This window comes from Trichosurus vulpecula, chromosome 5 (assembly GCF_011100635.1).
Source record: "Trichosurus vulpecula isolate mTriVul1 chromosome 5, mTriVul1.pri, whole genome shotgun sequence".
In the NCBI taxonomy this organism is placed as follows: Eukaryota; Metazoa; Chordata; class Mammalia; order Diprotodontia; family Phalangeridae; genus Trichosurus; species Trichosurus vulpecula.
This window is the reverse complement of record NC_050577.1, coordinates 174,044,886-174,290,337: the sequence shown is the minus strand read 5'-3', so window position 1 is coordinate 174,290,337 and position 245,452 is coordinate 174,044,886. Positions and strand designations below refer to the sequence as shown.

General features: G+C 37.0%; 1 protein-coding gene and 1 non-coding gene across 2 annotated transcripts; both read left to right on the top strand.

Moving 5' to 3' along the window:
* The first annotated feature begins 13,626 nt into the window (after positions 1–13,626).
* On the top strand, positions 13,627–226,277 carry TAF3 (TATA-box binding protein associated factor 3). Its single transcript, XM_036760948.1, has 7 exons — positions 13,627–14,046; positions 29,785–30,027; positions 163,784–165,615; positions 187,567–187,649; positions 211,494–211,749; positions 222,203–222,309; positions 224,244–226,277. The coding sequence occupies exons 1-7, from the start codon at positions 13,881–13,883 to the stop codon at positions 224,356–224,358; spliced, it is 2,802 nt and encodes a 933-aa protein (XP_036616843.1). The 5' UTR covers positions 13,627–13,880; the 3' UTR covers positions 224,359–226,277.
* LOC118852517 lies at positions 178,309–178,415 on the top strand. Its single transcript, XR_005010589.1, has one exon. It is a non-coding gene; the product is annotated as a U6 spliceosomal RNA (small nuclear RNA).
* Positions 226,278–245,452: the final 19,175 nt, after the last annotated feature.

The window sequence follows — 245,452 nt, the reverse complement described above, 5'->3', positions numbered from 1 at the left end:
GAATGGACTGGTTATTCTCCATGTTATCAGGGCAGATTGCTAAGTCCTGATATTGGGTCAATGTCAGTTTAGCAAAAATCCCCCGTAATTCTTTCCTCGAGCTCTCATCCGTATCCACTTGAGCCCTACCCCTCCACAGTTTATATCTTTGCCTTCCCATTCCATCATACCCCATGGAAGTCTTGCCCTATTGGTAACAAACCACTCTTTATCCTGGATCTCTTCACTTTACTCTCTGTCCTTCTTGTGGCAAATGGAAACCTGGCTCTACCCAGAAGACACCACCTAATAACAACTGTTGTTTATATAATGCTTTAAGTTTTGCAAAGGTAGGTAGATATGTATGTACACACACATATACATATACATGCATATATACATGCATATATACATATACATACACACGTGTGTGTGTATATATATCACCACCTCATTTTGATCTCTCTGCTAATGGATACTCCTCTCATGTTTCATGCCTCCTGAAGCATTGAACTAAAAAGTATATTTTTGCTGCTGCTAATTCTCACCCCCAGATCATCCTCTTTGCCATCATCATTAATCAACATCCCCTTTGAGATTTACTCTGTCCCTCTTTCAGCAAGCAGTCCAAATCCTTGTCTCAGCCATCTGCTAATGTTCAAGTCATTCTCTCATCTCTCTAGGAGTTCAAAACTTAACTATATGTATTCTTCTCCATCCTCAACCTCTGCCATCTTCTTGGTAACTTCAGTTTATACAGTGAAAACATTATGCCTTCCAACTTAAACTCCCATGACCTCCATCTTCATTTCATCCATACACAAGGATGCTCATATTCTGATCTGACCATCAAATAAAACCTATACCTTCACAATTCAGAACTCTAAAACACCTCTGTGACTAGACCTTTCATCTCTCCTCTGCCTCAGTCCTAAGTCCATCTTTTATCCTCACTGTGGCCTTCAGTCCACCACTCCTACATGTCTTTCTAGTGACCCATCACTCCTGCTTTGGCCTCACTTCTCTCCCTCCAGTTTTGACCTGATATTGACCAATTCAAGCATAAAATATAAAGTAGCATTGAATTATTTGACCCTTTGTCTTATAACCAGCCGTGCCCTGCCAAATATTTCATTATAGAGTACTCTAAATTTCTGCCTTATCAGTATGATAAAGTAGACATAATGCTCCTGGTTTCTCTTACTATGGCTTACATAAGCAAGAAAACAAAATTAAAACAAGGTTAGTTTTGGCAAGGAAGAGCCCATGGCTTCTCAGTGGGCTGACTGATACATTTTTCCCATTTCCTTGTTCTTAGCATTTATCAAGCACTTACCATGTACTAGGATTGGGGATACAAACAAAAATGAAGTTCCCTGTCCTCAAGAAGCTTACACTCTAATGGGGAAAGACAACACATAAAAGGGAGTTAAAAATAGGGAGGGAGGAGGAAGAAGGTACCGTTCTTGGGACATGGTAGTAGGGACTCCTATGGAGATGAATCAGCAATACAGCCTAGAAAGGGATTTAAATTGAAGGCTCTGGAGGAGCCGGTCAAGTTGAAGGTGAGTCCACAGGGGTGGAAAGTAATTCCCATGTAAGAAGTAGTCCAGATGTGGACCGAGCTTCCAGAGTGAAAAGGTTTCCACAGTATAATAGGAAAAGACCAGTGGAGACGAGTCAGCAGTGCAGCCTGAAGAGGGATAAAGATGATAATGTCTGAGGCCTGCCTGAAGATAACAAAGTGTAAAGTGGATGTAACAGTACCACTAGGTCCTAGAGTGTAGGGCTTACCGGGCAGCTATCTGACCCCTTTCCCTAATGGCCCTAACCCAACTTCTGTTTCCCCAATGCCACCCAGTCACATCCCATCAGACTCACCCCAACAGTTGTGGGCCTAGGCCCCTGGATGTGGAACAGATATGGCTTCATAAATTACATTAGAATGCAGCTAAATGGCCCAATAGATAAAGTGCTAGGCCCAGAGTCAGGAAGAAAAGTTAAAATCTGGCCTCAGATACTAGCTCTGCGTGTGTGTATGTATGTGACCTTGAGCAAGTCACTTAGTTTTTATTTGCCTCAGTTTCCTCATCTGTAAAATGAGATAATAATAGCATCTACCTCCCAGCCAGGGTTGTTGTGAGGATCAAATAAGGTAATCATTGTGAAGTGCTTTGCATAGTGCCTGACAATTAGTAAATGCCATATCAATGTAAGCTGTTGTTACTGTGATTGTTGTCATTGTTATAATGCTTCTGGTTAAGATAGATTGTACCCTAAGAACTCAGACTTTCAGTCTAACCAGCTGTTTCAGCCCAAGGACTACCAGGCCTTCCCACCCATCTTGTAGCAGAACTCTCCTATTTATATTTTTGTCTTCTACAGTAAGATTGTGAACTCTTTGATGCAAGGAATGTCTTGTTTTTCTACTCTTATTCCCAGAGCTTAGCATAGTACTCGGCATGTAGTAAATATTTAATAATCATTTTTCCTTTCCATTCACTCATTTCCATAGAAGCTAAGACCCCAGTGGAGAAGCATGAATGAGGTAGAGTTCTGTGAGTCTGGGAAACCATTGAAGGCTTCCTGCAGAAGTATTTTAAAAGTTTGTTACTTGTCCCTCAACACTCCATTGCTGATCTCTTCAGTTCCTGTAGGTTCAATTTAAGTTCTTTGTGAAGACTCCTATATCTGCATATCCAGCCTTAATCTCTTCCCTGAACTACTGTCACACATTACCAACTGCCTATTTGACTTCTGAATGTCTCATAGACATCTCAAAGTCGGCATCTAAAATGGAACTCACAGCTTCTTCCAAAGCCATCCCTCCTCCAAACTTCCCTATATCTATCTGTTTTGGGGACATCAGTCTGGTGGTTCAGACTTAGAACTGTAATAAATTAAATACATATATACCTTCCAACATTTAAAAATAATACGGAAAGGACACTCAACAAAGATACAACTCTGGTTCAGGTAAACACAGGCCCCTGTTTCTTTATAGAAGCTTATAATAGTTAGCAGGGTATATTGGGTCAGCTAAGTGCAGTACTTCCATGGCAGTGGGTCATCTACCAAATCTGAGGGAGCACTACCTTTTTTATGCCTAGGAAATCATATAAATGGCTCAAGCCTAAGCCCCTTTAACCAATCAGGTCTCAAGAAAAGCTTTCTTTCCTTTTAGAGAAAAAAAAATTAGGCTAGCCTACATGGCAAGCATCCTAGTAGATGTTGCTTCTATCACACCACTCCCCCTTGGTAATAAAATCCTATGGCCTTCTGGAGGACCTTATACCATTTAAATATTCTTAGAATGTTAACTTGTGTCAAAGGAAAAAAATTAATACTAATACCATACTCTGTGACTTAGGCTTGAGTCTGCCAGAAACACTTTTATTTAATTTACATTAATCTATTTCCACACCATTTCTAGCTAGGAGAGAAAGAGGTCCAAACTAGCATAGACCCCATGTCTTCCAACATGACTGTCTGCTCCAAGACAATTTCAGGTAATATTTATAGGAATCTTGAACAAAGAGAAGACTTCTTAGCCTTTTAACATTCCAAAATTGAACAACTATGTCCCATTTCTCCTAGACCGCTCTCTTCAATCCTGGAGTTAAACAAAGGCACCCCCTCCCTTCCATCTGGGCTTTTTATATGGAAATGTTTGTGTTTGTTGTTTTTCTAGTTGAGAATAATCTTTTTTTTTTTAAGAAAGCACATGGACATTTCTTTAACCAACAACAGAGAACACATGCACTTGCCCAAGAACTGAACCATGAATTGACTAATCTAGCACTTGCCAATATTTTCTTTGAAATATTTTATAGTTCAGGAAAAAAGCAAAATGAACATGTTAACTCCATTCGTCTAGGTTTTTCAAGCTGTATACCTCTATTGTTAGATCTCTTGAAAGTTATCTACCTGCCCTACATTATCTTAGTTCCCTGAAGAAATTGCTTTGCTGAGTTGAGATTTAATGTTATGCCCTGAGCTTTTATAGAGATCAATACAAGAAACATCTGCTTGATGTCTTTTGAAAACAGTTATTGGAAATACCTACAGTGTTACTCAATATCCCTTACATAAGAATCTATGTGATGAATTGCACCTAGAATTTAGTAACAGGAAAGTTTGCCCCCAGATGAACTTTTATGTTTTCTTTGATCAGGTGATACCTACATAGCTCAGCACTTTTACTTTTTTTTTTTTTTGCCCTACCTGCCAAAAACCTCAGAAGTAAACTATGATCATTCGAGTTTCTGAAACCTATATTTCCGCAACTCTTTTTTACCTGGTATATACTCCCCAAGGCTCTGTTCTATATGCTTTTCTCTTCGCTCTCTTTTTCTTGGTGACCTCATCAACCCGTTAGCTACACAGATTTGTGTATCTTGACCTAGTCTTTTTCCTGAGTCTGCTGCCAATTGGATGTTTCAAACTGAATGTCCCCATAGACATTTGAAACTCAACATTTCCAAAAGAGAATTCCACCATCTTTCTTTCCAAACCTTCTATTGAACTATTTCTGTCAAGGGCCATCACCATCTTTCAGGTTATCCCTCAGCTTCTCACTTTCTTTCAACCAATGTATTCAACCAGTTGCTAAATGCTACCATTTCTTCCTCTACTATGTCTATCACATCTGTATCCTTCTCACTATTCATATAATCACCACCTTAATTCAGACCTTTATCAGCTATCACCTGGAATATTGCAATGGCCTCTTTTTGGTTTACCTCCTTAAACAGTCTACTCACTCCACATCTTCCAAGTACTTGACAAAATGACTTTCTTTAAGCAGATATCTGACCATATTACTAGCTTACTTAATACATTCCTTTGGCTCCCTATCATCTCTAGGATAAAATAAAAACTCATGCTTTTAAAACCCTTCACATCCTGGCCTCAAGTTGCCTTTCCAGCTTTATTATGTTTTCCTTCTCCTTTGAAATCTAAGGTCCAGCCAATCTGGCTTTGTTCCTCTTCCCCACATATGACACTCCATTTTCTGTGTCTTTGTACTGGTTGTCTGCAATGCCTGGAATGCACTTCCTTCTAAACCCCACCTCCTGGAATCTCATTTCCTTCAAGATTCAGCTCAAGCATGTCATCTATTCCAGCCCATATGGAGTCTCGATGCACAGTTTAAGAAGCACTGGAGGCATTGTGAGTGGAAAAAGTTTAAGCCCTGAATTCTATTCAGTTCCTTTCTTGATTCTCCAAATGCTAGTACAACTGGCTGGGGGGTGGGGGCTGGGGGATGGGTGGTTGGTCAATAAGCCCAGTCCTTATGAGCTTGGGCATAGCATATAAGCATGCTTGCCTGCTGTAGTTCATTAAATCAAAAGATGCTGGTGAGCTTGATTCCAGAAAGAGTCATGATGACATGTAATGGAACCGCCTTGGAGAGACACTGGAGCATGTACAGACATTCTGAAATTGGTTCCATTCTGCTAATCATGTGGTGGACATCAGTGTCTTGGATGTCTGCAATTGTGGAACAGGTACTGAAGGCACTTTCAAAAGGTCTGAGTCTCTCTTGGTTGGCCTCTCTTTATTTGACTTGGCCTCTTCACCTGACTATAAGGAGAGAAGGCTCTAGACTCCTTCTGGACTCCTCTCCATTTAGGACCGACATGCTGGTAGCTAACAGTGAGGGAATTCAAACTGATTGCATTAGAGAAGAGACATTTGAATCCCTCAGGGATACTTCCAGAATCCTGAGGAGGTGAGGTAGCAGCCTGAGAGAGTGATATGCATTCTGACTCTGAGATAATGAGTTCATAGAAATATTTGTGTGCATATGCTCTTACAAATACATGTCTCTGCTAAGAGAATGTAAGCTACTTGAGTTAAGAATGATTTTGTCTTTTGTCTTTGCATCTCCAGAACATAGCCTATTGTATCAGTCAGTCATTTAGCATTTATTAGCACCAGCCACTGTGTTACATACTGAAGACACAAATAAAGGCAGAAAAGATGGTCCATGTTCTCAAGGAGCTATAGTCTATGGGGGACCTGTGGCCTTAGGGCCACATGTGGATTTGTTCTGTGAAGTTTTGAATCAAAGGGCTGCACTTGAGGAGCTAGAGGGCCACATGTGGCCTCAAAGCTGCAGGTTCCCAACCCCTGGGGAAGACTACATGCAAACAACTATGTAGAAACAAGTTATATATAGGATAAATTGGAGATAATCTCAGAGGGAAGACACTAATATGAAGGAGGACTTGGAAAGGCTTCTCACAGAAGGTGGGACCTTAGCTGAGACTTGAAGGAAACCAGGAGGCAGAGATGAAGAGGTAGTATTCTAAGACTTTGTGAACAACCAGTAAAAACACTTGGATTTTGGATATGGGGTGTCATGTTCCAGGAATAGCAAGGAGGCCAGTGTTACATGATCAAAGAATAGCTGGAGCGGAGTAAGGTGTGTGAAGACTGGAATGGTAGAAAGAGACCAGTTTATGAAGGCCAAACAAAGGAAATTGTTTTTGATACTGGAATGATACGGAGCTAACCGAGTCTACTGTCAGATTTGTGGGGTTTTTTTGGAAGGGAGAAAGCAAGGCAATTGGGGTTAAGTGACTTGCCCAGGGTCACACAGCTAGTAAGTGTGTCAAATGCCTGACGCCTAATTTGAACTCAGGTCCTCCTGACTCCAGGGCCTGTGCTCTACTCACTGCACCACCTAGCTACCCCCAGATTTGCATTTTCAGGAAGATAAATTTGATAGTTCAATGGAGGATGGATTGTGGTGCGGAGAAATTTGAAGCAGAGGGTGGCGGTGGTGTTAGAAGAGAAAAAGAGAAAAAGGCGCATCCAAGAGATATTACACAGGTGGAAATGACAGACCTTGACAACTGACTAGACAGTCTAGAATGACACCAAGGTCCCAAGCCTGGATAGCTGGAAGAATGATGGTGGTACCTTTGACAGTAAAAGGAAGTCAGGATGAGGAGAAGGTTCAGAAGGAAAGATAACGAATTCAGTTTTGGACACATTGAGTTTAAGATGTCTAAAGGATAGTTGGAAATGTGAAGCTAGAGGCTGGGTGAAGAGATACAGCTGGTGCTTAATAAATGCTTGTTGATTGATTTGTTTTGCTGAACTGCTTGTTTTCCTCTTTCATTTCAAATTCTTTACTGCAGAGGATGACTAGCTGGGGAGGGGAGAGTGAAGGCTGTATTTGGATATGAAAGTGATATAAAAACAAAAGATTTTTATATAAAAATTTTAAAAAGAAAATTCCAAACCAAAGAGATTATACTAATAGAGGTTACATTAATTTTGTTTCTTCTTCTTTCTCTTTCCCCAGCTCTCCACTTCTTCCTCCATTCTTTTCTGCAGCACAAAATGAGGGTGAAAATGTGATCCCTAGTGGACTATTTTGCCTTAGTTAGAATCAGAATGCCAAGGCATTCTAATTCTATATTCTAATACCATAATCTAATCTAGTCTTCCCACCTTACGGATGAGGAAATTGAGTACTAAAAGGGTGAAGTGACTTTCTCACATAAGAAAGTAGCAGGTCCTCTGAGTCCAAGTCCAAGTCTGCTTTAACTATGCCATGCTGGGAAGTAAATCCAGATTTCTTCACTCCAAACCTTTCGACTAAACTACCTTAAATGGCCTACAGACGGAAGAATTTGAACATTGTTATTATAGAAGATAAATTTATAATTAGGTGCTTGTGAAAGCATCATTCATCAGATCTCTCATAAGTTATTGTGTTTTATAATTAATGTCTTAGCAAAGGAAGCTTAATAGCTGAAGCACTGTGACTTTGCTCTTATCAAACTCTTCCTCAAATCTCTTAGTTTCCCATTCTGTGAAACTGAGCATAAGTACCTTCCTAAAGAAGAGATGATTTAAAATTTCAAGTTTAGAACTTAAAGGAAGGAAACAAGCATCTATTAAAAGATATTATGTGCCAGGCACTGTGCTAATCACTTTACAAATATTGTCTCATTTGGCTCTCACAACAATCCTGGGAGGTAGGTGCTGTTGTTATCCCCATGTTACAATTGAGGAAACTGAAGGAGACAGAGGTTGAGTGACGTGTCTGGGGTAACACAGCTAGTGTCTGAGACTGGATTTAAACTCAATTTCTTCCTGATTCCAGGCCCAGCGCTCTGTTTACGGCACTACCTAGTGACCTCTGAATAGCTAGGGATCTTAAAGGTTGTCTAGTCCAGGCTCTCTTTAGGGAGAGGACCCTGAAGGGAAAGAAAGACTTTGGGAAGAAGTCAACATGTAGAAGAGATGGTGCCTCAACATGCTCTAGATTCCCAGTTTGTTGCACTAGCGCCTTTGGAGAATTTCCTCTTGGATAGATTGGGGGCCTCTCAGTCCAGATATCATTCTTGGTGGGAAAGGATATATGTGTATATATATACGCACACACATATACATACATATGTGTGTGTGTGTATAATCTACATATTGTCCAGTATATTCTAACCTATATGACTTCTCTGATTTCTGTTTGCTATTGGCTGATAAGTGGCCTTTATTTGCCACCTACTATTGTGATGGCCATTGTCTAACTATCATTTGGAGGGAAGGGAGTCAAACCTTTAGATATAGTTTGGGGCATTCCTTCCCCATTATGTGGTATCTATTAGAAGAGTGATTTGAACTTAAAAATCATTTCCCCTAGACTAGCAATATTTGAGGTAGCTAGGTGGCACAGTGGACAAAGTGCTGGACCTGGAGTCAGGAAGACTCATCTTCCAGAGTTCAAATCTGGCCTAGGAAACTTACTGGCTGTGTGACCCTGGGCAAGTCATTTAACCCTGTTTGCATCAGTTTCACTATCTATAACATGAGCTGGAGAAGGAAATGGCAAACTACTCCAGTATCTTTGCCAAGAAAATCCCAAATGGGGTCATGAAGAGTTGGACACAACTGAACAACAACAAAAGTAGTTATTTGGGAAGGCAGTTAGATATAATTCTAGTTCAATTCCTCTCTGAGAAGAGCAAAGTAAGCCAAGAATGTGCCACCAATTTCCTGCTCCTCTCCAGACAAGAATTAAAGTTTCCTTTGAAGAGAGGTGGTTGGGAGTCTAGAGATATCTCTTCACACCTCCCTGCAAGCAATATTTAGAAAAATCCATGTGGAATACATATAACCTACATGGGCAGCACATACATCTTATACAAGATAATTTATAAAGGAGGGTACTCACAGATGGGGGATTCGGGAAAGGCTTTATTCATAAGATGGTACTTGAGCTACACAGGAAAGGAAGAGAGGGACTCTAGGAGGTGAAGGGAAGGAGGAAGTGAATTCTAGACATGCTGTATGGCCAGTACAAATATCCCAGATGGGAGATAGAGTGTCATTTGTAAGAGAGAAGCCCAGTTTGGCTGAATCACACAGTGTAGTAAGGGTAGCAAGGTCCAATGAGATTGTAAAGATAGGCTGGGAGTAGGAGGTATAGGCCTTTAAAAGCTAAAGAGAGGAGTTTACATTTTATCCTACAGGCAACAGGAAGTCATTGATCACTTGACTGAAAAAGGGAATGACATGGTCTGCACTCAGAAAAATTACTTTGGCAGAAGTGTGCAGGATGTACTGGAGTGGTAAGACACTTGAGGCAGGGAGACACATTAGGAAGCTTTTTCAATAATCTTGGTGAGAGGTGATGAAGGCCAGAATTAAGGTTCTTGCTGTGTGAGTGAAGAGAAGGGGTTGGGCATTTGAGAGATTTGAATTCATAAACAGTAGATTTGGCAATGAATTGGATATGTAGGATGGGGAAAAGATAAGGAGTCCAGGGTAATTCCAAGATTTTAAATGTGTGAGACTGGAAGGATGGTCATGACTTAAACAGAAATTAGTAAACTTGAAAAAAGGGTGGAGTTTTTTTTAGGAAAGATAATGAGCTCAGGTTTGGGCATGTTGAGTTTAAGATGTCTTTAGGATATCTGGTTTGAAATGTCTAATGGGCCATTAATGATGCGGGACTCAAGTTCAGGGGAAAGACTAGGACTGGATATACAGTATAGATCTGAGTCATCTGCAGAGATGATAATAGCTGATTAAATTATCGAGAGAGAATATAGAGAAGATACCATAGGGCAGATAATGAACCAGCAAAGGCTACTGAGAAGGGATCATACAGGTAAGAGGAAAACAAAAAGAGAACAGTGCAGTGAAAATCCAGAGAGGAGAGAGCGCCCAAGAGAGGGCGGTCAACAGTGTCAAAGGTAGCAGATAGATTAAGATTCAGTATCTTTTCCAAATCTTCATCTCTAAAGGCAATGTCCATTTGCCCAATAATCACGAAAGAACTCTGGGGTTCAGGGTTCCTCAGTTAAACTCTAAATCTCTCCTATTGGTCCATGCAAATGAATAGATAGGAAAAGAAACAGGCAATCCTATGGTCTTGCTCATCTACTTTACTTTTTCTTTTTTTCTTTTTTAACTGATCTTTTCATATACAAATTATCTACTCAAAGCCTCACTGGCTTTACTAGATATGCCTAAACCTACTCTAAGCTTTATATACTTACAAGGTACAAAATGATTCATTCCCAGCTGGAAGTAGCTCATCTTTTGCTAGGTGTAAATGCAATGTGGATGGACCCTTAAATCTCTCTGTCTTTGTTACTATCCTGAAAATTTGCCAAAGTCTTAATGAAAGAGGGATGTTTTTACACCTCTATTTCTTGGGGAGGAGGGGTGGGGGAAGAAGATAGGGCAACTGCGTTTGGTGACTTGCCCAAGGTCACACAGCTAGCGTGTCAAATGTTTGAGGCTGGATTTGAACTCAGGTCCTCCTGACTCCAGGCCCGGTGCTTTACTCACTGTACCACCTAGCTGCCCCTGCCCCTCCATTTCTAAGGTGGTTGCCATCACTCCTTCATTTCAGGCCTGCAATTCATACTTCCTAATTCACACCTATCCTCAGGCTGCTGCTCAATTTAGCTCCCCTGCTAGGTACCTTCCACATCTTATCGAGTTTTCAGCTTAGTTTTATGTGTAGCCTACCCTACTTCCGTTAGAATGGTAACTCTTTGAGGAGAGGGTCTTTATTTTTGCTTGTAGTATTTAAATTCCCAGCCCTGAGCTAGGTGACCAGGCACATAGTAAGTGCTAAAATAAATGCTTGTAGATCTGAGTGTTATAAGTTGAGTATGGAATTGTTAAGATCCATGATTTCATCAGTGTAGAGGACCTCCTCAGTGGAAACACCTTAAATTAATGTAGATCTACAACTCATTTGTAATTTATGGCCTTGGAAATTTATCTTGGGGCACCAGAGACTGCCCTCAAGGAGCTTACAATCTAATGGGGGAAGACAACGTTCAAACAAACGTATGCAAGGTGAGCTATTAGTATAAATAGGAAATACAGGCATATCTTGGAGATATTAAGGGTTTGGTTCCAGACCACCACAATAAAGTCCTGTTTACACTATATGGTGGTCTATTAAGTGTGCGATAGTATTACGTCTGTATTAAAAATACTTTATTGCTACAAAATATTAACCATCATCTGTAATGGCAAGCAGAATGGGACTTTTTGTTTTGCTCTTTTTTCTTTTGGAGTTCTAGTTATCAGCACGAAGGCAATCAAGTGCCTTTGATGGAGTCTTGCCTTTGTTTGAATCAAGTCTTTGATGACCTGCTTAAGTCACAAGAAAACCTAAGTTACATGAGTTTGAGTCACGTGCTTGTGACACTCTCTGTGGGCTGACCCTGAAGAAGTATATATGTACTCTGAGGTTAGCATTTTGTTTCGGGGCTCACTCTTTGGAAGAATGTTCCTGTTGAGACTCTGGGTAGCCTGGCTTTGAAAACCCAAATGTTGGTGCTTCTTTCTCTGTTAACTATGTATGTACGTATTGCTATGGACAGAAAGAAGCCCTGTGTGCTGGTTTGTGTTATTTGCTCTGTTTATATAATTTCTGCTTGTGTTTTCTCTGAAGTTCAGGTGCTGACTTGTTCCCCTGAACTAAATGAATGATATATGTATGTTTAATTAATGTGAGATTGTAAACCCCTTAAAGTTGCTTTCCTTAGAAAAGCAGATCAAAGAACCTGTGCTAGCAGTCTTCCTTTGTCCTGGTGTTACTGCCCTTACACTTCCACAGCAGCTGCAAGCAGCATTTTTGTTACATCATCTCAGCCTTCAGCCAGTCTTCATCTTTTTGCTCCTGGAGGGTCTTGCCTCCATGTAGATGGTTGCTGAGTGATCAGAATGGTGGTTGCTGAAGGCTGGGATGGCTGTGGCAATTTCTTAAAATGAGACAACAATGAAGTTTGCCACAATTGACTGATTCTTTCACTAACCATTTCTCTGCAGCATGGCTGCTTTTTGATAGCATTTTACCCACAGTAGAACTTCTTTCAAAATTGGAGTCACTTCTCTCAAACCCTGCAGCTGCTTTATCAGCTAAGTTTGTGTAATATTCTTCAATACTGTTGTGGCTCAGGGAATCGGGAGGTCCAAGGAAAGGGAGAAAGGGCCAGCGGGTGGAGTAGTCAAAACACAGGGCAACACTGATCCATCAAGTATTTGTGGTGCATCAAAATAATTACAATAGTAACATCAAAGATCACTGATCACGGACCACCATAACAGGTATGATAATAAGGATGATGATAACGACAACAATAATGAAGTTTAAAATATCATGAGAATTAACAAAATGTGACACAGAGACTACTGGTGCTGATTGACTTGATCGAGGCAGGGTTGCCATGGACCTTCAATTTGCAAAAAACGCAATATCTGCAAAACTCAATAAGGCAAAGCTCAATAAAACTCGGTATGCCTGTAATTAAAAGAGGGTAGGCACCAAGATTAAGAGGAGTTGGGGAAGAATTCCTTTAGAAGGTGGGACTTAAAAGCCAGGGAAGCCAGTTGGCAGAGGCGAGGAAAGAAAAAGAGCTTTCCAGGCATGGGTGACAGCCAGAAAAAAATTGCTCAGACCCCAGAGATGGAGTGTTTTGTTTTATGAGACAGGAGGCCAGCATTAGTGGATTGAAGACAGCGTGTGAGAATGGAAAGTGTGGAGGGCACTATAGTCAATGTGCAAATTTCTTTTTCTTGTCTATGAATATTTGTTTTTCAAAGTGTCTGTGTGTCGGGGGGCGGGTGGGGGTAGATGTTTGCTAATTGGAAAAAAATTAAACGTCAAAAATAGTAGCTTAATGAACATACGCTTATCTGACACTCCGAGTGCTTTGCACGAAAAGGTGTACACCAATATCTCTGTCTCGTAACTTCAGCGAGGGAAGCTCGGACACAGCCTTGGATTCATCCACGGACTTCCTGAGCTGCCGCGTCCTCACGTGGGTTCTCTGGGCGAGTGGAAAGTCCCTTTTACACTTTCCTCCCCTCCCCCCCTACCCCGCACTTGCCCCCACAGAAAACGTGGGCTGGAACCCGGGCTCCCCGGCTGGCGGTTTTAGTTTCATTAGCAAAACGAAAATGAGATGACCTTATCACTCCCTCCGTCCCCCAGGCAAGGCTGCAGCGCGGAGGGAAGAGCCGGACAAATCGCGAAGCCCCAAATCCATGTGAGTATCCGCCCCGGCAGTCCGTGGGAGCAGGACGACCGCCGGAATCATCAATGGGCAGAGGGGCGGGGTGCGAACGGCTGCTTATCGATGCTTTCGGCAACAGTTTAGTGCTGCCTCGTCGGAGAGACCGCCCCCAAACGGAGGCGGGGCGAATCCAAAATGGCTGCTCTCAGGCTGGCGCGCCCGGCGGAGCTGAGGCTCTGAGGTAGACGCCGGGAGTCCGGGAAACGGTTTCCCCTTGCGTGGTGGCGGTGGAGGGGAGCCCCGGACGATGGCCCAGGAGGCCCACTGAAGTCGGAAGCACGAGGGGGAGTAGGGCAGCGGCGAAGACGGAGGCGGCGCGGGAGTCCGTGGAGCGGGATGTGCGAGAGCTACTCGCGGTCGCTGCTGCGGGTGTCGGTGGCGCAGATCTGCCAGGCGCTGGGCTGGGACTCGGTGCAGCTCAGCGCCTGCCACCTCCTCACGGACGTCCTGCAGCGGTACCTGCAGCAGCTGGGCCGGGGCTGCCATCGCTACTCAGAGCTGTGTGAGTCGAGGGCCGAGGCGGGAGGGTTACCGCTGACCCCTGCTCTCTGTCCCCGACCCCGCTCTTCTCTCGGGCTGACCTCCGACCCCTGAATCTCGTACCCCGTGCTCCTCCCCGCCTGTTACCCCCGGAACACTTCTCCTCTCGGGGCATCCCTCTCGGCTGCCAACTTCCCGCCAGCATCCTTCTTGACGTCCCGATCCCCAGCTGCCCGCTGCAAACCCGCCTCTTGTTTCTTCCCTGCCCCGTTTCTCTCGTGCCTCTGGATAGATCTCCTTCCTGACCTTCCTCCTGCTCCCTGACCCTTCCCAACCCTGTACCTTGACCCAGCCCTCTCCTCCCGGATCGGCAAACTACAGCGCTCAGTTGTCACAGGCGCCCCATCTGCTGACAGTTTCCTAGACTTGCCGGCCTTCCCTCTCTCTAGCAGAACAGCACACTCACGGACGAGTCTGTGCCCCCGAAGTGTGCCCTGGCTGTACCTCAGGGTCTTGACCAATACTGCCACTTCCTTCCTTTTCCTCCACCTTTCATAAACACGCCGCTACGCCCGCCCCTGGGTTTGTGGAGCTTGTCCACTTCACTCCATGTCTTAACCTCTTTCTCACATGTTCATCTTCATCCAGTTGGGAGATTTTTTTCCCCTTCCTTTCTAGTGATGGTTATTAGGGTGTAGTTCTGGCTAAGTTTATTAGGGTCCTTCAAGTATTGTGCAACCCATTCTTCAAGTGTTATCGTTAGATTCACATCTATTTATAGTCTTTTGTTTCTGGCATTAGTTAAATAATTTGTTATTTAATAAATGCTACAAGGTCTTCTGCTGTCAAAATTAGCCTGAAAAATATTGAGAAATAACTTTTAGTGGCATCTTAATCTCTATAGTCAACTCCTTACAACTCACTATTAGAACTTTTGATGTTACTTTAGTCAACTAGGAGTTACTGAATGATTACCATGCCAAGTACTCAGGTATTTTAGTTAGTCAGCTCGGATTTATAAAATGACTACTATGCCAAGTACTAAGCACTTGGGATTCAAAGAAAGGCAGAACATCCAGAAGACCATCCCTGCTCTCAGAAACTCACAGTCTAATGGGAGAGACAGCATGAAAACAACTCTAGACAAACAAGATATATACAGGATAAATTGGGAGTAACTTCTGAGGGAAGACCCTAAGACTGAGGAGGACCGGGACAGGCTTCTTGCAGAATGTGGGAATTTAGCTGAGACTTGAAGGAAGCTGGGGAGATAAAGAGGGAGAGGTTCCAGGCCTGGGGGGACTGCCAGTAAAAATGTTTGGAGTTGGGAGATGAGTATCCAGGGCACAGCTAGGAGGCCAGCATCACAGGATCGAAAATTACACAGAAGTGAATATGGTGTTAGAAAGGTAGAAGGAGTCAGGTTATGGACTGTAAAAGACAAACAGAGCATTTTACATTTTAACCTGAAGGCAGGAGGGACCCACTAGAGTTTATTGAATGGGAGAGGGGATAATATGGTCAGACCTGTGTTTTTAGGAAGATCAGTTTGACAGGCTGAGTTGAGTAGAGATTGGAGTAGAGAAGAATTTGAGGCAAAGAGATTGACCAGTAGGCCATTGCAGCAGTCCAGTTTGTGATGGATGGGGGCACTGTCAGGAGACAAGGGGGCACTCTTAGGTAAAAATGATAGAACTTAACCATTGATTGTATATAGGGGTGTATGTGTATGTGGGAGGGGGGGGCGGGTCTAGCGTGACACCTAGGTCCTGAGCCTGGTTGACTGGAAGATTGGTGGTGGTGCCCTTGGCAACAGTAGGGAAATTGAGAAGAAGGTAGCCCTTGGGGGAGAGGGAGAGAGGGAAGATAATGAGTTCAGTTTCGGACATAATTATGTTTAATGTGTATACAAGCTATCCAGTTTGATATATCCATTAAGGCAGTTGGAGACTTAGAGATTAGAGAGTTGAAGTCTGGAAGGAACTTAAGTCTGGATAAGTTGATCTGAGAGTCAGAGGGATCAAGACAGTATTGGGGGGTAGGGGACACACAGAGTTGGCAGGTGTGACCTCATCATAGATCTACCGAAGGAGACTAAGAAGGCGTGGCCAGAGAGGTTGGAGGAGAATCAGGAAAGAAGATTGGTCATGAAAACCTAGAGATAGGAAAATGTCAAGAAGACTGTGGTAGACAATGTCACTGGCTGTTGAGATGTCAAGAAGAATGAGATTGAGAAAAGACCATTAGATTTACTAATCAAGAAATGATTGCTAACTTTGGAGAGAACAGATTCAGTTGAATTATGATGTTGGAAGCCAGACTTCAGAGAGTTAAGAAGAGAGTGGGGAGAAAGGAAATGGAGGCAGCTATTGTAGATGGCCTTTTCAAGGACTTTAACCTCAAAAGGGATGGATGGCTCCAGTGAGGTTTTTTGAGGTTAGGGGAGGTATGGGCTTATTTATTGTCAGTAGGGATGTAGCCAGTAGACAAGGAGAACCTGAAGGTTAGTGGGAATGTAGGGATAATAGAGGGGATACTCTGCAGGAGAAGACAGGATGAAGTGGGACCACTTGTGGATGTAGAGAAGTTTGCCTCAGCAAGGAGAAGAAAAGGACTACCTCTTCATGTGAGTCAGTGGAAGGAGTATCTGTCCAAAAGCATTTGAGTGAGGTTCATCATTGGTTTTCTGAAGTCAAATGAAAGAAAATGAGATAATATTTGTAAAGCATTTAGCCCAGTGCCTGGTACATGGTAGGTGTACCCTTCCCCTTCCCCCATGAAGTCGACTGCGCATTTCATTACCTGAGTTCTGTAGTCTTTTAAATCTGTTTTCTTTTACATTATTGTAATTGCATACACTGCTCTCATTCAATACAGATCTCCCCAGATTTCTTTGAATTTTCCTCTTTGTCATTTCTTACAGTGTCATAATATTCCATTACATTCACAAGCTTCAATTTCTTCTGCTACTCTTCATTCGATGGGCTACCACTTTTACTTCTGTATTACAACATAAGGCACTGCCATCAATATTTTTGTGTGTTTAGGTCCGATATGTTTTTGGAGTATATGTATCTTTGGATCAAAAGGTATGTACAATTTATTTGCTTTGAGGTATAGTCCAGAATGGCTGGACCGGTTCATAGCTCCATAGCCTATCTTACCACAGCCCCTTTAGCAATTGTTATTTTCTGGATTTGCTGTCTTTGCAATCTAATAGGTATGCCATGGAACTTAAGAGTTGTTGACATTTCTCATATTAGTAGTAATTGGGAGCATTCTTTTATATGGTTGGTGATGCTTGAATTTTTTTCCTTTGAGAAACCTGTTCTTATACTTTTGACCACTTAAATGTTAGGGAGTGGCTTTGGTTCTTAAATATTTTATTAATTTCCTGCGTACTTTGCATATCAGACTTTTAGCAGACATTTTTATGTCAAAGATCAAAGATCTCCCCCCACCCCTCCCAGTTAACAGTTTCTGTCAAATTTCTAATGCTGGGAGTAAGGTTAGTTTGTCATGAACTGTTTTTGATGAAGCGATTCTGGCTTCATTCTTTCATCTTTTCTAGATATTCACTGAGGGTGAAAGAGATAATATTTGTAAAGGACAGAGACACAAATATGTAGAAATAGCTTCTGTCTACATCATTATCAAGAAAATCAGGATAAGAACAGAAATAGTAAGAACCAAAACCATCCCCTAACAGTTAAGTGGTCAAAGTATTCATCAGACTACATTGTATTCTTTTCTGGGCACCATAATTTATAAAGAATATTGATAGCTGAAGGGCAGTCATAATGGTGAAGAGCCTTGAGTAAATGTCATATGAGGAGCAGTTGAAGAAACTGGAGGTGTTCAGCTTGTAGAAAAGAAGACTCAGAGGGACGTGGTAGTTTTTTTCCAAGTATTTGAAGGATTGTCATCTGGAAGAGGGATTAGATTTGTTCTGTTTGGCTCTAGAGAACAGAACCAGGTACAGTAGATGGACATTGTAAAGGGACAGATTTAGGCTTGATGTTAGGCATAGCTTCCTGACAGAGTTAACTGTAAGTGGAGTGGACTTCTTTTATTTGCTACATCCAACAACTCTGCCTTCGCCTCTCTGCTGACCTCCAGTCTAGCATCTCAGACTACCTTTCAGATGTCCCAAACTGGATGCCTGATAGACATCTTAAACTCAGTATGTCCAAAATTGAACTCATTTTTCCCCCTAGACCTTCCCCCCAAACTCCTAACTTCCCTGTTACTGTTGAGGCAACACTGTCTCCTCAGTTTTTTAGGCTTACAACCTAGGAGTCATCTTGCTTTTCACCCTATCTCTCAACCCCAATATCCAATCCATTACCTAATGTCTTTCAATTTCACCTTTGCAAGATTTCTGCAATATACCCCCTTCTCTTCTCTGATACTGCCACCACCTTGGAGTAGGCCCTCTTCCCTTCATGCTTGGACTGTTGCACAGTAGGTCTTCCTATTACCTCCAGGATCAAATACAAAATCCTCTGGCATTCAAAACCCTTCATGACCTATCCCCATTTAGTGTTGCAGTTTTTTTTAATACCTTATTCTTTGACGTATACTTTTTTGATCCAGTGACACTGGCTTCCTTGTTATTTTAAGAACAAGATATTCCATCTCTTGGTTCTGGGAATTTTCTGTCATTGTCCCCCATGCCTAGAATGTTCAACAACTTCATCTCTTCCTCCTAGTTACCTTCAGGTCCTGACTAAAATTCAATTTTGTACAGGAACCCTTTCTATTCTAGTCTCCCTTCGTAATTATATCCTATTTATCCTATATATAGCTTGTTTGTACACATTTGTTTTCTTGTGTCTGATTGTGTGCTGCTTGAGGGCAGGGACTGTCTTTTGCCCCTTTTCGTATGCCTAGTGCTTAGCACATAATAAGCACTTAATATATGTTTATTGACTGATCCCCTCAACATTCTTTTTCCTCTCTATTCATTCCACGACTGCCTTAGTCCAGGTACTCATTACCTCTGTGCTGAATTATTCCAATAGTTACCTAATTGGTCTTCCTAATTGATTCTTGCATCTAATCTCTCCTTTTTTAATCCATCCTGCACAAAGTTGGCAAATTAATACTTCCGCACAGCTCTGATCATGTCACTCCCTTGTTCTTCATTTATATTCTGCCCCCTATCATGGATATACTCTTAGCTTCTAACCTAGATGCTCTTCTATCTTTATACTTTCTCAGTGATTTTATCAGCTCCTGTATTTTTATCATTTCTGTTCAGATAAGTCCCAGGTCTGTAAATCCAGCCCTGGTCTCTTTCCTCTGTTGCTCTTCTGCATCACTAGGTGACATTTCAAACTAGATATCCCATAAACATCTCAAACTCAGCATGTTCAAAACAGAAATTATTATCCTTCATCCCAAATCCACCCTTCTTCCTAACTTCTTTATTTCTGTCAAGGGCACCACTGTCTTTCCCATCTCCCAAGCTCACAACCTCACTATTATCCTGTATTCCTTACTCTCCCTTACCCTCCATATCTGCCTAGTTGCCAAATATTGTCATTTCTACTTCCATGACATATCTCAAAACTGGTCCTTACTCTCTACTTATATGGTTCAGACCCTTATTGCCCCTTACCTGATTTAGTGATTTTCTTAATAAACTCCAGTGATTCTCTGTCACTTCTGGGATGAGATCTAAATGCCTTTGCTTTGCATTTAAGGCCCTTCACAGCCTGGCCTCAATTTTTCTTTTCCTATTTTTCATACAAAATTATCTTCCCCATGTTCTACAGTCTAGCCAAATTGGATTCTCTCCATTATTCTCAGAGGATACTCCATGTCTAACTCTTGTGCCTTTGTACTTGTACTATGTGCCTGGATACTCCATGTCTAACTCTTGTGCCTTTGTACTTGTACTGTGTGCCTGGAATTCACTTCCTCCTCCTCTACCAGAATCCCTTGTTTTATTTTGTACTCAGCTCAAGAAGTCTTACCTTCTACATGAAACTCTTACTGATCTCTCAGCTTCTAATACCTTCCCTTCCAAAATTACTTTGTATTTATTTCTGTTTATACTTATGTACATATTTAAAATGTAAGCTCTTGGAGGACAAGCACTTTTTTTCTCTGTATCCTTTTTATTTCTTTGTATCCTAGCACAATTCTTGGCCCTTTATTGTCAGTTAGTAAACCTTTAGTATGTGCCTTTTATGTTTCAGGTACTGTGCTAAATGCTGGGCATATAAAGCAAGGCAAAACATTCCTTTCTCTCAAGGTGCTCCTAGTCTAGTGACTAATTCAAAGTGCTTACTAAAGGTTTATTAATTGATTGCTCTAGAAGCTTCACTGACTCTATATTATGATTTAGATAATAAAAAACACCTCTGGTCAGCATTTAAAGCTCTCTACAATCTGGCTTTAGTCATCTTTCCACCCCTGATTGTATTAGAAAGGGCTCTAGCATATCCCAATTACAAATAATGCTTGCTCTTCGTTTTAGAGGTTGGTCAATGAAACATATTAAAGTATACAATATACAGAGGAAAGGAACATGACAAATGCTGGAGGGAATGCATCAAAATAGGTACACTAATGCACTTTGATAGAGCTTTGAACTAATCTAACCATTCTGGACATTTGGAACTGTGTCCCCAAAGCTACTAAATTGTGCATACCTTTTGACCTAGTAGTGCTAGTTATTTGTTTTTTACCCCAAAGAGATCAGGGAACTAGGAAAGGACCTATATATACAAAAGTATTTGTAGTAGCTCTGTTTGTGGGGGCAAAGAATTAGAAATTGAGAGGATGCCTGTCAATTGTTAATGGCTGAACAAGTTGTGGTATATGAATTGATGGAATACTATTATGCTAGAAATGATGAAGGGGATGGTTTTAGAAAAACCTGGCAAGATTTATATGAACTGATTCAATGTGAAGTGAGCAGAACCAGGAGAACAGTTGGTACAGTAATAGCAATATTGTAAAGATTGTCAGCTTTGAAATACAGTAACTGATCAGCAGAATGACCAACCACAGTTCTCTGATGAAGAAAAGGACGCATGATGAAGCATGCTGTCTTGTCTCCAGATAGAATGCTGATGGACTCAGAGTGCAATTTAAAGTACATTTTCTCTGATTTCTTTTTCTTGATTTTTTTTTAATATAGCTAATGCGGAAATTTGTTTTGCATGACTATATGTATTTGTAATGAATTTGTTTTCCTCGCTTTCTCAATGAGTGAGGCAGTGGGAGGGGGAGATAGAAAATTTGGAGCTGATCTGTCTTAACAGTTATTAGATGTAACAGGATAGTAACAAAACTTCCCTGTTGTGACACTTTTTATCTTCTGTGAATTAAAAAAGTTTTATTGGTGACCTTTTGTTGTATGTCTATTTCTACTTATTAACCTACCGCCTTAATCGGGAATAAAACTTCCTGAATAAAACTCCTTCCTTTTAACATGGATAGTCAGCAAAAGAAATCAACATGGATGTATGTATGGTTTTTATTTTGTTTTGTTTACTTCACTTTGCATCAGTTCGTGTAAGTTCCCATGATTGTATGCTTCATAGTCATTGTTTTTTGTAGTGCAGTAATAATACATTTATATTTCACATTTTCTTTTGTCATTACCCAGTCAGTGGACTTTTGACTTTGCTTCTTATTCTTTGCTGTTACAAAAAATTCTGCTTGAGATATTTTAATGTACATGGGATCTTTCTATGTGCCTACCAGTGGGACCTCAGAATCAGAGGACATTTTGGTCTCTTTCTAAGCATAATTCCAAGTTGTTTTCTGGAATAGTTGGACCAATTCGTAGGGGAAGGTATAATCTAATAAGACATGCATACAAAACTAGAATATAGGACAAATTATGAAAAGGGCAAAGGAGAGATCTTGAAAGAGTTTTATATGAATTTTGAAGAGGGTTAAAAGTTCCGTTGATGTAGGGGGATTGGAGAAGATTTCATAGAAGAAGTGATTTGTCGGACTTTTTAAGTTGGACTTTTAAGGAATGACTATTTCAGCAGGTACAGATAAAGAGGCTGGGCAAGGAAGGTCCATTTTGGGAATAGGGGATTATGAATCAAGGACATGAAGGTGAAAATGGGTAGGCAAGAAAGAGATACCATAAATACTTAAGTTTGACTAAAATGCATTTAAATGGAATAACATGTTCTAAGTCTGGAAAAGTAGATTGGAATCAGGTGATGGAGACTTGGAATCAGTCTATTTTGAGTCTTGTGGAGGATTTATGGTAGGGAATAAGATTTGGCAAATATAGTAGAGCCAGATTTTGGAGGGCTTTTAAAGGCAGACTTTACACTGCAAGTAGTCATCAGTGTGAAGTGTTGTAGGCTATCGATCTAGAGCAAAGGAATAATGTGTTGTGTATTTTGGGAAAATTAATCAGTAGCAGTGTGAACATATTCAAGAAGGGAAATCCTGGGATGTGCTGACAGATTGTATATGAGGACAAAAGAGAAATGATTTAAAGATGAGCCCACCTTTTCTGGATTGGAATAATTGTACTAGTAACAAAGACAAATTGAAAAGGGTAGGCAGTTTGATGTGGGGATGGGGTGGGGCAGGAAGGAGATCTGTTAAAACAAGTTGATTTTAAGGTGATGATCAAATGTCCAAGTAAAAATATTTTTTAGGCAGTTGGCAATATAGGACTGGAGGTAAGATGAGAAGTTATGGTTGGTGATATAGAACCTTGAGGTTTTCAAAACCCAGCATCTGTTAAAGGTAGAAAAAGTTTCCCTTTAAAAAATTTCATAACATTTTTATCAAGGCTGTCCCCATTATGTTATTTGTCTATCCATTTAATTCAGTGTCTTCTGATAAAACATGAATTTATATGGGAAGATGATTTTTCCTGTATCTTCATAGAAATCTTCATTTTGTTCATTATGACATTTAAAAAATTAATTTGGTGTTATGTTTGTAGTTACCATTTGTTGATACTTATAGCATTAAAGCTACTATTGAAGGTGTTCAGAAATTCAGAGTCGTGGCTCTTCTGCCCCTTTAATGCCAGGCTCTAAGTAATTATATTTGGTTTCTTGCAGTGGCCATTGAGTGTTTCCAACAGTAGGTTTAAATTAATTTAATTTTTGTTACAGCCAGCATTCTAAGTGAGACGTCTAAAAGGAAAATGAATTACATCTCATCTGATCCAGGAAGATAGGAATAAACAATCAGGAGATCTGTTTCACTTATATTGTGCTTTGACTTCTATTATTATGGTTTTGGATTCTTAAATAATATGGGAAATGCTGTGCCAAATCAACATAAAGTAGTATTTAGATCATGATTAATTCTATATTGTTGGCCTAATTTGGCATAAGTTGTATTATTAGACCAGGTGTCAAAAATTAGTTTTGTGGCATATTGGCTGTCAGGACATTAATTCTGACTTTTTCCGACACTTTAATTAAAGTAATATTATATTTTTTCCCAGATTACATGTTAAAACAATTTTGTACATTTGGGGTTTTTTGCTGTACCCTTAAAAAAATTTAATTTTCATTTTATTTTCAGATCAGCATTCTCTCCCTAATGCCTGTACAGTTGAAAAGATGAGAAAAACAAAACTGTTATAAACATGTATAGTCAAGCAAAACAAATTACTCCATTGACTATGTCCAAAAAAGATGTCTCTCTCTGTACTATGAGTCTGTCCCCTCTCTTTCAGGAAGTGACTAGTATGTTTCATCTTGTGCCCTCTGCACTTATGGTTGGTCATTGTGTTGATTAGAGTTCCTAAATCTTTCAAAGTTGTTTGTCTTCACAGTGTTGATATTACTGCTTAAATTGGCTCTACTAACTTTGCTCAGCATCATTTTGTACAAGTCTTCCCATGTTTCTCTGAAACTATCCTTTTTGTCACTTCTTACAACATAATAGCATTCCATTATATACGCACACATTCACACACATACATGTATGTGTGTATATATACACATATGTATATTGCGTGTCTGTATATATGTATATTGTGTATTACATGTATATATGTGTGTGTATTATAACTTATTCAGCCATTCTCCAATTAATGGGTATTCCCTCAGTTTCCAACTCTTTGCCCCCATGAAAAGACCTGCTATTCCTATTTTTGTACATATAGATAGATATTTTTCTTCTTTCTTTGATTTTTTTGGAGTATAGACCTAGAAGTGGTATTGCTAGGTCAAAAGGTATTTACAGTTTGATAACTTTGGGAGCATAGTTCCAAATTGCTTTCCAGTTTATAACGCCACCAGCAGTGTATTACTGTATCTATTTTCCCACAGCCTCTCCAGCACTTGTCATTTCCCTTTTTGTCAGCTTTACCAATCTAATGGGTATGAGATGAAACCTCAGAGTTATTTTAATTTGCTTTGCTCTAATTAGTGATTTAGTAAACTTCTTTTTAAAATGGTTATTGATAGCTTGGATTTCTTCTTCTGAAAATTACCTAATCATGTCCTTTCACCATTTGTCATTTTAGGAATGGCTTTTATTCTTATACATTTTAATTAGTTCCCTATATGTCTTAGAAATGAGACCTTTATCAGAGAAACTAGTTGCAAAGATTCCTACCTCCCCCGCCATTTCCCTTGTTCCCTTCTAATTTTAACTGTATTTGTTTTGTTTATATAATAACTTTTTGCTTTTAAATAATCAAAATTGCTCATTTTACCATCTGTAACCCTATCTTTTGTTATGTAGTATTGGAATTAATTGTTCTTTAAATATTTGATAGTAATCACTTGTAAATCCATCTGTTCCTGGAATTTTTTTCTTAGGGAGTTCATTTATGGCTTGTTCAATTTCTTTTTCTAAGAGAGAGTTATTTAGTGTTCTATTTCCTGTTCTGTTAATCTGGGCAATTTATATTTTCATAAATATTCATCCACTTAATTTAGATGGTCAGTTTTATTGACATGTACTGTATTTCCCCATGTATAGGACGCACCCTTTTCCAAAAAATTTGGGGTCTAAAAACTGGGTGCATCTTATACCGTGGTTGTAGATTTTTTTACTTGCATTTCCTGCTTTTTTGCGCCTGTTTCTGTGCTCATTGTTGTAGATTTTTTTACTTGCATTTCCTGCTTTTTTGCACTTGTTGTCTTTGCGCTCATTGTTTCTCATTTGTTACTGGTATATTAGGTTACGTTTTGCCATGTTCTGCCCAGAAATGGCTCAGAAAAGATTTTTGCACAGTGCTGAATTCAAGTTAAAAGTGATCCAGTTTGCAAAAGTGAATGGAAATCGTGCTGCTGAACCTAAGTTTGGTCCTCCTCCAACTGAGAAAACAATTGAGACTGGCTTCAGGAAGAAGAAACCCTACTTGAAAACACCTCGGCGGAAGAAGGCCATGAGAGGCAAGTCAGCAAAATGGCCTGATTTAGGGAGGGGATTGAAGATATGGATTGAAGAGCAAAGGGCAATTGGAATTCCTGGGTCCACAAAGATGGTTCAGCATGAGACAAGAATTGCTGATGAAAAAGAAGTTACTGATTTCCAAGGAGGATACAATTGGTGCTTCAGGTACATGAAACGGAATGGACTGAGCATGCATACACGCACCAGACTTGCCCAAAAGATGCCTAAAAGCTGTGAGCAGATGAATAAAACTTGAGTTCAATAACTTTATGTAATACATTTTTTTTCAAATTTCGGGCCCCCAAATTAAGATGCATCTTATACATGGGGAAATACGGTGGTTGGAAAAAATAATTCCAAATAGTTGTTTTTATTTCTTTTTCATTTGTTGTAAATTTACTTTTTTCATTTTTGATACTGGTAGTTTGTCATCTTTTTAAAAATCAAATTAGCCAATGGCTTAATTATTTTCTTTTTAATACTCCTAGTTTTATTTACTAATTCAATGGCTCTTGTGCTTTCAGTTTTTGTTAATCTTTCCTTTGATTTCATAATTTCAAGTTTGACATTTGAGGATTTAAAATTTGTTGGTTTTTGAGGTTTTTTTTCTAGTTGCATGCCCAATTCATTGATCTGTTCTTTCTCTCTTTTCTTGATGCAAGTGTTAAGAGATATAAATTTCCCCCTAAGAACTGCTTTAGGTGCATAGCACAAATTTTGGTGTGTTGTCTCATTGCTGTCTTTATCTTTAAGGAAATTATTGATTGTTTTTATGATTTGTTCTTTTAATCAGTTATTCTTTCAGATTAATTAATTTCCAATTAATTTGTAATCTGTGCTTCAAAGGCCCTTTATTGAATGTAATTTTTCATGCATTATCATCAGAAAAAAGATGCATTTAATATTTCTTTTCTGCATTTGTTTGTAAGGATATTGTTTTTTTGGCCGTGATCAGTTTTTGTAAAGGTGTCATACATAGCTGAGAAAGTAGGTATGTTCTTTTCTATTCCTGTTCAGTATTCTCTAGAGGGCTATCATATTTACATTTTCAAAAATTCTATTTATTTCCTTAACTTCTTTCTTATTTATTTTGTGGTTATATTTATCTAAGTCTGAGGGGTAAAATGAAGTCCCCCACTATTATAATTTTACTTTCAATTTTCTCCTGTAACTCATTTAACATTTCGTTTATGAATGTAAATGCTATACTATTTGGTGTATTATATATATGTATATATATATTCCATATTGATTTTAATTCATTGTTTATGGTTACCTTTCAGCAAAGTGTAGTTTCCCAGTTTATTTCTTTTAACTAGATTTATTTTTGCTGTTGCTTTGTTGGAGATCACAATTGCTACTTACATTTTTTACTTCAGCCAGATCCAGGCCCTTATTTTAACTCCATCTGTATCATTCTGTTTCAAGTATGTTTTTGTAAAACAACATATTGTTGGGTTCTGGTTTCTAATCCATTCTTATATCCACTTCTGTTTTATGGGTGAGTTTATCTCATTCATATTCACAGTTATGATGGCTGACTGTGTGTTTTCCTCTATCTGATTCTGTTATACATATCCTCTTTTTTACTTTGTCCCTGTTTTGAGCCTATTTTGTTTCTGAGTACTGCCTCCCTTAATCTGCCCTCCCTTTTATTCTCCTCTCCCTCTTTCTCTTAACCTCTTTTCCTCTGACTTTTTATTGGATAAAATGAATTTCTGTATCCAGCTGTGTGTATATGTATTCTTTCCTCCTTGTACCAGTTCAGATGAGAATGAGGTTCAAATGTTGCTCTCCCCCACGTCCCCTCCATTATATAAACTTTTTTTTGTGCTCTCCATTTATATGAATTTTCTCCATTCTTCCTCTCCTTCCTCCTCCCAATACATTCCTTTTGCCTACTCTTCCTTTCTTCTTTTGAGATCATGCAAATACAATAGAATCACACCCATACCTTCTTTTCTGTTGACTCCCTCTCAGACCTCCAGTGATGTTAAAGTTCTGAGAGGTTACGTATATCATCTCCTCATATAGGAATGAAAACACTTTAACCTTTATGATTTGTCCTTTATGATTTGTCATTTTTTTTAACCTTTTTTTTTTTAAACTTCTCTTGAGTCCTGTGAATGTCAGATTTTCTTTTCAGCTCTGATCAGGAATGCTTGAAAATCTTTTATTTCATTTTCCGCCTGCAGTATTATACTCACTTTTGCAGGGTAGGTTATTCTTAGTTGTGATCCTAGATCCTTTGCCTTCTGGAATATCATTTCAAGCCCTCAGTTCCTTTTTAATGTCTTCTGTGTTTGTCTCGAGCTTCCCTCTCACCATAGTAGCTCTTTATGCTCATTTTTCCAGTCAACTACTTGACTTTGAACTTTAGGTTAGTGTCGGGCTCTGTTTACTCCTGGGGGTGAAGATGTCTGGTCTGAGATTCTGTCTTTTATGTCCTGCTGCTTTCACAGCTCAGTCTGGGGACCTTGCAAGTTTATGTGGTGTGAGTTAGGGAGAAATCTGTTCACTGCCCTCCTGGTCTGAGCTCTGCAAGTTCCTGATCCAATTTTCGGTCTTTTGGCTTGTATGTGATTGAGTTTCCATAGACTGCTGCTGAACTCAAGCACTGTTAGCCCACTAGGAGGTTCTGTAGGTTCAGAGCAATTGAACTGCTGACTCTCCTTTGGTCTTCTGCCTTGCTTATTCCTCTTATGTGCTGGGCTACAGGTTAGAACTGAGTCGCTGCTCTGCTGTTGGACATAGGGCCACACAGATTAAGTTTCTGGAACTTATTCTTTACTTAGTACACAGCTAGGTTTCCACATGCTCACTTGAGACCACTCCTCTCTGCCCCATAACTGTGACCTGGAACTGGGCAACGAGTGACAGAGCTTCTAAATAGTACCTGTTTTTGCTCTTCATAATAATTCAGGATTCCCTTAGTATTTCTTTCTGCCCTGGTGATTCCTGCCCTGGTGCTCTATCTCTTCTTTCTTTCTATCCCTGGGTACTGGAATACTCCATGTTTACACCGCCCCTACACTCCTGACCAGCCCCCACCCTAGTATCTGTAGACCTCTCTGTTTTCCTAAGCTGCCGTGGAAAAATGACTCACTGTGTCTTTTTATTGGCTTTCCTAATCAGAATTTGGGTGTGGCATGTTTTCTGGATTGTTATGGAGGAGGTGTGCTGGGTGAGCTAGGTAAAAATGTTTCCTTTTCGCCATCTTGACTCCCCCTCTTCCAAACCAAAATCCTGGTAAGGGATTACTTTCAAAGATATTTAGGGAATTAATTTGTTGTTATTTAGTCATTTCAGTTGTGTCTGACTCTTTGTGACCCCATTTGAACACAGGGAATTAATACAAATATATAAGACCATGAACCATTCCCCAGTAGATAGTCAAAGGCTGTGAACCAACAGTTCTCAAAAGAAGATTGCAAATTATTAATAACCATATGGTGGATTGCTCCACAATAATAATAAGAGAAATGCAAATTAAGACATCCCACACATTCAGTAAATAGGCAGTAATGACAAAGGATGGAACTAGTCAGTGTGGGTGCAGCTGAGTAAAGATAGGCATACTAATACACTGTCAGAGGACCTGTGAATTGTTCTAACCTTTCTGGAAAGCAATTTGGAGTTTGTTGTTGAGTTGTTTCAGTCATGTTTGACTCTTTGTGACACCTTTTGGGGGTTTTCTTGGCAAAACTACTAGAGTGGTTTGCCATTTCCTTCTCCAGCTAATTTTATAGATAAGGAACTGAGGCAAACATCATTCAGTGACTTGCCCAGGGTCACACAGCTGGTAAGTGTCTGAGGCTGGATTTGAGCTCACAAAGATGGGTCTTACAGATTCCAAGCCCAGTGTTCTATCCACTGTGCCACCTAGTTGCCTGGAATTATATGTACAAAGTGCCCAAAATGTCCATATCCTTTTACCCAAAGATATTACTGCTAGGCATATACCCCAAAGATGTCAAAAATAAAGGTCTTGATACACCAAATAATCATAGCACTTTTATAGTCACTACAACACATTTTGTGCATTCATAGCTCATAGCTGTATGCAAAGCTTTGTGCTAGTCTCTGGAGATACCAGAACAAAAAGTGAAACCACCCCTGCACTCAAAGAGCTTCCAGTCTACAGAAGGGTTAGAACATATACCCAAATAATTGTAATACATGGTACTTTGAAGAGGAAAAGATTACAGAAATAAAGGCCACTTCACAAATTTGCATGTCGCCCTTATGTAGATCACATAGTTAATGAGTAATGGAGCTGATCTTGAACATACAGTTGCTGATTCCATGTCCAGGGTTCTTGGTTGGTGTGACTCTGATCTGCATGCTCAATATTTCAGAAGTATGTGGCAGTGCATTTGATCTGACTTTTTTTTTCCAGATGGCCGGACAGACCCAATTTTGGATGATGTTAGCGAAGCCTTCCAACTTATGGGGGTCAATCTTCATGAATTAGAAGATTATATTCACAATATTGAACCTGTCACTTTTCCACATCAAATTCCTTCATTTCCTGTCAGCAAGAACAATGTACTTCAGTTTCCTCAACCTGGGAGTAAAGATGCAGAAGAAAGAAAAGAATATATTCCTGATTATATGCCACCTATTGTCTCTTCTCAGGAAGGTATGTAATCTTTTGGTCTTTGCTCTATATTCTTATTTTTACAAGCTTAAACTATTCAGTGTATATCATAACTTCTTTTTTTTGAGGGGAGGCAGTTGGGGTTGAGTGACTTGCCCAGGGTCACACAGCTAGTTAATGTCTGAGGTCACATTTGAACTCAGGTTCTGCTGATTCCAGGGCTAGTCCTCTATGCACTGTGCCACTTAACTGCCCTGTAGCATAATTTCTTAAGCCTTATATAAGTCTTCAAGTACTTTGCTGAAGAGCAACGTTTAGAAATGTAGAAAGCCTATTTTAATGTTATTAATCACACCACTAACGACATACCCAAAACTGAATGCAAACTGCTTATTGCCATTTCTGTGACCAAAGTTTTTCCTAATGAGGCATTTATTTACTTTGATACCAGTAGTTGAGGGAGAACAAAATATAGCCAAAGAAAAATATCTTTTTAATTAATTTTTCATGTAAGAATAGACTATAGAATAATCTGGCTAGAAAACTTGAAACATAAAGATGAACAAAAGCTACCTTTCTCCTTGTCATTTGTATTAGTATAAATTAAACCCTATTACTTTCAGCTAGTTTATTCTTTCAAATTATTCAGGACTTTTTCTGTATTGGTTGGTAGATACAGTGTTTGTTGTTCAAGCACGTAGTTTTTTTTTTTAGTTCAACTTTATTTTTAGTTCTGAATTCTTTCCTTCCCTCCTCCCCTTCCCCTGCCCATTGAGAAGGCAAGAAAATATTACATATTTGTATGGTTAAATAAAAGAAATTCTTGCATTAGCCATGTCAAAAATAAAAGAAAAAGAAAGAAAGAAATTATTCTTCCGTCTACACTCTGTCTTGAGGTAGATAATGTGTCATCATGAGGCCTTTGGAATTGTGATTGATCTTGTTGATGAGAGCTCTTGATTCTTTCAAAACACACACAGTTTACAAGAAAGGTTTATGAGAGCAATCATTGATTAGAACGATCCACCTGAAGAAGAAAAAAAATCATTTGTTTACATTAAATGCATGCATTTACATATTTCTTAGATGAATGTGCCAGTAGCATACATGGGTAATTGGGAATTGATGGTGATGAATTCTGTTTCAATTTTTTAAAAAACATTTTTCTTTTGAAGCCATCAATTAATATCTAACTGATAAACAGTTAACAGTAACCTTTCCCAACTTAAATTTTGTTAATAATATTTCATTTGCTTCACTTACATAGTATATCGGGTTGTCATAAGACGTAGTGTTAGTTGGAGATAAAGATGAAGTACTTGTGTAAAGAGACATCTATCTCTCTCCACTAGTCCATACAGAAACTTAAAAGCACTCATATTAACCTGAATTACTGGTTATAGTTTGAAAATTCAGATCTTTAAATGTTTAACCAATATTATAGCTTTAAAAAATTTTATTTTAAAGATGTTATTGAGTTTGCATTTAGTACTTAATAAATTGAATACAGCGTTCTAAGTGTCTTAAATTGTCTTTATCCTAGAATCCCTCTTTCTGTTTTATAGAATTTCATGAAAGACCAGTTGATTGCATGGATTAGGTCTATTCTTAAATTTTTTTCAACTTTCCTTTTTCACAGTTGGTTTACTTGCAGGACTGGGGGATAAGAATAACCAGAGTTCATTGAGATATCATGGAGACTGATGAATCATTAATTATTATGAGTGTTGATATAGGGCATAATGGATTTTTCTAAGTGCTATGGCATTAAACTATATTTAAAAGGATGTGTATTACAAATGAGATATGTAGAACTAAATCAGATATAAAATTCCCAACTTAGTCTTTTTTTTTTTTTAATGGCAGAAGTTAAGGAAGTGAATAGAATTTTAGAATAGTTAGATATGGTAGACCTCTGGAGAAAATTGAATGGGGATAGAAAGGAATATACCTTTTTCTCAGCAGTACATGGCATGTACACAAAAATTGACCATGTGCTAGGGTATTAAAAACCTCACAAACCGATGCAGAAAGTCAGAAATATTAAATGCATCCTTTTCAAATCATGATGCAATAAAAATTACATGTAATAAAGGGCCATGGAAAAATAGACTAAAGATTAATTTGAAACTAAATAATCTAATTCTAAAGAATGAGTGGGTCAAACAACAAATCCCAGAAATAATCAATTACTTCATCCGAGAGAATGACAATAATGAGACAACATACCAAATCTTAGCAGATGCAGCCAAAGCAGTTATTAGAGGAAATTTTATATCTCTAAATGCTTACATGAATAAAATAGAGAAAGAGTAGACCAATCTTAGTGAAATGGATGAATACTTACAAAAATTCAAGTTACCCAGATTAACAGAAGAGGAAATAAAATACTTAAATAAACCTATTTCTGAAAAAAAGAAATTGAACAAATCTCCAGGGCCAGATGGATTCACAAGTGAGTTCTATCAAACATTTAAAGAAAAATTAATTCCAGTACTATATAAATTATTTGGAAAAATAGGTGGAGTGCTACCAAATTCTCTCTGATTCTTATTTGAGCTCAACACCACTGATTTCTACAGTATTTCTTGTGTGATGAAGAAATTTCCTCCTAGTCATAGTTTTGAAAGGTATCTTCATTCATTTCTCTTCCTCACTCCCACCCCTCCCTTTTAAAAAAATGGTGTGACCTTTTATAGTTTGGTTATGTATACATTTGGTACTTATTGTGGTAACTGGGATAAGTTGCTGGTCTGAACCTATTTTCTTTCAAAGTACTTCCTAGTTTTTCCACATTAAAAAAAACATCAAATGAGTTCTTCCCCAAGTGTGTTATATTCTCGGGTTTATCAAACACTATTGAGTTTGATCGTTCTTGTATTTTGATCATTAGCTGTGTTCCCTGGATCTCGTTTTCTACCTTTAACCAATATCATAAAGTACTTTGAAGAATAAATTCTTTTTATTTTGAACTTAAAAACCAAAAAATAGAGAACTCCTGTGTATGTAGCAGAACACTAAAAAATTCTACACAAAACTATGAATCTCCATTTTATATACCTTCCTTTTAAAAAATAAAATATAAAGTACATTTTATTTATGCATTACTTTAAAAACTGTTCTGCTTGTCTGCTTCCCTCTGAAATCCCTTCTATTCTGTGCATATTTAAAAAATGTTACAATGGCCCTGTCTTTTTTTTTTTTTGGCTTCATGATTGCTAACCTACCCTTTCTCAATTCCTTCCTACCTTCCTTTTTTGCCTGTTGTCACACCACTTTTTTTTTTTGTACTTTAATTTCCAAACCATACTACCAAATTTAACTTTGTTTTACTTTCTCTAGCCTTCCTAATTTGCATGGATCTTTTACCCCCATGCCTGGAGCAGACTCCATCTATAACCTTACCTGTTGAAATCCCTCTCTTCCTTCAAGACCTAGCTTAGATGCTGTCTTCCATGAAGCTTTCTTTGATTCTCTTTTTCCCCTTTCCCCCTGAAATAATCCTTCCTTCATTTATCCTGATCTGTTTAATATTTCCTAGGTATTTATCACGTTCCAACATTTATTATAGTTTTTCGTGCACATCTTGTTCCCTTGTCAGATTTTTAGTTTCTTAAGGTTGGAGACTGTGATTTTTCATTTTTTAAAATCTCTGCTTCCAAGAATAATTATTTAGCCTAGAAAAATTATGTGATGAACATACATTGTAGCCATTTGTCATTTTATTATAAATGAAACTCTTGTATCTAGACCATGTTAGCATAATTTGTTATTAAGTATATTTATGACCTTTTATGGTTTATATAAATTATCTTTTTAAATATAATTTTAGATTTTCTTTGTTGATATTGATATGCACGACTTTGTGATTTAACCTAGTTTTAAACACTATCACTTAAGCTCTCCTCATCCTCAGTTTCCTCATCTGTAAAATGGGTATAATAATAGGAATTAACTCACAAAGTTATTGTGATGATCAAATGAAATAGTATTTGTAAATCACTTGGCACATAGTAGGTGTTTAATAAATGGCTTATTCCCTTCTCCCATGTAAAAACTGTTTATTGAATAATATAGTAACTGTATCAGTCATATTTAGATAGTGACTTAGGGTTATAAATTACTTTCCTAAAAACTTTGTTCTTAGTTTTGTTTTCTGTAAAAATTGGGGGGTTGGTTTTACCCCACACTTAATCACAGATTTACCATATTTAATCAATTTAATTCGGTTCTATAAAAATCTGGTTAGATGTATTACATCTAGGAATCATGTTATAGATAGGTGATAGGCTGACTTACGTTCCATTAGGATTTTGCAATTTTGGGGGAGGATTTGTGTTAACGTCATGAAATGACATTTTCAGGAGCAATCTTACTCTGGGTTAGAGTATATCTGTAATTTTTTAAAGGAATTCTTCCTCTAGAAAAGTCTGAAAATTTGAGTAAGTATAATTTGTTAATTATATCTCCCCAGTTTGGCAGATGACTAATGGAGGATTAATACTTATGGCTTACCTGAGTGCGAATCCTTCATGATTTCTCTGTGATATTTTACAATACCTGTATTATTCATTCACTGCTTAATTCTTTTCTTCACCTGTTAATGTTCCTAATTATTCTTGTCTGAACAGATGGCTAGGAAAAGCATGTAGAATTCCTTGATTGTTCATTCTTTTGTGGTATATGGATTCAACTTCCCAACTTCCTCTTCCTAATCTCTTAGTTGTAGATCCCTCATCCCCTTTCCCTCATAAGCTCTATCTTTTGTCTTTAGCCTTCTACACTTTATTCCCATTCTGTGAGTGAACTTATCCACTGCCATGACTTCAACTATCATCTATATTCAGATGATTCCTAAATCTCTATCTTCAGAATAGAATATGAGAATACAAAACAAAAAAGTGTCTTATATAATTATTATATAATTATTAATTCACCAGAGAAAAGATAGAGGACACTTTGTAGCCAGTAATACTATGGTAAGGATATTGCAGTCTCTTAATTTATAAAAAGAGCATGCTGAAGTTTTTGAATTTCCATAACTAAAGTTCTGGAATTTCTTCTCAGTATACTTTGACCAGAGTGGAATCAGATGTGTTCACTCTTTCTACTTTGAATGGCCTTTTGAGCTCACTTTTGTTTCTGATGTCACCTATCTTGCTAGTCACAGTGGTACCTGATATAAATCATTAGGAAGCAGTAGGTGGAGAGGGATGAGCAAATAATAACTCGATTAAACTGCAGAATCTGTGGGATAGGCTTCATACTTGATTTTTTTTGAAACCGGGTCCTTCCTGTAATTTGTTGTATGGCGTCCCATTTTGCAAATTAGAGCTTTTTATCGCCATTAGTGTCTCACAAGCTAGCCTAGAAGTGAATTCTGTGGAATTAGAGAATTTGGCATTGTGCCTGCTTTATAGCAATGGCTACTCTTAAGGTGTAGGAATGTTGGTGCCTGAGAGTCCTTGGAGTATTAAAGTAGACACTGGATAGTGCATTGTTTGGTAGAATGTCACAGACTCTACTCAGCCCTGTTCTAAGTTTAAAAAGGCATTTCAATTTTATGTTGCTTGAATTCTTCATCCTATTTGTAGGTTATTTCATGAAAGAGTAATTGTATTTTTATTTGAGGGAAATAATGAGTTTTTCCTTTCACACAGGTATAAATGTCATTCTAGCAAAGCCTCTTAGTTTCTCCTCGCTTTTAATCATGGTTGTTTACTTTAGTATCTTATTTGATGTTTTGTTAAGGAGTTTTAAAAAGGAGAGGTAAGAGAAAATTAGAGAAGTTATGAAGGTGTTATTGCATTGGATAAAGTTATGGTTGTCTATGATATTGTATTCCCGTCTTCATTATGTGTATGGTTCACTTTTTAAGAGAGCTTCCTTTTGGGACTTCCCCAAAACTTTTGCACAAATAATTATTTGTCAATTTGATTGTGGGGGGTGCAGTGAGTGGGAGTCAGGAAGGGAAGGAAAACAAGGGGTGGGTGGAGAGATTGCATTGTTTACAAATAGATTTGAATGATCTGACCATAAAATTAACTTTGGGATATTCCTAATGTTTTATTTTATTTCTGACAGCAACTCCAAGTCATATCACACACTAAACTTTCCCTTAAATTCCAGAGTAACCGAATATAAAACTACTCTGTCTTTTCTATGTGTTCATTGGCCCTAAGATGTTAAAGGTGAATTAGTGAAACTTACATATCTATTACAAAATGTTACATTTGACTTCACAGGTCCTCAAATAAAGGAGTGATTAGATAAATACTTTTCAGGAAAGCAAATTGCTTTTTATAATTAGTATTAGAATTCTAATTCTTATTCTGCATGACATAACTTTAATGCAGTTTTTTAGAACCTCTAGCATGACAGAATCAATCATTGGCAAGTTCATTTTGTTCTTGTGCTAGCTTTATTGATATAGACTTAATTTTAGTTAATTTTTCTCCATTCGTGGTCATATTAGGCTAGCTAAGATTCAGTTCCATTCAACAGACATTTGTTAAGCACCTTTATGTTACACTACTAGTGTTGACAAAGTCACTGGGCTGGTAGTCAAACAATCCAAAATTAACTACCGGATTGTCTTCTGGTTGTATGATTTAGGATGATATTTTAATGTTTGATTTATTTCATTTCACCCTTAAAGACCCATCCTTTATTCATTCACATTCAAATCCACTTGTCCATTCTAAGGATATTTAGCAATCTCTGAAGTGATCTTTTATACGTACAGGCAGCTTGCTAGTGGCGCTTAAATGTTTGTAACATCTCTGAAACTAGCTTACTTTCAAAGAAAAGATGTTTGGAATAAGGGATATCTTCACATATCCTAAACTCATTTAAGCCACTACTAGTTATATAAGAGAGAAGAAACATTACTTATGAAAAATAAGTCTGCCCTGACCAAAAATTACCAAGATCTAGCCCAGGGGTGGGGAACCTGTAGCCTCTATGCCATGTGTAGCCTTCTAGGTCCTCATGTGTGTCCCTTTGACTGAATCTAAACTTCACAGAAACCTCTAGGTCCTCAAGTGGAGCCCTTACATTGAATCAAAGGGCTGCACGTGAGGACCTAGAGGGCCCACTTATTTTAAACAGTTGGATGCCATAAAATGCCAGTATAAACCAATAATTTAGGTAATCCTTTGGGATTTTTTGCCACAGACTTTGACCTGTAGTCCTCTCCATACATTAGCTAATTGAGAAGACCTGATTTCAGACAGAAGAAACAGTTCACACTCCCCTCTCAGCAGCCAATATCTAACACATACTTGAGAAGCCTTCTGTCCATGTTTTGAGTTTAGAGTAAAGCTGTAGGACGGGTACCAGTCACTTATCTCCTTCATTTTATCCCTGCTTGTTCCTGCTACAACTCAGACCACGCAAATGGTTTGCTTCCAGTCTGCCTATAATGAGTGGGAGAATTAGGAAACACTGTTTTCTAGGCAAAAGAAGAGCCCATGCCTAAAGGAGCACAGGAAACTGGTAACTAAGAAGAGAGGGAAGTGTCTGTTTTGTTTTTTTTTTTACTATTTTATTTTTTAAATTTTAATTAGATTTATTATTTTTAGTTTACAACACTTAGTTCTACGTGTTCTTGGGTTTCAAATTTTCTTCCTTTCCCTTCCCTCTCCCCCCGAAAATGGCATGCTTTCCCATATAGATTCTACATAAACCTTTGCATTCAGCTTATTTACACAGTAGTCAAGTTGCAAAGAAGATTTATGACCAATGGAATGAATCATGAGAGAGAAGAAACAAAACCAAAAAAAAAAACAGAGAGCAAATAGTTTGCCTCAACCTGCATTCAGACTTCACAGTTCTTTCTCTGGATGTAGCTAGCTTTTTCCATCATGAGTCCTTTGGAGCTGTCTTTGAGCTTGTATTGCTGAGGAGAGCCAAGTCTATCAAAGTTAGTCATCACAGCATCAGTATGTCTGTGGTTGTGTACAATGTTCTCCTGGTTCTGCTCCTCTCACTCAGCATCAGATCATGTAGGTCTTTCCAGGTTATTATGAAGTCCATATCTTCCCCATTTCCTTTTTTTTTTTTTTTTTTTTTTTTGCTTTTTGGCAGGGCAATCGGGGTTAAGTGACTTGCCCAAGGTCACACAGCTAGTACATGTGTCAAGTGTCTGAGGCTGGATTTGAACTCAGGTCCTCCTGACTCCAGGGCTGGTGCTCTACTCACTGCGCCACCTAGCTGCCCCATCTTCCCCATTTCTTATAGCACAACAGTATTCCATTACATTCATGTACCACAACTTGTTCAGCTATTCCCCAATTGATGGGCATGCCCTTGATTTCCAATTCTTTGCCACCACAAAAAGAGCAGCTATAAATATTTTTGTACATACAGGTCCCTTTCCCACTTGTGTGATCTCTTTGGGATATAGCCCTAGGAGTGGTATTGCTGGGTCAAAGGGTATGCACATTTTTATAGTCCTTTGGGCATAGTTCCAAATTGTTCTCCAAAATGGCTGGATCTGTTCACAACTGGAATTGGCTGGTTTTCATCCACTCCCACATTCTGTAGCTTCCTTTACAGCCTTGGAGCATGGTTCAGAGTTTCCTGCATAGTATAGTTTTCAACTTTAAAATTCCCCAAATAATTTAGATTGCTTTTGTTTATTTTTATTTCTTCTGAAAAAATATTTTTTCCCGTTACATGTAAAAACAATTTTTAACATTTAAAAAAAAATTTTGATTTCCAAATTCCTTTTCTCCCTTTCCTGTCACCTCCCTGAGAGGTCAAGCAATTTGATATAGGTTATACTTGTGCAGTCATGCAAAATATATTTCCATATTGCCGTGTTGTGAAAGAAAGCACAGAACAAAAAAAAAAAAAACCTCTTAAAAATAAAGTTAAAAATAGTATGCTTTGATCTGCATTTAGATTCCATCTGTTCTTTCTCTGGAGGTAGGTAGCATTTTTCTTCATAAATTCTTCAGTATTGTGTTGGATCATTGTATTGTTGAGATAGACTTTTAAAATTAAAAAAACTTGCTTTAAAAATAGAATTCTTATGGAAGTAACTATGTCTTTAATTTCATTTTCTTTTCTTATTGTTATTGCTAGCATCTCCAGAACTATATCAGATAATTGTGGGGAGGAGAATGGGCATTCTTACTTCACTCCTGTATTTATTGGGAAAGGTTCTAGTGTATCCCCATTGCTTACTTTTAATTTTAGATGCTTTATATGACTTTACAGGGTTTTCTCATATAAAAGAATGTACTTTGTCAAAGTCTTTTTCTGCATCTATTGGATATTTTGGATATTTTGATTTTTAATATGATTGTGTTGATTGTTTTTATAACATTGGACCAACCTTGTATCTTTGGTATAAATCTCACTTGATCATAATGAATTGTTTCTTGGAAAAATTGCTGTAGTCTGTTTGACAGGACTTTGTTTAAAATTTTTGAACCAATGTTCATTAATGATAGAGCCTGTAATTTTCTTCAGTGTTTTATCTTTACCTGCTTTAGGTATTAGGTCTATATTTGTGTCATAAGAGATTCTTGTAGGGTGCTTTCTTTCTCAGTTTTTGAGAATAATCTGTGACATATGGATACTAACCATTCTCTGAATTCTGATTATCTTGTGAATCCATATATCAGAAACAGGAGTTCCATAAAGTCATGTTGTGAAAGACTAACTATATTTTCCTCCATCCTATCCTGCCCCCCTTTATTTAATTTTCTGCTTTGACCCTGTCCTTTTTCAAAAGTGTTTGCTCTTGACTACCTCTTCCCCCCATCTGCCCTCCCTTCTATCATCCCCCACTCTTATCCTCTTCCCTCCAAATTTCCTGTAGGGCAAGATACCCAGTTGATTGTGTATGTTATTCCCTACTTAAGCCAAATCTGATGAGAGCAAGATTCACTCATTCCCTTTCACCTACCCCCTCTTCCCTCCCATTATAACATCTTTTTCTTGCCACTTTTATGTGAGATAATTTTCTCCATTCTATCTCTCCCTTTCTCCTTCTCCCAATATATTCCTCTCTCATCCCTTAATTTTGTTTTTTTTTATATCATTCTTTCATATTCAATTCACCCTGTGCTCTCTGTCTATGTATATGCATATTCCCTTCAACTACCCTAATACTGAGAAAGGTTTCATGAGTTACAAATATCATCTTTCCATTTAAGGAATGTAAACAAAACAGTTCAATGTTAGTAAGTCCCTTATGGTTTCTCTTTCCTGTTTACCTTTTCATGCTTCTCTTGATTCCTGTATTTGAAAGTCAGATTTTCTATTCAGCTCTGATTTTTTTCATCAAGAATGCTTGAAAGTCCTCTATTTCATTGAAAATCCATATTTTCCCCTGAAGTATTATACTCAAGTTTGCTGGGTAGGTGATTCTAGGTTTAAATCCTAACTCCTTTGACCTCCAGAATATCATATTCCAAGCCCTTTGATCCCTTAACGTAGAAGCTGCTAGATCTTGTGTTATTCTGATTGTGTTTCCACAATACTCGAATTGCTTCTTTCTGGCTGCTTGCTGTATTTTCTCCTTGACCTGGGAACTCTGGAATTTGGCGACAATATTCCTAGGAGTTTTCTTTTTGTGATCTTTTTCAGGAGGTGATTGGTGGATTCTTTCAATTTCTATTTTGCCCTCTGGCTCTAGAATAGCAGGGCAGTTCTCCTTGATAATTTCTTGAAAGATGATGTCCAGGCTCTTTTTTTTGATCATGGCTTTCAGGGAGCCTAATAATTTTTAAATTATCTCTCCTGGATCTATTTTCCAGGTCAGTGTTTTTTCCAATGAGATAGTTCATGTTCTTTTGGTTCTGTTTTATAATTTCTTGATTTCTCATAAGAAAGCCAGTTATTTTAGGTGTCCGGGAAGACACTGCCCCATTGTAGGGGCCCTCTCTCAACACATACCTCATTATGAAGCTAACCGCTGAGTCTATAATACACTCCTATAGATACCTTTTTCTTCCCCATTTGCCTTAAAAATCTCTTTCCTGAGAATGCTGTCTACACCCAGAGAAAGAACTGTGAAGTTTGAATGCAGATTGAGGCACACTACATGCTCGCCTTTTTTCTTCTCTTTGTTTTTGTTTTTGGGTTTTTTTTTTTTGGTTCTGTTTCTTCTTTCTCATGATTCATTACATTGGTCATAATTCTTTTCCACAACTTGACTAGTGTATAAATTAATTCAATGCAAAGTTATACATGGTAGTTATGTGAGATTCCATGCTGTCTTGGGGAGGGAGGGGGGAGGAAGGGGAGAAAATCTGGAACTCAAAATTATGTAGAACTGTGTGTTGTAAACTAAAAATAAAAAAATAAAATAAATAAAAAAAAAGAAATCTCTTTCCTGACTCTGCGCTCTCCCACTTCCCCAGTTGTCAGTTGCACCCAGGAGTTCCAGCTCCCTTCACATCTCCTCTCCACCCCCACCCCTCCCCAGGCAGGATAAGTAGACTTTTCAAGCACCAAATTGCCCTGGCTACACCCAGAGCAAGGTCCCTGTCTCCCTTCCTAAAACATCTCCCTTATTCTATGGGAGTATTCATCAGTTGAACCCCCTCTCACCATCAAAACAAAGTCTCTTTCCTTTCCTTCTTTTTTTAGTCCCTCCCTCCTCCTCATTCTCTTGTGTGCTCTTTCATTTATGAGAAAATAGGAGTCATCTTCCTGTCATTGCTGTCCCTAGATTTGACCCCTTTATATCATACATTCCTGTCTGTCACCCTGTTCCCCTCCCCACTTTCATGTACCATCGAATGTTTTAAAGTAGTCCTATAAAAACAAACAACATTCATTCACCTGTAGGCAGCATGTTATCAGGTTCTTTCCATAATGCCCCAGGTCTGCCTCTCACTATTATCTCCACTAGATTTCTGCCTTCACCTCTATCTGCTTGTGTACTTTTAGGAAGAAATTTCTTCCCTGGTCTCTCTGCTGTCTCTATGTTGTTATTGCTGTCCTTGGCTGCTGCATTTATTTACTTCTGCATTTCTGTTGTTTGGCGTATATAAGAAGTATATAATCTCTGCAGTTGTGATTTTTTTTTTCTAAAAATGTTTCAAATGTCCCATTGCTCTTCAGAATACATTATTCCATTCTCTCTCTCTTTTTTCTAATAGGTTTAGAATAGTTTTGTGTTATTTGAATTTCTTTTCCTTTGTATTTGGAAGTCTTTCTCTTGATCACTTACTGTTTTTCAGTAGTCAATAATCAGTAAACATTTTTTAAGCCCCTACAATGTGCCAGGCACTGTGATAAGCGCTAGGGATACAAATATGGAAAAAAAAACCAGTCCCTTCCCTTAAGGAGCTTATAGTCTAATGGGGAAAGATAAAAACATAAAGAAAGTGGGGAGAGGAAATGATGACATGTGGAGCATGTAGAGAGTCAGTCACAGAAGTCTCAAAGGCAAGTGCAGCCAAATGAAAAATTAGGAGATGTCTGAGCTGAGGTCTCTCCTTAAAAGAAAGTTTGGAATTCATGACTTCATTCTCCAATTAGAGAAGCAGAGGGTAGTGATGAGATGGAGTGCTAAGTTTCTGAATTGAATTGATAAATTTAACCTCTATGTATCCTGGACTTTGCAGCCTTGTTTTTTTTTTTTTCCTTTTTCTGGAGGTGGTCTCTGAATTTTTTCAATTGATGTTTCATTTTCTATGTTCAGAAGTTCCGGGCAGTTCTCTTCCATTATTTCCTGCATTATGGTGTTAAGATTTTTTTTTGTCCTTTTGTGAATTTTTTGGAGGTCTGTGATTGCTAGGGTGTCTCTATGCATCCTGTCTTTGAAATCAGTATATTTTGCTTGCATAGAGACCATATTTAATGTTATTTTTTTTCCTTTTCTTCTTCTAGATTGTCTTTTACTTCTGTGTATTTGCTTTCCCAATCTATCTTTTTTGTTGCTTTGGTGAAACTTGCCATCTCAGAATTCAGTTTTTGTATTTCACCAATTATTTTTGCCTTTCAGCCTGTAAATTCTGCACTCATAATTCTAATTTCTCTTTTAGGCCACTCAGGAACAGTGTGTTGTGGCTCCATGTTTTCATATTCCATAGGATCCTCTGCCTCATCAAGTGTTAGATCATTTTTCTTTGTTTTGAAATATTTATTCACAGGTGCCTGGATTTATTTACTAGACCTGAAGGCTATTTTTCTTTCTGTTAATGTTTTCCCTGTTGATGCATATATTACAAATCTTTTAGTTTCTTCTTCCTGAAATCTTTGGTAATTTCTGTCTTTAAAAAAAAAAACCCTTCTGATTTTCCTATATAAGTTTTCTGACTTCTTCCCTTCTAATACTGGTTTCTTTAGAAGCTGGATCTGAAAGTGTGTGGACCTCTTCCTATGCTGGGCAGTTTATGACTCATCAGCTCTCTGTCCCAGGTGACTTTTGGGTGGTTAGAACTGGCCCCAGCTGGATGCTGTGCTCTTCCCTCAGGCTTAGTACAGTGCTACTCGGTTCCCTTTGTCCCCTTCCCTCCCATGACGTCCTGTCCTATTTCCTCTGGACAGTTCATAGAGATGCCTTGCTGCAGCTCTGGGGTCTGTTAAGTTGAGAGTTTGCAGTGCTAGTGCTACAAGTTTGTCTGCCCCCATACCAGCAGGATTATTCCCCTGGTGCTTTGGAGGTTGTCCACTCTGGTGCAGACAGTTCGTGCTACAGGGTTGTGGACCCCCAACAGGCTTTTGTCCCTGAAAGGTTACTTCCTGCCATACTGGCTATCATTGCCGAAGCAAATTTCAGCAGCTGGAGCCAGGCTCCAGTGCTTTTTCTTGGCGCTGTTGAGGGGGGAAGGGAATGACCAGGATATGGTTGAAAGTCCTGAACCATGTGTCAGTTTCTTGGTTCTGCTAGGGCAGCTGGTAGAGTGGGAGGTAATTAGAGGAGCACTGAGTGAGTCTCAGGATCAGTGAGCATCATTTTTTGGTCTTTTTTTTTTTAACCTTTTGGATTCTGGGTATACTAGACCATGGAGACAGCTGAAGTTGCTTTATCTTTGGCACATAATTTCTGTTTTGGAGAAGTTTGAGAAGTTGTGGAATCAGAGAAAAGTGTCTAGCTCTCTATTTTGTTGCTTAGGTGACCCAGAATTCCTTACAACTTATCATTATCTCCATTTTACAGATTAGGACTTCTAATGACTTCTAATGACTTATAGGATATTTCCTCAAAGGGGAATGCTAATCTCAGTAACTAATTGCATTTCTCTTGGCTTTAGTTGAAGCTGGAAAATGGGACTGGATGGGAGATGGATCTGTGATATCTTTGCATGAGAATTCCTGGGTTGCATCTTTTCCTCCTGGGTCTTTATTGTCCATATCTCTCCATAAATTCCCCATAGAGAATCTGCTTGAAACACTGGATGACTTCATCTGTGTCTTTACTTGGTACCATTGTAGCACTTGACTGACTAGCTATTATTCCTTTTTCATATTCTATTACTGATCTTATGTCTTTTCTGATTATAGATTTCCTGGGTAATATTTTTTTATTCTGCTGGCTCACAGGTTGTCTTTGGTAACATGATGCAGCCTGCATGTGCCTGACATGGATATCTCTTTTTTTGGATTATCTATAATTTTTATTCTTTGGAGATTATGGTAACTTGTGACTTATAGCCATATACATTGCTTTTATTATTATTTTTTCTTATTCTGAACTTAATAAATAAGGTGAACATTACCATTCATAAAGTAGAACAGAAAAAGCAAATTTTACTTGGAGCTTTAAATATGTATTATATATAGCTTATCTTTTAAAATATATAATAGACATTTTTTCAAAGATGTCCTGCTTGTCTGTTTTTCCTGCTGAACTTCCTTTTCTTCAATGCAAATTATTTATTATAGTTCAACTTTTTTACATTCTGAAGTATGCTAGATATTGTACATAATATAGAGAAGGTAGCTACTCCATCCTCATAGAATATAAATACAATGGGGAAGAGACAGCTAAAGAGTCTTAAAGAGTAAGAGCTGTGTTTCTTTCACAGCTTTAGGTTGGACACAGGATTTGTTTATTTGTCCTCCCTCTTGTCCTAGTTAGCCGAAGGCAAGAGGTTGAATCTTATCACATTGGATAACTTAAATAAAAATATTTTAGCTTCTGAGTTTATTCACATTAGTTAGAGTAACAAAATCACTGTTACTTTTCTTGTGCTCTTTCCTTATTCTACTCGCCAGTCTGTTCATTATCCCGAAGATTTAAGCATGTATTATGTCCTGAAGCCTGGTATATAAGTTTTGTTAGACCCAGGTACTAAACAGTTTAGAAAGATAAGTTCTTGGGGCAGCTAGATGGCCCAGTGAGTAGAGCACTGGCCCTGGAGTCAAGAGGACCTGAGTTCAAAGCCAGCCTCAGACACGTGACACATGTACTAGCTGTGTGACCTTGGGCAAGTCACTTAACCCCAATTGCCCTGCCAAAAAACAAACAACTTCCCCCCCCCCAAAAAAAAACAACAACAGAAAAAGAAAGATAAGTTCTTTGTGGGAAACCATATGGTTGCATTCACCCTGATTTTACATTTAAAGATCTCCAAGAGAGCATTCTAGTTAATCTCAATAGCCAAGTCAGTGGGGACAAACGTAATGCCAATTAACTAACTAACCTGTTTTCTTCTTTACCACTATATGTTGAATGGAAAAAGAGATGTGTATCCATTTTTATAAGTGGAAAAGGAAAAAAGAACCCTCAAGATCTTTCTTATCCTTTCATCCTGGGAATTTCTTTTGGTCTTAAAGAATATACAAACCTGTCCTGGTGGGTTTTCCCCCATGCTTACTTCGGGCAAAGTTTTCTCCTACTTTTCAAATTACTTTGATTTCAGTCTATTCTTCTCTCAATGACCAGTCAGTTACCAGTTCGAATATCTCTGCTTTATATAAATTTCCTTTGCTTTATAAAATATATTACAGAAAATTTGCTATAAAGTGAATATCAATTAAGCAACTTTCTAATTGGCTACAACTGTCATTATAAACTTGCAAATTTATTTTTAGTGGTGGGGAGGGTGGTAAAAGACAAGTTGGGAAAATTAGGAAAAGCAGAAGCTCAGATTGCGACTATTACAATGAAAAGCTTGGGTGTTATGGAACATGAGAATCACTTCACTAGTTTAGGGATTTTAAACACACAGCCCCTCCTCCCTGCCACCGCTCCATAATTTTTCCTTTATAGCAGAGCTTGGCTGTGTTTAGCAGGGTTTTGTTTGCCTGCTGTTTCTTTCCTAAGTTCTACTTCTTTTCTTTTTCTCAAGAAACTAAAGAAAAGTAGAAATTTACCTTGCCTTCAAACTTTCTGACTTTACTCCACATTTGTGTTTACTTGCTCTGGATTATAGTATCATGTTATCAGTGGTTGATACAGTACTTTAATACTTTAGAAGAATTGTAATTTCATCAGTGTGAGTACTCTGTACATTTACAAAGCCCTCACCATCCTACTTTATCTCAGGAGGTGGTTTTATGTATTGTTATGGCCAAAACTTTTGTTATTTCATGGCCAGATTTTTGGCAATGAGTTTCTTATGACTTAGGCTGACAATAGTCTAATACACCCAAGCCCATAATCAAAGCCTTTCTAGCTAGGCTGTCAGAGCTTTCAGGGCCCTGCCAGAATCCGTGGTCACCTCCAGCCTATTATGAGTGACAGTAGTTGATAATAGCAACATAGTATATACTTAGGCTTAAAATACTTGGAGACTTCAGCATGAATAAAACAAATAGCTTCCCTAATGGCATGTTGTCATAAAGTCCTTGTACAGTTTAAATTTTTAAATATTCATAACTTGTGTTGTATGAATACTGGAAACAGTCTATAACGTGATAAAAGCAGATGGAATTTCTGTTCCACAGTTAAGTTTATCAATCACAGGACAAAGTTCTCGTGTGTGTGTATGTGTGTGTGCGCGCACGCACACACGTGCATACATGTGGTGTGTGTGTGTATGTGTGTGAACTCATAATAGGGTCATGTTTTAGATCTGGAAATGACTTCTAGAGTCATACAGTTCAACCCTCTTACTTTATATATGAGGAAACGGGGGCCCAGAGAGATTGTAACTTGCCCAAGATAGTAGACACAGAGCGAGGATTATAACCTAGGTCCTCTCTGATCAAAGCCAGTACTATTTCTGCTAGTACTACAGTTGTGAGGTACAGATGTCTTAAATTTGAATAAATTTATTTTAATGTTCTATTTATAAATTATGTCTATCATGCAGTTAGAGTTATGAAAAAGTATACAGAGACCCTTCACTGGCAATTCTTGAATTGTAAGATTTATAGTTCACTTAGCGTATTGTGTTTACTTAAAAGAAAGGCTAGTGACATATTACCAATATGTGTGATATTTTGTTCTGAAAAGCTGTGTACTAAGTGCCTTGTGATTGTAACTGTATGGCAAAGATGAAATCAATCATAGAATCACCAGAAAAAAAATTTCCTTTAAAATATGGTCATTCAGTGTTTGCTTGAAGATCTCTAATGGAAGGGAACCCATTAATTATTTTCTGGGACAACTCATTCCACAGCTTCTTGTAGGTAGTGATGTTAGTAGTGCATGTATGTGTATGAAAAAAGTGGGTTCCATAATTTTCTCTCAATTTATATTAATCATATCTGATTATTATTTGGAAATTGATATATCAGTATAGTGTTAAGAATTAACAGAAATATCTGTAGAATATTACAGATATTTTCATTTTGCTTTATATATTTTATATTAAGGAATAAAAATTATTGCTTTGTAATATATAATCTTAAATGCATTACTCTGTTGCAAAGGTCACATATTAAAATAACCATTAGGCTTAGCTACATTTGGGTCAGTAGGTTTTCATAAGTTATGTAGTTTGTCAACCAGAAAGTTATTTGAAAACTATTTCTTGAGTTTTACATTTGTTTTAAAACCACATACATTAGGAAGTTTTAAAAATTTTAAATATTGTTCCAGTTTTAAAGGACACAATAACAATACAACACACTATTCATCTTAAAGAAACCAGTGAAATTTCAGTGATTAAAGAACTTTCCTATTTCCCTATCTTTTCTCTTTCCTCAACTTTAGCTACGCATTAATGTACTTTATCGGTAGAGGGCACTGTTGTAACATGAAAGAAGAGTTCTTTTTCAAAAATTTTTTTTTTCTTACAGTTTGGAAAGTGTTTTTAAAAGTAATGTTCTCCATGTAATTAAATTCAGTTCCCTGTATAATTAGCAATGGAGCCCTATTCTTTGTGGCACAGTTTGTGGATAGCATTATTTTTCAGTCTGTACTTGTCTATAGTTAATGCCAAAGACTATTGCCTATTAAAATATAGAAAGTTATATTGCTGTTTATCAAAGATTAGTAATATTTATAGATAGAAATATGTAAAATTGCAGTCTGTTTCACTTAGTTGCTCTGAGCAAATTGTTTGATAGAGAATGTTTAAAATTCTGAGTTCTGGCTGAGAAATAGCAGAGTTAATGTGCCATAGTAATAATATCTTGTGTTCAGGTGCCCTGAATAATAATAGAGAACAACTAATTCTTGCAGATTGTTTGGGGAAAAAAAACCTGCATTAATGCAGTGGTTGAGAAACGTATTAATTCTTAGTAAATTTCCTTCTATATAATTTCTTCTGTGTACTTTTAAAAATCATATGGTAGTCATTCTAATATTTAGTCACTGAAAAATGGAATATAAGATTAAAATAATACTCCTTTAAACAGGGTATAATTATGACTTTAAATTGAAGCTAATGTTACTCTCCTTCCCTTTTACCTGTTGTCATTGAGGAATTTGGGTTGGAAAGAATTAAGCCATTGAATCTTAAGAAAGTATTTTATAGTATATATTTGATTTATATAATTATATGTATATGATTTATCAATATATCCAGATATTATATGTATACGTGTACAAATAACTCATTTTAGTAGAACTTTGTTGGCACTCACCTATTTTATTCAAAATATTTCTTTATCCTTCCAAATAATCATTTTTAAATAAGTTTCATTCTACTTAAAAATTATTTTCTACATAACATTTTTGGGAGTTAGGCATATTAGTAGTTTTGTCAAATTATTCTTTAATTACTTTCCTTACATTTGGAATTAAGTATAAAGATTACACTGTCATTTTCCTTCAGAACTTAGTTTCTTCTATCTAAAAGTTAAAGTTCTTGGCAATTCTCGTGATAATGTGTTTGTTTTTACCTCAAACCGACTTTATTTTTATAAATAGAGAGGTACTCAGCTGGGCTCATATTTCTTAGACCTGTGAAAGTGGAAAATGATTATTATATTTATATAACTTCTTCCTTATAAAACAAGAATGCAAATGGCAAGATTTAGAATATGATAGTATTTTGTGGCACTAGAGAAAAGCCATGGAGTGAAAGTTGTACCATTCAATTCTCTGAGACATATGTAGAAATAAATTTTCTTTTTTATGGCAGCCTCTGTGTTAGAGTCTTTGGTAGTATAATTACAAAATAATTATTATAAAATGAAATTTAGTACAACTTGAAATGAGAAATTCTGTTGTTAAGTTTTTAATGTAACTCAGAAAAGGCTGGGTTCCTGTATTTTGTTGTTGTTGATGGTCTGGCTATGCTAATGCTAATAATTGTCTGTTATCTCAAAATTAAGCTGTATAGTACTTTCCCCCCTGATTAGTACTGTGCCTTTTTGCCTATCCCTTGTGAAAAGTATGCATGTTTCGATGAGTGGTGACACATTTTTATGAAGAATAAGGAATATGCAGCAAAATAGCATGAGAGAGATTTTGACTAATTTATTCCATGAATTTTTTAAAGTCATTGCAAACATTTTAAAATGTTTTGGGCATAGATGTTATTATTGTTATTTCTAATTCTTAAAGCATTATTGAAACAAATTTCCATTTTGTTTGATGCATTAATAACTAACTACTACTGTTCTTATATCATCTCTCTGTTATCACCATGGGGATATTATCCTCCAGAGGCTATCACAGGTTTTTAGTTCAGGCTATTTGTATTCAACAAGGTCAAGATACATTTTATCACTACAGATAAGTCAAATGCATTAAGATCAATAGGTTCCAGTAAAATATATTGACAATATTTATTACCCAACTCTAAATGAATTTTAAAGGTTATGCAATTGTTAAATAAAATGTATAGAATTCTGTGTTTATATGTTAGAGACAACCAACCCTGAGTGCTTTTAGTTTTATAGGAATTTTGAAAAAACCTGAAATTGTATTAAAACAACGTTTTGTAAACCCTTAATTGTAAAGTAGATAAATGTCTGTAGATTTAAACATAAACTGACATAGTATTAGATCTCACATTTTCAAAAGAAAAATGAGGTGCCTAAGAGGAACACACAAAATGCAAGTGAGCACTACTAATAGACTGTTAAATAGTAAAGGGATATTTGATTTTTTGCAAATGTAGTGATGGTTTTATACTGCTTGCAAGCTAAGATCACTGTTTTATAAATGCAATTTGCATTTATCAGATATGGTTACTGTAGCCTGCATGTCTTTTTCTGTATGTCAATTTTTCTATTTTGCCAAAATTGACTAAATATGCTGAGATGTCATTTAAAGGTAATATTCTTAACTTTATTGGTATATTTTATAGTGTTTTTTAAAAAGCATTTTCCGACTACTTGTCACAGTTTGAATGTAAACCTATTCTTTATTTACATATGTAGAATTGATAGATGTTTTTAAAAACTTTTCATCAGTGTTTTTATTGGTAGAATAATAGGATACAACCTTCATGGTTATATTGTAAGTGTATATATGTATGCATTGTACAAAGAAAACATTTTCAGTTCTCTATTTTTCTGTTTTCTTTTTGTTTTTCCCCCTCAATTTAAAGTGGGGAGCATAACATACAAAAATGTTAGCAGGTTTGTTTATTTAAATTTTTTTGATCTCTAGCTTTAGATTACAAAGAAATAGTTCTTGAGACTAGTTCCCACAAAATAATGATTTTATGTAATAAATATCTACAATTTATGCAGTATGCCCCAGATTTTATTCTTTATCTAATATTGCAATTTTTAAACGGTAAGACTACATAAATTTAACTAATATAGAAAGAGCCTCAAATTTTCCTACATTTGCAGACTTTTATGTTACTTGATTCTCAGAAACAGAGTGAACCCTTATAAGTTTTCTTTCAATTACAATTGAAGTTTGATTCCTGAAGCTTTTAATTGAACCAAGAAGGTGGTACTCCTTTTTGTTTCATTTAAGGTGGTAGGTGAATACTATGTCTCACAATTGTGCATTTCATAATTCTTCCTTTCCACAATTTTTCTCTCCATAGTTTTGTTCTCAATTTCTTATTTAACAGGTAAAATTTAAAGTAATTCAAACAACTAACGCTTTTTCCAGAAACCATCAAATTTTTTTCAGTAAGTTTTATGTTGGATCTTAAATTGCTTTTATATTTCATGCTTTGAATCACGCTGAAATGCATATAGGACAAAGGTGTCTGCATTTTAGCTTACCTATTTCTCACTCTGCAAAAGAATGAAAGTTCCATTTAGTACTGGATTACTTTTTATTTATTTTTATTTGGGAGTTAGTTGGGTGGGGAGAATAAAACAAATAAAGGGTGGGGTATCACACTGGGGGGCAGCTACCATAGAAGTTTTTCCTGGAGTAGACATGGAAGGCTTGCCGGAATCTAGTTGAAAAGTAACGTGAAATAAAAATTGGCTGGCTGTTTTCAAAGGTTATCTTTGTAAGGCAGTCCTAATCCAATATTCAGAAAATTAGAGCTTTAAAAATAGAACAATGGTCCTTTTAAAAATGTTACTAGTTTAGTTAATTTGCTCTCCCCCTCCCAGCACCACCACCCTCCCCCAAAGTATCTGGTGTCTGTGACTTAAAAATGAAAAGGGAAGGGGGAAGGAAGGAAAGAAGGGGGGAAAACCCTTATCTACTAAAGGAAAAAGTATGGGGCAAAAATAAGTAACAAGTTTTTACCTTTTTACATGAAGAAGTTTTTAATTCATTATACTTTAATCATCAAGGCAATAAAAGTATTTGGCTTTCAAAAGGGAACAAATAAAAATATACTACTCTTAAGACTGAATTCAATCATTCAAAACTGCCTCCGGAGGTGAAATGAATCTTATACTGGTTAAAGTCATAGCTTTTTAATTTATAATATAATGAAACCCATACTATTTTTTTAAACATCCTACTAATTGTTTGTCACCCTTCATAATAGCCTTTCAAAGTAGATAAGTGACAATTACTTCCAATAGTAAAATGAAAATATTTCTATTTAAATAAATTATCAAATAATCTTGTATTATGGTCTTTTTGTATAGATTTTTGTTATATCCCTGCCTAAATAACCATAGGAAAAAAATGCCAAACACATAAAACCTCAAAAAGATGTTACAACTAAGTGACACTGCATTTACATATTCTTGATTTCCTAAATGAGGGCATGTGAAGTGTTCATCTTGTTTTAATAAATGTTTTCTTCTTACCTAGAAAAGAGGTTTCATTTTAAGGTTACAAAGTGGAAGGTAGTTTTCTCATTTCAGACTTCAGTTCAAGTGCTGACTTTGTGTCCTATGTACTGTGCTAGTGATGAGCATACAAACAAAAGCAAAGCAAGTCCTGCCTTCAAGGGTATTTTATTCTATGACATTAACATTTCATTGTCTGAATTGAGCCTTAGCTTGTCATGTGCTGATATTTTGTCTTACATGAAGAGAAATATATTATTTTGCAGACATTTTAAAATCAATACTCTTTTGCTGAAGTTTTTATACTGATTTTTGGTTTGTGTGATAATTAAGTTTAGTGGATAGAGGGCAAGCATTGGAGTCAGGCTTTGTGAACCAGAGCAGGTCATTTAACCATTCAATGCCTCAGGCAAATGTATCATGGTATAAGTTAAGCGGGAGCTGTTGATCTATACAGATCAACATGGAATGGATTCCCTGCATCCTTATTTCCTTACACCCATTAAATCACTGGTCAGAAGTTTGCTTTTGGAGTTAGTCAGAAAACAACTGATTTACTTAAAGCAGTAATTACTTAACAGTTTTATAAGTGGGTAATTAATCCAAATAAGAGAAATAGTTAAATATTTTTCACTGTATTTAATTTATATGTTCATTCTCATCAAATGAGGTGAAAATATATTTCGCATTTTTGTAAAAGTGACCTTATCTTTAACCTAATCATTATCTTTAACTTTGAAACATGGTCAGATCTGTTATTCATCTTCATCCACAGAATAAATCTGTTCTGCCACAGTTTATGAAACTCTTTTTTGCCCTCTCAAAATAGGTATTGTACTTTAGGAGATTCAGAATTTACCTTTAGTCTTCTTTTTGACCATTTTAATATGATTTGTTCCCTTTATCTTTTTCTTTATCTCATTAACTTAAATAAAACAGATCATTTTCTAATCTTTTTTGAAATTTTTTTATCCAAATTATACCTTACTATATACTTAAAAAGTCTATAAATGAAAATCTAGAATTTTCCCCCTTCTTTGGATTTCCTATCTTTTTTTCCTATATAAAATCTTTTCTCATGGCTTTCCAGTTTTCTTCATTTTCCTTAACCTCACCCCTTTCCCCACCTACAGGCATAATTATGGTGAGTTTTATAGAATAATGTAGGCATCTCTTAGTTGAGAGTAGTCTTGAGGGGAAGCAGATGAGTGAAGTAAGTAAAATTTTTCAGTTTTGGCTCTGTAAATCACACCTATGATGTTGCTTTTCTTTTTAAGAATTTAATAGGGTACTGGAACAGCCAACTTTTGAAAGCTATTGGAAGTTTGTGGGGGACATAACAAAGAATTTTTCTATCTGTAAACCTGTTGAACATTGTTTCTGTCACTGTTTTTACAGAATGACTGTGCTTAAAACTTTAAGTAGAGGAAGTAAACATATATTTTATAATAATTTTTTAGTGGAACTTAAAATATAAAAAAAATATATTTAAGTTGTCCTGTTTCCTAGTGCAAATGGAAAATTATTGCTGGGACACTTTGCCATTTAATTCTAAAATATTTGAAATATGAAAGAAACTATATTATAGTTCTAGTGCTTGTGTGAATATTTGGTCTACTTTATTTTCTGTTGTAATTTTGGAACTTGTTAAAGATGTCTGCTGTTTTTATTGTTATCTCAAGTTTTGTCCCATTCCTCCAAATACCTGGAAAAAGCATCTCTGCATTTAGTGATCATTTATTAATTCCTTACCACATTCAAGACACTTTCTTGGGTACCTCAGAGATAAGCCAAAAACAAAATAGTCTTCATCTCCCCTCCCTCAGCCTCCTCCCACCCAGTTTAAGAAATAGAGATGAGGAAGACATCCATGGTGGGTGGTAGGGTTTGGTAGGAAGAAATTAGGAATTTTTTCACTGAGGAAATGATTTCTAACTGACCTTTGAAGGAAGTAGGGATTTTAAGAGAGGGAGGTGAGGAAAAATACATTCTAGACACAGCAGTATCTTCTGGGAATGTAAAGAAGCAGAAGATGGAGTATTGCCTTTGAGCAAGTAACTAGTAATCCAGCAATCCAGTAGCTGTAATGTAATGGGGCAAAAACAAGTAACAAGTTTTTGCCTTTTTACATGAAAATGTTTTTAATTCATTATACTTTAATCATCAAGGCAATAAAAGTATTTGGCTTTCAAAAGGGAACAAATAAAAATATACTGCTCTTAAGACTGAATTCAATCATTCAAAACTGCCTCCAGAAGTGAAATGAATCTTATACTGGTGGAAGTCATAGAACCCTGAAAGTAAGCGTTGTGACATGAAGATTGAAAAGTATATTGGTGCCAGAATATGAAAGCCCTTAAATCTCAAGGCTAAAGAATCTGCATTTCTGTCTATAGTCAATAGGGAGACGCTTGAGTTTTTGGAGTAGGAGAGTGACATGGTCAGTGCTATGCCTTAGGAAGATTATTTTGGCAACTTTGCAGAAAATGGAATGAAGAGAAGGGGGTGAGTGGAGTGAGCATTTATATAGCATCTGTTATGTGCCCAGCACCAATATTATCTCATTTTACCCTTACAACAATCCTTCAATGTAAGTGTTGTTATTATTCCTGTTTCATAGTTGAGGAAACTGAGTTTCCTGAAATGTTTTTTAAATTTTTTTTTTTTTGCAGGGGGGAAGGTGGGGCAGTTGGGGTTAAGTGACTCGTTCAAGGTCACATAGCTAGTAAGTGCGTCAAGTGTCTGAGGGCAGATTTGAACTCAGGTCCTCATGACTTCAGGGCTGGTACTCTACTCATTGTGCCACCTAGCTGCCCCACTTTCCTCAAATTTAATTTGACCTCAAATAGAGGTTGAATGATATTTATTGGCCCAACTGCCCCCTACACTGAGATAGAGACACAAGCTAAAATAAAACAAAGCAACTCCCTTCCTTAACCTCCCCCCCCCCCCCCAGAAACAAAACAAAATGCAGAGATTCATTTAGGCCAAAGCAGGTGCTCTGTCTGTCATGTGTCAGCAATAACCCCTTCTGCTGTTTGGGGTGGGGAGGGGACTGGGGAGCGGGGTGTGGAGAGTGAGAAGCTGTCTCTGATGCATCTCTTCCTGTCTTTGGCAAATCATTTTGGGTACATTTGGCACATTTGTCTGTATCCCCAATTCCAGAAAGGGCTCTGTACCCCTTTGTGGGGAGAATCAAGCAATTTCTTTTCAAGTGCCTTTCAACAAAATCCACATGGCACAGTTCCCAGTGGCCTCCCAAATGTCATGCAAAAAGTCCCAAGCAGTTCTTTAAATATGGTTTTTCAGACTATTACAAAATTAATTTGGGGTTTAGGAAGTAGGCCCTGACCTAGGCCTAGACTTACAAGTTGGTGGGCCTAGAGACCACCATCACTCCTAATTACAAGAAATTATACCAATTCAATCCCAGTTTGTTCTAGTTTTCTTCAGGGTACATTTTTTATGGACTTAGAGAATATTCACATTGTTATCTCCTTGCTGATTGGCCATTTATGGTTAATCTTTCTGAGGAAGGAGGCACTTCATGGTTACCACTCACCATCACTAGAGGCATCATCAAAGCGTGGAGGCCAGTCCAGGCTCACTTTCCTCTGCTTTGCTCATTCTCCACCTTAAGTGTGTCATTTTCTTCCGATCCCGTGTAACTAAGTACATTGTTCTAGGTTAGGCCTGACTCTCTGTGCCCTTTCTCATTTATAGAATAGTGCTTCCTCTAACCTACCTCACAGGGATGTTATGAAGAGGAAATTGCAATGTTTGTGAATGAGTAAATGGTAAGAAAATTCAGCACTTGGAAAAGCCCAGATCCTCCACAGCCATTCTAAGAAAGCTCCAAAAATGCACCAAAAGAAACAATGATAAAGAAAACTCCAAAAGAAACAGCTCCAAGTGCCTCAATCCAGCCCAGACTGCTTAAAGGCTGCCGTAATCCTTTGGAAGCTTAGAAGACAAAATACTCAGACCGTCCTGCCCCCAGCAGAATATTGGGCCAGAGCAATACAAAAGCCTGGGCAGCCCATGACCAGTCCATCTCAAGAGGGCAAGGTCAGACCAAATCTCCCAGGAAGCCTTCAGCCAGTGCCCAGCCCAGAGCCTAGACGGCCCTCACTTGAGCCATAACAGGAGAAAGGGCAGGTCAGCACCTGAGGTTTTTTGGGGGCTTGCTACTCATAAGCACAGTTAACATTCAGTTTAGTTGGTGCTAATCAGGATCACAGTAAGGAATAGAGCCATCTCTGAGGTTGGGACTGTGAAATGAGAAAGAGACAGATAAAGAGCTGAGAGATTGGACTAAAACCCAAAATTCCTTTAGAAGATAGGGCCTTAGCCTTAGCCACCATATTTAGGACCAAGCAGGGCCTCTACATACTATGTCCAAGAGTGTAGGAGAAATAATAGATTGATCTGAGCACAGAACACCAATTCAGAAACTAAGGCTGGTGATATGAATAAACAGGGGAAACTGCCAAGCACAACAAAGAAATACCATGGACTAAAACAGCAGATCATACTTTACCTCCAAATCATACATAAGTATCCCTGGGTATTATTAACTTAGAAACCACACATTAACATTTTTTATGTTCTATTATATTTTTATTTATTTTGTTAAATATTTTCTAATTACATTTTAATCTGGTTTGGGCCACATCTGGGAGTTTTGAAAGGCAGCAGTGCTCTCTGGACTAAGTTCTTAATGGTACTTCTAGACAAGAAAAGCCTAAGAAGTAAAACTAGAAGATATAGATAGTCCAATACAAGGCCAAGTGGAGCTTCAGAGGGGAAAAAAATGCCCTAGCTTCAAAGAGTACCTGGGAAAAAATGAAGCAAGAGATGCACAATGTAATGCCAAAGGAAATGATAGCTGGAGAGGATAGAGTGGCAAGGAAAATGAATAGTTTAAAGCAGACAATAGTACACCTTATCCAAGAATTGAACTTTCTGAAAGTCAGCAACCACTATTTATTAAGTGCTGCTTCTGTACTAGGCACTGTGCTAAGCCCTGGGGACACAAGGAGAGGCAAAATTAAAAAACAAACTCTGTTCTTTGGGTAGGTCACAGTCTAATGGGGTGAGACAGCATGTAAACAGCTATGTATAAACAAGATATATCTGTAAATTGATAATCTTAGAGGGAAGGTGCTGAGATTAAGGAATACTGAGAAAAGCTGCTTGTTGAAGGTGGGATTTTAGCTGAGACTTGAAGGGAGCCAGGGAAGCTTAAGAGAACCAGCCAACAAAAATACCTAGCAGAGCTGAGGTGTCATGTTCAAGGAACAAACAGTAAGGAGGCCAATGTCACTGGTACATACAGGGGAGTGAGATATAAGAAGCCTGAAAAGGTAGGAAGGGGGAAAGTTATGAAGTGCTTGATAAGTCAAACAGAAGATTTTATATTTGATCCTGGAAAAGCCTAGGGAGCCACTGAAGTTTATTCAGTGACATGGTCAAACGTGCACTTTAGAAATATCACTGACAGCTGAGTGAGGAATACGTTGGAGTGGGGAGAAGTTTGAGGCAGGGAAGCCAACCTCGTTCACGTATGAGGTGATGAGCCTCTGTCATCTACTCCTTCCACTATACTTTCTGGAATGCTTGCTCTAGAGGTGACACATGCCTTCATTTGAAATCTTTTCCTTCCCTACTCCTTCCATCTTCTGGTTCTCACTGAGAGCTGGCTCACTCTTGATGCTTCAGTCTCCTGGGCCTTCCTTTCCAGCACTGACTGCTCTTTCAGTCTTCTCCTCCTTGCCTCCCTTCCTCCTCCCCCTTCACCCCCAATAACTGGTTGAGGAAAGGGAGTTTAAACAGACCTTGCTCCCCATTGTCATTTTCAGGTTCTCCTTCTACCACTATCACTCAGTAACCTCTCCTCCTTTGAGGTTCAGTAAATCTATAGCTACTTCCCAAGCACAGTCGTGATAGCTGTTGACTTCCGACCTCCAGGATACTCCCCTTTATTCCTCAATGAGTTCGGTGCCTGATTCATAGTCTTTTTCTCCACCTCAACTCCTGCTTTCATACTAGGGGACTTTAACATATATATTGATATTCCCTCAATATCATAGTTCCTCAGCTTACATATTTCATATAATCTCCTCTACCCTACCTCAGCTATACACAAAGATGGTCAAACCCTTGATCTTGTTATCAGCCACAAATGCACCACTACCTATCAAGGCTCAGCCTTGTATTACCCTCACCACCTATTGTCTTTGCTCCTATTCACATGTTGTCAAATCAAGTTTTAGAAAAACCACAAAACCGTATTGACTAGATCCAGTTCACATTTATGTTATATAACCTCAACTGGACTCTCACTGTTATAAGGCAATATTTTTATACCTCCCTAATCACCTGCCTATTCACTTCATTACAGTGGTTCTTCCATTCCTAACTAACTAGAAGGCACAGTGGATAGAGTGCTGATCCTGGAGTCAGGAAGATCTAGTTCAAGTACTACCTCAGACACTTACTAGCTATGTGACCCTGGGCAAGTAACTTAACTGTTACCTGCCTCAGTTTCCTCAATTGAAAAATGGGGATAATAGCAATATCATCTACCTCCTAGGGTTGTGAGGTTCAAATAAGATACATTTGTAAAGTACTTAGCACAGTACTTGGCACATAGTAAGTACTTAATAAATGTTTCCTTCTCTCTTTTTTTTTTACAGGGGGGAAGGCAGGGCAATTGGGGTTAAGTGACTTGCCCAAGGTCACACAGCTAGTAAGTGTGTCAAGTGTCTGAGGCCGGATTTGAACTCAGGTCCTCCTGACTTCAGGGCCAGTGCTCTACTCACTGTGCCACCTAGCTGTCCCTCTTCTCTCCTTTTAATCCACCTCTCAAACCACCCATATTCCTCTTCATCCTTCCCCTCTCAGCTGAGAAACTTGCCTCATATTTACTAAAACAATCGAGGCCATTCACCAAGAGTTCCCTCTTCTCCCTTCCTCATCTCATAAAACTCAGATCAAATCTGCCACTATCTTCTCCTTTACCCTTATCTTATATGAAGAGGTGGCCCTTCTCTTGCCAAGGCTAACCATTCTGCATGTACAAGTGTTCCTATTTCATCCTGTCTTTTCAAGTAGATTATCTTCTCTGTCATCCATCTTTAATCTCTTGCTATCTATTGTCTTCCTCCCTAGTGCCTACAAACATGTTCCTCCATCTTCATAAAATCCTAATTTAATTCATCCACCCCTGCTAACTCTCTGATATCTCTCTTCCTTTCCATGAGTGAACTTCTTGAAGGCCAATTCCAATCAATTCATCCACTTCCTTTCTCACACTCTCTTCTTAATTCTCTACAGGCTGTCTTCCATTCTCATACTTCAAGTGAAACTGTTCTCTCCAGAGTAACTAATGATCTCTTAATTGCCAAGTCTAAGAACCTTTTCTTTTTATCTCCTCCTTTTTGTTCCATCTGCAGCCTTTGACAATGTTGATCATCCTCCTCTTGATACTCCTTTCTCTCTAGGTTTTTGTCACACTATCGTCTTCTGGTTCTCCTCCTATCTATCTAACTTCTTTTTCTCAGTCTTCTTTGTTGGATCTTCATCCAGATCTCTTCAGCTAACCATGGGTTTTCCCAGGGTTCTGTCCTGAGTCCTCTTCTCTTTATGCTCTATAACTGCTTCATTTGGTGATCTCCTCTGCTCTTATGGATTCAGTTAGCATCTCTGAGCTGATGATTCGCAAATCTCCTTCTTCAGCCCTAACCTCTCTGCTGACTTCCTTTCTTGCATCTACTGCCTGCTGGACATCTCCAACTGGATGTTCCATCGATATATTAAACTCAGTACATCCAAAACTGAGCTCATTGTTTTGCTCACTAAGCTTCCCCTCTCCTAATCTTTCCTACTACTGTTGGACACCACCTTCCAGACCACCTAAGCTTGCAACCTAGGTGTCATCTTTAATTCCTTACTCTCTCACTCCCCCCTACCCCATATCCACTCTGTTGCCAAGGCCTGTTGATTTTACTTTATAATATTTCTCACATATGTCCCTTTATCTCTTTTGAAACTGCCTCCTCTCTGGTTCTGTTCCTAATCACCTCATGGTTAGATTATTGCAGGTATTTTGCTGGTGGTTCACTCTAAATCAAGTCTCTCCCTATTCCAGTCCACCTTCCACTTAGTGATTAAAGTGATCATATATACATATATGTCGAGTGTATGCTATCAAAAAACAAGCAATATGGAAAACAAATGAAGGAAAAATTATCTAAGAAACACTATAATGTTAGAAACTCATAGCTAAAAAGAAGACTAGATAATCATAATTCAGGAACTCATAACAATATAATTTAAAATATATATGTTTAATCTAAAATGTTAAAATTATATATGTATATATGTATTCTGTATTTTTTTAAGAATGAACAATTTTGAAAGATTTAAGAACTCTGGCCAACTAAATGATAAATCAGATTCTGGAGGGCTGATTTCATAAAAAAGAATTCTGTGCACTTCATAACAGAGAAATAATAGCCTCATATGCAGAATAAGAAATGCATTTTTCAGTGTGACCAATGTGATATTGAGATTTTCTCTCCCTCTTTATCTTCCCCCTTCACTCCCTGATATTCATAATTTGAATTCTTGTCCATCCTTAAAAACCCAACTCAAGTATTAGTTCCTCCAGGAAGTCTTCCTACTTCATAGCACTATTCAGATAGCATTCACATTGTGTTGCTTCAGTCATAGAGGCATTTGTGCTTATTTTTCATTCTCCTACTGGACCATAAACTCTATTTCTCATCTCTCTCAGAGCTTGATACATTGTTCTACACGTAACAGGGATTTAGGAAATATTTGTATTTGATAAGTTTGCTGATGTGTTTTTGGTTAGACGGTTATTAGAATTTAGTAAGAATATAAATATGAAAGATCTAGATAACTCCAGACGGTAAGAGCAGGGGAGGAAGTGCTTCCAACAGATGGTACAAAGGCACAGAGATGGGAGATGGAAGGACTGTGTGGCTGCATTGTAGAATGTGTGCTGGAAGGAGAAGAAGGAGCTGGGTGTAGAAGAGCTGATGATAGGAAGCCCCAGATTTTTTAAGTTGCTGTTTTTATGATAAATTGATGAATTCTGTAATTAATGAATTGTTTTAGAAGCAGGTGACCTTTCCTGCCTCGCCTCCTCCAACAGAGCCATCTCTTCGGTATATATCTTATGTATACATAGTTATTTGTTTATCATCTCTTCAACTATAGAATGTGAGGTTCTTAAAGTTAAGAATGATTGTTTTTGCCTTCCTTTATATCCTTAGCACTTAGTACAGTGACTGTCACATAATAATCACTTAATAAATGCTTGTTGAGTGATGAATTGAAAGGATTCTTAACAGGATTCTAGTTTGTTATTAGGTGATATAATGAAAGATGATCTATAAAAGGAAAAATTAAGGGGGATACTTTGGGGAAAACAACTCATAAAAATAAATTGGAGTTTTACATTCTATATTAGAGACTTGTTGCTTACAGGAAAAATAATTTTCATAGTGCATTAATAGATCTTTCTGGTAAATAACTTTTATCTCTACACATAATTCATTATGGGATTGATTTAAGAAAAATTTTATTTAGCCTTTTCTTTAAAAATTTTTTGGCCACAGCATAAAACAATCTTCCCTAAATCAGTTTTTGGCAACCTTATATATAGCTTCCTACTGAAAGAAATTCAGGCATTTATTTATCCCTAATAATAGTTTTTCAGCCTACTGTACATTAGACAACAAAGAATGCCCAATTAAAGAAGCACATGATATCCATAGTGAGAGAAACTTTTCAATTATTTTATCTTACATACAACTAATATGAAGTAGTCTTTTTCTCCTCAGGTCAACCATCTAAAATGAAATTTTCATGTTATATGTTCAGTCATTTAAAAAAGAAGATGGAAGAACGCATGTATGTTATTTTAAAAAGAAATAGATTATCATATAATTTTACTAGCAAATGATGGGATTTGTGTAGGTTCATTACCATGTATACTAAAATAATGGCACCTTAGAAATGAAATAGTCAGCCATCGAATAAAGTATACTTTAAGAAGTAATTGTTAGTCATGCTGTATATCTGAAACAAGATGTGAATACTATTTCTTCAAAAATATCAAGAAGCAAGCCTTTTCTCTTTTTTCCATTGGTGTTTGTTTGTTTATTGGAAACTTATTTTTTAAAGATATTTGATTATGGTATAATACAGCTAATTTAAGCATCTGTTTATCACTGCCTGGCTAGACTGAATGTAAAATTTCAATTGAATTACTTCCCAAGAGAATGTTGAGCTCTGAGGGTAAAACACTTCATTTTCTCTTCTCTCCCTTGGGATTGTCAGTAGAAAGAATTCATCTAAATAGTTTACATGCATTTCTAAAATGTTGCATCTACTGGACTTGGCTTTGTTGTGTATGGAGTATTGCCAATATAAATAGAATATCTGCTTTGTTAATTTAGTACAGTAGCATTACATGGCATTATATGTGTATTTATTGAGGGTTATTCGTAACAAAGTATGAAGTTTATATTTTGTGATCTCTACATTTAAAAAACCAAATTTCTCTCCATCAAATAATCCTAAGTGTTTAATTATTTCATAAAAAATTTGTGGAATAGCTGTTGTATACACAGTATGCATACATAGTGGCGCAGCTTTTCTTCTTGGTTGTAGCAGTATTTCCAGCCTGTTTATTTTTAAAAACTGTCCGGTATACTATAACTCTAGATATGCATTGTGAATGTTATTTTTTCTCTTTTTCCTAGAGGATTATCTAGGTGTAGTCCATGGTTTTCAGTTTACCTTAGTAAAGTTTAAGTACATAATTTGTTGATTTTAGATACATTTAATTAGAAAAAAAATTGCCTGTTATATATCTAGTAAAAAAACCCGTCACTACATAAGTATCAAGAAACATATAGGCATACAGTAAATAAGAAAAAGAAAAGGAGTTCGACAAGGCAACTTATTTAAATTCTGCAGATATAGGTGCTTGCTATATTCAAGGTATTTAACCTCCAAAGATGCTTTACTGCTTAAAAAAAATTTTTTCAGGTTGTTCTGTTTGCATGTTATTTTCGGAAGAGATGAGCATGAAGTCAAGAAGAAGTATAAAAATTTCAATTTTCTTCTGCTAATATTTTCTGTTGAGACATGCAGAAATTCCTGCTGTGCTGGTATTAATGCTAACTTATGTTGTACTTTAAGGATTTATTAAAGTATTTTATTTTTAAAAATAAATTTCAGTTAATGACAGTCTCTTTTCTCTCCCTCTCATCACCACAGATTGAAAAAGAAAGAAAAACAAAACTCTTGTAACAAATGGTATAGTCAAGCAAAACAAATTCCTTCATTGGCAATGTTTTAAAAAAAAATACATTTCAGTCTGCACTCTGGGTCCATCAGCACTCTGCCAGGATATGAGTAGTATGTTTCTCTGGAATCATGGTTGGTCGTTGCACTAATCAGAATCTTTTAAAGTTGTTTGTCTTTACAGTAAATTTATTTATTTATTTATTTATTATTTTCTTGGTTCTGCTAATTTGACCCATCAGCTTCCTAGACTTTTCTCAGATTGTCTTCTCCATCAGTTCTTAAAGACAATAATATTCCATCATATTTATATGCCGTATTTCTTTTTTTCTAATTAGCGATTTAGAGCATTTTTTTATTCCATATGGCTGTTGATAGCTTTGATTTCTTCCTCTGGAAACTACTTGTTCATATGCTTTGACCATTTTTCATTTAGGGAATGGCTCTTATTCTTATAAATTTGAATCAGTTCTCCACATACCTTAGAAAAGACACTTTTATCAGAGAAACTTTGTGTGCATGCATGTGTGCATGTGTGAGTATGTGTGTTTGTGTTTGTTAGCAGATAAACTCTCAAATATTTTATGATTTCTGTACTTATTTTAAAAGAAATTTCTTTTTCCATCTCTTCCTTCTGGGTTCTTGTGGAAATATACAGAAATGCTTATGATTTATATGGGTTTAATTCATATACTGCAACTTCGCTGAAGCTTTTAATATTTCAGTTAATTTTTGTTTGACTCCGTTGGGTTTTCTTCTTTTTTTGAGGGGGAAGGCAGGGCAGTTGCAGTTAATTAATTTGCCCAAGGTCACACAGCTAGTGTGTGAAGTGTCTGAGGCCAAATTTGAACTCAGGTCCTCCTGACTCCAGGGCTGGTGTTCTACTCAATGCACCACCTAGCTGCCCCACTTGGGTTTTCTAAGTAAAGCACCATATCATCTGTCAAAAATGAAAATTTTGTTTCTTCTTTGCCTGTGCTTATTCCCTCTATTAGTTTCTCTTCTAGAACTATATCAAATAGTAATAGTGATAATGGGATTCCTTTCTTTATTCTTCATCTTGTTAGAAAGCTGTCTAGTTTGTCTGCATTATATATAATGCTGGCTCTTGGTTTTAGATAGATACTACTTATATTAAGGAAAGATCTGTTTATTTCTATACATTCTAGTGCTTTTAGTAGGAATGAGTGTTATATCTTGTAAAAAACTCTTTCAATATCCATTGACATAATAATATGATTTAACGTTTACCAGACACTTTTCTCACTGAAGCCCTGCGATGCTAAGTAATTCAAGTGTAACCCCTATTTTACTGAGGCACAGAACAATTGAATGACTTATGCAGTGTCAAAAAGTATAATAGGAACCAGAACTCAAACTCAGCTACTCTGACTTGCCAAAAAAGTGCTTCCCCCCCAGTCCTTCATGTTACCTTACCTGAGTAGTAACTTTCTTGTATCATACCAGACTCGGAAGTTCTTCTCTGTCCATTGTGACCCTTATGCAGTCTTTTGCTTTATGCAGTTATTTTTCATCTTGTCAAAGATGGTATTTATCCATTTTTTTGTCCATCTCTTTTGCCTGGTCATCTTCTCTTTGTTGTAACTTTCTTCTCTTTGACTTCCCTGATCTATTACCATGTTTCAATCTATGTATTATACTTTTTTACCAAAGTTTTCTTTTGTGTCTACCACTGTAGTTTTAGTTTACTTCCTTCTACAGGATCCATATAGTAAATATATGTATAGTAAATATCCTCAATCTTAGTTCTAAATTCTTTTCTTCCTGTTGAGTTTTGGGCCCAAATAGTTGTCCATCTCTAAGGCTTGCCCAATATATGTGTATTGATGGACTAATTTATTGGAGTGATCATCCAGCTTTATGTTCATGATCTGGGCATTACTTATTTTCTATTTATTTTTCAAGTGTGAATTTCTAGTCCTATTTATTTTGGAGCTCATTGAAAAGGTTATGTAGCTCCTGTGTCAGGCCTGTACAACATATGGCCTGTGGGTCACTTGTGCCCCGCCAAAAGATTTCAGGTGTCCTGAGAAAAATGTAGAGGATGTGAAAGAAAGTAAAGATGTAATGAGTGCTTTATCTATGCACTGCTTAACCTGCCTTCTACTGGTCACTATTGTGCCCGTCATATAACTTGGCAGGTGGGTTGCCACTGTGCATTCTCTCCTGTTTATCGTATGACCCATGGAAACCAACCATCAGCAATCTGTCTCTAGTCTGAAAGGAGCAGGAGTCATACCTTTTTGCTATGTTTTTGGTTGTTGCTGACATTGAACAGAGACAGAGTGAATATAGCCATGCACCAGTACAAGCTGATGCCTGCTGTGTGATGTGCAGCAACAACGCCAGGTCTCTTCCCCACCCTCATTGTGCAGCCGCCCTCCAAGTTATAGGAGTGTCTGGTGCTCTCTCCAAGGTCAGACACTCAGTTCAGTATTTCTTTGTATGTCGGCAGTTGCTGTGGAGATTTTTTGGTTCTAACATTAAAGTTTTTGGGGTGACTTTGTAAAATGGGTGAAAGAAATGGAAGATTGATTCAGAACATAGAATGTTTAATCCGGAGAATGTTTAATCCGGAGTGGACAAATAGATACTTGTTTTCTTACGTGAGAGGCACAATATTGTGCCTTGTTTGCCAAGAAGTAATAGCCATTCCAAAGCAATACAGTCTTCATCGCCATTTCAAATCAAAACATCCTAACTTAGGCTAATTGGACACCAAAGAAAAGCAAATTAAAGCATCCAAAGTGAAAAATCTCTGGGGAACAACGATTTTTCAAGAAAGTAAACTCAGAAAAATGAGGCGGCTAAGGGTTAGCTTTCAGATTTCTAAAGAAATTGCTGTTGCTGGAAGTCTTTTACTGAAGGTGACTTCATAAAGAAGTGTTTGCTGATTGCAGTTTCTGGATTATGTCCCAATTAAAAAAAGTGTTTTGAGAAATGGTTTAATCATTAATTATACCTTTACTTGGAAAGTAAGCCACTGAAAACCTCTCTGCAGCCTGAAGAAGTTTGACCCCTACCTACTGCCTAGTTCTGCAGGTTTTTCCTATGTCATGTGCAAACAGAAACATTTAGAGGACCTTGCCATCTATAGGAAATCTCTCTTCCCTTTGGATGCTTTGAAGGATATCCTTCATGAATATGATGAACACATTCAGCAGGCATATGTCTTTTTTATACTTTTCTTCATATTGACAGTCATATAATCATTGAACAAAAGTTTCCCCTATTGAATTTATAAATACATTTTGTGTGGTCTTTTAAAAATTATGGGAAACACCTAGGAGAGCTTTAAACTTGCTTTTGGGTTTACCGACTCAAATGCTTTTTAAAAAATCAACAAATAAACCACACAAAAGTATCTTTTTACCCTTTCAGCAAGTTTTGTTGGTAAGTTCTTTTAGTAAGACCTGTTCTGTTTTGTCTTTGTATCCTCAGTGCCTAATCATGTACGTTGTAAAAAGTAGGTACTTATTAGACATTTTAATTGATTTAAATCTGGTGATATTTGCTAAAGAGGAATAGTCTTTGAAAATCTACTTGGTCTATTTCTCTTATATTCATCAAAGTGTTGCTCAATATACATATTGGCCATTTTTATACAGACTTCATAGAATTTATTTATTCATTCATCTATCTATCTATCTGTCTATCTATCTACCTATCTATTTATTTTACAATACTCACTTCTGCAGCTTTTTGAGTTCCAAATTTTCTCCCCCTCCCTCTCCTAACCCCTACCCCGCCCCAAAGACAGCATGTAATCTGACATAGGTTCTATATATACCTTCACGTTAAACTTATTTTCCCAATAATCAAGTTGTAAAGAAGAATTATAACCAAGGAAATGAACCATGAGAAAGATGTAACAAAACCAAATAAAATAACAAAGAAAAGATAGTAGAGAGCAAATAGTTTGCTTCAGTCTGCATTCAGATTCTGTAATTCTTTCTCTGGATGTGGATAGCCTTTTCCATCATGAGTCTTTTGGAGCTGTCTTAGAACCTATTCTGATTCCTTCAGTTTCTTTTTCTTCTTCTCATTGCTAAAGCTAGCATTTCTAATAACAAATTGAGTAATAAGGGTGATAATGGACATCCTTGTTTCACCCTTGATCTTATTGGAAATGCATCTAGCTTATCCCCGTTACATATAATGCTTGCTGATGGTTTTAGGTAGATGCTACTTATTATTTCCAGGAAGACTCCATTTATTCCTATGCTTTCTACTGTTTTTAATGGGAATGGGTGTTGTATTTTATCAAAAGCTTTTTCTGCATCTATTGAGATAATCATATGGTTTCTGCTAGTTTTGTTGTTGATGTGATCAATTATGCTGATAGTTTTCCTAATATTGAACCAGCCTTGCATTCTTGGAATAAATCCTACCTGGTCATAGTGTATTATTCTTATGATAAGTTGCTGAAATCTTTTTGCCAATATTTTATTTAAATTTTTTTGCATCTATGTTCATTAGGGAAATTGGTCTATAATTTTCTTTCTCTGTTTTGGTTCTTCCTGGTTTAGATATTAGTACCATATTTGTGTCATAAAAAGAATTTGGTAGGATTCCTTCTTCCCCTACTTTTCCAAATAGTCTATAAAGGATTGGAATTAATTGTTCTTTAAATGTTTGATAGAATTTGCTTGTAAATCCGTCTGGCCGTGGAGAGTTTTTTCCTAGGGAATTCATTGATGGCTTGTTCAATTTCTTTTTTTGAGATGGAGTTATTTAAGTATTTTACTTCCTCTTCTGTTAATCTGGGCAATTTATATTTTTGTAAATATTCATCCATTTCCCTAAGATTATCGAATTTATAGGCATACAATTGGGCAAAATAATTCCTAATTATTGTTTTAATTTCTTCTTCATTGGAGGTGAATTCACCCTTTTCATTTTTGATACTGGTAATTTGTTTTTTTTTTTAATCACATTGACTAAAGGTTTATCAATTTTATTGGTTTTTTCATAAAAATAGCTCATAGTTTTATTTATTAGTTCAATATTCATAGAATTTAGAATGAAGGTCATAGTGGTAAAATGTTTGTTGATGTCTCAGTAACCTTTCCATGAGTTGTAATACTGCCAATGATTTTTTTCCCATTTTTATTTTCCTCTCATTGGTGGCTAAATGTAGAATGCTAGATCTGGAGTCAGAAAGACCTGAGTTAAGGTCCTGCCATTTACTAACTTATACACTTACTGGCTGTGTGATCCTGGGCAACTCACTTAACCTCTATTTATTTGTCTCAGTTTCTTCCTCTGCAATATGGGAGTAATAATGGCACCTATATTTCAAGGTTGTTGTAAGGATAAAATGAGGTAGTATTTGGAAAATACTTTGCAAACCTTAAAGTGTTATATAAATACTTGCTATTTATTACTGTTGTTGAAAGTTCTTAACTGTTTTCAAAAGTATCATTACCTCAAATTCAAGTTTTTTCCTTGGTTAGGCACAGCTGCATCAGAGTTTCTAAATGAATCTTCTTAAGTACAATTTCCATTAACTCCTTTCTAAGGTGTAGTATTTGAAGGTCTAAGCCAGCTCTTTCAGGATACTTCCCCAGTAATCCTGTATATCTTGCTGTTCAGAATGACCTTTTTTGGCCTCCCTCCCAAAGATGATAGAGGATGGTCCCCATCAAAGAGAGGTCCTATCATATGGTGTTTGTGCTCTGTAATTTTAGTAATATGCTTTAGTTTCACTGGAATACCCATTCTGATACACTGGCTGTTCAAGTATTACCCATCAAAACAACTCAGCTAGAATCAGTTTCTTCATTTGTAAATGATTGCACTCTTTAATGCAGCCAAATTGGCCTCTCTGTTCCTCACATACAGTTCTCCTTGTCCTTTCTCTGTTTTTGTGCTGGCCATCTCCCCATGCCTGGCGCATACATTTCCTTTCTATTTCCTGTCTCTGTGCTTTGGGAATTCTTAGCACAGTGTTTGGCACCTAGTAGATGCTTAATAAATGTTTATTGAATTGAATTGTTCTAGCTATCTCCCATGCTTGGAGTGTACTCTCTTCTTACCTCTGCCAAAGAAAGTCACCCTTTTCTATTAAGATGTAGCTCAAGCTCCATGTTCTACATGAAGACTTTCTTGACCCCATCTACCACTACTAGTGCCCTTCCTCCCAAATGACCTTGTATTTAACTATTTTGCATTTTAATTCTCTTTATATTTAAACTATATAGACTTAAAAATGTACTTGATACCTCTTCCATTATAATGTAAGGGCCTTGTGGTAGGGATTGTTTCATTCTTAGTATTTGTAACTTCAGCGCCTATTACAGTTCTTGGCATAGTAGGTGCTTAATAAGTGCTTTTTGATTGATTGAGGTTAAGTTTAATAATCTTTAAGATCTCCTCCAACACTGTGATTCTGAGGTATAGACTAAATCCTATTTCTTCTATGTATTAGCCCAACCAGTAATTATTGTCTCTATAATTTGTCTGGTAATTAATCATATTCTCAGTCAAAAAGTATTTATTAAATGTCTTCTGTGCACCTGGTATTATGCTAGGGGCTATGGATACAAGAACAAAGAATGAAACAATCCCAGTGAGCTTACATTCTAATGAGAGAGACAAGTATACGTGCGCGCGCACACACACACACACACACACACATAGCATAAATATGAAGTGAATAAATACAAATATATTCAAAGTATATACAAGATATTATAGGAGGAAGATTACTAGCAGGTAAGGGACTAAGGAAAGACTTCATTCAGAAGAAGGAAGGTGCCTGAACTGTAGGGAAGAGAGGGCACTGTGAGGTAGAAGTTACTAAGGAAGGAATGAATTGTAGGTGTGTGGGACAGCCAGTACAAATGCACAGACAGAGAAGATAGAGTGTTATATGTGAAGAATAGAGACAGCCAGTTTGGCCTTCTGTCATCAACTAGTCTCCTAGACTGATCTCTTCCCACTTGCAGGGTACTCTTCCTGTTGGGGACAGAGATACCATTCCATCCTGCTTTGTCTATCTTCTAATCTAGTTTGGCCATGCCTGCCTTCAGGGAAAGGAGAGAAATATCATTCCATCAGTTCCTCTAGCTGGTCCCCTCATCTGAGCTGCCTAACACCCTGAGAATATTCTACCCTGTCTTAAGCCCCTAATTATGTTAATAGCCCACTTGAACTCATTTGTCAGTGAAACTCATTTGTCAGTGATTAACCTACCCTCCCCATCTCAATGATTCTGAACCCCAGGCTATTATTATTTAAACCTGATTCTTTATCACCTACTATTCCTCTCTTGTCCCTCCATTTCCCCAAATGTCCCACTTTAAACTGTGCTCTCTGGAATGCTTGCTCCATAGATAACAAACTTTTTTTCATCTTAAATATTTTCCTTTCCCACTCCTTTCATCTTCTGGTTTTCACTGGGACCTGGCTTCCTTCTGAAGACACAACTTCTTGGATCACCTTTTCTAGTACTGGATATACTTTCACTCATGTCCCATGGGGTGCTGGGGTGGGGCTCTCCTCCAACTCATTAAGGTAGGGGAGCTGGAATGCCCCTTGATTTCCTTTGCCACTTCCAGTCTCACCTTCTACCACCTTCACTCAATAATCTCTCCTCTGTTAAGTTTCACTCAATCAATATTACCACCCAGTCAAAATTCTGTGGAACCTCAGGAGATTCTACCTCTTTTCTCAATGTGTTCAGTGCTTGACTCAGTCCGTCTCTTCTCCCCAACTCCTGCCCTCATACTAAGGGACTTTCCTGATTCTTCTAAATATTAGTACCTTGCCTTTGTTGATTATCTCCAGCACATCCTGTGTTTATCTGAACGTAGTTGTTTGCATATTATCTCCCCCATTGGAATGTGAGGTTCTTGAGACTAGCAGCTACCTTTTGCCATTCCTTGTTTCTTCGGCATTTATAACAGTGCCTACATAATTTATAACAGATCCCTAATGAATGTTTGTTGACTGACTGACTAGATTGTAGAATGCGACAAAGGGAAGGATCAGATCTGAGAAATATTGTGAAGGTAGAAATAAGAAATTTGGCCACTAATTGGGCATGTGGGTTGAGGGAGAATGAGAATTCCAGAATAATTCTGAGGTTATAATTCTAAGATACTGGAGGGATGGTGATGTCTTTCGTAGAACTGAAAAATTTGGAGAGAGGGGAAGGTTTTGGAGGAAAGATAAAGCATCTCTTTTAAACATGTTAAGTTTAAGATGTCTCTGGGATATCTAGTTTAAAATGTCCAGTGATATAATTCTAAAGGTTAGGCCCACATTGAGGCTGTATATATAGATTTAGGAATTGTTTGCAGAGAGATGGTTGTTAAATCCATGAGAGTTGATGAGGCTACCAAGAAAGAGAATATAGAAGGAAGAGAGCGGTACCTGCCCTCTGGGTGTGATATGGATTGTGAGCCTGAAAAGAAAGCTGAGGAATGGTCAGACATTAAGGAAGGGGAACCAGGAGAAGGTAGGTTCACAAAAACCCAGAGAGGAAAGAGTAACCAGGGGAGAAGGGTGGTCACTAGTGTCAAATGCAGCAGATAGGCTAAGGACAGTTAGAACTGAGAAAAGAGCTTTAGATTTGGCCGTTATTGGAGAATTTGGAGAAAGCAGTTTCATTTGAGTGATGAGATAGGAACCCATATTACAAAATGTTGAAAAGTAAGAAGAGATGAAATGGAGGTAATCAGATAACTTTTTCAAGAAGTTTGGATGATAACGGCACGATCAATATGGGGCAATAGCTCTAGCAGATGGTAGGGTGTGGTGGAGAGATTTCTTTTAAAAAAAATTCATTGATATCTTTTTTTATTTATATCACCAGGCTTTCTCCAGGTATCTGTCCTCCTAGAAAGACATCCAGTATATTTTTATTTTTTAATTTTAATTTTATTTTTAACATAAATTTATTTTTGATGTTCTTTTTATATTTTGAATTCCAAATTCTCTCCTTCTCTCCTACCAGTCCCTCACCCACTGAGAAGGCAAGCAAAATGATATCAGTTATACATGTCAAATCATACAAAACATGTTTCCATATAAGCCATATAGCAAAAAAAGGTGAGAAAATTATACTCCATTTTACACTCCGAGTTCATCAGATCTCTCTCTCTCTCCTCTCTCCTCTCTCTCTCTCTCTCTCTCTCTCTCTTTCTCTCTCTCTCTATAGATGGATAGCATTTTTTCATTATGAGTTATTCAAAATTGTCTTGGGTCATTGTATTGATCAGAATAGCCAAGTCTTTCACAGTTGATCATCATTACAACATTGCTGTTATTGTGTCCAATGATCTTCTGGTTCTTCTCACTTCACTTTGCATCTGTTCATATAGTTCTTGACATGTTTTGTTTTGTTTTTTTTTTCTGAAACCACTCCCCCTTGTCATTTCTTATAGCAATATAATACTCTATCATAATCGTATGCCATAACTTATTCAGCCATTCTCTAATTGATGAGCGTCCCCTCAATTTCCAATTCTTTGCCAACATAAAAAGAACTGCTATAACTATTTTTTTCTTTTTCTTTGCTCTCTTTGGGCCACAGACCTAGTAGTATTGCTGGATCAAAGGGTACACACCGTTTTATAGCCCTTTGGACCTAATTCCAAGCTGTTCTCCAGAATTATTGGACCAATTCACAGCTCCACCAGTAGTTCATTAGTGTACCTATTTTCCCTAATCTCCAACATTGGTCATTTCTGATAAGTATGAGATGGTACCTCAGAGATGCTTTAATGTGCATTTCTCTAATCAATAATGAGTTAGAGAATTTCTTTCATATGACTGTGGATAGCTTTAATTTCTTCTGAAAACTGCTTGTTCATATCTTTTGACCATTATCAGTGGGGGAATGATTCTTTTAAAAAAAATTGACTTAGTTCCCTGTATATTTGAGAAATGAGGCTTTTATCTGAGAAACTTGCTGTCAAAATTTTTTGATATTATTTCATCGTCTATGGGTATCTTTTAGCAAAATGTAGTTTCCCTGATTATCTCTTTTAATTAGTTCTACTTTTGCTTTTGTTTTGTCTGAGATGATGATTGCTAACCCTGTCTTTTTTTTTTACTTCAGCTGAAGCATAATAGATTCTTCCACAGCTCTTTATTTTAACTCTACATGTGTCTTTCTCTTTCAAGTGCATCTTTTGTAAACAACATATTGTTGGATTCTGGTTTCTAATCCATTCTGCTGTCTGTTTCCGTTTTGGTTGAGCTCGTCCCATTCACATTCAGTTATCATTACTGTGTATTTCCCTCCATCCTGTTTTCTTCCATTTATCCTTATCTCGCTCTTTTTTTTATACTGTCCCTCAAAAGTCTGTTTTGCTTCTGATCACTGACTCTCTTAATCTGTTCTCCCTTTTATCATCCTTACCCCCTTCCCCATATCTCTTATTTCCCTTCTATTTCTCTACAACCGAGTGTGTGTATATATTCTTCCCTATTTGCACAAATTCCATTGAGAGTGAGATTCACTTATTGCCTGCCCCGCTTATTTCTTCTTCTACTGTAAAAGCTCTTCCTTGTGCACATTTTATATGTGAGATAATTTTATCTTTCCTTTCCTCCTTCCAGTGCATTGCTCTTTCTCACCCTCCATTTGTTTTTTAAATTATCCCTACATAATGGAGTCATACTCATACTCTCTGTCTACGTAGACTCCTTCTAACTGCTATAATAGTGATCAAGTTCATAGGAGTGACCTGTATCATCTTTTCATATTGGAATGTAAACACTTTAACCTTACTGAGTCTTTATGATTTCTCATTTTTATGAAAAATTCTTATTCTTAATTTTTATGCTTCTCTTGAGTCTTGTGTTTGAATGTTAAATTTTCTGTTCAGCTCTGCTCTTTTCATCATGAATGCTTTAAAACCCTCTATTTTATTAAATATCTATTTTTGCCTCTGAAAGACTGTACTTAGTTTTGCTGGGTAGATGATTGATTCTTCGTTCAATCCTACCTCCTTTGCCTTCTGGAATATCATATTCCAAGCCCTTTGTTCCTTTAATGTGGAAGCTGCTAAATTTTGTGTGATCCTGACTGTGGCTCCATGATATTTGAATTGTTTCTTTCTAGCTGCTTGCCATATTTTCTCCATGACCTGGAATCTTTGTAATTTGCCTATAATATTTCTGGGAGTTTTCATTTTGGGATTTCTTTCAGGAGGTTATCAGTGGATTCTTTCCATTTCTTTGCATCCAATGTGTTGGGGCAGTTTTTCTCTATAATTTCTTGAAATATAATGTCTAGCCTTTGTTTTGAGTCATGGCTTTCAGGAAGTCTGATAATTCTTAAATTATGTCTTCTGATTGCAGATTAGTTTTTTTCTGATATTTCCCATTTTCTTCTGTTTTTTTCATTCTTTTTTACTTTTTTTTTTTATTATTATTTCATGAAGTCCGCAGGAATCATTAGCTTCTACTTTCCCAGTTCTAATTTTTAAGGAATTATTTTCTTCAGTGAACTTTTGTTCTGCTTCTTTCCTAATCTTGGTTGCATTGGCTTTGTTTGTACAAAAACTTTTCAATTTAATGTAATCCTAATTATTCACTTTGCATTTCATAATGTTTTCTATGTTTTGTTGGGTCACAAATTCTTCCATTCTCCATGAATCTGACAGGTAAAATATTCCTTTTTTTCCCAGTTTGCTTATAGTATCAGCTTTTATATCTAAATTGTGTACCCATTTTGAGTTTATTTTGATATACGGTATAAGATATTGGTCTATGCCCAGTTTCAGCCATTCTGTTTTCGAGTTTTCCCATCAGTTTTTCTTAGACAGTGAGTTTTTACCCCAGAAGCTGGAGTCTGGGTTAATCAAACAATAGAATACTATAGTCATTGACTACTGTGTCTTGTGTACCTAACCTATTCCACTGATCCACCATTCTTATTTCTTAGCTAGTACCAAGTAGTTTTGATGATTACTGCTTTATAATACAATTTAAGATTTGGTATGGCAAGGCCACCTTCCCTAGCATTTCTTTTCGTTAATTCCCTTCATATTCTGGACCTTTTCTTCCTCCAGATGACTTTTATTATTTTTTCTAGCTCTATAAAATAATTTTTTGCTAGTTTGATTCATATGGCACTGAATAAGTAAATTAATTTAGGTAGAATTGTCATTTTTATTATATTAGCTCGGCCTAACAACAAGCAGCTGATGTTTTCCAGTTATTTAGATCTGACTTTATTTGTGTGAAAAGTGTTTTGTAATTGTGTTGATATAGTTTCTGGGTTTGTTTTGGCAGGTAGACTCCCAAATATTTTATAATGTCTACAGTAACTTTAGATGGAATTTCTTTTTCTCTCTCTTCCTATTGAGCTTTGTCAGTAATACATGGAAATGCTGAGGATTTATGTGGGTTTATTTTACATCCTGCACAAGTAATATTTTTAAAGAAAACATTGAAAAGAGGAAGAAGGAAAAAGTCTGCAAACACAGTCACTCCATTGAAAAAGTATGAAAATGCGTGCGGGGTACCATGTTTGTGGACTTTTCATCTGCATAGGAGTAGGTGATGGAGTCTTTTCATATCCCATCTTCATTCTCATGCTTGGTTTTTGCAGTTATGTAGTTTTCAGTTTTTATTAGTTTATGATTTTTCTTTCCATTTGCATTGCTATAGTCATTGTATGTATTAGTTTCTTGACTCCCTGTGTACTTTTCTGGGCATCAGATTGTATAACTCTTTACATTTTCTCTGTGTTCATTACATTCATTGTTTCTCACAGCATAATGATATTCTGTTACATTCATAGCTGTGAAAGATGATTTTCTTCTCTTATAATTTATTTATAATATGGTCTTTTAAAAAATTTATTTTAGACTCAAGGGCCAGAACACAAATGCAGAATAGAGAAAAGAAACAAAACATATCACAAATTTAAATATTGAAACTTAAATACAAAGTAAGAAAGAAAAAAAAAGCATGTTGTTTGTGTAGCAGAATGTAAGAGAAGATTCAAAATATATAACAATAAATTTTCATTTCAAGAAAACCTGTATGATAAATAATACACATTGTGTTGAGAATTATCCATCTTTTCTTTGTTTCCTTGTGAGTTTTCTTTTGTTCTCTGTTGTGTACTTTTTGACTTTATTCTTTTTTTCCCCTCCCTCCACTCCTCAGAAGGCTATAGCTATATATACATACACATATATACATATATACATACATGTATAGACATATACTTTCCCAAACATACTCTACTGCTGATCTTTGTTTTTATGTTTGTGCATATCTCTTGTTTCCTGTCCCTCCTGACTCCTCTACTTTACTTCTACCCACTACCTTGCCCTTCTATTACTTGCCTGCCCCTCTCTTCTCATTCCCATAAATACAAACACCCTTCTATACTCCCCCTTTCCCTTTTCCCTCATTCTCCCTTCTAAAAATCCCTCCCTTGTCCTCCCCTCTGTCTATACTCCTACCATTTTCTTTCTTCTAAATTTAGAAGACTTTTATACTCTCCTAAATATAAATGTATTGTTCCCTCTTAAACCCATTCCCTATGGTTACCAGAACTACCAGCCCTCCCCCATCTAATTCTTCTGTATCCATTCTTCCTCTTGTATCTCATTTGTATAAAATAATTACTCTTTTGGGGGGTGGAGCCAAGATGGCAGCTACAAAGCAGGGGCTTGCCTAAGCTCCCCACCAAATCTCTCCAAACACCTGTAGGGAATGTCTCTGAACAAATTCTAGAGCTGCAGAACCCATGAAATAGCAGAGGGAGACAGGTCTTCAGCCCAGGAGAGCCTGGATGGTCGCCGGGAAAGGTCTATTGCACGGTGCTGAGAGTGGAGGGCAGCCCAGCGTGGGCCGCGCTGGGACAGACCAGACCCTGAGTCAGCCAGCTGGAACAGGCCTTGGGGCCATGAAACAGTGAGCTGTGGCAGTTACCAGACTTCTCAACCCACAAACGCCAAAGAGCAGGTTAGGGGGAAACTGCAGGATTGAGTTGAGAGTGGTTGGGCCGCCAGCTCTGGGGGTGTAGGAAGTAGTGCAGTGGTGGTGGTGGTAGCAGCATCAGGAAGTGCCTGAGGCTGCTTCCAGAGCACCAGCACTTCCCAAGTCCCTGGCTCACAAGGTGGGAGGAATCTAGCAGCAGATGGGAGCGGGAGTACAAGGAGCACCTTGTGGGCACAAAGGCAGATTCTCTTGCTGTGCCCTTCTTGGATCTGTACAGCAGTCCTGGTTGGTGGTTCTTGGGGGAGGAGGAGTGCTGCTGTGACAGAGCCTGCAGTGACAGTGGAGTAGAAGTAGCTCTGAAAACAGCTGTGTTTGGACCCTAAAGCTTGGGACAAAGTACTTTCTACTCTACAAGCAGTCATATCCTGACAGAAAGCTCAAGGGTCAAGTAGTTGGCTGGGAACATGAATAGGCAGCAAAAACAAACTCAGACTCAAGCTCAAACTCTAGATTCCTTTTTTGTTGACAAAGCAGACCAAAACATACAGCCAGAAGAAGTCAACAAAGTCAAAGAACCTACATCAAAAGCCTCCAAGAAAAACATTAACTGGTCTCAGGCCATGGAAGAGCTCAAAAAGCATTTGGAAAAGCAATTTAGAGAAGGAGAGGAAAAATTGGGAAGAGAAATGAGAATGATGCGAGAAAACCATGAAAAACAAGTCAATGACTTGCTAAAGGAGACCGAAAAAAATACTGAAGAAAACAATACCTTAAAAAAATAGATTAACTCAAATGGTAAAAGAGCTCCAAAAAGCCAATGAGGCAGAATTAGCCAAGTGGAAATGAAGATCCAAAAGACCACTGAAGAAAATACTACCTTAAAAATTAGACTGGAGCAAGTGGAAACTAGTGACTTTATGGGAAATAAAGATATTATAAAACAGAACCAAAGGAATGAAAAAGTGGAAGAGAATGTGAAATACCTCATTGCAAAAACCACTGACCTGGAAAATAGATCCAGGAGAGATAATTTAAAACTTATTGGACTACCTGAAAGCTATGATCAAAAAAAGAGCCGAGATATCATCTTTACAGAAATTATCAAGGAGAACTGCTCTGATATTCTAGAGCCAGAGGATAAAATAGAAATTGAAAAAATCCACCGATTGCCTCCTGAAAAAGATCGCAAAAAAGAAAACACCTAGGAATATTGTCGCCAAATTCCAGAGCTCCCAGATCAAGGAGAAAATACTGCAAGCAGCCAGAAAGAAACAATTTGAGTATTGTGGAAACACAATCAGAATAATACAAGATCTGGCAGCTTCTACATTAAGGGATCAAAGGGCCTGATATTGCAGAGGTCAGTGGAGCTAGGATTAAAACCAAGAATCACCTACCCAGCAAAACTGAGTACAATGCTCCAAGGCAAAATACGGACTTTTAATAAAATAGAAGACTTTCAAGCTTTCTTAGTGAAAAGACCAGAGCTGAATAGAAAATTTGACTTTCAAACACAAGAATCAAGAGAAGCATGAAAAAGTAAACAAGAAAGATAAATCACAAGGGACTTACTAAAGTTGAACTGTTTTGTTTGCATTCCTACATGGAAAGATGATGTGTATAATTCATGAGACCTCAGTATTAGGGTAGCTGAAGGGAATATATGTGTGTGTGTGTGTGTGTGTGTGTGTGTGTGTGTGTGTAGACAGAGGGCACAGGGTGAGTTGAATATGAGGGGATGATATCTAAAAAAATCAAATTAAGGGATGTGAGAGGAATATATTGTTAGAGGGAGAAAGGGAGAGATAGAATGGGGTAAATTATCTCACATAAAAGTGGCAAGAAAAAGCAGTTCTATTGGAAGGGAAGTGGGGGCAGGTGAGGGAGAATGAGTGAATCTTACTCTCATCGGATTCAACTTGAGGAGGGAATAACATACACCCTCAATTGGGTATCTTACTCCATAGGAAAGTAAGGGGAAGGGAATTTTTAAAAAGGGGGAATGATAGAAGGGAGGGCAGATGGGGGAGGAGGAAAAGGGACAGGGTCAAGGGAGAAAGTGGAATAAAGAGGGACAGGATAGGACAGAAGAAAATATAGTTAGCCTTTCACAACATGAGCAATTTTTCCCATAAAGTAAGAGGCATGGTCCTCATCTTAGGAACCTGTGTTATTCCATCTGTTGTTGTCTGGAATTGCCATTTTGATTTTTTGATTTGCCCAGGAACATCATGTTTGAAGGGGCATCTGTATGAATAATAAATATTGAAGACCCCATGTGAGGGTCAGGAGTGAAGTAAAGGAAAAAAAAATGAAAGTGATATACAGAATTATTTGATAAAAGAGGAAAACTAATAACTTAGGGGATGGGTAGGTGAGAGCAACAAAATCTGGACAGGGTGATACAGAGAGATAAAACAAAAGATTTAAAGACTGTAGAGTGATGGTAGAAAAGGAAGGCTCTGGAAATGGCTATGGCAACAAAAATTACCCCAAACCTTCCTCCTGGCATGGTGTATCAAGGTAATGAGAAGAGTACAAACACTGAAGAAGATGGTATCCATCTGGAAATAGGTAGGTGTTGGTAGGCACAAGAGAGTATGTTTGACTCCTAACACTGAACTTACTGATCACTCTACCACAATTTCCCAACACTATCTCTCTTCACAGTCAAAAAATAAAAACAATAAAAATTCTATTTAGTTACTCTTCAGCATCACATAACTAACTACATGCAACCAGCAAAACAAAAATCAGACGCAAGAAATTGAGGTAGATGTTCATCAGCCTTCTCAACTCCAGCGATGATCACCTGTACCTTGATCACCTAAAGATGTGGGTACATGCAACTGAGTGGCACATTTGTTGAAGTGCTAGACCTGGAGTCTGGAGGATTTGAGTTCAGATGTGGCCCTCAATATTTACTAGCTATGTGACCCTGGGCAAATTAATATTTGTAAGGGGAGAGAGAGAAGGGAAGGAAGTAAGCCTTTATATGACAGCTTCTATGTGACAGGCACTATCTCATTTCATCCACACAACTCTGGGAGGTAGGTGCTATTGTTATTCCCATTATACAGTTGAATAAACTGAGGCAAACAGGTTAAGTGACTTGTCCAGGGTCACATAGCTAGTATGTGTCTGAGGCTGGATTTGAATTCAAGTCTTTCTGACTCTAGGCCCAGCACTCTTTATAAATGCTATCTATATTATTATTATTATCAGTGATAATAATAACTCCTCTCTCACTCGTTACTATACCAATCTTTGTGATCTTGAATCTTGAGTTTCCCTTTTCTGATCATAATCTCCTATCCTTTTGTCTTTTGCTCTTTCTCCCCCTACATCCATTCTTCATCCTCTCTCCTTCTTTCATTCTTTATTTCTCCCTCTGAAGTAAAGTTGTGTTTCTATTTAGTGGAGATTCAGGCAGATGGGCGTAGGAGCCTTGGGATTGGTAGCATCCTCAGACCAATCCAGCCCTCACCTCAGTGATCTGGGGAAGTAATTTTTGTAGTTAAGGGGCCAGCTATACCAACTAATTGCTATACACAGGGCAGAGAAGTCAACTTAGCTGAAGCAGCAAGACAACCTGAGTGGGAGGCTATGTATTCCGGAAATGTCGAATTACCTCTACCACCACCTTATCCACCATGGATGATGAAACCCTGATGGAGACAGCTGAGACCCCTGAGCCCAAGAGCTTCTGAAATGTCTATGTCAGTGGCTCCCTATTGCTTTTAGAATAAAATAGACTTCCCTTTGCTTGGCTTTAAGGCCCTGTATTATCTGTCTCCAACTCACCTTTCTAAATTTATTTTACTTCAGTGTTTTTCTCACAGTTTCCATTCCAGTCAAACAGGCTATTTCCTGATCTGCCATCTCTATAAAATCACTCAGCCTCCTATGCCTGGAATGTACTCCTTCTTTACTACAAATGCCTCTGTAAAAGCTTAACCTGTTTCACCTTCCCCTCACCCCACCCTTCAGCCCCTGACTAGATGTTAGTGTTCTTTCACTCCTTAAATTATGTTTTACATTTATTCATTTGTGTGCATGTTATGTTCCCTATTAGAATATAAGTTCTTTTAGGGCAGAGAGGGACTGGTTTTGGAGAGGGGTGCTTTCTGTCTCTCAGATCTAACATAATACTCTTCACATAGTAGGTATTTAATACATATTTATTGGATTGGATTTGGTATTACTGAGATATATCAATTTTCAAGATGAAAAAACATTCTTGCAACATGGCCAAACCTCATGTTATGCTATATCTTAAAGCTTCCAGCTTTGTACTGTCATAGTGATTATAGGTTTGGAGCTAGACAGTACATTAGAGATAGTCCAACCTCCTCATTTTATAAATGGGAGAAGCAAGCCAAAGAGAGATGCAGTGATTTGTTCAAGGTCACAGGTACATTAGTGCTCTGTTGATGGATCTGTGAATGTGTCCAGACATTCTGGGAAGCTGTTTGGAATTATACACACAAAAAATTATTGAACTGTACATGTGCTTTGATTCAACTCTACAGTTGCTAATCTCGTACCCAAAAGAAATCAAAGAAAATAGGAAAAGTCTCATGTACAACAATATTTACAGCAGCTATTTTTGTGGAGGCAAAACCTGGAAACTAAGGGAATAACCATCATTTGGGGAATGGCTTAATGAATTGTGATATATACATGTAGTCTTCTAGAGCTGCAAGAAATGAGGAATTACATGATTTCAGAGACATGGAAAGGCTTAAGTGAACTGATGCAGAGTGAAGTCAGCAGAACCAGGACACCAACTTATACTATAACACGAACATTATAAAATGAACAGTTTCGAAGACTTGTATAAACTGCTGAAGAATGAAATGAGAAAAACCAGGAGGACAATTTATATACTACCTGACAATAATCAACAAAATAAATAATTTTGAAAACTCTAACAGTTGATCAATGAATGACATCTATGATTCAAGAGCACTAATGATGAAACATGCTTTCTACTTTCTGAAAGAGAGATGATGGATTCAGGATGTAGAGACATTTATTTTTTGAACAAGCTCAATTAGGGGAACTGTTTTGCTTGGCTATGCATATTTGTTACAAGGAATTGATTTTTCTTTTTTTTTTTTTTCCAATAGCGTGAGGAGAGCATGAGAAAGAAAATAGATTTCTTTTAACTAAAGAAAAAGAAATAGGTCAGATTGGAGTTGCCGCATCTTTCATGCCATTTTTCTTTTTGTTTTGAATCTTTCATCTCTTATAGTACTGATTTTGGTCTTTGTTAATCAGTTGGTGCCCTGACTCTACACATACAATTGATTTGAAAATGACTTTGACATCCCTAACTAGTAATGTTTCTTGTCTGGGTCATTTTTATTTTGGAGGGGTGATATTTGATGCTTGCCATATCCAGTGCCTTCCAGTAATCTTCCCCAAGAAAGAATTCATGATATATAGGCATGAGGAAGATTAAAGAGGATATTCATATTCTATCCCCTCATCTTCTGTAACTGTCCTTTATGCATACTCAGCAATTATGTTCATGGTGGTCTTTTAAAAATGCTTATAATGAGCACTGCACAAGAGAGCCTATAAGCCATCTGTTCATTTTGGTGCAACTTTTACTTTTCCTAATTTACAACAAAAATATGAATTCTAATATTCCAATATTCTTCTGCAGGCTTTGATAGTGTTAATTACCCTCTTCTCCTAGGTTCTTTCTCCTGTTTGACTGCTCCTTCTCAGTCTTCTTAATTGGATTTTTAGGTCATGCCCAGATACCCAGTGAGTGTCCTCAAGGACCATGTTCTTGGTGCTCTTCTCTTCTTCCTCTACACTATCTTGATTGGTGATCTCATCAGTTCTCATGGGTTCAGTTGTCATTTCTATGCAGATCATATCCATATTCTATACAGTATATCCAACCCTAATCATCTCATCATTTCTTTTGTCATATTACCAACTGCCTTTTGGACATATACACCCTTAGGAATCTCAAAGTAAACATGACCGAAGCAGAAATTATTCTTTCCTCAAAATCCCTTTTTGCTTCTGAACTTCCCTGTTACCGTTGAGTGTATCACCATCCTCCCAGTCACCTAGGTTGGTAACTTTGATGCCATCCTCGAAGCCTTACTCTCACCCCACATATCCAGTCTTTTGTTGTCGTCTTGTTTCTGCCTTCACAATATCTCCAGTATATGTCCTCTTCTCTCTATTAACATAGCTGCCACCTTGGTGCTTGCTCTCATCACCTTACAGTTGGAATATTACAATAACTGTCTGATTGGTCGCTTTGCTTCAAGTCTTTCCCCACTCTAATCCATCCTCCAGTCTTCTGCCAGAGTGGTTTTCTCAAGGCATAGGGTTGACCAGGTCATACCCTTACTCAATAAATTCTAAGTCTCTCTATTACCTCCAGGATCAAATATAAAATGCTCTGTTTGGCATTAAAATACCTTTACAACCTAGCCCCTTCCTACCTTTCAGTCTTATAATTTATTCCCTCCCTTGTACTCTATCATCCAACTTCAGTGGACCATTTGCTATTTCTTGCACATGGCCCTGCACCTTCCAACTCTGTGCCTTTTTCATTGTCTGTTGCCCATACCTATAATGCAGTACTTTTCCTCTTTACTCCTGCCTTCTGGTTTCCTAAGACCCAGCTAAAATCCCACATATTTAAGTCAGGCCTTTCCATTTCTCCTCTACTGCTAATGCCTTCCTTCTGAGACTACCTTCCATTTACACTGTTTATATGTATATAGTTGTTTGCATTGTCTCCCTCATTAGCATGTAAGCTCCTTGAAAGCAGGAACCATGTTTTTGCCTTTCTTTCTATCTCCAGCACAGTACCTGGCATATAATAAGTAGTTACTAAGTAATATGCTTGTTGACCTACTGACTGACTTACTCATATGATCCAATTCCTCTATTAGTTTACATGCTCTAAAACAGAATACAGTTAAGTTTAAAATTTATAAGTGATCTAAATAATATGTGATTCTTAGCCCCCTATACCATTTATCCCTGTTTCTGCCACTCTGCCATAGTCACTGCGCATGTAGAGGAGGGATGCTTGTAACTGAAAGATACTTTGTATTTTACTGTTTCCAGGGTTATCATGGTCAAGGAATTCATCACCAAATAGCCAGCCAGTAAGGGTTAAGACTTAGCTAGAATTGTCCCCAGGAAGCTGAAGTATATACTAAGTCATTCTAGAATTCCAGAGTTGGGAACGTCTTAAAGATCATTTGCTCCAACCCTCTCCTTTCCTATAGGAGAAAATGTAAAGCCCAGGAGATGAAGTGACTTGACTGAGGCTATGTACCAGGGTAGTGGCAGAGTTCAGAGTTAATAACAAATCTCTGGATTCTCAGTCCAGTATTCTTTCTATTACACTTTAAATAGCAAATAAATAGAAAATATAAGCATTAAAATATAGACCATTAAAACAGAAACTATGCCTGAGGGTAACTACTTGAAAAAAATGAAATCCAGTTTAGGTTGAGGTTAGTCAGAGAGTAGGTCCATTAGAAATTTATGAGAGCTGTCATTATTTATTGGAAGAAAACAATTGTCAGATTTTCTGCTCTTGTCCCAACAGTAACTTGTTTTAAAATCTCAAGTATCCCATGCTGTAGTTTTTAACATTAAATAATGACAAGGCAGTAACACCAGGTCAGCATCCAAAAATGAATTAGTGTACTAATCTGTTGATTTAACTCTTTTTAAATATTATTTTCTTACTTTTCCTTTGAAGAGGTTGGTTTTAGTGAAATCTTTTCCTTGGGCCATGAGTAAAAATAAAATGAGAAAATGCCACTGTTGTCATTTGAATTATATAATCACCAACACTGCCCTTCTTTTTCACTCTGGTTGACAATCTGAAAAATTTTCTGTTTGTTAGTTTTTGTCTCATTTTGTTATATTGCTATTAAACACTCATGAATATAAAATATGGTGCAGATTACATCTTGACTTTCCATATATTTAATTTCTAATAGAATGTAAACTCCTTCTGGAGAAAGATGAATTTCTTTTTTTTTTTTAAATCCCTGGGAGCACCAGACACATAGTAGTCATTTTAATAAATGCTTATTGAATTGGATTGGTGTAATAAACTTTTCTTGAATCTTGTGCATGGAACACAAAATTTGGGCTTGGTTTGATTTTTAAAAAACAAAATAATTTAAAGCTATAGTCATTGATTGGAATTTCATTTTTTAAAAAATGAGTAATTTTAAACTATTCTCTTTTTATCGCCAGAGCTATTAAGATCCATTTGGAGCAAATGATCTTTAAGACTTTTCTTAACTCTGAAATTCTAGAATGACTTAGTTTATATTTCAGCTTTCTGAAGACAATACTAGCTAAGGCTTAACCCCCACATTTGGTGAGCAAGAGACACTAAGGACAGCAAGGTTTTTCTTGTTGTAGCTTTATTGTTTTTTACCTTTCCCTTAGGTCTGGTATTGAATAACTCAGTAACAGTATAATTCTTTTCACGTTATTTCTTATTGCTAAGTAAAATTGCCATATTTTATAAATCACAGTTTAAAAAAATCCTTGAGTAACAACCACTGACAAGTTATACTTTTATCAAATATTTTTGGTTTTAAATTATTTTGAGTATTAATCAAAGAGAAATAGAATGCTTTAGCATTTTTCAAGTAACCTTTTGGTGCCTCGTAGTTGAAAAAAAAATGCTCAAATGCTCTAAATCTGTGATTGTTTTATGGTGGTGGTGGTTGTCCTTTATTCTCAAAGAAGACCAAAATGGCATCACTATATTGGAGTCAAATACAGTGTGTCTGACTGTGGTTGATCAGACCAACACAAACTTGGAAAGCTCTACCACAGGTTGGGCACAAATAGTCCATATGAACATTTGGAGTGGAGATGTCTCTAAATTTGTTCATTTCATGTTTATTTTGAGCTACTGCAATTCTGCTTCATTCCCATAGAGCACAGAGCCTTCTTTGATACAGCCACACCATGCCGGGTGGTCCTTTCCAGTGTTTCCCATGTCATTCAATTGATTCTGAAGTTCTTTAGAGAGATCTTGAAAATGTCCTTGCATCACTTCTTCTGACCTCCATGTGAGCGCTTGCTTTGTGTGAGTTCTCCATAAAATAGTCTTTTACGCAAAGTGAGTTTGGCATTCAAACAACATGACCAACCCATTGGAGATGTACCCTCTGCGGTAGAGTTTGAAAGGTTGGCAGTTTACTCCAGGGCCAAATGGATTCACAAGTGAATTCTACCAGACATTCAGTTTAGCTTGATAAAGGACCTCGGTGTCTGGTACCTTCTCTTGCTAGGTGACCTGCAGAATCTTCCTAAGACAATTCAAATGGAAGCAATTCAGTTTCCTGGCATGTCAATGGTAGACTGTCCAGATTTGACAGGTGTACAACAATGAGGTCAGCGCAATGGCTCTGTAGACCTTCAGTTTCGTAGGCAGTCTAATATCTTTTCTCTCCCACATATTCCTTTGGAGCCCTCCAAACTAGGCTAGCTTTGGCAATGCATGCTTCAACCTCATCATCTACGTGTCCATGTGAACTTGTCCACAGTTTTCAAAATTTCTCCGTTTGCTGTAACCAATAGTTCCACATATGGATGGTGTGGTGCTGGCGGGTGGAGAACCAGTGTTTTCTTGTTGTTAATTGTTAGGCCAAAATTAGCACAAGCAGCAGAGAATCAATTCATACTTTGTTGCATCTCAGCCTCAGAGGTGTCATTGAGTGCACAATCATTTGCAAACAAAAAACCATGCACCAACTCTCCTTCCACTTTAGTCTTAGTCTTTTCAAGTTAAATAATTTACTGTCAGTGTGATAGCTGATTTTGATGCTGTCTTTGTCCTCATTGAAAGCATCTGACAACATTGCTGAAAACATCTTGCTAAAAAATGCACAGGAGCAATCACACAGTCTTACTTCACTCCATTGGTGACTGGGAAAGCTCAAGAGCATTATCCAGAATCCATGCAAGTATGCTGTCATCAAACTGACACACAATACTCATGTACTTCTCTGGGCAACCAAATTTTGCCATAATTTTCCACATTCCCTCACAACTGAAAATATCAAAGGCCTCAGTCAGATCGACAAACCTGTTCTGCTCCTGGTATTTCTCCTGGAGTTGTTAGGCAGCAAACACCGTATCTACCATGATTGTTTTAACGTTCATTTTAAATGAACAGTTTTAAAACAGCTCCAAAATACGACTCATATTGTTTGAAATGATCCAAATGATTCTCTTTTAGGACTATAACGTTGTATTGAGAGAAGAGGCCTGGTTAGTTGGGGAAAAAAGCTCCAGCTTTGTAGTTAGAGGATTTGGCTTCAAATGCTGCCTCTGTCACTACCCGTGTGACATTGTGCTAGTGATTTAACCTCTGGCCCTCAGTTTCTCATTTGTAAAATGAGGGACTAGTTGGACTGTAGCATCCCTTCAAGTTCCAAATCTATGATCCTGTGGGCGCTATATAGGAAAACCTTGTTTTACTGATATGTGATGTATAAACCATTCAGATTGTCAAACTAGAATATTAGGTGGTGAATTTTTATATTATAACTTATATCTTCATGTTTATAAAGAGATTTATTTTAGCATTCTTTTTTTTTCTTTTTTTTTGTCTGGAGGGGGAAAGGCAGGGCAATTGGGGTTAAGTTACTTGCCCAAGGTCACACAGCTAGTGAGTGTATCAAGTGTCTGAGGCTGGATTTGAACTCAGGTCCTCCTGACTCCAGGGCCAGTGCTCTACTCACTGTGCCATCTAGCTGCCCAGAAAGTACATTGTTATAGCATTCTTTTAAATTGCAGTCTGTATAATTTTTTCCCCTTTTACTGAGCCTCCCTCTCTTGTCCCAGGAAGTGAGGCAGCCATTCACGGACTGAAGCCAATGCTGGTCAGCAAAGAAGTTTTAACCTGCTCTGTTTTTCTGACCTGGACAGTTTGCCCCTCCTTGGGCAGCCTGGTGATATACTGCTCCTAAGGCTCACCATAATAGTGCCAGATTTAATGCAATGACCTGATCAATTTTAACCCTACTGAAGTTCAGAACTCTTCAACTCAAGCAGTCTACCAGCTTCAGCCTGCCTATCTCCCTTCTATCATTTTCAAGAGTATAACAGTTGCATAAAATAAACCATTATGTTGTGGGTTGGGCAGTATTGTTTCTTTTGAAGGTATTTAATTTATAATGTCTTTTTTCCTCAGGGATAGTGTTTTAAAATATATTCATCTTTCTTGTATGTTTTACATGAGGCTGACAGGAATAATTTGCAAATGATTTATAAAATGATAATCAAGTTTAAAGACTATATCACAATAATGTATTTCTCAAGATAACACAAGATAAAACAGATATTACAAGGTATAAATTGATAAAAACAAATGCTCACGTGATTTTATTCTTGGAGTATTTCCAAACTTAAAGGAGGAAAGTCAGGAGTCTCCCTTGAATGAAACTAATTACCCTCAGGGTGCATGTTGGTCACTCTTTAAAATTCTTATAAAAACAAAGAAATTAATTATCCAGTATAAAAATGGGTCATACTTCTCCTGGCAAACATTCAATTAACTTTTTAGTGCTTGCTATTTAATGTTGTGTTTGACCAGCCAACCATTGAAAATTACTTTCCTTTGAAACTGGTCTTAAGTGGAACAGTATTTATTGTATTGAATCTGTTTGGATGGTCAGTTACTGTTGGCCATCAACATTTTTCCCATGATCTTTGAGTTCAGTAGCTAATTATATTTTATACTCAGTGTAAGATGTAGTGCATTTGGGATGGTTAATTTATGGACATTTTACATAGAGCAGAATTAGCCTCAGCAATTTATTATTGGCAGACTGAATAGTTTTAAATCAATGGTTCTATGTTAAGACATTGCAAAAACATAATAGTATGAACTCCCATATCTGATTAACCGAAGGAGGGAGAAAAAGACCAATCACCCTCAAAATATTTTTCTTACATAAATTGCTCCTGTTTGCATTTTTATTTGATTTCTGAAGTTTTTCCTCATTTGTTCATCTTCATGCCTTTTTTTTAAACATAAAAGGATGTAATTTCCAAATTCCTTTTTTCTAAAATAAAGGACACTTTATGACTTCACTTTGCAAGTACATACAGTTTTTATATTTGTTTTTAGTAATAATTTCCCATCTGTAAATAATAATGATTTCATTACATGGATTGTAAGGATACCTAGAAATGCTTAGTAAATGTGTATTAACCAAATCAGTTTGATGATGCAGAGCTCACATGTGTTAAGTGTTGCTACTTTTATACCTTTTTTTCAAACTTACATTTCACCACACAACTGTAGTTATAGAAACAATTTATAATTTTAGAAATATTTTTCTGACTCAAAATCTACATTTTTATGTTGCTTTGTTTCACAATTATCCATTTCAAATATATGGCATATTAAAATTCTGTTCCATTTCCTTCAGATAATAATAGTTCAAATTTGTATACCATTTTAAGTTTGATAAAAGAGCTTTCTTATAAGAGCTCTGTGAGATAGTAAGTCAGTTATCATTATTATCACAGTTTTATAGATTGGGAAGCTAAGGCATAGAGAGATTAGTCACTTGTCAAGTTTCTCACCATTAAGAGATGACAGACATAGGAATTCAACCCAGGTCTAAGCCTGATTCCACTGCCTCCTTCCTAATGCCAAACTGCCAAGAGAAATCATTAAATATTTAGTATCTAGTCAAATGCCGTATTCTAAAGTTGTTCTGAAATTAAGATGTTAGGTTGAGAAAACCGTTATCAACTTGAATATTTTAAAAACTCTCAAAATGTAAACAGTATGAACTGAGAGTATAAGGCTGCAAAGGCTTATCTACGGATCTCTTGGAAACAAAATTATTAAAAGTGCAAAATGACAGGTTTGTTCTGCTGAATACAATTGTTGAGTTCAATATTCTGTGTCATAGAGCTGGTGCTTTTTTGGAAATGCTCTGATACATTCCCGGATATATTCTTGGGAGTGAGTGTTATTAGAAAAAGTTGGTGAAGACTAGAAAGTGGCTGGTTAGTAGCCATTGCATTGCTTAGCCGGATATAGGGAAGTTAAATAGAATTTAGTTTATTTAATGGCAAATGATTAAAGATGCTCCTAGAAAATGTGATGATCATTTTTCTTTTAAGTCGTTTGAGTGGCTGCTTTAGCCGTTTTGTATGTGATGTTTTTTTCCTCCCTTTTGTAATTCCTTTTTCCTTTTCAATAACTTCCCTATTCTTCTTTTATTTTGGCAGTGGTTATTGTTTTATAACATAGTGCCTTTAATTTGAGTTTTGAAAGATGGCATTCTGCTCAATTAGTGACATGACTACCTTATCAGCAAAATAACAGGTAACATAGCAAAGCCAAATGGCTAATACCTAAACTCAAAAGAACTAAGATGGGTTAATTGCATTCAGTGTGCCACTATTTTCTTTCATGTAGAGATAAAGTAGTTGAACAACTGATGGCAGTTGTATAATTTTTATACAGGGTATAACATGTGCATGGTAACAGCATATGATATGACTTCATTAAGATTCTTGGCTTACTTGAATTATTTTGCTTTCCAAATTTACAGAGTTTAGTTTTAGTTGTAAATGCTCTGTTTTATGTAACTTTAAAGGTTTCTGCCTGACAAAAAGTTCCTTAGTTTCTCTAGTTTTGATATCTTAAGGCCTCTGCATTGTGTTTGGTGTTTGATGTGACTTATACTTAACACATTTGGTATTGGTTTGCCAGGTTCGTCCTTCCAAAGCTGTTTACTCCTTAAGGACTGTTGTACTTGCAATTTGGGTGCTACTAGATAAACATTGATATGTGTGACTTACAGTTGCTTGGTATCAATTTATTTACCCTTCCCAATCAATCAGTCAACTAAAAAGTGTTTAGCAAAAGCCTCTGTTTTGGGTAATGGGAGTACAAAGTCAGCTGAATCTCGACTTATAACATAAAATTCCGCTTCTGTGTTATAATAACCCCCTCATGTGGGATTTTGAGAACAAAGCTAAAGATCTTAGTCCATATGATTCTAACTCTGGCTAGAGTACACTAGGACTTAAAAGCAAGTATTAGAAATACTTACAGTGGTAAATATGGCACTTCACAGTAGAATGGAACAATAGAAAGTCTCCAGTATAATGCCCTGATTTTGCAGATTAAAAAAACTGAAGCCAAAAGAGGTTAAAGGAATATAGCACATTTTCATACAGCTAGGTAATGACAATCAGAGCCCCAACTCTGTCCACTATATCTCACTGCCTGTCCATTATCTGCTTGCAGATTTATTACATAGGGTTTTAAGCTGTGTACTTATTCATCCAAGCAAATTCTTTTTTAGAAAAATATTTTTTACTTTGAACTTAAACCAGATTTTACCTTTGTAACATCTCTCATATATATTGTCTTCTCTCTTCTGACACAGCCACCATCCTGGTGCAGACCCTCATCACCTCAGCCGGGACTAATGCTGGTTGGCCTGCCTGCCATGACTCTGCCCACTCCTATCTATCCTTCACTGAGCTGTCAAAGTAATCTTCATAAAGCACAGTTCCAACCATGGCAATCCAACCCACCCTTCTCACTAAAATCCAGTGGTTCCTTAAAACCTCCTATATCAAGTATAAAATTCTCTGTTTAGTGTTCAAAGCCCCTTCCAGTCTTCTTATACCTCCTTCTTCCCTCCCACCTCCCACAATGTACTCTGGGATCCAGTGACACTGACCTCCTTGTGGTTCCTCCAGTAAGACACCCCATCTCCCAACTCTATACATTTTCTCCAGTTGTCCCCCATACCTGGAATGCTCTCCTTCCTCATCTCCAACTCCATGCTTTCCTGGCTTCCTTCAAGACCGCACCTTCTACAGGAAGCCTTTCTCAATCTCACTTAATTCTAGTTCTTTCCATGTTTTCTCTCCCACTGTATTGTGAGCTCCTTGAAGGCAGGTGTTGTCTTTTATCCTTCTTCATATCCCAACACTTAACACAGTGCCTGGCACATAGTAGGTGCTTAAGAAATGTTTATTGACTGACACTGAAGAAAGAACATTTCCATGTACACAGCAGAACATACAAAGAGAATTCTTTTTGAAACTATTGTCCATTTCATACCCCCTTCTAAATAAAAGTAATTGACATATTCTACATGTTACTTTTAAAACTGTCCTGCTTCCTTCAGTTCTATTCAGTAAACATTTATTAAGTACCTACTATGGGCCAGGCACTGTGCTAATCTCTGGGGATACAATTAAGAAAAAGAAAAATAATTCCTACTCTCAAGGAGTTTACAATCTAATGGAGAAGATAGCACACAAAAGAAAACTGGGGAGGGAGAGGACATTAGGGGGTGCCTGGCCAGAGGACATTGTATTCCATGGAGTTCAGGCCAAGTAGAGCTGTGGGTGGAAAGGTCCAGATTGCAGCTGTCTTTAAAGGAAAGCTTTGGTAGGAGATTAATGCTATACCTTAAGCCCTTCAATCATAGGGGAGAGGAGACTGAGAGAGTGGAGAAGGTGTTTAGTATATCCAAGGCTGAGTTAATCAGCACGATGAGATTTCAGGTGGTCCCCTTATCCTGAGTGGGGCATGAGTTCAAACCAATCAGAGATGTAGATGGAAAGTTGAGAATTAGCTAGAAATTCCTTCTGAATTTCATTTTTTTCTCTTTTGTGCCTTTTAAAAAGTGCTACAGTAGCCCCCTTTAGCATCAGTTTTTAAAAGTTTGTTTTTTATTAGCAAACATTTTAAAAATTAAGCTGTCCCTCTCACTCCTCCCCCCCGTGACTTTTTTTAAACAAACCTTGAAAAATTAAATCCCCAGTAAATAGTTGCATAGGTTGACAAAAACAAACAAACAAACAAAAATTGCATATTAGCCAAGTTAGAAATGTTTATCTTTATCTGCTTTTTAAATTTATTATCCCTTGGGAGGTAAGTAACTTGTTTTATCTTCATTCTTGTCTTGTAGTTTGTGATTGCATTAATCAGAGTTCCAAAAGTCCACCAAAGTTAGTTTTCTCTGTAATGTTGTTATCATTGTACAATATGTACTCCTTGTTCTTATTTCATTCTGCATCAGTTCATAGAGGTCTTCCCAGTTTTCTCTGAAAATATATAGTTCATCTTTTCTTATATTCATGTGTCACATTTGTTTAGCCATGCCCTAATAGGACATTCTCTTATTTACCATTTCGTGGCTACCATGACAAAAGGACTGCTATAATTATTTTTGTTCAGCTAGATCTTTTTCTTCTTTCTTTAATTTCTTTGGGAGTATAGGCCTAGTAGTGGTATAGCTGAGTCAAAGAGTATACATGGTTTGGTAATTTTCTGGGTTTGGTTCCAAATTGTTTTCAGAATGGTCAGACTAATGCACAACTCCACTAACACTTTTCTCTAGTATACCTGTTTTATCACAGCCCACTAATATTTTCCATCTTCCTTTTTTGTCACCTTTGCTACTCTGATACATGTGAAGTGGAACCTCTGGGCTGCTTTATTTTGCTTTTCTCTAATTATTAGTGATTGGAACTTTTTTTTCATATATTGTTAGTAGCTTGGATTTTTTCCTTTGCAAATCTCTTCTTCATATCCTTTGACCATTTATGAATTGTAAGATGGTTCTTAGTTTTATAAATTTGAATAATTAGTTGTAAGACCTTGCCAGAGAAACTTACTGCAAAGACGTTTTAGTTACCTATTTCCTTTCTAATTTTTACATTAGATTTGTTTGTGTAAAAACTTTTTTATAATCAAAATTACATGTTTCATGTTCTGTGATCCTCTCTATCAATAATTATTAAATCATGAACTCTTCCTTTATCCGTAGACCAAAAGATAATTTGGTTAATTGTTTTTGAAGTGACCTTTTTATGTCAAGTATCCATTTAGATCCTGTATTGGCATGATTTGAAGTGTTCTAAACCTAATTTCTGCCAGATTGCTGTACGGTTTTTCCAACAGTTTTTGTCAGATAGTGAATCCTTCCCCCAGGAACTGAGGCTTTGGGTTTACTGAACAATATGCTCCTGTGTTTGTTTGCTTCTGTATGTTTTTACCACCCTAGGGCTTTCTCTAATGTATTCTACTAATTGACCTCTTTTTTTTTTTAAACAAAACCAAATTGTTTTAATGGTTATTGCCTTGTAGTATAGTCTGAGATCTGGTACTAATTGATATCCTTTTCTTCCTTTTTTGTTTGATTTGTGCAGCACTGAATAAATTAATTTAGTAGGTATTGTAATTTTATACTTTGTCCTCTGGTTGTAATAGATCTGAGTAGTTTTTGTTTGTGATTTCCAGCAACATAGTATCCAGCCTTTTTTTTTTTATTAATTATGCTTATCAAGGAGTCCAAATAATTACTACATTATCTATTCCTTTGCTTGTTTTTTAGATGAGTTTTTTTAAAAAAATCAGACACATTCTTTTCCCCTCCAATCTTTTGATTTTGTTCTAATATTTCTTGTTCTCACATGGAATCATTGATTTGTGTTTGGTCTAATGTAATTTTCAAGTCCATTTCTTATGTGATATTTGCCATTTTTCTCTGATAAGCTATTTTCTTTTCAATTCTTTCCCCCAGAATTTTATTTCATTTAAAAAAATGTTTTGTGTCACTTCTTGGTATTTACAAAGAAGGTCATAATCGTGTGGGAAATCCATTTTTTTTTCCTTTTGAATCTCTTTTGCAGTTGTTACTGGAGTTACTCTCTCCTATTTGGAGATGTCTGGATTTGTATTACTTTTTGATACCAGTTGATGTTTTCTTAGGTTTACTCATCTTTATAGTTTTAGTTCTTGAATTAGGTCTTTGTGCCAAAGCTAGGCACTGTCCCCTGCTGGGTTTTGGGGTGATGGTGGCCCTGCTTGGTGTCATCCTGAGTCTGGGTACTTCCTGGAGTTCAGCCTTTTTAGATCTTGGAAGTTCAGAGTATTTCATCTGTCCTGATATGACCTGCTGTAGCCACCACGCTAGTTGGTACTATCCTGGTTGCTGGCCTTTGCTAGCTTCATCTTTCCCCAGGACTTCCAAAGGGTCCTTCCTGGGAGGACCAGGATTTTTTTTCTTTAACTGCCCTTGAATTTCTCAGGGAGTTCGTCTCTCCTGCTGCCTTCAGACACAGAACTTTTCAGGCTACATATATCCTGTCCATGATTGCACTGTTGATTGCCTGGAGAGCAAAGCTTGCTGGCTGACATTTTTTGCAGTTTTGAGGTAGACGAAGTCCCTTACAATAATTACTAGTCTTTGTATTTCTTGAGCATTATTTTGTCTGGTGTGAATTCTAGGACTTTGCTAGAGTAGATATGTAGTAGTTGGATTGTCTGCCCAATCCTTTCCTACCTCTGCCCCTTTGTCATTCCTTATACCTGACATGCTGTTCCCAACCTTCTGTCCAGCTTTTTTTTTTTAGCTCATAGATTTTTTTAAAACATTAATTAAAAAAAAACAACTTAGTTCTAAATTGTCTCCTCCACCTTCAGACCTTCTCCCACCCATTGAGAAGGCATGCAGTATGATACCTATTATAAGTGTGAAGTCATGCAAAACATTTCCAAAGATATTAGCCTTGTTGTTTAAGAAAAAAAAGGCAAGAAAAGTAGAGTGAAAAGAATGGCTCAAGCTGCTCTCCGACTTCATTGGTTCCCTCTCTGGAAGTAGATAGCATTTTTCACCATGAGTCCTTTTGGAGTTGTCATGGATCACTATTTTGATAAGAGTAGCTAAGTCTTTCACAGTTGATTATTGTGTTTCAATATTGCTTTTACTGTGTACATGTTCTTCTAGTTCTGTTCACTTCACATTGTATCAGTCCATATAAACTGTCCCAGGTTTTTCTGAACCTGCCTCCCTTGTCATTTCTTTTGGTACAGTATTATTCCATCACAATCATATATTCAGCCATTCCCCAGTTGAGGGGCATCCTCTCAATCTCTTTGTCTGACTTTAAAGGTCCACCTCAAACCCCACTTCCTTTTTCTTGCCTTCCTTAATCGCACCTTAGCCTAAAGTGGTTTTTCATTACTCTTAATTTTTTTTTTTTGCACTTACTACCATTTCATTTATTTTGCTCTAAAAGATTGAGAGGTCTTGGTGACTGAGATTTTTTGGAAATGGTGGGTGGAATATGGCAGAAAGAGGAGTCAAGGGTCATTCATAGATGTCAGATCTAGGTGATTTATGGGAGTTTTAGTACCGTCTCCCAAAATAGGGGAGAGTCTGGAGGAAGAGCCACTTTTGCAGGCAAAGTAGTGAATTAAGTTTGAGGTTTTGGGAAGATATCCAGGTATAAAGGTTTAAAGTAAAGACCTAGAGGTAGATCTGAGAATTACCCACATAGGAATAGTAATTGAATCTATGATTACATTAACTCTCTAAAGGATAAAGTACAGAATCAGGGAGCAGTAACTGAATCTTAAAGGCCATAATTACGGCACACACAAAAAAAAGCCCAGGGATTTAGGAGAACCTCAGATTAGTGTGGTGTTACAGAAAGCCAGAGACTTTGAAGAAGAATGGTCAGCTCTATCATATGGTGCATGGAGGTTTCAGAGAATGAACACAGGAAGGGATCTTAAAATTTGTAACTGTGTTCAATAAAATTGTCAGGATGGGAGACAAATTGTTGGTGTTTACAGGGACACTGTTGATAAAGGAGAGGAAATGGGAGTGGAAAACTGATTTAAGAAGTTTAATATTTTTGAGATATGGGATAGGTCTTGTATAAATTTTGTTTTGTTTTTCAAAATCTTTGCATACTTAAAGACGGAAGGAAAGGAGCCAAGAGGCACTATTGATGGAAATGGGATAATTTTTAGGCAAGTTCAGAAAAGAGGGAACAGATTTTTATTTTACTTTTAAATTTTATTTTTGTCAATTATCAAACATTCATTTTTTCTCCTTCTCCCCAGTAAGTAGAAAAAGGAAGAAAGGAGAAAGAAGAAAAGAAAGAACTGTTGTAACAACTGCTCATAGTCAAGCAAAGCAAATTCCTGCATTAGCCCTATCTAAAACTATATGTCTTATTTTGCATCTTGAGTTAGGAACCTTTCTTTAAGGAGGCCCATAGCAGGCTTCATCATGGGAGCTCCAGAATATGGTTTGTCATTGCATTGATTAGTTATCAAATCTTTTAAAGTTTTTTTCTTCTTTCTAATGTTATGGTATGATTGGTTTTATTTCTGCTTACTTCACTCTATATTAGTTCATACAGGTCAAAGGAAATAGATTTAAGTGTACAGATGGAGCAGTTAGCTTTGGGAAGGAAGACTACCTCCACTGAGGTAGGAGGCAAAGAAGAAAGTATGGGTGCAGAGTCAAATATTTTGAGGTGAAGAGGAGAGAAGATGATTGCTTCAGTAATAAAATAGAAGGCATCATTATTTGTCAAAAGTGTAGGTGTTGGGACATAGTAGGGGCCTTGAGAGTAAAAAAGGCTTGTAGTTGTAGCTAATTAGCAAGAGATTAATATTTTTAAAAAGGTTTCTAGGCAACAGTGAGTACCCATATGAATTTAACACATCATTTTACTAATCCAAGTCAGTCTGTTCCTATGTCTTTGTTTAGGAAGGCTCTAATTTACTGTCAGGAAGAAAAAAGGAGATGGCGAGGATGATCCAGACCAAGGGATATTGGTTTATTAGAAGGCTAATGGAGTCTAAGTTGGCTAGAATGTTAGTAAGGAAAATAGCAGTTGGCTGACCCAAAAGTCCAGCTTGGGTAAGCCAGTCAAATGTAGCCAGAAAGGAATTAATGAACTGGATGAATTAGGAGGTATTGAGTGATTGGATATCCTAGTGAAGGTAGTTGGTTTTGGGGGTTTCTTTTTGGTGGGTTGGGCAGTGATGGTGGCCTAGATCTTTGATTCCATTGGCATAGGTAGATCCTAATGTGGAATGTGGAATGCAGAATCCTAATGATGGCAACTCATCTGTACCTTATAGTCTCAGAGAATTGCCTGGGTGAATATTAAAAGCTTAAGCATATGTTCACACAACTGTTATATACCAGAAATAGGACTTGAACTCAATTTTTCTTAACTTCAAAGCTACAGAGATTTAGACAAATGCCATATCTCCATTGAGATTCTTTGCCCATTCATTCCCAATCACTTTTTCTAGTTAATATTCCCTGAAGAAAAGTATGCAAAAACAAATCTCTTTCCTTCCATGCTTTCTACTCTTTAAAAAAATTAGCAGTTATGCACTTAATATTAAACATCATTGTAGCCAATTAAACTGCTTTTGGGATTATTTGGAACTGTTTAATTGGAGGACCCAGTAGATGCTCTCCATGAATGAATGAAAACATTTTCATTTACTATGTGCAAAGGTCTGTGCTAAGTGCTGAGTATGCAAATAGAAAACTAAGACAGTCCCTGTTCTCAAGGAGCTCATTCCAGTGGGGGACAAGACGGATGGAAGGTTTCAGCTGCACATCAGATGGAAAAATTCCTGTGGTCCTTAGGGTTCAGTGGTAAAGCAGGTATAAATGTATTTTCTTTAATGTCATTTACACTGATAAAATCATATCAGTTTCAAATATTGAACCACTTGACCGTGGTTAGAACTTTGCATTCTGACTCCTCAATAAATGTGGCTATAGCATCTGCAGGCACAATTGCAAGGCTACATCTCCAAAGGGGTTGCTTCCCAGGATGATGGCTATAGGCAGTGAATTGGAAGCTTTGCTATTGCAAAAGCTCTTAAGTTTCAGGGTCCTGAGTTGTCTAAGGGAGGGTTGTTGGTCAAGGTGGTGGTGGTGATTTGACTTGTCTGGAACATGCTGCCCCCTTTCTCCCCTCCTCAGGCTGCCTTACTGCTTCAGCAGTCTTCTAATTGGTCTCTCTTGCTTCATGTCTTCCAAATCCCATCTATTTTCCACTCAGCTGCCAAAGTGATTTTCCTGAAGCAGAAGTCTCCCCATGTTCCTCCTCAAGCTCTTTCTCAATAAACTCTAGTTGCTTCCTGCTTAAATTATTCTGTGCTTGTCTTTTGAAGCTCTTTACACCCCCAAATGTTCTTACTTTTCTAAGACTTCTTACACATTATTCTTCTCCACAAACTCTTAGATGTAGCCATACTGGGCTACTTAATTGAGTTGTTCCAGTAGTATCTGACTTTTCATGACCCCATTTGGGATTTTCTTGGCAAAGATAGTGGAGTAATTTGTCATTTCATTCTCTAGCTCTTTTTACAGATGGGGAAACTGAGGCAAACAGGGTTAAGTGACTTGCCCAGGGTCACAAAGCTGGCAAGTGTCTGAGGCCAAATTTGAACTCAGGAAGAGTCTTTCTGACTCCAGGCCTGGCACTCTATCCACTATGCCACCGGAATGCCAGTACCCCAACCATAAATCATGGCAGAGTGTCGTAGCGTAGAGAGTCTGTCTCTAAGCCAGGAAGACCTGGGTTCATATCTTGCCTGTGACACACACTAGTAGTGTGACCCTAGACAAATCATTTAATTTTTTCTTAAACTATTGATCTAAATAAAACAAAACCTGAATATCAAAATAATTACATAACCAACTGATATTTCCATTTCTAATTTTAAAGATATGGCTATTTGATGTTAGCTCAGTTTTCATTGATTTAATTTGCCATATCTTCAATAATCTTTACCTCTGAACCCTAAGGACCATAGGAATTTTTCCATCTGATGTGCAGCTAAAAACAAATAGATGAGATTTTTAGGCCAGTAGTGTCAAGCATGAGGCAGGGCAACACTCTGCACCAGTACTAGATTAAAATGTAATTGGGAAATATTTAGAAAAATAAATAAAATACAATAGGACATAGATAATATTAATATGTGGTTTTCTGAATCAGTATCCCCCCTCTTCTCCCTTCCTTATGTATGGTTTAGTGGCTCTGTTTTTATTTGATTTTGACATTACTGCTCTAGTCAGCTCTGTACCACTATAAATTGCAGGGAAGGTGCTGACATTCATTGGCAGATGGAGTTGACTGATCCAGAAGTTCTTTATACCAAATGAAATCACATGGCCAGTCCCTATCCCTCATGGATGAAAACAACTAACTAGCTCTTAAGCTAGTTTAAATCAAAGACAAACATACACACACACACACACACACACACACACACACATATTTTGCTTTCTGGCAGGGCAATTGGTATTAAGTGACTTGCCCAAGGTCACACAGCTAGTACATGTGTCAGGTGTCTAAGGCCAGATTTGAACTCAGGTCCTCCTGACTCCAGGGCTGGTGCTCTACTCACTGCACCACCTAGCTGTCCCCAAACATATATTTTCTTAAACTATTGATCTAAATAAAACAAATTAAACAAAACAAAAAAATTTGAGTATCAAAATAATTACATAACCAACTGATATTTCCATTTCTAATTTTGAAGATATGACTATTTAATGTTAGCTTAGTTATCATTGATTTAATTTGCCATATCCTCAGTAGTACTGAAATGCATATGTGTCTATTACTAGTTATATAGTAATTTGGTCTTTTAATTAATACATAAGTAAAAGAAAAAGTTTTATGTTTGTCCTTACTCTTAGTGACAAGTAAATAAACTTACTATTTTGTTCCAGAATGTTAGCTCTGAAAATCTCTTCAAGGATGTTCGCTCTAGCAATCTAGATCTTTCTAGGATTTCTTCCACTTTCCCTGACCATCCTTCACTTACTGCCTTCCCTCATCTTTTGAACTCGTATGAATCATAGAAGTTGTTGGGAACAGGAGTTAGTAGGTTATTTTCTAATCTAAGGTATTAGATTGCTTTTAAAAATCTAAACAACAGTAGTCCTAGATTAACCTTAAAGTGTATGTGTAGCTCATAAATTTGATGAAAATGCATTTCTCCAGAAACCAGAAACCAGTACTCAAAAGTAACTCTTAGGTAGGTCTAACTTTTAGGAATTGTCGAGCCAGTGTCTTTTTGTTTGTGCATCCAGTACTTCACCATTGTTGATAAATTGAATCTACCTTAATTAGGGAGAAAAATCGTTATATAAAACATTAGATTTATATTTTGAGCAGATATCATATTTTTGTCATTATCTATATATGAAATTCTCTAATGTACCTATTTAAATTGTGTAGTGTTGCTATCCTTTATCCCATCACTAGATTATAAGTGCCATGAAGGCACTTAATAGCAGTTAATAACCAAAGCTGATAAACAATTTATTAAGTGCCTGTTCTGTGCCAGGCACTGTGCTAAGCACTGGGGATACCAAGAAATATAGGAAAACAGAAAGATAATCCCTGTCCTCAAGGAGATTTCAATCTAATCTAATGGGGGAAAACATCACATAAAAGGAAGTTGGAATCAGGTGATGGGGGGGGGTGGGGGTAGTATCGAACTCAGGGGCATGGTAGAGAAATCATGAGAAGCAGAGTTTAGGGAGGAGATGGGATTCCAAGGCTGATGAAATCTTGTAGGAGGATGAAGTTATCTCAATTATGATCTTGCTAGGGCATGGTACAGAACTCAGTCAGAAAAGTCACAAAGTAGGGCAGCCAGGTAAGAAATGAGGAAATGTCTGAGCTGAACTCTCACTTTAAATGGAGTTTGGAGTTCATGGACCATTTGGTAATGACCTTCAGAGGATCAGAGAATATAGAATTGGAAGGGACTTTAGAGATCATCTAAAGTCTAAACCAGTGGTGTCAAACTCAAATGGAAATGTACCTCTGCAGGTTCCATATTGACTTTTGAAAGCCACAAAGTAACATTATCTATGTCGTATTTTTATTTATTATGTTAAACATTTCCCTATTACAGTTTTATTAATTTTAAACTTAAATACAGAATAAAGAAAAAGAATCTTGTTTTTACAAAATAAGAAAAGAAAAAAAAGCATTGCCATGTACACAGCAGAATGTAAGAGGATTCAAAATATACAGCAATAAATTTCCATTTCAAGAAAGCCTATATAATAAATACTACACACTGTGTTCAGAGCTGTCCATCTCTGCTTCCTTGTAAGTTTTCTTTTGTTCTCTGCTGTGCACTTTTTGCTCTGTTATTTTTTACTCCTTCCCCTATCCCAAAAAGGCTACAATTAAGCACAGATATATTTACACACACATACTCGCATACTCACACACACATAAACATATATACATATACACATACATACACTTGCCTACATATACTTAGATAACTATAATCATATTCATATATAGACATATACATTCATATGCATCTATGTAAGATTGTACTGTACTTGTTTACTCTTTCTTTGAGGGCAGATAACCTCTTCCTTCATATGTCCAAGTCTTTCCATATTTTTCCAAGTCCACCAACTCACTTCCTACACCACAACAAAATCCCAGCTTTATGTCTAGTGTTTTAAGTAGTCTAAAACAATATTGATTAATATGGCTGACATATGGAGTAGTTTCCCTGTTTTTCTCTTTTGATTAAATCTATTTCCCAATTACATTTTAATCTGGTTCTCCACTCAGGTATTTTGCTGGCACTTGAGGTCTGCCTCTGCTGTCAGATTGATTACTGATCTAAACCAACCCTTCATTTTACCAAAAGTGACTTGTCCAAGTTCACATAGATATTTAGGAGTAGAAGCCAAGATTCAAACTTAGGTCATCTGGCTCCATATCCTTTTATCTTTCTGCTGCTCCATGCTGAAAATGGCTAATAAATAGCATCTTTGCTTGTATCAAATACCAACCAAACTCAATAAAGCAAATGCTTTCTTATTTTGGCACTAAAAATCATATCATGTGGGTATGTATCTGTATGCATGCATGTAGGTATGTATGTTCAAATACTTAAATAGATCTATGATCTCAGTTTGGGAATTCTGTCCAATGATGCGAGTAGCATCCCATTTATAGCTGTCCATCTTATGTAACTTTTAACCATTGCTTACCACAGAGGGTCTACCCATTATGCCTGAAGCCTTGATTAATTTCTCCTTACTTCTAGAGCAGTGGTGTCAATCTCAAATAGAAACTCTCAGTGGGCTGCATATTGACTTAGAAAACCACATATATACAGTATCCATGTTCTATTGCATGTTTATTTATTTTGCTAAGTATTTCCCAATTACATTTAATCTGGTTCAGCTGCACTTGGGAGTATTGCAGTCACAAAGCCAAAGTGTGGCTGTCCTATGTTTTGATGCCTTTACTCTAAAGAATGTCTTACAGAGATCTTGCTCAGGAAGAACTAATGCACTGATGGGCCTCTTTACCCTGGCTTTTTTCTATCTTGATTTTGTACCTTCTCCCTTCTTCTTTTGCCTCTCATAATGAGAACTGTAATCAAATCAAGATTTCTGGTTGCCACTGGAAAAGAGTATGTTATGTGACTACCTGTTGCTGCAGTCATCCCATGACTTCTAGCCCAAGCACCCTTCCCATGGTCACTACTTTTTTATATAGTTGTTTTCCATTAAGTTCCTCAAGGACAGGTGCCATCTGGTTTTTCTGTTTGTATCCCCAGCACTTGGAACACAGTACTTGGAACATAGTAAACACTTGATAAATGCTTACTTATTCCTTCATTCCAATCTTTCCTTCATAAATTCATTTCACTGGTTATCCACTCTGACTGTGTGATTATCCCATCTTCACTTTTGATCATACATTTTTCTTTCTTTTTTTATTTTTGGCAGAGATAAATGAGCACTTTTATTTCTTTCTTCCACAAACAAACCCAGCTGAAATAGTTGTTTCTGTAGGCTAATTAAATAGAAAAAAAAATCTCATGTCTTAATCAGAGTCCTCCTACTTTTCCTTTGCTTCTCTCTTGGCTGGAGCAGCAGCTAGGCATAGGAGCAGCAGTTATGGCCACTACTATAGGTGCAGAAGCTACAGATGTCAAAGGATAGTAAGGAAAAGGCCTTTGCCTTTTTACAAAGTGGGAATACACAGATATATTCAGGGCCCACTTAATAGACTGGGGATAATGGTGCAACAGTTAAGTTACTAATTTGCAGAAAGACACTGGCAACATTATGATTACCTTCCAAGAAATAGAGATGCAAAATTTCTTCTGTGATGACAAAATACTTCAGAATTGTAGATTTTGCTATTTTGAAACATCTGCTTAATGATCAATTCAAATGAGAATGGAGAGATAATTAGCATATTCAATATTGTGGTATCTATTTTGTCTCCAGGCTCAATCAGCTTCACATCATTCAAGAATTCAGTTGTGCCTCTGAAAAGCTTGATGGTGATAATCAGAACCTATAGGAAGGAGGTCTTCTTGGGACCCAGATGTAACAACAGTGCTACTTGCCACTACTGTGGCTGTGTAAGACCAATAACACCAGCACACAGGAGGGCTGCTAGCATAGGTTCTTTGATCTGCTTTTCTAAGGAAAGCAACTTTAGGGGGTTAACAATCTTTAATTAAACATACATATACCATTCACTTAGTTCAGGGGGGAAAACCAGCACCCTGAACTTCAGAGAGAATACAAATTACAAGCAGAAATTATTTAACAGAGCAAATAACACAGACCTGTCTATCCATAGCAATACATCCATAGTTACCACAGAGAGAAGCAACATCTGGGTTTTTCAAAGTCAGGGGCCTCCTTAACAATGGCTACCCAGAGTCTTGTCAGGTCAAATCACACAACATTCTTCCAGTGGGTGAGAGCCCTAAGCAAAACGCTAATCTCAGAGTACACACACACACACACACACACACACACACACACACACACACATATATATATGTATATATATATATATATGTATATATATGTGTATATATATGTATATATATATATATGTATATATATGTGTATATATATACATACTTTTTCTGGGTCAGAGGATGTCACTACATGGGATTTAGGCTTTCTTGTGACTTAAGCAGGTCATCACAGACTCCTGATTCAGTCAAAGACTCTTGACTGAAACAAAGGCAAGACTCATTAAAGGCACTTGATTGCTTTAGCATTCCAATAGAGAAAACAGTAAAAAAAAAGTCCTACCCTGCTTAACATTATACCACACCAGTGTTGAGGGGTAACAAAGGGATATGACATAACGTATGTTCTGTTTCTTCCTCTTTGTTCTTACCATTCCAGATTGTAGGAGGTTTTTGTTTTCTGAAATGGACCTCTGAGTACACTTGACATTTGGCTAGCCAGCTTGCCCCTTTTAGACGATAAGATTGAATTAAGATGCTGATATGTTGGTTCTGCTATTTGTGGTAGCCCTACTTCTGTATAACAGTTTCTTCATTTGTCATTTGAAAGACAGTTGCTTGAAGAGTGTAAAGTTGTCATGTTGCAATTCAGAACCCTTTCTTTCTGCAACAACTGATAAGGCAATAGATCAAGCCTGAGAACACAGTCATAAATTTCTCAGTCTGGAGGCTCAAAGGAAAGTTATTAGCATGGCTGGTGATGCAGCTTAGTAAAAAAATAAAGGTGATAGATAAATTTCGTTTCTGGAATGTCTGCAGCTGCTGTCAGTCAGGAGATCCTTAAGGCTCTTAAGTGATGTAATTGATGGATTATTTCAAGCTGGTGCGCCTTTCACAATCTCCAGTGCCATCCGCTAGCCATGAAGGACAGAGTGTTGGAGGTGATGTCGAGACCTTTCCAGTCTTGGCTTCTTCCTTCAGCAGTAACTAAAATCCCACCAACCACTCCCCTGGTTTTCGGAGGGTGGCCAAGGTAGAGAGTTTTACAGCAGTATAGTGTACACTACAATGTCGCCACACTCTCATCTTAACACAGTGGAAGGTCAGATTCAGTTAAAAAAAGTTTTCGTTCTAAGAATTTTATTTGCCCTACAGTATTTATGGTACTGTAGATTTCATGTGTTATGAAAAGTGGATATTGTCTGAAATCAACTTTTTTTTTTTAAATTGAGATGTTAGCACAAAAGATCATAATTCTAGGGAATTACAAATGAGAAAAGATGTTTTTCATGTTACCAGTTTTATCTTGTGTACTGAATTTTGAGTTATTTCATGGTTACTGTGTTATTTTATGGTTACTGTGCATATTATAAAATTAATGTTTTGTTACAAAGAATTATATGCAGAAAAATATATTTTCAATAATCTCTAGCAAAAATTATGGTTTTGGGTAGTTGTGAGAACTTAATCTCCTATTCCCTCTGGGTTCAGTGTATTAATATCCAATATATTTTTGTGATTATTTTCTAGGAGTGTTACCACTAGAAAGTTGATAATTGCCTGTGTTTTCATTTTCTTCTTGTTTTAAATAAAACTAGAGAAATAATTTTGATGTGAAACCAGACTTAAGACTGGTCTGGTATTGTCAAATGTTGAAAATATTTGTTCAAATAAAAAAGTCCAACATTGAAGTTAAGTGTATATATTATTATTATATTATACTAAACAGAGGAGGCGGAGCCAAGATGGCAGCTGGGAAGCAGGGACTAGCATGAGCTCCCCGCGAGTCCCTCCAGAAACCTATAAAAAATGGCTCTGAACCAATTCTAGAACTGCAGAACCCACAAAACAGCAGAGGAAAGCAGGGCTCCAGCCCAGGACAGCCTGGATGGTCTCTGGGTGAGGTCTATCCCGCACAGAGCTGGCAGCAGAGCAGAGCCCAGCGTGAGTGGCGCGGACCAACCAGACCAGGAGCCAGACAGAACAGGCCCTAGTGCCCTAAATCAGTGAGCTGTAGCAGTTACCAGACTTCTCAACCCACAAACACCAAAGACAACAGAAAGCTGTGGGAGTGGAAGGAGTTCTCAGTTGGGCCACCGCACCGGGGGCAGCAGAGGTGAGGCAGCTACAGAAGTATAGCTGCAGTTGCTTTCGGCCCCAGGTCCACCTGGTGGTAGGAATTAAGTGGCAGATCAGAGCAGGAGTGAAGAGCCTGCTGAAGATCTAAGTCCAGTCCGGGTTGAGGGTTCTTGGGGAAGGAGAAGTGCTGGTGTGGCAGAGCTGGCACATCCCCCCAAGCGTGGAACATAGTTCTCTTAACTCCACAAGCAGTCATACCCCGCTGAAAAACTCAAGGGTCAAGTTAGTTGGCTGGGAATATGGCCAGGCAGCGAAAAGGCACCCAGATTCAGTCTCAGACTTTGGATTCTTTCTTTGGTGACAAAGAACACCAAAACATACAGACAGAAGAAGTTAACAAAGTCAAAGAGCCTACACCAAAAGCCTCCAAGAAAAACATGAGCTGGTCCCAGGCCATGGAAGAGCTCAAAAAGGATTTAGAAAAACAAGTTAGAGAAGTAGAGGAAAAATTGGTAAGAGAAATGAGAAGGATGCAAGAAAACCATGAAAAACAAGTCAATGGCTTGCTAAAGGAGACCCCCCAAAATACTGAAAAATATACTGAAGAAAACAACACCTTAAAAAATAGACTAACTCAAATGGTAAAAGAGCTCCAAAAAGTCAATGAGGAGAAGAATGCCTTGAAAGGCAGAATTAGCCAAATGGAAAAGGAGGTCCAAAAGACCACTGAAGAAAATACTACCTTAAAAATTAGGTTGGAGCAAGTGGAAGCTAGTGACTTGATGAGAAATCAAGATATTATCAAATAGAACCAAAGGAATGAAAAAGTGGAAGACAATGTGAAATATCTCATTGGAAAAACCACTGACCTGGAAAATAGATCCAGGAGGGATGATTTAAAAATTATTGGACTACCTATATTATACTAAACATCTTCAGAGTTGTAAGTTGTTTCATCAAAATGTTATTTATATTTTAAAATTCATAAGATAAATTTGATATAAAATATTATGATAATAGTAAGCATATTTGTTTTGCTGGATTACTTATTTTAAGAAGTTACATAGAATGTCCCACATGAAATAATAATAATATTGATATATCCAGTCACTTTCTAAATATTGGCAAATATTGTCTCTGTAACTCTTCTCATCCTTCACCTTTTCTCTACTCTCACAGCTAAAACCTTAGTCCAGGTTTCTCATCACCCTTTGTGTGGACCACTGCAGTTGCTTCCTAATTGTCCTCCTGTCTTTGTATCTTTTGCCTCTCCAATCTGTCTTTCCCAGAGCTGCCAGAGTGAAATTCCTAAAGTATTGGTCTGACCATTCCACTCCTCTGCTCAAAAAGTTCCAGTGGCTTCCTCTTTCTTCTGTGATAAAATATGAAGTTATAGCTTTGGCATTTAAAGCCTTTCACAGTCTGCTCCAGGCTATCTTTCCAGAACTCCTGCATGTTATTTCCCTCTATGCAGTCTATGTTGTTGCCAAATTAGTCTACTTGTTACTTATACATGACTGTCCATCTCCTGTCTCCATATCTTTGCATAGGATGCATCCCATTACTGGAATCTATCATTCTTTCACATTACCATTTAGAATCCCTAATTTCTCTCAGACTTTAGGTCAAGTTCCCCTTCTATCTAAGATCTTTTCTGATTTTCCCTAGCTAATAGTGCCCCTCCAAAACTATTACTTTATTTTCTATATACATGAACTTTTACTTATATCTCTTATTCATTCACTCAACAAGTTTTTTTAAAGCCTGTACTATGTGCTAGCCCTCGAGGACTCAAAGAACATTGAAACAGTCTCTGCCTTCAAGGAGCTTACATCCTATATTTTCTTTTAAGAATATTTTATTCTGAACTTAAACACTAAAAAATTAAATATTTTCATATACAAAGTAGAATATAAAGAGGATCAAATGAAACCATAAATATCTATTTTATACTGCTTACATTTTTAAAAAAGTATATAGTAAATATTCTACACATTATTTTTAACACTGCCTTACTTCTCTCTGCTTTCTCTTTTGTGAATTAAAAAAGTATTTCAATTTACTTTTTTTTTTAAATCACTGTAGCTGACCTCTCCCCTATTTAAAAGAGGGAGGAAAGAAGGGGGGGGGGAGAGAAACACTTGTTCATAAATATTCAAGGCAAATGAATCCACACTGTGACCATGCCCCAAAATGTATTTATTTTTCTTTGTGTATTTTAAATCCATCACCTTTCTGTCAGGAGGTTTGTAACATGCTTCATCACAAGTCTTCTGAAGACATGGTTGGTCATTGCCATGATCATAATTCTTATTTCAAAGCTGTTTGTATTTTCAGTGTTATTATTATTATGTAAATTTTTCTCCTAGTTGTGCTCATTTTACTCTACATCATTTCATACTACTCAAGATTCTATAAATTCATCTTTTTGTTATGTATTGTGGCACAGTAATAATGTGTTTAATGTTCATGTACCAAAATTTGTTCAGCCATCCTACAAAATTGATAGTTATTGAGTTATTTCAGTTGTGTCTGACTTGTTGTGACCCCATTTCGAGACACAGATATGTGTGTGTGTGTGTGTGTGTGTGTGTGTGTGTGTGTGTGTGTGTGTAAAACCATTCTATACACACTTATATTTATCAGTTCTTTCTCTGGATGCAGGTAGTACCTTCCTTCATAGGTCCTTTGTAGTTAATTTGGGTATTTATAGTAGTCAAAATGACTTAGTCACTCAAAGTTGTTCTTAAAACAATATTGTTGTTACTGTATACAACTTTCTCTTGGTTCTGCTCACTTTACTGTTTATTATTTCATGCAAGTCTGTCCATGTTTTTCTAAGATCAAGCTTATTATTTCTTTTTTTATTATAATTAAGATTTTTTATTTTTACTTTACGACACTCAGTTCCACATAATTTTGAGTTCCACATCTCTCCCCCCCTCCCCCGCCCAAGACAGCATGGAATCCAATATATCTTTTACATATAACTTCACACTGAACTTATTTACACACTAGTCAAGTTGTAAAGAAGAATTATGACCAATGGAATGAGTCATGAGAAAGAAGAAACAAAACCAAAAAAACAAAAACCAAAACCAAGAACAAAAACAAAAGAGGAAAAAAAAACAAAGGAAAAAAATGGAGAGCATACAGTGTGCCTTAATCTGCATTCAGACTCCATAGTTCTTTCTCTGGATGTGGATAGCTCTCTCCATCATGAGTCCTTTGGAGTTGTCTTTGAACCTTGCATGCTGAGAAGAGCGAAGTCTATCAGGGTTAGTCATCACAGAATCCATCTGTCTGTGGTTGTGTATAATGTCCTCCTAGTTCTGCTCTGCTCATTCAAGCTCATTATTTCTTATAGCACAGTAGTATTCTATCACAATCATATACCACAGCTTGTTCAGGCATTCCCCATTTGACTGGCAACTCTGCAATTTCTAGTTCTTTGCCACCCCAAAGAGAGCTGCTATAAATATTTTAGAACATATAGGTTCTTTTCCTTCTTCCCTAATCATCTTGATGTATTTATGTACCAAATATTTATGTGTGCTCAACCTTCCTTTGTCCATTTCTGATAAGAGTGAGGTTTATATGATGCTTATTCCCTCCATCGCTTCTTCTATGTATACTCTGCTTATATATCCCAGTTATGAGAAATAGTAAGTCACACTCTTTTTCCTTACAACAGAACATTCTATCCCCCTCCCCCATTCTTTTTTTCTTATTAACTCTGTCAGGACCCTTTGTAAACTTAAAGTTCAGAAGGGATACTTATTTCTTCTCTTCCTATTAAAATGTTAGTACTTTTGTCATCATATAACCCTTTCCAATGCTTTCTAGGTTTCTCTGGACTTTTGTGTTTGTGTCAGAAATGCTTGAAGGCCTTTTATCCAATTAAAGGCTTATTTTCTCCCCTGTAGAACAGGGGTTCTTTTCTTTCTCTCTCTCTCTCTCTCTTTTTTTTTTTGATCATGTACCCTTTTAGCAGTCTGGTTAAGCCCAGTTATATTGAAACAAACATGTAATTTTTTTTTTCCTGTCCAAGTTGATAGTCCTCTTGAAAGTCTTAACTCTGAACTTCTTTGAGGATTGGGGGAGAAGGTCTGTGGATTCCAGGTTGAGAATATTTGCTATGGGATTATACCCAGCTTTTCAGAGTGCTTATTTGTGGTTATAAGCCTGTCTCTTGGCTTTTGGTATATTTTGTTATCTCTCAAAGATTGAAAAAGATGTTTAGGTTTTGTGTGATTCTGATTGTGGTTCCTTGCTATTTGAGCTCCTTCTTTAGGGATACTTCTAGAACTTTTTCCTTAATTTGGAAGTGCTGGTATTTTTGCTGTGACATTCTTAGTACTTTCATTTTTGGAATTTCTTTTGGGGATGGTGATCATTGGATTCTTTTCATCTTGACTTTGCACCCTGGCTCTAATAGATGTGGACAGGTTTAGTTTATCATTTTTTGAAATTACAGTGTTTAGAACTTTTCTTTTAACATCATGGTTTTCAAGGAATCCAAGTGATTCTTTCATTTTTGCTCTGTATATTTTCAGGTCATTTGTTTTTGATGTTAGGTATCCTATATTTTCTTCATTTTTTTTTCATTTTGTTCAGATTTCTTGCTGTCTCATGGAATCATTGATTTCTGTCTGACCTATTCTGATTTTCAAGGCTTTCATTACCTGTGTAAGATTTATTACTTTCTGTTCTAAACTATTTATTCTTCTAATTTTTTTTGTCCAGAGTTTTTGTTTTCATTTTTTTTTTTTACCACTTCATTTCTTCTAGATATTTATGTTGCTCTTGTGGAAAATCAGTTCTTTTCCTTGAGTCTATTTTTGCAGTTGTTATGGAATTACTTTCTTCTTCACTGGATTTTGGGAGAGCTCTGGGTCTGCAATAATTCTTGATACTGGTCTGTGTCTTCCTTGGCTTATTTATTTCCAGCTCTAGCACCTGAATTTGAACTTCATGCCAGTAAAGCTGCTTTATGCCTGGCTGCACTTATGGTGCTGTGATTAACCATGTTTGATCTCATCCTGTGTAACCTGGTTTCCTCCTCTGACCTCAATTGGCGGTGGAGGGGTTAGGACCCTTGGATCTTTGAGGTTCAGAATGTTGGATCCAAATGCTCTTCTCTGGCACTTCAGGACAGAGTGCTAGGACCTTGGAGCCCAAAACTCCAGGCTGTCCATGTGCAAGCACTAATACATTGCATTGGTTGCTGCCACTCTTGAGCTTCCAAGGTGCCAAAGGTCACATATTTACTCCCCCTGGGACTTTTTGATGAGAGCTCTTTGCTCTCGGTGCGTCTGGACACAGAACCATGCAGGCTTTGGGTGTCTCTGGACCATCTCTGGTCATATTCTTCGTCTGGTGTCCTATTTTCCTGTGCTTTTATGACTTTGCTGGCAGCCTTCCTTCCCATTCCCTTTGTCCCTCAGGGTGACTTCTTGTGCATTTCTGAGATTGAAGTAATCGCTTACTATGGTTTATCATTGGACTTCTTGATCATTAGGCCAGTACAAATTTCAGGTCCTTGTTGGAATAGGTGTGTGTAAGCTGGGAATCTTTCTCTGTTCAGGCAGCTGTCTTGACTTTAAATCTCAAGGATTTTGCATTCTAATGAGAGATAACATGTACCTACAGAGGTGTATCTAGAATAAATACTAGATAATTTTTTTTTTAAATGCAATTTATTTATTTAACATATTTGGTTTTCAGCATTGATTTTCACAACAGTTTGAATTACAAATTTTCTCCCCATTTCTACCCTCCCCCCCCACTCCAAGATGGCTTATATTCTGGTTGCCCTGTTCCCCAGTCAGCCCTCCCCTCTATCACCCCCCTCCCCTCCCATCCCCCTTTCCCCTCCTTTCTTGTAGGGCAAGATAAATTTCTACGCCCCATTGCCTGTGTATCCCATTTTTTAGTTGCATACAAAAACTTTTTTTGTTTTTGAACATCTGATTTTAAAACTTTGAGTTCCAAATTCCCTTCCCTCTTCCCTTCCCACCCACCCTCCCCAAGAAGTTGAGCAATTCAACCTAGGCCACACATGTATTATTATGTATAACCCTTCCACAATACTCATGTTGTGAAAGGCCAACTACATTTTGCTCCTTCCCAACCCATCCCGCCTTATTGAATTTTCTCCCTTGACCCTGTCCCCCTTCCAAAGTGTTTGTTTTGATTACCTCCACCCCCATCTGCCCTCCACTCCATCATCCCCCCGCCTTTTTTTTTTTTTATCTTCCTCTCTCTTCTTTCCTGTGGGGTAAGATACCCAACTGAGTATGTATGGTATTCCCCCTCAGGCCAAATCTGATGAGAGCAAGGTTCACTCATTCCCCCCTCACCTGCCCTCTCCCTTCCTCCCATAGAACTGCTTCCTCTTGCCACCTTTATGCCAGATAATCCACCCCATTCTATCTCTCCCTATCTCCCTCTCTCAGTATGTTCCTCTCTCATCCCTTAATTTCATTTTATTTCTTTTAGCTATCTTCCCTTCATCCTCAACTCACCCTGTGTCTGCTCTCTCTCTTTTACATATATATATATATATATATATATATATATATATATATACATAAAGACATATATATATATATATACACACATACATACACATACATACATATACACATAGATACATACATACATACACATTCACTTATATATATATACATAAACATATATATATATACATATATATATATGCATATTCCCTTCAACTACCCTAATACTGAGGTCTCATGAATCATACTCATCATCTTTCCATGTAGGAATGTAAACAAAACAGTTCAACTTTAGTAAGTCCCTTGCAATTTCCGTTTCTTGATTACCTTTTCATGCTTCTCTTGATTCTTGTGTTTGAAAGTCAAATTTTCTATTCAGTTCTGGTCTTTTCACTGAGAAAGCTTGAAAGTCCTCTATTTTATTGAAACTCCATATTTTGCCTTGGAACATGATACTCAGTTTTGCTGGGTAGGTGATTCTAGGTTTTAATCCTAGCTCCATTGACCTCCGGAATATCGCATTCCAAGCCCTTCGATCTCTTAATGTAGAAGCTGCCAGATCCTGGGTTATTCTGATTGGGTTTCCACAATACTCAAATTGTTTCTTTCTGGCTGCTGGCAGTATTTTCTCCTTGATCTGGGAGCTCTGGAATTTCGCAACAATATTCCTAGGAGATTTCTTTTTGGGATCTATTTGAGGAGGCGATCGATGGATTCTTTCAATTTCTATTTTGCCCTGTGGCTCTAGAATATCAGGGTAGTTCTCCTTGATAATTTCCTGAAAGATGGTATCTAGGCTCTTTTTTTGATCATGGCTTTCAGGTAGTCCAATAATTTTTAAATTATCTCTCCTGGATCTATTTTCCAGGTCAGTGGTTTTTCCAAGGAGATATTTCACATTGTCTTCCATTTTTTCATTCCTCTGGTTCTGTTTTATGATATCCTGATTTCTCATAAAGTCACTAGCTTCCACTTGCTCCAATCTAATTTTTAAAGTAGTATTTTCTTCAGTGGTCTTTTGGACCTCCTTTTCCATTTGGCTAATTCTGCCTTTCAAGGCATTCTTCTCCTCATTGGCTTTTTGGAGCTCTTTTGCCATTTGAGTTAGTCTGTTTTTTAAGGTGTTGTTTTCTTCAGTGTATTTTTCAGTATTTTTTTGGGTCTCCTTTAGCAAGTCATTGACTTGTTTTTCATGGTTTTCTCGCATCCTTCTTATTTCTCTTCCCAATTTTTCCTCTACTTCTCTAACTTGCTTTTCCAAATCCTTTTTGAGTTCTTCTATGGCCTGGGGCCAGTTCATGTTTTTCTTGGAGGCTTTTGTTGTAGGCTCTATGACTTTGTTGTCTTCTTTAGGCTGTATGTTTTGGTCTTCTTTGTCAGCAAAGAAAGAATCCAAAGTCTGAGACTGAGTCTGGGCGCGTTTTCGCTGCCTGGCCATATTCCCAACCAACTGACTTGACCCTTGAGTTTTTCAGTGGGGTATGACTGCTTGTAGACTAACGAGTTCTATGTTCTACGTTTGGGGGGGAGGTGCCAGCTCTGTCAGAGCCACACTCCTCCTTCCCCAAGGACCCCCAGTCCAGGCTGGGCTTAGATCTTCAGCAGGCTGTTGCACTCCTGCTCTGATCTGCCACTTAATTCCTCCCACCAGGTGGGCCTGGAGCCGGAAGTAACAACAGCTGTAGCTGCCCCACCTCCGCTGCCCCCAGGGCTGGAAGCCGAACCGGGAACTCCTTCCACTCCCGCAGCTTTTCCCACTAACCTTCTCTGCAGTCTTTGGTGTTTGTGGGTCGAGGGGTCTGGTAACTGCCGCAGCTCACATATTCAGGGCGCTAGGGCCCCTTCCGCCCGGCTTCCGGTCTGGATCGTCCATGCTGCTCAGGCTGGGCTCTGCTCCACTCCGTTCCCAGCTCCCAGCTCCGTGTGGAATAGACCTCACCCAGAGACCATCCGGGCTGTCCTGGGCTGGAGCCCTGCTTCCCTCTGCTGTTCTGTGGGTTCTGCCATTCTAGAATTGGTTCAGAGCCATTTTTATAGGTTTTTGGAGGGACTCGTACGGAGCTCACTCTAGTCCGTGCTTACCAGCCCAAATACTAGATAATTTTGACGGGGAAGGCATAAATTGTTGGGAGAATCAGGAAAGGCTTCATGTAGTTGTTTTTGGTCTTGGTGGTGGTGGTGGTCCTTTCTTTTCTTTTTTTTGGTGTGGGGGAGAGAGGATTGAAGTTACCATCATTCCTTTACTGCTATGTGGGAGGTCTCCATCATTCCATACAAACCTCTGTGATCCAGGTGGAGACTAGATTAAGAGCCAGAGTATATACATACATGTGTATAGACACACCTACATGTCAAGAGATCTGGGCTAGGGAGGGAGCAACTGAGTTCTGCTCTCTATCCAAATGAAAGGGGCTTGTTAAAAAGAGGCTGATTATGGGGGGGTGCGGCATTACTTCTGAGGCAGAGGGGCACATCACAAGGCAACTCTCAGGGCCATCCTAAGGTCTCTCTTCCAGAGTCATTGAAGTCCAGTGGCAGGACAAAAGTGAAGACCACTAGTGATGGCCTGGGATGCAGTGATGACTTTGGCATCTTTGATGTCTTACCAAGTTCTAAGCACTCCGGTAGTGCCTGCTTTAGCTGCCTTCATGGCCTTTGGAACAATTTGTTCTCATCTGCCTGTTCCAGTAGGGGAGTCTTCACATGCTTGGAGTTACCAGAGACATCCCCCTAATTCACTAAAGAGTTTGAAGCCTGTTGGTTGCCCAAAACTTGGTTTAGCCTGTCTGCCAAGACACTTTTACCTGGGTGTGGCTGCTGCACAAGCTACAGCTTCTTGGAGCTACAGGTGAGAGTTAGGTGAAAAGTGGACACCAAAGATGGATGGCAGCCCTCACACTAGAGGTGCTAGTCCTCCTTGAACACCCCACACACACTCTTCATGTAGTAAATGATGCTTGAGCAGAGTCTTAAAAGGAACCTTGGGATTCTAAGAGATAGAGGTGAAGTAAGAATTTATTATAAGCCAGTGCTAAGGTATGGAGGCAAGAAATGGGGTCTCATGTATGAAAAGAAATAAGAAGACCCATGTGGCTGAGCTGAATAGAGTGTTTAAAGAGGAGTCATGTGTGATAAGGCTAGAAAGGTAGCTTGGGACCAGTTTATGAAGAGCTTTAAATACCAAACAGAAGGGTTTATGTTTAATCTCATAAGTGATAGGAAGCCACTACTGTTTGTTCAGCCAGAGGTATGATACGGTCAGAACTGTGCTTTAGGAATATTACTTTTGCATCTTTAAAGACAGGGGAGACAAATTAGGAGGGTATTACACTAGTTCAGGCAAGAGATGATTATGGTCTGAACTAGGGAAGTTGCTGCATGAGTGGGGATAAGGGGATATTTTTGAGAGATGATGTGAAGGTAAAGTCAACATGATTTGGCAACTGACTTTCATGTTTGGGATAAGTGAGAGTGAGGAATGGAGTATGACAGATTTGCAACCAAGGAGATTAGAAGGATGATGGTTCCCTCTGCATAAATAGTGAAGTTTTTAAGATGGGTCAGTTTGGGGCAAAGATAATGAGTTATGTTTTATACAAGCTGAGTTTCAAATGCTGATTAAATATTCATTTGAAGTTCCCAGTAGACAATTGTTCATGTCAGATTGTAGAGAGGCTAGGCGCTAGAAATACAGATTTGGGAGGTATTTGCCTAGAGGTGATCATTTTGATCACCAGGATCTTATGAGGTCGACAAATTTAGGAAAAAAAGAGAAGGTCCAGAACAGAGCCTTGTGCTACATCCATAGTAAGGGAGTGTTACATGGATGATATTGTAGCAGGGAAACCTAAGAAGTAACAGCCAGGCAAATAGAAAGGACCTCAAAGAAAGAAGCGAGTATCCAGGGGGTCCACAGTTTTCAAATGCTGCAGAGTGGTCAAGTATACATATTGTTTCCACTCTAGAATGTATGCTTCTTGAAGACAGGGTCTGTTTTGTTTTGTCTTTGTATACATAGCACCTAGCACAACACTGTGTGTTTAAATTCATTGATGAGGAAACTGTATCTTAGAGAGGTTACACTCACCTAAGTCCTTATAGATGCTCAATGTCAGAACCAATGAAACCCGTCTTCTGACTTGGTCTAATGTTCTTTACAATTGACTTTAATAAAAAAAAAAAGTCTATGTTTCCTATGTTATAAAATACATTATGGTACATTCCTTTTAGAAGGTTTTTTTAAATTCTCTCAATGAAGTTTGTTTTCTTGGCTCAGCTTAATAATAATATATGACTAAAAAAGCTCTTTGTTAGCAGGCTGATTGATCTATCTACTCTTTCCTTTGCAGCAAAAATATAAACACCTTTAAGTTGTTTCTATGCAATTTAAAAAATTCAGTTGAAAAGTTTTGTTTAGATCTATATAGTGTTTATTTTTCAGGATGAAAACTAAAGCTAACAATTCACTCTTATAATTTTTTCATTTGCTCCATTATGTTAATGAATTTAATACTTTTAAAATAACAAGCAGATTATGAATTCTTGTTCTTAAACATGTTTAAGCTGCACAAATAAATGTTTCATTAGCATAGCTTTAAAATTAAGCACCTAAAATACTTTGCATGTAGGTGTTTAGTAAATGATTTGTGAATGGATGACTGACAGAATGAAATTGTCTTATTAAATTAGGACCTACCTATTTATGTAGTTATCTGCATTCATAGCTTTGATTCCTATGTTGGCCTTTCTTTTTTCTCTGCTTTATAACTAACTTTTAAAAGTCATGTTAATCAACTGAGTAACTTGATTTTTGTCTCTCTTTGAGAATTCTTTTTGGTATTTTCTGTATCATGTGCTTCTTGTTCTTTAAGTGTTTCTTTGCAGTGTGATTAGATGAATTACATGATCTCAATCTTTATATAAAACGTTACACTTTTAGTATTGTCCTTTTAGTCTCAAGATATAAATGATAAAATGTGTATCTAACAGTATTGTCCAAATAAAATGAACTTGTATTGATTTTTGTGTGGTATGTAATGAAATAGGAAATAATCTCCTGTTGTCTAGTCTACATTGGTCACAGAGGCAATTTTTAAAGAATAGTGTATTAATTTGTGTAATATAAATGCCTTATCTTGTTCACTTGATATACATGTGCAGTTTCAAAGTCAGAAAGGAGATAAAAATCACAGCTAATTGTGCAAGACTGTGTCTATTATTTTCATTATAGTTTTAGGGGGAAATAGTGAGCAAACCTGAAAGGTAGGTACACCTTTTTTGGAAATGTAGTTGATCTTTTATCAAAAGATGTTTGGGAGGGGAAACAGAGGAGCCTAGTGACATGAAAATGTAATGAAATTAGTTTTCAGCGGCATACAGAATTAATTATTTATTTTTTTGCAGGATATATTTCATATGATAGTTAAAAAGTTACTGCGGTCTTCTAAGTCTTCAATTTAGGTGACCTTCCATTTGAACCCAGTTTTAATGTAAACATTTTCAATAGATGGTTCCAGGCAGGACTGGCAAATCTGGAGAATATTAGTAGTGCTCCATTTAAGGAAAGTTCAACTCCCTGGATAATTCTCAACAGCTCCTTTCCAACACTTAAATAGTCTTAGAAATTCCTTTTATTTTTGTTAATTTTTAAATTAATCTTTGATTTTGTTCATAGTATCTGCTGTGTCTTTTGAAAATATAATTAGTGAAGCAAAATTAGCTTTGAAGTAAAAAAAAATTAAGCAAATAAAACATCAGATTTAAATAGCCTTCCCATCTTTCTCTTACCTCCTTAATCTGTTTATGGTTTAAAAAAATGCTGTTACAATGTCATGTTCTTGTAGTTCATGTTTCACTGCCACTTCTTTTAGAATTCCTTTCTCTCCCCACCCCACCCCCCAGTAGTATATTGCTCTTCTAGAACAAATGAGACCTAAAGCAATTCATTTTGGAACCTCTAAAAATACTTCTTGATATATGTTGTTTCTTTTTGAGTTAAAAGGTTTAAGTATCATACTGTATTCAGATATTAAGTTTTCACTGAAGACATTGGGCTTCTAGAAACATGATGGTTTTATTGATTACCATGGCCAAATTATTTTGAGGAGTCAGGCTTTTAGGAATAATATTTTTAAAAGATCTGAGGTAATTCTTGTTTTGCTACTTTATCATTCATTGTTAAAAATTTTTTTAATATTTATTATTTATTTTTAACATTCCTTTTTTTTTTTTAAATTTGAGTTCCAAATTCTCTCCCTCCCTCCCACCCTTTCCTCACCCACTGAGAAGGCAAGCAATATATCAGTTATGGATGTGATATTATGTAAAACATTTCCATATTAGTCATATCACAAAAAGCAAGAAAAATAAGTGAGAAAATCATACTTCAGTTTGTACTTAAGGCTCATCAGTTCGTTCTCTGAAAGTATGTAGCATTTTTCATCATTAGTCCTTTGGAATTATCTTGGATCATTGTATTGATCAAAATAGCCAAGTCTTTCACAGTTGGTCATCATTACAACATTGCTGTTACTGTGTACAATTATTTTCCTGGTTCTGCTCATTTCATTTTTCATCATTTCATATAGATATTACTATGTTTTTCTGAAAACATCCCCCTCATCGTTTCTTATAGCACCAGTAGTATTATATCACAATCACATGTAACAACTTGTTCATTCATTCTCCAGTTGATAGGCAACCCCTCAATTTCCAATACTTTGCCACTATAAAAAGAACTGCTATAAATATTTTTGTATACGTAGGTCCTTTTCCATTTTCTTTGATGGCTTTAGGATATAGACCTAGTAAGAGTGTTGTTGGCTCAGAGGGTTTGAACAATTTTATAGTCCTTTGGGCATGGTACCAAATTGTTCCACAGAGTAATTGGACCAGTACACAACTCCAGCAACAGTTCATTAGTGTACCTATTTTTCATATCCCTTCCATCATTTGTAATTTCTGATAGGTGTGAGGTGGTACCTCAGAGTTATTTTAATTTGCATTTCTCTAATCAGTAGTGATTTAGAGCATTTTTTTGTATGACTATAGATAGCTTTAATTTCTCCTGAAAACTGCCTGTTCATATCCCTTCACTATTTATCAATTGGGGAATGACTTTTATTTTTAAAAATGTGACTTAGTTCCCTGCATATTTGAAAAATGAAGGCTTTATCAGAGACACTTGCTGTCAAATTTTTTGATATTTTATTGTCTACGAGTACCTTTTAGCAAAATGTAGTCTCCCCAATTATGTCTTTTAATTAGGTCTATTTTTGTTTTTGCTTTGAGATGATTATTGCTAACCCTGCCTTTTTCTCTTCAGCTGAAGCAAATAAATTCTGCTCCAACCCCTTATTTTAACTCAATATGTCTTTTCTGTTTCAATTGTATTTACTATAAAACAGCATATTGTTGGATTCTGGTTTCTAATTCATTCTGCTGTTCGTTTCTGTTTTATGAGTGAGCTCACCCCATTCACATTTACAGGTTATGATTACTGTGTATTTTCTTCCATCCTGTTTTCTTCTATTTATCCTTCTCTCTCCTTTTATCCTGTCCCTCCTCAGAAGTCTGTTTTGCTTCTGACCACTACCTCCCTTAATCTGACCTTCCTTTTGTCACCACCAATCTCTTTCTCCCATCCCTTTCCCTTACTGCTTCCCTATTGGGTAAAATAGATTTCTGTACCTACCTGAATGAGTATGTTCTCTCTTTTTCTTAACAGTATTTTATTTTTTTCCAATTCATTTTTGTAAGATTGTGAGTTCCAAATTTTTCTCCCTTCCCTCTTCCCTCCTCAAGACAACAGGCAATTTGATATAGGTTATACATGTACAATCATGTTAAACATATTTCCACATTAATCATTTTGTGAAAGAAGAATCAGAACAAAAGGGGAAAACCACGAGAAAGAAAACACAACAACAGAAGTGAAAACAGTATGCTTCCATCTGCATTCAGATTCCATAGTTCTTTCTCTGGATGTGGATAGCATTTTTCATCATGAGTTCTTTTGGAAATACCTTAGTTCATTGTATTGCTGAGAAGAACTAAGTCTGTCATAGTTGATCATCTCATAATGTTGCTGTTACTGTGTGCAATGTTCTCCTGGTTCTGCTCAGTTCACTCAGCATCAGTTTATGCAAGTCTTCCTAGGTTTTTCTGAAGTCTGCCTGCTCATCATTTCTTATAGAAGAATAGTATTCCATTCATATACCACATTCATATACCACAACTTGTTCACCCATTCCCCAGTTGATAGGTATCCCTTCAACTTCCAATTCTTTGCCACCACAAAAAGAGCTGCTATAAATTTTTTTGTGCCTGTGGGTACTTTTCCTCTTTTTATGATCTCTTTGGGATACAGACCTAGTAGTGGTATTGCTGGATGAAAAGGTATGCACAGTTTGGCTGCCCTCTGGTCATAGTTCCAAATTATTCTCCAGAATGGTTGGATCAATTCACAACTCTGCATTAATGCATTAATGTTCCAATTAATGTTCCAGTTTTCCCACATCTTCTCCAACATTTATCATTTTCCTTTTCTGTCATATTAGCCAGTCTCATAGGTGTGAGGTAGTACCTCAGAGTTGTTTTAATTCACATTTCTCTAATCAATAGTGATTTAGGGCATTTTTTCATATGACTATAGATAGTTTTAATTTTTTCATCTAAAAACTGCCTGTTCATATCCTTTGACCATTTATCGTTTGGGAATGACTTGTATTCTTACATATTTGATTCAGTTTTCTATATGTTTTCAAAATGAGACCTTTATCAGAAACCCTGGCTATAAAAATTGTTTTGCAGCTCTCTGCTTTCCTTCTAATCTTGGTTATATTGGTTTTGTTTAGAAAAACTTTAATTTAATGTAATCAAAATTATCCATTTTGCATTTCATAATGTTCTCAATGTCTTATTTGGTCATAAATTCTTCCATTTTCTATAGATCTGACAGGTAAACTTCCTTGCTGTCCTAATTTGCTTATGGTATCACCCTTTATATCTAAGTTATGTATCCATTTTGACCTTATCTTGGTATATGGTATAAGATGTTGGTCTCTATCTAGTTTCTGCTATGCTTTTTTTTTTTTTTCAGCAGGTTTTGTCAAATCGTGAGTTCTTATCTCAGAACCTGGAGTCCTCGGGTTTATCAAACAGTAGATTACTATAGTTGACTATTGTGTCTTGTCTACCTAACTTATTTCACTGTTCCACCACTCTGTTTCTTAGCCAGTACCAAATAGTTTTGATGATTGCTGATTTATAATATAGTTTTAGATCTGGTATAGCTAGGCCACCTTCCTTTGCATTTTTTTCCCATTAATTCCTTTGTATTTCTTCCCTCTTTGAACCAATTCCAATGAGAATGAAGTTCAAGTATTGCCTGCCACTCCCCATTTTCTCAACTTCACTGTAAAAGCTCTTTTTTGTGCACCTCTTTTATGTGAGACAGTTTTCCCTATTCTACCTCTCCCTTCCACCTTCTCCCAGTGCATCCCTTTTTCTTAGGCTCCCCCCCTCCCTTTCTGAGGTATCTCAATATAATCAACCCACAGCCACACCCTTTGTCTAAGTAGACTCATCCTAACTATCCCAGTAATGCCAAAGTTCTTAGTAGTCATGCGTATCATCTTCCCATATAGGAATATAAACAGTTTAACAATATTGCATCACTTATGATTTCTCCTTCATGTTTACCTTTTTGTGCTTCTCTTGAGTCCTGTGTTTGAATGTCAGATTTTCTCTTCAGCTCTAATCATAAATGCTTAAAAACCCTCAATTTCATTAAATGTCTATTTTTCTGCTTGAAGGATTATACTCAATTTTGGTAGGTAGCTGATTCTCGTTGGCTGCCATCCTAGCCCCTTTGCCTTCTAGAACAAGTGAGAGAGGTAGAGAAAAAATATTTTCTCCTTGATCTGGAAACTCTGGAATTTGGCTATAATATTATTGGAAATTTTCATTTTGGGATTTCTTTCAGGAGGTGATCAGTGGATTCTTTCAATTACTATTTTACCCTCTCAATCTAAGATATTGGGGCAGTTTTCTTTAAAATTTCTTAAAATCTAATGTCTAGCCTGGTTTTTAAATTGTGGCTTTCAGGTAGTCCAATAATTCTTGTTTTTTGAGTTTTGTTTTTTTTTGGAGGGGAGAAGGCAAGGCAACTGGGATTAAGTGACTTGCCCAAGGTCACACAGCTAGTAAGTGTGTCAAGTGTCTGAGGTTGGATTTGAACTCAGGTCCTCCTGACTCCAGGGCCGGTGCTCTACTCACTGCGTCACCTACCGTATTTCCCCATGCATAAGATGCACCATTTTTCGAATAATTTGGGGGCATCTTACACAGTGGTTGTAGTTTTTTTTGCTTGCATTTCCCACTTTTTCGCGCCTATTTTTGCGCTCATTGTTGTAGATTTTTTTTTTACTTGCATTTCCCCGCTTTTTTGCACTTGTCATCTTTGCATTCATTGTTTCGCATTTGTTACTGGTATGTTAGGTTATGTTTTGCCACGTTCTGCCCAGAAGTGGCCCAGAAAAGATTTTTTGTACAGTGCTGAATTCAAGTTAAAAGTGATCCAGTTTGCAAAAGTGAATGGAAATCATGCTGCTGAACGTAAGTTTGGTCCTCCTCCAACTGAGAAAACAATTGAGACTGGCTTCTGGAAGAAGAAACCCTATTGAAAACACCATGGCAGAAGAAGGCCATGAGAGGCAAGTCAGCAAAATGGCCTGATTTAGAGAGGGAATGGAAGATACGGATTGAAGAGCAAAGGGCAATTGGAATTCCTGTGTACACAAGGATGGTTCAGCATGAGGCAAGAAAAATTGCTGATGAAAAAGAAGTTAACTGATTTCAAGGGAGGACACAATTGGTGCTTCAGGTACATGAAACAGAATGGACTAAGCATGCGTACATACACCAGACTTGCCCAAAAGATGCCTGAAAGCTGTGATCAGATGAATAAAACTTGAGTTCAATAACTTTATGTAATACATTTTTTTTTTTTGCAAATTTAGGGCCCCCAAATTAAGGTGTGTCTTATACATGGGGACATACGGTAGCTGCCCCTAGTCCTGTAATTCTTAAATGATATTTCTTTGATCTATTTTGTAGGTCAATTTCTGAGGAGATATTTAACATTTTATTCTATTTTTTCATCCTTTTTGACTTTGTTTTATTGTTTCATGATGTCTCCTGGAGTCATTAGCTTCCACTTGCCCCATTCTAATTTTTAAGGAATTATTTTCTTCAGTGAACTTTTGTACCTCTTTTTCTGCTTGGCCTAGTCTGCTTTTTAAGGAGTTCTTTTCTCCAGTGAATTTTTGTGCCTTTTTTTTCACCAGTTCTGTTTTTTAAAGTATTATTTTCTTCAGTGTTTTTGTGCCTCTTTTACCAAGTTGTTAATTCTCTTTTCAAAGTTTTCTTGCATCACTCTCATTTGTTTTCCCAATTTTCCCTATACTACTCATCTCTAAAGCTTTCCAGGAATTCTTGTTGGGCTTATGTTCAGTCCCTTTTTTTTCTGTAAGCCATTGGTTGTAGCTGTTTTCCACATTATCTTCTTCTGAGTTTGTGTTTTGATCTTCCCTGCCACCTTTTGTAGCTTTTTATGGTCAAGTTCTTCTGTGTTATTTGCTCATTTTCCCATCCTATTTCTTGACTTTAAACTTTGTGTTAAAGTTGAGTTCTGCTCCCCTGGAGGTGGGGAGGCACTGGCCACAAGGCCTCAGGCATTTTTGTGCTGCTGTTTTCAGAGCTTGCTCAGAGTTTTGGAAGCTTTTGATGCTTCCAGGGTTCTATGATCTGGGGAGAGGTGTGGTCATTGCTCTCCTTGTCTGTGCTCTGGTCTTGACCCAAAAATGGCCCCTGCCTCCCTGCAGCTGCAAGTGCTAGTACTCCACTTGGCCCTGCTCCTTTGTGACCAACCATAAGCACTCTTCCGTGGAACTGGGACCTGGAACTGCATATGGACAATGCATCTGAGTCCTGTGTCCAGTGCCCACTCATAGTTCTCTGTAATCTCTCTCTGATGAGTTATGCATTTCTCTTCACCATCTCTGGCTGAGAGCTGCTAAAGCTGCCACTGCAGCTGTTACAACCATCTTCAAGACCCACTGCTGGCACTACTGTTGTACTCCAGGCCAGTTTCCACCGTGGTATCACAAACCTCATTTGCCAGCCTCTTAAGTTGTCTTCCACTGGAATAGTATTTCACTCTGACCTTTTCTTGGGTCTGCTGCTCCAGAATTCGATTTGAGGCTTTATTTTAAAGTTGTTTAGAAGGCAAGTAGAAGCTAATGACTCAAACATTTGTTAAGAGAGTTCAACTGGGTTGCTGGCTCTACTCTGCCATCTTGGCTCCACCTTCTCTCATTCATTTATGAACAGTGAATACATGAGTATTAGTGATAAATCTTAGTGTATCCTTTCCTTTAAAATTAATCATGATGATACTGTTATTTCTCTTAAATACATAGGAGAGATTCAGATAAACATTAATTCTCAGAACCTTGAAATTATATTTAATCCTTGTAAAGTAATCCATTTCTGAAGATTTCTCCTAATTGATTTGTCTCTTCATTAGATGTAAACATTTCTTTCCTTCTTCCCTCGTCCCTTCCATTTTGATTCTGACTCATTTAAATTGGGAACATTATTAGTTGGTAAAGTACTTTGGAAAGCCTTTGACCTTGGGTTCTATATATAGTAAATAACTCTATTAGTAGTTACTCTAAAATTATGTAGGGTATAAATTGACGCTTGGAAACTTGTGGAATTTTTCCTTTACGCTGTTGTTCAAGCTTGTAATATGTAATTTTTTAAAACCTCCAGATTTCTGTTTCGTCTTTTCTAAAAGAGATGATAAAAAGTCTAGAGAGAATAAGTACAGGTATGGTAAAAGGGAAATGCAATACATATCTTTTAAGATCCTTATACTATATGTTAAAGTGTGCTGGTTAATAAAATTTAATTTTTGAATAGAGACACAAAGTAACTTTTACTTCCATGAAATTCAGATTTTATTGTTGACAAAACAGTAGGTTTACTCTCTTCCTTCTTAAGTAATAGGTTTTAGAGGCAGATTAAATTATTTTAGTTATAAATGTTTTAGTATGTAGTATAACTACCATATGCTAATTTTGTAAATGGCATTCTGGTTTCAATTCTAGACTATTAAAGTTGTGAGTTTACACACTAAATAGCTGTTCAGACACTACTTCATTTTATCATTAGCCCTGAGTGAAGAAGGCAGAAAGGGAGTGTACAATATTTGATCAGTTCATTTGTTTTTCAAATAAATTATAGCCTTGGTTGCACGTGTGTGTGTGGTCTATGTTACATTTTTATGTACCAAGCGCTTGGCTCTTTTAATGCACATGAAGATGGATACAAACTGTTCTGTTACTTCTACATACACATGAGTTTCTAAGGCTCTTCTTAGACAGAGTACATTGAAACATGAACAGTTACTTCTAAGTTCTGTTATAGTTAAGACAGAAACCTACAAGTACCATTCAGATTGAAGGTTGAAACTCTTCTTAATCCATGGCATATGATCAAAAATGCACAGTGGAATATCATAAGGAAAGGATATCGGCCATAACTTTTAGTTGCTTAGCTCATTTGAGCAATAATAGAAAAGTAGTATTTTATGTTTAATACCTTTCTAATTTGGGTTTTTTTCAGTGATATTAAAATCATCTATTTGCTAGGGATTTTTTTCATTCTGTTGCTAAACATTTATAAGTGCATTGATTTTACTTATGTTAAAAATAGTTTATTTGGCTGCTCCAGTATTGGCCACACATTTCTGATTGGACAAAAATATACTTATTTTTCCACTTTATATAGTAGTGTTATGTTTTTTGGTCAGCAGAGTAGTTGTTTTTCTTCATACTTACTGATTTTCATCTTGTTAGGAACAGTGGCGCATGTGTGATAAGTATTATTTAAAAATAAAGTATATTCAGTTGCTTTAAATATAAACAAAAAAGAATATAAAAAATATTTTGAGATACATTATAGACAATGCTCCATTGTATTAGAATAAACTGAGAGAAATACTGAATTTTTGCATGCATAATTGACTTTACATAGTTAACTAAAGTTAGACTTCTGAATAGAGCTAAGATTTGATATGAAGTAAAAATGAAATAGTTTTCATTTTGACTGATGGCAAAGATTTAATACTCAAAGGTCTAAAGCGTGTTTCTTGGATTTTGTTACGTTTGGTAGGCATTAGAAAGTAGTACAGTACAACTACTTACAAAAGCTTGGCAGATTCAAGGAAGTAACTTCATAAAAACAAAATGCCTCTTGAGCAATGATTGTCATAAAATATAAGAGAAAGAACCCAAGATGTGTATAAATCTGAAGACAGCAATCATTGACAAGTGTTTATTATTCATCATTCTGTGTTTGGTGACATGGTGTTTGAGAGAATGTATCAAGGAAACAGGAATCCAAACATTTTTAGAGAAGTACACCAGATCTGTTTTGTTTTGGACAAAATTAGTTAGGATGTATTTTGCTACATATATAATACTGAGGGAGTTAATGTTTGTTATATTTTTAAAATTTTAAACCATTTCCAACTAATTAGAGCTTTTCTCCTTAGGGCTTCTGTATATAGCTAGTTTTCTAAATTGCATGCATCAGTGGCTTGTAATGAAGTCAGCTGTGTCCTTGTTTATTTTGTAATGGTTTGAAGTCCATGTAAGCTTTGCTTGTAAAGTGTGACACCCAGCCCATCAAACATAGAATTCAAGTCTGTAGGTCATTTATACATTTTAATATGAATGTGTCTATAACCTTGTCAATCTCTCAGCACAGAACTTATTTCTGGTCAAAGTTAGGTTACTCTCTTTGTTGTGACCACTACTCCTAAATTTTTATTTAAATCCATCCCTCCCTCCCACCCTCCCTCCCTCCTTCCTTCCTTCTTTCTTTCCTTCCTTCTCTTCCTCCTTCTTTCCCTCTTTCCTTCCTTCTTTCCTTCCTTCCTTCCTTCCTTCCTTCCTTCCTTCCCTCCTTCCCTTCTTCCCTCCTTCCTTCCTTCCTTCCTTCCTTCCTTCCTTCCTTCCTTCCTTCCTTCCTTCATTCCTCGATTTGTATAGGTCTGTAAGGGGAATATTGTTGCCCCACAGTATTACAGTTTTATTTCATATTTCTCTCTCTAATTTGTTTGACTTTTTCTTTAAGTATTTTGATGGTATACAATTAAGTTCACTTATGAGTATTGATATTAATTCATTATCTATGGTACCTTTAAGTACAATGTAGTTCCCTTGTTTTTCTGTTTTAATTAAGTCTATTTTTACTTTTTTTTTTCCTTTTGGGGGATGATAATTACTACCCCTGCTTTACCATAATAGATTTATACCAGTCCTTTATTTTAATTCTATGTGACTCTTTATGGAGTTAGAGGTTGTAGTGAGTCACTGAGTTTATTTAATAAAGTGATGGGGTGGGGCATAGTGAGACCTGTGCTTTAGGAAGATCCATTTGACAGATGGATGGGATTTGTGGCAGAGAGAGCAAACAAGCAGCCTGTTGCAATAGTCGATGTTTGAGTGAGGAAGATCTGTGTCAGGGTGGTGGACAATGTCAGATGAGAGAAGGAGAAGTGTAAGAAAGACTTTTTAAAGGTAGAAATCACAGGACTTTGAACAGATTCGATATGGAGGGGTGAGAGAAAGTAAGAAGTTGAAATTGATGCCTTGCTTGCAAACCTTGAGTGATTAAAAGAATGGTGGTACCCTTGACAGTAATAGGGAAATTAGGAAGAGGGGAGGATTTGGGGGAAAAGGTAATGAGTTGAGTTTTTGACATGTTGAATTAAAATGTCTATAGGACATCCAGTTCAAGATATTTAAAGGGTATTTGGAGATGTGAAACTGGAAGTCAGAATACACGTTAGGACTGTACAAATAAATGAGAATCATCCGCAGAATGTTGATAATTGAATCTGTGGGAGCTGATGAAATCATCAAATGACATAGATTAGAGAAAAGAGAAGGTCAGAGTCTTAGAGATAATTATTTCAATCAGGAGGTAAAGACAGAAGCCAGATTGAAAGGGATTGAGAAATGAATGGGAGTTGAGAAAGTGGAGGTCACAAATGGTGACAACTTTTTACTTCTACGAATTTGATTTTGAAAGGTGTAATGATTCAGGATGATAGTTTAAAGGATTGGTATGGTCTAATGAAAGATTTTTTGTTTGTTTTGTTTTGAGCATGTCTGGGCACATTTATATGAACTAGGCATAAAACTAGTTTTAATGAGAGACAGAAAATTAGGAAGAGGGAAATAATAATGAAAGGTTCAGACTCCCAAACGAGATGGCAAGGGCAGAAGTAGAGGGGTAGATGATATCTAAGAAAAGGGCCATTTCTTTCTGTGAAACTAGAGGAAAGGAAGAGTGAATAGGTTGATGTGAAGGGAGAAATTGAGGAGAAGAAACTTGAAATGGATAACCTCGATATTTTAAGTGAAATAAATGCAATATCCTCTGTACAGAGATAGCAGTGAAGGGATGTTGTAGATGGCTGGAGAAAACAAGAGAAGATTTGGAGTAGTAATTATGGGAAATGTGATGCAAAGATCCTGATGGGAGAAGAATAGGGAAGGACCTTTGACATCATTAGCATAGGAAATTCTTAGGGCAGAACTTCCTGCAATAATGGAGGTCAGCACCTTTTCTGCAACTTACAGTCTTAGAAACTTGTCTAGAGTGCTTCCAGTTTAAGTAAGTGACTTGCCCAGGGTTGCAGAGCCAGTATATGTGAGAGATAAGATTCAAATCCATGTCTTCCTGGCTCTAGTGCTAGATCTCTATCTCTGAGGTACAATGCTGCACCTTAGTGTGAAGGTTAATGTGATAATAAACTTAAAAGACTTAAGATGAATTGTTGGATAAGAAGTGTATATTCCCAGAATTTTAACTGATGTGATAGCATCATATATATATATACATATCACACATTCATTATAAGAGTTCTTCATTGTTCATAGCATTTTACATTTTTCTTATATGTTTATCAATTATTTTAAATTAACATTAATTACATCAAATGTTTATTAATTTTACCAAATATCAAGCATTTAATAAGTCTCTACTATGTGCCAGGTACTATGATAGATCCTTTTTATACAAGTACAAAGAATGAAATGATCTCTACTCCCCAGCAGCTTACATTTTAAAAAATGTAAACATTTGTGTATTATAAGAACTTTTGTGTTATGTCATCTCTTACTAGGTCAGAAATAGATAATGTGTGGGATTAAATCTTTTCCTACCATGCTCTCCATACATGGTTAGGGCTTTGTTTGTTAAAGAGAATTATTTTTGATCAGTCATGACATATTTGATGGTGATTAGGTGCACAGAATTTTCTATGTACTTTGATGGATACAAGCAGACTACATAAGGCATGTCTGTAAGGTGTCAACACATTTTTCCTGTCCTGAAGGTGTTTACAATCTAGCCACACAGGTAAGATATCTATAAAGAAACAAGAGAACAGTTTAGTCTCTAGAAAAATGTGAATGTAGAATAAACAAGTGCAATTAGGAGGTATAGAAAAAAAATACTGGCTTTCTTCCATAATCTTTCTTTCCTTTTTTTTTCTTTTTAGATAGTTTATATAAAACAAGGGAATAAGGAGAAATTATGTGGGTAGATTGCTCTAGGGTTTCTTATGATGACTGACTAAACTTTGAAAATTTGATTGATCAGATTTTACATGTTCAGTTCAGAATATCAAAAGATAACCAGGAAATATGAGTGGAAAAATGGTAGGATAGATATATGTAAGAGCGAGGAATAAACACATAGTCTACCAGGGGTGGAGAACAGGTTCCCTGGACTGAGTACAAAACCAGTTTCCATAAAATGTGTAGGAAAGACCTTCAGGAAGGCTTATAGCATTTATTGAGAATCTATCAGATTACATTGATAAGAATTACAGAGAATGACAAGGTATGTACGAGTTGTGAGCAGCACCAGTGGAAGGAACACTCAAACTGATGAGGTCTCTCAGATTTACTGAGGTATATATTTCAGCATACAGAAACATTAAATTGCAAACTTCGGAATGACCTTCAAAAAGAGTATAAACAGTCAAGAAAACATTCATTAAACACCTACTATTTGCCAGGCACTGTGCCAGGCAGTGTGAGGATACCAACATAGGTAGAAGACAATCCCTGCTCTCAAGGAGCTCACAGACTAAAGGATTCATATCATTAGGTGCTTTCTTAAAAGTGAGATGAGTAGGATTTTTTTAAACCACATTCATTTTTGGGAGAATAGTCAAGACTTTGAAAAGCAAAGTGTGATAAACAGGCCATAGTTAAAAGTAATGCATCAGCTTCAGGTTTTTTTTTTTCCTCTCTCCATATTCCTCTTTCCTTAAGTCCTAAAATGCTTCCATTTAAATGTATTTTTTTTTTTTGGTAAGGACAAATTACTGATGTTAGACAGCATAACTACTGACTCATACTTAACTGAGGAACAGATCATTCCTCCCAAAAAAACTATTACCTGGACAGAAAAATCTCTTTTTTCTCTCTCTGTAAAGAATGTAACTTTTTTTAATGAACTGGACAAGCTGGCATTCCCTCTGCTATTGGGAATTCCAGTATTCCATGAGATTAAAGAAACCCTCAAAATGCCAGTGAACAGTTGCCCAAGTTAAAAGAATGCCATGTATATTCATATAAATATACAAAACAGAGTCAGGAATGAGTTACATTATTACCAAAATAAAGCTTTTTTAAAAAGTATACTTTACAATTAAATCTACTCCTGAAGTAATCTTAAAATTAAGGAGGGTTTTGAGTATGTTCTAATCTTAGTACTAAAAGACAAGAAGAGGAGGAAAGGAATAAGTATTTAAAATGTAGTGCATGCCGTGTGTCAGGCACTGTGCTAAGCACTTTGCATATATTATCTCATTTGATCCTCACAACAACTTGAGAAGTCAGGTGCTATTACCTTCATTTTCCATTTGAGGAAACTGAAGCAAACAGAGGTTAAATGACTTGCCCAGGGTCAATTAGCTAGTAAATGCTCAGGACTCATTTCATTATGGGCTTATGCTCCAGTTATTTACTATGTAAGCTAGTTTAGAAAGAGACCTATGTTTCACTTAAAAGGAAGATAGTTTGAACTTGAAAATTAAGTTGCTGAATGGTATGAAATTGTTACTTTGAACAAGTAAGACAATGTATTTGTCTCTTCGAGATATCTTTCGCTTTTTGTGGCACGTTGAAAACTTGTGCTTTATAATAAAGGTAATTATAATGATCACATTTGACTCCAAAGACAAGATGAGAACTTATCTCTCTTCTTTGAGGAAATGGGAGACTATGGATGTGGAACATTGCTTATTCTGTCAGATTCAGTTGATACATTAGGTTTTGCTGAACTGATTTTTCTCTCCCTTTTCATTCTTTGTTACAAGGGATGGTTCTGTGGGGAATACAGAAAGAGAAGTATATTCAGAAATCAAAGTGATGTAAAAGCAAACATAATCAGTATACTTTTAAAAGTAAAACATGTGAATTACATTTAAGAACTAAGATTTTGCATTTTTGCACAATAGCCTTTCATATTATGTAAAGTGTCAGTAAAGCTGAATATACGAGTTATTGGATAAAATAAATTCCTTGATATAAGTATAGAATGGAAAGACTCCTTCACTTCATCCTCACATTACGATTTTTTTTTTCAAAGCAGCAATCCTCTTGAACCCACCCAAGGAGTAGAAATTTCCAATGTAGAACTAAATGTTGTATTGCCAGTTGTGATACAGCCTCACATTTGAAAGGAGTACATATCATACTGTTTTCTCTACCAGAAAGTAACTTTTCTGATACTGATAACATCTTAAGGAGAATGTCTATGCTAGGTTTCCTCTCAGGGAAAAAAAAAGAAGAATATTATACCATTCATAAAGATAAAGTGATATTAAAAAAAACTTCTTCAGCATTCTTACTCCCCTAAATCAATGCTATCTTTTATGAGTCTTCAAAGATGACGATTCTTACTGCTATAATCCTCAACAGCACAAGGAAAAGTGATCACATATAAATAGCTATACATAGCAAAAATATTCTATCTCCCATTATGGCTTTTGGGCCAATATCTACAATCAAGAAAACATTCATTCTGTGGATATTATACTTCTTCAATGCCTTAAAAATAAAAAGTCATTGTGTGGTTTTTGTGACATTAATACAACTACTAAACATTTACTTAATGCCAGCAGTTTATTAGATGATATGTTAACTTGAGAAGTTATATTTTCAGTCTTACTGTATCTACAGTAAAAATAAGACCAAAAAGGACAATAAATTGATGTTCTAGAAAGGTTAGATGACATCTGATTTGCAGTGGTAGATAGTTTAAATTATTATTTCACAGAATTATGGGAAATAAAATCTAAAAGTGACAATATTTTTATGAGGACAATACAGACTCCTACTTAATTGAAATTAATTAATTCAGCATATTTTATTAAACACCTATATACATAATAGTTCCTGCCCTTGAACTCGTACAATATTTGGGGAAATAAGAACTACATTAATGAAAAGTTAAATACAGTCAGTTCTGCTATAATACATTTTGAAAACGTTAATTTGTTCCAACACAATTGATGTATTAAGGAACAATTTGAGCATAATGCAAATTCTCATTTATTTATGCACAATTTCATCACGCAGAAAACTATACTACTTCAACAATAATTCTCAAGCTGCAACCCTTTCCTATGCTCACTTCCACAAGCAAACTTCAGGGCTTCCTGTTTCAACAATCCAGCTAGCAGCTTCTGTGGGGGTGTAAGATCCACCCACAGCCAGCACCCAGAAAGCTGCCAACAGCACAGGTTCTTTTGATCTGCTTAACTAAGGAAAGCAAGGTGAAGGGGTTGACAAGTTTACTTTAATCCAGCATACAGACAGCATTCACTTAGTTCAGGGGAAAAAGCCAGCACCCTGAACTTCAGAGCAAATTACAAACAAAGTACAAACATCAGCAGACAGACCCAATAAAATTCATAGTTACCAACATCTAGGTTCAGCCTGGGAGCTCAGAACAAGGGCTGGCCCAGAGTCACGCAAGCCACCACTGCTGCGGGAATGAGCTCCAAGGAACATACAGCCAACCCCTGGTTTTTATATCTTTTTCAGCGTCAGGGGTGAGTCACACATGCGACTCACCCATGTGACCTAGAATCGTCACAAAGAGGCGGACTTAAACCCACATGGTCTAAAAGCCTCTGCTCTCCCAGACATGTAAACTAGGCCCTCCCTGAAGTTAGCCCCACCTTGGACCCCACCTTAGTTGCCAATCCATACCCACATAGATTTCACATCCAGTAGGGGTTTGGGGCTGGGGCTTAGCACCTAGTAAGGATTACTCAAAGAAAACAAAGGCCATTTTGCTTACCAACACACTTCCTCAAAGTAAAATGCCATATTTAGTATATATCTTCTGGTATAGTAGGAATTGTGGATGGAAGAGGATTGAAACCACCACCTTCTGCCCTGGCCTCAGGACTGTAGTTGTTGAGGCTGGGACCTTGGGAACCATGGTGAAGGCTGAGCAGTAGCCCAAGGCTGTAGACATTGACATTGTTTATTATAGTATTTCATTTAACATAAAAAGTGTGCTATTCTTTTAAATTACATACCTTTTTTTTTTTTATGTGTCACGAATGAAGTTTGTAAGTGTTACAACCCAATCCTATATGGTGATTTTTAGGAATGTGTATGTGATGCTATAGCAGAACTGATTGCATTTGTATAAACCATTTGATTAAGAGCTAATACAGTGATATAGATAATAAATGCTGCTAGAATTCAAAAAAGAAAAAGGACTGTTTGGGCCTTATGTAGCAGAGAGAACACTTAGGTTTATGGAAATGGTGAATAGATTAGCCTATAGTTTTTGGCTGTGGAGTAATGAGATTAGGTTATAAATGACTTGAAAGAGGCCAGACTTAAATTGAGCCTTTAGGACTTGTCAAGATTTGTATAGGTAGAGAAGAGTGACCTGGATAAATTGATGCTGGGGAAGAAAATGGTCTGTTTTCCTCCAGTATACCTTTCTGGCTTTACTTCATGCAATTTTCCAATGTCTCTTGCATCTCTCTCTTCTTTTGACCATTCATACCACAGTCATCCTCGCCCAGGCTATCACCACCTCTCTCTTGGACTCCTGAAATAGCCTTCTGACTGGCCTTCTTCAGCTTCTTGCCTTCTCCAGACCATCCTTCACAAAGTTGCCAAATTAATATTTTTAAATCACAGTTCTAACCCTTCTCAAGAAGCTTTATTTGCTTCCTGTTGTTTTTAGGCTAAAGTACAAACCTCTCTGTTTGGCATTTAGTCTAGCTCTAGCCTTTCTTTCAGTTTGATTGCCTATGGTTTCCTTACTAGTCTACCTGCTGTTCCCCATGAACAACATTCCATCTCCTTCCTCGCTGTCTTTGCTTTTTTTACACCTGGAATACTTTTTCTCCTCATCTCTGCTTCTTGGAAGGCCTACTTCAGGTCAAGGCTGAGCTGAAGTACCATCTACTTTTACTACAGGGTTTCTTAAATATTTTCCACTTGTGACTCCTTTTCATGTTTCAGCAGTGTTTGTTGGCATTGAGAGCATGTGTAATGCAGAGTGTGTATGCTTTGTGTTCAGAATGAAGGCTACATTGAAGTTACCCGATGCAACATGGGCAAGTGCTGCTAGAAACACCTTGGATTCATTATACACTTGATTTTTAATTAATTTTTGGTCATTGAGCATTCAGAAACCTTTTACTGTTGCCAATTTTTTTGCAACAGCATGGGGTCATGATCCACAGTTTAAGAAGTGCTGCATAGACCTCTGCTGGTTTCCTCCAAGTATTAGCTAGCTTCCTTCCCCCAAAATCACTTTATATTTATTTCTCTGTATACATGTTGTGTCCCCCAGGTGAATATAAACTGCTTGAGGGCAGAGACTTTTTTTTTTTGCCTTTCATTTTATCTCTAATGCCTGGTACATAATTGGTACAAGACTTAATAAATGCTAGTTGACTGACTAACCAATTGACTCATTATTGACTTTATTTACAGTAATGTAGTCATTGTGCATAGTTTTGCTATGCTTGCTTCACTTTGAATTATTTCATCTTTCCATGTTGCTCTGAATTCTTCATATTAATTATGCCATAAAGCTTAGCAATACTTCGATAAAATATCCACTTAGTAAATTGATTACTATAGTCATCTATAATCTATAAGTCTATAGATTAAATAAGGAAGTATCATAATTTTTCTTATGTAGGTGAACTTATCCATGAATACCGAACTTCTATTTATTCATATGTCTTCCTTTATTTCTGAGAAAATTGTTTTATAGTCATATTTATGTAAATCCTTTGTATGTCTTGCTACGTTAACTCCAAGATTATGGGTTTTTTTGTGTGTCAAACAACAGTGGTGACAGTGGGAATCGTTGCTTCATTGTTGACCTTACTTGGAAAGTTTCCATTATTTCTTCATTACACATAATGCTATTGTAACTTATGATTATCTCCTCAGCACTTTATTCTTCCTGGGTTTTCATTCATTGTCTTTTACTTTTTCATTCACTCTCTTCCATTTTTCCTTTTCTCTGACCACTTCTTTTCTGTCTCTTTTGCTGGTTCTTCATCCACATCATATCTGATAACTATGGTTATCTCCAACCCTCTGTCCTGGGCCCTCTTCTCTTTTTGTTCTGTTCTTTCTCACCAAGGAATATTCAAATTACCTGACAGTTGCACTGATTTCACATGCCAGCAAGGTTATGCTTAAGATTCTGTAAGCTAGGCTTTAGCAATATGTGAACCAGTAATTACCAGAAGAGCAGGCTGGTGTTTGAAGAGGCAGAAGAACTAGAGACCAAATTGCCAGCATTCCCTGGAGTATGGAGAAAGCAAGGGAGTTCCAGAAAAACATCTACTTCTGTTTCTTTGACTATCCTAAAGGCTTTGACTGTGTGGATCACAACAAAATGTTATCCTCAAAGAGATGGGAGTACTAGATGACCTTACTTGTCTTCTGAGGAACCTGTATGTAGTACATCATGTGAAATGCTAGTCTGAATGAATCAAAAACTGGAATTAAGGTTGCCAAGAGAAATATCAACAATCTCAGATATCAGATGATACCACTCTAATGGCAGAAAGTGCAGAGAAATTAAGAACCCTTTTGATGAGGGTGAAAGAGGAGAGTGTTAAAGCTAGCTTGAAGCTTAACATAAAAAAAACCAAGATTTGGCAACTGGTTCCATCAGTTCCTGGCAAATGGAGAAGAAATGGAAGCAGTGTTAGATTTTATATTTTGGGGCTCAAAGGTCACTGCAGATGGTGACTGCAGCTGTGAAATTAAAAGATGCTTGCTCCTTGAAAGGAAAGCTATGGCAAATCTGGACTGCGTACTAAAAAGCAGAGCTATCACTTTGCTGACAAAGGTCCATATAGTCAAAACTGTAGTTTTTCCAGTAGCAATGTATGACTGTGAGAGTTTATAACAAAAGGTGAGTGCTGCAGAATTGATGCTTTCGAATTGTGGTGCTGGGGAACACTTTTGAGAGTCCCTTGGACAGCAAAAAAATCAAATCAGTCAGTACTTAAAAAAATTAATTCAAGCTATTCACTCTAAAGTCAAATGCTGAAGCAGAAGCTTATGCTTTGACCACATAATGAGAATACAGGACTCATTGGAAAAGACCCTCATGTTCAGGAAAAATGATGGCAAAAGGAAAAGGGGAAAGCAGAGGATGAAATAGATAGTGTCATGGAAATAGGGAACATGAACTTGGACAGACTTCAAGAGATAGTGGAGGACAGAAGGACCTACTGTGCTATGGTCCACGGTGGTCACGAAGAATTGGACATGACTGAATAACAACTTTCTCATTTGGTGATCTCATCAATTTTCATGATTTCAGTTATCATCTCTTTGTAGGTAATTAATTCCCAAAGCTACATATTTAGCCCTAGCCTCTTTCTTGAGTTACTATAACCCAACTACCTCTTGGACATCTCAAGCTGAATGTCCTATAGACTTCTAATATTCAGCATACCCAAAACAGAATTCATTTTCTCTCTCCCTGCCTTCCCTACCCCTTTCCTTTTGCAAATTTCTCTATTTTTTTTTTTTAGGGAGCTGCAGTCCTCCTAATCACCTAGACTCACAACCTCAATGTTATCTTTGATTGTTCACTCTTGCTTGCTCCACATATCCAGTCCATCGCTACATCTGTCTTTTTCTGCTTTTGCAACTCTTCTCATATATATTCTCTCTCTTGACTTTCCCATAACAAAAGCAGTGACTTCAGCATTGAGGACAGAAAGAAGTTTAGCTGACCACTGTATTTCCACAATGGCTTTCTTGTTGTTCTTTCGGCTTTGTCTTTCTCCATTCCAATCCATCCTTTACTTGGAAACCAAAGTAATTTTTCTAAATCCTGTGCCCAACCATGTCACCCCTTTGTTCAGTGAACTCCAGTGGCTCCCAGTTATTTCCAAGGTGAAATATAAGCTCCACCATTTAGTGTGTGAAGTTCTTCATAACCAGGTCCTTTCTTACCTTTTGATCTTCTTACACCGTATTCCTTTCCATGTACTTTATAGTCTAGCAACAAATGGTAGCCTACTTGCTGTTCCTTGATTTTCCAGGATTTTTGAATCATAGTTTACTTGTGGGTACAATCTGTAGTGTTTTAAGGATTAAAATGAATGAAGGAGAAAAATCACCCCATGGTACTCTTAAATTAATTGTGTTAATAATTGTACTGCAGAACATAGCTTTCGGTTGAGAGAAACTGGGCAAGATAATTTCCATTTCTTTCTATATATTAATTATAAAGGTCATATTTTGTTATAATAGAGATAGCACATAAAAATATGGAATATGGTCTCTGCTGTTATACTGTGGTTAGGGAAACTAATGATATATAATGACAAGGAGTGGGATGAAGAGGGACAGGAAAGCCGAGTGACATTCCCATGGACCACTGACACACACACACACACACACACACACACGCATACACACACACGCACACAAGCGCGCTCACACACACACACACACACACACACACACACACACACATGCACATACCCCACCCTCCAGATGTGACTATCAGACTGATTCCATAAGCCATATGTGGAGGGAAAAATGAATGTATGTGCATGTGTCATTGTTTCACCTTTGGAAGATCTCTTGAATATACCCCTTCTCTCTGCTGCTAAGTGGCAGTACCACTGTGGTGCAAGCAGGCCTCATCACCTCACACCTAGACTATTGCAATAGACTGCTTGGTGAGTCTGCCTTCCTCAAGTATCTCCTCACTCCAGTTCATCCTCCATTCAGCTTCTAGAGTGATTTTCCTGAGTCACAGGTCCAACCATGTCACCCTTCTACACAATAAACTTCAATGGTTCCTTGTTTCCCCCAAGATCAAATACAAAATACTCCGGCATTCAAAGCCCTTAATAACTTATTCCTCTCTCTTCCCCTCCTCTCCATCTTCTTACACCCTGCCATGTACTCTTCAATCCTGTGACACTGACCTTCTGGCTGTTCTATGAATAAGGTACTCTCTCTGCCCTAGGCCTTTTCTGTGGCTGTCCCCTGTGCTGGGAATGTTTTCCCTCCTAATCTCTGCCTCCTGGCTTCACTAGCTTCCTTCAAATGCCAACTAAAATTTCATCTTCTACAGGAAATTTTTCCTAGCCCCTCTTAATTCCAGTGTCTTCCCCTCTGTTAATTTCTATTTATTCTGGATATAGTTTGTTTGTATATATTTGTTTGCATATTATCTCTCCCATTAGATTGTGACCTCCTTGAGATCAGAGACTGTCTTTTGCCTCTCTATCCCTAGATACAGATACTAGATATCTCTAGATGTGACAGTGCCTGGCACATGGTAGGCACTCAAGAAATGTTTATTGGCTAACTATATACATAAAAGGAGTGAGATTGGTACAGTCACTTTCATCAAATTAATTATTTTACTAGAATATAATTCTGTACTATATTGTACCCAGTTAGTTTTGTAACGGGCCCATCCTGCTCAGTAATTGAGCTAAGATTACAACATAGGTTGGTTTTTTTAACCTTAAATAAAGTGTAATTAGATATGTATATCTGTTGTAAAAACATATGTAGTGGGAGACTTAGGCCCAAATAACATAATACAATTTTGGAATTTTGATCAGTTTTTTTTACGTGGGCCAAGATTTTGTCCTAAAGCAGCACCACGTTTTTTATCCCTACTTTTTTAGGGGGTAGGGATGGAGTCCACATTGCTTTCCTTCTTTCTCTTGTATACCTCTTGGGCAAATCACTTACCTTTCTGGACCTCAGTTTCCTCATTTGGAAAATGAAAGGATTAAAATTAGACATCTTCTGTAAGCCTTCTCCCCTCTAAACTTATGATGCATTAACCGCCCTTTCCCCTTTCCTCCTTTCTATTTATTAATCTGTATACAGGTTAAATCCTCCAAATAGAATGTAACTACTTGAGGACAGGAACTGTTTTGTTTCTGTGTTTGTATCACCAGGCCTAATGTAGTACTCTGATCATGGTAGGTACATGAAAAAAGTCTTTTGAATGGAATAGAATTGAAAAGGTTTTTGAATGTTGAAGATTTTATTCATGTCAATTTTCAGTCTTCTGCAATACACATCAAAGCAACAGCTAATGAGTTTGGTACTATCTTTACAAGAGGGCTAAAATTGGAGTCACACATCTAAGTTTGGAATCTGTCCCTACCACTTAACTATACGTATAGGCTAAGATAAATCATTTAACTTCTAGGCCTCAGTTTCCACATCTTTAAAATGAAGGGATCAGACTAGATGGTCTCTCAGTCCCTTTCTAGCTCTCAATCTATGATTCTATAAGGGGTAAATAAGACATTGCATAATTATTCATTTCAATATTTGGGACTTTTAAATGTCAGTTTTATTTTTTGTTTTTAAAAAATTATGAAAATTAACTTGTTTAGGCATGGTTGCCAGTTTTCTTCTTTCAGTCTATTTCTTGCTTCCTGGATATGCATCCTGGAATTGTGCCAAAATTCAGGTGGCTGAATAGTAATTTTGTGCAGTCTCTTGCCAGTTTTCTGTCTATATTATGCAGAAATATCACCCTCATAAAGCATATATACAGTCAAAATAGAGTCCCACCTTTCTAGTTAGGCAGTGAAACCTATAGCAATCTACTAATCATGCTTAGTTTGGTTTTTACTTTTTTGCCTTAAATTTAAAAAGTAATATAGAACTAAATAAAAAGTTACTACTCGTATTTCTTTTGTAACCTAAATGTAGTTTTACATTGTTAAAGGACATACTTTTTTCAGGTTGTTATACAGCTAGACTTAGCTTTAGAAAACAATTAGTGCATCTTTCAAATGTATAAAACTTGATTGAATAATTACTCAAATAATGGTCAGTAATGGAATACAAAGGGTTATCTCTTAGCTAATCCTCAAGTAATGGAATTGCCTATCTCAGATTTTTCTCTTAGTCTTCCAGTGTACCGAAGAATGAGACAAAAGTGATTATGGGAAGTAGGGGGAGCCACTGGAGGCCAGCAAGGAAAATGAGACCTTATCTTAAGCAATTAATCAAGAAACTCATATTGTGGGACAATTATTCAGAGCTAATTCTAAAATAGCTTTACAGCCGCAGGTCCTAAGGTACTTTTTCTAGAATTTTGTCAAGGTCATTTATAACACTGGGAAAATTTTGCATTGAAATGAAGAGATTTGGGTAAAAGTAAATATTAGTATGTGCTTAAGAGAAAGTGCAATATGATAATGTAACATCAAACATCATAACAATATTTGTCAGTTCTTCATTTTATATTCGTTTTCATGGTAGTGAGACTTGTGCAGAACAGAATAGGAATATTTTCTCAAAGATAAACAAATTCTCTGGATCTAAATTCCTTAGTGTGCCCAGCCTCAGGCTTTTTATGGCATTAGAGGAATGGTTTGGAAGTTTTTGTAGTTTAGTATTTACCTTACCATGCAACTGTTGAATAGTGGTGTTGGTCATGCATGTTTACTGTATTTATTTGGGTAGTATTTTATGTAACAGTTGATTTACTTTTTTTCTGTAGGATCTATCAACCCTATATTGAAGAACTTTTTATAAATCTTGACTATTTCAATGGTGATTATTTTATTGTTACTTTAAGCTTCCTTTTGTCATGTAGATATTTTTGCATTGGTAGAATGACAGTTTTTTCCTCCATTTCTTAGGGTTTTTTTTCCTAGCAATTTGTGGACGTATGTAAAAATTGTAAGACTGTTTTTCTTATTCTGCTACTATATGACCATGCATCTTAATTTTAATGTCTATAAAATCAGTTCAGCTTATTCAGAAATTAGTTTGAAGCTTGTCAAAACTTGTAGTTAGCATCATGGAAATTATTTTACATAATTATTTTCTAAAGAATGAAAGAATTAGAAAAGGATTTTAGAAGCCATCTTTTCTGACATAGAAAAGAAGAGAATGAAATTCAGTTCAGTTTTAGGGCTGGAAGTGACTTTAAAGATCTTTTATTCTAATTCTCTTGTTTTATAGATGGGCAAACTGGAACTAGAACATAGCTCTATTCTGACTGCAAGTCCAGTATTCTATCTGCTATACAATTCTTGCTCCAGTCCAGTGTGCTCAACGCCTTTTCTGTCTAAATTTTTGACAGGGAGCTAAAGCTAACTACGCCCAAGTAAACCACTTCAGTTTTTTGATTGTTTCATTGTAAGAAAATTCTTCCGTGTATTGAGTCAGAATCTATCTGTAACTTCTACTCATTGGTTCTAGATCTGCCTTGAGATGTTTATGGTTGTCATATTTTCCCTTTGTTTTCTTCTTTCTGGCTTCTTTTCTCAGTTCCTTCAATCCTTCTTTAAGCAACATGATTTCCAGACCCCTTACTTTTCTCTGGATATATATACCAGTCCATAAATACCCCACTAAAAATGAGGAACCTGGAATTGAACACATTCTAGAGTATAATTTGATCAGTGTAACTCTTACCTCCTTCATTCTTTTTTTTTTTTTGGAGGGGGGAAGGCAGGGCAATTAGGTTAAGTGATTGATTCCCCAAGGTCACACAGCTCGTAAATGTGTCAAGCGTCTGAGGCCCTATTTGAACTCAGGCCTTCCTGACTCTAGGGCTGGTGCTGTGCTCTCACTGTGCCTCCTAGCTGCCCCACCTCCTTTATTCTTGATGCTATAGTTCTAGTAATGCAGCCTATGTTTGTATTAGAGGGGGTGTGTGTGTGTGTGTGTGTGTGTAGGGGTGGGTGTTCCACATTAGTGATTTCATTGGTGTTGGGAACACTTGGTGAGGTAACTTCTTCTATTTATGCTGGCTTGCATCTGAACTGCAGTTTTAGTTTTGGAATGTTGCCTGGGGCCCTGAGGGTTTAAGCAGCTTGTCCGGGGTTACAAAGCCTATATGTATCAGTCAAAACTTGAACCCAGGTCTTCAAGACCCCCAGATCATCACTCTAACCATTACATGATGCTTCCTCTCCTACAGAGCTAATGGTTAACAAAAACTCCCAGGTCTTTTTCTTTTGAATTACTGTTTTTTGCACTTATGCATTTGACTTTTTTTTTAAACCTAGCCGTAAAAATTTATATTTCTTGCTATCAAATTTCTTTTTTGTAATGTCAGCCTTTTAGGATATTTTTGGATTCAAGTCCATCATATAATCATCATCCGTCATATAATAAGCTATTCTACGTAGTTTTGCAGCATCGTTCCCTTCTATGTCTTTATCTAAGTCACTGGTAAAAATCTATAACCATGTAGGACCAAAGACAGAATCTTAGCAAATACCACTGGAAAATTCCTAGGTTTTAACTTATCAACAAGATCTCTGTACAGCTTCATTGGTCAATTTAGTTGCTTTTTTCTAAACATTTTGAATCTTTTTCTTAAAAGTTAAGTTGGTTATATGTCTAACTGTACTTGTCATTCTCTTATTTGATTAATACATATTCTAAGGTTATAAAGGATGGCATGAAAGAAATGAATGATCAAAAAAGATGAGCTGTTCATATGATAAGAGTGAGAGGTAAACAGTGAACAGTTTGGAAGTTTCATTGCTTTCTAGTCTTTAACATTCATTAAAGCAGCTATGACATTCTAGGCACTATGTCTAAGCTAGTAATTGCAAAGAAAAAAATCAAAGTCATAGAGAAAGTGAAGAAGGCTTCTGTAGGATCACCTTCTCCCAGTGTTCCCTCACCCCACTAATATGGGTTAGGCTACTTTTTTCCCTTTAAAAGGTGAAAAAGCTGAAGCTGGGACTTGATTATCACAGGCAGCTAAGGCTTAAGTAGAGTATTTACCAATGCAGGTTCATTTGGCCAAATTGACTCTGGTTGCTTCCTGCTTGCTTAAGGGTATAAAAGATCCACCCACAAGCTGATGAGGCCATTTAGATGTACCCTGCTGGTTCCATAAGGAGCAGAGGAGGAGAGCTAAGCCTGCCAGAGCTAAGTGCTCCTCTTGTTATTGTATGTCCTTTCAGGCTTAGGGGTTTTGTTAATTGTTGAATATCTTAGAAGTGTCTTTATTTTATTCTAGCTTTGAACCTCAACTAATGGATTCCTGTTCTTTCCTTGCCCCTTCTCAGGCCCACTTGTTATAGCTCCCCTCCTGCTTTCTAGTTTTATGGATCCAGTATGGTGAACTTATAATCACAGATCAGGAACTAGATGGGACCTATGAAATTATCTAGCCAACTTCCTCATTTTACAGATAATGAAGCAAAAGCAAAGCACTTATTAATGACTTGTCTAAGGTGATACCACTTGTGAGTTGCAGAGCCACAGTTTGATTCCAGATCTTTCCACTCTACCACACCATCTGTTTTGGGAGAACGTGAACAAGTTACCCAGAATGAGCAAGTATGGATAGGCTATGATCTGGATCAGTTGAGGGAATGCCTATATCAGTGAAGGCCAGTGAGGTGGTGCAGTAGATAGAATTCAGGGCCTGTAGTCAGGAAGACCTGAATTCAAATCCAACCTCAGACACTTCCTAACTTTGGGACCCTGGGCAGATTACTTAACCCTGGTTGCCTCAGTTTCCTCATCTGTAAAAAATGGCAAACCACTCCATTATCTTTGCCAACAAAATCCCAAATGAGGTCATGCAGAGTCAGACAAGGATGAAACGATTGAACAACTACATCAATGAGATCATGGATCTGTTTGACTGTTTAAGAATATTTAAGTAGGGTAACGTGGTTATCTATTTCTAAGATTCATCCTAAAGAGCAGGGACTGTGCCATATTCATCTGTGTGTATCTCAGTGGCTAACACAGTAGTTTGCACATAATAGCCAAATAGTCAGTAAGCATTTATTAAGTGCCTACTGTGTGCCAGGCATGGTGATAAGTGCTGGGGATACAAAGAAAGGCAAAAGGCAGTCCCCTTGCAAGGAACTCATAATTTTATGGAGAAGAAAGCATACAAACAAGCTATATACAGGATAAGTAGTGAATAGTCAACAGAGGGAATGCACTAGAATTAAGAGGAATTGTGAAAGGCTTCCTGTGGAAGATAGATTTTGTTTGGGGCTTGAGGGAAACCAGGAGGCAGAGATGAGGAAGGAGAGCATTCCATGAATGAGGCACAACCAATGAAATTTCCCAGAATTGGAAGTGTCTTGTTTAAGGAACAGCAAGAAAACCTGTGTCACTGTATCAGAGAATGTATGGGGTGGGGGGGAGGGGAGAGGTTTAAGATATAAAAAGACTGGTAATGTGTGGGGCAGGTTATGAAGGGCGCTGAATGCCAAAGAAAATTTTGTTGTTGTTTGGTCATTTCAGTCATGTCCAACTCTTTGTGACCCGTTTGGGGTTTTCTTGGCAAAGATACCGGAGCAGTTTGCCATTTCCTTCTTCAGCTCATTTGACAGATGAGGAAATGGGAGGCAAACAGGATTAAAGGGCTTGCCCAAAGTCACATACCTAGTAAGTGTCTGAGTCTTCCTGATCCCAAGCCTAGTGCGCTACCTCACTGCCCCAAAGAAAATTTTTCTTTAATGATAATAACTAAGAATAATATTACTATTAAAGAAATTTTTATTTAATAATGATAGTTACTAATACTTAGAACTTACTGTGTGTCAGCACTGTGGTAAGTGCTTTACAGTTATTTAATTTGATATTCACTACAATCCTGGGAGGTAGGGGCTGTTATTTTCTACATTTTAAACATGAGGAAACTGAGACAGGCAAAGGTTAAATGATTTGCACAGTCACAGAGTTAATAAATGTTTCAGGCCAGATTTGAACTTATGTCTTCTTGACTCCAGGCCTGGCACTCTACCCATTGTGCCACCTAGCAGTCCCTTCAGAGCATTTGATCCTGAAGATGATAAGGAGCCACTGGAGTTAAGTATGTGTGGGTAGGGGGGTGAGGGAGGGAAAGTGGCAGTATGTTGTACCTATTATTTAGAAAATTACTTTGGCTGAATAGAGGATGGTTTGAAGTAGGGGAAGACTGGAGGCAGGTCAGCCTGCCAGCAGGTTATTTCAGTAGTCCAGGTATGAAGTGATGAGGCACCAGAGTGTCAGAGGAGAAAAAGGGTTGTAGTTAAGAGATGTTGCAGAGGTGAAATTAACAGGCTTTGGCAAGAGCTAGGTTATGGGAGGTGAGAGAATGTGAGGAGTTAAGGATGGTACCTTGTTTGGGAGCCCGGGGGACTGGGGGGATGTTGCTGCCCTCTACGGTAATAGGGAAGGGAGGAGGCCTTAATGGGTTCACTTTTGGACATGTTCAGTTTCAGATGTCTACAGACATCAGTTTTATTGAATGAATGTTGTGTGTGTTTCTCTGTGTGTGTGTGTGTGTGTGTGTGTTATCTTTATGATCTATATTAGGAAAACAACATCTGCACTCTTCTCACTGATAGTTTATTGTATGTGTCCTTATGTTCTTTTTGGTTTCTCTCACTTCTTGTTCTTAACTGAATGCTCTGCACTGTGTTTATCTTGAGGGTTGTGGATTTTCTTGCAAATATGTATTTTCTTGCTATAGAGATAGATAGATAGCATTTATTAAATGCTTATCATGTGTCAGACACTGTGATAAGTGTTGAAGAAATAAATACAAGCAAGCAAAGCCGTCCCTATCCTCAAGCAGCTTATATTCTAGTGGGGAAAGACAACATATAGAAGGGTGACAGAGTGAGGAAGAGTTTCTGCATTGACTGTGCTTCAGAGAAGGAGAAGGAGATAGAGTCTAGAGAGAGACAAGGCTAAAATGAAATCCAGCAGGTTTGAGTCTTTCCCAAAATGGTGGTCCCAGAGAGGAGAGGAAGACCCCAGGGCCTTATTGTAGCAAGTGAAGAGAAGTTGGTTCGCGTCTAGAGATGTTTTGGTTGAGAGTGAAATAAGGATGCCCAGAGTCCTTCCCCAAATCGAATATTGTTCTTATTCATTCTGCTAGCTCTGTTTCTTTTGATTAGCAAATTCTTGCACAGCATTTTTAATTTTTGACATTTTCTGTTTATTGTTAACTTATCAACAAACTCAAAATTTCAGTATTCAGAGAACAAAAAAGAGGATTGTAAAAAGAAATTGAATCTATGTTCCATATTCTTTTAAAAAGATACATTTAATATATATATAATAAACTCATATAACATTTAGTAAGGTAGTAACAAAATTGCTAGTTGTATTCCTCTTGTACACTTCTTTTTGTTTTCTTCTGTACATCTTATGACATATTTTATTTCCTTTTTTTTTTTGCATATTCATTACTACCTGTTAATTTCTTTCCCCCAAAGCAAGCCCTCCCTAGTAACAAATGCAGATAGTTAAGCAAAACAAATCAACACATTGTTCCAGTGCAGTTTTCCAGTCATTGCTATCCCAAGGCCCAGTGATACATATAGCTTTATTTTTATCTACTTGTATTAACATTCCAATTTGATTTAGTTTATAACTTCCACTCTGCATATTGGTTACAGAGATATCTGAGAGCAAAAATATTTTTCTGATCCTTTTCTCTGTGTTCTCCTCTGAATTACTATATACTTGTTAAAAGAGGCATGATGTATATTGGAAAGAGTACTGGGCTTGAAGTCAAGAAAGACCTTGATTCAGTTCCTTCTCTAACACTTACTAATGTTTTTGGACAAGTCACTTAAAGTATTTGTGTCTCATTTTCCTCATTTGCAAAATTGGGGTAATAATACCTATAGTACTTACCTGAAATAATTGTTGTAAGGCTCAAATGAAATCCTTTCGCAAAAGTGCTTTACGAATATTCAAGTGCTGTAGAGACTTAGTGGTTAGACAGAGAGTTGGTCTCATAGTCCAGAAGCCCTGGATTCAAGTTCCACCTCTGACATAATACTGGCTGTGTGACCCTGGACTAGTCACAATCTCTCAGTGTCCCCGACAACTCTCTAAGGCTCTCAGTTGCAGAGCAGGTGGAAGGAGTTCCAACCCCTCCCACAATGAAATCTTAAGTCTGTCCAGAAAAAAAGTTCAATGTAAGTTAGCTCATATTTTTATTATTGTGCTTTCTACTTTAGGTAGGACAATAGTCCTCCACAGTACCACATTCACCTTTTAATCCGCTCTTAATTTCCCATATAAAAATTTTATTTCTAGCATCATCTCAGCAGCAAATGTCTTTATCACACATTCTTTTATCTAGAATTCTCTATTAACTTACACATACACATACCTACAGTGTAATTGATTTTTGTAATAACTCTGAGGCATAGTAACATCTTGAAGTGACTTGTGCTGTGATTTTATCCATGAAAGGTTATATAGTTTTAATGTTGTATATTTTTTTGTATTCTAATCCTTCTTTTTTAAAGTCATTCTTGTATATGAGAAAATTCAAGCTCAGGTTTGGTTAACCAGAATTCCTCATTATTTGACCATGTCATGACAAATAAGAATTTTCTATAATTTCAAATGTTTTCCTGACCACAACTTAAGGAACTCATGTGAATGTTCTTTTTGTGCCTTACTTGTGTTGGTGACAGCATTGAATGTTAAAATTTGAGAATATTTTCATGAATCAATGAAGTCATGGGTAAATAGCATATTTTATAGACCATCTGCTGAGGATTGTAAGTTCAAGAATTTGGAGCATAGCACAGAAGTATTTACACTTAAGAACAGAGGCTTAAAATTCTATTTTTTTTCTCCCTTATAGCCTACTGAGTTGGCTGTTTACTTCTATGTGCAAAGCTTATTTACTATAGAAACTCTACATGGGAAGGCATATTGTACATACATACTTGAGCAATATATGTTAGTGCTTCAGACTGTTGTCATTCTAAAATGGATCTTCTTTCAAATTACTTTTATTTGAGTTTTGGAGATCACATTGACTTTAGTTTTCTTTTTCCTCCATTTTTGTAAGATGCCTTATAAATTTGTTGTTGTACTGGTTCAGTTGTTTTTTAGTCATGTCTGACTCCTTGTGACCCCATTTGGGGTTTTCTTGGCAAAGATACTGGAGCAGTTTGCCGTTTCCTTTTCCAGCTCATTTATAGATGAGGAAACTGAGGCAAACAGGGTTAAGTGGCTTGCCCAGAGTCACACAGCTAGTAAGTGTCCGAGGCCAGATTTGAACTTAGGAAGATGAGTCTTCTGACTCCAAGCTCTGCATTCTATCCACTGTACCACCCCCACTCCCTTGCCTTTTAATTAGGCACACATAATTTAGAGAAATAAAAACACAAACAAGAGCAATAGTAGGAAATGAGAAGTGCTACTAATAGCATAATTTTAAGGAAAGGCTTAAAATTAAAAACTTTATTCCTGTTTTTCCAAATCTAGCAACAGAATGGCAAGATACACTGGGAAAAAAGCATTGAATATACAAGACCCATTCCTTGGTGAACAGTGTTTTCTGTATAGATATGCAAAATGAAAGAGGAAGAAAAAGTGGAATTTAAGAATATAGAGAGGCATAAAAGTGATTAACAATAGTAGCAGCTTAGATTTTCCCTTATGTTAGCCATATTTTAGTTTTATTTCATACAGTTCAAAAAGCCCTTTTCTTCATTGTTTTAGTTTAGTTATTAGCCCATTAGTTACTAATTTTAATTAAAATAAAAACATTTTGGGGCAGCTAGGTGGCACAGTGAGTAGAGCACTGGCCCTGGAGTCAGGAGGACCTGAGTTCAAATCCAGCCTCAGACACTTGACACACTTACTAGCTGTGTGACCTTGGGCAAGTCACTTAACCCCCAATTGCCCTGCCCAAAAAAAAATAAAATAAAAACATTTTGCACTGCATCACCAAGTGAAACTACAGTTCATAGCTTGACCAACCATCTGAGATCTATGCTTTAAGTTGGTTGGCTTTTTTAGTGTAGCTGAAGTGACATCAGTGACAAAGTTTTATAACTATAAAATTTGTTGGTAGCTAAGAAAATATAAAAAATCAAAAAAAGAAAATTTAAGCAATTCAGAAGTTTAGATAAACTAATATTGAGCTAATGTTGTAAATGACAAGTCCTTTGATTCCTAAATAAAATATATCCAGTTTGATTTATGAAAAAGAGGTTTGAAAGTAGAGTTCTTAATGTCACTTTTTTTTCCTGTGAAGTATTCATTTCACATACAATAAACAATCAAGCCCTGGAAATAATCCCCGTGATTTTTGGTTTAAAACAGTTGTATAAAAAGGATTTGACACCACTTGCAATAGGAATTTGAATCTTTGCATACATGTGAAAAAATTTAGCAATGAGACTTAATTGCATCAAGGCAATATAGAAAATTTTGCCTTTTTTTTAAATTTAAAGGAAAAATGTACTAGTTATGGTAAATTGAAGAAAGTATGAAGTAGAGATTTGTAGCATTTGATTATGAATTTAATCGATGTAGAGAATTTACACCTGTATAGAATCTTAGGTATAGACTCAATTAATAGAATTTATTCAAAAGTAATTAAAGGAAAATTTTAAAAATTATTCATTGACACTGTCCAAATAAGTCTACTTTTGTGTTATTTGTTTTTAAAAAATTAATACATGATATTACCCATAGGTAGGTCCTATTATATTATTGTAATCATAGCTGAACCAAGAAGGGTGATTAACGATAGCAATTTATTGTATCTGACGAGGAGAGAAAATAGGAGATGTTGTCGTTATCATAAATCATATCATAAATAACCAAAGAGAAGCACTCAGAATGTGTGTGTGGTGTCAGCAGCTAAACCCTTTCAGGCACGCTAGCCCAGGATGTAGCCATAGAAACCCCAAAGTCATATTGTTATCTTAGTCTTGCTGCAGTTATGTGATACAACAGTATTAACATATAGATTAGGCCATTTATAATACTAGGTGTCATTTCAGGTTGGCTTGCTTATATAGCATTTTAGTTTTTCATTGTGCAGAATGTTAGGGAAACAGTGCGTTTTTTACAGGTCAATATATATGTAGCTATTTATAACACATCATCATCTTCATACTTCTGTCACTATTCTTAATATACTGTGTTATTGATTGGTTGTATTGTATGAATTGTCATTGCCTAATTATCTTGTCTTTGCCAATAATTTCATTTTTAAAAGTCAAATAGGTTCATTTGAAAAACTGTAACCAGCACATAGAGTGCTAAGTGTCTAATTTGTCTTTGTATCTAAATATCTTATTTGTTTTTGTATCCCTGGTGCCTAATAGAAGTACTGGCACATAGTAGCCACTTAATAAATACCTGTTGAATGCTCAGTCTCTTAATTTGATACAGTCTTGATATGACAGATTAAAAATATTTTGTAAAAAGCTTGAAAATTGCATCATAATTCATATTTTACCTTTTTCCCTATTTGAAAAGTAGCTCTAGACAAAGTATTGAAATCATATCTCCCCGCCCCCCCCCCCCCCCCCACTTCCAGATCTCTGTGCTTTCTTATTAAAATTCACCTACTTTGACTTACATTTCTTGGGAACTCCTCTGTTCAATTTAGGTGGCATTCGTACGTGTTCACGGGATCCTATATAGGATCATAGAGCTTGATCTGGAAGGGCTTCTGAAGCTACCTCATCCATTTTTACAGATGAGGAAGCTCAAGCTCCAGAAGTTAAGTGATTTGCCCAAATTCACATATGCTTGTCAGACAGCAGAGCTGGAGTTTGAACCCAGGTACTCTTACTCCAGGTGACGCAGTGGATAGAGCACCAGGCCTGGAATCAGGAAGATTGATCTTCTGAGTTCACATTTGGCCTCAAACACTTAATAGTTGTGTGACCTTGGCAAGGCACTTAACCCTGTTTGCCTCAGTTTCCTCATCTGTAAATGAGTTGGAGCAAGAAATGGCAAACCACTCTTATCTTTGCCAAGAAACCCCAAATAGGGTCATGAAGAGTCAGACAAAATTGAAATGACCAAACAACAACACTCTTACTGCAGAGCCAGTCTTCTTTCATTGTACTACTGTGCCTCCTTTGTATGTTCATTTCTTAACATTTCCCCTCTTAGGATCCTGACTGGGGCCCTCTGGAAACAGGAAAAGTCATTTTAATAGAAATTTCAGAAGTTTTGTCTTTCTCTCTGCCCTTTAGGTCATACCATATTGACTGTTTAATGATTGGCTTTGCTCTTTTTTCTTTGAACGTAGAATCACAGACTGTTAGAACTAGAAGGAACTAGAAGCTGACTATATTCAGCTCTTCTTAGCCTGGTTCATGAGGTTTATGGGATATACCTGTTCTTCCATCGCTCCTAAGTTTGTATATTGTTCATCTCAGCATATCCTTATTATAGTAAGTTCACCTCCTTCCTCTTCCTTTTACTTCCCATTGTATCGTTTTCCTCTACTTTTCCTTCCTCTTGTAATAAAATAGATAAAAAAAAAACACCCCAGACCTTCCAAATTACTTATTTAAGTTTCTCTCTGACCCTTGAAGACCCTTGAAGGTTTCTGAGAGGACACCTGTTTCTTCTCCCCAACTCGAATGTAAACAATTCATCATCCTATAGCCTTGGAAGGGGCTTAGGATCATCTAATTTCACCATCCTTTTGATCTTGACATACGATTTCATAGTGCCTTTTTACAAATGAAGAAACAGATACTCAGGTGAATTGTTCAAAATTATAATGTAAGTTAGTGGCATAATGAACTTTGAACGCAGATCTTCTAGAACCTATCTGGTGTTCTTTCCATAGCACCAAATTGTCGTTAATTATAATAGCACTCTGGTATTAACTGGATGGTCTGATGACACTTAGTCAAAGTATTAGCTAGATGAAGTCACTTGAAAGAACTGAGTTAAGATACTGCAAACATTTTTGGTTTTGACATTTGAAATATAAGCCTTTTCATATACAAAAAGAATACATAGCATAAAAGTAATATAAAGCATAAACTAATGAGGACTTCTAATAGTACAAAACATTTTTTTTCACCATTGGGCAGTAGTAAGCCCTATTTACCTGAATGAAGGAGTTGTGACTTGAAATTTTGGTTTTGAAAGATCTGATGTGCAATTTTAAAATCATAAGAAAGAAACAACACTAAAGAAACTTAGCACTACATTTGATTCTGATATATATGGGTAAATAGCATTTTTTTTCTGTATGTTTAGGCTTTAGGGATACAAGTTAGGATCGGATTTGCAAGTACTTTTTCTGTTTATTTTGGGGAAATGCCATTGCTTTTGAAAGTTGCATGCATCTGTGTAGTTAAGGAGATAAAAAGCTTTCATGCCATATGAAAACAATTTCCCTTTTTTATGTCCAGAAGCTTTTTAGATTATAGTGTTGCTTTAAGTACACTTAGAGTTTTGGTTAAGAAAGTATTTTGTTCTAAGTCAATATTTACACTAGCTTAGAACTTAACCCTCAAGCTACTTCTTGGAGTTGACACTTTTTATGCATTACCTTATCTTTGTTTTTTCATTTTCTCTGTTTTGTTGTTGTTTGTGGAGTTTTATGTGTGTGTGTGTGTGTAAATATATATGTATGTACATACATATGTGTGTATATAGACATGTATGATGCAGAGAATTTAAATATCATTTTAGAAATTGAAGAGGGAATAGTCAGTGGAGCATATAGAAGACGTCTACATTTTGTGTGTTTTTTTTTTACGAAGTAGGATCATAAATGTAGAGCTGGAAGGAACCTCAGAGGTGACCTAGTCAGTCTCTTCATTTTACAGATGAAACTGAGATCCAAAGAGGTGAAATGACTTGCCCAATGTCACAAAGGTAGAAAATGTCAGAAGTATGATTTAAACCCAGATGTTTTGACTTCACAGGCAACATTCTAATTAAAAAATAGATTGTTTATTTGGTACAAATTTAATATAATCACCATATGCTGATGTTACTGATCTGCCCTCAAAAGAACCTCTCATTTGTATTATATTTCTATTTGTGGCAATGAATTTGTGCTGAACCATCCACATTGTGTCATCAAGTGAGAAGCATACATGGGAAACAGAAAGCCAGAGGTACATAATCTTTTTACACAATTTCAGTTCCATGAAGCAAGCTGACTTTTGCAAAAAATAAATCCACAATTTTGGCTTTTATTAGCAATATGTCTAAACAATGAAATAAAGCATTTATTTGTGAGCATGTATGTTGTTCTTGTAGCGAATATAACCTTCCTCCATTTGAATGAACCAAATAAGGAAAAAGTTGTTGATAGATTCAAGTCCAAGACTGCTCATTTGCCACCCACCAAAAAACGCCCCCAAAACATTAAGTATAGTGTTTGTCAACAAATATAAAATACTGTATAAGAATCTTATTGGAAATGTGGAGGTAGTGCCTGAAAAGTTGCTATAGAATTTTGTGGATTGAATGTTATTGATCTAAATGTAAATAGCTGCAAAGCAAGTTTAAGTGATCACATAAGTGTTCTATATTGTTTATAATAAAGAATGTTTTTCAGAAAATAAAAGATGGTGTGTTCCTCAGATTGGCTTTTCTTTGGAGCCATCTTTCTATAAATTAGTGAAATTTGTTGGTTGTTTTTTTTTTTCCATCGAAAGTATAAGGGCAGCCACTGCAGCTTAAGAGAACATATTGTAAAAATGGCTGTTTGAGACTCTTTAAAAATTCCGAACATACGCATTGACAAAGGGTACATTTCCATACATACAACACCAAAGTATTCCTTGTGAAACCGTTACTCTCTATTAAAAAAGAGTTTGTCTTGCTTGTCTGTGCTTTCTTCTGAACTTTTTCCGTTCTCTTCCATGTATATTAGAAATACTTGCACTTATCTCACCCTTTTTTGGCATAATTACTGCTTACCCCTCTTCTCCATTGCACTGTTCCCCCCTCTCCCCTCCCCCTGCTATGAAGTGGGAATAAAAAAAGGGAAAGAACTTTTGTGCAACCAATACATATAGTAAAGCAAAAGCAATTCATACAGTGACCATGTCAAAAAAATACATTTGTCTGCACCTTTTGTTCACTGCCTCTCTGTCTGGAGATGGGTAACATGCTTCTTCATAGATCTTCTAGAGACATGGTAAATACTTGAATTTAAGGTTCTTAAGGCTTTCATCTTTGTTTTGTTTTACAGTGTTGTCTTTATATAAATTGTTCTGCTTCTGCTTACTTTTACTCTTTATCATTTCATACTATCCAGGATATTCTGAAATCATCTCTTTTGTCATTTCTTATAACATAGTAATATTCCATTATGATTTTATAATACATGTTCAGCCATTCTCCAGTTGCATAAGAGACAATCTAAGGTATTCCATTCAATTCCTGTTCTTTTCCCCTCCCTCCTTCTAGCCCCACAAGAATCTTCCTTTAAGGATAGTAAGTTTCTCTGATATTATCTTCCCTCTTATCCCCCTCCCCTATTCCCACTTGTCTCCTTGTTGAGTTTGATGTATTTCTTTACCAAGCTGCATGTGTATATGTTTGCCCATTTCAGATAAGAATGAAGTTCACCTGATAACCACCTTCTCTATCCCCTCTTTCATGTTTGTATACTATTTTCATACATCCCAATTATGAGAAGTATCAAATTCCACCCTCTTATGCCTCCTATCTGCACTAGTGTATTTCTCCTTTTACCTCCTTTCCCTTCTCTATCTTAAAACCATTGGAACAGAACCAGTCCCCCCACAACTCCCCAGGAGCTCTGTTCTTCTGAAGAGACTCTTATTTCTTCTCCCCTTATTAGTATGTTAGGACCTACATCATCATATATAACTCTGTCCAGTTGTTTGACTCAATTTAACCTTTCTAAGTTTCTCTTTACTTTTGTGTTTATATTTCAGAGTTTACTGTGCAGCTCTGGTCTCTTCATCAGAAATGTTTGAAAGTCTTTTATTCCCCCACCCAGGGTAATGTTTTATTTTATTATTACCACCCAGGATAATATTCAACTTTGTAGGATAAGGTATTCTTAATTGTGGGCCACTAGTTTTTGCCCTTTGGACTATCATACTCTAAGATGCTCTCAGACCTTAGGTTTTATGTACAGTTATCCCTTCATATCACAACTTTCCCCATCACGGTTTCAATATATTGTGGGTTGACATAAATGGGAATTTGGGGGAGTTTTGTGGAAGCCACAGATGACACGCAAAGACCAGCAGGTGACACAGAGCCTATACTTAATATTTGACCAAATGCTTAACCCAAATTTTGCAATAAGGTGCTGGAAACAACACATAAAAACTAAAAATTCGGACTTCTTCTCTGGCACTAAGGGAAAGCCAAAAAATTTGACAGGGATTTTTCCAGATCTTGGGGGTACCGTGCCACTAACTCCTGTGATGTGGAAGGGAGAACTGTCATCTTGACTGTTGTTCCTTTGTACTTGAACTACATCTTTCTGAATGCTTGTATTGTATTTTCTTTGTTATGGAATTTTGGCTGTGGATATTTTTTTACTTTGCATTTTGGTTCTGACATTCTTAGGACTTTTCTTTCTTGGCTTTCTTTTAGGAGGTAATCAGTAGATTCTTTCTATCTTGACTTTGCCCTCTGGTTTTAATATATCTGGGTAGTTTTCAATTATTATTTCTTGAAATAAAGTGTCCAGGCTTTTTAAAAAAATCATTATTTTCCAAGAGTTCTGTGACTCTTAAATTCTTTCTCCTCGTGGCCTGATTTCCAGAATAGTTGTTTTTTATATTCAATAATTTTTTATATCAATTGTATCTTTCTTTGATTACTCATCTTTCTCCCTTTAGTTCCTGAATTAGATCTTTGTGTCTGGACCAGGCCCCTCCTGTTCTTGGCTTTAGATTAGATAGTCAGCCTTGCTTTGACTCAGCCTGCGTCACCTGGGTCTTCCAAGTTCATAGTGCTTCAGGGATCATAGGATCTTCAGGGCTCTTTCTGGTGTCTTAGGACAGAGTGTTAGGGACCTCAGAGTCCAGGACACCTGTACTTTCCTGATCTGGGCACTGTGCTGGTTGGCGACCCCTGCTATTCTCCTGTACTTCCAAGGTCACCTCCCCTCTCACTGCTTCTAGACACAGCCTTGCTGGCTGCAGGTATCTTCTCTCTGATCCCATTTGGTCATCTCTGTTTTCTCTAAAGTTACCGGTGATTTTTGTATTACCAAATCTGGTGGCCTTTTCCTAGTTCTAATCTTTCTTGAGCTGTCTTCTCTATTTGACATTATAACTACTTTCTTCTCTTGGATACTCTCTTGTGAGTTTTCATTACACTACTTTCTCCTGGTTCACCTGCTACATATCTGACTGCTCCTTTTTGTGTTCCTTTCCTGTCCCAAAAGCCGCAATATGCCCACTAGCTATGGGTGACTCCCGAGATTCTGGCCTGGGCCTTTTCTCTTCTCCCTCTACTCTCTTCCTTGATAATGTCATCTTCTACTATCTGCTTAACTATCATCCCTGTGCATAGGAATCCCAGATCTACATATCCAAGCCCCCGGCTCTCCCCTGAGCTTTGGCCCTATATTATTACTAGTTGCCTTTGGGACATTTCACATTGAATATCCTAGAGATATCTGAAACTCAGCATGTCTAAAACTGAACTCATTATTTTTGCCCGTAAACTCTCCCCTCTCTTAGACTTCCCTAGTTTTGTTGAAGGTACCACCATTGTTCCAGATTTCGGGTTTGTAATTTTAGCATTATCATGGGTTCCTTACTTTCTCTCACCCCATATACTCAGTCAGTTGCTAAATCTTTCTGTCTCTACCCTCATACCATCTCTCATATCTTGTGTCTTTTCTCCACTTGTATAACTCCCACCTTATTTCAGGCGCTATCCCCTTTCATCTGTGTTATTACAGTAGCTTCCCAATCAGTCTTCTTGCCTCAGGTCTCTTACTACTCCAGTCTATATTACACACTCCTGCCAAAGTAATTTTCCTTAAGCACAGACCTGATCATATGTTTGTACTACTCAGTCAACTCCAGTGGTTTCCCATTGCTTTATCTGCTTAGCTTTTAAAGGGCCTAGCCCTAATCTATCATTTCAGCTTCATTGGACATTGTTCCCCTTTCCATATTCTTTGATCCAGGCAAACTGTACTTTCCCTTTTTTATATGCATGGCATTCCTTTTCCCACATCTGTGCCTTAGCATTGGCCATTCTCCATATCTGGAATGTATGTAGACCTTCCCTACCTCCACTTCACAGAGTTCTCCTCTTTCTTTAAGATGCAGCCCAGGCACTATCTTCTGTATGAATCCTTTTCTGGTACCCTCCCAACTGCTAATGCCCTCCCTCCCAGACTACTTTGTATTTAATTATTTTGTACATAGTCATATTTATTAACTTTATGCTATATGCATTTTTTAGATTTTTATCTCCTTTCAGAATGTAAATTCGTTTCAAGTAGGGATTGTTTTTCATCCTTCGTACCTGTATCCTCAGCACCTAGCGTAGTGCCTGGCACAAAGTACTCCCTTAATAAATAATTGTTGATTAATTGTTCATCCTATTCATATTCACAGTTATAATAGTTAACTGTATATTTTCTTCCTATTCATTTTTACTTTTTCTTTTCGTTATACAACTTGCTTCTTCTTTATTTTAAGTTCTTACCCTTTTATTTATTTTTTCCTTTTAATCTCCTCTTCACTATTCAAGCTTAGGTTTATTTGGGTTTTTGACTAATTCTTCCCTGAATCTACCCCTTCTCTCATGCTCCCTCTTCCTTTTTCTATCTGTATCCCTGAGTTTGACTGTATTCCTACACCAAACTCTGTGTGTGTGTGTGTGTGTGTGAACTCTCTTTTGGCCAATTTAGATGAAAATGGAGTTCAAGTGAAACCTACTCTCTCTGCTCCTTCTATGTATATATTTCTAATTTATTGATTGTGGTTAATTCTAGATAAAGGAATTTGACCTCCATGAGGTTTAGTTAGTTGCTTAAAAAGCTAACAAGAAGTAGTTCACCTTTTCCTGTATTTTTTTCCTGTTTGGTTTTGTATTATTGCTTAGGTGACCTAAATTGTTGTATATATTTGTAACAGTCTCTTGAAGAGCAGAAAAAAAGCTATTCCTATTCCAGAATCTTTCTCTCATTGGCCTGTAGGTGTCTGAAATTTCCTAAAATCTGTTTTATTGATTAAGTTTATAGGTTCATAAGTCCTTGTTAAAATACGGATTACTTGGGAAGGTAAATGTTAACAAATTTGCATAATATATTGAATGACATAAAACACTTTATGTCACCCAAAAGAGAAGCTAGAATGCTGAGAAAGTGAACCACATCAAATATGTTTTGATGGGAGATTGTAGATAGGTCTGAATTCTGAAATGTGAACTTCAGGTGTGATGTTGGGGGAGGAAAGGAGAGAAGAGAGTTCCAGGCAGTCAGAAGGTAGTATGAAGCCATTTGATGTTTTCAGTGAAAGGGGTTACCAAAATCAATTCTGTCTTACTATCTCAAAATATTGGCATTTTAGAAGACAAATAAATATGATTACTTCAGCAGTGAATACTTTTTAAAGCACTTCAACTGAGTTGTAGTCTTATGAACTTAAAATTTGTAGCATCATCCTTTTTGATTATTGATTATACAGACTTATCATGGTATTTGTGTGAAAAGTGCCAGTAACTCAGAAATGAGCCTCACATTCCCTCTTTTCATTCTCTTTCTTGCCCAACCTAGCAAAATCAAATGTTTTCCAATTTTAAAATATTACTCAACCATAGCTATGTAACTTTTATGTTATTATTTCAAAAAAAATCAAATTTAAATGGACATATTACTGGGGATAAAGAAGTTATTAAAGTAATAACCAATAGCTGTCAGATATTCAGTTCATATTTGTTTTCCTACTCTCAGAACATAGGTTTGAGATTTTTCATAGGAAAGAGAGATTAAGACTAATTCTCCAATTCTTTGCATGTGTATCAACACAAAAGATTATAGCAATAAAACTTTAAAAGAAAATATAGCAAATTAGAAAGCTACTAAGGAAAAGAGAATGGTGCTCAATCATTATTACTCAGTAATTATCCATGTAACAGCCTTGTGAGATTCGTGTAATGATGAAGCAGGGACCAGATCAACCTCTAGGGTAGAAAAGCAAGGTGTTGTTCACTTGCCTGTGTAGCTCACATTTATTATGTGTCTTTAAATTTAGTCAAGCACTTTTCTTGCAACAGTCCATCATATGAGGTTGGAAGTGTCAGTTTTATTGTCATTTACAGAAGGCTCTTACATGTTACTTGCCTTATTGTTGCTTTTTTGTTTTCATCTCCTTCAGGGACAAAGTAGACCCTATCCAGGTAAAAAGAGTTTAAAAAAAAAAACCACCTAAATTTCATGCTGTTCAATCCAGATCTCCTGGTTTGTTCTTGAATCTGAGATGATAATTATGAATAAAGATGATTAGTAAAGAAATTTAGCTAATAAAATGAAATAATATATTTCTTAGAATTGCATCACTAAAGTACAGCTTTAGACATTTCCAGAGGGAGCATTAAATATGTGGTTTAATCTGAAGCCAGCCCACGCCCTTCCTAGAAATGACCCAGACTCAGATTCTGTCTTAGAACTAGCTTAGTCTCACTCAGAATTTCTAGCTCAGCTCATGCAGAAGGCTCCCCAAATCATAGACTGACATCTATAAGAGACCTCTGAAGCCATCTAATCTAGCTCCCTTATTTTACAGATGAGTAAACTGAGGTCCAAAGAAGGGAAATGACTTGCCCAAGGCCACACAGATGTAGTATTAGAGGTGGAGTTTGAGTGTAGTTCCTCTGATTTCATAGGTGGAATTTTTTTCTAAATCACCACAGCAAACATTTTCTTTTTTTTCTCCACAGTATTTCTAGTTAAGGCTTACCTATTTAGGATTCTCACCCAGAGAACTGATCCAGGACCAGATCAACCTGTAGGTTAGAAAAGCAAGGTGTTGTTCACTTTAGTGCATAACTCATATTTATATGATTCTTTAAATTTAGTCAAGCACTTTTCTTACAACAGTCTGTGAGGGCAGAAGTGTCAGTTTTATTGTCATTTACAGATGAGGAAACTGAGGCTCTTACATGTTACTTACCCACAATCAAAGTGTTATTAAGCAACTGAGCTAGGAGATTAACTCATATTTCCTGGCTCCCATATCTAATACTGCATTCATTGTGCCAGGATTCCTCTCTATTGAACTTAACTTATAGGAGCACAACTCTCACAGCTATACTTCTACTGTTGAGTTGCTACTGAACTTCTTAGTACCAAGAGTAAAATATTATGTGGAAGAAAAGGCTATTAAGTTATAGGGTTTTTTGTCCTACAAGTTCATGTTCAGTTTGTGTATATTTTCAATTCTCCCTCTCCCAATTATTCATTTATATTACTTCATCCTAGTCTATTTTTTAAACAATTGAATTTATATTTTTCAATAATTCAATGAATACTATATATGTCTTAGAATTATTAGATTCACCGATTCCTTTGAATAGGGGTTCTTAATTTTTTTTGTGTTATAGACTCCTTTGGCAGTTTCTTAAAACCTAAGGACCCTTCTCAGAATAATATTTATTGCCTACACTAATAATTGAAGGAAATGCTAAATTTCAGTTAGAGGTTAGTGAAAATAAAACTTGTATTTTTTTTTAATAGACCTCCTGAAATCTATCCGCACACCCAGCTTTTTGGAGAATCTCATCTGAATGTGATAAACTTATGATCTTACCTTGTGCTAATTGCTTTATAATAAATTTCTGTGATTTTGAAAAGTACTGGATTAAAAGTTCTAGAGGCTGCATTTATGGAAAAGGTAGAAATAGAACATATAATGTTATATCCTTTTCCTGCAATGAGTATCACTGAATAATTGTTATACATGTAGATGTGCAAAGGAAAACATTTTAATAAACTATTGTCAAGATCACTTCTACTTTAACTTACTGTATCAGTTCAAGCTTTTCATTACTACCTTATTTGTGTGCATTTTATAGTTATCCTAAAACATGTGAGGTCTTTATGTTGACACATTTATATCTATTGAGGATTTTACAGCTAGCTTTTTAACGGCCTCTAAGACATCCAGTAATGATGTTATTACTTAATGATAGAATTTGATTATTTTTATATTATTCCTTATATTTACATATTCACTGTTTTTCTCTTTCTCAGTGTTAACACTATTTGGGTTTTGCAGTTTGGAGAGGCTTTTGAGTTCTTCTATATGACCTTACCTTTTATATAAGCCATATGTCTATTAGTAATCCAACTTTGAGGCACTGTTATTATGCATTATGCAAACTCCAAAAGCAATTTTTGTTTTTCTGCTTTATAACAGAGGAAGAAGAGGAGCAGGTGCCTACTGATGGGGGCACATCAGCAGAAGCCATGCAGGTTCCTTTGGAAGAAGAAGGAGAGATGGAGGAGGATGAGACCATTAATGATGAGAATTTCTTGAGCAAGAGACCATTAGATAGTCCTGAAGCTGAGGAAATGCCTGCCATGAAACGACCTCGACTGGCAAGTACCAAAGGGGACACCCTTGATGTAGTATTGGAACCACGAGAACCACTTAGTTCAATAAATACTCAAAAGGTTCCACCAATGCTTTCTCCAGTTCATGTACAGGACAGTACAGACTTAGCCCCTCCCTCACCAGAACCACCAATGTTGGCTCCAGTTGCAAAATCACAGATGCCAACTCCAAAAACATTAGAAACAAAAACATTAACACCCAAAACCAAGGCCAAAACTAGTTCTCCTGGACAAAAGACAAAATCACCTAAAACCTCTCAATCACCAGCAATGGTTGGAAGTCCTATCCGTTCACCAAAAACTGTATCCAAAGAGAAAAAATCTCCTGGACGTGCTAAGAGTCCCAAGAGTCCCAAGAGTCCCAAAGCTCTAATTCATCCTTCTCAAGCACCACTCAAAGCTGAAACACCAAACAGAACTCCTTTGGCTGCATTAAGTGACAAAATTGGTAAAGAGAATATCCAAGTAAAACAAACTCAAACGCCACCTGATTCTGGGAAACTGAACAGTGAGAATCAATCTAAGAAGGTTGTGGTAACTGACAAAACTATTGATGACTCAATTGATGCTGTGATTGCACGAGCTTGTGCCGAACGTGAACCAGATCCCTTTGAATTTTCCTCAGGCTCAGAATCAGAAGGAGAAATTTTTACTAGCCCCAAGAGGATTTCTGTTTCAGAGACTACTACTCCCAAAGCTTCAGTATCTTCCAACAGTTTCAATAAGGCTGGATCCACCCCTATCCCTCCTTCAGGGGGAACTTCAAGCTCAGATATTTCATGGACAATGGATGATTCCATTGATGAGGTTATTCGAAAAGCAAACATGGGGACTCCTTCCAATATCCCCACCAATTTTCCATATTTCTCTTCTCCTTCTGCTTCTCCCCCTACCCCAGAACCTCTTCTTAAGGTATATGAAGAGAAAACCAAACTGGCTTCATCAGTGGAAGTGAAAAAAAAATTGAAAAAGGAGCTTAGGACAAAAATGAGAAAGAAAGAGAAGCAGAAAGAGAGAGACAAGGAGAAAGAGAAGGAAAAAGAAAAGGGCAGGGAGAGAAGCAAAGAGAAAGAAAAAATCAAGGAGAAAGACAAAGAAGTCAACCGGGAAACAAAATTTCCTTGGAAGGACCTTATTAAAGATGAAGACTCAGATCCCTACAAATTCAAAATAAAAGACTTTGATGATGTGGACGCAAAAGTAAGGTTGAAGGATGGCATCATGAAGAGGGAGAAAGAGAAGCACAAAGATAAAAAGAAAGAAAAAGAGAAAGGCAAAAAAGAGAAAGAGAAGAAGGAGAAGGAGAAAGTGAAAGATAAAGGAAAAGAAGATAAGATAAAAGCTCCATCAACTCCACTTGTATTACCTCCTAAAGAAATGGCTTTGCCCATGTTTAGTCCTGCAACAGCAATGAGGCTACCATCAATGCTGCCTTCCTTGTCCCCAATTCTTCCTGAAAAGTTGTTTGAGGAAAAAGAAAAGCCTAAAGAGAAAGATAAGAAAAAAGACAAAAAGGAGAAGAAGAAAAAGAAGGAGAAGGAGAAGGAAAAGGAAAAGGAGAAGAAAGAGAAGGAGAAAGAGAAAAGGGAAAAGGAGAAAAAAGAAAAGGAAAAGGAAAAACACAAACATGAAAAGGTAAGCCATTTTTATCACCTTATACATTATCTGAATAAAAGCCTTTTGGAAACTATAAAGTCATAACAGTTACACACATACCCCTGGGTATGTATGCATATTGATATATACATAAACACATAGGTATTTGTATTTATATAAAAAGTAAATGTATGTAAAATATAAAAAAGTATCTAAGAAAAAGTAATATACACACATGTTTACTTTGAGTGTAAACTAGCCATCCTTACTAGAATGGTTGGTTTTAAAATAGGGGGGAAAAATCAGTTCACACTTTTTTTAGGTTGCCCTGCTTAACATTTGAAAACAATGTCCTGTTATTACTACCTGTGTATCCTTGGACAAGTCACTTAATCTTCCTGTGCCTCAGTTTCCTCTTCTTCAGAATGAAGAGGATGAATTAGCCTCTGAGGTCCCTTTTACTCTACACATTATTTTGTGATTCTCTTAACTTGTGATTGGGCCCCCACGTACTGAAAAGTAAATTAAAATTCATAACCCAAATAGAACAACATTATGGAAGTAATAGCCAACTCTTATCTACATTAATCATTTGTTTCTAAGTTAAATAAAAAAGCCTTAGTTTGACATTTAAGGCCCTCCACTAGCTGGCTTCTGGCTACTTTTCCAAACCTATTTCATACTATTTCCCTTCTTGAACTCTACATTCTAGCTAAATTGGTCTGTTAATTGTTTCCAAAACTCAGTAGTTCATCTTCTGCCTCCATTCATTTATGAAAGCACATACCTAGAATATATTCTGTCATTGCCATATGTCAAAATCCTTTCTTCAAGACTCAGTTTAGGTGATACCTCTTCTTGAAGCTTTTCCTGAGATCTCTAGTTGTTAGTACTTCATTAATCCTTAAATTAATTTATACCTTACATATTTATGTACATTCTGTATCTCTCCTGCCTACCTGCATTATGCTATCAGATGCCTCTGAAACCAGATAAAATCTTAGATTCTGGTGTTAACATCTGGGGATTAATAAGGCAGGTTTTTTCATAGTAAATATTTGCACCAAACTTGTTGAAGGTAAAGAACTCTGATGGAAAAAAGTCTCTTGACTTGGTGGCAAATACAATTGGTTTCATTTTAAGTATATTGCCCAATTAACATTTTAGAGTTTTACATTTTACTTCTATGCAGTTTGGCTATAACTTACATGTATCTTGGTTACCAGTCATCTTGAATGAAATTTCTTGGACCCTTGCTAGTCACACGTCTTCTTCTCTGGCCATTAAACTCATAGGGTGTCAAGCAGGGTGTACTTTTGCTGCCATCTTTGTTTTATGTTAAGGAGTAATAATAGCAATTTAGAATATAATTTTTATATTAGTCCCTAAATGAGATTCAGTCTTACCTCTCCATGCTTTTCCTCAACATACAGTAAGAAAGATGCTTTGTAAACCATAAAGTACCATATAAATTTGAATTATTATTGTGTCATCATCATCATCCCATAGGCCTTCATTATTTAAATGCAGTTTTTCATACAGTACTTTTAGATATAGACCAGGTCTGGAAGGCATAAATAAGTGCGAGATACAAGTGTCATTTTAGGACAGGTTTCAGAGTACCTGCTAAATATTCATGAATTCTGATTAATATTTTAAAATGTTTTATTTCCCTCTTTATTTCTCTCTACTCACTCACCCCAAGAATTGGAAAAATTGATTAAATTTGGAGAAACAGTAGCCCTGACTTATAGCTTGCAACTTCTTAGCAATTTGGATCTCATACTAACAACTTCAGATTCTACAGAAACATGGACATTTTCCCCAGTAAGTCTGTCTGGTGTGGTAACATGAACTGGCTGTGTTTTTAAATTTGCCTATTAATCTTATTTGCCACCTTGCTATATTTTACATCCCAGGCCTTATACAAAAGGACAGAACTCAAGTAGGATACATGGAAAATCTGCTAGCACCCTTGAAGAAATGATATGAGGGGCATTAATTTGGAGCAATATTATAGTTTCTATTCTTTTTTTTTTTCCAACCATGTTTATCCTCCTGTCAGTGCCATTTACCTCCAGGTCTACTTAATGCTTCATCATAGTGTGGAAGTTAGCCTGGGCTGTAAGGAAGGGGAGCTTTGGAGCTTCTGAAAAATGCCAGAGTTTGAAAAGTCTTTTGAGTATAGACCCAACGATGGAGTATATATATTGTCTAAGATGGCAGGTAAATGGAATAGGAGACTATCTGAGGGCCACATGGCACAATGGATAGAATGCTGGACTTAGAGTTAGGAAAACATGGATTCAAGTCCTGCCTCCAACACTGACTTGTTTGGTGACCCTGACAAGTCACTTAACTTCCTTGGGCCTCACCTCATATGCAAAATTGGGGGCAGGGTGAGGGAGTTAGACTTAATAACCTCTCAGGTCCTTTTCAGTTCTAAATTGATGATTCTAGGAACCTGTGATCATAAGTTATAAAGGGGTTAAGATCTACATTAGCAGAGGGAATATGCACAGCAACAAAATTACTATTATTTGAAGTACTAAGGTAAATGTCATTTAAGGGAAAGTCAGGAAATGGGGAAAGAGTTGTATTTCTTTTCACCTGAGGTAGTGTCTAGTCTAGCATACTGTTTTCCAAAGTGAGAACCATAGAATGGCCCCAAGTTGGGGGGTGGGAAGATGGGTCATAGCCAACCCTCTCCACACAATAGCCCATGTGATCTTATCTCTAACACTTCTGCCTCATAACCCTTTAAAGATCACTTTAGAGTTACATTCTACTCCCCATAACCTTTGGCCATTTGGTTGTAGGTTCCTCAGAGTTTGTGCAACTAAAGGGATATATAATGTAACTGCATAGGTATCTGAAGTAATTGCTCAGGCAACACCCCAGATCCCCTTATCACTGCAGGGGCGGGTCCTATTGCTCAGGCCAATGGTTAGTGAGTAAGAGCCCCTCCTTTCCCTCTTTGTTTTGTGTAGGAAAGTGAGTTGTATTGGGTGATCTGGCATGGATGGGGTGTTTCCTGGACTGCAGATCTCATTACATTATCTTCCTTTCCCCAAATCTGCCCCTCATCTGAACGTCCTGTATTTCTACTGAAGAAATCACCGCCTTTTCAATCACCTAGTTTTCCCACCTCACTGCCATCCTTGACTCTTCATTCTCCCTCTCTCTGTATATACAGTCATTTTCCAATTCTCATTGTTTCTACCTTATCAATGTATCTCTTAACTATTGCATTCTTTCCTCTTCTAGAACTACCATTCTCATCACCTCTTGCTTATACTATTGAAATAGTCTCCTGAGTAGTCTCCCTACCTCAATCCTCTGTTCCCATTCCAATCTGTTTTCCATACAGCTGCCAAATTGACATTCCCAAAATGCAAATCTGACCTTGTTTCTATGCTACTTAACTCCAGAAGCTCCCAAATGACTCTAGGAGCAAATATTATTTTATCTATATTTTGTCCTTTGATATCTATTTTTGTGTAATTTTTTAAATTATTAACAAAGTAGTATATGTATGTAATTTATTAATAAGTAAGTATACATATGTTAGGGGTGCATATTCAAATTTTTACTAATAGTGATACATGATCAAAAATGTTTGGAGAGACAGGCCACTGTTCTAGAGCCACAAACATGGGAAGATGGCTTCCAGAGACTCTCGTAAATCCAGTACTAAGGCAGTTTGGATAAATGAGAGAATGCTCCTATCTAAACATTAAATATACATAATCATGGGAGCAAAAGTGCCACCATTCTGATCTACTCATAGGAGCACATAATGTCTCATACATTGTCTTGAGTCATCAAGAAGGCATTTTTCAAAAACTGCTTTATAAAACTGTTTACCCACCAAGATCATTTCTATTAGCTCTACTCAGATTTAGCAATGACAGTAAAGCTACTCTTCATCAGCAAAGACAATGACACTATCCCTTCATTAATAGAGTACATTCTTTGAGTTATTTTTAAATAATGATGACAGATATGTGTTTTTCCATTAACACATTCTCAACAAATTCTTATGACTAAGAACTTTTTTTTTCATTTCCAAATTCTCTCCTTCCCTTCATCTCTCCCACACCCATTGAGAAAGCACAAAAATATGATGCCTGTTATGCATATGAATTCACACAAAGTATTTCCACGTTAGCCGTGTTGTGAGGGAAAAAGAGAAGAATAAAAAAAGAAAAATATGCTTCAGTCTACATTCAGAGTCCATCATTTCTCTTTTTGGAGTTGGATAGCATTTTTCATCATGAGTCCTCTGAAATAGTCACAAACCATTGTATTGATCAGAGTGTATAAGGCTTTCACATTTGATTATAATTACAGTATTGCTGTTACTATGTGCATTGCTTTTCTGATTCTGCATGCTGCACATTGTATCATTTCATGTAAATCTTTGGAGTTTTTTCTGAAACCATCCCCTTCATCATTTCTTAAAGCAAAATAGTATTCCATCATAATCATGTACTTGTTCAGCCATTCCTCAATTGATGGGCATCTCTTCAGTTTCCACTTCTTTGCCACCACCAGAAAAAATTTGATTTTTGTATAAAAGGATCTGTATCCTTTTTCTTTGATCTCTTTGGAATATACCTAATAGTTCATTGCTGGTCAAAACCATGTTTTTACAATATAGCTAGCCAAGCTAAGGAGCCCAGACTGGTCACAGAATACAACAAAAGCTAACTGGCCTAAACAAATGTGAAATTTGATGACTTTTACCTCATGTTCGAATGCCATAATATGAATAATGCTAAATTCAGTCGTGTACAGTTAGTATAGTGAATACTTTCCCCATTTTTATGAGGAGGCTTCCTTTCCTAAAGATTGATATTTCTTTTAGTCCTAACCTAATTTATTTAAGACTATAGATGTTCATATTAGGCCTTGAAGGAAGGGGTATAAGCACATATAGTTGAGAGTGAAGAAAGGAGGATTAAGCCTAAACTTGGTGGAATGGCTTAAGTGAAGTCATAGAGAGATGGATCAGAAAAAGGAAACAATGAAAGCAATGGGCATACAGGGTTTTTAAAAATTCTGAATTTGACAAATACCAAATAAATGAACATTTTCAATTACGAAGTACAAGAGGAAAAGAGTATCATACATGAAATGTGAATCTCCAATACTGTGCAACTTGCTTTTCCTTTTAACTATATAATAAATTCAACATGTAACTTTTAAAACTGCTCTGGTTGTTTTTGTTTCCTTCTGGCCTTCCTTCTGTTCTCTCTCGTTTTGTTTTTTTTTTGCGTGTGTAATGTGTAAATTCCCAGGAAAAATCCCCAAATTTTCATCATAGTTGTTATTTTAGTATATGAATGAATGAGTGAATTGATGAATGAACAAGCATTTATTAAGAGCCTACAACGTGTCAGGGTGCTAAGAATATAAAAGTGATAGTCTTTGACCTCAAGGAGCTTACCTTCTAGGTGAAGAATGGAGTCATAATCACAGATTTTGTGCATGGAGCCATAGGGCAGTTGATTGTCCATTCCTTTTCCAGTAGCAAAGATAAATTGATATTGATCATTGAATAAACCAACCCCAATAAAAAGCACTCACTTTGGTTTACCATCAGGTATGTGAGCATCTCAGAGGCATGGTTTTGTCATTTGCTGTAAGGTCTCCAGAAGCCAGAGCAGGGGAAGTTTTTCAGTACGGAGTTGATTTGCCCATGGTCATAAAATCATTCTTAGACTGAGTTTAAACTGTTATTGCCTTATATCTAACCTTCCTTTGAATAGTAATCAGCTGTTGAAATGGAGGGATTCAGAATAACCAAAAAAAAAAAGTAAGGAAGTATTCCTGTTACCATTTCACTGTCCATGTTGTGCATATTGGCATGCTTCTCTTTCTAAAGTAGATTTTTTGCTTGTTTTTTTCCTCTTCTGTGTGTGTAATTTTTTTTGAGGGGGCCTTGTCAAGTCTCTTAAAACAATTAGTCAACTCAAGCTTTTATTTTGCCTTCAATAATTTTAAAAAAAATTGTTTTCTAGGAGTTTGTATTCCAGTGTAAGAATTACTTGCTGGATATAATAGAAGCTAATCTCATACCTGTGTTGACTGAGAGTTGTGCTATTACAGTGTAATGATATAATTGACTTTTTTCTTAGTTGAAATATTTTGTGTGAGCAGAGAATGTTTCTAATTGAAAATAATGCCTAGTTATTATGATACCTGATGAACGGTAGCAGAATAATTACTTGCTCACATTACATAATTCAAAATAACAAATTATTAAATGTTTTTTTCTATTAATTCAGTTATATTTTTAGATGTATTTGCATACAAAGCAATTGGATCTATCAAGAATTTGTTGCCACCCTCCCTCCTATCTGGGGGTGTGTGTGTGTGTGTGTGTGTGTGTGTGTGTGTGTGTGTGTGTGTGTGTGTTCATTTGTAAGGAAAGGAGTTTAGCATTAATAAAAAAAAAAAAAAACTTGGACAGATTATATTGACAAAGCTGCCCATTACCTTGGTAAAAAGTCCCTGTCAAAAGATAAACTTTAAAGCTAGAATGCATGAAAGAGTTCCCAGATAGAATTAAAATTTAAACTGATTCCTGATAGATAAGCTTTTTTTAAATCCACCTCTTTGCTGCAAGTCAGGATTTTAAAAATAAATTTCCCCCTTAAATCTCCTGAGCGATTTTCATTTTTTGCAAGGCCGCACTGCTGGTGTCCTGGAAAAATGGAGAGTTAGAGCTTTATCAGTTGGTGCCCTGAGGTATGTGGAAAAGAAGCTAAATCCTTGAAGATTAGCAAAAAAAATGCAGCACATGGCAATAAGGGGCTTATATGACTACTAGTATTAGTTCAGGTGAAAGAAGTATTGCTTATACATAAAACTGGACAAATCCACTGACAATGTATTTTTAGTTAGCTACAAAGGAGTCTTATATTGCTGGACTTTACCTCTTTGGTGATTTGGGAAGCTTAGTAATCCACTGTAAATGCTCTTCTGCTGGCCCCAATTCTCAGTATTACTCCAGAGTTCTGCTCTTTTATTTTAACCCCTATAAGCACAATTTTCCCGGTAAATATTTCTTCTGCAAAGGATACAGTCGGTTTGTGACTGTTATGTGTGATTGATTGCTTGATTAAACATTTTAGATTTTGTTCATTTATCTTAGAAATAATAAGGTACATGTGCGAGAGAAGTTATATTTCTAAGAGATGACATTTTAATTGCGACTAGGATAAGTATAGCATAAACATGAGTATGTCAATATTCATTTATAAATTGGCATGTCACATTCTAACAATTATCTGTTATTGGCAATTTCAAAGTAATTAATTCTTATCCCTTTGCTAGTTTTTCTTCTATCTGTTTAATGTGGGTAGGCTTCCAACACTCTGTCCTTGGCATTCTTCTCTCTGCTTTTTCTTTAGACATCTCATCTACTTCTCCTTTATTTGAACAACTCTCAGATTTGCAACTAAAACTCTGACCTTTCTGGAATATCTGTCTGCCTTTTGGACATTTCATTTAGACATTCCACTGGCGCCTCACCCTGAACATGCATAAAGTTGACTGATTACCTTTTTTCATAAACCTACTCCTCTTTTTGATGACTCTATCTCTGACAGTGATGCTAGCATACTGCTAGCCATACTCCTACCCCCTCATACACACCCAGTTAGTTGCCTAGTCCCTTCAGTTCTATTTGCATAAGCACCCACTGTGTGCAAGGCACTGTATTAGGTTCTGGGAATACAAGTCAAAACTAAAACACTGCTCCAAGCCTTGAGGAGCTCGTATTAGACTGGAGAGGATAAACGCAGGAGTATAACACAGGCCAGGGAATTATTGGAAGAAAGGGGATGTTAGATAAATTAATCCTAAAGCATTTGAGAAGAGAAAGAATATAATATACTAGGGGGATCAGGGAATTTACTCATTTATTGAACATTTATCATACACCTACTTTGTTTTTAGTGTTGGAGGTGAAACAGTCCTTGCCTTCAAAGAACTTAAACTCTTTTCTAAGGAAGCAATATGGACATCCAAATTTGAATACAAAGGGAAGATAGAGTAGGATAGGGACAAAACATGAACAAGGCTAACATAATGCATATGACACAGAAGATAGTGGTTGCGAAGGAAGGAATCTAAGTAGCCTTCAACTTTAAAACCTGGGAATTCTGAGTGGATCCATAGGGCAGTAGTTTGTCGCATCCTTTGCAGTAGCAATTATAATGTTAGTTTGATTATGATTATAGGGAGGCCAGGTAGTAAGCAAGACTATCTTATCCCAAATGATAGTCACCAGTGGACCTAGGCCAACCTCTAGCCCATCAAAAGCCTTTAGTGGAATAACCATGGCTGAGAACTCAAATCAAAGGGAAGGCTGAAGTTCTGTCACTCTGAAACTGCAGAACTTTGCAACTGGCTGATTGTGGCACTGTGCAGCAGCAGTATACTGAAGCTGCAATTAGGGGAAAGCCAACAGTCATGCTGCTCAGACCCAAACTCAAGTCAGGAGTTTGCAGAGTTCAGATTATGAGGAAAATGGTCACACTTCCCTAAAGATCAGACAAACTACTTTGAATACACTGAAAGCAGTTCAGATCCCCAGCCCAAGATGCCCCTGAGTTCCTAGAATAGCACCACACTTGATACCCAAAAGGATGCAAAACAGAACCAAGCACAGCCTAGACATTTCCTCCAAAAGCACACAGAGCCTGTCCCTAATATGAAGTCTCAAGTAAGTGTGGAAGAATGAGGAAACAAAAAAGATTCCTACCATAAAGAGCTATTACAGTGACATGAGTGTCTAAGACATAAACCCTAAGAGAAAAAAATGACTCCAAAACATCTATAATCAATGCCTCAGATAAAAACACAGCTTGGACACAAGTTCAAGTAGAATTCCTGGAAGAAATGAGGATTTTTTTTTAAAGAGTTAAAATGATTTAAGAAATGAAATGACGGGCAGCTAGGTGCTGCAGTGAGTAGAGCACCGGCCCTGGAGTCAGGAGGACCTGAGTTGAAATTTGGCCTCAGACACTTGACACGTGTACTAGCTGCGTGACCTTGGGCAAGTCACTTAACCCAATTGCCCTGCCCCCCCCTCAAAAAAGAAAGAAATGAGAGTGCTAGAAGAAAGAACTGAAAAAGAAATGAGAGTTACAGAAGAAAAACTTGGAAAATTGACTCCATGAGACAGCAAGAAATATTAAAACAAAGCCAAAAGATTGAAAAAACAGAAATTGCGAGGTATTTCATAAAGATGTCAAGCTCTGATGTCTTTATTTGTGAAAGTGTAGAAATAATTTTGTAAAAATTATTTTCCTTTCTGAAGGCCAGGATTTTTATTTGCCTTGCTAAGAAAATAACTTAAAAAGTTTTTTGGAAGGGAGGGGAAAGCATTGAGCTGAATACTTAAAGGGGGGAGTAGAGAGGGTGTTGAAATACTTCTATCTCTATCAGTAGATATATGTTTCTAGTAAGGGAGGCTTTTAGGAAAGTAAAATACATAAGTATACATACTTCTAGTTTGAGTAGAAACTGATAGAAGTAATATTTTGGGGAAAGGACTATCTCTCCTCTATGCCAGGTCCCATCTGCCAAAAAATTTTTGAAAAAAAATTTCAAATCAAGGTAAGACACAAAGTCTAGCAAGCAGTAGGGTTTACATCATTTATGTGTGCATGTATATAATTACTTCTTATACTTCCCATAGAAAAAGAGGTTGTTTCATATAAACACTACTAAATGAGGGGAAGGGGACTCATTATTATGAACATGCGTATATACACACATAGCAGTAACCAACTGCATATATAAGATCTTAGTAAAGTGGCCTGCTAACAGAGCCTATCTTTTTTTTTTAAATTAGCACAGTGCCTTTAACCACTGGTTCTTAAAAACTAATTTCTGAGCTTTAAAATGTGAATTAAAAGGTGTAATGCTTCATATTAAAGCACCCAACACCTATAAATGAATCATGTAGATATATAGGGTATTAAAGCTTAGTATTGCATTAAGACTTTTGGGGCAACCTGTATAACATAAACCCTTGAGACACCCTGATAAAACTAGAGTATTAACTGTTCCTTGAACCTACCTTCTATCTCTTACCTGTGTACATTTTTTATTCCTGGAATGCATTGCTTCTTTATCACTGTAATTTAGCATCCTTTTATTACTTTGCCTTACATCAGGTGCTATTTCCTTTATGAAGTTTTTCCTAATCTCCCTAGTTTTGAGTAACCTATTCCTCTTCAAATTTTCTTAAAAATTCTTTCTCTGACATTTTTCTAGGCCCTTTCGTTCCCTGCATTGTATTAAAGTTGTGTTCCCCAAAGTAGAATATAAGCTGTGTGAGGGCAAGGACTGTTTCTTTGTATCCCCTACACTCAGCACAATGCCTTATACATAGAAGACAGTTTATTATTTGAATTTCAAGTACTGATTAAGTTTTTTTTCCTATCTTTTTTTTGGAGGGGGAAGGCAAGGCAATTGGCAAATTCTCTCTGTCTACCTCTCCTCAAGTGACTTGCCCAAGGTCACAGAGCTAGTAAGTGTCAAGTGTCTGAGGCCAGATTTGAACTCAGGACCTCTGACTCCAGGACCGGTACTGTATTCACTGTGCCACCTAGCTGCCCCAAGTACTGATTAACAGTACAGCCATATGGGGCTTTACTGTAACTCCAAACTTAATCATCCTTTTGTACATGTAAAAAAATTATTATGAACTAGAAAATAATAAAAAACGTAAACATTTCCATACACAGGGCAAATACTTGATATGCAGCTTTTCTTTTTAATATTCCTTAAATTTAGTGCAACAGTGCCATTATGGCCTTGCTTGTCAATACCCACTCTAAACCCCAATTATTTATGAGTATTTTTAAGATATTTCATTGATACCCTTTTCTTTCCTGTCTTCCCTTTTGAAAAAGAAAAAGAAAAACACTATCACTAGGATGCAAAGGTAAAAGGCATCCCTTCTTACAAAAGTATAGGCAAACAAACATTTGTGTTGTAATGAATTGTGTCTGGAAATTTATACCTCCTTCTGCATCTAGAATCTTCTTACACAAAAGGCAAGTGACATACTACATCATTAATCTTCCGAAACCATTATTGGTCATTGTTCTGATTAGAGTCTTTAAGTCTTTCAAGGATGTTTTCCATAGTTTTTTACAAATAATACTGCTGCTTATGCTCACTTTACTCTGAGTCAGTTCATGTAAATTTCATGTAAGATATATATATAATTCCCCCAGTTACATGTAAAAACAGTTAACATTCATTTTTTAAAATTTTTGAGTTCTAAATCCTCTCCCCCTACCTCTCCTCAGTGAGAAGGCAAGCAATTTGATATAGGTTATACATGTGCAGTCACACAAAGCATATTTCCATGTTAGGCATGTTGTAAAAGAAAACACAGACAAAAAATACCAGAAGAAAAATAAAGAAAAAGTATGCATTGATCTGCGTTCAGACTCCATCAGTTATTTCTCTGAAGATGGATAGAATTTTTTCATCATGAATCCTTCAGAACTATCTTAGATGATTGTATTGCTGAGAATAGCTAAGTCACTCACAGTTGATCATCATACAATATTGCTGTTACTCTACACACTGTTCTGGTTCTGCACATTGCACTTTGCACCAGTTCACATAAGTCTTTCCAGATTTTTCTGAGAGCATCCTTCTCTTCATTTCTTATAGAACAATAGTATTCTGTCACAATCATATACAATGTTCAAACATTCCCCAGTTGGTGGACATCCTCTCAATTTCCAGTTCTTTGCCATAAAAGAGCTGCTATAAATATTTTTGTACATATAGGTCCTTTTCCTTTTTGTTTTTTATCTCTGTGATGAAGACCTATTAGTGATATTGCTTGGTCAGAGGGTATTCGTGGTTTTATAGCCCTTTGGACATAGTTCCAAATTGCTCTACAGAATGGTTGAATCAACATACTACTTCACCAACAGAGCATTAGTATCTCAATTTTCCCACATCCCCTCTAATATTTGTCATTTTCTTTTTTTTGTGGGGGTGGGGGCCACATTAGCCAATTCGGAAGGTATGGGGTGGTAGGACAGAATTGTTTTAATTTGCCTTTCTCTAATCATTAGTGATTTAGAGCATTTTTTCATAAGACTAGAGATAGATTTGAGGAATGGCTCTTATTTCTGTAAATTTGACTCAGTTACCTATATATTTGAGAAATGAGGTCTTTGTTGGAGGAACTTATTCTGTAAAATTTTTTTTCACGACTAATTTTTTCATGATTGTTAAATCATGGCTGTAATCAGTCATGATTACTGTGTATTTCTCTCCATCCTGTTTGCTTCTTGTTTGTCCTACTCTCCTTCTTTCCTTTCACCCTGTCCATTCTTAAAAGTATTTTGCTTCTGCTGAGTTTTACCTTCCCCAATATACCCTCCTTTTTCATTCAGCCCCACTTTCTTTCATCCCCTTCCCTTCCTACTTTCCTGTATTGTAAGATAGATTTCTATTCCCAGTTGAATGTTTATGTATTCCCTCTTTGAGCTAGTTTCAGTGAGAATAAGATTCAGGTGCCCCTCCAGACCTCCCAATCTTCCCTTCTACTGTAAAAGCTCTTTCACACCTTTTTTATGTCAGATAATTTAGTCCATTCTACCTCTCCCTTTCCCCTTCTCCCAGCGCAAGCCTATTTCTCATCCCTTAATTTTATTTTTTTAGATAGTTATCCCATCAGTGCTCACTTTGGCAGCACATATACTAAAATTGGAACAATACAGATAAGATTAGCATAACCCCTGAGCAAGGATGACACGCAAATTCGTGAAGTATTCCATATTTTTTTATTCAATTTGGTACTAGAAATGTTAGCTTTGCCATTAAGAGGAGAAAAAGAAATTGAAGGAATTAGAATAGGCAAAGAAGAAACTAAATTATCACTTTTTGCAGATGATATGTTGATTTACTTAGAGAATCCTAGAGAATCAAGTAAAAAACTACTTGAAATAATAAAAAAACTTCAGTAAAGTTGCAGGATATAAAATAAACCCACATAAATCCTCAGCATTGCTATACATTACTAACAAAGCCCAGCAGCAAGAGATAGAAAGAGAAATTCCATTCAAAGTTACTGTAGACACTATAAAATATTTGGGAGTCTGTCTGCCAAGACAAACCTAGGGCCTATATGAACACAATTATGAAACACTTCTCACACAAATAAAGTCAGATCTAAATAAATGGGAAAACATCAGTTGCTCATAGTTCAGCCAAGCTAATATAATAATAATGACAATTTTACCTAAGTTAATTTACTTATTCAGTGCCATACCAATAAAACCACAAAAAATTATTTTACATAGCTGGATAAAATAATAACAAAATGTATCTGGAAGAACAAAAGGTCCAGAATATCAAGGGAATTAATGAAAAGAAATGCCATGGAAGGTGGCCTAGCCATACCAGATATCAAACTGTACTATAAAGCAGCAGTCATCGAAACTACCTGGTACTGACTAAGAAACAGTGGTGGATCAGTGGAATAGAATAGGTACACAAGACCCAGAAGTCGACGACTATAGCAATCTACTCTTTGATAAACCCAAAGAATTCAGCTTCTAGGCTAAGAATTCACTATTTCACAAAAACTGCTGGGAAAATTGGAAAATGGTAGGGCAGAAACTGGGCATAGACCAGTATCTTAGACTGTATACCAAAATAAAGTCAAAACAGGTTCATCATTTAGAAATAAAGGCTGATACTATAAGCAATTTGGGAGAGCAGGGAATAGTTTACCTGTCAGATCTATGGGAAAGGGAAGAATTCGTGACCCAACAAGAGATAGAGAGCATTACAAAATGCAAAATGGATAATTTTGATTATGTTAAATTGAAAAGGTTTTGTATTTAAAAAGCCAATGCAACAAAGATTAGGAGGGAAGCAGAAAATTGGGAGAAAATCTTTATAACCAGTATCTCTGATAAAGCTCTCATATCTAAAATATACAGGGAACTGAGCCAAATTTATAGGAATAAAAGCCATTCCCCAATTGAGAAATGGTCAAAGAATATGAACAGGCAGTTTTCAGAGGAAGAAATTAAAGTTATCTATAGGCATATGAAAAAATGCTTGAAATCACTATTGATTAGATAAATGCAAATCAAAGCAACTCTCAGGTACCACATCTCTCCTGTCAGATTGGCTAACATGACAAAACAGGAAAATGATAAATGCTGGAGAGGATGTGGGAAAATTGGAACATTAATACATTGTTGGTGGAGTTGTGAACAGATCCAGACATTTTGGAGAGCAATTTGGAACTATGCCCAAAGGGCTATAAAAATGCGCATACCCTTTGACTCAGCAATACCACTTCTAGGGCTCTATCCCAAAGAGATTACATAAGTGGGAAAGGGACCCTTATGTACAAAAATATTCATAACAGCTTTTTTAGTGGGAGTAAAGAATTAGAAATCAAGGGGATCCCCATCAATTGGGGAATGGCTAAACAGGTTTGATATATGAATGTAATGGAATACTATTGTGCTATAAGAAATGGGGAACATATGGACTTCATAATAACCTGGAAGGATCGACATTATATGATGCTGAATGAGAAGAGCAGAACCAGGAGAACATTGTACACAACCACAGACATATTGATTCTGTGACGACTAATTTTGATAGACTTGGCTCTCCTCAGCAATACAAGCTCAAAGACAGCTCCAAAGGACTCATGATGGAAAAAGCAATGTACATCCAGAGAAAGAACTGTGGAGTCTGAATGCACATTGAGGAAACTATTTGCTCTGGTTTTTTTTTCTCTTCTCTTTTGGTTTTGTTTCTTCTGTCTCATGATTCTTTCCATTGGTCATAATTCTTCTTTACAACTTGACTATTATGTAAATAAATTTAATGCAAAGGTTTATATAGAATCTATATCAGACTACATGCCATCTTGGGGAGGGAGGGGTGAAGGGAAGGGAAGAAAATTCGAAACTCAAGAACATGTAGAACTGAGTGTTGTAAACTAAAAATAAAAAAATCTAATAAAAGGAAAGATCTTTAGGGACTCTGGATATGTTAAGAGCAGAAGGCCGAAGATTGTTTAATATTCTTATACAATTAAATTAATTCTCCTTGAAAAAAAGATGATTATCCCATCATATTCAACTCACATCTGTACCCTCTGTCTATTTATACTCCTCCTAACTGCCCTAATGATGAGAAAGGTTTTAGGAGTTATAAGTATCATTTTCCCATGTAGGAATGTAAACAGTTTAACTTTATTGAATCCCTTATGATTTCTCTTTCTGTTTACCTTTTTATGCCTTTTTTGAGTCTTAAATTTGAAAGTTGAATTTTCTATTCAGCTCTGGTCTTTCAGTCAAGAATGTTTGAAAGTCTTCTATTTCATCACATGTCCATTTTTTTTCCTCTGAAGGATTATACTCAGATTTGCTGGTTAGCTGATTCTTGGTCATAATTCTAGCTCTTTTGCCCTCTGGAATATCATATTCCAAGCCCTCTGACCCTTTAATATAGAAACTGCTAAGTCTTGTGTTATCCCGACTATCGCTCCATGATATTTGATTTGTTTCTTTTCAGCTACTTGCCCAATTTTTCCTTGACCTAGAAGCTCTGGAATTTGGCCACAACATTCTTGGGAGTTTTCATTTGGGGAGCTCTTTCAGAAGGTGATCAGTGGATTCTTTTCATATCTATTTTACCCTCTGTTTCTAGAATATCAGGGCAATTTTCCTTGATAATTTCTTGAAATATGATGTCTAGGCTCTTATTATTATTATTATTATAGCCTTCAGATAGTCCAATAATTCTTAAATTATCTCCTGGATCTATTTTCTAGGTCCATTGTTTCTTGATTTCTCATAAAGTCATTAGCTTCCACTTGCCCAGTGCTGATTTTTAAGGGATTATTTTCTTCTTTTGTGCCCCCTTTTCTGTTTGACTGATTCTACTTTTTAAGGAGTTCTTTTCTTCTGTAAATTTTTGTACCTCTTTTTCCATTTGGCCAATTCTGCTTTGTTAAGTTCTCTTCAGTGGATTTTTGTGCCTCTTTTACCATTTGGCCTATTCTGGTTTTTAAGGTGTTATTTTCTTTAGTATTTTTTTTTGTGCCTCCTTTAGCAATCTATTGACTCTTTTCATGATTTTCTCCTATCATTCTCATTTCTTTTTCCAATTTTTCCTCTTTTTCTCTCACTTGATTTTTAAAATCCTTTTTGAGCTCTTCCATGGCCTGAGACCAATTCATATATTCTTTGAGGCTTTAGGTGTAGCAGTTTTGACTTTGTTGTCTTCTTCTGAGTTTGTGTTTTGATCTTCCCTGTCACCATAATAACTTTCCGTCATCAGGATCTTTTCCTTCTGTTTGCTCATTTTTCTAGCCTACATCTTGACTTTTAACTCTGTGCTAAAGTGGGGCTCTGCTTCCAGAGTGGAGGGGGCAACGTCTCAAGCTTCAGGGTTTTTGTGCATCTTTTTCAGAGATAATTCTGGGTACCTATAAGTTTTCAGTTCTTTTAAGGTGATATAATCTAGGGAGAGGTGTTTACTGCTCTCCTGGCCTGTGCCACAAATACTCTTTTTTACCCTGGAACTGTGACCAGGGTCTCAGCTCCCCTTTGGCCATAAGGTCTGGTGTGCTAGTGCCCCTCCTTGCCCTGGGACTCAGTCCCAGACCCAGGACTGTAACCCATATCCAAATATGGGCAGTACAACAGGGTCCTGCCCCTGCTTACCAATAAAGGGACCCCCGTAATCTCTTTCAGACCAGTTGTCTGACACCCTTACCATCTGTGAGCTGAGAGGTCTGGAAACTGTCACTGCTTTCTGATTCGGTAGCCTCCAAGGCCTACTGCTGGTTTGCTGGGGCACAGCTTACGTTGGGGCAGCCTGCGCTAAACTATTCTCCATTCTCATCTGAGTGCAGCAGACCTTTCCTGATGACCTTCTAAGTTGTCTTGGGCTTGAAAATTGTTTTGCCCTGTCCTTCTGTGGGTTCTGCCACTCTAGAATTTGTTTTGAGGCATAATTTAAAGGTTTTTGGAGGGGTTTTGGAGAAAGTTAAGGCAAGTCTTGGTTCTATCTTCCATATAACGAATAGGGAAGATGGAATATGATATTGCATTACATTCATATAACATAATTTGTTCAGCCACTTTCCAATTGATTGATGCTTCCTTTTTTTCCAATTCTTTGCTACAATAAGTGCCACCATATGTATTTTTGTACATATGGATCCTTTCTTTCTTTTGTCACTTTTGGAGTATCTGCCTACTAGTGGTATTGCTAGGTCAAAGGAGAGACGCAGTGTAGTGACTTTGGGGGCACATTTCCAAATTGCTTTCTAGAATGGCTGGATCAGTTCATAGCTCCACCAGCAATACATTAGTGTGCCTGTCCTCCCACAACTCTTCAAATAATTGTCATTTTCCTTATTTGTCATCTTTGAAATTCTGATAGGATTTGGAGCATTTGGTTGTTGATAACTTGGCTTTCTTTCCAGAACTTTCTATTCATATTCTTTAGCCACTTAATTATTAATAAATCAGTTCTCCATGTAGTTTCAGATTCAAACTTTTATCAGTGAAAGTCACTGCAAATATTTTTTTCATGATTCACTTTTTCCTCTTCTTTTTCTAAATGTATTGCCTTTGTGCAGAGCCTTTTTAATTTTATATAATAAAGCAGCCAATTTTATCTTCTTTGACATTTTTTATTTCCTTTTTGGTCAAAAACTCTTCCCCTGTCCATAGCTGGAAAAATAATGTCTCCTCTTCTCTTGATTTTTTATATATATTATTTCAGATTTTTTTTGTTAATTTATTTATTTAATGTATTTAGTTTTCAGCATTGATTTTCACAAGAGTTTGAATTACAAATTTTCTCCCCATTTGCACCCTCCCACCCACTCCAAGATGGTGTATATTCTGGTTGCCCCGTTCCCCAGTCAGCACTCCCTTCTGTCACCCCACTCCCCTCCCATCCCCTTTTCCCTTTCTTGTAGGGCAAGATAAATTTCTATGCCCAGTTGCCTGTGTATCTTATTTCCTAGTTGCATGCAAAAACTTTTTTTTTTTGAACAACTGTTTTTAAAACTTTGAGTTCCAAATTTTCTCTCCTCTTCCCTCCCGACCCACCCTCCCTAAGATGGCAAGCAATTCAACATAGGCCACATGTGTGTCATTATGTAAAACCCTTCTACAATACTTATCTTGTGAAAGACTAACTATATTTTGCTCCTTCCTATCCTATCCCCCTTTGTTCAGCTTTCTCCCTTGACCCTGTCCCTTTTTGAAAGTGTTTGCTTTTGATTACCTCCTCCCCTTATCTGCCTGCCCTTCTATCATCCCCCCTTATTTATCTCCTTCCTCCTTCTTTCCTGTGGGGTAAGATACCCAATTGAGTGTGTATGTTATTCCCTCCTCAGGTCAAATCCAATGAGAGCAAGATTCACTCATTCCCCCTCACCTGCCCCCTCTTCCCTTCCTATAGAACTACTTTTTCTTGCCACTTTTATGCAAGATAATTTACCCCATTCTATCTCTCCCTTTATCCCTCTCTCAATATATTCCTCTCTTATCCCTTAATTTGATTTTTTTTTTAGATATTATTCTTTCATATTCAACTCACCCTGTGCCCTCTGTCTATATATATATATTCCCTTCAGCTAACCTAATATTGAGGTCTCATGAATTATACACATCATCTTTCCATGTAGGAATGTAAACAAAACAGTTCAACTTTAGTAAGTCCCTTGTGATTTCTCTTTCTTGTTTACCTTCTCAAGCTTCACTTGATTCTTATGTTTTAAAGTCAAATTTTCTATTCAGCTCTGGTCTTTTCACTGAGAAAGCTTGAAAGTCCTCTCTTTTATTGAAAATCCATATTTTGCCTTGGAGCAGTATACTCAGTTTTGCTGGGTAGGTGATTCTTGGTTTTAATCCTAGCTCCATTGACCTCTGGACTATCATATTCCAAGCCCTTTGATCCCTTAATGTAGAAGCTGCTAGATCTTGTGTTATGCTGATTGTGTTTCCACAGTACTCAAATTGTTTCTTTCTGGCTGCTTGCATTATTTTCTCCTTGATCTGGGAGCTCTGGAATTTGGCGACAATATTCCTAGGAGTTTTTGCAATCTTTTTCAGGAGGCGGTCTGTGGATTCTTTCAATTTCTGTTTTACCCTCTGGCTCTAGAATACCAGGGCAGTTCTCCTTGATAATTTCTTGAAAGATGATATCTAGGCTCTTTTTTTGATCATGGCTTTCAGGTAGTCCAATAATTTTTAAATTATCTCTCCTGGATCTATTTTCCAGGTCAGCGGTTTTTCCAGTGAGATATTTCACATTGTCTTCTACTTTTTCATTCCTTTGGTTTTGTTTTATATTATCTTGATTTCTCATCAAAGCACTAGCTTCCACTTGCTCCAGTCTAATTTTTAAGGTAGTACTTTCTTCAGTGGTCTTTTGGACCTCCTTTTCCATTTGGCTAATTCTGCCTTTCAAGGCATTCTTCTCTTCATTGGCTTTTTGGAGCTCTTTTGCCATTTGAGTTAGTCCATTTTTTAAGGTTTTGTTTTCTTCAGTATATTTTTCAGTATTTTTTTGGTTCTCCTTTAGCCAGTCGTTGACTTGTTTTTCATGGTTTTCTCGCATCCTTCTCATTTCTCTTCCCAATTTTTCTTCTCCTTCTCTAACTTGCTTTTCCAAATGCTTTTTGAACTCTTCCATGGCCTGAGACTAGTTCATGTTTTTCTTGGAGGCTTTTGATGTAGGCTCTTTGACTTTGTTGACTTCTTCTGGCTGTGTGTTTTGGTGTTCTTTGTCACCAGAGAAAGATTCCTAAGTCTGAGGCTGAATCTGAGTTTGTTTTCGCTGCCTGGCCATGTTCCCAAACAACTTACTTGACCCTTGAGTTTTTCTCACTGCTTGTAGAGTAAAGTGTACTTTGTTCCAAGCTTGAGGGGATGCGCTGTTGTTTTCAAAGCTATTTCTACATGGCCAGCTCTGCCCCATCAACACTCCTTCTCCCCCAAGAACCACCAACCTGGGCCTTACTCAGATCTTAAGCAGGCTGTGCACTCCTGCTCTGATCTACCACTTAATTCCTCCCATCAGGTGGGCCTGGGGCCAGAAGCAGCTGTAGCTGTAGTTCTGTAGCTGCACCACCCCTGCTGCCCCTGGGGCAGTGGCTGAACCCCAAACTCCTTTCACTCTGCCCAACTTCCCCCTCCCCCGCCGGCAGCTTTTCCCACTAACCTTCTCTGTTGGCTTTGGTGTTTGTGGGATGAGAAGTCTGGTAACTGCCACAGCTCACTGATTCGGGGCACTAGGGCCTGTTCCACCCGGCTCCTGGTCTGGTTGGTCCAGGCACAGCCCAGGCTGGTCTCTGCTCCTCTCCGCTCCCAGCTCCATGCGATAGATCTTACCCAGCAACCATCCAGGCTGTCCGGGGCTGGAGCCCTGCTTCTCTCTGCTATTTTGTGGGTTCTGCAGTTCTAGAATTTGTTCAGAGCCATTTTTATAGGTGTTTGGAGGGACCTGGGGGAAGCTCATGCAAGTCCCTGCTTTCCAGCTGCCATCTTAGCTCCACCCCCCTATTTTTAATTTTTAACATTCACTTCCCTGAGTTTTCAATTTTCTCCCCTTCCCTCCTCTCCCCCTCCCCAAGATGGCATGCAATCTTATATAGGCTCTACATATACATTCCTAGTGAACATATTTTCACATTAGTTAATGTTGTGTAGAAGAATTGGAACAAGTAGGAGTAACCATGAGAAAGAAAAACATAAAACAAAAAAAAGAAAATAGTGTGCTTCAATCTGCATTCAGACTCCATATTTCTTTTTCTGGATATAGGTGATTTGTTTGGAATTGTTTTAGGTCCTTGCATTGCTGAGAAGAGCTAAGTCTATCAAAGTCAGTCATCAAACATTGTAGCTGTTACTGTGTACAGTGTTCTCCTGGCTCTGCTCATTTCACTCAGCATCAGTTCATATAAGTCTTTACAGGTTTTTCTGAAGTCCACCTGTTCATCATTTCTTACAGCACAATAGTATTCCATTACATTCATACACCACAGGTTGTTCAGCCATTCCCCAGTTGATGGGTTTCCAGTTTCCAATTCTTGGCAACTATGGAAAGAGCTGCTGTGAATATTTTTGTACCTGTGGGTCCTTTTCCCATTTTTATGATCTCTTTGGAATACAGCCCTAGAAATGGTATTGCTAGGTCAAAGGGTATGCACATTTTTATAGCCCTTTGGGCATATTTCGGAATTGCTCTCCAGAATGGTTGGATCCCAACAATGAATTAGTGTTCCAATTTTCCCACATTTTCTCCAGCATTTATCATTTTCCTGTTTTGTCATGTTAGTCAGTCTGACAGGTGTGATGTGGTACTTCAGAGTTGTTTTGATTTGCATTTTTCTAATTAATAGTGATTTAGAACTTTTTTCATATGCCTATAGATAGCTTTACTTTCTTCCTCTGAAAACTGCCTGTTCTTATCCTTTGACCATTTACCAATTGGAGAATGACTTGTATTCTTGTAAATTTGACTCAGCTCTCTATATATTTAGAAACGAGAGTGGCAGCTGGTTGGCGCCGTGAGTAGAGCACCGGCCCTGGAGTCAGGAGGACCTGAGTTCAAACATGGCCTCAGAAACTTGACACACTTACTAGCTGTGTGACCTTGGGCAAGTCACTTAACCCCAATTGCCCTGCCTTCCCCCTCCAAAAAAAAAAAGTTAAAAAAAAAGAAATGAGGCCTCACAAAATGATTTGTAAATCATTTAGCACAGTGCCTGACACATAATAGATACCATATTAATATTTGTTCCCTTCCCCCCAATTTAGTCATAACTGAGACTTGAACTTGTTTATCTAGTTCTTAAGAGGGGGGATGGAGAAGGAGGAACAGAAAATTTTATTGAAAACTGTGTTTAATTTTCTAATGTGCTCTCTTGAACAGATAAAAGTAGAACCAGTTGTTCCAGCCCCATCACCAGTTATTCCTCGACTGACACTACGAGTCGGTGCTGGCCAAGACAAAATGTAAGTACAAAGAGCTTTGAATCAAAGAAGGAAAAGTAATTTTTTCTTAATTTTCTTAAATTTTACCCTTTTCTAAATTTTATGTAAAGTTGCACAAAACCTTTGCATTTGCAATCATAAAATCCTTTTTAATGTATTTTATTTAGTATATTTCATTTTAAAAATTCTGCATTCTTTTATGTGCTTCTTCATATACAGTTACTTTTGCTGATTTTGGGTTCTTTGTTGTTATTTCAAGACTGGTGTAAGGCACTTTTAAAATAGAGCATAAAATAAAATCTGATGTGATAGATTTTTAAGGAATCCATGAACTCTGATGGGAAAAATTTTACATCTTCATTTTTACTAACCTATGGTTTCTTTTGTAATCTTTTGCATTTTATGTAATTAAAACCTTATTCTGAGAATGGGTTTATGAGCTTCTTCAGATGGCCAAAGGAGGGTCATGACACAAAAAAGGTTAAGAATCCCTGAACCAGAGAATGAAATACCATATAGTTAATGAATTTGTGGATATAATATCAAGTATTTATTTTATAACATCATGACAGAGCAAGAATATTCTTTTCTGGCTCAAGTAGTAAATGTTTTTGCTTTTGTAGTAAATAGATCAAAAGTCCAGCAAAAGCTTGGGTAGACATATTATGTGAAAAATAATAACTGAAGCCCTCAACGACTATTTAAGAAACAAAGCAAAGTTGGAAATGTGAATCCAGGTTTTTAAAATTATCCTGAATGATTTACACTAAGTCACCAGATCAATCTGCCTCACTCCTGAAATATTTTCTTTATCTTCAATACATCTATCTAGTCCCAATATCCTTCCCTGTTGTCTCAATCTGTCTCTTTTGTTCTGACTTCATATTCTTTCCTTAACAATTTTGATCTTCTCATTAATTAATTCAACTGTGCAGTTGAAGTGTGCTTCAATCTGCATTCAGACTCCATATTTCTTTTTCTGGATATAGATGAGTTGTTTGGAATTGTTTTAGGTGCTTGCATTGCTGAGAAGAGCTAAGTCTATCAAAGTCAGTCATCAAACATTGTAGCTGTTACTGTGTACAATGTTCTCCGGATTCTGCTCACTTCACTCAGCATCAGTTCATATAAGTCTTTCCAGGTTTTTCTGAAGTCCATCTTTTTCTGAAGTTCATCTTTTATTCACTTTTCCAACCCTTGTCTTTTTGTTCACGTCCTGACGGTCTTGGTGGTAACCATCCTTCTAGCCGCCTCAGCTCCCAAGCTTGGTATCATCTGTGATTCCTCTTCCATGTTTACTCCGCCTATCCAATATGTTGCCAAGTCTTATTATCATTCCTGTTTTCATGTCTCTTATATACATTTCCTTGTCTCAATTAAAATAGACATCACCCAGGTGCAATCCCTCACCACCTTACTTTTGGATATTACAAGAGTCTTCTAGCTGGTCATTCATCCTGCATCAAGCTTCTCCCTGTTTCAGTCCATCCTGCACTCAGCTCCTAAAGCACAGAGCTGACCAAGTCACCCTCTTCTACTTAGTAAACACCAGTGGTTACCTATGACCTTTAGGATCAAATATAAAATCTTCTGTTTGGCTTTTAAAGCCCTTCACAACCTGGCTCTTTCCTATCTTTCCAACCTTCCTAAAACTTTGCCTCCCTCTATGTACTTCATAGTTCAGCAATACTTCCCTTCTTGCTATTCCTTGTACTTGATACTGCATCTTACAACTCCATGCCGTTTTATTGGCAATAGCCAATTCTCTTCCTCCTGACTTCCTTCAAAACTCAGCTCAAAAATCCCACCATCTACCAGAACCCTTTCCCATCCCTACTTCCCCATTAATGCTTGTGCATTCCCACAGGGGATCAACTCTCATTTACATAGTATGCGTATTATATGTACATAGTTAGCCAGTCAATAAGGATTTCTTAAGTTCCTACTATGTGCCATGCACTGTACTAAGCACTGGGGATACAAAGAAAGGCAAAAACGAGTTAGCATAGAGATGATAAATGAATCCACGGGAGCTAATGACATCATTAAGCAAAATAGTATAGGGAGAAAAGCTCCAGACAGAGCTTTGGGGAACACCTGCATCATTTGCAAGTTGTCTTCCCCATTAAAAGGAGCACCCCTTGAGCACAGAGACTATATTTTGTATTAGTACGTTAGTACAGTGCCTGGCACATAATAAGCACTTAATAAATGCTTTTTAATGGATTGATTCAATGATTCATCACCCCCCACTATCCTCCAGGAAAAGAGGATAGGCTGGTCAAGTAGCAAGAGCAAGATGTATCCAGTGATTAGTCTGAATGCTCTTTTGGTGCCATGCTATGGCCTTAAATCTTGAGGAAAGCTCATAGCACATTAGAATTCTGTGGACAGATGTTGCACAGGACAGGCAGAATCCAGCGCATTATTAGAGAGAGAATATTCATCATTGATATCATGAATCTATTATTGAGGTAACCACATACTGCTATGAAGTAATTTCCCATATGTGACTCATTCCTTATGGGTACCTTCTCATGAGATAGTGGTATTCTGAGATTTGCAACGATATTGTATAACTGGGAGAAGCTTTAAGGTTAAACAGTGGGTATTTAGGATCATAGAGAAGGGACCTTAGACATACAGCCACCTCATTTTACAGATGAGAAAACTGAGACCCAGCAAGGTGCTGGAGGTCACACAGGTAATAAGTAGGAGAGCTGGTGATCATTGCAACCTGCAGTTTGTCAGATGTAATTCAGTCTACTTACCGCCTTTTATTCCATTCTAGACTCAAGTCCTTGTCCATCTGCATTGCCTATCTCAGATATTTGTACTAATTTATTGTTGTATAATTGATAGTGCCCATCCAACCACTTGTCATAAATGGGACTATAGATGTTTTACATCCATTTGGTTAAATTCAACAAACATTTAAATGTTTATTATGTTTCCTGTATGGATTGTTTTAAGTAATTGTGGATCTCATTGAAGAGACATTCTAATATTCTGTATGTAATGATGTAATAAAAGCATTGTATCCTGCAGATAGGAGCACCGGAAGTATCCCACACCATATTTAGAGGTTTCTGCTTCCTTTAGGATCTTAAATAAAACATCTTGCATCACAATAGTGACTACCTTTGTTGAGGATATATCTTCCTGACATAAGCCTTGCTTATGTCTCCAATTTATAGAAGCCTGTCTGTTCTCTTTTCATATTTCTATCAAGGATACTATTGATTCTTATATGGATCAGACTTAAAGAGATTTTTCATAAAATGGGAGTGTAATCATATGTTTTTCTATAACTCTCTTGTTTTGCTTTTTTTAGAAAAAAATTGGTATAGCCCATGGTTTTTCTATTCTTTTAGTATCTTCTCCATAGCAAATTATACATTATATAAGAAGTTAGGCAGAAGCCAAACTTGTAATATGTAAAATATAATTGCTTTATTAGTGATTAACCCAGAGCTCACTTCCCATTCAATCTTGTTCCTCAATCAAAGATACTGGCTATTAGAATGGATTTTAGAAAGGTTAATTTGCAGAGGAGGTAATAACCCTGGATAGATAACTACAATGAGACTTAGGGAAGGAAATCATTTCTTAGTGTGGGATAGACTGAGGACAGGGTCTACAAAACTTTGGAAATGAGACCAATCTGTGTTTTAGATCTATATTAGCAGATTCATTACATAATGAAAAGAACATTATTTGGAGTCAGGGTATCATTAAAATCCCAGCTCTGTTACTACTCACATGATGACCAAGGCATTTCACCTCTTGTATCCCTCACTTAAATTAGGTGATCCCAAAGGCCACTTCCAGTTTTAAAAGCTGTGACCCTCTGTTGGATATAATAAGGTATCCTTTTCACTTTCCCACTCTGTCTCTGTTAGTCTACCATGGCTACCTAAAATTTTCACCATTGGTTCATTCCTTTGAGGACAAATAACTTAATAAGCTATTATTGACCAATTCTATATCAGTAAGGGTTTACCCAGGAAGTAGGTGGCTTAGTTAACTAGGTAACTAATAGGACCCAGAACAAGTGAATTTTAAATCACAGAGGAAAATAATAACTGAAAAAATAAGAAAATAGTTATATTAATAACAATTCTCAAAATAATAGTTCCAACCTACGTGACAAAGCAAAAATGATGGTGAAAATATACTGAGAATGTCTAAAACTCTGATATTAAAATTGTCTGTCTTACCTTCCATGTCATTCCAATTATAAAAATAGCAATCCCTGGGACAAGAAAAAACAAACAAACCATGATTCAAGTGCTGATCAGCAGTACCTGAAATAGTTTCTGTTGGAACTCTACCACCATGTTCCCCCTTTTTCTTTTCCCTATCCCTTCTTTTTCTTCTCCTTTTTTTACACTCTGTGCTTTAGGCCTTTCCAGTGATATTGTTTAGCCCAGACTTGTCAAACATTTAGGTCTGTTGCCTACAGCATTCTTGAGTGCAGCTAGAACCAGATTATAATGTAATTGGGAACATTTAACAAAATAAAAAATAATACAATAAAACATTTTGAAACTAAGTCGCTACATGGCCCACAGAGATCCTTAGGTATATAGATTAGTGGCCCCCAATTTTATTTACTTTTGATACCACTGATTTAGTCCTATTCTTTTTTTTTCTTTTATATTCAAGACTTTATTAGTTCATTTGGTAATCAGTACATAGCTACTATGAATAAATTGTACATTTAAAAAATGCTAGAAAAGTCTAAAAATTATATAGTTATAATCCTTTTCTGAACTGGTATTCCAGTGACTTTCTCATTTTAAATTTGGAGGCAATTCTCCCTAAAAAGAGGTTATCAAATACCAGCGTCCTGAATATGGATAAAGTATTAGGTCTTTTACAAAGCAGAGTTCCACTAATTCTGTATTTGATAAAACTACACTCTTCATACACATTTTCCAGTCTTTTACAGCACATTAACAAAGTTACTGGAAAAAAATTGTACCACCACTACCAAAGATGACAATGTCACAGATAGCACACAATTCTGAAAGGGAGATCCAACACTAGGGAGCAGTTTTATTTAGGAAACAATTGTACCGAAAGACAAGATGGATACAGATTAATTAAAATAAGAGCTTTAAAATTCGTGGTCATAGCTCCAAATTGCTATCTATGCTTCATTTAGTATGGTGTCAAAACTGCCTATGGAATGTTAAGCCTATGCACAAGACACACAACACCTTCCCAGTCAACATTCTATTAATTTCTGGTTGCATTATAACAAACAAAAACCCAAACCGACAGCCAGCACATGATTTCACCTCTTTAAACAGGACTCTAAATAAAGCCACTTTAGATTTGCTTATATTTATCTAAATGTTTTTTAAAAAAAATAATGTGATGAGGTAGGATTGCCTCCTTAAAAATGTGTTTCTAGAGCTACTAAAAAACTGGTATTTACAAAACAGTTGACAAAGATATTCCTCTGAATTGTATAGGAAGGGAAGTATCAGAGACAATTATTAAAACACTTGGTATAAGATGTTATTCAGATCTCTTTCTCTCCTGCTAAATCAGAGACTGGAACCTCTTCATTTTTTGTTTCTCTTCTTGGTTAGTAGCTTCTGCTTTCTTTCCTTTTGCTCCTTTTTTTTCCTTTTGTGTGAACTTTTTTGTCCTCGGATTTCTCCTTCCCAGCTGCCTTTTTGGGTTTAGGTTTAGCCTTTGCAAAGACTGGTTTAGCTGATAATCTGGCCGACCTCTTCTTGGGCTCCTCCCTTACTACCCCTTCTGCAAAGTTGACCTTCCTCTTGGGCATCTTGGCTGTGAATGTGGATCAGCTCCCTCTCCTCAGACACAGGGTAGCACAAGCAGGAGCGACTGGGCTCTGTGGTCAGAGGGAAAGGACAGCAACTTCAGGAGCTTCTTCTCTGGCAGGGCTCCTGGGCCTATTTCTTACATTTCAAAAGAAAAGGCTTGCTAGCCCTGATGCTAGAAAAGTGAATCCATTTTTAATCAATCTAATAATCAACTTAGTAATCTAATTTTGTATCCAGATTTATTTTGTCAACTTAATAAGGCATTTTTTCTATTATTTAAACTTATTAATGTCTTTATGACACAAAGTTTTTTAGTGTATCTTTGCTGGAAGAAGATAACACATTGACAATTCACTGAAATGTAAAATTTTTGCTTAGCGAAGTCTTCCGGGGGCAGAGCCAAGATGGCGGCTGGAAAGCAGTGAGCTCCCTGCCGAGTCCCTCCAAAAACCTATAAAAAATGGCTCTGAACCAATTCTAGAACTGCAGAACCCACAAAGCAGCAGAGGGAAGCAGGGCTCTAGCCCAGGACAGCCTGGATGGTCTCTGGGTGAGGTTTATCCCACACGGAGCTGGGAGCGGAGCAGAGCAGAGCCCAGCGTGAGCTGCTCGGACCAACCAGACCAGGAGTCGGGTGGAGCGGGCCCTAGCGCCCTGAATCAGTGAGCTGCGGCAGTTACCAGACTTTTCAACCCACAAACACCAAAGACAGCGGAGAAGGTTAGTGGGAAAAGTTGCAGGGGTGGAAGGAGTTTGTGGTTCGACCACTGCCCCCAGGGCAGCAGAGGTGGGGCAGAGACAGCTGCTGCTTCCAGCCCCAGGCCCACTTGGTGGGAGGAATTAAGTGGTGGATCAGAGCAGGAGTGCACAGCCTGCTGAAGATCTAAGCCCAGTCCGGGTTGGGGGTTCTTGGGGAAGGAGGAATGGTGGTGTGGCAGAGCTGGTGCATCCCCCCTAAACGTGGAACATAGAACTCTTTAGTCTACAAGCAGTCATACCCCGCTGAAAAACTCAAGGGTCAAGTTAGTTGGTTGGGAATATGGCCAGGCAGCGAAAAGACACCCAGATTCAGTCTCAGACTTTGGATTCTTTCTTTGGTGACAAAGAAGACCAAAACATACAGCCTAAAGGAGTCAACAAAGTGCAAGAGCCTACACCAAAAGCCTCCAAGAAAAAACATGAACTGGTCCCAGGCCATGGAAGAGCTCAAAAAGGATTTGGAAAAGCAAGTTAGAGAAGTAGAGGAAAAATTGGGAAGAGAAATGAGAAGGATGCAAGAAAACCATGAAAAACAAGCCAATGACTTGCTAAAGGAGACCCAAAAAAATACTGAAAAATACACTGAAGGAAACAACACCTTAAAAAATAGACTAACTCAAATGGCAAAAGAGCTCCAAAAAGCCAATGAGGAGAAGAATGCCTTGGAAGGCAGAATTAGCCAAATGGAAAAGGAGGTCCAACGGGCCACTGAAGAAAATAGTACCTTAAAAATTAGATTGGAGCAAGTGGAAACTAGTGACTTGATGAGAAATCAAGATATTATCAAACAGAACCAAAGGAATGAAAAAATGGAAGACAATGTGAAATATCTCCTTGGAAAAACCACTGACCTGGAAAATAGATCCAGGAGGGATGATTTAAAAATTATTGGACTACCTATATTATACTAAACATCTTCAGAGTTGTAAGTTGTTTCATCAAATTTTGCAATTATTCCTAACATTTTTCAGTTTATATGTATGATATTACAACAAAATAAATGATACAAAAGATGCAATATTTTTAGTAAGAAAATGTCAGGAAAACTAGGTTTAGGTTTTTGGGAGTGCTGTTAGTTCTTTTAGTGCTGTTAGTAAAAACAAGTGGAAAGATTATGATCAAGGCTTTTCCATTTTAGTTGTAAACAATTACAGCAGTTCTTGCATGGATGCCACATTAGAAGACTTGGGAAAATTTACTGGATTCCATTCTAATGCAATTAGAGCTAATTTTGTTCTTTAAATGAATAAAAGGTCACCTAGTAAATCTAGCTTATCTTTAGTCCAGGCTTCAATAAATTGTTTTATTTAATTTGTTGTATAAGATCTTATCCTTAATGGGTCTAAGTCTTATTAGTTCACTTAGGTTTTAAAATATTTATGACCACCTTTTTAGATATGATTTGAATGATAGTTAGAAAGTTTTTCTCTTCAGTGTTATCAAGGCACAGAATCACTAATTGAGTGACTATGGGAAAGTACTTAAGATTTGTTATCTAGAGGAAGCTGATGTAGACTTCCTGAATTTTAATGTCCTTTAACCTGTGATAGACAGATAATTCAGCTGTATTGCTGTGGCCTTTAGATTATTCTCTGGTTATTCCCCTCCTTCCCCTCCCTCCCAATAGATCCAACTACTCTCACTTTCAGTGTTTAAAAAGAATGCTTACCTATTGATGAAAACATTTAAGTGCTGTTCTTATTACTACAGCTGACATAGAAACTTTAAATTGTGTTCTTTCATTCCTGATAATACTTGATACTTACGAGATTAAGACTATTTCCAGAAAGGTTTTTGGAGCATTAGACAATTGATTGTTTTTCTCAAGGCATTTTGCTTATAAGGTAGATGCTTTGTGGCATTGTAGTATTTTTCCAGTTTTCTGTATTGGTCCTTTATTTCAATCACTCAATCCTGCAGAAGCACCTAGAAGGGAATTTCACAGCATTGGGTGAAATGAAAACTCAGAGTGTTTAGCTCGAACCCCATAAACTACCTGAACAACGTGTGAACGTGTGTGCGCGCGCGTGCGCCTGTGCCTGCCTGCCCATGCAACAAAGCTACATACTTTGAGTCTGGAGGAGAAAGGGTTGCTTTACTACAATCTCAGCTATTGAACTATGCTTTCAATTAGATGATCTTCATTCTAGAAGCTTATATAAATCTATAATAGTAACAAAATAAAGTAGATTTTGGTTAACTTAAAAGTAGCTCTTTGTGTTTACTAAGAAGAGGAATCGTGTAAGCTAACCTTTTGATCCCAAAATAAAGTGGGAGACGACTTAGAGGGGGGAGAGCTGTTCAATATGATTTCTTCCACTCCCTAACTCCCAGCTATAAATGTAATACTTAATTCCTTAAGTGATTTAAAGCACAACTAGCTAACTAAGGTAGTCTGCTTAAAGTGAAACAAGTAGAATAACCATATTTGGGAGTAATAAATAGTACAGTGGATCAGCGATCTCATCTGCTATTCAATCTAACAATGAAGGTCACACAATTTCCATGCCTGCCCATTTTGTGTGAATCTAGACCTTGTCCTCATGTAAATTTAGTAGGGGGAGAGTGTGAGGAAGTGTCTTTATTACATGCTAGGAATCATCTTGGAATTCTATTGACATTGCAAAAATACCAATGGAATATTCATTGGTTATCTTACTTTTTTATGTATGTCTTTATTGATGTCTTCTGTTTCTTAGATCATCATAGCTATCCCCAGTATCTTCCTTCTCCCTCCCAGAGAGTCACCCCATGTGACAAATAAATTTTAAAGAGTAGAAAAAAAGGTCAGCACAACTGATTAATATGTCTTAAAAAGTCCAGAAACATGTACATTGTGTATGTACCATCTGTGGACTTTCTACCTGCACAAAGGAGTAGGTTGGAGATGTCCTCTCATATGTCTTCATTTGAGTCCTACTTGATCTTTATAATTTTGTCACATTCATTTTTTGGTGTGGTTATTCTTTCCATTTACATTGTTGTAATTATTATGTATAATATTGTTTTCTTGACTTTGCTTACTTCACTCTGCATCAGTTTATGTAGATCTTTTCATGCTTCTTTCTATTCATCACATACATCATTTCTTACAGCACAGTAATATTCTATTACATTCATGTACCATAATTTGTTTAACGATTCTCCAGTTCAGGGAAATCTACTTTGTTTCCAATTCTTTGCTATCACAAAAAGTGCTGTTATAAATATTTTGGTGTCGTACTTAACAGTGGCTTCGTTAGAGTATAAGCCCAGTAATAGAGTCTCTGATTCAAAAGGTATAGACATTTTAGTTACTTTATTTGCATAATTCCAAATTGTTTTTAAAAATGTTTATGACATTTTGCAGCTCCACCAACAATGTATTAGTATGCCTGTCTTTCTACACCCCCTCCAAAATTGACTCTTGATGTTTTTTTTTCATCTTTTCAACTTATCTCTTACTTTCACTGCTTGACTGACCTGTCTTTTTCAAGTCAACCGGCAAACAGTTATTAAGTATCTATTGTGTGCCAGATACTCTGCAAGAGATTATAGATACAAGGACAATAATGAAATAGTTTCTGTTTTCAGGGAGCTTATGTTGTGTAGGGAAAGACAATATCAATAGACACATATAAGTAAGTTAGTACAAGGTAATTTAAAGAGGGAGACATTAGCAGCTGGGAGACCAGAAAAGTCCTCATATAGGAGGTGGTGTAAGAGCTAATTTTGGAGAAGAAAAACCCAGAGGCAGGCAGTGCAAATGCATGCAGATGAGGGGTGGAGTATTGTGTATGCAGAGGAACAAGAGGGCCAAATTGATGGAACCCAAGGATGCAAGAAGGGAGGGAGAGGGGTGTGGAGTTATGCAATAAGCCTAGAAAGCTTGTGGAGCTAGGTTTTAAAGGTCTTTAAATGCCAAATATAGAAGTTTACATTTGATCCTAAAGGCAATAGGAGCCACTGGAATTTATTCAGAAGGGGAATGGCATTGTTAGAGCTGGATTTAGGAATGTCACGTAGGCCTAATGTGGAAGATGGAAGAGATTTCAAGTAGCAAGACCTATCAGGAGTCTACTGCAGTAGGTCCAAGAGAGGTGATGAAGGCCTGAACTAGAGCTGGGAGAGGTGCTGGGGAAGTAGAATTGATGGGACTTGGCAACTGATTCAGTAAGTAGATAGTCTTTTTCAATCATATGTTTCTTTGTTGACATTCTTTATTACTGCTTCTCCTTTATGTTTCCTTGTTTATAATGTGTTGCAGCCTGTAGGCATAAAAGTGAATAAGAATGAAATATATTTCCAGCTTAGGGTTATATTGTAAGTGATGTTCGAAGTTAAGTGGTCTATAGCTTGTAGCACATGACATGGCAAAATGTAGGTTCTTTATAATGAAAAATGTGTCATATAGGCCAGTTTGTGATGCCAAATTACTACAGTTAGAATAAAAATTTAGTGAGTGACCATTCCTATTCTCCCTCACAACTTCTCCCTGCCCCTCATTTGGACAATTTTAAAACTGAAACACTTAAAATGATTGTTCCTTTTGTTTGAATAGTGAAAGAATGTTTTAATAACCGGTTATTTGATGAGGTTATAACCATGGTCCAGCCACCAATACCAGTTCTTGTCCATGTAGGTAGGTGTAACAGAGATATTAATCATATTTGCTTTCTATGAGAAAAAGGAACAGAGGTGGTCACTGTGGACTATAATAGCTACAGAGATGCAGATGTTTCAGTCAGCTAAGTGCCTACTATGTGTCAGGCACTGTACTAAATTTTGGCAGTGTATAGAAAGGCAAAAGATAACTGAATTGGAGATCATCAACAGAGTGAAGGCATTAGAATTAAGAGGTAGCAGGAAAGGCTTTCTGTAGAATGTGAGATTTTAGCTGGGACTTGCAGGAAGCCATAGTCCTCCCAGTCACCCAGGTTTGGTGACCTCTTTGACTCTTGTTTGTACTTGCTCCAGGTAACCAATGTGTTGTCAAGTATTGTCGTTTCTTTCTTCACATCTCATATACATCTCTTCTTTCCACTGAGCCACCACCCTGGTGTTAGGCCTTCATGACCCCACTCACAGATATGTCAGTAACCTTCTGACTAGTTTCCCTGCCTCAAATCTTATCCCACTCTTAATACATCCTCCACTCAGCTGCCCCAGCAGTCTTCTAAAGTCCAGTCCCCCACCCCACTCCACCCCACCCCCAAAACTCCAGTGTTTCTCTTACCTCTAAGATCAAATACAGACTCTTGTTTGACGTTTAAAACCCTTCCCAACTTGACTGCTTCCTGTTTGTCTAGACTTCTTACTTTACTCCCTTCCCATTATTCCCTAGTACAACACTTGCCTTGTAGCTGCTTCTCACATGACTGTATTTCACAGCTCCATGTTTTTTCACTGCTTCTCCTGTGTTTCCCCTCCTCCCCTCTACTTCATAGCTTCCCTAATTTCTTTCAAGTCTCAGCTCAAATCCTGCTTTCAGAAAGAGGTCTTTTCCTGTCCCCCTCACTCTTAGTGCCTTCCTTACACTATTACTCTCCATTTACATGGTATATATAGCTCTGGAGGAGAGAATGACTCTGGTGACTTTGTATAGCCCTGCTGGGAGCAGCTAGGTGGCACAGTGGATGGAGCACCAGCCCTGGAGTCAGGAGGACCTAAGTTCAAATTCAGCCTCAGACATTTGACAATTACTAACTATGTGATCCTGGACAAGTCACTTAACCCTGATTGCCTGGGGTGGGGGGAAGACATCACCTTCCTGATGTCTTTGGTCCTCTTTGAGAATGAAGGACAAATAGCAACAATCTTCTATGTACATAATTGTTTACATGTCAGAAATTAGAATGTGAACCCCCTCGAGGTCTTTCTTTATATATTCAATACTTAGCACAGTGCCTGACAAGTAATAAACACTAAATAAATGCTTGTTGTCTGACTAATTCAAGTTAATTAGGTTCTACCTGCTGGATTTAGCTTTTTTCTTCTCAGACTAACTAACCTATCGTATTCTTCTCAAAGATTTTCTCAGATCTAAAATTCCCAAGAATTTTCCCTTATCTCAGATGTTCTTTAAGAAAACAAACAACTTTTCTTTTGGTGTTCTGTAATAGCCATTGATAGCAAATAAATAGTTATTTTCCTCCTTGTTTATATGGAGTATTGTGGCACATTTACCTGAAAAAGGGACTTGGTGAAAATTACAGCCCACCTGAAATGTTTTTTGAAACTTTTTTTAAGGTAATATAGTTGTATTTGTTACTGGCAAGTTAGGATTGTTACATAAACAGTTTTTGTTCAGTAATTTGGATTTTTCATATCCCATTTAGAAGGTGATTTTAATCATAACTCTTACTATCATGCTGAATCCTGCACTTAGACGTTTAATTTTAGATGAATGCCTGGATAAAAACTTGTCACCACAGTTTAAATATTGTATATATTGCCTATTTTTAGTTATTTCATAAATTGACTAGTCTGTATCTAATATCAGACTCTGTTTGAAATATGTTTATTAAAGTGTCAGGTTTCCTGCTTTCTTTAACAGGGAATAGCTTGGTATATTACAAATAAGCAAAGGACCATAGCTTAACTTTGACTCATATTGGACTCTGATAAGACTTTTATTAAATTGCTTTACATTTCTTTTTAGGTACTTTGTAGTACTGTGAAACACAATTAAGACCTGTGTGGATGAATGGAATTTTTGATCAAATGTAGTTTGGAAGGCATTTAAATAGATCCCTTTAATTTTGATCAGTTTGAAAACCTACTTCATGCCATTAAGAATGGGAATGTCTGCTGTGCTCCATGCACCAGGTATATAAAAACAAAAACAGCTCCTGCTATTCCAAGCAGCACATACTCTGTGGGAAGATAGATGTGCACATATAAGCATATACAAAATAAATACATGATAATCAGAAGTATGCTAAGTGTTTAACAACCAACCCTCTAGAAAAAAAAGTATGTAAGTTTAATCTGTATTAACATTTTCTCAAATCTAGACAATCAACAAAACATTAAATCAAACTCTGATTTGTAGCATTTGCTTATTACCCAGGTACAAATGCTCACACTGAAATTTAACAATTAACTCTAGCAAGCTGATTCAAGATGGCTTCAACACACCCCTGAAGGTGGTTTGAGGAATTAGGCAACTAACAGCTAGGAGGACCGGGAACGGCTTCATGTGGGAGGTGGTATTTGAAATGAGCTTTGAAGGAAGCTACAGATTCTAAGAGGTAGAGATGAATAAGGAATGCATTTTGATGTCACATGTGAGGATCTGCAGTAAGGCCAGTTTGGCTGGACTGGAGAGAGGGTGAAGGGCAGTAATGTGTACTAAGCCTGGAAAGAGTGAAGCTTTGTTGGCTTTGTTTGAATGAGTTTTTTTGTTGTTGTTGTTACAAGCAAGGGTTTGGTGTGGGGGAAAGTTAAGGGTAAGTAACTAGTGTAAAAAGAATTTTGTTGTTCAGTTGTGTCCAACTCTTCATGACCTCATTTGGAGTATTCTTGGCAAAGAGGCTGAAGTGGTTACCATTTGCTTCTCCACCTCGTTACAGGTGAGGAAACTGAGGCAAACAAGGTTAAGTGACTTGCCCTCAGGGTCACATGGCTAGTAAGTATCTGAGGCCAGATTTGAACTTGGGAAGATGAGGCTTCCTGACTCCAGGCCCCCCACTCTATCCACTATGATACCTAGCTGCTCTAAAGAACATTTGTTGTTCAGTTGTATCTGATTCTTCATGACCCCATTTAGTGTTTTCTTGGCAGAGATACTGGAATGGTTTTCCATTTCCTTCTCCAATTCATTTTGCAGATGAAGAAACTACCCCTCTCCCCTTTTCAGCTTCCTTTTGAGTGTTTTCTTCCCTTGTTAGGTTGTAAAGCTCCTTGAAGGCACTGACTGCCTTTCTTTTTCTTTTTTTAAAAATGTGTCTCTAGGACTTAGCACAGTACCTGGAACTTAGTAAGTGTTTAATAAATGTGTTGTGCATGGAATTGCATTGTATTGGAAAGAATGTAATATCTAATTTTTTGTATTCTTAGGGCAGGGCTTCTTAACCTGGGACCTAAAGACTTTTATTTAGTAATTTTATATTAAAAATAGTGCAGCAAAATAATAATTAATAGCCTTATTCCTCATAGGTGCTTAGTAAATGTTGAATACAGATGTTGTTGAACTTCCACTTTTATTAGCAGTCTCCCGTGTTTTGTCTTGATCCAGTCTGGAGATGTAAAAAAAAAAACACTCATATAATGAATTACCTCAGAAATGTAACCCTTTTAAGGAGTTTTATAATTTGAATATTTGACTTTGTTGAAATCAGAAATTCAATTTTAGCTCTTTTGTACCTTGCTAGTGAAATTTTGGGAAAAGACTTAATTCCTTCAGATTTTCATCTTTTCAAGGTAAGTTTGACCCTACTTTATCCAGTTGATTTCATTTTTCAAGTAGACCACGTCTATACTAGATATTAAACATTCATCCAACATTTATTTCAATCTATCACAGCCCAAGTATAGAGTTAATTATTAGCCAAAATGACCTAAGAGAAATATTTTTTGGTAGTTTTAGAAAAATGACCTTTTACCCCTTGGGCAACAGTGATAGCAAAAAAGGTTGTTCAGAGGGGAAATTGTCAGCCTAGAGTATTTAAAAGAGAGTACTCAATTAAAAAAAAAGAACAGGCATTTCTGTCACAAAATTGAGAGGACTGACTTGAAAATTAAGAGGCAGTGTGGTACAGTGAAAAGAGTGCTGGACTGGTTATTAAAGTTATTAAAGACCTAGGTTTGATTCCCACATCCAGTATTTATGTGACTTTCAGCAAGCATCTTAACTTTCTGTGCTTCATTTTTTTAAAGGAGAGTGGAATACTCAAACTCTAGGCTACTGAGCCTGGCTTTGATTTCTAACAGAATCATAGGACATATTTTAACCAGGATGGTTATTTTAAAAAAACAAAGAGTAATCACAAAAACAAGTGGCTTTATCAAGAGCTTGTCATAGTAGACCAACCTCATTTACTTTTTGACAGGATTATTGTACTGTTAGGTCAGGGGAATGCTTTAGATAATTTTGTTTAGATTTTAACAAAACTTTTTACAAACTCTTTTGTGCTATTCCTGTTTAAAAAACTAAGAGATGTGGGCTAGTCTAATAGCTCAGGTAAGTCAATTCAGAACTGGCTAAATAGTCCAAGCCAAAGAGTTTCATTCCAAGTCAGCTTGGAAAATCCCTAGTGGAATATTCTAAAAATCTGTTCTTGATACTGTGCTATTTAACATTTTTATCAGTGACCTATAGAACAGCATAAATGGCATGATTATCAGATTTGTAGATGATATAAAGCTCGGGAGAATTTAGTAACAGTCAAGATTCAAACATATCTTCACAGGCTAGAAATTTTGGCCTGAATCTAATAAGATAAATTTAATTGAGATATTAATGTAAAGCCCATGGGCAGGTAGGTGGCACAGTAAATAGAGTTTGAGGCCTGGAGTCAGGAAGACCTGAGTTCAAATTTTATTTCAAGTACTAATTGTGTGACCCTAGGCAAGTCACTTAACCCTTGTTTGCTTTACTTTCCGCATCTGTAAAATGAACTGGAGAAGGAAATGGCATACCACTCCAGTAGCTTTGCCAAGAACTCCGGAAGAGGTCGCAAAGAGTCAGACACTACTGAAATGACTGAACAGCAACAATGTAAAGCCTTGGTTCAAAAAAAGAAATTCACAAATAAAAGTATAAGAAGGGAAAGGCAGAGCTAGACAGTAGTCAGGAGCATTGCCAAAGAATTAACCCCAAAATCCTCACCCACCTTTAATTCTGTGAAATATTAGAATGACTCGAAACTTTGTAGAACTGCAGATTCTCTTAAAATCTATATGTGAATTAGTTACATTATAAATAATTTTTTAAAAATGAGAATTTTATATGCCTTTTAAACAGTAATCAATATATTTTAAATCTTATTTATTACTTATTTTATAACTGTAACAGTGCCATAATTTTAATGTTTGTGTATAAATATATGTGTGTATGTATATATTTACATACATATGTGTATATCTAAATACATATATGCACATATACATTCCTAAGAACTCAGAATATATTTCTGCTAATGTGCATTGGTGTAAAGAGTTAACTCCCCAGGTTGCTTCCCATACCACATATGGTACTAACTTGTTGCTTAGAGCACTGAGAGGTAACTCAGCCAGGGTCACGCAGCCAATGTCTTTATCTATTGTGCCACACTGCCTCTTGTATATATTTTGTATTTATTTACATGTGTACACATTTTCCTAGAGAGAATATAAGTGCCTTGAAAGCAGGATTATCTTGTTTTTCTTTGTATCCCCAGGACCTAGCCTAGGGTTTAGCACATTGTAGACATTTAATAAATGTTTGTTTGCTTGATTAATTCATACAGGCTAGGTCAGGGGTGGGGAACCTGCAGCTTCGAGGCCACATGTGGCCTTCTAGATCTTGGGTAAGGCCTTTTGACTGAGTCTGTTTTACAGAACAAATGTTTTTATTAAGAGTATTTGTTGTGTGAAGTTTGGATTCAGCACTTGAGGAGCTAGAAGGCCACATGTGGCCTCAGCCACAGGTTCCCTACCTCTGCCTAGGTAATTTGCCCTAAATCATATAGTTGATAGAGCCATATTTGAAATCCATGTCTTCTACTCCAAGACCATTGTTTTTTCTACTACAACACCCTACCTCTAAGTGTTACCAAGAGAACTATGTACTTTAACAAACAAATACTATACCTTCGACATCATGATTCACAGTCCTGGATAGCCTAGAATGTCTTGAGTTATCCCAGGGATATTAATGATGTTTTTAAAAAGTATATTCCATGACACATTCTTTGGGGAAAAGGAGAAAAGATCTCATTAAACAAACAATAAGATATCACAACTCCCAAATGGTCAAAATTCACTTGTCTTAACTACTGCCATGTGCGTATTCAGAAATTCATTTGTTGGGTCATTGATGCTACATCTTTTGACTCAATTAATTGTATGGCTACAATATTTCCAACTTTTAGGTCAGAAAATAGTCTGCTTATGTTCTCATAGTCACAAAAAGAAACTCATTGACGTTCAAGGTACATTTATTAACTCTTCCTGTGAAAGTATACTGTTGTACTCAGCAGGCCTACATTAAGAAAGGGGGGTTGAAAAAGGAAAGTGCAGAGATTAGAGAAAACTAGAGAACTAGGATCAGGTGAGCAGAACAAATAAAGAAAATATAGGTGGTGGTGCCTTTTGGGCAAAAATGTTACATTTCTCCCTCTCTCCTCCCCTCCCATAGCATAATCCCTGTATAAATCTATAAAACTGAACCTACGTTTCCTTATACTATGCTTATCTGTGCGTACATGTTATATCTTCCTCTCCTTCGTCATCGAACGTAAGTTCTTTAAAGGTAGGAACCAGTTTTTCTTTTTACTTCCTAGTAACCTAGCACAGTAACTTATACAAAATAGTCTTTCTTTAAATGTTTATTAAATTGCATATTAAATTTCAGCCCCATTTTTACATCAAGGTAGATAGGATATTATGTTCTAAGTGTTCTTAGTCCAAAGAAATCATCACACTTGGATAAGGACACATTCCTTATTTCCAGGAAGAATAACCATACAGTGGAAAGCTGGCTTCTGAGGGTCAGATTCTCTCCCATCCCAGATGGATGATAGAACTTGCTCATTTCTATCCTTTGCCATACAACTTTTCATGTGCATGGATAATTGAGAGTTGGTTTTTTATTAGTGTATTCTTTTTCTACATTACTAAATATATCTTTTGAAGGGTCCTATAAACAAAACTTAATGGCAGTAACTAAACAAAACTACTTTTTTGTGTTGTCTATATGGTTTTTATATATAATGAATGTGATTTTACTGTTATCTTTTGTAAAGTAATAGTAGATTATTTAGTCATAAAAGGATAAACTGGTTTTTGCTTCAAATCTTGCTATTGACATTTAGCTATTGCTATTTCTTACTTGACTAATATAGGAACGATGCTAAAAATTACTTTATTCTGAAAATCACCAGGGAATTGCTTTAATGTACTACTATATAGTGGCCTTGTAATTGGGAATCCGTTTTATATTAAAGAATATTTTTTCTCATTTTAATGAAAGTTTTGCCATCTAAGTAGGTAAATTTTAATTACTTAGTTTTTCGATTCAATCTATACTTACAGACATGATGTGTTTCTAGTGTTTTGTGCTATGATCTATCACTTTACTAAAGGAAACATCTGATAATTTCCCTTCTTGTTTAAAAAAGGAAATGTTAAATTAACAAATTGTTGTTGAACTCAATACAAAGGCCCAAAAGAATTAATCAGTGCTGTTCATAGTCATATAATTAAAGCTCTTCTTTCCAAAATACTTTACCTCTGTGACTTCTTTGGTGAGCATCTAGTAATTTTAAAACTTGAGATTTCTTATCATTAACAGTGTAATTCATGGTGACTTATGCATGACTTTGCATTATGCTTTATGTTGAGTCTATCTTTAACATAATGTCACATGAACATTTAGATGTCTACTCACCACTTTTAAATGTCATAATTATACCTTATGAGTACACATTCTAGAAGGTGAATTTAAATTTATTCATTCAGTAAACATTTATATAGATTCTGAGGTAGACTGAAGAATAGCTAGATAGAAAAAGATGTAGATAGAAATATAAATGTTCTAAGGTACAGAAGACAACTTATTATTTGACCACAAGGAATTTAACAGTCAAATTAGAAAGATAAAACATGTTTTCATGTAACACTACAAAATTATATATACTTAATATATAAACACAGACATGGTAATATAATATAAACTAGTTATACAAATAAGGACTTTTTAAAAATAAGTGAATGATAAAATTGTAAGAGTTCATAAGATCACAAGTATAGAGGTGAAATTTAGTCAGTCACCAAAAATTAAGTGCTTACTATGTGCCTAGCATTATGCTAAGTGCTAGGGATATGAAGAAAGCCCAAAATAGTCCCTACCTTCAAGGAGCAGATGTTGTAATGATGTCATTTAAGTAACTAGGTTGTAACAAGTGTATTGTAATAACTAATAACAAGTTATATAGAGAGTAAATGGAAGGTAATATCAGAACAGAAGAGATTTCAGGGGCAATCTGGTTTTTTTTATGGTTGAGGTAGCTGAGGCCCAGGAAGATCAAGCATTTATTAATTGTTAGTAATATCTTCATGGAAGGATCTGAAGCTGCACCAATGTATCACACATAATTCCCTGTTGCTCCTCACACCTCCATCTCTGTTTTCTGGCCCCAATATCTGTAATGACATTGGCTTGCTTAGCAAAAAACCAGCCTGGTCTAAGACATTACTTTTTCAAGAATCATGCATGATTTTGGAAATCTGAAATAACTTGTGTTGAAAAATAGAATAAAATACTAAAATTTATTTTTAATTTAATCAGATAGTGCTAATATAACTGTGTTAATCAAAGAATGTCTGATATTACTGTATTAGGTGAGAATGTGGATGGTTGTAGTGGGTTCAATCTGACTCAAGCTAATTCTTCTGGTAGTTTAGGTCAGATATTAGAAGGAAAAGAGACACTGTAGGTCAGTCAAAAGTTACCTAAAGGAAGTTGAAAACAAAGGAAAACATGAGAGGAAGATGGTGTCAGAGAAGAGCTCAGATGGAAGAGGTCAGAGAATTCCAGGCTCCAAATTTCCTCCACCAGCAAGACAGAATATCACTTCCAAGTGGCAAAAATAAACAAAAGTAGGGGTAAAGTAGTTGTCCTCCTAAGACAATTTCAGAGAACCTCAGGAAAAACTCCTCCTCGGGGTGAAGGTTTGGCCCAGTTGAAGTGCAAATACCTCCAAGCTGACTCCCCTGAATCAACAAACAACAAGGCTGGGTGGGAAGTAGCCTCAATCTCCGGAGCTTGCACCTCAGGTCAGTGTTGAGGTATGGGGGTAGGACAGTGTCGGGGTCTGATGGCTGAGGAGGGGAAAATTGAAAGAACCTTTGTTGTTTCTGAACTCCAGCACAGGTATGCTGACTATATATGGTCCCAGGCCGTGTCAGTGGCTGTGGGTGAGGAGTGAGCACACACCTGGTGGGGCAGGGACCCTTCTGACTGTGTGCATTTGCAGGAGAGTGGAGTCCCTGATTTCAGTTCCAGGGCAGAAGGGAGAGCTGAAGGTTACAGCCTCAGGAGGGAACAAGAGCATTTGCAGAACAGTGTGGCTTAGGGGTGGAGAAGAGTGCCCAAAATTGGGCCCCCAGACAGAGAGCAGAAAATAATATTAAGAAGGACCTGAGACCTAGGATACAATTACTCATACTTCAGGACTAGAACCTGATTAAAATAATAAGCTGCTAAAAATAAAACAAAATAAAAATAAAAATGAGTAAGCAAAGGAGAAAGAACCCAACCAGAGATAGCTACTAATAGAGAAGGTCTAGGTTCATATTCAGAGGAAGATAGTGAAGTTAAAAAAAAAAAGCCACTCCTACCTCAAAGAGAAACATCAAATGGTCACAAACCCAAAGTTAAGTTCTTGGAAGAACTTAAAGAGGACTTCAAATGTCAAATAAGAGAGCTTGAAGAAAAATTAGGGGAAAAAATAAGAGCAATCCAAGAAAATGAAGAAAATTATTAAAAGAAAGTCATCCAATTAGAGGAAGAGATCCAAGAAATTAAGGAAGAAATAACTCTTTGAAAACTCGAGTTGGGCAAGGGGAAGTGAATGACTTTATAAGATACCAAGAAATAATAAAACAAAATCAATAGAATAAAAAAAAAGAAGAGAATATGAAACATCTCATTAGAAAAACAACTGATCTAGAGAACAAATGGAGGAGAGACAACATAAGATTTGTTGGACTACCTGAAAATTACAATAAAAAAAAACCCTTGATACAATATTATAAGAAATTGTTAAGGAAAATTGCCCTGAAGTTCTAGAACAAGAGGCTAAAGTAGAAACAGAAAAAAAAAAATCCACCAATCACCATCTGAAACAGATCTTCAGATGAAAACCTACAGGAATTCCATAGCCAAGTTTCAAAGCTCCCAAGTTAAGGAAAAAGTTTTACAAGCAACAAGAAAAAAAAAAAACTCAAATACTGTGGAGTTACAGTCAGCTTCCACACTAAAAGCTGTAGATCTTAGAACATTGAAGAGCAAAAGAGCTGGAATTGCAACCAAAAATAACTTACACAGCAAAGTTGAGTATAATCCTGAAACCCCCCACCCCCAATGGACATTTAACAAACTAAAAGACTTTCAGGTATTGGTGACAGAAAGACCAGAACTCAATGGAAAATTTGACATAAGATACAGGAGAAATATAAAGTATAACATTAAAGACCAAGTATAAGGGACTCAATAAGGTCAAATTGTTTACTTCTTTATGTGAAAATGTTAAAAGAGTTCTTCAGACTGTCATTTTTACTTGGATAGTATGATGGGTATTTCTAAAAAACAAAATGGGATAGGAAAAGGTAAAGAAGAGTAATTATCTCATACAAATAAAGCATGAAAGGAAGAACTGATACAGAGGAAAGAGGTAGGGGTAGAAGTACTGGAACATTACTCTCACTGGATCTGGGTTAAAGGGAGAATAACATATACATCTAGAAGCACATAAAAGTCTTCAAAATTTATAAAGAAATAAGAGGGTAGGGAGATAGGATAAGGGAGGGACTCTTAAAGGGGTGGGGAGAATAAGGAATTGATGAGTAAGGGGAAAAGATAAGGAAGGGATTCTTTAAAAGGGCATGGATTAGGGGGGTTGTGGTTAGAAGTAAACTAGAAAAATAAGTTGGAGGGAAATACACAAATAGTAATTATATCTTTGAATGGGATGTATTCAAAGTGCAGTGGAAAGTGCAGTGATGTGCTCAGTTGGGGAATGGCTAAACAAGTTGTGGTACATGAGTGATAGAATACTACTACGCTATGGGAAATTATGAGCTCAGTGATCTTAGAAAAACATGGAAAGACTTGTATGAAATAATGAAGAGCAAAATGAGCAGCACCAAGAGAACATTGTATATATTTACGGCAATATTGTTTTAAGAACAACTTTGAGTGAATAAATCATTTTGACTATTATAAATAGCCAAATTAACTACAAGGACCTATGAAGGAAAATGCTCTCTGCATCCAGAGAAAGAACTGATATATGGTTTTACACACACACACACACACACACACACACACACACACGTACGTGTCTAATGGTAGCCATCTCTAGGGAGGGAGATAAAAGAAAGTTACATGATAACTATATTTAAAAGGAAAAGCAAGTTGTATATAATAGATTTGCAGTTTCATGTGCAATCCTCTTTTTTTCTATTCTGCTTTGTTATAGAAATGCTTGTTTTATTAAGTTCAGAATATTTTTTAAAAGGAAGTTTATTTAGCTATAGCTAAAAAGGATACTTAAGGATCAGGCTCTTGCTTGGGTAAAGGAGGCTATTTTTAGTCCTACAAGGAAAGCACGTCTGGTCAGCAGGCCAAGGAATGGTGGCTTGGGGTGGGTTGTGTTAGCTTATATGTTCTTGGAACATTCTACAAATGTAAAGTTCTGGGACTCCATGGATTCCATGTCCCTTAAATGCTCAGGAAGCCAAATCATAGAAACTTGGCTTGAACCATAGTCCTCTGGGCCAATCAATCTTGGGGACAACTTCCTAGCCTTTTAGAGAAAGAAGTAGCTTAACCTCTAGGGGACTGAGGGCTTTGAGGAAGAACCCTGGTAGACATTGATTCTGTTATAATGTGCTATTTTGAAGAATAATAAAAAATAATCTTGGTTAGATGGTAAGAACAACTAATGTAGGCCTTTGAATTTAAGGCTTTTCTTCCCCTCTCTAAATCAAAAATAAAGAAGACTTTTGTTAAAAGATGAGTAAAATGAATTAGCTATATTATTTATGTCATGCCAGAACATATATTTTCCTCACTTCCATCTCTTATAATCCTTATTGCTTTTCAAGGCCCAGTTTAGGTACCATCTCCTATTTGAGGTGGTGATTGATTCCTCCAGGTGTCATTGCTCTCTACCTCTTGAAATTCTTTGTATTGACTTATCTTTTTTTATATATTATATCCCGCCAGTGAAACATAAACTTTTTGATGGCAAAAACTGTTGTTTTGATCTTTGTATTACTAACATGTAGCATACAGTCCCTTGAACATTGTAGGTACTTAATAAATGTTTGTTGAATTTAATATATTCAGTTTTATTCTTACATATAAGTTAATTTTCTTCCTTTATGTTAACAGTGTCATCAGCAAGGTGGTTCCAGCACCAGAGGCTAAACCACCTCCCTCTGTTACTAGACCCAAATCACCACCACCTGCACCATCTCCAGCACCTGCACCTGTTCACATGACTCCCCCTCCAGTTCCTGTACCACCTCCTCCACAAGCCTCTGTATCACCTGCTATGATTCCTCCACCTTCTCCTGCGATCGTGGCACCAGGAGGCTCCAAAGCTCCTGTTCGTAGTGTTGTGACAGAAACAGTCAGTAACTATGTGGTATGTAACATTTGCTTTTTTTTTTAATTCTTTTAAATTTTATTTACAATTTTATATACTCTTCTTCCCTCACCCCTACCCATTGAGAAGACAAGAAAAACAAAACTTGTTACAAATTTGCATAGTCAAGCAAAACAAATTCCCAAATTAGCCATGTCCAAAACACATACATATGCATATAGATATATGTACATATACATTTCAGTCTGCACTCTGAGTCCTTTCTTTCTGAAGGTCAATAGATAACGTGTTTCATTATGAGTCCTTTAGAATTGTAGTTGATCATTGTTTTGATGAGAGTTCCTATGTCTTCCAGAGTTAATTTTCTTAATAATAATTATGTTATTGTATAAATTGTTCTCCTGATGCTGCTCTCACTTTGTAAGAGTTTATAAAAGTCTTCCCAGGCTTTTCTGAAACCATCCCCTCCATCATTTCTTATAGCACAATAGAATTCCATCACCTTCAAATAATAATTTGTTCAGCCATTCTACAATTAATGAACACTCCCCCAGTTTCCAATTCCTTACCACCATGAAAAGAGCTTCTATAAATATTTTTGTATAGACGAATCTTTTTCCTTTTTTGATCTCTTTAGGATTAGACCTAGTAGAGATATTACTGAGTCATAGGGATACATAGAATAAAAGAAAACCAAAAAGGAAGCAAAAAAAAAAAAAGCTACTCAGCTTTGAAAACAATGTGTAGTATTTATTATATAGGTTTTCTCAAAATGGAAATATTTTATATTGAATCCTCTTTTTCTGGTCTGCTATGTACATGGCAATGTTTTTTTTTCTTTTTCTCATTCTGTATTTAAGTTTAAAATTCTTTAAAATTTATGAAAAAAAGAAAAGGAAGGAATTATCAAGAAAAGCTGTCTCAGTATCCTTGAACCAGAGGGTAAAATAGACATTAAAAGAATCCACCAATCACCCCTGAAGGAGATCCCAAAATAAAAACTCCCAGGAATATAATAGCCAAATTCCAGAGCTCCCTGGTCAAAGAGAAAATACTTCAAGTAGCCAGAAATCAACCGTTCAAATACCATGAAACCAGTCAGTATCACACAAAATTTAGTGGCTACCATGTTAAAAGAGAAGAGGGCTTGGAATATGAAGGCAAAAGAGCTGGGATTACAACCAACAATAACCTACCAAGCAAAACTAAGTATAACCCTTCAAGGGTAAAAATAGACATTTAATGAAATAGAGTACTTCTGATGAAAAGATAAGAGCAAAATAGAAAACCTGACTTTCAAATACAGGACTTGAGAAGCATAAAAGAGTAAACATGAAAGAGAAATCATAAGGGACTCATTAAGGTTAAACCATTTGCCTTTCTATATGGGGAGATGGTATATGTATCTAAAATACATGTTCTAAGACATCTAAAATAAAATTCTGAGAAGTTTATCATTATTAGGGCAGTTAGAAGAATTCTACAAAGAGGGTGCAGAAGCAAAGTCAATTATGTTGGAATGATATATAGGTGAAGAAGAGGGGTGCCCTAGGAGAAGAAGGAAGGAAGAGGAAGAATCGGGAAATTATCTCACATAAAAGAGGCCAGGAAGAGCTTTTATAGTGGAGGGGAAAATGGGAGGGGGGAGGTGGGCAATGCTTGAACCTCACATCTAAATTGGTTCAGAAAGAAATACATATATGTGTGTGTGTGTGTGTGTGTGTGTGTATACATACACACACTCAATTGGTAATAGAAATCTATCTTATCCAACAGGTAAGTAGGAGGGGAAAGGGATAAGAGAAAAGGAGTGGGGTAATAAAAGGAAGGGCAAATAAAAGAAGGAAGTGGTCAGAAGTAAAACAGACTTTAGGGAGAGGATAAAAAGAGAGAAAAGGATAAACAGGAGAAAATAGGATGGCAGGAAATGCACAGTTAGCAATCATAATGATGAATGTGAATGGGATGTATTCACTCATAAAATGGAAATGGATAGCAAAATAGATTAGAAAACAGAATCCAACATTATATTATTTACAAAAAAACTCACATGAAAGAGATACATACAGAGGGGCTGGCACGGAATCTATTATGCTTCAGCTGAAATAAAAAAGGCAAGGATAGCAATCATGATTTCAAATAAAGCAAAAGCTAAAATAGACCTAATTAAAAGGGATAAGCAAGGAAACTACATCTTGCTAAAAGGAACCATAGACGATGAAATAATATCAGTATTAAACATATATAACAAATAGCATAGCACCCAGATTCTTAAAGGAAAAGTTAGATGAATTATGGGTGGAAATAGATAGTAAAACTATACTAATTGGGGGAGGGGGGCTCAACTTTCCCCTCTCAGGGCTAGATAAATCTAACCACAAATTTAAATAAGAAGTCAAGAAGATGAATAGAATCTTAGAAAAGTTAAATGTGCTAGATCTTGGGAGAAAACTGAATGAAAATAGAAAGGAGCCCACTTTTTTCTCACCTGTACATGGCACCTTTACCAAAATTGACCATGTATAAGGGCATAAAAACCTCACAACCAAAGTCAGAAAAGCAGAAATATTAAATGCAGCCTTTTCAGGCCATAATGCAATAAAAATGCATTTAATAAAATGCCATGGAAGCATACATTCGAAGTTCATTGGAAACTAATCTAATCCTAAAGAATGAGGGGGTCAAAGAACAAATTATAGCAACAATAAAAAATTTCATTAAAGAAAGTGACAACAATGAGACAAGATTCCAAAATTTGTGGAATGTGGCCAAAGTATAGTACTTAAGGGAAAATTTATATCTTTAAATGCATATATCAGTGAAAGAGAAAAAGAACAGATCAATGAGTTGGGTATGCAACTAAAAAAAAAAAGAACAAATTAAAAATCCCCAATTAAACAACAGCATTGAAATTCTGAAAATCAAGAGAGAGATTAATAAAATTGAAAGCAAAAAAATTAAACTAATAAATAAAACTAGGGGCTGGTTTTATGAGAAAAATGGACGAACCATTGGTTACTTTGATTTAATAAAAAGAAAACCACATTACTAATTAAAATGGTAAAAGCACCACTAATGAAGATGAAATTAACACAATTATTAAGTTATTTTGCCTAATTATATTCCAGTAAAATTGACAATCTTAGTGAAATTAATGAATGTTTACAAAAATATAAACTGCCCAAATTAACAATAGAGGAAACAGAATACTTAAAATAACCCTATTTTAGAAAAAGAAATTGAACAAACCATCTCTAAGAAAAAATCATCAGAACCAGATGGATTCATAAGTGAATTCTACCAAATATTTAAGGAACAATTAATCCCAATACTATATAAACTATTTGAAAAAAAAAACATAAAGGAGTCCTACCAAATTCCTTTTATGACATAACTATGGTTTTGGTACCTAAACCAGGGAGAGTAAAAACTGAGAAAGAAAACTTTGGACTAGTTTCCTTAATGAATATCAATGCAAAAATTTTAAACAAAATACAAGGAAGGAAATTATAGCAATATATCACAAAGATCATATACTAGGACCAGGTGGGATTTGTAACAGGCATATACAGTTCACTATTAGGTTCAATATCAGGAAAACTATCAGCATAATTGCCCATATCAATTTTTTAAAAAGCATGTGATCATATCAATAGATGCAGAAAAAGCCTTTGGCAAAATGGAACCACCCATTCCTATTAAAAAGAATAATGGGAGCCTTTCTTAAAATACGTAGTATCTATCTGAAAGCAAGCATCATCTGTAACAGGAATAAACCTGAAGCCTTCCCAATAAGATGAGGAGTGAAGTAAGGATATCCATTATCACCACCATTATTCAGTATTGTACTAGAAATGCTAACTATAGCAGTAAGACATGAAAAAGAAATTGAAGGAATAAAAATAGGCAATGAGAAAACAAAACTCACTTTTTGTAGATGATATGATGATGTACTTAGAGAGCCCTAGAGAATCAAGTAAAAAACTATTTGAAACAATTAACAACTTCAGTAAAATTGCAGGATATAAAATAATCCTGTATAAGTCATCAGCATTTCTATATATTACTAGCAAAACCCAGCAACAAGAGATAGAAAGATTTCTCTTTAAAATAACTGCAAAGCATGTAAAATAAACACTTGGGAATCTGCCTGCCAAGAAAAAGCCAGGGATTATATGAACACAATTACAAAACATTTTTTACACAATTAAAGACAGATCTGAACAACTGGAGAAATAGTCATTGTCTGTAGGTAGGCTGAGCCAGTATAATACAATTCTGCCTAAAAATCTGACAATTGTGCCTCAGTTAATTTATTCAATACCATACCAATCAAATGACCAAAAAATTATTTTAGAGAGCTAGAAAAAAATAGTATCAAAATTTATCTGGTAGAACAGAGAGTCAAGAATATCAAGGGAATCAATGAAAAAAAAAATTAAGGAAGGCAGCCTAGCAGTTCCAGATTTCAAACTATATTACAAAATGGTAATCTTACTAGCTAATAAATAGAGTGGTAGATAAATGGAATAGGTTAGGTATATGATAACACAGTAGTAAATTACCATAGTAGTCTAGTGTTTGAGAAACCCCAAAGTCCAAGCTTTTGGGGTAAGAACTCAACATTAGACAAAATTGCTGGGAAACCTGAAAGCAATTTGTCAGAAACTGGGCATAGACCAATATCTCACACTGCCAAAATGAACAAATAAATAATAAATTAAATTAATAGAATGAATGGTTTTGACATAAAGGGTGATATCATCAATAAGTGGGAGTGTGGAAAAATGTAACTGTTAGGCTTATGGATAAGGGAAGAGTTTATGACCAAACAAGAGATAGGATCATAAAGTAGATAATTTTGATTACATGAAATTAAAAGGCTTTGTACAAACAAAACTAATGTTGCCAAAATTAGAAGGAAAACAGGGGGGAGGGAGAATTTTAGAGCAAGTTTCTCTGATAAAGGCCTCATTTCTCAAATATATAGGGAGCCATTCCCCAGTTGATAAATGGTCAAAGGATATGACCATGTAGTTTTTAGAAGAAGAAATCAAAGCTATCAATAGTCATGAAAAAATGCTCAAAATCGCTATTGATTAGAGAAATGCAAGTCTGAGATACCACCTTATACCTATCAGATTGTCTAACATGACAGAAAAAGAAAAGACAAATGCTAGAGGGGATATAGAAAATGAGGACAGTAGTGCATTGTCAGTGGGCTTGTGAACTGGTACAACGATTCTGGAGAACAGTTAGCAACTATACCCAAGGGGCTATCAAACTGTGCATATTCTTTGATTCAGCAATGCCTCTAGTAGATCTGTATCCCAAAGGGGTCAAAGGAAAATTTTTACACAAAAGATTTTTAGACAAATATTTATAGCGGCTTTTTTTGTAGTGGCAAAGAATTGAAAATTGAAGGGATACCTATCAACTGGGGAACAGCTAAACAGATTATGGTATATGATTTTGGTGGAATATTATTGTGGTATAAGAAAGAATGAGAAGGATGATTTCAGAAAAACCTGGGAAGACATATATGAACTGAAGCAAAGTGAAGTGAGCAGAAGCAGGAGAACATTGTATACAGTGACAGCAATATTGTAAGGATGATTGACTGTGAATGATGTAGCTACTCTGATCAAGACAATGACCCAAGACAGCTCTAAAGCTCCCCTGATGAAAAACATTCTCCACCTTCAAAGAGAGGACTGATGAACTCTGAATGCCCTCTAGCATTTGCGAGAATAATTGGAGTGTTATTAAATGTTCTTGTTTGACCCATACCAATATAATAAAAATGAAAGTATTACTTAAGTTAGTTAACTTATTCAGTGCCATGCCAATCAGACTAACAAAGAGCTACTTCATAGAGCTAGGGAAAATAACAATACCTGTCCTCCCCACAAACTTTGTGTCTCTTGAAAATTTGCTAAGCATGCTCTCTGTGCCTTTATCCAAGTCAACAATGAATATTAATGACTATTCTTTGGTTCTGACAAGGCAGGTACTCAGTTTACCCAATTTTATCATCATCTAGCCTGCACCTTCATTGTACAAGAATAGCATGAAGGCCAAATGCTTTGATAAAATTTGAGCAAATGCTTAGATAAAAATTTAACCTTTTCTACCTTAAAACTGCACTCAAGACTTTTGGGACAGTCTGTGTATATATGTATGTATGTTTGTATTTGCTGCTTTTAAAAAAATAGCATGATAACTCCCCAATGATCCTACAACTCCCCTCCTACAGAGTCCTCCATTTTGAGAAGGATTTATAGTTTAAAAACAAATGCATTGGTCATTTTTTACAACAGATGACTTTGAAGAATGAAATTCTGAAGGAACAAAAAGCAATTTTGATGAGAAAGACAAAGAGGAAGTGTAGATATCAATTAAACTCTAAACGTTTCATTGAAACTTTCAGTTGTTACATCACAATCATTCCCCCCCTCACCTCTGAATCCTCCTTTGTGACAAAGAAGGACAATGAAATAACATCTGATCCAGGAACTTCTTGTGACAGCACATGCAGTACTTCTGTCCTAGTCATTTCCTGTCTCCATGCCATGAAGGAGAAGAACGTGTCATTATCTGTTCTCCAGGTCCCATATTGTTTGCTTGGTCTGTATTTTGCTCTGCCTTCGTTCATGCTAATTTTCCTGTATGTGTCTGAATTTTTCATGTTTGTCATATCTTAGTGTACAGCGATATCCCATTATTCCATACAGCATAATTTTTTCTGCTATTCATCAATTGATGGCATTTGATTGCTTTACAGAAGAAAGTTTTGCCAAAGTTGTTTTGCTACTGTACTGTTGCTAGGAATATATTGGTATACTTTTGATCTTTATTTCTCTTCAACTTTCTTTGACTTTTGAAATATTTGTACAATATTGGGGTCACTAGGAAAAAAGGTATGGACAGTTGGGTGTCTCAAAGTCTTAATGCGGTTCTAAGCTAGTAAAGCTTAAATAATTTAAAGTTTTCTGTCTAGTATGAGTTCACCAATTTAAACATGTCCCAAAAGGGGTTTTTTGGACACCTTCCTACTTTTTAGCTGCTCATGGTTAATGGCATGAATTACTTGGAACTGTTGGTTTACCTAAATGATTTCACTGTATTTAGGGGAAGACACTGGAAGAACAGAAGAGAACACTGAACATATTAGATAAGCTAGAAATTATTGGTAGGAAGCTGTTGATTGACAAATGCCTCTTCTGTCAAACCTTTGCCAAGTAGGACACAGCAGAGTGAGAACAAAACCTGAGGAGACAGAAGCAAGCACCCATCACTATACTATTTCTGAAAAGTTATTAAAAGCTAACTACATTTCTGGTATTTGATGGCCATAATTGGGATTTATGGGGGGCAGGGAAACTATGCCATTATTTCAAAAGCCTCTAAATGATGGGTTTTTTGCAGAGAAAAAAAAACAAGCAAAAGGTCAAAAAGCAATCTGGTCCAGTTATCTGGCACCTTTTGGAGATCACAGGAACAAGAAGTGGGATATCAGGTCTTTAAAGACTTGGTTTGGCTGCTTTCCACATACCCTGATGTAGGCTTTTGCAAGTATAAACAATTCTTTGTGTTCACACTGACACCCTTCTTTATGGCTTCAAAACAGGGTTTATTTTTATTGTTGAGGATTTTCTTTTACCAGTAGTTATTTGGCCACCAGCTTACTAGTGAAGTCAGTAAGCAAGCATTTATTCAGCAGTGCTTCATCCTCGAGTGCAGGGGTTTTGCAAGGGATGATAGTAGAATGCAAACTTCACAGGGTTCATGAATGAATGAATGAATAAATAAATAAATTCTCTGTCTCCATATATCATACATACATAGAATATATGCACACAACGTATATTTTATATAAACATAACTATTTGCATATTTTCCCCCATTAGAATGTGAGTTCCTTGATTGCAAGGACTGTTTTTGCCAATCTTTGTATCCCCAGTGCTTAGCACAGTGCCTGGCACACAGTAAGCATGTAACAATGCTACTTGATTTGACTTGACTCCATTGGCCAAGTTCCACAGTAAGAAGAGCACCTGCATCCAAAATGGAAATGTGCCTTCTAAAAACCCAACTATTTAGCTATCCAAGCATGTTTTCAGTTTACCGCAACATCCTACAATATAATCCTTAATATAAGTTCAAAATAGACGCGATCTGAATATTAAAGATTAAGCCATTAAAAAATTAGAAGTGTAGCAGGTCATATGCCTTTCATAGCTATGGATAGGGGATGATTTCTAAATCAAACAAGAAATAGAGGACATTACAAAAGATAAAATATATAATGAATTTGAGAAACTTTTACACAGACAAAATTAATGCATCTAGAATAATATGAAAAGCAGTCAATAGGGAAAAAGAATCTTTCTATCAAATATCTCTGTGAGGATCTGATATTCACAAATGTAGGGGAGAGAGCAACTCCCCAATAAATAAAGGGAAATGAAGGGAATAAACATTGACATATTGTGTGCCAGTCACTCACTGTACTAAGCACTTTTATAAATACTATCTCATTTGGTCCTCACAATGATCCTGTAAGGGAGATGCTATTATTTGAGGAAACTGAGGCAAACATAGTGACTCTCTTAGGTTCACAAAGCTAGTAGGTATCTGAGGGTGGATTTGAACTCAGGTCTTCCTGGCTCCAGGCCTGGTGCTCTATCCCCTGCACCATCAGCTGCCACTAAATAAATAAGCAAAAGGTTTGAATAAGCAGTTTTCAAAAGAGAATTGCAAACTAGCAGCCATATGATAAAATGTTTTAAATCACCAATAATAAAAGAAGTGAACTTTTTTTTAAACCTTGAAGCTTCACATAACATTCAGCAAATTGACAAAGATGACAAGAGATGAGAATAGTTCATTGTGGAGGGGTCGTGGAAAATAGACATGGTAATCCATTGTTGGTAGAGCTATGGAATGATACAACCATTCTGGGAAGCAATTTGAAATTATGCCAATAAAGTGACTAAAGTTTTCACAACTCTGGACCAAGAGATTCCAGTGCTAGGTTTATACTGTAAGAAGGTCAATGACAAAAAGAAAATCTCCAAGTACACCAAAATATTTATAGCAGCACTTTCTGCAAATCGCAAAGAACTGGAAACAGTTCAGTGTCTATCCCTGCCTTTACAGGGGTTATACTGTAGCAAGGAAATAAAATACAAACACGAAACTAAAATTCAGAATATTTTATTATAAATGCATTTGGGAGTAGATCAATAGAATAGTTAACTTACAATGAATGGTACCCAAGAACTTCATGACAGTTAGGCAGCAAGGGCTAAACATACTGCTGTTTCAGAGATTGGCAATTCTAACTCCACTTTATGTCTTCCCTTGAAATCATTAAGTGAGGGAAAAGCATAGAATAGCCTACAAAGATCTTTAACGCCAGCACAGTGTGCCTTTGTATACTGTACAATGAAAACAGCTTTCAGTCCTTCAAAACTGGTGAGTTTTAAACAAGCCTTATGTGAAAAGCATATCAGCAGGACAAAAAAAAAATGAAAAGGACTTCCCCCTTTTGATAGGTGAAGCTCCTATAAAAGTAGAATGTTGTTGGAGGAATAAGTTCTTGCAAAATTAGCTAAATGAAATTGTAAGCTATCCCATTATAAGAATTGTTAGTCTTTTCTCTTGCTATTTTATATCTTTTTGAAAGCAACTATAGAGCTATTTCCTAAAATTGGTTTCATTCTGAGGAAACCCCTAATAAAAGTATACTGTTTATAGAACTCCTAAGTTGATTAAAATAGAGGGCATATGATAGATATAGCAAACCAGTGTTTGAATGGATAAATGTTTGGCCTCCTTAGCATTTTTTCATTTGCCCTTTAGTAGATTGTACTGTATTGTAAATGTCATAATGGGAATGGAAAGTTACTTAGTAACAACTCTTTTATATCCTTGATCTTATCAGCTAGTTCAGGAGAAGGATTTGGCTAATAAGTAATAAAGTAATACATGCATGTTTCTCTATGTGTATTAAATCCATGTATCTCATGCAGAAAACTATATATAGTAGAGCTACATAGCTTTGTTAGCTGTAACTGCTGTAAAGGTTATAATCTAAAGACCTGTATATAAGTTAGAATGTTCTCTACAATTAGAAGGCAATTACAGATGTTATTGTTCACAGGTACACACAATACAGAGAGAAAGAATCAACAAACATTTATTTAGTGCCATATTCTGTGCTAAACATTGTTTTATGCCTTAAGTCAAGCAATTTAGAAAGTTAAGATTCATTTTGAATGGTAATAACATTTAAGCAGTTATTACTTATTTTCTGTCTAGCACAAGAATAGTAAGAATGGTCATGCCTTTAATAAGAAATGTCTCATTTTCAGTTTTGTTTTTGTTTTTGTCTTCTTTGGACTTAAGATATAAAATAATGATTGTTCTTGTTGTTCCTTTTTGTACTTTTGTGCCCTTCCCTCACTCCTAATTGAAAAAACAACAGATCAGAGATGAATGGGGCAATCAGATCTGGATCTGTCCTGGATGTAACAAACCAGACGATGGCAGTCCAATGATTGGCTGTGATGACTGTGATGACTGGTACCATTGGTAAGTTGTTCAGAATTTTCCCCTACGTTTTTTAACAGAAAAAGAAAACTCGTTGTAACATCCCCTTCACATTGAAAAAATATTGCCTGTCAATGATTATTTGCTAGGCATTATGATATAGTGACTCCAAAGTCAGTCTCTTAGCCTAGAAGATGTGGGTTCCAGTCCCACCTTTGGCACATAGTACATGGCTCTGGACAAGTGATTTGATCTTTCAGTACCCAGGCAACTCTTTAAGAATATAAACTGCGTTCCTAAGAGGTGGAGGAGGAGCAGGAGATAGAGCATTTGGAACTCAAAAAATTTTTAAGATGAATGTTAAAATTTTTAAAATTTTTTTTTAAAAAGAATACAAGTTATATAGTAGGTGCTGATCTACGTTGGATAGAGAATTTTCTCATCAGACTTGTCCATTGCCTTTGAAACACCACAGTAACAAATATTACTGTCTCACAAAAAAGAACTGCCTAAAATGATTACTATAATACCATACTAAAAAAAAAGTGTTGTCTATAGATCCCCTCACAGACATAGAAATTAGCAGCCCTAGATTTGTTCCCATCCCTCCTACTAAGTCATATATAAACCTGAAAATCAAGATCCCCAGCTATAACATCAAGGTGAGACTTACTTTCAAATAGTATCACGTATGGAGAGTGCTTCATAAAGCTCCATAAAAATTACAGTTGCTAATATTATTTCAGAGTACCTCCTGGAACTTAGTGAACATATAAAAGTACACAGTCTCTTAGTGTTATCCCTCTCCTGAATTACAGAAAGCTCAGAGGTTCATAAATGTAGAGCTGGAAGGGAACTCAGAGGCCTTTTTGTCCAATCACCTCATTTTACAGATGAAAAAATTGAGGCCCTGGGGGTAAGGTGAGGAGCAAGAGGGATAGCATGACTTACTAAAGGTCACACTGAAAGTAAGTGTCAGAAATGGGACTTTGGATTATTACAAATATTTCTTGAATAGCTTATGACATATTCTATTTACCAAAACAGTTTTTAAAGGAGAAAATACATTGTTTTTTCTCTATTTCTTCCCCAAATACTCCTCCCCATCCCAACCCCCTCCCACCCCAACAAAGAATAATTTTTTCTCAGAAACCTTGTACAATAGGAGCTAAAATTTTAAAGAGAGCAGTTGAAGGAAAAAAAAATTAATTTTTAAAGCAGTTGAAGGTGTTTGAGTGACTTTATTTGCTTAAAAAAGACTAACCACTATTCCACTGTTCACGTGTCTTTTGATGTTACCAAGACTATTAAAGAGGAGCTTATGAGTCCCGCCATCCAGCACTCAGCTTGGTACAATTTACTGAAAGAATCCTCACACTTTCTTTTAAATGTCTTCGCAACAACGGATAGAGAGAATTACTGGAATAAATACTTGTTACTGTTGTGTTTCATAGGAAAACTATCTCCTGACAATTGTAGTCTTTTACTAAATGATAATTGTCTTATAACTAATTTAGCAAATGCTATAAATTATTAATATTGTGGTGCTAATATAATTTCAAATCCGGCTAAAATATATCTCATTATCTTTGAAGGGGATATTTAAAGGTCTTAAATATAGGATGAGACCTTGAAGCATTTATGTTCTAAATATATGCAAATGTTATTATAGCATCTCAAAAATCTTTAAGTTAAGAAAAGATAATTTGTTAGGAAAAACATTTGAGATCAGCTATTTTCTGTGTATACTAAGAAGTTCTTTCTAAACAACTACAATTTGATTAACAGTTTGTGAGAAGGAATAAAAAATATTCTTGGCTATAAAATTATATGTAAACAACTATTTGACTTTTTAAATTTTTGTACGTAGTGTTACAAGCTAGAAAGAAATCAATCTGAAGAATGTAGAGAAGAAATTTAACTTAGTAGTAAATTGTTTAACTGAGGTTTTGTGGGTTGTCTGTAAAAATTTGTAGGCCCTGTGTTGGAATAATGGCTGCACCCCCAGAAGAAATGCAATGGTTCTGTCCCATGTGTGCCAACAAAAAGAAGGACAAAAAGCATAAGAAGAGGAAGCACCGCGCACACTGAAGCTTCCTTAGTGGGCATGGTCTCCGCTGCTGAGTGTCATGTTTGGGCTTCTTCTCTAACGTCTCAAGAGGGAGATTTGGTGCAGTTATTCCATCTGAGCCGCCTTTACATTAGAGAGATTAAGAATCTTGAATGATTCAGTAACAAGAAGAAACGGTCCACCTTGGACTGTTATCTTCTGATATGTTTGGCCCCCATGGGATACATTTTTCGTATGATCGCTTGTTTTCATCTCCTGAAGATAAACTCAATAGAGTGGCATGAGGGCTAATTGAGTTGATGATCCATGTTCCACTCTTACATTTCTACAATAGCAGTGATGAGTATTGTAAATAAAAAATCATCTTTCTCCCCTTTTGATTTTCTTTCTCTCCGGAGCCTTTTCATTAAGGGGTTAGATGAGAGGATAATGTGTAAATGGCTTTGACTGTAATTTAAGGAGTGATTTCATTAGTCTGAATATAGTTTTCTGCTTTTTTCTCTGCATAGTCAAATAATCGTAATAACATGAAAGAAAATTCCAGTTGGAATGCTGGTAAATATTTTTGTGATAAGAATATATGATTTCCCCCACCACCACGACAATTTTTAGTACTTACATGTAAACATGTTCATGCTTTTTGTGAAATATCTTATTTTTTTAAAGAAAGGTTTCTATTGTGACCAGTTTTCTTTTGTGCAGATTGTTTTATGTTAATTGTAATATATTTTATATTTTTGGTTGTTTCATAATTTTGTTGATCTTTAAGCGGCTGGTGTCTCTTCTCATTGCTTGTACATTTCATCAATTTGTATAAAAATACTTCAAATTAAAAGATTTCCCTTAATGTAAATATTGAATATTTATGAAGTACTTATTTTTAAATTTTTTATCGTGTTTAATTCTAGCTGTCTTTGAAATCCACTGTGATTTCAGTCATGTCTCTAATTACTGTTTTCCGTGAACCTAGAAGGGGAAAGAACTATTTTTGAAAAGAATTTAGGTTAAGAAGTAACTGAGCAGCCACCCAATAGTATTTTAAAGGAAGAAGGGCCCTAGCAGGTGGAAGAATAGCAAGGAGATCTGAATCTCTAGTATATGCTTTAAAATTGTTTCATTTGTCAACTTTTGTTTCTGTCCAGTGTTTTTGCTTAATTTTATTAAAAAACACGTGTAGATTTGTTAAAGGTCAGAAAACCAATGCTGTAGAGTTTGTGTTTACAATGTTTGTTTCTGCAAAGTTGTTAACTGGTTTTATAATTTGAGACTAAAATAAAGTATGCTGTGAATATTTTTAAAGGAGAAAATCAAATTGCAGGATGTCACAAAACTTTATTATAGCATTGATTATGGGGTGGTACTTGAGTATCTTGGCAGTAAAGCAAATAATTTATTCTAATGTGGAACATTGAACTTAATTTGAACATTTATATTTTGGGAACTTTGGAATAAAACCAGGCTTTGTTACTTAATTTTGAAATAATTCTTGGGCTGTGAAGTGATAAATATCTTGAACTCCAGTATATGGGATTTCAACCTGTTACACAAATATAACAAATCTTTTAAAGGTCAAGTTAGTTGATATTAGGGTATGAGTTTATTTTTAAAACATGTACTCTGCATAGGGAAATAAGGTTTTTCTCTGGTGCCTGTTAAATTGCAAATCAGAAGAGGTAGAGTTGGCTAATTTAGAGTACAATATTGCATTTCCCTCTTTGTTCAATGCTACCTCTAAAGATTGTTCCATCCCTGCAAACACCCAACTAATCTTATTCACTGAGAATGTATTTTGTTTCATTTCGTATTAATTTGGGATCATTCTATGTTTTATTGCTTCTTTTTGTAACGTTTTCACACACATGCAAATCTACTTATTAGGCCTTTTGTTCTGGCATGTTTGGGGGAGGGAGGTCAAATAAAGATCGATGGCTGTTTCATAGTTTGCTTTTCTATTTCCTTTAGGAGTTTGTTCCCTGAGACATGGATAGTGGACCCAAAGCTGCCATATTTAAGGGAGCAGGTCATGCTAGTGAAGTAAGAAAAGAAGTATCTATATAACTTTTTTTTTTTTTATTTTGCCAATCACACTGAGAGACTTCAGTCCATACCACATTACTACATTTAAGGAATTTCAATCAGTTTGTTGTCCCTTGCTATTTCATGGTTGCTTTCCTAAATCCAGTTCATGATTTTATAAATGGTCTTTTGCAGTAATAAAACCAAAGAATCATTTTCAGGGGGCTGGATAGCTCAAGGGATTAGTAATGGAATACGGAGCCTTTCACCTCTAGGTCACTGAGTTGAATCCAGCCCAGGTCACTAGAGACCAAAAGCTGTTACCATCCTATGCAGTGCAGTGGCCTGTGTGAAATGAGCTCAGTCTCAGTCTCTAGTGGACAACTGTCCATATCACTAACCAGGGAGAGTTCTGAAAAATGCAAGGAAAAATGGGTATAAGAAAATGAAACACTACCTCTAAAAGGCTAAGTTGGAAAAAATTGGACATCTCCAGGTTTCTTAAGACTGCTAAAAAAAATAGTAATGTAGAAACCATAAAGGATGCTATAAACAAGAGTATATATTAATTTATCTTATTTAGTGAACAGCAGAACAAGAAAAGGAGAGCTTATGTTACATTTAAAAAAGCGCCAGATGCACTAATTGGGGGGAACTTTACTGGATTCAGACCAGAAATCTCTGTAAAGCAAAGGAAAGTTGTTGGCTTCTGAAGGAAAGTGGGAGCACAGAGCAGTTGGGGGAACCACAGCAATCAAAATCCCAGTGAAAATGTTTCATCTAGCCAATTGCTTATTATGTAATGATAGACGTTTCTGTAGGATTTGAAATGAAAATATTCCTCCCCACCCCTATCCCATCCCATCCCCCACACACACACACCCCATCCATAGGTGCTTAGTAGTTTTCCAGGTATAGCAAAAAATCATGAACTATAAACTGTTTCAGTGGCTTCTACACTCGGGAAATCAAGTGACCTTAGCAGCAAGACCTTAAGGAGAAGCCATTATGGGGGGGAGGAAGGGGCAGAATGTCCTGGCTAGTGATCTTATTGGAGGGGATTTAAGGAACTCGGAGAGATGCCCTCACAGGTAACTGAGAAGCTCTTTTAGTGAGATAATCTGCCTTCAGAACCATGTGTAGCTCACAAAGCATAATTTCTATGGTTGACAAGGTGTTTCTCTTCTGAAGGTGTCTGCAGTTAAGTACAGCGAGGATCTTTATCCTCCAAATGATTTGTGATTCCAGATGTCCTAAAAAAAAAAAATCAGAGGGTATCCGAGTATTCTGACTTTGTCTGGCTTTTTCAGAGATAAAATATAGTGCATTACTCTACTGTATCACCTAAACCGCCTTTGTTCTCCTTTCAATAGGACGATTAAACAAAGACCTACTAACCAAATTAAAGTATAAAATGAACACTGAGATATGGAAACCTTGCCTGCAAGAATGTTAATGAATGAAGTTCACTAAAGGCATGCTGGCTAAGTTTTCAATACAAATAGTTTTATGGCCAATCTCTTTAGATCATAGCAATTTTCTGTAGAAGTTGTTAGTCTAAAAGTAGATGAGTTTCCTTGCCTGTAGAATGAATTAGATAATGTTCTGAATAAAGTCTCTCTCCTCAATTGTATCAGGCATTCTGTTAGGAAACTATCTGTTTCATTGGGAATCTTGGACCAGTTGTAATCTAAAAAAGCATAAAGCAACTATTAATCTCAGTGTGTAGTCCAATAGAAAGCGTTGTAACAGGAGAGTTAGAGGAACAGCTGAACAGTTTGTTCCCAATTTGATTTAAGCATAAGCATTTAATTTAAATATGAAGTATTTTGAGCAACTTTTAGACTCTTTTCACTATGAACAACCTAGATATTGTAATCCAGTCCTTGGAACACGGTTTTTAGAAAAAATTTTATGATGACCTTCTGATCTCAGAGTTCCTGGACATTAATCTTTCTCAGTAATTTGCCTTATAAATCCCAGTGTTACGAATCTTTTTTAAAATGAATTTATGAAGAACATTTAGCTTCATTTAGTCAGTGGCTATGTTTCACACTCATATTCCTTCCTTCTTTAACTTTAAAAAAGTCTCTCTGGTGACCTCATATCGTAGTTGCTGTGACTTTGTGACTTGAAATACTTGTTTATGACAACACTGAATCATGTACTAGACTGAACAGTGTTTCCGTTAACCCATGATAGTCGCCTTATGAGCGTGTAAATTATTAAGGATAGTTACTACAGCCTATTCAATAGTTAAAATAGTTGGGTTTCAACAAAAGCATAATCTTAGAAACTGCCTCAGCCCTAGACAATAATTTACTGCTATAACCTGGAATTCTAGCAACATTAGTCTTTTTAAAAATGTTTTATTAGTAGGAAAAAAAAGTTTCTAGGAACATCCTGAGAGCTAAAGAAGTGGCACTGATAAGATTATTGCCCTTGGTAAGTTAACTATTGTCAAGACAAGTGGTTTCAGAGAAATAACTTGGAGCTAAGGTTCAGCTAATTATATATGAGATATACTTTGAGTGGCATTCCCTTGGTAACAGGTTATAGGAATTACCCTGCAAATTGTAGGTATAACTAAGACATTGATGATAATAATAAGGTCAGAGTAATATACTTTTTGAGTTTAGAACTTTGTTTTTTTTAGTCAGGATGCCTATTGCTAAAAGTCTGCGACTTACTAAAGGTACTGACAGTTTACATTGACCAGATATATCCTGATGCTTCAGTATGTTCTGAAAGTGATTATGAGTTCTAAAAGGTCATGCCAGTGGGGGCACAAGCCCTATTATGTCTTACGAGACTGGCACGGCTTTGGTGTAACAGAAATAGGACAGTTCTTAGAGTTAGAAGGCAAGGTTCCAGACTTTCTAGTTGTGCAATCCTGAATAAGTCACTAAACCTCTCTGAGTTTCAGTTTTCTTATCTACAAAATTAGGACACCCTTGTATTTCCAACTCACAGGGTTGCTGTGGGGAAAATGTTTTGTAAACCTTAAACAGAGACAGTGGTGGTGGTGATGATGATAATGTTTTTATAAATGTAAGTAAGAAGCAACCTACCTCATTCTATAGGGTACTGAATTTTTTAGTCATAGCAGCTCACATGTAACATGGAAGAGTTACTATTTGCATAAACGAAAAAATACCCACACTGATAAAATCACAACTCTACTGTAACTGATTTCACAGAGTTTTGGCTGGGCCTATACTACAGGTTGATGAGGATGGGCTTCATACATTGACATTCTTCATGTTTTAAGTCTCTTGCTCATCTGTTATATTGTTTACATATTTATGTGATCTTAAGGATTCTGTTATTTTGTTCAGTCCAACCCTATGCATATTCTTTTGATAGGTCAGGAAATAGTGTTTCTGTTATTTTTATAGTTTAACAGGCCCTAGATTCTAGATGTCCACACCCAACCGAAACATTTAAGCACACTGGAATGACATTAAGAATCTAGTCATATAATTAAACCTTTAACAGTTGTGCAAAAAGTAACTGGTGCTTACTATCATTTATATTATCACTTTTTCCCATAGGATCTCATTAGAATAAAAACTTTCTTTCCGTTCTCCCTTTTCCTTCAGTGGATAACACACCTAAGTGCTACCTAAAGTTTGTTAAAAGAATAGAGAAGAGACACAATCTAAACATAACCTGTAACCAAGGATCCAACTAAGAATAAAGAGCCAAGGTGAGAGCTACTGATAGTCCCCCAAATTGAGCAGTAGCACTCTGTGAACAATCCAAACTATTGATAAATGGTGCCAGAGCTCATCCCTTTCCTAGGAGAGCTCTTTGCTGTAGGGATGAGTTGACTTACTGCTGCAGAGCATCCCCTAGTGGAAATTCAAGAATCCTAAAATTGACAGTAACCACAGAGAGTCAGAGAATGTTAGAGCTAAAACGATCCTTGCAGGTGAGGAATGGGCAGCTAAGTGGCACAGTGGATAGGGAGCTGGATTCAGGAAGACTTCCTGAGTTCAAATGTGGCCTCAGACACTAGCTCTGTGAGCCTGGACAAGTCATTTAACCCTGTTTGCCTCAGTTTCCTCATCTGTAAAATGAACTAGAGGAGAAAATGGCAAACCAGTATCTTAATCAAGAAAACCCCAAAAGGGGTCACAAAGAATTGGAAATAACTGAAAAATGAGTAAAAAACAAGTGAAAAAACAAAGTGCATCAAGGTGAAGTGTCTTGTTCATGTTTACGTAGTATCAATGCCAGAGCTCAAATTCAGTCAGACTGAGTCAGATGTTTTTTGTTTTGATTTTTGGTTGGGTTTTTTTTTTTTTTTATCATTGCAGTTTGTCTTTCCAGACCTCAACTTACATTCACATATTCTTTCCCATTGGAATGTGATAGCAACTTCCACATTTCTGTGGAAGTAAAATGTAAGAGATTTTGTAACAGTTCTAGCTTCTGGTGCTGCCTCTGACTAGCTGTATAACATTGGACAAGTGGCTTGACCTTGTAGCCTAAGTTAACTCATATGTAAAATGAGAGGGTCAAATTAATGGGTCACAAAGGTTCCTTCCAATTCTAACGCTTAAAAAGTTAGTGACAGGAAGAGTGAAGCTCTTTAATCACAAATCATATATAGTAACAACCAGAAAGATGTTATCTAGGTCCTTGAAATAAAATGGCAGCAGCCTATGTATACATGCATAAAGAGTGTGTATATGTATAGAAATAAACCAAAACAAGATAGGTACCTTTTTTTTAATGTCTTTTCTAAATTGGATTCCTCATGCATCATTCTATATGTTACTATCAGTTGATCAATAAACATTTATTAAGTACCTCCTATCACTGGGCTAAGCACTCAGGATACAAATACCAAAGTGATACAATCCTTAACCTCAAGGAACTTATATTTTGCTAAAGAGAATCTGTTACTCTCACAGAGAAATAAATACAGTTTGGTGGAGACACTAACAATTGGAATTCAATCGATGCTGAGGGGGGTTTTTTGGGGAGAGGGCCAGGAGGAGGACTTTGCACACAAATTCATCACTGCTTAGCTCTTCAACCAGTTGAGTAAAAATAAACATTATTAAAGGTATACTCATAGATTACAGGTTGCAGAAATCCGCTTGAGTGCTTCAGATTACCAGTTTAGTAATCCAAAATGTTAGTAATCACAGTGTTCTAATTTAATGCTGTCATCTTTCATGGGGGAAGAATCCAAGAGCATTTATGCTCTAGGAAGTTACTTACTTTTCCTTCCCAAACAATCGTAGAGTGTAAATTTTTAACAGTTGCCACTGCTTTTCAGAAGTGATCTTTGAGCTTGTGCATAAATGTTCAAATGAACATTAAACACATTGTGTAGTGTGTAGAAACTGTACCCCAAACCTTCATGTTTGTATGTATGTGCTCATATACAGTCTGTACATTTCTGTAATTTGCAGAACACAAAATAACTTTAATTGATTTTCCTATATACTATATATTTCACAAGAAAATATCATGACTAGAAGATTACCATCTTTTTTTTTTTGCATTAAGTTTTTAAATGTTATGCAGTAAGTCTCATAGACCCAAAGGCAAAAAGCATTGAAACAACTAGAAGAAATCCTTCCTTTCCCTACCTTCCCTGTCTTCCCTCCTCCTTCACAGCATCTGTTTAGGTATGATGACAGCTGGTTTCATTAAAATAAACAAACCCTAACACAAAGGTTTCCTTGTCTTAGCTGCCGTTGTCTGATCTTTTCTCATTTACGAGAGAAGCTGATCCTTCATATTAAATGGAGAAATGTCAGAAAGTATATGTATACAATATATGTGAAGCCTCAAGAAACAATTCACCTTATGTAAAGAGTGTGGAAGATTTTAAAAGCATACCTAGTATTTCAATGACTTGACTTTTTTTATCTAGTTTTCTGACATCTGCTATCTAAGATATGTATGTGTGTGTTTATATCATTCATATGTATGTGTATATATGCGTATGTGGGTCTGTGTATATATCTCAGCTGATTTTGAGAGGCAGCATGAATATTAGGTTGAGAACTCACCTAAGGATCCAGAAGACTTGGTTTTAAAATCAGCCTTTGCCTGCTTGTGTGCTCCTGGGTAAGTCATTTAATTCTCGTTTCCCTAAGCAATTCTCTAAAACTCAAGTTGCATAACAATAGCCGATTTGCCTTGGGAAAGAGAATTTCTTCACCAGGAGTTCCTCAAACAAATGAAGTCCCAGATACAGAAGAAGAGGAAAAGACTGATTGATCAACATTGTAGCAAATCCAACCTATTTTGTCTTGGAGATGGGCACTAAATCAATCAACAAGTATTTATGCAGTGGCTACTAGGTGCTAGTCTGCGCTAGACTCTGGGGGTGCAAAGACAAAAGTGAAAGGTTTTGCTCGTGGATTTTTAACCCAGTCGGGAGAAACAACATATACATAGATAAGAGACAATTGGGAGGGAGAAAAGGAGGCAGGCACTGGCAGCTAGGGGTGGTGTAGATCAAGAAAAGTTTCATGTCAACATTAACAAGCTATACTTTGAAGGAAACTAAAAATTCTAAGAGATGGGGAGAGGGGGAAATGAAGTAGAGGGTAAGAGGGGACAGTATGAAGAACTTATGAAGAAAAGTAATGTGCAAATAAGTATGAAATGGTTGGTTGAGACCAGCTGTGAAGGACTTTAAATGCCAAGCAGGGGTTTATACTGATCCTAGGGGTAACAGCAGTACTGAAATTCTTTGAGTAGGGATGTGATGTGGTTAGACCCATGCTTTAAGAAAATAACTAATTTGAGGGAGAAAAAAGGAAAATAATTTGGCAGTTGTAAGGAGTGGGGAGAGTCAGGAAGCCTGACTAGAAGCCTATTGCAATAGTCCAAGTGAGAGGTGATGAATAATACTAACATGAAAGTAAACATATCAAATTCCCCGAACCTTTCCTATCTAATCTAATAGAAACCACATACTGATTTTATGTAAGTGAAATCTCCTTATGCAATCTATCAGAAGCCCATAAATGAACTATTCAACAATCAGTGTTGAAATGTCTCTTAAGACACTTCAGTGTCAACAGATATCAGGAGTTTAACCCATTACTAGAATAAACCCCTCCTGTCATTAGAAGTACTTGTGCTCTCTTAAGCCTAGGGGAAATCTTTGCTTGAACCTAATTCTCTTAGGATGAGAACTTTTGGTTCCAAGGAGTACATGTAAGCAAATTCAATGAATTTAGTACTGAGCTACCGTCTATAAGAACTAAAATGTTTTCTCTTAGAACCAAAAAGGAGAAGTGAAATACATACAGTAGTTCCTTATTTTTGTCTTATCTTTAAGAAAAACAAACACCTCCCTATTAAAACACATTTAACCTGTGACTTTTGAAAGTAATAATTTTTCTACTTTAATATTGTATTCCTTTTCATTTTTTAAAATTGACTCAAATATCATTTCACCCAGGACCTCCATTACTGTTGGCAAATCTGGTTAGTTTCCCAGGCCCAATATCACTTCTTTCATCGAAATTCATTAGTATGGAGGTTAGGAAAGACTGTATGATCAGGTCAAACTCTTCTCCAGCCTTGCCTTTCAGCATGATAAAAATTCAAATGATGTTTTCAGTAAAAATGACTGCTTTATTTTAAAAGATTGCATTAAAGATAACACAGTAATGAAAGTTTCTTTTAACAGCATAAGAGGTTAGTCTCTAACTGAATTTAGGAAGCTGCCTTCAGTGAGTTACTCTGTAGTCTTTTATTTGCATAGGTTTGGGACATAGCACCACTTGTTGATTTTATAGTTTCATATGTTCTTTTCCCCACATATTTAGGATAATGAAGTGCCCAGAATTGATTTGCACACACCCATTCACACACATATCAGGCAAATACATTTTAAAACACTACAGTCATCACCTACTGGTCTTTTAAAAGCAAATTCACATTTAACAACAATTCTAATCTTCTTGAAATTGACTTTACAACTACTACCATGGAGAGGAAGGGAGGAGATCAGGGAGAGGCTAAGGAGATGGGAGAAAAGGGTGAAAAATGTGTCTGGATGTTAACTGATTCCCTAGCAGCCACATACACTTTATTGGATATTGGAGAACTCAGTTTTTCCTGGTTTCCAGCTACTAGTCAATTCGTATTGATTTATCAGGGTATTTGTTAGATTTTTGTGAAGCCTCCAGAATTTAGGCTTACTCGGGTGTCATGATTAGGGCACAGCACACCCTCAAAAAAGCAGAAAAAGTTAGGTTGTTTCAGAGGTTTGGCTGATGATGCAAAATATTTCTAGACCAGTCATTACTGGCATAATACGCCCTGTTTTTTTAAGATTTTAAAAATGTGATCACACTCCAAAGATATCTCATTCCTTTTCATAGAGTGAAAATTGTGATTCATTCCCACTCCTTCTACTGAAAGTAAAGTTCTGGGCTCCAGTATTATTTATCATGGTTAGTGGTTGCCATCAGTCAAGAAAAGTTAACAAAGACCTATTGGGTTTATCTATAGGCAGCTAAACAAGCATATCTTGCTCTTCTGTTATCTTCTTGTTAACAAAGCATTATCAGGATGTTCTAAATATCAGCATTTACTACTGGGGCCCTTTATCTAGGGTGATATATAGAGAGTCCATCAATTAGTGTAAAGGGTTTTTAGATACCTGCCATATATTCATTCATAGGAATGTTCTTTCTCTTTCAAGTCACAAAACCATTTCGATTTTTTTTTAAGAAACATCACTGCATAGCTGGATTTAGTTCATTTCTACACCAGAATAATATACTAAAGCATATCCTGGACAAGCAAAGCTCTGACTTTGAGTAAAATTGTTCTTTGTTTTGTTGGGCTGTTTTCTTTGGGGAGGTGGAGGTTCAGCATTCCCTACCAAATCATGTAAAATTAACATCTCATACAGAAACACTAAAATGCAGGGCTTCTGTGGTTTCAAGAAATTTTCAAAGTAGCTGCTCGAATGCCTAATCAAATGTCTAAACAGAACATAAATGCAATGGTGCCTTTCAATTAAGCACTTGTAAGGCAACAGTATTATCTACCCACTTCCTGGGTAGAAACTAAGGCAAACACATTTATTGGAGTCAAAAAGCCAAATAAGATTTAGAATCCAGAATTTCCACCATCACTCTCTCCATTTCTTTCCTTCCTTCTAGGACATCTCAGTAGCAGATACTTTACAAGGTATTAGGGTCTGTGTGATTTCAAATTATTCAAATAACTTCTATAAGGCTTTTCCCCTACAGCAAAACATCCTTCAGATTTGTCTCACCACCACCACCCCATTTTGCAACTCCATGAGGTGATTGATTTAGATGTAGAATCATATACTTAGACCTAGAAGCAGAGATGTCCCAGAGCTAGCTTGTACCAAGATGATTGTTAAATTTTCACAGTGAGCCTTCATACCTCTGAAGTCAGCAGAAACTACAGAACAGGGCTCAATTTATTTTTTTATTGATTGTCTCTAGACATAAGAGATACAGAAAATGTTAGTAATATAGATTAAACTTAAAAGTGTGTCCTGTGTATATTTTTTCCCCCTCAGAGATCTGGTTGTTAAATATTTGCCAACACAATCCTAACTGAAAGGGACCTCTGGTATACATCCTATGGTCTCTGAATGTCTAATATTTCAGAGCTAAAAGTGGCCCAGACTAGAAAGTATCCAAGTCCACAAAGTGCTACAAGGCCATCCAGTGCTTCCATCTAATTTAATTTAAAATTTAATAATAAATTTATTTATTAATTTAATAATAATTTAATAATATGATGATAGCTATTATTTAATAATAATGATGATGATAGCTATTATTTAGCACCTACTATGTGCCAGGTACTGTGCTAAGTACATTTTACAAATAAAATCCCATTTGAACCTGGGAGGTAGATGCTATCATTATCCCCATTTTACCTATGAAGTAAACAGAGTTTAAGTAACTTGCCCAAGGTCACAAAGCTAATCTGCACCTGAGGCTTGTTTTGAACTCAGGTCTTCTGGACTCTAAGCCAGCATTGTATCCACTATGCCACCTAGATGCCCCATTTAGCGCACTAAGAAAAAATAACCACAAAACAATTGAAAGTGAATGCTGCAGAATTACAAAGAACAACATGGTCCCAAAGAAGAGATTTGAGATGTTCCCCACCCCCACCACCTCCTACACACTCCTTTGCAAAGGTAGGAGGTCTATGAATGTGGAACATTGCATATATTTAAATTTTTTTCAATGTATTCGTTGGTTTTCCTGATTTTTCTCTTCCTTTTTTTCTTAAAAAATTCTTTGTTATATGGTGTGACTTGGCAGGGGATACTGGGAGAAATTTAGATGAGACAAAAAACAAAGATACTAACAAAAACTAATTTAAAAAAAATTTTAAATCCACATTTATCCATTCCTTCCTCCGTACTTTGACACCTGCCAACTCCCATTGTCTCCATCCATTTATTTTTCTCTTGTACTTTCTCTACCTTTCCTGTGCTTTGGAAACTGGGGGAGGGGGGCGGCACAAATTCCGGGGCCACTGTGCTTGACTCTCTAGAACCAAGCTTCTGACAGGGTCACTCCAGCAGTATCACGAAGTGAGAAAAGTTTAGGAATTAGAGTCAGAAGATCTGCACTCAAATCCCCATTCTTGAAATCACTAGTGTGACCATGAAAAAATCACGCCTTTTGGGACTCAGTTTTACTTACCTGTAAAATAAAAACAGTAACACTTGTGCCATGTACCTCAGAGTCCTCGTGGGAAAAATAAAGTTTTGTACAACAAAATGTCTGTAGTCTATGTAAATATTAATGGCTATTATTCTTTTTGCCCTTGACCCCCTCCCATCCCCTTCCTTTTATCAAGGAAAAAGCTGCCCATAGTTTACTAGGTACCAAAAAGATGAAAAAATATTTAATCATTCTTCTCCTCTCCTCGCCTTCCTTCTTTCTCCCTCCTTTTCCTATTACCTCAGTCTTATCCCAGCTTGCATAGAGCCTCGGAAAAAGCTGGCTAGCTAAAAAGTTGTAAGCAAAGCACTGGCTGATTTCTTCAAGAAGGATTTCTCTTTTCTCAACCTAAGAACATTATATTTTGCTCTTCAGTTGTGGGGGTCTATATCCCCCTTGGGCTGTGCCCCACACTGGGATCACCCAACGGGACGCCTTAAATCATGAAGGCCAGTGCTGCTGCTGGTTGCCCAGAGTATGTGGCACTCCAATTTAGACAGAAGCTGCTTACTCAGCAGTTGAACAAAGAGCCCTCCGACTGTCTCACTGGGACCAGGGATGGGGGAAATTGGAATCTGCAAGTGACAAACCAGTCCTTAGTGGCCTCCAGTGCTCCCTAAGGGCGCCGTTACTACCCAGTGCTGACAGATGATCCGGGGGCTTAGATTGCTCTTTTCCTGGAGCCGGGTGCCCATTATCAGGGAGGGAATGTTTTAGCCTGAGAGCTCTCTCTAGGCCGTATTACACCTGCTGACCTGAAAACTTATTCTCTTAATACCGCCACCCCCTCCTCTATCCCTTTCCAGCTTCTCATTTTCTCTCCTTACCCCCTCCCCTCACGCTCCCCACCCTATCCCCAAACCCATCTGAAAAGACTCCTCCCTTATTAGGAAAAAAAAAGGTGGCAGCTTCCCAGACTGGACCAGCTTAGTAGGTACCTTTGGGGAAAAGCTGAACAAGATTACCTTTAAAAGTGCCCTTCCTTAAAGACTTGGGAATTTATCATTAGAAGGTCTGACTAGCCTAGCTCTAGGTAGGACGGTTTTCAAAGCAGGGTGCTCCGGTAACCAGTGAATTGCAAGGACCTGTGGACAACTTTGTGCCCATGCCTAACTAAACTTGGTACAACTAGACTTGTAGATAGGAAAGTAGGAGTCAAGTCTAGCTTTGATGTGTTTTAGTGGTGAAACAAGGAAATCATATCACCTCTTTGAGCAAAGTTAGGGTAATAATCCTTGCAATAATTCTTAGGCTAAGTATGGGAAAAGTGCTTTAAAATCTGAAAGATAAATGTGAGCCATTATATTTACTGCCCCTTCTCCCCACTTCATCAGTTTGAAATTTGAATATCAGCATACCTGGAAGGGGAATGTTATCGGATAATAGATTTAGAACTGAAAGTGACCTCAGAGGCCACTTGGTCAATCAATCAAAAAGCATTTATTAAGTACCTACTCCATGCCAGGTTTTTTCCTTTTGTTCAATCATTTCAGTGGCCTCTTTTGGGGTTTTCTTGGCAAAGAGACTGGAGTGCTTTACCACTTCCTTCAGCTCATTTTACAGATGAGGAAACTGAGGCAGAGTTAAGTGACTTGCCCACAGTCACACAGCTAGTGTCTGAGGACAAAATTGAACTCAAGCCTTTCTGACTCCAAGCCTGGCCCTCTGTCCACTGTGCTACCTGTCTTTAGGCTAGGTGCAAGGAATATAATCACAAAGAATGAAACTCCTTACTTGCAATAAACTTACATTCTAATGGAGAAGACAAATATATGTAAAATATATATGCAACATAAATATATGATGATATAGCATATTCTATATATAATATAGAATGTAATACAAACATATACCAGGCATATTGCATGGGATATAAATGGTTTGGGGTATCAGGAAAGGCTTGACAGAAGTAGAAGATGATGCCTGTGCTGAATACTATAGGAATAGAGGAACTCTATGAGGGGAGGTGAAGATGTGTAGTCCAGGCATGGGAAGTGACCATGGCACAAGATATAGAGACAGAGGCTAGAGTGTCCTGTGTGGGGAACAGAGAGAACAGTTTGTTTGCACTGCAGAATTCAGGAGGGAGAAATAATGGCCAATCAACGTGAAAAGATAAGTTAGGGAAAACTAAGCAGTGGAGTTAATATTTTATCCTAGAGGCAAACCTAATCCAGCCCTCTCATCTTACAGATAGAGAAATTGAGGCCTAGAGAGATTGTGACTTGCTCAGGGTCATACAAGTAGTAAGAAGCAGAGAAAGGAGACTTAACTGTACACTTTGCTCAGGCAAAGCAAAAGAAGGGAGTTGTGAAGAGGCATCTAGACTTCTTGGGTTGCTCTTGTGGTCTTGACTCCTCCTTAGTCTCTTATTGGCCAAGGTTTAATTCCTTTCATGATATGCCCAACCAGGAACAATCCAGAAGTTCCCAGGAAAGGCCTGGTCACCAAGAAGCCAAAATAGATGGAACATTTTCTCCTTCATCATAAAAAATAAGTCAAGTAGGGCCAAGTCCAGAGGATGGATTATAAGATTCCATCAGTTTGACCTTTTCTTTTGATGAAGTTGGAGATTGGGAAAATCAGTTTTCTCAAGGGATTTTTAAATATGAGGAATAGTCTCCATGCAAGGTTGGACACTAGACCCAGTTCACTTTGAAGCTATGATGATAATTGAGGATTAGTGGCAAATATAGACAACCACACAGATTGTGTAAAAATAGACTCTTTCTAGAGTGGTCCTGGACAACTTGGTGGGGGAGGGGGGAGGTTTGAGGAAGGAATTAAATCAACTTGCAAAAACTTTGCCTGTTTGATGACTTTTTCTGGACCCCTGAGTCTGAAGACACTGTATTCTAACTATTGCTGCCTGTAGAATGTGATGCAATTGACAAGAGAGGAGGAAGGGAAGGATGGGGTGGGGGTGGAGGGACACTGTACTCTTTGTATCTTGGCCCTGTATGAGGAGGTAACCTGGAGGGGAGAAAATCTTGGAGAAGGAGGTAGAGGCACAGGATGGGGGTAGAGGGGTAGGGCAGAAGGCTGAGAGAAGAGAAAGGATACAAAAGAAGGAAGAAATCCAGGAGTGTTGGGACAAAGATGGGGGAAATTTTATTTCCAAGGGCATTTGAAGAAGATGGGTCTGTCAAAAAGCCCCCTTAGCAGAGATGTGACTGGTCACCTCCACAATCCACATCAGTAGAACTCTCTCCCTTTGCTGCCATAGCCTCTCCTTTTCCAACGCAATCAGTTGCACCTCTGACCAAGTCATTGAAGAACCCAAAAGACCAGTGGAAGATGGGGATGAATATACCATTTATCCCAAAGATGAGATAAAATGAGGAAATGGTCTCACTTGATGAGCAGTTCTCAGGTGATGGGTGTATGTGGACAATGCTCCGTAGTAGAGTTATTACTAAATCAGTACAGGACAATGATACCTCTGCTACAAGTATGAACCAGATTTTGTGTTAAGTGGGGAAAAAAAGAAAGAAAGGAAAAAGAAAAGAAAGAGAAAAAAGCAAAGAAAGAAAATGAAGAATAAAAGTTTAATAAACGTGTGCTGTGTTGTGGATGACTTTGTGACGACCTTTGTTGCAAATGGCCTATGCATGCGGAATAATGGTCTCCTTGCAGAGAGGGAAATAGCTTAGTGCTATCATCGTTGCCTCGGTAACCATCAGAGTCCCCATCTAGCAAGAGAGAAATGAGTTATGAAAAGGCTTGAGTGAAGAAGGGATTAACACATGATCCCAGGGACAGTATGTCAATCAAAATCAACTGAGAAATTACACTGCTCTATTTGAGAATTTCTCCGGAAACCAAACGGTGGTGGGGTTTGGGTGGTTTCTCCCCCTCTTTTTTTTAATTTGGGGGGAAAGAAAAAATAAAGTCACATCATGATTATTCTTTTCCACTATCATCGAGAAGAACACCGTGGGGTGGAAAGAATCACATTAGAGGCATTTATTTAAGAAAACACATACCCTGCACAGTCTCTCCTTTTCAGTCACTTAGTCCCTTGCTCTTTGGGGACCCCTTTCCCCCTCCCCTCTTTCTTTATACCACCAGCGTCTATGCTGACCCTTAAACTCCGAAGGTGCCAGACTCTAGAGCAGGGAAGAGGTGAGGGTTCATTTTAACATGAAGCACAGCTCACCCTAAGGATTGGGGGCTGAACACTGGCTGCTCTTGGATTGGAGCAAATGAGAAAATGGGTCCAAACAGTTAAAAGAAAGACATGAGATGGGCTGGAAAAAAAAGGCTTTTTTTCCCTGTTCTTCAGGACCATGTGGTTTCCTGGCTTGATCCTGTCCTTAAACCAATTTGGAGAAAGTAAAACCAATAATGCATCCACATATATGCACATACCTTTATACACACAGGAAGTAATACCTAGTCACATACACAAGTCACTCAGGTAGTCACTCAGTCACAAGTCACAAGTCGCTCAGACTCGTACTGGAGGAAACAAACCGTCTTGGGATGAATTGTTATACCTGTGCTTACTTTTGAACTTCAAAAAAATTTTTTTAATGTCCTAGTGCATTCAGTTTCATTGATTTCAATCTCTCACCTATCTTCAACTAACACCCTAGTTCTGAAAAAGGCTATGTCTCTTTGGGTGATGATTGCTTTTGCATTCCTTGGGAGTCTCTAAAAGACAAAGCCTGGAAGAAAGTCACTTTGCCTTAGTAAATGAATAAATGAATGAATGGATAGACAGATGAAGGAAGGAAGGAAGGAAGGAAGGAAGGAAGGAAGGAAGGAAGGAAGGAAGGAAGGAAGGAAGGAATGACAGTGACCCTAAGAAGTGAGAGCTAAGGAGTTTGGGAGTTGTGCTCTATGACTACCTAACAGGAGATAATCTCATTATAAGAAATAAGGGCATTTATCTCAGATTACCTATCAACCCTCTCCACCAAGTGGGTGGCAGGACTACTGGTTCATAAAATGTGAGAAAAAGGATTTCTAGTTTCCAAGGGTTCGATGGTGAAGGAATCTTTTCAGATCTATTCCAAGAGTCTGCTGGGCCTTGGCACCTGAACTTGGGGAATATGGACCATGTAAGGGAAAGGGTCATCAATGAATCGTCCTCAAACACCGTTCCCCATCCCCTCAAGTCTAAAGAAGGCTCCCCAAGACCCATCTGCACGTCGATCTAGGAAGCTGGCTACATTTTAAGTTGTTCAGGAACTTTTCATTCTGGATCTAGGAACCTTAAAATCAAGCCCACTCCCTGCTCCTGTGTAATGTGTGGGGGTGGGGTGGGTTTGAGTCTCTCCCAGTCTCCGTCTCGGGCTTTGGAATGGTTTTCACCGTTCCCCAGCCGGACTTCATTCATCCTCTGCTTGCTCCTCCACCTCTTCACCCCCCTTCCCAGTCCCCGAGTCCCACACAGGTTTAAAATCCTAAGCGTCCCGAATGGTTTAACCAAATCGCCTTGACCTCAGTGCTATTTGATATTCGCCTCCTTGACACTCATTTAGGAGCTCACAGCAGTAAAGCAGACATTGGCCAAGTCCGGCCTGAAACCGAAGCCCTGTGAAAGGGGGGAGATCAGGAGAACCTGATAGCTGGAAACTCGCTTTCTCCAAAGGCTTTCTGGACATTTTAGACCGGCTCACGAGTCCTTGGAGCGCCAGGGCGCCGCCAGTTAGGGTGTAAACGTTAAATGTTAGCTATTTGTTCCAGTGATTGGCATGAAAATCGAGTCTTTCTCGTCTCTCTCCCCTCATTCTCCCAACCCCCGCCTTCCCTTCGCCCTCATTCTTAGTTCTCCAGATTCCCACAAATATTCCTTCAGATGGAACATTTTTCTAACACTTCCCTTTCTATCTGAAATCATCAAACACCTGATTTCGAAAGAAATCACAAAAACAAAAAGTCGACGAACCCAGGGACGAAAACTTTTCCTTGTTTTGCTCAGTCTCTCGCCGAAAATGATCTTCTAAGTCTCTCTGTCTCCGTCTGTCTGTCTCCGTCCTTGTCCCTATCTCTCTGTCTCTAACTCTTTCTCTCTATATCTGTCTCTCAACAACGACTGAAAAAGATGAGAAATGTCTACGGCGTTTTCAAGATTCAGGGAAGTGATGCTCTCTATTAACGAGAAACAAACAGATTCACAGACAGAGTCACCTGGTTTAAAAAGTTCCAGTTTCCGCTTAGGGGACCCTGATGAACAAATATGCGTCACTCAGAATAGTTGTAATTCTCCCCCACTACCGGAGAAGAGGAGGAAGAAGAGGAGGAAGAGGAGGAGGAGGAGGAAAGGGGAGGAAGGAGGAGAAAGAAGCAGAGGAAAGAGAAGCAGGAGGAGGAGGAGGAGGAAGAGAAGAAGAAAAAGAAGAAAGTGTAACATCTGCGTCTACAACTGTTTCCCCAACTAACTTTTTTCATGCTCTCCCTGCCCCAGTCCCCACTCCTACAATAAACGGAAATACTGTCCTTCATTGCGGCCCATAATAATAATCATCTTTCTCAAAATTTCTCATTTATCTTATTTTCTCTGTCACTACAGATGCCTGCTTCCAATGTAACCTTTTCAAACTCTGTTTAGTGAAGCTTCATTCTTCACTATCCCTCCTTGCCTCTGCCTCTCCATTCCATCTCCCTCCCCCCACCCTTCCCTTTCTCCCCCTTTTTTTCCCTCCCTCTTCCATCCCTCTCTGTTTCTAACAGATTTTTGGTGCAGGGCAGATAAGATATAAAATTCTCTATCGGGAATCCTGTAATATTAAAGATCAAAAATGGCATCAATGGAAGACCAAATGCATGAAGAAACAAAAGGGGGAGTCTGGGAGATGCTCATCAGCTAATTACAGCTGCAAATATTATGCAAATTTATCTTGGCACCGAAATGGAGAAAGCGAGTTTAAGTATGGAGATAATGCCGGAAAATTGAATGTTCATCTGGGCATGGGAAACGGCCCAATAAGCTCCACTGGTCTGTTTCATCTAGGGAAGCACCGTTTTTATATTCCTATCAGATCATCTGTACTTCACTGGTTGGGGGCTGGGAAATTAATATTACTTATAATTGATACTTGAAATTCCTAGAGCAGTGTGTCATAAAGTGAGGAAAGCTGGTGCAAGGAAGGGAGGAGGGAGAGGGAGAGAGGAAGAGAGGGAGGGAGGGAGAGAGAGGGAAAGGGAGGGAGGGAGAGGGGAAGAGAGAGAGAGAGAGAGAGAGAGAGAGAGAGAGAGAGAGAGAGAGAGAGAGAGAGTGAGGAAAAGAAAGGTTGGGAAAAGAATGAAATCACATGAATGGAACCAGGACCCTTGAGACCATGAATTGAATGCCAAAAGAAAGGTGAAATAGTCAGGAAATTTATCCAGACTATTTGTTCCTCCACCACCCCCTTCTCCAATCACCTGAAACATTCATAACCTATTTATTGAGTACCTACTGTGAGATAAACCTAATATGGCATGTGTTCATAACTGAGGCAAGAGTCTTTAGTTTTATTGTTTGCCCTTCCTGGATTGGCTTGAAATTGGGATCTGAAGATGGAGAGGGACAGCTCCTGACCCACTTTCTAAAGCATGATAAGGAAGGAGATGTAGATCTGGAGAGAGGAATGAAAATATAGCCTGAAATTTTGTTTCCTGGGGGTGACAGTGAGGTAGAAATGGCCCAGTAGGTTACTTCCCCCCCACCCCAGCTGGGTCCCTCTTTGCTCATATCACAGCTACCACCGCATCACCACTCCACTATCCTCCAAGGGATTGTCAAAAGGTGAGAAGTCTCCTCTAAAATAGGTCTGTACGCTCCCATCCCTGAAGAAATGTTCAAACGTATAGACAACAGTAGAGAAGCATTGGACAGGCACCTAGAACAGAAAAGGGAAAAGAAAACATCAAATCCTTTTCAAAGTCCAAATTCAATTGCAACCTGAATAAAAGGGGGGGGGGATTTCTGATGAGTTTGATGAGACCCAGCCAATTAACAGGAAATTATGAACTGACGTCAGGATGAACATGGGGGAGGGAGAAAAAGGGGAAGAGGAGGAAGAGAGGGGAAGAGAAGGGGGGGGGGGAGAAAGAGAGAGTCACATATTTGCATTGATCATTTAGTAGAAAGCAGAATGTAACCGATCAACAGAGACCAAAGATTTTCAGATTTCCGCTTCCAGAATCCGGAATGATCTAGATTGAAAGCAGCTCTAAGTGACATCTACTGCAAGATTTTCTTAAAAAATAAGTAATTCAAGGAGATTTTGTGTGTGGTAATTCTGAACCTATAACTTTATTGGTGTAGGTAACTCCAGGAGAGGAAACTCCCTCTACCAATGCTGCTCTTCTAGTTTTAGAGAGACTTATAGTTTTAGAGAACTGTCTACAGGCACTGAGAGGTTAAATGCTGGGTAAGAGGGTAAGA

Bases quoted from the DNA above. Each gene is read 5' to 3' on its own strand.
- TAF3 (XM_036760948.1), top strand. From the start codon at position 13,881: ATGTGCGAGAGCTACTCGCGGTCGCTGCTGCGGGTGTCGGTGGCGCAG. The intron at 30,028-163,783 runs GTATGTAATCTT...GCTTTATAACAG, and splicing joins TATTGTCTCTTCTCAGGAAG to AGGAAGAAGAGGAGCAGGTG. The intron at 222,310-224,243 runs GTAAGTTGTTCA...AAAAATTTGTAG, and splicing joins TGTGATGACTGGTACCATTG to GCCCTGTGTTGGAATAATGG.